Source organism: Cygnus olor, chromosome 1 (assembly GCF_009769625.2).
Source record: "Cygnus olor isolate bCygOlo1 chromosome 1, bCygOlo1.pri.v2, whole genome shotgun sequence".
In the NCBI taxonomy this organism is placed as follows: domain Eukaryota; kingdom Metazoa; phylum Chordata; class Aves; order Anseriformes; family Anatidae; genus Cygnus; species Cygnus olor.
Window position 1 is genome coordinate 182,038,584 of NC_049169.1, and position 233,621 is coordinate 182,272,204.

The window sequence follows — 233,621 nt, forward strand, 5'->3', positions numbered from 1 at the left end:
GTTTTATGCACAGTGCCACTCAGTGCCTCTACCCCTTCTTCTTCCTTTCTCTAGGTCAACCTCTATAGAAAATGTTTTTCTTCAGATGTCGGGATTTCTCGGGCAGTTGACTGAAAGTGAAGATAATGTGACAAATGCAGCTCATGCTCTGGTATACCTATGACTTGTAAGCTGGGCTGTAAATCTCTACCAACGAAAGCCAGCCTTTTCTGGCTTGAGTCATATCAGAAATATTGCAAAGGTAGGCTGTCTCCCAGTACCGGAACAGTGGCTGAAAAAGCAGGGAAGGAAATGAAGACAAAGCAAGGACTTGAAAAAGTAAGAAAAAAGTAACTTAAAGCTTAAACAAATGAAAACCTGTTCTATTTAATGCAAATTTGGAGTTGACTTACGTTATCAAAAAGGTTCTGTAACTATTAAACAATTCAGGGAAATTTCCCTAAATCTGTACTGATTATTGGGTACATTCACTTTGTCCATTTCTGGAAAACATCAAGTCTTCCTGCTGCTATGTGCTGAGCACCCTACAGCTCCTATTGTTGCTATTGAGTCACAGGTAATACTGACCCTCGATAGGTACAGAGGCACCCCCTGGCCCTGCATGTCTCTGCAGCTCCTCCTGGGCTTTCTGCCCTCTCATCAGGCTTTGGGAGGGTGAGGGAGTTGGACAAGCACATGGGCTTGTGTGAGAAGAGACAAATTCCCACCATGACGGAGGGCAGAGTGGAAGTAAGACCTGACATTGATGGTACTGCATCTTCACCACGAGGAGGAGGGTGGTACAAGACTATGGGGCAGGGTTGCAAGGCACCCATGCTTTGAGGATCTGAGCTGCACCCCAAGTCAGCATTTCAGTGCACTAGACAAGTTTCCTAGGCTAAGTTCTGCTTGTGCAAGGTTCACATGAGGCCAAAGAGGACTCTTTAAAAAAAAAAAACAAAACAGTTGTCTGATAGCAATTTGAGTCCAAATAGACCTGGTAGGTGCATCATTTGAGCTGACATAGGCATACTCTCACTGATGTGCTCTGCAGCGATGAGCGTTAGCCCACAGAGAGCAATTTCAGTGAGGTCTGACGTGACAGCATAAGAGGGTTTTGCAGGATGATACAAGTTTAGTGGTGAATCAGGGCATCTGATCTTTAGGGGTGAAGAGTCTGTTGCTGCGCAGTCATGAGAGTGGGCAGGAAGGCAGTGTCTAACCCCAAAACACACCACCTTATCATCATCATCATCACCCATAGGTAGGGTGTGTGGGTGCCCTTGCCCTGTCACCCCAGCAGCTCTGCCACCCTCAAGCACACTGAGCCACGATCACAAACAGACTGGGATGGGGGAGTGAGGGGAGAAGGGAGCAAGCCCAGGCTGCATCACTGATACCACAATGTGGTCCATGTCCATGCATCTCCACGTGGTCATGGCAGGAGCTTGTGTCCATTGGGCTGCCTGTACGGTGTGCTGGAATACGATCATTGCTGCTCTTCTGCAAAATGTGTTTTACTCTTCCTTTCAGTAATGTATTTGCTCCTGGCACACTTGTCTTTGAACCAGAACCACTCCACAAGCAGATCACATAACATGTTTTTCCAGCCCAGAAGCTGATTCCCCTGTGCTAAATGAACTGCTGTAACCTCAGTGTTACCCTGGAGAGAATTCCTCTGTATTTTGCCTTGCAAATAATTCACATGGGCTGACACAAAGTTCTAGTCTGCGAGTAGAGTATGCAGCGTTTGGTACAGTATGTGTACAGTATGCGGCTCTCTGCAAAGCGCCACTGCATGTACATGCCTGGGATCAATTATTTTCATTGAAACATGAGAAGCCACATGATGAGTAAACCATTAACTATGACATTTTATTCCCACACTTGATGAATATATGCAACAAAATATACTGCAAAAGGACTCTTTAAAAACAGACTTTAATGCCAAGCATACTGAAGTCATATTTCATCTCAGGAAAAGGAACTGGGGCAGATATTAATGCCATTGCCTCAAATCATAATGTCAAACTTAAGAGGCAAAAAAAATAAAAAAAAAATAAAAAGGTTTTCTTGCAGAACAAATGCCATTCCCAAAGTCATTTTGTTGCTGTCATTTCTTAAAGCCTTTCAAACAGCCCACTGCTGCAGAGGCTTTTATTTACATCACCATGAACCCCCCATCCAGCAAGGGACGTGTCCCATGCTCCCCCCACCTGGCCAGGCTGGACACCAGCCACGAGTGCCACCAAAAGTCTCAGCCGTTCCTCACCCCAGTTTGTCAGGCTGACTTGTCCAGGGTGTATTTTTGAAGTGTTAAAGCTTTAAGAGGCTTAAAGTGATAAAGTATTCGGATGGGGTTTAAGCACATCTAAGCCTTTGGATAGGATCAAGCTGCGTGCAAAGTACCAGCAGTGCGTGCCAGGCACATGATCTTATCTCTGCCACCCTCTGTATTATAACTCTCTTCATGCTCATTGCGTAATAATAACTGTAATGTGAATAAACAGAAAGAAATATCACTGCACCAGGGAACAAGTCTTCTGCTTTATTGTATTCCTGGCATCTACTAATACCTGTAAATAGACACACACTGGAACACATCCTTGATGAAGGAAATGTAGTGCTCCTCACTATGGATTTATTTATTTATTTATTTATTTATTTTGTGAACAGTCCCCAAAGCTAGGAACTCTCCTACTTTTACAGCTGGGAGGATATGACCTGCCATCCCACTCCCATGAACAAATTTAAGATGCAAAACCCAGCTTAGCATCCTGCTCTGTTGCAAGCTTGTCTGCTGCAAGCTGAAAGTGCATCTCCAGCTGCAGTACTCCCACCACCTTAATCACCTTCCCATACAGAAGGTTGTTGGGCTCTCCTCAGTTGAAGTTGTCCCATTTTTCAGATGCTTAGGAGGTTGGAGGACAGGTGAGGTTGGCTCCATGCACATGGCTAAGGTATGGCTCAAGGAAAGGTACACCTAGATTTCAGTCCTCACCCTGGTGGGTGTTCAAGTACCATACAAAATGTCCTTAAGCAAGACAACTTTAAGGCACATCTCACTCACACAATATCCCTTTAGAGGATGAAAAAGGCCCTTGCTCTGCATGCCAGTTCTTACAAGCTCAACTCTCCCTTTTGACCAAACAGAGAGGTCCTAAACACCAAAGAGTAGTCATAGAATCACAGAATGCTTTGGGATGGAAGGGACCTTAAAGATCACTCAGTTCCAACCCCCCTGCCATGGGTAGGGACACCTCCCACCGGACCAGATTGCCCAAAGCCCCATCCAGCCTGGTCTTGAACACCTCCAGGGATGGGGCTTCCACAGGGTGGACCTGGGCCAAATCCAAATGCAAGTCACAGTGAGGATTTGACCTGCCTCTCTCATCCCCTGAATGAACGCCTAAACCATGGGAGTTCAGAACTGGGCGACCTGTGCAGGTGCCTCACCACCCTCTGGGGGAAGAATTTCTTCCAAATATCTAATCTACATCTCCACTCTTTTAGTTTAAAACCATTCTCCCTCGTCCTATCACTCCACTCCCTGACAAAGAGTCCCTCCCCACCTTTCCTGTAGGCCCTCTTTAGGCACTGGCAGTCCGCTATAAGATCCCCCTGGAGCCTTCTCTTCTCCAGGCTGAACAACCCCAAATTCCTCAGTCTGTCTTCACAGGAGAGGTGCTCCAGCCCTCTGATCATCCTCATGGCTCTTGTCTGGACTTGTTCAAATACTTCTACGTCCTTCTTGTGCTGGGGACCCCAGAGCTGAACACAGAGAAGAGCAGAGGGGGAGAATCCCCTCCCTCACCGTGCTGGCCACACTGCTTTTGGTGCAGCCCAGGATACCTTCGGATTTCTGGGCTGCAAGTGCACATTCCTGGCTTACTATTGCTCTGTGCAATAGTAAGTCAGGACCCTAGTACGTGGAAAGAAGCTGAAGTCCTATGGTGGGCATGGTGGACACCTCCTGTAGAGCTGTCACTGCAGTTTCTGAGAGAAGGGAAACTGGGTAATCTGGAGATGACGTAAAGATGCATGAACACCTGCATGGGTGCACCTCCAACTACCTAACAGGAGAACAAGTGACTGAGCCTGCCAGAGCTTTGCTGAAGTTGTTGTTTGGACCAGCACAACTTGTCCCTTGCAGACATAAACCACTGCTGTATGCAGCATTGCATGAAGTGTGTGCAGAGGCACACAAGCGTTATGACTTCACTGTCCTGACTTTTGGAAAAACAGACCCCATCCAGATTCCCAACCAGCTCTGAAAAAAGAATGAGGGCTGAACTGTGGTATTTTAGTATCACAGGCCAGCTCCCTTTATGGGGAGAGCTGCATTCAAGTGTATTGTTTCTGCACCTGTTTCAGCATCCTTAAGTCTGATGTTTTGAGAGGAGCCCAGCTCCCACTGGATTTTGTCTTTTTTCTTACAAAACAAAAACAAACAAAAAAACAGCTCATTTTGCAATCTCAGTAAAACAAAAGTGCTACTGTGTAAATAAATGTACCTGGAGGATAAATGTACCTGGCACGTACCACAGGGACACTGCACTGAAGTGGACAGCTATATGGCAATAAAGGCATGATGACACTGAGGTATGAGAGTTGTCTTTGGTGCCATTTCAAAGAGGGAACATACATCCTAGGGGGAAAAAAGTGTCATTAAACTAGTCATGAGTATACAGAAATTTTGATTCTCATGTCTACTTTTAGGATCAAACACGTTGGTGGGGTTAGAGAGAACTGGACCTCATGCAATAAAATCCAGAGAGCAAACACACTCTGAATTTTCCAGGTACTGAAAGACAAATAATAGACGTATTCATTTGACTGTCTGAAATAAAACCTGGGTGAAAAAAATAAAAGAAAGCTTCTCAAAACAATATATATACACACACACACACACACACACATATATATATATATATAAATGGCTGACCAAAAAGAAATTGTTTCAATTCCATGTACTTACACATCTGTGTACTTTCACATGTGTGATTTCAAAACCTGGGGAGAGATTTCTCTTGCCCAGGGTGGCTGCTGATCACTTCCCGGCTGCCATGAACCCTGCCATTGCTGCGGAGGTTATCTGATGTCCACAGCATCTGCAATAATGCACAGCATTCTGCTGTCCTCTAGAGGTTTGGATTTAACCACGACTAGTCCTGACACTGCCTTTGAGTGGTCCCAGACATGCCACCTAAGAGATAAATAAACAAATACCCACCGAGGGATTGGCTGCCTGTAGTAAGGTGCAGTAATACTGTTCTTCAGTTCTGAACTCCCATGGTTTAGGCGTTCATTCAGGGGATGAGAGAGGCAGGTCAAATCCTCACTGTGACTTGCATTTGGATTTGAGCCAAGTTACCTCTATCTTATAAATGCACCTCAACCATCTATCTTGCAAGTGACCTCAGAAACCATACCTCTCCCACTTAAATATTTCTTAATAAAGAATAGCTATTTGATACTTAAATATTAACTGAGAGATGTAGGAACAGTAAGCTGGCAGCTGGGGACCATGATCTGCTCCAGTGATTACTGAAATACTATACACCATATAGTATTACTGCACTATTACTCTACATTTATAATTACTCCAGGAAGAGACACCATGACTCAGCCATGGAAAGTCCTCCTCATCTGGTGGCTGGCACATTGCTCGAGGAATGCAGGTTCAAGTTCTTCTGTGCAGACGGAACAATTCACCTAGAGAACCCCAAGGCATCCTGAGGATTCATATGCTCATCATATGAGCAGAAAAGGAAAAACCTGTCACAGCTGTCCCAAACACAGCATGCCCAAAACACTCCCATGAGCTGTTGCCTTAGTTTGCTTTACGGGGTCAGACCTCACTGGGCCTACATTTGTGAAAAGCACCAGCATTTTCAGAGTGTATCGGTTCACAGAAATACCTGTTCCTGCTCTAACTGCATCACACGCACATTTAAAGGGAGCCAAGAAGTGCCTTTGTGGCCCTGGGTATGTGGGCTGGTGTGCGATGAGCTCTGTGAACGAGTGCTTCAGCCACAGCCAGCAAGACCACACCGCGGCTGCACTTCCCACATGTGCAAGGCTTGCTCCAACAACTCTTAGAATTAATGGAAAAGATTGCACCCTTATTTACTTGGCATGGAAGGGAATTTTGAGGCAGAGCAGTGAAATTATTTTACATCAAGGTGAGCTGGGGTGAAGATTGCAGGAAAGTAGCCAATTACTTGCTATCCTGTTGATATGAGGGATGATTATACATTACCTTCAGTTCACTAGCTGCACTGAGGCTTCATTTAAGGTAATTAGCTTCTTATTATGAAGTAGGATTCAGATATTACAGATAAAATCCTCCTCACTGAGTCTGCAGCAAGGGAATGAATCCCTGTGCCTCATACCTGGCCGCAGCCCTTGGCTGAGCCCTCATGAAGTAGAGCTGGGGGCCATCAGCAGCACCTCTCAGCTTCAAGAGGTGATGGTCACCAGGCCACTCATGAACACACAGATATTCTCCAGCAGAGTGACCCTGCATCCAGCCCGCACCCAGTGTAGGAAGGAGCTTGGATGAGAAGAGCAGGTTTTTTTTTTTTCTGTCATTCATTCACTCATAGCACAGATGCCATCATGCTCTTATATGGTGTGGCTGGATGGGAGCTCAATATACACTTGGCTGTGCCATGGACACGCAGGGAGCTTTTGGCTTTGATTTCAGTGACATCATGAAGCTGCACTGTGTGTCTGCTCCTCTGAGAGGTGAGCAGGTGAATGATTTGTCTTTTGTATGGGTGAAGATAGGTACAGGGATGCCTCCTAGCTAACACCACACATGCTGTTAGGATTGTCAGTACCACTTCTGATTTTACACATTGGCAGAACTTGGAACAACTGCTGTACTACCTCCTGCTCTGGCAGATAAATTGGTCACATTTCCTAAGATTGACACATAATCTTATCAAGTTAGTGGGCATGCACATGTCTATCCTGTCTTTATGATGCGTGAACCCAGTAGCCTAACTTTTCAGTTTTGAGGTGTATATGATTATAAAAGTATCCTGAAGTCAGCCCCTCCTCATGCACTAGGTCAGGCAATGGCTGACAAGCTTCTCATTGTCCAGACATCAGAGAATCCACACAGGAAAGTGAAGAGGTTTCATACACCTTGGCTTAATGGCATCAGAACTCAGTGGGCCCACATTTGTGGAAAGCATCAGAATTTTCAGTGTCATTTCCCAAAAATATGTGTTCCTGCTCTAATTCCACCCTGCTCAGGAAGCTCCATTTTTGCTTCTGCTGGCCCTAGGTAGTGCTTCAGATGCATGAGATGGTCCAGGCTATTTTATCCCTCTCTCTTGTATATATAAGAAGAAAATTTAGTAGTCATGGGCCTCAAAGTGATCATGAGTCCTAGCTGGTGGTTTTTTTTTTTTTGTTTGTTTGTTTTGTGTGTGTGCTTGTCCTTGTAGGAGGTGTCTCTGTAACCCCTTATTACTGATGGAAATGGATTCCTGAAGAATTAGCAATTTAAGCATCCCATTCAGCAATAGCTATGCACGTAAGCAAGCGGGGCCAGCTCTCACACAGCTTAGTCTTCTCCCTTCGGTTGTGAAACAAGAGCCTCGTTCTCTTCCAAAGGCTGGCAAACAGCCCCTGTCCAAAAAGCACAGCATCACACATTTACCTACGTCACCCAGAGCAGGGGGCAGCAAGAGGGGCCCACAGGTCAGCATCCTGTGGGACCCATGAGAGAGATATGCTGGGATGTTTGCTTTCCTTGGCTTCTTTATAAAAGGGAAAGCTTCTGCTGGGCACAGCTTTGGAGGTTCCTAGTTCAGGTCAATTCAGCTTGGTACCCTCTGAGCCCTATTTTGCAGGCTTTGTGGCTGAGAAATTGCAAACCAGGTCTCCTTCAGAAACTCTGTAGGATGAGTTATATGCATTAAGTCCTGGTGCTGGCTTGGAAATGAAGTGCAAGACGGAGCTTTGGACCAAGCTTATAAGTGGAATGAGAGCCACTTCAACCCCTTGCTTAACTTTTGCTGCTTTGCTAAAAAGCACACTCTTCAAATAACAGCTCTAAAAAACAGAGGAGGGCATCCCAGGGACTGGTAAACTGGCAGGGCTGCAGTGACTTCAGAGTGTCATCTGCTTACATCAGCTTAGGGTGGACTGGCCATGAAAATATTGCTTATCCCAGAAACACAGAAAATGCAAACTCTACCCATCTGTCTTCTGCGGTACGAAGGCCAAGAAGCATTTTTTTTTCCTTTTTTTTTTTTTTCTTTGTTTGCTCTCTGAATCAATGCATTTGCTCCATTTTATTTTTCTGTTCCCTTAAATGATCAGAATAGGCATTCTTCAAACCATAAAAAGCAAGTACCCGTTTTGCCGTGCTGTTGTTCTCTCTAGCATTTGTTGCCATCTATTTATTAAGGTAGATCCTTTTAATAAAAACATTCAAGAAACCACCCTTTGTTTGCTGATTATGCATTCAGGTATTCCAGATTTATAGCGCTCATTTAGCATAATTGAAGCTTACGATGAGTACAAATTTTCTGCTAAAAGAAAAAGAGAAAATAGCAAAACGGTACAGGGCAGCATTCATGTAGAGATATAGCAATGATTGTGTCATTTGTTTTGGAGGGTAGATTTGCTATTAAGCTGAAGTCTAAAGTAAGGTACATTGATTTACAGGAAATTGCTCACTTACACACGTTAGACATTTACAAACCCTACTTCAGAAGCCCCTGAATACTGATAAGCCTTTGTGATTTCAGCCAAGTATGTCATCAGTAACATCAGTGTCTGTTTATAAACATTATTTTTTCCTGATTCAGGTAGTCAAAGTTCAGGAAAATATTTGTCTTAGGTCTCTGCAAATGAATGGCTTGAAATTCAGTGACATTGCCCTCTTCAAAGGGAACCGAAGGAACCCCATCCTATTTCCTAGAAAAGCTTCCGAGAAGCAAGAGAGTCAATGTGGCTTTCCTGAGAAGTGGCACCCTTCTTTATGTTTTTACCACTTAGTGGAAAAAAAATAAATAAATATTTCCTCTAATTGTCCCCTTGGATCTTGGGAATTTTGAAAGATGTTTTCTTGGTCTCCTGGATTACTTGTGGAAAAGACATATACATGACTTGAAAGAATACATTAATAAATTAAATACCTTCCTATAATTAAGACAGAAAATTTGGACTTGGCCATCCCCCATCTGATAGCTGGCACTGGGACCTTTTTTCCTGAAAGGCTTTGGTTGATTCTGAAGGGCCTGATTTAGCAAATCATTTTAACACACGCTGCTGCTAAGCAGATGTGCTTAAGATTTTCTGAAATGCATCCTAGACCTCGTTCATTCTCTTGTGTGTAAAACCACAGAAAACAACCTGGGTTTTGTCTGTCCTGTGCGCTGAGGGAAAAAGCTCCCTGTGGAGCAGGTGCTGTCCCCAGTTGCATTTCAATACAAAGAATACACAGTAGTAGAACCTGGCACAAAGGCACAAATATGTGGCACAACTGTTACTCTGAAGCAAGCACTAGGAAGTGAATAATATAAATAATTACATACCAGAGGGCAGAGGACAGACCACCATGATGCAAGCTTCCCCTGCTCAGAGCCAGCCACCAGTGCTGCAGAGTTTCCTTCAGAGCTGGCCGCTGTCCTCCTTCCCTCAGATGGGCTTGGCCTTGAAACACCCCATGCTGTAAAAGCAGCATGGAGACAATTTTCATATGGGGGGCAGGGTGGTAATTTATTTGCTCTGTTGAGTTTCCATACCTCATCCTCACCTTGCAGTAGTGTGGTCCTCTCCCAGTCTCCAGCAGGGCAAAGCTCCAGATTTGGCTGAATCCAGTACAAAAAACAGAAGAGATGGCAGTAAGCAGCAACACATCTTGTTTTGCCTGGGGACAGGTTTTGCACCAGCTAATGCTCCAAGGATGTGGCTGTTCCTTAGCACTGCATTTATGCAGGGGTGTCCCATGGCACCGTCAGCTTCTTCTGTTAAGGGTGAGGTCCAATGCATTGGTTTTAGGAGCACCTGAACCACAAGGAGAAAATAAAAAATAGAAAAAAAAAATGTTGATTTTGCCAAGCACTGTTGTATGGGGTTACTCTGGAGAAGGCATTCTGTTGTGTTTTCCTACTGGAGACCCTGAGATAGATGAGGACCCCTCCATCTGCCCCATAGGGCAGAAACGCTTGCATGAAACCAAAAATAATGCAAGATACTTTCTCCAGATGCGCCCATGTGCCTTCCTTGTGAAGGCTGGGAGGGGAGCAGAAAGGTCCCTGGGACTCCATCAGTGGTGCACAGGCATGACCAGTGGTGGGCCACCTCCCTGCAGCTGTGGGGACAACTCCACAGCCCACTGAGGGCATCTTTTCTGAGCACCTATTAGTTATGAGTTGGGTTTGCCCTGAAGCCTGAGCTCTGATATCACTAAGCTTCTTATCTTATCTCATATAATTGTGCATAGTCTCATTAAGCACATTGATGCCTTATCCTCATTAAGGGACTCCAGCTTTTTTTCTTTCCTCCTGCACCCAAAAGCTGTTGGGGGGAACAGAATGTAGGGGAGGATTCACTGGTTTGTGGTTTATCCCCTTGTCAATCAATCAGCAACAATCCCGTTCAGATAATAACAGAAGAATGTGTCTGTGCAGATCAGTAACTGTTCATCAGCCCCTGTGAGAACCTGCTGGGACCGAGCTTGAAATCAGTGTATTGAAATACAGTATGCTGGCTGAGCTAATGAGCTGTACGAGCAATGGGGAAGGGAATAAGGAGAGGAAGTAAGTTTTTCCCTATAGCCTTTCCCCGTAGCCTTTCTAGACCTCTTCAGATCATCATTTTGGTTCTCAGCATCTCGCCATAGCTCCGTGCCTGAAGCAGATGTGAATATGTATACATATAGCTACCTGAATGGATGTATGTATATATGCATATGTATACCCCAGGGGTGAATTTGAGTGGACAGCATTATCGTACAGGTTTTGATACACAGTTTTGCACTCAGTCACACCTCTGCCATCAGCAGATAATTTGGGGGCTGTTGTAAGCTTCCAGACTGTGCACATGAGGTGCCATCACCGACTGCCCCCTTTGAACCAACCACAGCTCCTCAGGAGACACAGAGGCATCACCTGGGGGAACACCCTACTGCCTGTAGCTGTCCTTTAAACAAGGGGAACCCAGTTTTGGAGGTCATCTTCAGCATTTTGTGGGTAGCACGAGAGGAATAGTGAGTTTGTTGCTTTCTCAGCTTCACAACAAAGCTATCCAGTTCTAAAATTATCAAAGTGAAATGGAGGCTTATGAAACGTGTGTGGGTGTTAATGGAGACAGAATCATTCTTATAACTGCCTTAAAAGCTATTTCATAAAATAGTTTCATTGTCAGGGACTTTAAACATACACGATTAATATCTTAACTGACTGTGCCTCATTTTGCATTATCTCAAAGGACACATTTATGAGATGATACACACTATTTAGTCTTTATAATGCTTGCATCTGTAGCTGGCATGCTTTGGGAGAACTTTACTATCATTGCTAGTTACAGGAAATATTAACTTGCCATAAAAGACAGGAAATAAATTAATCAGATTCACAAATGTGTTAAGGAACTAGCTGCTATATATAAACCACCAAAACAACCTGAAATCTATATGAAGTGAGGTAAATATTGCTTAGAGATATTAAACAACACATGTATAAATTACCTTAGTTTAAAGCATCCTTGAGACTACCAATTCTGTTTTGACTTGTAACATAAGGTCGTATATTTTATCAAAATACTTCTACTGAAAATATTTAGATTTTAAAAATATGTTACAAATATTTTACAGATTTCCCATTTCATGAAATTTCATTTTAAATTTTTGAATAGTATTATTAGGGCATCCATCCATTTTATGAGGTAGTCTCAGTGTGTTCAGAAGGAAAAATAATAATAATAGTAAAAAGCTGATTATAGGATGCCTTAAAGCACAATGTTTCATGCCCGGTTATAGTCTATGCACTTCAGTGTACACATAGGAGTCCCTCTACTTGCTCATGTATAACTCATTGTCATAATTGTGGGATGGTCAGGGTAATGAAGACCTTTTCTGCAAATGGACAATGAAAGCCGTTGGCTTCCTTAGTCTTGAAAATCAAAGACAGAAAGATATATTTGGTACCTCTAAATACATTAAGGTAAAACACCTAAAAGATCTTTCATCTAGTGGGAAATATTGGCATAGTAATAAATACACACACGTTAAGAAGACAGGAATTGTACCCAAGGTCTATGCAGCCTAGAGATCCCGCTTCTGATGTAGTGATGCTTAGGGAAAATATAAAACCTGTTCCTTTTGAGCTATCCCCAACACCTGTCAAATATTAAAGGAGTCAAGAATGATATTACAAAGCTCTGAGATTAAAGAGGGAATGCGATGCCCCGATTTTCTCAGAAAGAAAAGGTAAGCCACCTTTGTCTTCAAAGATCAGCACCAGACATCTCTCCACTGACCTGTCAGCAGGTCTCCAGGGCCCTGGGGGGAAGACCAGTCTTTAGTCTGGTCTGAAAGAGCAGCTGGGCTGTCATACAGAAAAGGCATTGAGATTCCTGACATCAGGAGGAGAATAAGAAGCAAGGAATGTGCTCCACAACAGGACCAACTCACACCGTGTTTCCATTAGCTAGATGTCTCCAGCACCCTGAACAATGTCTGGGGACATTCAATTAGCCTCTGAAGCCTCCCCCTGAGCCATAACACTGCTTTTAGACACTGACTCCATCCCACTAAGGCAAGGTACTAACTTTTAGACTGTTCTAGTGTATATGCTGGGCACCTGAAATAAACTTTCTGCCCAACACAGGATCTAGCAAACTCAACCGGTTCCTCACTTTCCACTGCACATCCTCCAAAATGCAAGTAGTGTGAACACTTGGTTAATCTGCATGAAATTCTTCACTCTGTAGATACAATGCTATTATGCCACAGGGCTTCAGAAGGTACACAGACTGTGTGACCTTGAATCACAAAGCTAGCCCGAGCCTTATCTAGCAAGGAATTAGCTATCCTTATTACCATTTTTGGAGGTGGGAATATTTTGTATTTCTGGAGATCAAATTCTTAAAGACTTATTAAATTAATTCTTCATAAGTCTTAAAGACTGATGATACCTGCCTTCATGTTCATGTATCTTATATAGTAACAGTAAAATGTTGGAAGCCCATTTAAGACATCTTCTTGTACTTAAGAGAGAGCTTTAAAGCATGTTAAGCAAATCATGTGTTTTGCAGTGACTCTTCCGCAATAATAAATTTTAATCATTATGGAAAATAAATAATCTCAGTATGGCAGGCTGGAGAAATGAGGTGACAGGAACATCGTGCAGTTCAACAAAAGAAAATGCTGAGACCTGTACCTGGAGAGGAGAAATCTCATGTACTAGTAGATGCTGGAAAACAGATGGCTGGAATTGATGTTTGCAGAAAAGGTATTGGAGATCATGGTAGGCACCGTCCCTGGAGGTGTTCAAGGAAAGGTTGGACATGGTGCTTAGGGACATGGTTTAGTGGGTGACATTGGTGGTAGGGGGATGGCCGGACCAGATGATCTTGGAGGTCTTTTCCAACCTGAATGTTTCTATGATTCTGTGATTCTATGCCCCTTTGAGCTTGTTTTCAGTATCTCAGTAAACCCAGGCACAAGGCATACACCTATCAATTGTTTCTAAAAGTACCATTTTCTCTTGTCTTTGGGGTTATGGGTGAAACCAAACAGCCTGTTGTGGCAGATGACATTCCTGTCACCAGCATCCTCTGGAGGACACTTGGATACACTGGTGAGAAAGACCTTATAAGATCTTAGAAAGAATACTAGCGAGATCTACTGGAAAACATGGCATCTACAGAAGGCATGCTCTTGCTGCTCATGCACCAACCCATTTCCACTTCTTAGTATCCTTTACTGCTTTGATTTATACTTCTGCAGAAATGCATCTCCTGCTCTACCACTGCTGCCTTCTACCCTGTTCCAGAACAGCCTCCCAAAACATTTGTCCTACTTAAATTTAGACACCGAACAAGGTAACTAAATCACCAGTGTAGGTGCATAGTCAGTTTAAGTGAGACACCCCTCCAGAATGAGGTTGGGATGGGGTCTGGAGTTTCTTTCTTTTCCTTGACTGCAAGGTATATCTTAGGGCAATTACACCTCTAATTTAGATGCTGCTTCTGGGGTACTAATTGTCTCTAGGATGACTCATGCACTGTAAGAGAAAAGGTGTTATCAGCTGTCAATTATCTGTCAGTGTGGTGACATCTTTTTTTAGCAGAAATGGCTTCAGGATTTACGTTTAAGGCTGCTCTGCAGCCCTGCTGGCTAAGGGCCTACTTAAAGCTCCTGTTGCCACTCTTCCACCTCCCATCTCTTCACTTTTGGGACACAGGGGCTTGGCCTTACTGAGCATGTTGTTTTGCTTGCTAGACATCTTCCAGACCCTCCTCCCACCCCTGTAAACGGATGCCCTTGCATTGGCTAGAAGCTATTTCCAAGTGCAGAAATGTCACCGTGAAGTTGTCTCAGATCTGAGATATTTTATTTATTCATACCCCAACAGTTTGTTGCATCGAAGTGCTTTGCAAAGTTGCTTTTAGGTGAGGTACCCCAATTCTTTATGCCTGCAGCTCTCCACCGTTTGAAGACAATGACAGATTTCTGGATTTAAATACAGAAAGTGTATTTTGAGAATAGCTAAAACATCTTGTGAAGTCCACATTGTCCAGCTGAATCATACAAAAAGGGCAAAGAAAAAAAGGGAATTGTTCACCTTGTCAGAGCTATGCCTTCAAAATGATCTTCAAATCTATCTTTCATCTTTGGGATTGTGTGTATTGGCATTGCCTAAACCTTGCCTTGAACTCACAGCTTCTCTTTGCCTCTACAGATTGCACTATTTTTCCACTCTGCTTGTCGGGGTAAGTCTCCTGCTCATACACACAGGCTCAGAAATCCTAGTTGTTATTCAAGGCCAAAGCAAGAGACTTAAAAGGTAAGCAATCAACTGGATATTTGAGGTTAGACACTCTGATAGTAGCAATAGCCACCCTGCTCTAAAAATATCTTGTAAGACTACATTAAGTGCCCAAGGAGCCTGTGTGAGAGCTATTTGCACAGGAAAACAATGTCTGCGACTTTCAAGGCAAGCATATTTGTTGTTTTGCAAAAACCTTCATCTGCAGAAATTCTCTATCTTCTCCTGTTGCCTCCTGCTCACAACCCCCATCATATTTTTGTTCTTTGCACTGTTTAATGTTTATCTTCCTTTGCAAAAATAAAAGTCAGATGGGAAACTGTCTTTTCTGGGCATTCCCACAGAGCATATTTGCATATTTGAACGGTATCTGAATAGCAGAGTGTTCCTCAGATAATCTGAGATCACGGGGGCTATGCAGGTAGCAATCACAGCACTATGCACAACATAGTAAGTTACCATGCCAAGCAAGAATCAACAGCCCAGAAACAAAACACACCTGCTGAAAGTGCAAAGGTTAGCCTGAACAAATCTGTGTGGTCCTGCCTCCTATGAACTGCAGGTTAAGGGGCAATGGCATCCCGGGATGGTGATTTCTTTCTCTGTTGTCCAACTACAACTAATTTCAGGTATATTTTACAATCCTGTGTGGACCAGCAGCAGAGTGATACCAGTTTCTGAGGAAGCCTTTAATCTGAAGATACTTCAAAAGTTTCAGAAAACCTTGATCTAATCTGACAAATTGCAGTACCTCCAGAGGATTCATTCACCTTGAAACATTCTTTTTTCCTTTCCTTTTTTTTTTTTTTTTTTTTTTTTAATCCTCAGTCATGATGCGAGGAGGTGATAAAAGTGGCCCCCCACTGCTGACATGGAAGGTATCCAGTTTCTCCAGTGCTGATGTTCTGACAGCTCAAATAGTAAGCAACAAGGATTTATTTTACTGTTGTTGCCTTTTTTCTTTTTTTTTTTTTCCCTGCCTGCATGAGGGCTGGATCTGCATTCAAAAATACACCACCAGCTTTAGACCACAGAAGAATTACAGATGGGGTCAGTGGTGAAATGACCAGCTGCTGGGAACAGTCTGGTTCTTGGTGGGCCTTAAGTAACACAGGTGGGTGGAAGGTTTCTGTAGGAGAGGAAGATGCTAACACAAGCTTGTGTATTAAAGTAGGAGCCAGGTGTTATATTTTCACAACCTCTGGCTTGCATCCAGTTTTTAACCTCTCCATTCCCCCCTGATTCAGCAGTGCTTGGCTCTTGCTGAGCCTTGGCTGGCTTTTTGGACAACTTCATTCAGCCGTGTTGATGCCAAGCAAAGGTCCCTGCTTCAAGGTTTTCAACTGGAACCATGCTTTCCTGGTGTATCTTTCTTGATAAACTAAAGCTAAGCAAACAGCCACTGAAACAGGTTTAAAGGAGCACCAGTATAAACAGGAACATTTTGCTGCTGTTTTTACTTGGCAGGATCAAATGCAGCTGCCTGCTGGACTGGGTAAATAGGCAACAGGGCAGTATTGCACTTCAACCCTTTATCAGGGTTCAAGGCAAACCTTTCCCTCCTTTTTTTTTTTTTTTTTTTTTTTTTTTTTTTTTTTCCTTTTCTGTGCATATTTTGGATCTGTTTTTAGAAGTTAATCTCTTTTTAAGTTCCAGTCTGGGTTTCTGGAAAATGAACTGGCTGAAACTGATTGTGAAATTATTCCCTGGCAAAAGGTAACCAGGATTAATGCAAAAATGATGACAATAGAAAGAGGTTTACACACACACACACATGAAAAAAAAACCTTTTGTTTGTAAAAAGACTATTTTTTGGGGGGGGGGGGGGGGGGGCTGCCAATTTTATGCTTGCATGTTTAACTTTCTATGTGTATCAAATATTGCAGAAATTACAAATCTGCCTTCCTGGGCCAGACCTAAAGCTGAGCTGATTCCTTCCCTACGTACAGTGGTGTGGGAGAAGGAGCAAGCAGCAGGCGTCAGAAGTTCTCAAAGGGAAGCGGGGAGGAATCCACCTTCACACAAGGTCCCCAGGATGGAGTTCATCTAAGCACAAAGAGTTATAAGTCTTGCACAATGTTTATTCACAATGTCACATTCTGATACTCTTGTTCACCTTACACATGCCTAATGGTGCTTTAAAACCCACAGATACTGGCTTATGACACCTCTGTGCTGGCATTCAGGAGGTTCCTGTCAATCCGTTTCTCCAGCCTGTCGAGGTCCCTCAGGATGGCAGTGTGGCCTACTGGTGAATCAGCCACAGCCCCCAGTTCTGTAATGTTTGCACTCAGTGGACAGAAATTTGACAACAAAAGAGGTGAGCAGCCCCCCTAGATCCCAGAGGAAGGCCGGGTAAAACCAGGAAATGGCTTTAATCACCAATTATTCTTTTATGTGCAATTCATCTCCTGTAGCATAGTGCAAAATACCTACAACAATAGTGTAGGCTTAAAAGAACTTTACAGGTCTCAGTGTAAATCAGGATAGTGAGTACACTTTTAATTGAAATTTATCTAGATTTGTTTAGTATCTCTTCCTTGTAAATATCTTCTACAAATGCTCAAGTACTATTCTGCTGTTTTGCTTGTTTTGTTTATTTTCCTCCCAATTACTCTTTAAAAGGAAGAAGCACAAAGAGTTCAGGAGTTGGACTCGATGGTCTTTGCATGTCCCTTCCAACTCAGGTTATTCTGTGACTCCATGATTCCAAGTTTTTCCCTTAACCTCAACACACATCAGCTTGATTCATTAACAGCTTGAGTAGGAATATCATTTCTATTTCCTTTCTGGATTGTTTGCATTATCATTGCAACCTACAGCATGTTGTAACAGGGGAAAACCATAAATCATTTTTTCCTGTCTTGAAATTTTCACAGAATCACAAAAAATGGTTTCGGTTGGGAAGGACCTTAAGGATCACCTAATTCCATCCCCCTGCCATGGGCAGGGACACCTCCCACTAGACCAGGTTACTCTTTGTTTTAACGAAGCATCTTATTGTGGGCAGAGTTGTGTTTGCACCTGGTGGAGTGAGGCTCCCAGTCTCTGATGCTCTCCCCTCTCCTCTGTTTTCTGTCACCAGTGTTGCTGTGTCTCCATCTCACCTGAGCCCTCTGAAGTCCTTGCAGATCTGCCGACCTCTGAACAGTCATCACCCCAAAGGGTCATGCATCTGGACCTGCAGAGCATGGGGCTTGAGAAAGCCATTTGTCCTCCCCAAATAGCATGAGTCCTGTTTCTTGATGATCCTTGGCAATAAATGGGAAAGACAGGAACATGCAGGAAATGCCTTCCTGGCTGTCCTGGCTGTCTGGGCTGGGCGATGTTGGAGGGGAAAGCACACAAATCCTGCTGCTAACCAAGGTCCATTGTGTTGGGTGCCCCACACAGCAGCTGTAATATTAGGGATGACAGAGGGATGCCATATCCTTCCTTAGCCTTCTCCTCTCTGAATTGAAGCAATCCAGCCTTTTCAGTCCCTCTTCACAAGCAGCTTGCTCCAGTCTCTTCACCATCTCATTGCCATTCTCTATAGCATTTTTATTCCACTATAACCATGATCAGGTGCAGGGACCACAGCTGCACACAGTACTCAAGACCCGTGGATGCAGCAAGGTTTCATAGCGTGGCCATTTCTGCCAGTACGACAGGTAGTCTATATCAAAAAACAAAACCAGGCCCAAAATGGAGCCCCAACCAGTTCAGACAGGCTAAGAGGAGCAGCAAAATGTCTTTATATAAAAGCAATGGTGAAAAAGAAGTGGGAGAGGCACTGAAAGGGGAAGTTACAACCCAGTGAGCAGAGGAAGAACATGGTGGTTGGAGTATGCCTTAGAGAAGGGAAAGACATACCAAGTAAAGATGTAATGCAGTGTGGTAAATAAATCATAGTTCCTCTGAACAAAAAGACAGGAGATGGAAAACAGCAGAAAGGGCTTGAGCAACTGCTGGGTGCAGAAAGAGAGGGAAAATAACTCCAAACCTTCTCTCCTAGGATATGTGGGTTTTAAAGCAAAACAAAGGATGAGGTTAAGCAAAAAGAATATCCTCTAGTACAGAGAATACAACTTAATGATCCACAAAGTAAAGAAATTGTAGAAAAATCCACCCTGAACCCCAGTTTTTTTTTTTGCAGTAGAAAGAAGATGATTGAAAGTAGTAACAACAAACAGTAGAGCTACTTAAATTCAGATTATCACAGGCTAAAATCCCAGTGTAAATGTCTGTGATTTTATGAAAGCAGTCTAATTAATCGCAAGTGACTAGGGATAGGGATTAAAATCAGGCACTATGGGAGAAGGTTAAAACATCCTGGCTCCAGTTTGTGACAGAAGACGACTCCAGGAAGAGAGCAGAGAGGCAATGAGGCTTTACACGGGAAGTGGGGTTTACGGGGGAAACTCCTGCAGAGACAAAAGAAGGGAGTCAAAATTGCAAGACAAATGGTGCCAGGTAATTCCGAGAGAGAAAAGATAAGTCCGGAAGAAGATAAGAAAAGAGTTAATATAGAACATACCTTCACTCTTAAGGCAAAAGACCTTGAGGATTTATGAGGACAATGAAGTAAGTATCAAAGTGTCCCACTAGTACTCCCCAGCACCAGCTTAGCAATGGTGTGGCAAAGTGGACCTGAAGAATGTGGGGCTGGAGAAAGCCAACTCTTCTCTGATGTAGAAAAAACAATTCTTTGGATATTAGACATAGCTCTGAGTAAAAGCTTTTATCTGGCTAGGTGGAAAATGAAGAAATAATCCCTCTCTATGAACATAACCAAAACCCAGAAAATAAGCAGGGCATTACACCTGCAATTGCCTTAGGTAGGACCAAAGCTTTGTCCCTGTGGGAGTTGTTACCACTGGAGTTATGGTCCACTGAGGGCAAACATTCAGGTTTTTGTCCTGGGCTACCTTCTGTATCGTTTGATGTTAAGCATTTCTTTTTTTTTCCTCTGGCGTTAAGACCTGATCTGGCAGTTAAGTATACAGCTATCCTTACTGCCTTGCTACCTCCTAGTCCTTGCTAAGTGGCTTTTCAGATGAGGGCAGTGACCTGGCATCCATCCGAGACACCGTTGGAGAGGCAGAATAAGAAGGGCATGTAACCAGATTTAATCTTGTGCTGCCAGCGGGTGCTACGGGATGCGCGGTGCGGGCTGAGCGAAGCCTCCTCGCCAGCCTCCTGCTGGCTGCGGCCAGATAAGGGTGCAAACGGAGCGGAAAGATTCAGATTAGACTGACAACATCAGGGTAATAAAAGATCTGCTTATTCAGTGCTGCGGTTTTGGATGGGAGAGCAAAGCACAGGGCCCCTTTCCTCGCATACGCCTGGGTTCAGCCCCCTCCATCCCGCCGGGGCCCACGGCTATTCTTGGCTCTGGCCGAGCTGTTCACGACACCCAGAGCGGGGGAACTGAAGCACGGAGATTAAAAGTGAACTTCCCCACTGGTTGTGACCACCAGGAACGTAACCCGGATTTCCTGCTGTGCAGTTTGGGGCTTTAACCACAAAGCTTTCCTGCAAAACTGTCCTTTGCTTATCCCTCCTCTCTCCAAGCAAGGTCATCAGCAAGCAAAGCCTGCTCCCAGAATGGCATTTAGCCTGCCCTCGCCTCCCTTTCTCTTCCCACGTTGCTCAATACCTGAAGCCATCTCCCACAGAGGCTCTCCGGAGCTGCCCACCTCCTGCACAGGGTCGGCACAGACCCCACATGGCCCCATGGCTTTGCAGGATGCAAAGTGCAAGGATGCATCAGTGCAAGCTGCGTGGCTATCAGATTTATGCAAAGGGGAGCGCAACTCTGACGTTTTATAAATAAATGCTTGACTTTTGGGTTGTTTTTCGTTTGCTTGTGTCTGGCTTGTAAACACCTGTAATATGGTGTCTTAACATTTCTGCCTTCTGATATAGATGGGCCTGTCTGAGGTGTCATTACCTGAAGCCTGAAAAGCGTTTATTCTTGCACACCAGACTCTGTTTTTAACGCATGCCACGATCCTTTACTCGGGAAGGATCACCAGCTCCCATTTCATTCCTTCTCTTCTCCCAGTTCTTAGAGCAGCTTTTGGAGCAGCCCCTGCTTTTGTCACTGCCCCGCAAGCGGTGGCAGGAGCATCCTGGTGCTCTCTGTGCTATCTGCATCAGACCCGTCCCGCCTGCCAGCACTGCTCCATCCCTGTCCCTGTCCCTGTCCCTGTCCCCACCGCCTGGGCTGCAACCACCTCCTTTATCTGCCCCGAGCAGCCCTTCCTCCATCCTCACGCCCTGCCAGCGGGGTGTAGAGCAGCTTCCTGTCGTATTTTCTCTGCCGCTTGTATCTTAATTCCTGCCTCGAGTAATCTCTGTCTCCGGTGAGCATCTGCCACGCCGTGTCTTTCTGCAGACCATATATCTTGCTCTGCCTTGTCCCTCTCACTTCCTCCTGTCCCGCTGAATCTCTTCTCTACCGGCTTGGGATTTTAGTGTTTCCTGCCCTCGGGAATCGGGATATCCGGTCAGTACAATACAGACTGCCAGAGCAATTTGCTTTTGATCTGATTAAGGTATTTCAGCTAACTCCGTTGCACTCGCAGCGTACCTTGCACGTGCTGGTTCCCCTGCTCCAGCACTGCCCCTCGCTACGCCACTGGTGCCCAAACCTGCCTCTAATCATGGCTGCAGCTAGGGCTGTTCACAAGGAATCGGTTACATCAGCAACACATTTAGCAGCTGGAATATTAAATAACAGTGTGTATATAGGGGAGTCAAAGAAGTTGCAAATGTTTTATGCTTTATTTCTTGAAACTCAAAAGAAGAGGCTTCATAAGAAAATACACATCTAAATTCACAGCGCTCTATGTATTTCCATAGGCTTAGGAGAAATCAGGACATCTAGTGAAGATTATGCTTAAATATACAGACCATTAAGAAATATGTTTTGTGAAGTAGATATATGGAAAAGGACCACAACTGAGGACTTCCATGTTCCATGCTCTGTTATTTAACATGACATAGCATCAAGGTCCAAGTTAGCACAGTTTATCATGAAATCCACCTCTTTTTCCTTTCAGGAGGGGATACAAAAATAATGCAGTGACTAGATTAGTTTTAGCTGAGGTTAATGAGAGATTCTTTGAAAGCAGAAATAGCAGCAGATAAACATGTTTAAACTTTGCTTGTAGTTCTAACACACTTAAATGCAGCAAGAATCAATTTCTATTGGCTTGTTAGAAACCAGCCTGTCAATGATCTTTTCCATGGAGAGAGCTGGACTGGGAGTTTTCCTCTAAGCACATTTGTTAGACTTGCTAATCCTCAGCCAGAAGAACATTATTTCTCCGACTTCACTTGCACTCAGAAGTAACTCAGATGTGCTGGGACACTCTCAGAGGTTACTCCTAGACCATGGCTCTGCTGAGAGCCCAAACCTCAAATGAGCTCCAGCATCACTCATCCCTGGGTGGCAGTGTTCATGCAGATATGCAGATGCCCCCTTCTTTTGAAACCCCCTGTTTAATTTGAAACATACACACACAGTATAATTACTCATGTACTAAAACGTATGCCTAAGTTTCTACAGCATCAGGAACTTACTGAAGAAATAAACTATAAACTAAATCAGGTGCTCCCAGCCTTCACGCTCTGCCATCCCTCCCAGGTCAGAGGCACCTGTAACAGAGCCCTGGGCTGACTTTGGTGCCCACTTAGGCAACGCTTTTAACAACTTTTCTAGACCAGCCTCTTTTAGACCCATCATGTCTCCAGAAAATACATTGAGGGTAAGTATACTTAGGAAGCTAATAACCTTTTGTTTCTAATCTTAGGACACAAACAACACATTTCTGCACCCAGAGAATCAGGAAAATCAAATTCAGAAATGCTAGTGCACTCTCATTTCCCAGCAACATGCACTTACCTGATGAGAAAATGCGACTTTAGGAGATAGGAGAAATGATACCTGCCAAATCCATGTCGAGCAATCCCTACCCAGCTTTATACACTGGTGTCAGGTAGAGGTGAGGGTGGTAATTAAGGACTCTCACCCTCATTTATTGCTGTACATACTCTGTGGCTGAGACTTGCAATGCTCAGGTCAAGTGGCATCCTGGGTGTGCTGGGAAAAACAGTGCTCCAAAGGATCCTAGAGAGGTCACAATGTTCGCTTTCTGTCCAGAAAAATGCAGGCAGGAGTGTATGTATATAGCTGGCTGGCTAAGTGCCCAGTGAATTACTTTATTTCTGCTGTGACTGTGGCATTTAAGGTCAATTTAGGCCATGAGCTGGGGCTCAGGGCTCAATCCCACCCAGGGCAGGTGGCTCGCTCTGAACTTTTCTTCTCTGCATTGTCTGAGGGAGTAAATTAGCATTTTTGCAGGACTGTTAGTCTCTTCTGAAGTAGTTTTTGCCATCTGATCAGAAAAGAATCACTCTGAGCCCCAGTGCTGTGCTGCTGAGCTCTCTGGGAGCTATGTGTCAAACAGGAGCTGTCTTTGGCTCTCAGCACCTATTGGACTAAAAGTTAAAAAATCATAGCACAGTACAAATTTGAAGTTACTTGTATATATTAAGTGCATTTTTAATGACACTAGCCCTGCAAAGTTGATGCCAGAGTTCAGTTGTAGCAGGAGGAAAGGTGGTAACTGCAACAGAGAGTCAGAAAAAGAGGAGTTTCTCTCCACACAGCAGCCTTGTTGTATTCTTTATCCCCTATTTAGCTTACAAATCTGCCTGGTTTGGTGAAGTTTTGGTTTTCAGCTCTTTCCCTTGTGATCTCCCTAGCTGTTTTCCCTCCCTAAAGTTAGCCTGAGTAGATGTTTGACTTTGTCCCCTAAGCCCCCGCATACCGTTGTGTAACCTAATAAACCCTTTTATTTCATTAGCACCAGTTTACCCAATGTTCCCGACTAATTGAGAGTGGATTTCCAAGAAGAAAAAGGAAGAACATGTTCACAACCACAGACACCTCTTCACCTGTTTACGAAAGACAACGTGGTTTCTGCCACACAGAAAAAAATATTGGCAAAAAAAAATCGCATCTCACCTTACTGCAATTTTGTCAGTCCTTATCAGTTTCCTGAACTAAAAGTCGCATCACTCGGTGTTCAAATGAAAGGTAAAAATGCAGGTGGCTGTTTTCCTCTGTGCAGTGGGGATTAGTGGAGCAAATTCTGCACGTAGAGTTGCGGAGGGCACCCCCCCCCCTCCAGGCTCTGCTTTATGCGTGGAGGGGGCGGCTGCACAGAAGCACAGGGGAAACGAAGGCTGCTGCTCTCTTGCTTTTAGCCACCTGCTTCAGCAGTCTGTCATCTTTGTAGGGAATGAGGAATCAGAGGGAAAAAGCAAAATAGTGTTAGCAAGGATGGGCCTGCATCCCAAGTCAGTATCCTGCTGAAATCTCCTTGACCTCCAGCACTACAAGATCTGCTATGGCCAGATAACCCCTCCAAAAGTCTCTAATTTGTCCCAAATGTAATTTGAACAGGCAGCAGGAGCTTGTATATTTTTCTCATCATGGGCCCACAGTGGCTCTGACATGATACTGGCACCTGAAAAGCTGATTTGTTGTCTCAAGGCACCCTTCAGAGGTCTTCAGAGGCCACCTGGCTCTCTGTTACTTCAAAAAGATGCTCGAATCCACTCTGTAAGTGTTCTGAATCACCTTTTGTACTACAGCTTTATGTTCAGGCATTGCTGTACGGGGGCTGCACCTGAAGGAGGGGGATTGAAAATAGCCTCAGATCTCATCAAAAAAACAAAAAACAAGCAAAACCAAATCAAACAAAACAAAACAAAAAAAATCACCACCAACGAGAAAAAAACAACAACAAGGACTAATGGCTAGTTCTCCTCACTCTGCTGTCTAATTCATATGCTGTCTGTGAAACAGTTTTTGGTCCTTCTGTCATTCTGGATGACATAAAAAATAAATATCAAAGGCCTCCCTAAAGTGATCCCATGTAAGGGGAAAGTCGACATGCTTTTATCATTGCTGTGATACCCTTGTGCACCATCAAGCTCGCTTGCTCTTTCTGGCATGGCCTGACTCAATGCAGGGCCCTGCCATGTACTTCTGGCTAGCTGAAACCCCCTCTGGGCAGCCGGCCAGGTGGGGCAGCCTCAGAGGCACCCTGTCCTCAAACAGGGGACTGCATCTCTGGGGTCAGAGCCTTTTGGAGCACTGCTCCCAAGTGCCCTGGATGCTGCACTTGGGTCATTGTGCTGGAAGTCTCCGGGGCATGCTGGCTCCTCGAGCGTTGTCACCTCCCTTCTGCTGCTGGGGGATGGAGCACCAGATGCAGGTTTCTGGCTGGGACACTGGTGGGGATGGATCCTGAGAGGGATGTTTGTTGTTTCCACAGTATGTAGACACGGAGCAGTAGGGGGTGGGAGGACACAAATCTGCTCCGCGAGCTCGCCAGTGGGGCTGCGGGAGCTGGAAGCTAGGCCCTCTCCTCACCAGCGTGTCCAGGAGATCCAAGCACTTGTGAAACTTCTGGATGCAATGTTTCAGGATCAGAAACATTATATTTGGACAGTTTCTACAATGCAGGGTACAAAGAGAACCAAGGAACTGGGATGACCAGGCAGAACAGATCAGACAGTAGGGACAAGACCCTTCCTTAAGGATTTCTCCATAACCTGGCCCTTCTGAGGACATTTTCTGAACCATTTCTAAGGGAGAAGGATCTTTAAGAGCTTAGCTGGTCTTTTGAGAGCAGCGAGTCATCTTCTACAAATCATTCATAAATTCCTATTTGAAGTTCACGAGGCTGCTAGGCTACAAACAAGGACACCAAAAACACTAAGAAGAAGAAAGAAAAAAAAAAAGAGGAAGTTACTAAAATGTGTCCTCTTCTGACTCTTCCCCACTTCTGACTCTGTTCTTTCAAGGTCAGCTGCGGATCCAGGGGATGAGCTCACGTCCTGCCTGCAGCCTGGCACTGCCCCGGGACCCCTCGCAGAGCCAAGCCCCGGCCCAGCCTCAGCAAGAGCCAGGCCCCGCGAACCTGCCCTCGCTCCATGCGCACGGCCAGGGCCCGACACAGGGAGCACTGAGGCCGTTCTGTTTTCTTCCCTCTTCGCCTTCTGCACGGCTCCTGGAATGTGCTTGCATATGGTGGAAAAAATGCAAGGAGCAGAGAGAAGCGGCCGGGAACGCCGCCTTCCCCGGCGGCACTGGGTGCCAGAGCCAGGCCGGGGCCTGGGCTGCCACCAGCCCGGAGGTTGGGGGAGCCCCTGGTGCTTGCAGCAGTTGAGTGGCCCAGGGACGAGCTGAATTTTTGGGGTGTTTTGTTCCAGAATTTAAAAAGGCAGTTGTGTCTTCTGCACCGTCTCCATGAACACAGGGTCGCAGCGAAGCCTGTTTCGGTCCGAAGGGTGGCTGGCAAGGAACACAGTCTGGTGTACAAACTTTCAAGCCCCTCTTCTCCTCCCCGTTTCTTTAACGGGTATCTTTTATCCTGTCCTAAGCAACAGCAACAAGACTAATTAGTTTAACGAGTACAACAAATGGTTTTATTGACAAGAAAGAACCCTTTGAAATATACATTACATTCACAAAGGATTAAATTACGCCCTATTATCCATTTTCCATAAAATAAAGATTACTTTGATAAATCACGACTAATGTTATCTTTGGCTGATAAGAACCCTGTGCTTATTTGTGTGGCTTCTATAAATAGTGTGTGCTGAATTTTTTTCTCCCTAAATATAGTTGATGATACAGTCTGCCAGGCATTTTCCTGCAATTTGACAATACCACATCTGTGAACGAGGCAGCAAATGAAAGCTTCATTGTCTGAATATGAAACATGCAACAGGATTTTTTTTTTGTCAGCCCCTCTACAGTAATCTATCAAACATATTTCTGCCATATCTTGCTTGAGCAAGGTTTCCTTACTGCTAATGCAAGGTAGTCAAAATAAGCTTTTCTCTTAAAAAAAAAAAAAAAAAAAAAGCCAATTGCAGCGTGAGGGGGTTTGTATCCTGATTCAGGCCATAACGTAGGGCTAAATGCCCATTGCCAGGTGTCTTTTGCACTTTGTCTTTCCATCAGTTTGCACCAGGGGATTCTGGAGATTACCAAAGATTTACCCACGTTACCTTTGAGGGGTTGGACAGTTGGTCAAGGACTGAGGCAGAAGCAATGGCTTGGGTTTTAATCCATTTCTCCCCATACCACCTCTACATCAACAGCTCTTTACACAAAAATGCAAACAGCTGGGATATCAGTAGACCTTTGTGTGGCGAGAGGCATACCCACCTCTCCAGCAAAATTAAACTTTTTGAAAAAATTAGCTTAATTCTGACAAACTAAGCTGGCTCCCTACCACGCAATGGATGGCTGGATACCCGTAGATTTGTGTTTTTTTTTTCAGGTGCGCCACCAGCAGACAGCAGTGAGCCTGCTCCCAGCCCTGCAGCCTGCTCGGTGTGCTCCCAAAATCACGGGGTGCCCCGGGAATCCTGGCTACAGAGCTACAGCTATTCAGTAGCCTGGTCTGAGGGTTTCTGAGCCCTCCCAGGGCCCATAGACACACAGCATCAGGCCACATCCCTTTCACAGAAAATGTTGGTTTTCATTTGGAATCAAAATAAAAAACAGTGCCCAAAGCCCTTCCTCCATGAAGGATGCTTTATGAGTGGCATGGCCTCCCCTGCCCTCAGGACGAGCATCCAGGTTTAAGTTACACTCACTTCCCCTTTTTTGAAATTCTTTCAAGAAACAAATCGGCTCCAAGTTCAACTAGTGCTTTGTATGTCACTGGATGCCTCAAAGAACCTCATTTTACTTGGCTAGAACTGGTACCACAGTCGCAAGACTGTCCTGAGGTCTAGCTTGTGAAGTCTTTAAATGCAACAGGGGAAAGGATGCAGAGAGGCTCTGAAAACCTTTAGCAAGGAATCCCAATGCGTGAAGGAGTTAAGTTCTACGGCATACCTTTCACTCCTACCGCCGGTTTCTTTCCCCTGACTCGTCAAACGTAACATGGGCTTAGCATCGATTTATGGCAGCAAGCTCTTCATGGCTGTTTCGGATCAGTGCCCTCGTCACACACAAATGGCTCCTTTCGGCGTTTTTCCCTCAGAAGCAGGTGGCAGCAGACTTCAAACAAACCCACACCTATGTCTGCGCTGCTTCTAAAGGGTGTGTTTTACTCATGAAAATACGTCTAAGCCCTCCATTTCATTTTCAAAATTTGCTAAGCTCCCCACCTCCTGGGTTGACTGCAAAGTGACTCAGCAAGGCAAGTGAAGGGATTAAATAGCAGCTAGAGGTTTTTTGAAATGAATGGAAAAGTTTAGTGGTTCTGAAAGTATTTTCCTCTAACACACGTTTCAAAAACTTTAATAAAAATAATTACAGCAGAGTCTATAAACAGACAAAATTCAGGGCTAGAGTCATAAATCTCAGGGAATAAGGAGGAGCACTTAAACGCTACAAAACAAATGTATTATCACCTTTCCAAACCTCCTTAAATTTCTCTTTTCCTGTATTAGAAAAGAAAAAATCACTGTGCCCAGACTGCTGCAATTAAAACAAGGTTTATATTTTAGTTTCAGCATGGTGTACATATTTAGAGAAAGGTGATGAGAAAGCTTTACAGAGAAGATTGAAGACAGAGGCATTGCCACTAGTGCTGGTGTACAACATTGGGTCCAACTCAGTCTCAACTGTTTGCTTGATACATCTGTGCATGATAAAGTCCTGGGATACTGATTCTGTTTCTGGGACTCATGTAATTGGAGGTCAATGTAAGGCCCCTAAGTAACAACCGGCAGAAGATGTAAATCTTGGACTCCTCAGGAGAGCTCCCACATACATCTCACAGATCCAAACCCCTCCTTGCTTGTTGTATCTCATGCCTCCCATGCTTTGCACTTATTTCTGTGTAGCTGCTAAATTTAGGAGAGAAGCATCAGAGCTGTCCCATTTCAAGCTGCACAACAAGCGAAGGGTTTGGGTGCTCTCCAGGAATGAGAGGGATGTTGATTCCAAACTCCTTTGGCCCAGAACCCAGTTTTCCCACTTCCCACAAAAGCGCTTGAAGCCCTTTACTCACCTACTTTCAGAATTGGGTCGTCTGAATGTCAAATGCAGAGCACGCTGCCTGCTAGTGCCAGTATTCAAATACCTCTTTTTGCAGTTTTCCTAAGCATGCTGCAGCTCAGCACAGAATAACGGACTCACTCTATGAAGGCAAGCCCCTCTGTATAAAGTGTTTAAGGCCCAACAGCAGATGTGCTTGACTAAACCAGCCCAGGTGAGCATCTCTTGATGCACTGTGATACTCAAGTCAGATCTACAACAACTGGTGTGTATACGGGTCCAGTACTGCCACCCACCACGATCCCATTCACTGCAACACTTACGGGTCAGACATTAAACTGAGCAATTAGAGGACTGAAGCACCACGGGTCCTGGTGTGGAAATCCTGGGGTGGTATTTGTAAAATTAAAGTGCCATTTCTATCATGGCAGTTCTGATAAGTCAAAATCTCATCATCTTTTCCTTCCTCCTTGTAGGAAGGCAGGCAGAAGAAACACACAAGACAGAAGTCAGTAAATCAAATGCCTTTTATTGATGTATTTGCTCTCTTGTGACCCTCTGTCATTTACTTTAACTGCACAGACCAAAATTAGTGATTGATTTTAGTTTTTACAAGTTACAACTTCTATAGCTTTTGCATTGTTACTCAGTGAAGATAAAATCATGGATAAGTCTCTAGGTGGACTCAAAGACAGGAAGCAACTTTTTACTAATCCTCATGCAAACTACTGACTGATTACTTGAGACTGAGGCTGAGTATAATTTGAGGAAAAAGTTCATTCTTAAGAGTATGTTAATCTAATAATAAGCTAATTTATAACCCTTTCACAACTAATGTAATTCTCACATATTAGATAATAATTATAGGCATATTAAGCAATATTAACGTCATTAAACAACATTGAACAGCCTTCTGAATATATACTACGGTAACACAAATTCTGAATAATTTAAGTGCGTTACCTAGTAAAAGCATAATTTTCCATTACAATTTTCCTAAGCTTCTAGATTTTTTTTTTCATCTTACAGCTCTAGTGTATTCAAACAGAGTAAACCTAACATTCACATTTACAAAAGAATTTATGCCTGATCCACGATCTCCAGGGACACTTACAATTTCAAATCTTTTTATAATATACTAACAAATTATGCCCATAAAGAAGATATTATAGTGTGGTATTACCACCAAAGCTAATTTCTAACTCGTGCAATGAGTTTTCCAAGAGACTAAAAAGGCATTGTTGCTGCTATTCTCTATTTCTTGCTATTTCACGAGCATACACTAACGTGCAGACTTGACTGCCACTAAGCATATGTTTTATATGGGGAATATAATTATTGACAAAAGCATCCATCTTAAGTATATAACTGATTCAATATGAATGACTGCTCATCTCCCCCTTGATGCATACAAATAACTAATGGCCACACCACCGTGCAAACGATCTTCCTAACCTATACTGTTACTGGTCCCAGCCTTAAGAGATCTGCACGCTTCAACTGATAAAAGGATTGCTACAGAACAACTGCAGCAAAAAATCTTTCTAATAAAATAAAATTATAAAAATAACTTAAAGCATGAAGTTCCAGGTTATGTACATGCAAATTATTCAAGTATTCCTTCTTACAAAAAACCACCAGAGTAGCAACAAAAACAATGGATTAAAAAAAATAATATATATATATATATATATATATATATGAATTCTGCTTCGAAGATTTAATCAACAGGTTTGGAAAACTGCATCATATATTCTAAAATGATTTATGAGCTGTGAAAGACTTGAGACATTCAAAGTATATCAGCCATACTAAAATGAAACAGTATCAGTGTGTATTGATGATAGGCTAAGAAAAAGGGTGAAAGAACAGGGAAAAAGAGCAAACAAAAATATTGGTGAGGTCATAAGAGACACTGGTTCAACATCTGGTCAAAAGGATCATGCATGGCAAAGAAAAGGCTTCTCTCTCCTTTACTCTCCTTTTCAAATAAATTGCATATTGTCAAGGTCCATTTCCATTAGAGGAATACATTAAAATAATTTTTAATCTATATTCTATTTTCTGGCCTATAGAAGGCATTCAAAGACACAGGAAAGACTCGACTTTTGCCAAACAGATTAAACAAAACTGCATTCCTACATATTTTAAGCATATAGTTATACATCAAAATTCAAAACAGAAAAATAACTCAATTTAAATACTCAAAGACAGAATTATGGATTCAGATAAATCTGGGTGAAGCAAGACTATGAGAGAAGTGCCTGAACTTGATGAGGAGATCTGTGTAGTATGGTTTCTGGATCCTTATACTTATTTGAAGGATCCATTACAGCTGCATATATCTCACTGTAAGCTCTGCAGACCAGTTCTGTGGACTGTTTTATTATCTGCTCTCTAAAAAATAAAAATAAAACAAACATCCACATAATTTGCAAATTGTAGGGAATGTAACAGTACTACATGCAAGGAATTCACAGTACAGTCTACAAATACACATTAAAAATTCAGTGTCAGTTACATTACAGAGCCCTTTTACTTCAAACATGAAAACTATTTAAAGCTTTACAACAAAAGACTTTTTCATCTGTTTGTATTGTACATACATGAACTCAGATATATGATCTTGATAAACAAGAAATTAGCTTTTTTATTTCTGCAATCATGAAAAAAACCGTAGAAGGAAACAACTGTAGAAGGTTAATTTAGTTTTTAATTTGCATACATTAGTTGTTCACCTGCACTCTTCTGCAATTTTTAAGACTGATATTCTTAGTGATCTACTGTTTACTTTTTGTCATTTCTTGCTGACCTTTGTAAATATAAGGTTTTTTTTTTGTCCCCATCCCCAACTACCAGCAAATATATTCTATTTGCTTTATCTTGGCTGTACCTATTCCATAATCTCTCAGAGGAAGAGCTGAAGAGATAGTGGTGAGAGATTTAAAACCTACTACAGGCTTTTACCAACAATGCTATAAAGTCTGTATCCTCTTTTTTTTTTTATTTCTTTTTTTATCTAAACAAGTAACAATGCATGGAGATTGCATGCTAAAATTAACAGGAAAGTTTAATACTTTTTGAAGACAATCAAATACTTTTATTTTACATTATCAATTGCATGTTTGCTTTAATCACCATGGCAATGTGTTTACAGCTCCACATGCATTTTTATTTAACAAAACCAGTAACAATAACTATTTTACAGCCAAACCCATGCAAGTGGAACACCAAGAGAAGCTAAGGAAACTGAGGTAATCATGAATCGAGATTCAGCCCTGCTAAACTATGCAGCCAAGGAACAAAGTCACCAGAACTGCATCCACTGAAGTCAGGGCTAAATTTACCAGCTCTGGACCACAGTGAGTGCGGACTGACAAGTTAAAGGAGTCTCGAATACCAAGTGGGTAGAACCTTGTATTTTCAGGAAATATTAGCAAATGGAAGCTATGAGAAAGATGAGGAGACAAATACTGCACTTTATTCTGATGCAAAGTATCCACTTTTTCAATGAACATGATCAACTGCCCCTATTACTAGGTTATGAGAATACCTGAAAAACAGACTGTCCTTATAATAGCAAATCTAGAAAGGCTGTTATAATGTATTCAGCATTTTCAGGTAAACAACTGTCTCTGAACACAGTTTAGGATCACTAAGCTACTGTAACGTGACAACCCTTTAAGAAAGTATTGCACACAGAATTTGTATAAGACTAACTGTATTGCAAAAAATAATCCTAAATTAAAAGAAAAAAGTTTATTAAAATATTCCATAGGACTAAACAGCATCAAATGAGTCTCTCCATCAACTAATGTCAATGTCATTAATCAGTGCATGAGGATTTCAGTTGCCATAACAACACGATACATTTTATCACTAACACAAATGGCAGCACTCTCTAAAAATAGTAATTCCAGCATTCAGTTTCAGTGATCCAACGCAAACAAAAAGAGCTTTACAAGACCAACAACCACGTAAATAAACAGCTTAAAACTTTGTTTTAAATGAACAAAGGAATTTGAAAAGCAAATGTTGGAGGGAATGCTCTTCATGGTCATAAAGCTTAAATTATTTTGCCACTGAGTATATAACATTCCCTTAACAAAAGCATGTGGTCTGGTTTTGAGAATTGAACCGTCGGGCTCCAGCTCAACAACTGAAACAGGAGATTACAATTATGTGACTTCAAGGAAGAAGTCTTCAAAATGGACCACAAATATCTGCAAAACTAGCTTGAAAATTTGAACTACTAAAGTCATTAAAAATGATAGCATTGGTTGAATGTTTTACTTGAATTTTGAGAAACTTCAGAGTTTTGCAGGTTTATTTACTACAGAAAATACTGAATACTGAATCCTACAAGCATCCATCTATGTAAATATGTATCTTTGAAAGTTTTTTATTATTAATTCTGTGCAGAAGCTAACCTATAACGTTGTTACAGGAGGTTAATAAACTCCTTTGTAGGCTGAGCTGTAGCAGCTATAGCAATCATCCTCACATAAGCTCCTGGCTCACCTCTCAGCTGCCCACTGTTACAAGATAGCACAATTTAAACCAAATTCACATTAAGAGAGGTTTAAAAGGCTCATAAAGGGGATAAGTCTAAGAGTGTATACATGACCAGTTTATCTTGGTTCATCTGATAGAAAGAAATGATTAAGTCAAGGTAATTTCACCGTGTGCCTGAGTCTTTATGGTAGCATAAAATCTGCCTCTAAAAATAGGTTTTGTGTTAGCAATGCAGAATAGAGGCTTTCCAAATTCAATCTACTATGACTGTTAATGAGACCTACATTAAAAAAAGCATATCAAGAGCCAACATACAGGTTTAAGAGCTTGACACCAAGAAGTGGAAGTTCCAGTGCTTCTGTTACATTACTGCTCAAGCTGCCCTGTTTGACCTGTACCAGTGCAGGGCAACTCTTACACAAGAGGGTCAGCTCTGCTGGCTGAGCTGTTGGAACTGTGACCCCAGCAGAGAGACCCAACAAACTGATGAAAAAAATGTCCCCCAGGCCAAGCCATGCACCAGGCATGTGGCATGAAACTGGAAGTCTCTGCATGAGGAGAACCTGAGCAGCAAGTTCTCAGCAGTAAGTATTTTTTCCCTTAACATATGTCACTTTTTTTAATCACAAGCTGCCATAATACAAACCCATTTGGAGAACAGGTAGCAGTAATGAGAATCCAAATGTTAAGAACATCACATCAAAATGTGACGTGCTAGTCACAATTTCTCGTATGTTCTGTAACCTCCATTCTTGACAAAAACACAAAAAATAACGTCAAGAAAGCTTTTGGATTAGTGCAGCATATAATTCTCTGAATTTAAGTACTACAAATTGTCTTCATATGGTTCACATTTAATTGGAAATAAGTTCTTGGCATTTTCCCTAACCTTACGGTTCAGTTGGCCCTTACTCGTCTTATTATACAACATATTCACGAAACAAGAGAAGAGATACATAATAAAGTTCTCACTTCTATACTTCAAAGGAAAAAATCACTAAAAAACATGTAAAAGTAATTTCAGCACAATATTCAATGGCGCAATGTCAATACTTTATAGTAAAGACAACAAATTTGATAATTTTAGACTTGATGGAGCAGTGGGGATAAAAGAAATTAAATATTTCATCTATCTTTAGAACGCTTACAAAATAGTTCTAAAACAATTTACAACTAAATTGACAAAGAATGCTGACACAGCATAACACGTTCAAAATAGGTAATTCATTTTGATAGTCTGTTAAATCAAGAGTAACTACTTCAGAAAGTTACAAAATTACATATTCCTGTTTGTTCAAATAGAGGACAGTCAAAACAAAATTGAATTGTGAACTGAAGTACAATGCAAATGTGATTACAGCTGATAACTTGAATTCTCATCATGATCCGCTGAAACCTAATCAAATTCATCTTTCTGATTATTATACAGGCATAATAGAAATTCGAAGTTAAGATACTTACTTCACAGTGGCACTCAGAAGGAAATTCAGCTGGGACATTAACAGACTATCTGGAGCAGACAGATAGCGATCAAACTGAGCCTAGGGGTGGGAAAAAGAATATGAGATCAACATACGAAGAACTTGCTGTTACATGTGGATAGATAAAAATACAGATCTCTGAAAAAGGGCTACTTTAAAATGGCATCTTCTCACTTGATACAATTTTATATTTTTATGTATTTAAAACCAAAGCTAACATAATATACAAATATTTAAGGTGGAGCTTAATATATTATCGAAACCAAACGTCTAATTTCAGCACCTCTGTCACCAACATTTCAAGTTTCTGACTCTGAGGAGTACAGATGGCGGGGCAAAAAATGAGAAAGTGGCTTCCATAACTACCCAAGTTTTCTATGTAGCTGGCGCATACTGAAGATCACCATTGAAGATCAGAACTACTCTGTTCAGTGCAGAGATAATCACAGAATCACTTTGGTTGGAAAAGACTTTTAAAATCTAGCCTGTCCAAGTTAGACATGTTTATTTCCTATTTTTTACATGAAGCCACTGCTAAATAATCTAATGAGCAGTTATGCTGGGAGAAACAAGACCAAGGGACCTACTTCAGGCTCCATGAACTGCTTCCAGGCTTATTTCTCCTGCCCCACATAACAGTGAAAAATACCACAGCGCTCTGATTTTCTGTTAAGCTGGGAGGCAGTGAACCTACCTGTAAGTATTCCCTCCCTCCTATGGTTAAAATCCTAAGCAGACTACATTGACAGATGGGATTTATGCGGGTTTAATTTCAGCATACTGGCTTCCATTCTGGTTCAAGTGTGTTCACATAAGCATACATTAAACAAAGTTATGAAGAAAATAAGAGTTGTATTCTTTTCTAACTTTTCAAGTAGAATTATTATGTATGACTATAAATCGGTAATATATATGCAATTTAAAAAGATGGTCTCCAAGCTGCAGTCTTTAAATTTCTTGTAGGTCAACAAGGCTGTGATAAGTTGAAGATATTTTAAATGCAAAATGTATAAATATTGGTAAGAATGCATGCTGATCTGAGTAAACCACCGAGTGCTCTGTGCCAGAGCTCTGTTCTTCCAAGGAGCTTAGGATTCGCAGGTTCAGAGCTTTAATGGAGGAAAAACAGGCTATACTGACACAGTGAGAAGGGATTCAACATACAATTTTTTTAAGAGACCCATTTCTTAATCAAAAAAAAAAAAAACAGCCTTTCCCCTCCCTGAAATTCAAGCCACTGTATTATGTCTAGATTTATCCTAGAACATTTTCCATGGTGTATGTGTGCACTGCTGGCTGAGCGGCCCTTATTTACAGTTAAATTTTCAGAATAAAGCTAAACTTGGCTAAGCAAGAAGAGTGACAGATCATATGCTACTGTCTACTGAACTATGATATTGCAATCTCTATGCAAAATACCCTTCACACACATTAAGAAAAAACATCAGCTAATAATCTGTTTTAAAATATATTGCAGCTTTCAGCTTAAAGAAATATATATTTAACTGCAGCATATGCCCAGCACCTAACTTCTGAGTTTAGCTGAAATACTTGCATAAAATCAAAGCCTTAGGACCAAAATTATAAATGATAGCAGAACCTATATTTCAAAGCATTCAGGCAAAAAATAAATTTTGATGATTAAAACTAATTAGAGCTAAGTATTTGCTTTTAGCAATTTAAGATGACTCATGGGATAACGTTCTTACAAATAAAGTCCTGCTTCTCAAGACTTAGAAATTAACATTCTATTACTACCAGCTCATAAATAATTTATGAATTTATTACTTCAAGTGGTCCAATTACTACAAATGAAGAAAGTATTCCCAGACTTGTAACTTAGCTATTCTTAAAGAGTACAGCTTGTTAGATGAATGTCTACTACATAACACCATTAAAAGAATTCTTTCCCATGTCACAGCTACACTGCTACATTATGAAATTGTAAAACGCTTACCATCGCTACCTTCAGGGACATGGAATCCAAACTTGGCAAATTTGAAAGAGGACCCTAAGAATAAGTAATCAAAGGGGGAAAAAAGAAGTCAATCTAGCATAAGGAAAAAGACAAAAAACTATAAATTCTGCAGTCGGTTCAGTACTAAGTCATTACTTGGTCCTGCTACAAGATATTACATTTTTGGAAACTGAATCACCACACCAATACCGGAAGTGCTGTAACAGTTCATTTGTATTCCGCCACTCCCTTGAATCAAAGACTTGGAATGCTGACTTTTTCATGTGTGCTTTCAAGTTCTTTTCTTCCTTTTTCACCATTAAATGACAAAAATGCAGGAAAATGCTTTCTACAAGGTCTGTGATAAAAACGAAACTGGCGACTGTCCAAATCCCCTTGGTGTTCCAGAATTACAGAGGACAACTTCCATCTCTTCATCTGTTCCTGGACCGTGCAAAATTCAACTCTGCTCCCTAGTAACTCTTCTGTGTTTACAAGGCATTGCATGCTGCCTAACCTCCCAGCAAATCTTCTAAGAACCTCACTCCTGCAGCCAGGCAGAAGGACAGATATGAAAGAAAACTGCTACTGGAAAGTCTACCCACATTCTGTTAAACAATCTGCCCTGGTCTGTTTGAAATTGGTTTTAGAAGAGGAGATAGGCTCATGAATAGGAAACCAAGCCGAGTTACTAATCAGATTATTTCTGCACTTCAAATGGTTCTCTAAAAGTCTGTTGAGCTTGGGCACTTCATGTAGAAATACTGGCCGCAGAAAAACCATGAAGCTCTGTAACACAGTACTGCTTTCTCCAGAAAACACCATTATTCACCTTCTTTGCAAAAGATCTTAGGCACAGGGAAGAGGGGATGTATTAACACCTATCATGTATGAACAGTGGTTCGAAAGAAAAAAGAGCATGAGCACTAAATTCCAGGCTCTGAATTTCAACTTGTCCTAAGAAATCTGATGTTTTCACCCTGAGAATCACACTGTCTTGGTCCTCAGATAGGTAGAGCAGTGAATAAAGACAAAAAGCTACATGATTTCAAATTACTATTAAGCTCTTCCAACATTTTTTCACAGAACAAAAAATGCAGTAAATGTCGAATGCATGCAAGGCATCCACTCTTGTGTATGGTACAATAGCATGCACTTGAAAAAAAAAAAAAACAAATGCTACATACCCAATAGGTCTGATACATTCTAGATGGAAGTGGTACACATACTCACTACTTGTGTTTTAGACCCAGCTTCATTCTAATACATTCTGAGGGATATTACACTACCTATACAGTTATTCTGAGAATGCACAGGATGCCTCTGGTGTGCAGAGGCTGTTGATGGTACGCAGATAAGCTGCACAGAAGGACTGATGCATCCCAAACCTGCTAGAACATAGAGCATGGAGAAAACCTGTACTTGCAAGATACCTTTGTCTAACAGCCCTGGTCCCATATGAAAAATCAACAGGTATCACTGAGTTTTTGCTTTCAAAGGAAAATTAATTTGTAAAAATAATAGTGCCAGAATTCTTCTACTAGGCAGGTATGCCCTACCATCTGAATACATCCAAGATATAATCTTACCTGTTCTGGTTTGTGTTGCTGCACAGAGTTATATATGTAACTTAGACCAGCTCTAGTTAAGACGTAGGAAGCTTGTTCATTTATGAGCGTATCTAAATGAGCTTCAATCTGAAATTTAAATGTCAGATATTTATAAATCTGCATGAGAATATTAAATATAACTAAGTCTGGAGTTAAAAGGTCTAGAAACACAAATAACATGAGAATTATCAACAAACAAGGAAAAAGCACAAGTACAAACAGCATAATTACTCTATCCATTTACATCTTTCATATTATGAGAAGCCAATAATAAAAACAGAGCTGATTCTTTCTGTGTAACAGAAGAGACTATTTTTTTTTGTATTTGTAAATTCAGCAGCACTAAAAATTAAGAAAAACCCAAACCCTTATACATTGTTGTATCTTTTTTTTTACTATAATTCTTTGAAAATATCGACAACAGCATGGAAGCTTTATAATAAACAACAGGAAAAAAATGCCAGTCTTTCACAAGGAAAATTAAATTGAAACCAAACATGATCAGTAAGGCTTCTACATTCAATACTGATAGCCGTGTGTTTGAAAAAAGTTGATTGAAAAAACAACAATGAAGTTACAGCTAATAGTTTTGCTTTAATTACCTTAATACAAAACTGTATCTCTATATATTTTACATTCTGAATATAATCTTCACTTTGCCGAGAAACCTAATAAATAAATGCAGTCATAGCAGAAGCAATCACCTTTGAGTAGTCTCAGGAAGATTGGGGAATATATACATTATTGCTTCCTTTTTACAGACAACTACCCCATGTTTGTTTATTTCTCTTCTCTTAAAGAAAAGCTGAAATTCATAATATATCAAACTCTAGTAAAATGCAAGTCGTCTGTGTGATATTTTAAGAGTTCACATTTTTACCTTCTAAAATTGCTTAGAATAATGTACTTTTCTTTATACATTAGGAGGGAAGTCATAATCTTTCAGTTTGGAGATTTTAACTGTCTTCAGGAGTTCTTTTCTTCTATGAAATTTTTTTCTCTTACTTAATATGCCATTCTACCTCCACTTCATTAATCTACTTAGGTATAATCTTAAAGAATTTTTTCAATCTATTCCTGTATTTGTAAAACGTGTGAAGAAAGCAAATGATATTAAATGCATAACCTTCAGTTCTACTGCTTATTTTAAGAATAAATCAATTGCAACATTTACTGTGAAAAAGGAGCTCTGATAATGGAGATTCAAAATGCCCCAGAGAGTTTGGTGGGGTTGTCTGTTTGTTTGTTTCCATGCTAAAAGGAGCTAGAAATTCAAATTAGGAGCAGATAGGGAAAAATGTCTCACAGCCAATCTTCACTAATGCCTTCAAATACGAAGTTGTGACTTTTTTCCAAAGCCCTCAAGCTCCAAACCTCTCCTGAGACGTATTGCAGAGATGTTCATGTAGCAAAACTATAAATGGGCAGTGCCTAGGTTTTTCCAAGTGAATGGTTTATAAACTACATTTCCATTTCAAAATGGTACCAAATATGAACAATTACGCTGGCACATTAGGTGAAACCAAACAAATGGGAAAGGAAAGGTAGAAAGAAGCACTAAATTAGTAATGCTCAGCTATACCATATTAAAACCCCATATGAACACAGCCAGACATTTGACTGAGCTTTCAACTACTATTTGCTTCAAGTTGCAGGTAAGTATTAGAACGATTCGGATAATGACAATTTTTCACCAATAGGGATTTATCTGCAACTAAAACAAAACAAAACTTAACTTTTCTAATAATTTTGTGTATAAAGATGCTGAGTACTATCATCAGCTCTGATATCTGGTATTTACTTATGACCTCTGACAAGAACCCCTCCCTCTTATGCCATTTCCTTGATTTAACATTGACCCAAAACCAACATAATCAAAGATAACTATGTTCACATCATGACTTATAGTCTGGAAAAAAAAAAGAAGAAAAAAAAAACAGTAATAAGTTTATTTTCTATTTGGGTTGGTTACGCTCACCTGAAACTGTAACATTTCTAGACGTTTGTCAGTGAATTCAAAGAGAGCCAAAGTAGTCTTCATCATATAAAGCGAATTTACCATGAAGGTTGCCATATCAGCTGTGCCCAAATTACTGGCAGACATAGTACACATCTGTAACAATGGATCTAGCACACAAGATAGAACCTAAAATAGAAAACACATAGAAAAGAGAGAAGGAGGAGGAAATCACGTCACACAGGGCTTCTAAGATCATTCTGTCTCTATCATGTATTTATTCCCCAAAGCAGAATAAAGAGAAATGAGAGTTTCCAACTGTGAAAACAGTTTCATGCTGGATTTTTCAGCAGGTGATCAGCTACCATAGTGATGGGGAAAGTATAAAAACCTGAGAAGAACAGATTCTAACCTAGCAGGAGGAAGAGTAACCCACATTAGATAATTGGCAATTGTGCGATCTTGATGGAGTATTTACTTAATGGAGTAGTAATTGGATAACAGAATTTAGACACTGTGTTAAGAGTAGCACTCCATACTGTACTGCAATTATCCACTTAGTTAGTCACCATCTTATTCACATTAAAAACTGAGGTTTGGTAGAAGGCTCCAAAATAAAAATAGGACCAGACAAAAAAGATTAATGGACCAAGACTAACTTAAATGTACTTTTTTTTTTTTCCCCTTCTCTCAAAGCAGTCAAACGTCCTTATACCTGCACAAAGTCAGCCTGACGAGCATCCAGTGGAACAACTGATGAGTCGTGAGATGCCAGAACCTCTCGTAGCAAATTAAGTGTCTGATTTAGTGCAGAGCTTGGGCCAAGATCAGGAGGTGGGAGTTCAACCTAAAGAATGAAATCATCCATTTTTGTTTGTTTTAAATTCCATTTACAGCAAACACCATCACATCTGATAACACAGATACAAACACCTAATTGAAAAGTTACATGTAGCCATGCAGAGAAGAATTTTAATTTGACACTGGACAAATCTTGCAAGTTTCAGATTATAACTGCCTGCAACTTTCAGAATAACCACTCCATTCAGTGACAAACAAGCAAAACTAAATTTCTTCTTTCACTCAAATCATGCCTACTTTATAATCTAGATACACACAAACACTATAGGTTTTGGTAGCAAAAAAAAAAATACATTTGCTAGATTAGGTACCAGAGAACAGCCACATTGCTGGCACCACTGAGTTCACTTTGCGCAAGGCTTCTTTTAAATGCTCCATAATCTAGTGCAAACAGAATGAATGAAGCCATCTTCTTGACAAGACTGCATAGCCCCTGTCATGCTGAGTGGCTGGACATGAGAACTGTGCCAGGCAGCAGTAGTCATAGATGCAACAGTCTTAATCCCTAGCAAATTTGTACCACAAATTACCGGTATACAAATGAACTAGCACAAGCTAACTCAAGTACACTCACGAAACTGCAGTGATACTGCAAGCACCAGAATGCAGGCTGACTTCAAAGATGAGATATGGGAATCCAGATATTTAAAAACCATGAAGAACACACTTTGAGGCAGGTGAGTTGGAGCACCTGACATGGACTACAATTACATGACGTTTTTAACACAGGCTCACATACTTTAACACGCAAATACCCATTATATCACTCACAAAATGTTTATATAATAAAAAACATAGCACATCTCATTTTCTTTTTCACTAGAAACGTAGCTGTATCTTCCTGTCTCCAGTGATGCCTCAAACTGGCTTCCTGCTGCTTCCAGACCCTTATGACAACCCAAACTGCCGGTTCCATTTCCTTCTGCCAACCCTTCTCCCTCTTCCTTGTCTCCTGCCTATTCAAGGGTAAACACGAGTCTGGCTGGATCACGTGGGAGTAAGGAGACCCCCAAGAATACAGACCAATTGGACACATCAAAGCACAATCTCTTTCCGAAAGGATGTGGGGAGAACGAAGTTTGGCTTGGTCTGGAACTAGCCTGTGCCGCTCAAGGTGTGTGGGAGCAGCAGAAGTAGGCAGTACGCACCTCTGCAAAGCCTTTAAGACTCCTGTTCAGCAAGAAAAGAAGGTAGCTCTGGATGGACCCTCAAGCCACAGGTAACAGGTTCCATAGCTGTCGCTAACAAGAACTCTTTTGCATCCTTCTGAATACAAAATGTTCCTCTGTGCTCACTTTCCAAGAGATAGTACAGTGAATTCGAGGAACTAATGGAAAACTGGAACTAATAAGTTCAGAGAACAGTTGTTGTTCGGCATAAATAGTCTTGAAAATTTAAAATAAATACTCTCCCAGCAATGAAGAAACTAATTTGGAAAAAGGCACTTATTCAGCGGTGATTAGTAGTAAAGTCTACTGAAATTTACAGCAGTGACTTCCTTCTTGTTTATTCCTGTTATTATTAGGGGTATTGATTGTGCCCTGAACAGCCTGTTCTCAGACCTGAACTGGACCGTGTTCAGGGATATTTTGGCATTAATTTGAGAGCAGAGACTGATAGGGCTTTCACTTCCAATACACACACAGATCATGGCAATGATAATCTCAGGCTTCTTTGTGCAGAGAATTTTTGTCCCTTGAAGTAGATGATGGTCAGAAGTTTCTAAATCAGCTTCATCTTTCATTTAGCCTGTTCCTTTGAAGTCCACTGTTTTCTAGATGGGAACAAGGAACAACATCGCTGGAGAATAAAACACCACAAGGAAAAGAGGCTTAGATCATTAGATTCTATTGGGGTTTGCTCGAAATTCTCAACTATTTCAACAGAGGCAGAATTATCAGTAAGTGTAAGGAAAATTAAAGCAATGCTATATTCACATTGAGAATTCCGACCTTTTGCACCCTATATTTATAGGGTGATTTTTTCAGAATTAAAAAAAGAAAGTTTTAAATCAGGTGTATCTTAATTTATAGATGAAGCTACTGACATCAATTCGTGAGAACTAAATTGCTGCTCTAATTAAAAAAAACAGTCATGTCCTGAATGTTTTTACATGAACTGAAAAATGATTATAAATGATGCTATTTCCAGAGAAATAGATTTGAAATGCACCCTTTGAAGTACCTGGTTCACACACAAGCCAGACAAGAACTAGCTAAAAAATTCTCAGAAGAGTTCGGTAGCAGCCAGTTCAATAGCATTAAAACATACTCTAACAGTATTAAGGGTCTAATCAGCTGTAACTAGCAGTTCAGACACGCCAAAAGTAGTCAAACCAGCTGTTCACCCATTCAAAGAAGACAAGAAAAAAATCCCAATTTTAAAAATCTAATATACAAAACAGAAACTAGTTATCCTAAAATAACAATGGATGCTACAAGTTGTACGTGAGGTTTAGTATAAAAGGTTGCATCTTCATTTAAACTTCTCAGCTTTCAAATTCGAAGTTCCACATATCAGTCAGTGGGGAATAATTACTAAGCAAGTAATCTCGCACAATTTTTGTTTCTATTGACTACGTGCAATTCTAGTAAGTACTGGAGGAGACACCAATGAGAGCAGTGTTCTTAGAAGCTCACATATGCACCAGAAAACACTCTACAGGCACACAATCAGAACTATTTACATGCTACCCTACCTGAACATTAGAAAGTTAAGAGTGCAGAAAGACATGGACTTACTGGAGCAAGTCCAGTGAAGGACCACATAGATCGTGAAGGCACTGGAACGTCTCTCATACAAGGAGAGACTGAGAGATCTGGGACTGGTCAGCCCCAAGAACAGGAGGCTCAGGGGGAATGTCATCAATGTGTATAAATGCCTCACAGGAGGAGTAAAGAAGTGGGAGCCAAAGCTCTTCTTGGTGGTGAGCAGTGACAGGTCAAGAGGCAATGTGCACAGACTGAAACACAAGAAATTCCACTGGATTACAGAAAACAACTTTTCAGTGTGAAATTAGTCAAATACTGGAGACAGTTGCACCACAAGGTTCTGCAGTCTCCATGCCTGGAGTCGCTCGATGGGACAGAGTTCTCAGCAACCTGCTCCAGATGACACTGTTTGAGCAGGATGGTTGGACTACATGATCTCTAGAGGTGACCTTCTAGACCACTAGAGGTGACCTCTCTAGAGGTGACCTGCTGACCTTGTCTATTCTGCAGTTCAGTGATAGTAGTGTTAAACAAAAGACAACAGTAATTTTAAGTATACAACTCCTCAAAGAATGCACTGCTAAGAGAGAGAATGAAAATGTTAGTGGCTTTTTGAAGGGCCTAATCAGCTTTTAAGTTAGACTTTTAAAATCCTCACTGGCATGGAGGCAGAGACAAAGCACTAAAGATGTGCAACCTTGTAAAAAGGTATCAGCGTATTTCACCCTTTCAGTTACAACAGGCTCATATCAACAGATGCTTCATTCTAGAAAATGAGACAACTTTCACCATAGTTAAACAGCAGCAGCATAAGAAATTTGTGTGCATGTCTACCAGAGGAGCTTCAGAGCAGCTGTCTAAGCTCTCCTCAGCCCTGTTAGAATTCTATCACAGACTCCAAAGTAGAATGCCTAATGGCATGCTTTTCTTTCTAGCTTTAAGTTGGACTTGGAAGAACAGACAGTAGAAAAAAACCTTGTTAGCTTTCCTTTGTTCACATGGATCCACTCAGACCACAACATCACTCAGACCACATCAACCTACCTCGTTTCATCTGTCCCACAGCTGTTTTCCCAGAAACCTAAGAGGCTTCATTCTGATGGGAACCAAATTATGAGGGAGAAGTTTACAGTTATTCCCATGCAATACTTTAATGCCTCTCCCACTTACAAACTTAACAGATAATGCAATCTTAACATTTAATTTGCATACATCTAGTCTAAAAAGACCAGCATTAAGTAACAAATCCCAAAGCCTGGCCTTGTGTACTCTACTAATAATCATCCTTTTCAGACAGCAGCTGGCAGGTTAGTTTGGCGTAATCTCTCTTCAGTACCCTTATGATACCTTTCATTCTATTCACTTCAGTGTTTGAAATTATTCACGGAATCATAAAGGTTGGAAAAGACCTCCAAGATCATCTAGTCCAACTGTCCCCCTATCACCAATATTACCCAATAAATTCTTTCCTTCAATAATTGTTCTGGAGCATTACTGAAACCAGAGTAAGGACAGGTGTGCTTGAAAATTCCCTTACCGTAAGCTGGTCTAATAAAACATGCTGTCATAATGAGCCATGTGTAACAGGCTCATTAAAGTGCCTCACCAGTGGACTCGTGATTTTAAATGCCAATTTTCTCAACATGAGAGAACTGAGTATCCATCCACCTCAGTGCTCTAGGTGTTATTAACTTTGCTTCCAGTTTCATTGAACCCGTTTGTTTTCTGATAATTATTTGCATTTAGTATTTTCTCCTGGATTTATCATCATGTGTAAAATGGTAACCTGTACCAGGTTGGTTTTATTTAGATCCAGACAGCGATTAACACAAACAGAATCCCAAATTCCTAAATATTTCATTCATCAGTGCATGGACAAAGGAAACACAAAGGATATTTAAAGACTGAACCTATTGTTCTAAATTACTTCCCTAGCATGTTCTTTGGGGGTTCAAGAAAACTATAAAGAAACAAATACCAACAAGATTTTCAGACTGGGGACACTAATGTGGGCCAAACCCCATCCGGGTTCAGCAAGGAAGGTGTTCTAGGTCAGAACCTAAACACATTGTTACCAGAGCTAGAAAGCAGTTTTATCCTCTGAAGGATAAAAGCCCACAGAATAAAAGTTGATGCACTGAACTTTCAATGAGACAGAAGGCTGATGATGCACAGCTTCCATACGATGCCAGTGTTGAGTCCTATGACAATCTGAGAATTTCAGAGCTGTGGATTGCATTTCAAACCCTGAAAACAAAGTGGCTTTGGAATGTCTGTCACCAAGCTTCACAGCAGCTTTCAAGGAGTACAGGAGACAAAGACTCCCTTGCATACTTACTGCCTTTCTTTTGATAAAAATGAATTTACATTCAGACAGTAAGCTTAAGGTATCTATTGTATAGATTTCAGATCCTAAGGAGCCACCTGAGAAGTGTGAATGTGAACAAGTTAAAAAGATTCGCAGACTGAAGAATCTGAAGTTGTGAGAACTGCTGACTATGTTATTTTCAGATTACAACCAGAATGCTTGAGGTTTTCTGATGTAATGAAAAAAACATTCATAGGAAAGTGCATCTGAGCAAGCCAATAAGTACTATGAAATAACTAGGGATTTCCCTGTACCATCTACAATGATGATTTGACAACCAAAGAAGGAGAATCCTGATCTAAGACTGCCTTCAAGTTTCCATACAGCACTGTGCCTGTGAAACTCGTTATGCAATGTGGGACTCTTCCTCAAAAACAGATGTGAACAGGAAGCTGTTTTCTTGTCCTAGAAAGAACATCTTGAAGTCTCAGTTTCCCATTGTGCTTCAGAAACAAAGGCCAGCCAGCTTTGAAGGCAATGCTCTACCCAGCATAATCAACAACCCAGGGAATTAAGTTTTCTGTGGTAATGAGGACAGAGACAAGCCTCTGTCCTGTCATTCCTCTACATTCAAAGGAGATGGTCTAGAGGAGTTAGCATATTTAGTGAAACCTTCTTTGTCTAAGAAGTTCACAACTAGCTCTACTTAAGAGCAAGTTTTGCTTAAATACTGCTCATCTATCAACTATTAAATTGTAGATACTGGAAAAAAATATCATATCAAGACACAATAACACATTGATTTAATCTAGACAGTTCTCCCCATGTTACAGCACAAGAGAATTTGCACATGGCTGAAGAAACCCCTGTCAAGTTACATATGGAATGATGACTAAATCTTCTGGAACTGAGTAGCTATGAACAGTAATTACAAAAACACTTACATTCTCTTTAAATGAAATAAAAATTGTAGAACCGATTTCCATTTCAAATTATTTGCTCATGATTTCTAGATTATTATCAACAGCTGATGATACTGAGAGAATACTATCATCAAAATGGTGATTTAATCAAGGTAACGGACAGTCGATATTCTTTGAAAGAGGCTTATCAACTGCTTAAGATGCAAAATATAAGCAGAAATATGAAAAAAACATGGTTTCCAGACTGTAGAAGTGAAAAGTAATTTAATAATTTTACAAGCGAGTATCCTCTTTGTGCATAACGGATCAGCAGCAAAGCCTTTGCAATCATATATGTAAGCACAAACGTCTGTTTTCCAGTACTTTGAAAATAAAAAAGAAAATCTGGAAACAGATGCAGTGGGATACATAGCAAAAAGCTGGTCGGGACGTCAAGAGACTCGTACTCACACACATGCATTGTTTTGGTCTGAACACACATTAACAAAAAAAAACCCGGGTGATGAAAAGCAACCTTGAGATTCCTCAAAAAGTAAAATCACCATGACTTTCAGTGCTATATTAATGGAGACGTATGAAAAGGCATAAAATTTGGTTATCTGCATATTAACACACAATAAAGTAACAGAAGAATTAAATTTATGACAAAATAAAGGTCTATATCAACTGAAAAGTAATGTTTCTCTGAGTATAATTCGGCTACTAATTTTGCATTTTTTTGTGAAGTAAAACTAATTTTAGTCATGAGGAAATAGAACATTATTCTATCAATTTAGTAGCCCATTTATATAGGGAAATAATATAAGGTGATTCCCAGGACTGGCTAAAACTCTGTTACAAGTACTACACATCAGTACAGTCAGACTCCTTCTCACCCTTATGGTTACCCGAGCTGTTAACTCTTAAAGTGCAGATTAATAAATAATTGCAGATGCCTTTGTTACTCATACATTTAATCAGCTTCTGAGTCTCTTTAATCCATTGACCTCAATTATATCCTCAGGAAAGATCTTCAGAGGGCATATATGCAAAGTAAAACTGTCAATTTCAGATTTAATACACAGAATGTGTTTACGAGAAAGAACAATACTACGATCTTATGTTATACACAGTAGGCTGGGTATGCCGCTTCATCCTAAATGACTTGCACTGAAATGCTATTGAAGGTTGCAAGTACAACCACCAACTTCATTTAAAGTCAGTAAACCCAAATTCAACTCTTTTATGAAACAAGGCAGTGTCTAGAGGCAGCTACATCTTGGCCAGAGACTGGGGGAAGGTAACTAAGAGGTCAAAGAGGATTATACAACCTTCCCATAGTGACCACAAAAAGAACAGACACCATTAACTGGGGGATGACAATTTCTTTATCACTCCTTCTTAATTCTACTCATCTCCAAATTGAAAACAGCCTATCATCCAAACCAAAAGTACAAAGATTGTAAGTTATGTAAGCAGAAAAATTACACTGGATCCTGTTTGAGTAAGATGCAAGACCCAGAAGGTTAAATACAACAGAGCTAAATATAACAGATATGAATACGGCCTGAAGCCAAGAAGTTTTCTTCTGTTAAACACTATTTTGCACATTCTTTCTAAATATTCATAGATCTTTGCTAAGGTCCATTACTGATTTCTCTTCATAAAAAGACCAAATACACAAATATTTCATTTCAGATTAGGCATTAGGAAAGAAAATATTCTGAGGAATTAACATGCAGCTAGCATATGCCATAAGCTTTATTTGTTCATACTTTGGTAAAATCACACAGTCTCTGTTCATTGTACTTTTCATGAACTCAACATCAGTAGCAGAGGAACTACTATTCTGATGACACTACACTCACATGGAAACACCCCATGACAACAAACAATGTGCTAAGTGGACTTGGCAGTAGGGACTGGGGTACCAGCAGCAACCAATGAGTCATCTGATGAAGGGTATAAAAATCACTGAAAGGAGTCACTAGAATATAAGGAAGGAAAGAAGAAGAGGTACAACTACTCCTTGAGAAAGACATTCCTCAACCCTTGCAGAAACACAAAGAAGCAGGACCAGCGGCAAACAGCAGAATGAGAAAACTACCTTGGAACTACAGAACAACATTGACCAAACTCAGAAAATCCCAGTGAATGGTCAAGGAACTACAAGGTTTTGCACAAAGATCAGCTTCTGCAAATCTACATTTATTCTGTGTTTTTCCATTGGGTTAAATGCAACTAATTCAGAAACATATTTACAAAACTTTAGTGTTCGTTTTCCACTTTCAAACGGCATTTCTAAACTGAAAAAACAGAAACGTGGGGACTTCTTTGCCAAACTCTGGGGTTGTGCAATGCCTTGGAAAAGTCACCTCTTCCTGATTCTCAGACCTAGGCAACCTACCACATCCCAGATAGGGATGTTGGATAAAGATCAGATCCCTAGGAAATGGGAAGGGATATGCAGCCTAACAATTTGCTTTTACTTTGCTTAAATCTCAGGAAGGTGAGATTTATTTGGTGGATCCACCATCAGCAACCAGATACAAAAACAGCAGGGAGAGCTTAACAAGAACTGTATTAGGTACTGAAGAATGGAAAGTTCACTGAAATGCAAACAACAGGAGAAGAAAAGATACCAGGGAAGTGATGCTGGCTTAGGGACAGCTGTTTTTTTTTTTTTTTTTTTGGTTTAACGGAAGTATATCCTCCTTTTAACACCAGCAATGTTCATGGTATAGAATTGTTTTTATAGAAGACAGAAAAGTTTAAGTTTTGCTTTTACTCAGCTTAGCTTCCTGGATTATATTCATAACTTCAAGAAAGGAATTACACACATGACTAATTAACTACTGATCTGATGATGCATTAATATAAATGATCCAGCTCCATCAGCTGACCTTGCTTTACTGCACTTTGGGAAATTTCACAATTAATATTTTTGTTTGTCATAGATTTTAAAACTATGTAAACTTCTCTGCTGCTCTGTTATCAAATGCTGCTAATAACATTATTTTTAAACATATTTACCAACAGTAATTAAAGAATTAAAAAACTTAAGTTTTAACAATATCCCTTTTCTAGAATATAAAAACAACAAAACTGATTTTAGGAAAAGCTGAAGTCTAAAACAGCTATTCATCTAATAATCTTACTAGACAAAACAGAAATGAAAGTTTTTGTTTTGAAATATGAAAGCCGCATGATGTTGAAACAAACCTTGTCCATGAGTTTACTTGCATGAAGACTCAGACTATTAAAGAATATCTTCTTACTCAACAAATGCATTTCTTCAATTGTTGTCAACAGTGTGGCTGCACTGTTTCCCACGATACCACTGAAAACAAAATTAAGATTAACTACATAATCTGAAGGGAGGGAGGAATATGACAGGGTCAGAAGCTTTAGACAGCATTTCAAACACAAATTTTTCAGAGTTCAAAACATACAGCAAATCATTGTAGGAAACAGCTCTCCATAGTGGCTTTCTGAGAGATTCACTCATAAGAAGACTGCAACAACAAGCATTATCAACCATGTCATCAAGCAGATATTACTTTTAAGTACAGCCTATATAAAGTTGAGCACAAACATTTTAGTATAATTCTAAAATTTACTGGATTTTTGTTTTGTTATTCTGCAAATCTACTTGTTATACAAACAGATTACATAAACAAAAAGGGTTGATAACTTTATTCTATCATATTGTCCTCTAGGGATAGCATCCTAGCTCTCTTCAGTGTGACGAGAGGCATCTCCAGTGATACAAGAATTCATGCCTTGCTATTCTGAGTGTCAAGCTATTACATTTAACACAACTACTGCATAAACCTTAAACTACCTTACCTGACTATGAACATCTCACTAATTTACCTTTTGTCTGTAGTAAAAACACTTCGAAGCTACAAAAATTGCAAGTAAAAAATTAATTGCATCATAATAGGGCTAATTCTTGCAGCTTGGTTTTCAGAATATAATCTTGTTGCATTTAATGGGTCGTTTCTCAAAGTGGGTTTTCCCTTCATTATTTGGGTGAACTTCCTGTATACGGAGGAAATTACTCAGCTGACAGAAGGTACTTCAGTGGTCTTTAAGCAACGTATCATAGCAGGAGAGAAAGCAACAGATAAGACTGCCTAAGACCCTCCTCCATTTTAACATCACATATTCAATTGCTTTACTACCACTGGGAAACTGACACTGGAGACAAAAAAAAAGGCAAAAATATTTCAGCTGTTTTTGACAACAAAATTAGGAATGTTTTGCTCAATATTATAAAAGAAAAAATAGGTCCGATATGTGTTCTACCATAGACCTGTAGTGCCATCACACTTGAGGACTTGAGGAGATGCCCACAAATCATTTATTATTAACCAATATCTAAATACCACAAAATAAGCTCAAGTCGTTATATTAGAGACTCAAATTCTCAGCAGTTCAGTCCAGGGCTGTGGATGAAGATTTTCCTGCTACTGTTATTTCCAACCAGTATGAATTACTGCAAATGCCACAATCTATAAAAAATAACGGTTCTGGCTTTTCTCTTGGTTCACTGATCTTGGTGGCACCTGATAGGTTGGAAGATTATTGGTGCGCCTTGAACAGCCAGCTACAGAATAAGGCAAGCATCTTCTCAACAGGAAAATGCAAGTGCACAATCAGAAAAAATTGTATCCAAATGTAACCGTTTAAGGAAGAAAAATCAATTTTCTAGAGAGAATTTAATTCTATCTCTTTCTCAAAGGGATACTTTGTGATCTTAGTGTGTGTGTATATATATATATATATATACACACACATAAAAATACATAAAACACTACAGAAAACATCTATCAACACAACAAAGAAAGTTTATTTATCAAATTTTAACAATCGATGCCATATTCCAAAGCAGACTCCATATGGATTGATGAGAGTCAACAGATAAATGGCATCTGCTAAGGCCAATAATACCTTTTTTAATATACTAATCTTCATACTTACAATAAATAATAACAATAAATATATCCTTAATGTACTTTGTAGTTTGTATACCTGATTGTATGGTGGTAGAACTTGAGAAGATTGGAAATCTTGTACAGTAAAACTGCTCCAGGCTCAGCAACAATCACCTGCTCAATTCTAACCTGCATTAAAAACAAACATTCTTCAGGTCAAACATCCTAAAAGCTAACATCTATGATTTTATATACAATACAATGCTGACTTCTGAGAAATAAATTTGAACAGAAATAAATTTAACAAGAGACAATGCCCAGTTAACTCTAACTTTCTGCTTGAACCGAAGTATTTCTTGGGTGCAAAGTCCCTGCGCAGAAAACAAGCAGGTGTATTCTTAAAAACTAAACTAAACTAATCCCACCGCTGCAAATGTTTCTCTATAGGTTTTTGTTGCAACTTGTTATTGAAAATTTCGAAATAATGAGATCATTTTATGGATTAACACCAGTACATACTGGAATTCTCCCCAGCACTGAACAGAGCAAGAACAGCTGCAAAATCCCTAAACTACGACCATTGATCATTAGCATCATGCAGCAATTCTGAACACCCGAAGTGTTAGGTATTTTACCCAAAAGACAAAACTTCACCTGGATTAATCTCTCCTTTATTAAAGGAAATATCACATACCTGCTACCGGTATGTAATTATTTATAACTAACAAACAGCTATGTAGCCTGTTTATCTCAACCAGGAGATATTGGTTATGCAGACCAAAACAGTGCTGACTTTCTTTACACTTGGACAGTCGATGTCTTGTCTCCATGGTACACACAGTCTCAATTCACTCATAAAAGGCTGCTCCAAGGTCAAGCTCTGGGCACTCATGAAGCAGTGATAGTCAGTGACTTATCGCTGCACTATTCTCCCACGTGCCTGTGTGTGAAAGGGCTACACACAAATCACCCGCCGCCACCCGCCCTCCCAAGTTATTTGTCTGCTGTTCAAAGGAGCACAATGTGCAGCAGTGCCTTCTTGTCACCGCCAGCTGCACAGAGAAGGAACTAAGATTATGCTCCCTTGGCATCTAGGTCAGAGACCAAAAATGCAGAATATTTTTTGACTCTTATTTGCAAAGCTCAATGCACAAAGTTCATTTCAACATTCAGGTGTACTTCGTTCTTCAAAGCATGCACGTGTACAGACGTGTATATACAAATACCCATTTCCACCGTGTGAAAGGACATTTGGGCAGGTGCATAGTACTGAGTATAGTCTCTTGGCCTGAGTATAGCCTAAAGATTTTAAAGAATACCACAGAAGTAAAAAAGGTCCAGAGAAGGGTAACAAGATGATCAAAGATTTTGAGAACTGCTTCTGTACTGCTCCAGTGACTAAACTAAGGCAAAGCTGTGGAGGGATATGCCAGAAATACAGCAGATCAAGTGGGCACAAAGCTGAGCTATGGCTCAGTAAGTCCTTAGTAAGTCCACAAACAGGCGAAGAAACCATTCCATAGAAGATTTTGACATACTTGCACAAACTGTACGCTCTTCCCCTAAGCATATAAAATAGACGCTACAAAAAACAGGGTACTAAGCTAAAATGATTTTTCATTTGACCCACTACAGCCATTCTTATACCCTTATCCTAAAGCTAAATTTTTGCACCTAAGCACCATTAAACTTTAAGAAAAGTAAAACAAAATCAAGATACAGATTTACTATCTTAGTATCTCTCACTATACAACTATTTATTACCATACCATGAACTACATATCCATGAACTACTGAACCTTTAATTTTGAAGGTCTTTATGATTCAAAGCTGAAAATCTAACTCAACCGACAAAAATGAAAATACATTATATAGATGGGACATGGGATCTGGAAAAACACTACAGAATGATTTTATTTTTTTTAAATTTCTTTTTAGAGTGTTAAAGAAAGCAATATACCTCACCTTTAGAGGCCTGCAGACACCTTCTGTGATGTGCCCAACTACTTCTTGAATATTTTCTTCCACACCTATAGTTAAAGCAAGCACATGCTAAGATTACGCAAATTTAATTCTCTTTTCTTCAAGACTATAAAACAAATAAACAAATGTAAGAGCTGTTCATCCATAAAAAAGCATTATGAACTGCATGTCCTTTTCTCCACAGGACTAGTTTACACCTCCACTGAACTTCACATCTAGCCATTAAGAAAAGGTTGCGTGACAAACCAGAGTCCTGAAGAGTCACTACCTTATGCGATGCGATTGCTTCCTAGCACAACGCAGTGCCTGGGGATTTGAGCCAGAAGGAAAAAAGGGAAGAGTAAATGGTCTAGCCAGAAACTGTCACAATAAGGCTCAGTATCAGCAGTTCCTAAAACTAAACAGGAAAAAAAAAGGCACTGGGATGTTCAAGGAGCAACAGTACGTATCATTTTGAACGGCCGGAACTGTAAGTACATGCATCTGTCAGTGTTGGGTAGTGATGTGCTCCTTGTAGTGTTACAAATTAAATCACACATGTACCTGCACACTGCAGTGTACTACAGCACTTGCAAATGCTTCCTCTCAAGCAGCAGTTGAAACTGATCTTTCAGCGAACAAACTCTATACAAAAGAGAATATTGCCCTATCTTATTGTGAAACACAAATGAATTGTTGCACGGCAACCAGCACTGTCATAAATCAATCAAACTGAAAGCAACAGATCTTCAAGCTCTCACTTCAGTAACAACTCAGAATAGATTTATGGAGACAGCAATACTTTAATTCTAATTTAAAACTTGTCAACAGGAGTTCATCTTCAGATGGGACCCATGCAATGAACAGTAAACAAACTGACTGTGACATGTGATAAAAATCAGGTGACCTGAAGCTATATTTTGCAAATCTCATTTCACACTAGAAGAGAATACCTCTAAGAGAAAAAAAAATATATATAGAAGATTAGAGATGTGTGACAAAGCCTCTTTAGACCAAAATACATGAAAAGCCACATAAGCACAAACAACTAAATTCAGCGTGGTAGTTGTCTTGAAGCATACTACGTTGGTAAGTAATAAAAATAGGTTTGTATATTAAAGTACCAATACTAAGGAAGATAGCAAGATTACAAACCACAAGATTTGTGGCCTGTTATGTAATGGCTAACTCCCGGACACACCCTAATAACTTAGGCAATTTTTGGTAGGAACAGCCACTTTTATTCATCAATATAATGAGCACACATTTGCAGCCGTGTATCTAGACCAGATTGACTTGACTTAATAACGAATTCTTGGATATTAAAGTTTTAGCTGCAAAAATATACGAGTTTAAATACCAAGGGAGATGGAATTACAATTTTTATATATCACATGCTTGTGCTGTCAAATACACTTTCATGTCCAATTAGAATATTTTAGACTCAGCAAACAGGAAAAATAAATCTTCCAGCACAATTGACTATATAACTGTTGCAAGTATTAGCACATCACTGTGACATGGAAGAATTATGGATTAAACAATTCTTATGGAATGAAAATCACTTTTGGGAAACAGTTCATTACTGAACATATGCTTTTGGCTTCCTGCTACACCATATATAATTTTTCTCTGCATACCCTTCTGTAAGAGACATCTTTCTTGTACCTTCATGTGGCTTCTGCTCTCCAGTTAGCTTCTTGCAACTCCATGAAAAATAGGTTTCTACTGCTTCTCTTAAACAGAATGCCTTCAATTCCCCCTTCTTTTCAAGTACAAGTTACCCACAGGACTGGAAAGCTCCCTACTAGCAGCATACCTGAGCTCCACAGAAGAGAACCAGATGCTTTATGTCTGTCCAGTACAACACAAAATCATTAATCTTTTCTGAATGTGTTTTAAATGCTTAAAATTTTGAAAGCATTTTGGTCAGATTAATGTTCAAGGGTTAACATTTGCAAGCTTATAAAACTTTTTAGAAGTTATTCTTGAATATTTAATTGTGGGCTATTTAGATCATTCTCTCTACACTCAAAACTGTGAACATCTCTCCAAAATAGCATTCACACAGTTTTGCTTCCACTGGGATCAAATCTACATCTGCCTCCATCTGTAGATAGCTAGATATGTGTTTTTTCTTTTCCCTCCCCCCCCCGAACGGGGGAATATTTTTGTTTAGATGCAATTTACCACCTTCTCCACAGTCCTGAAATTATATAGACTTTATAGGAGAATTTCAAAAATAATCTGATCTCAGAGAATCCTGATTTCAAATTACAAAAATGTTTCTACTTCCAAAAAGCTCTTCAAGCTGAAATTAAAGTTAAAACATTTGACTGACCTACTACAGAGAAAGCTTATCTCACCTAAATTTTGCCTTCAAATTTAATTGCCTAATCTATGCTAGCTTCTTGGGCTCCCTCTATAGGAAACAGGGAAAAACAGAACAGAACAAACAGTTTTGATGAAGCCTCTAGAAATGCCTATATCAGACCTACATTTTGTTAGGAAGATTTGCTTTCTGGAGACGCAAATCACTCTCATTATCTATCATCAAAATCAACAAGATGTCCATTTTTTAAATGGGCAAGTTAAACTAACTTAACTTCTGCTGTAACCTGTACAACAATACAGACAATTCAACATGAATCTCTCAGTACAACACACACTGTGCTCACTGGATTAGTCAGCACCAACTCAGGATTTATAGCTATATGAGGCATATCATCTTGATCTACTTAATCTGAATCATAATGCTGCACATTCCACTTCATGCTTCTTGTTAAACTCAGTGGTATCCCATTAAATACTGTTTCATCTTCAAGACCTTATCCTACAACCATCATCATCAACATTTTTCCCAAAGCTGCAGAGGAATAGTTAACGGATGCATCCTCCAGTCTCTGTTGCTCCCAGTGTGAAGATAAGAATCCCTCCTTATGCTTCCTGAAAACTGGGCAACAGTGATGGCAAAGCCATTCCTGATGAGCTCACAAAAACATTTTTGCTTCAGACAAATAATGAAACTCTTGTTTAGTCCCTTGGGAAAAAAGCTTTGTCCTGGTGATATTTTTGGAAAATTTTTCCCCAAAACATTTCTATCCCCTGTATTCTCAAGTAGTTTACTCTGGCCTATGGCTGAAATTCTCAAAATATATCTATATTAGAAGGACATAGTATTTGAGCCTGACTTCCTGCCAGAAGACCAGAGTATCTAATAGTTAAACAAAGCACTGCACAAGGGAGGAGAACTTCAGAACAGAATGGAAGACTGGGCAATAGCACAGTCAACTGCAGAACCAGATGCAGTAACATCCTCTGTATGGCCAGCTTTTCCCGAACAATTCCCCATTTACAGCAAAAGCATCAGATCTTCATGTACAGAATTACCATGTCTTTTTCTCCACCATACAGGCATCACGAGGTCTATGTTCTTGTCTCTCTGAGATATTATCACTATATAAAATTAAAATCACTTCTACAGTATGCTGTAACTGTAGTTAAAAAAAACAACAACATTCCTTTGGTTTGATTTACAACAGTTCCTACTTTAAACAACCTCCTTGCTCATATACCTTTAATTACAAAAGCTATTTAATACTTCCAGCAGCAAGGAAAATGAGAATGCATATTAACTCTAAATCCCAGAGCAGGACTCAATTAAGACATACAATCTGAAAAACTCACCAAATTACAGATTAAACATCAGCTCTTACGCTGAGGTTTGTTACAACTGAATATACATGTTTTATTTGTTTAGTAAGTCTTTGGCTTAAGCCATACAGGCTAATCACATTACAGCTACTACATGACAAGGTTCTTAAAAGCGTGGTTCAATCTACTTAAAAGACAGCAAAGGGGCTGAAGAATCTGTGTTAGAATCTGTAAATGCATTAATAAAGGAGAGCCTTGATATTAAAAAGCTTCACGCATCTATGAGTGGCCTGCTTTGACCTTCAGAAACCTATGCTGATGCGTTACAAGACAGAAGAAAATTCCATTTTACTTGTAGGAAGGAAAGAACAGAATTATTGAAATAAATTACTAAGCAAATGATCAAGGGATAATAATCCTCAACATATCAACAAGTAATCCTATCACAATGTTTTCAGAGAGACAATTTTGAACACTTTGTCCCTCTGGAAATTTAGTGTAAACCTATTGTGAGTAAAATGAAAAGAGTAAAATTTGAAGTACTCTTCTTTGCTAAGGGCTTTCTTTGGCAAAACGCAACCTACGCTATTCTGAAGTTAATTCCAGGAAAATGAAAGCTCAACTCTCATAACTTAAGCCCGGACTAAGAAATTACTCACACTTCTTAACTTATTTTCTTATCACTTCCCAATATATGTTTCAAAATCTAGTACTACCTTGAATGGTTACAAGCTTTAGCATCGCTTCTAGGTGCTCTTTTTCAGAAGCTGTCGCTTGATGCAGCCAGGCCAGCATGTCTCCCACATACCTAAGAAAGACAGAAATTTCTGTGTAAATCAGGGGTTTACGGTGTGAGGGATCTGAAGTGTGAACAGGCAAAAGGATTATTTCTTCTACATTCTTATTAGCACAGTACCTCAGAGGATCGTGGGAGTGCATTTCAATAGGGCGGGGAGTACCTCCTAGACCTCCTCTAGTAAGAGCATCTATAAAGCCACGGACTACAGCACTCCTTCGAGCTGTTCCAAACTCATCCAGAGTGTACCTGTTATCAAAACATGAAAATGAGTAAAACAAAATAGTTCACCTCATCACACTTGATTAGTTCAGCTTTACAGCTAATACAGGTAACCATTTCTACAGTTCTAGACAACTTGCACCAATGCTTCCACTATAAAGCATACAGAACTTCCTGATTTTCTTGACTCCTCATTAACAGATACTAAGGATGGCTTTTCCTTGACCCTTCCACTTGCTTATCACACACAAATAAATGAAAAATCACCTTTTTCAGTTTTGCACACATAAGCATGTACTGAGAGGCCTAGAGCTCCTGTTCACATGTGGTTCACAGCTAAATGACAGAAGCAGCAACTTATTGCACCACAACACAAGGCTTTCTCCATCTCCTTCTTCTAGGCCACCAGATGAATAATAGTGACAGTTATTTATTTGATGGTTGCTCTATGTCAATCAACCGAGTCTTAAGATATTTAATGCACGGACACTACAGCCCAGACTGCATAATACCAAATGGCATGCTGGTAATAGAGGAGGCACCCAGAAGATACACACAGCTCATTTTTGGAGCAGGCTACTTTCCTGTTGGGGCTGAAGCACAACAACAAGTGATGGGAAATGAACAGTGCTAATATCCCTGCTTATCTGCTTAGAAACAGGACATCTGCAAGCAATGGAACACTTATTTTCTTCAACAACAGAATTTAAGTATTTTGAACAAAGCACACAAATTACAATGGCAAAAAACAAAAAAACACAACTGCTTATTTTTCCCATATAACTGAAGAAATGCCACAGAGTAGGCTTGGTGTCACTTACCCATGACACCCAGCAGCAGAACAGATATAAAAATAAAATAATAATAATAGAAAGCATGTTACTCACTGACTGAAGTTAAATGAACACTACACTCGCAATTAAACAGATGCGGAGGACAAAATACAAAAGGAAATAATAACTTGAAACATTTTTGACACAGTGTAAGTTCAATTAGATTTCTCTTATGTTATAAATAATCTAATGGATCCTTCATTATTTTTTTTGCTCTATGTTATTACTGAAGGGAGGATAAGGAGAGAACACAGTGAAGAATCAGGAAATTTCTTTTTACATCTTTTTTCTCCTCCCACACTGTACTTGCTCACTTGGAGAATAAAGATCGATCGATCTATCTATCTATCTATCTACCTACCTATCTATCTATCTTCTAAAGGCTGGTAAGCCTATAATAAATCACTACTCACAAAAATTATGCAATTAGGAGTGGAAGAGTTCTAGGACCTGCTGACTACCCATAGTCCAGGAATAGCAACACCGCAGTGAAAAACCTCAAGTGTTTGGAGAAACCAGTTAAGCTCCCCACCACACTCCAATAAACAGCCATATCATTAAAAATACAGCAGCATTTTCCCCTCCAATAAACAGCTATATCATTAAAAATACAAGCACGATAAGATCTGTTTGTTTTGAAAACAGCAGTAAGTAATGATAATTTTGTTTAAAAAGAAAAAAAGACTCATTTTCCTTTTGCTCTCAGTAGAAAAGGGTATTACGATGACAAAATCCTGCATGCATAAAAAATCATTAGTAACTATTATTTACACTAGAAACACAGTATTTAATACTATGTTATTACATGTGTTCATGATAGGGTAAGAAAACAACATTTGTATTCTTTTCAGCTCTGCTCCAATTTTTCCAGAACCCAGTGAAGTAATAATCATTAGTGGGGAGAGGAAGAAGGTAGTGGAAAAAGCTTTGAAAATCAGAGTGGAGGATGGAAGAAGAACACTGCTTCCAGCTATGACTCCATGTACTATCTGTGAAACAGTTTTCAATTTTTCTGTTAGAAACAGGAAGTAAAAGCCAACATTTATTTTAGATCCCTACTGGCTGCAGTTCCCAAAAGTCCATCCATGGTACAATCTTTCTTCCACCTTAAAGTTAAGGAAACATAACACAAAATAACTAAACAAGAATTTGTAGTCTTGTTTCTAAACTCCTGTCCTTCTCCATCTTACTTTCATCCAACAAATCACAACCTTTATCAGATGCAAGGACTGTGATTTGGAAGAAAAAGTAAGTTTAGCAGCAGTGCTAAAATGTATAAGAACAACAACAAATTAAAATTTTCTTCTATGGGATAATTGTTATACTTCGAACTCAGAAGTTGGTATGTACGAAGGCGGATAAGTAATCTTCAGATTTAAGCTATAAAGCACGAGTACTGCTATTTTGACAATACTGCTGTAGAAAGTAATTAAGCATGGTTATCTATGCTGAGAGACATGGCTCCATCTTCTACGGTAATGTTTGCTTTTGCCTTTGAGAGAAAAAAAAAGTGCTATCACTGTCCTATTTCTGGTTATGTTAGTATTGCTGTTTGTAAGAAAGATGTCAGAAGAAAAATTAAGTCTCTTTAGCAGATTCATTTTAAACTGTCCAGATGTGGGTTTATACAGAAGATAGTTTATTTTTTTTTTAAATGTTAAGAAAGCAAAACTATAGTTTCGTGAAGTCTGAAAGTAACATCATAAAACAAAATATTTGTTGCAGAAAATACGTATTTATAGAGAACCCTATAAAATGTTGTGAACAATCCTATGCAGCTGTGAAAAAGGGCCTGGAGGACAGACTGCAAAAAGGGCTCTGCAACCCCCAGCTCTGGCCTAACGTAGGAGCTGGCTGTAGTGCATGTACGGAGCATTAGCACCACAAGCAATAGCTGGGGAGGCCAAGTGGCACCAACTCTTCCTGTAATTAACTAGCAGATCTGACAGAGCCTGTAGAGATGTGCACGGATTCTCGTACTGACAGGATGTTTAACGTCCATTCACACTACACATTTTACCCATGAAAATGTACAGTATGACACAGCTAACGACAAAGATAGCCTTTGAAAGACAGCCGAGTATTCTGCTGTCCTGCATGCCTGTGGCTAAGAGTAATTTGCAATAGTTGCAGAACATGGCAAATGCATTTAAAAAAAAAAAAATCAAACCCAAAACTCAAAACCAAAGAAACTAAATGTACTAGGATTAAAGGTAAAACAGTACCTCCTCAGGTGTACGGTCACCCCAATATAAAACGTTCTTAGAGTGCCACCTCGTGGTTAAGTTGTCTCTAAGAACCACCATTTAATTCCTGTTAAACAGTCCCTTCAGCAAATTCTGGACAAGAACTAAAGACTAGTATATAATGTATGTAACTAAGTATGTAACTAAGTACATATTAAGTTTTGAATTTAGAGAACTATGATTTTATTTTTTAAATCCGATGCAAACTAAATTGTCCCTATCCTTTGCGCTGTAACTCACAGAGACAGAACTTAAATTAAGTTTCAAAGGCTGAAAATACTCATTTCTGTTAGAGATGATGATGAACATTTACTTACTTATACAGGACTGGTCTATCTTGTAAGGCTTCCATGGCTTGAGCAAGAACTGGAGAAATGTCACACGACTCTTGTGTCAAAGTCCTGCACTCATCTATAAAATAACAGAGGTAAAAGTGCTTTCTTTACACTGCAATACCTTTTTATACCAGGTTGATAAACAAGAAAATGGATTGAAAACTCAAAGGCTTTTGATTTTGAATTGTAGAATACGCTACCTGGCCTTGTTTGTACTGAAGTAATTAAACTCTCTCCTTAAGCAGTACTTTGACTAAAATGGATGCCCATTGCTAATCTCAAGAAGAATAAAAATTAAATGAAGCTTATTATGTGGTTGCACCCATGTATAAGTGTTAACTCATTCAACCATCAACACTCTGTTAGGCTCCTTTATAAGAGACTGACACTTTACAGGTAAATTACTAAGAAAAAAGGAAGCAAGTATGTAACCAAGCTGTGAGGGCTTTTTGTTTGTTTTGCTTTAATGGCGTAACTATATAATCTTGTACATTCCATATAAGAATGTGGAAATCACGTAAGCTAAATCACACAACAGCATAACAATGCTTAATTTTCATTAAGGTGAAACTGCAACTATTATCTGAGACTTCAGTATCCACAGAAGAATAGCCAATTAATTTAATCTCCTATTGCACCAGCTTTTTTCACACCTCTTCCTGTCAACAGAGAAGAGAGATGTTATTCAAAAGCATCTACATTTTACGCTATCAACATGTTGTATCAAACACTGAAAGTTGGATCCAGAAAACATATGAAAAAATAATCACCTACAAGCCTTCAAAAAATCATTCAAGCCAATATGTTTTTGTTTGTTTTTAAATAATAAGCCACTCCTCACACTAAACTAAATGTTACTAGCAAATCGTCAAAAACAAGAACTTCCCTATGACCTGCAAGAAAATGAAATGCAATACACTTCACAATTGGCTTAGAATACCAAATTGTAAGTATTGTTGTCTGTGGAGAAACATCTGAAAACAGAAATAAATAACACAAACAGGACAAAAAGGGGAGAATCTCCAGTTAATCACTTAGTTCACAAAAGCAAACCCAAAGCCTCATTAATGAATCTTGGAAAGGGTTTTTACTGAGTTCAATCCACATCAAGAAATTAAAGGAATCATCATCATCATAATATACATAAACGTAAAAACAATTGTAGTCCTACTTTGAGTCCATCTGTAAAGTCGTTCATAAGACGTCTCTTGCAGTAGAGCCATCTGTTCCATAATTTCCAACCTACATGATAAAAAGATTTTATTTGCAAATACTATTTTAGGTAGTACTACCATACGCATGTGAAAACAAATAAAAGTAGCACTATAAAAATAAGAAAATTTAAAAACGTTACTACTCTTCATCTTGACGTGAAATACTGTATACAGACATACAAAGTAAAAATGATACCTTGCTGTAACTTCTGCTTGTAACTAGCAAATGATTGTCTTGCACTCTTTTAAGTAACACTCACCCTGCCCTTTGCTGATTTGTCCGGAGGAGAATCTTGACATCATCATGAATTTGCTTTACTCGTCCTAAAGCCTTGAAAAAATCCTAAACCAATAAATAAAATGAGGGTCAAAAAGTAGTAACATTTCATTCACACCTCTAGCACTCTGTACTCCCCATTTTACATACGTACTAAACTGAGGATTTCAAGGATGTTTCCACCCCAAATAACTTATCACTACCAGTGAAGAAAAAACCTCTAGAAGAACTCTAGATGGACATTTGTACAAAAAGGTTATTTTGTTACTGTTTGATAGCCTTAATAGAAATATACTAACATTATCAAACAGGCTTATTATGATGTCAGCTTTCAAACATCAGGAAGGAGCCCAGACAATTCAGATGTAACTGCTTCTTTCTTTTGTGACTTGAACACAGTTTGCCTCAGAAAAATAGAGTTCCGTTCTGGTTCAAGTCACGTAAAAATACATATTTTCTCTAAGTGAAGTACTCAACTGATTCAACATACTTACTGCCTTGCATCGCCTGTGTTGAAGACCCTATGTTTATAAAAACCCAAATCACTCCTCCTTCAGAAAAAAAAAATCTCCCCAAAACAGGGGTCTGACTTAAATGATGTTCTAAACACACTGGTTGATTCTATCTTAGGTGAAAAGCACCTACATGACTTTACTGAAGTCTGCAACTTCAGTAGCACAGCTACAATCATATCTCAGTTGCTTCTGAATATTTTTTAGGTAGCTCAAAGTATCACAAGGACTAATACTTGTTCTGCTGCAAACCAACCACTGAATATATAGCATGGTGTTGCTGTCGTTGTTGCCTGCAACGTGTGCTTTTTAGAAACTTGAGTATTCTTTCATGGTAGTAATTGGTACAAAAGCATACAGCAATTACTCAAGTGCATAATCATTTAACACATTCCATTTATGCTTTCATTAGCATTGTTTATGGTTATCTGTTCCATGTCTTTAATAATGCTTTAACTGCAAACAGGATGCCTGTGGAAAAGAGATACTGCATCTCAGCAGATAGTCTCAATTAAAGCGAAGGTTTCCATGCAACTACAATAATAAAATCTATTAAAGATACTCAATTCTCTCATTATTCAGTTTGCTTGTTCTGCAGAACAATAAGCCTTCTTATCAAAAAAAACCTGAACAGATTCAAAACTTGTTTTGGAAGGTGCTAAAAGTGAATGGGTACCTAATAGCTTCATCAACAAAATAATGAGAAAAAATTCTAAATTTTATTATTTCAAGTCCCTGAATACCTATCTATACATATACATGCACATGTACAAGGGCAGTACTACATATTACTGAAGCCCACCAAATTTCTCATTTGCTTTAGTTGAGCGTGTAGTAATTTTAAAACATCTTAGCTAAAAATTGAGGTTCGATAAAGGTCTTTTTGAAGTGTAGAAACATGATAGCTCTTATTGCCCCTTAAACTCATTATACAAACTAGAATTTAATGCCGATTTTCTTTCTTGTTACTAGAATCTTTCATCACACATTTCAAACTCATCAGAAACTTAACACTGTGTTAAAAGGTACATTTCTCCATGAAAAATGAAGCTACAAAACTGATAATAAGATCTCATGTACAATTCCGCTAGGATGTTTTTATATTTAAGTTCAGGGCAAAGCTTTTAATGTTTGCTGAGTTACCTCAGTAATTGGCTCATCTTTTGTGCCTCGAAGGAGGTTCATTTCATCTGGTGTCAGCTGGAATTTTGCTATGAATGCATCTGCGACTTGTGCCTTCATTTCTAGTCGCTGACTGTAATAAAACAAAGTGAAAAGGACATTAGCTTTTAATCCTTATCTCCGACTCATTTTGCATATTCATACTTCTGGAAACTTAATAAGCATTAGAAACCAATGCTATTAAATTCTAATAGTACATTTGCCATCAAACACTTGAGTTACATCTTCACGTACAATTTTCCATTACTTTGAACATATTAACTGAGCAAAACAACGTAAAGTTAACACATCTAAAAACTAGGAAGTTCTTTACAAATATTCCCTTAGCATTTATAACACAAGATATCTAATCCTAATACTTTGTACTTATACAATTTAATGCTTGCAATTATCTCCTTTCAAATTCATCCAGGAAAGAATGGGCTTTCAGCTCATGTTCTCAGAAAGACACAAAAAGCTGCAGCATCCAAAATGAGAAAATGATCATTAGATTAATCTACTATTCTGTAGAAGAGATGCATTTCTGTTTAACAATATACTGAGGGGATACAAATGTAATAATCTTATGAGCAATCAAAATGTAATGGCTAATTGCCTTCTTGGTTACCCTTCCTGAAATAAACACAACAGGGATTTAATATCCAAACACCATCTTGCGGGCAGCATGCGTTTTGTCACACACCTTACAACCACTGAAGGACCCAAATGAATCTCACTTTATTCCACAGGAAGGGACTGGAATTCCAGTAGCAGCAGAAATTTGAACTGTGGTTTGAGTACAGAGCATTCCATGAAATAAATATTTTTTTTTCTAGGCGTTGAGAAGACACGGAATTAATTATTTGTAGAAGAACAAGGATCATTTACTTTAAGACCATTTCAGCTTCTAGTGTACTTATTGCAACATAAATACACTGCTATTATAGAGTGGTAAGACAGACAGGTCCACTTCTAATACTGGCTGCCATAATTAAATTTTCTTACAAGACCAAAGCTTGAAAATAAAGCTTTTACTTATTTACCAGTTCTCTACTATCCAACTATTCTCTGGACTGCATTCAGCTGAAGCAGCACAGAAAACAAACTTCCCTTCTGTAGATGTGGATGACCTTCCCACCCTGCAGTTCTGCAAACTTTTTAAGAGGTCAAATGCAATTTTTTTTTGCAATTTTTTTTGCAACTGTCATAGCATATGGAAAAGCGAGAAGGAAAGGAATCCAAAACTGTTAACAGAAAAAATAATAATAATTTTAAAAAGCCGAGTATTTAAGTTACATAGAAAAAATGTAGACAAAAGAGAAAACCAAAACTTCTCATGATTTAATACCACATCTTTAAATGACATGTCAGGTTTCACAAGGGTCCTATGCAGATGTTGCTGTTATGCTTTTACATTGACAGCTTCACAATGCATATAAACATGAACTAAATGTGTATGCCTTAACTAGTCAAACTGAAAATCAGGCACGGACACTTCAGATTTCATGAAATGACGATGCTTTCAGCAACGCATTGCTGTTCCACACCACTGTGACGAGGAATTCTAATCCATCAATGTCACCAGCACTTGATTTGGTTGAAACAACAGCCAATGTTACTTAGTGAATTACCTTTATTTAGTTGCTCTCTTCTCTCATGAGGGAGATCCCAATTTTATATTTAACTACAAATCTGAGTAGCTTTACGCTGGACTATCCTTCCCTTTAGGGAAGAGAAAGAAGAAAGAAAAAAGGCTGAAAAAAGCAAATGCAAAATTATCTTTGGTTTCAGCTGAAGAAATGAGATCTCCCGTAAACACGGGAACAACTGGGATGTAGAGGCACTTGGTCTGAGCATAAAGATTTTTAACAGCTCTTACAAAATATTTCCATTTACAATTACATCTCATTTGTCAGATTTTTAAAATATATTTTTCAGGAGCTTTCAGCAGTAGCCTATATAGTTTCTCCACACTGGGGCAGGGTGAAGCCTGATTTTAAGTAGTGCAGTATACTAGACACACCTTTTTTTTTGTTTGTTTGTTTTGCGTATTTGTTGGAATTAGTGTTGTAGACTTCCAAAGTACAAGGCCCAGAGTCAGGAACTATACAAAATAGCACACCTGTTAGTCAGCTCTGGGATTCTGTGCCCCATTTACTCCTGCAAATGAAATCCTGCAAATGAACAATCACAGAGAAATTCACTACCAAATCTCTCTCCTTCTGAGTGTCCTCACTCTACACAGCCCTATTTTTTTTTTAATTATTATTATTTTTTTTTGCTGCTACAAAGAACAAGGCTCCATCAAAAATCGTGCTTTAAAGCCATTCCCATCTCTGTCTGTGTCTTGGCTAACCCCTGCCATAACAGCTCATTGGCCCACTCTGCACATTCTCAGTAATTTACTTACAAAATAAGAGTGTCAATACGTTGCTCTCTAACATACTGGTAAGTTAAAAGTTTCACAATGTAAGCCGAAAATAACCGCCTCAAGGTGGCAGCAATGTTTCATCTATTTTTCTCAAGACAGTGATTTGGAAGTGATGAAAAGCATCTATCCTAAATCCAGAAGCGCACATCTTTGACTTTTGATAAAGCTACTTCGTTTGGGCTCTGCACAAAAGACATGGGATTTCAACAAACTACTTGAATCCAGTTTCAAAAACTAGGTTAGCCATCCCTGCTTACACTTACTGTGTAAGTTGTCTCGATTATCAACCTGCATGAGAAAGAGACCCTGTTTCCTACGCGATCATGGATCAGTAGCAAAACACACGTGTGTTTTGTAGCTTTGCCTTCTACATGGCAGCATCCAGTATTAATGAGACCAATACATTCACACGGGTATTAGATGACACAGAGATTTCCTCAGAGATAAACGAACAGATTTTTAACTAGAATTTAATCAATCTTATTAAAGCAGGGGAATAGATTAAAGTACCACTCAAGCTTGCTACAGTTATTTCACTGTGTTACGTGCTGTGCAAAGCCCAGAGCACGCAGGCCACAAGAAAAGCTGGAGTAAGGCCACTTTGCCTACATCCCACAGGAACCGGAACCTGTGGAGACACTCGGGCGCTTCGAGACCCCACAGCCCTTTCTGTCATCTCAACTCACGCTCCAGGCATGCGCAGTACAGAAGAAGAAAAGCCAGACCGTGCTGTTATCCCAGAGGATTGTTGGTTCTTTTCCTACAAAGTTACCCCTGCATAAAGGCTCACAGGGCGCGGGAGCACAGCGCTGATGCAAAGCAGCAAAGTGCCAAGCACTGGTGGACTTTTGAGCTTGGATGGGGGACAGGACTCCAACAAAGAGCAATTTCCCCCGTTTTAATCGTTACCACGGAGACAGGATTCTTTTGCAAGAGAACTCAAAAGGCTGGGAAAACTATGCACTTCATGCACTTTTCTCTCAAACTAAACACAAATGCACACTGTTTGTTAGGATTATCACCTAGACAGCTCGAAAAATGAGGTGGAGGAGAAACAGACTTCTCCAAAATGTAATCCTATCTCACCACTAAATATACCATAAAAATTTGCTACTGTCCTTTACTTAGGAAGCCAGAGCATAATTTTCTGGAAGTCCTTTCATTTTGCACTACTGAGGACTCAACATTCATATTTTTAAAGACTCAAAGATATTTTTAGTATTTTATAACTCAAAAAAATAACAACCGTATTCAACAGATATTTATAAATGCTCTTTAGCAGAAGCTGGAAAAATTTCTATGATGTTTTTGTGGAAGGCAAATATATGCAATTATATAACAAAAAACCTATACACAAGTATCCATTCTTAAAAATAAGTACCAGCTGCATAAATAAAAATGCATTTGTAGAACAAATGTTTATGGTACATTTTGGCTGTCAAACAGACATCTTTTAATAAAAAAGAACACAGGCATTACGTGAAGGTATTTGGTGACCAATTCCACCTTAGAATATAATTATTAAATTTTCTGCTAGAGTAAAAACCAGGAAGGCACACAGTGAACTGTCTAACATGCTTCCAGGATAAAGGAAAATAACATTATTATTACAGAAAGCTTTAGTGAGACCTCATCTGGAAAACATCACAATCCCGATCATCTATGTTCAAGAACAGTGGACTCCCATCAGAACAGAGCTAGCAGGATGACAGTGGGAATGGAGAACCTGTTTTATGAGAGACTTCAAGATGGTCTGCCTAAGAATCTTCTCCAGCTGAAAGCTGAGAGGACAGATGACTGTTGTCTGAAGACACAAGGAAAAAAAAAAAAACAAAGACCCACATCCTTTAAGATAAAGGACCGCATGGGCAAATGGATGATTTGTATCTAAGAATTAGGTGGGAAATGAGGAAAAGGCTTGAAAGAACAACAAGCTTTTAAAGTAAGTGTTTCAAGAACAGCAGCAGGTACAAAATGCAAAAATAATTAAGTAATTCTACGTTGATGAGTTTCTGAAAGACATTATGCAAACGAGAGCTGACAGCAGGAAAGTGGACTTGAACTTAGGTATCTTCAATCTGAAGTCCCAATCTAAAGACAGTAAACATGCAATGCAGTACCTGTGCTATCTATAATATATTCCACACTAAAAACAAATGGATAATAAAAAAAAAAATCAAAAATGTTAAATGAAAAGTTTAACAACAGAAGATATTAACTGCACCAAAATGATTCAAACCTTGTCAGATTACTAAACACTCAAATTAAAAAGCTTATATGCTGTAAATGAAGTCACAGAGTTTTTTGGTTTTGTTTTTCCCTTACATAACCATCAGGCTTTCTATGGACATCATCTCTATTTACAGAGTAGTCTGGCTAAGATTTTCACATGCAGAACTTCACAGCAGTCATTTGATGTATATACTTACTAGATAAATCAGTGTTTAGCAATGGTTAAGATACAATACATGGTTTCTAACCTGTGAAGAGAGATTAAAAAGAAGTATGTTTCCATAGATAGATTCTTTTGTGTCTTGAGGTGAGATACTGTCACATCAAACAGACTGATACCTTCAGCACATTTTTTATACAATCTGATAGAAAGGCATTTGAAATGGGACTGCTTGGTCTAGTCTTCAAATTTGTCATCAAATTGTAAAATGTCACCAAAGGCATGGAAACAGCACGCTGTTCTCTGTATCAACTTGGAGTAGTATCGGAGCTTAACCAGCAGCAAAAGGAAAACTAAATCAGATATTAGGAAAAGAACAAAGAACCCAAATCAATTTCCAGGGAACACCATGGGCTCTCTGTTCGGGGACTTTTCTCCTAAGAGCAAATTACACAAACATCAGTCAGGAATGCTATCATATATTTGATTGTGCACTTCTGAGGAATGTTTCTCAATCTGTAAATCCATGCCTCATTTCATATTGATCAAGAATATGCCTCATGCGAATTGAGCATGCAGGAAATCAGGCTTTTTTTTTTTTTCTTTTTGCTGCTCATGGCCAGAATATGACGAATTAGTGTTTTGTGTTTTTTTTTTCTTCTTCAGATTCATTATAGCTGCCTTGATCCCTGCATTATGCCCTATCGCCTATGCTTTACTGCAGTACAAATCAGGAAAGAAAATCAGGCGCACAATTTCAAACATTCACACGCATATACCCTGAATTATAATTCAGTTTAGGCAATTACTGCTTTTTCTCATGACGAATTTTCACAGGAATAAATGTAACTACAAGTTTCAAAAGGTCAAGACATGAAATATATCTCATCAATGCAAACCACCAGATCACCACTTTTCTCAGCATACCCCTCTAACCTCCTACAACTACTGCTGAACTTCCTGAATCATTTCCAAATTGACTATGACAAAAAAGTTGTTTCTGAAAACAGAAAAGAAAATGGAAAAGTACCCACTAAGAGACAAGCATGAGAGACCTGTAGTACATTGAAGCAGCGCTACTGAAGCAGCGGATATTCACTGAGAAGCATTTTTCCTAAGACTTTTGAGCTTGTGCTGAGCACTGAGGTGACACTCAAACCATTCACTGAACTCCAAGAACCGTGGCTGTTGAATTTAAATAAAGAGCAAGTTTCAACATCATTCAATTAGAACAAATTGAAGTACATGCTACATTTCAAGATAGGCTCAGAAATCACATTTAACTGTGTTTTTAAAAGCGAAACAATACTAGTACTACAAAAACTTATTTTCCAGAATCAACATAACTAATAAGGACTCTGAAACTGAAACAAATTTTGCTCCATTTAAGATTACAAATAATAGAAATTAGCAATGTAAGATAATGTGTAAAGGTGTTCAAGAGCATAATTTTAATGAAAGCCCTGCGATCTTTTAGCCTGTCTCAAAAATAACTGTCCAATCCATTTCCATTCTCATTCTTTCATACAGTTTTCAGACTACGGTCTTCTTTCTTGCCAGAAAACTGACTCTCATCTATTTTCTACTCCTGCAGGCTTACTTGCTGTGATCTCCCTGTGCACTTGCATCCACTCACATAATCACTTTTATTTACTTTTATAAGAATTAATATTGTAACTTATCTTCTGGTGTCACTCTTCAATTGTTAGGTCCACAATGGTCATTTGTGACCTCAAAAACAGTCCTGCAAAATACCTTACATTAAACGTCTGTTAGCACTACTATGAAGCCAGGCTTCTGCCATTCTGCACACAAAATTTTGGAACTGCACTGTTATTTTGTTGGTTCTGGAACTGTATTGAGCTCTAGGAAACTTGCTCCCAGTCTAAGGTGAAGAAGTTAGTACTGCAAGTAGGCTTTTGGCTTCATACAAAGAAGAAAAAAGAATTAAACTCGCATACAGCAAGAGAACTGACAAGTCACAGGAAGCTTTTATCAAAAAAAAAAAAATCACACTTTAAGGAACAAGATCATTTTTCTGTCAGCCTATTAGCAAAGGGAATAAACAAACCCACATATTTTAAGAAACAGCAGATGCTGTTTGAAAACAAATTACTCTTTACTATACATACAAAGCCTAATGCAACCTGAAAGCAATATTAGCCTGCTAAAGTAAATGTACAGCAATCTACTGAAGATACTGAAGAGGATTTTCAGCAATTCACAGAAATTGCCTAAATCAACTGCTGCAGTTTTTCTTTATTATCAAAGGTTATTATGAAATACATTAAAACATTCTATTAAACGCTCTACATCACCGAACATCAATAAATTAATCTTATGTTGTAGAGAGATGGGCTAAATGGTTTAGACTACACATTATTTCTTTCACATTACGTGGTTCTATCAAGTTGTGATCTCAATTTCTAAGGACACCAGAGAAAAAGAAAAAAAAAAACCTAGTTCCTACATTAAGCAGATTACATAACTTAAATAATGTGAAGGAAAACTGCTCTGCTTCTAATGTACAATACAAAGCAAACCATTTGAGAATGCAAAAGTTTTAACTGAAATCTGAGATGAGCATCTTATTTTCTTCCCCAACTATTTAACCGAGTGTCTTAATCGCATATGTGACCAACATAGGAAGTCCCAAATAGCTCATTACCTACATGATGCTGCAGAGGGACCACTATGCCTTCAAATCACAAATTTGAGAGGCTAGAAAAAGAAGCTTAGGAACATGAAAATGGAACTTAGGAACTGAAATACAGTTAATAGTAGTGACAAAACTATGCAAAAAATAACAGGTGAGCATAATAAACCAAGTCCCTGCGTGGAACCACTAACAGCCACTCCTCTGCAAGTACTGCAGGAGGGAAAGAACACCTGGCAAAGCCAAAAGCATGAATAAGCATCCTCACTTAAAGTGTTCATATTTCACTGTTATCATACTGTTCTTGGAGAAAAAAAAGAAGAAAAAAAATCACACTATGCAGATTCAAATGCCACATACGGAAGAAATTCTGAAGAGATACTTACATTTGCAAGGTCAAAAACCGCTGCAATCTAAGAAAACAGATCAAAGTATTCCAATGCTTCAAGTATTTGCTTTGTGTATCTCAGGGAATAAAGTTACAACTCCAGTTAAAAAGACTTTCCCTGATTTTGCAGTGAACATTGTTCTTTCTTCTAATTTCAGTTTGATTTAAACTTGATACTAATAGTAACACTTTTTGACAAAATTTACTTCCCCCAAGAACAAGTCAGGCACAAAGAGGGCTTACCCAAATCAAAGGCTCCACCTGTCATTTACTGAAAACGGTCTTAAGACTACAGAAAGATGAGACATCTTTGATCAAAACCAGAGCTAACAGAGTTAACACCCGCAAAACTATGTTCTTAGAAAATGAAGGGAAGTAAATAAAAAGCTGTGAACTACTATCTCAATTATTTGCCTAACACAGGTAACTTCCTAACTTCATCAGATTGTCTGAGTGAAGATATCAGCTCATTTTCCCTAAAATTTGTCAGATACAAAAATAACATGTTTTTAAAAAGGTAAATCCCTAATTGTCTTAAATATATGAAATTCATCTGAAAGTTTACTGCCTTCCTTCAGTTTTAGAACATTGAATCAAATCAAAATATTTTCCTCCTAGGAGGAAACAGTCAGCTGAAATAAACCAGATAAATGCTAATCATGATAGAAGGAATTATTTTTTTCATCTATAGCTAGTACAGCAAACCCAGTACAGTATAATTTCTGAAGTTATTAAAAAAATAGCTAAAAGGGTAAAAAGAGATGAGGACTTAATGTAGAACTTTGTGAGAAGGGCAGAGCCAAAATAACTTTCCTCAAGGACAGTGTAAGCAACTGGTGCAGCAAAATGAAAGACCGTGTTATCTCTGCTATTACAAAATGTTCGGCAACTACTAGTGGGAAAAAGAAGCACATAACTAATATAAAAAAGAAGAACATCATTAATTTTATTTTTCAGGGCAATGTTTAAAAACATTTAATTCAAAAGCACTGATTTAAGAACTTAAAGAATTCACAAAAACCAATTTGAAGTATGCAAAATGGAATTTGGCTTTGAAAAAATATTTAGATGTTAAAAATTACACAGAAAAATCTACTATATTAGTCCTATTTGAGTACAAATACACATTATACTGAACTTTCATAAACTTCCAACTAATTATTTTATTATAGGCTTTTCAGAAGAAAATGAAACAGTAGGGCTACAGAGGATAGAAATAGAAATTTGGGACTGAAGAAATCTGCAGATGAGTTCTGTAACTTCCACAGTAAGGTAAGAAAAGATACATCTTCATTTTTATAGGAAGAGTTCTAAAGAATGATTATCCTCAGCAACTACTGCCACCTTCTAGACTGACTGTTCTTGCTTTAGACTCACTGTTTCAGTTGCCCTGGTTTTGAATGGGCCCAGCTTTCATTTTCTCTGCATTTCAATCAGCATTTTAGGACAACTCCCAGAACAGAAGGCATGGCCTCCCAGTTTCACCTTTTATTCTTTTGTCGGCTAAGAAATGTCACCTTATAAGGTGAAGGGACGAGCAGTTCAAGACCAGTATTTTTTCTGACTGTAGGCAAGATTTCAGCTTTTCAAGAAACCCCTAACATTTGATAGCAGAGGTCTCTTCCTGTGCCTGATCTAAATCAGGGAGATGCACCAGAAGAAACGAGTCAAAAGAAGAGATGACTCAGATATCCCACATGGAACAAAACAGCCTTCTCTTTGTAGCTTGAAAAAATAAAATTAATAACAACAACAACAACAACTCTTTTCTTTAAAATTGACATAAATTTAGCCAGGAAAAATAAAAAAAAGTTAACCTCGTTAATATATGGCACTATGAGTCTTCCATAACCATTACATTGTAAAATGACAAATACAATTTGGCTTCTGCTAGTGTGAGTATTTTCATGGTATGCTTACAGAATAGCCTTTCAAAAGATAACTTTTTCCTAGGTGTGCATTCTGAGGTCAACGAATGCCTTAGAAGGACAGGCTACTTCCTTGATATTTATTTCTCCTCATGCTAGAGGGATGTTCTGTACCTTACATGTTATTGCAGGAAGCCTTTTAAGTAAGTTATTGTGTAAGGAATATATTGTGGAAGTACTGATGTAGAATCTACATAATCTCCTTTAATGGACTTTAAGACCATTAGACATAATGCACATGGGATGGGTCTTGGTACCTTCCACTCTGCTTCAGAGCAAGGAGTCAAAGCAGCATTCCTCTTCCTGAGACTACACAAAAATATAGGACCACTTCTCTATCTTACCGCCTCACACCCTCATCTTCAAAATAACAAATTTTCTGAGCCCTGGCTTCTGCTCACTTACTTAAGCTGTGACTTTGCCAAATCCTTCATCTTATACCAACCAGTATTGTACTTTATGCAGTTATTGTACATTCAGCTTTAAAATACGTACAGATTACACATTCGGACTCTCACAAGAGGTAATCCACTTCCTACTGAAGTCCACAACATGAGCCCATTAATTTTGAAAGTGCACCCAGAGCTATCCAATGTCGTAACTTCTACTAGAAACTTATCACTGGAAATAATTATTTCTAATCTCTAGTGAGCTATATATAATTTTCAGAAGAAAGTTCATAAAGGAAGGAGATTCATCCTTCTAAACTGGCAAAGGCTAAAGCTGTAAAACAAGATGCCTTAGCCATAAAAACGATAAAGATTACATGAACCTGTCACAGGGTATTATTATCCTCTTCCTATGAATAAAAATACTGAAAATAGCAAAATACAAATCTTTTTCACAAGAGGCTGGAGAACCAAGGAAAAAAGAGGTCTACATTAGGCTCATTAAGGTACCTATATATTTCACAATTAGCTTTAAAGATGGAAAAGTAGGTCATAATCCAACTCTCTCTTCTTACGTCCAGTCCCTGCACAAGAGTGATTTCTGATGGATACGAAGCATTAACTCCACCGCAAAGCCCACAAAACTAATGCAAGACTTAGCGCTGAACTACTTTTGGTAAGGTCTCATCTGCACAGGAATTAGCCCAAGGTCACAAACTTTTTAAAAGAACAAACCCCAGTTCCCTCCCTCCCTCCCACCTTTCCTTTGAAGTCTAAACCTAGGCTGTCCTTCCTTTAAAGACAAATATTAGGTCACAAAAATAAAATAAACAAAAACAATGGCCAACAATTTCTCTATATTTACGTATTTGTAGCATGAAGGAGTTCACTTGAAAGATATGAACACACCTTGTTTTGTTCAGTGATTGTCCTTTATGTAACAAATGTTTCTTTGTAACATGAAAAAGCTCACAGCAAATAAAAGATACTTTTGTCCATTTGCACAAAATTTGTGCATGTCTCTGAATTATACAGGAAATACCAATCAGACAGTCATTGGCATTACACTACAGGAACACTAAATTGGAGGAAAAAAAACTAACTTCAGACAATTAAAATAAAAGCCAACATACCTTAACTGTTACCAAATAAGATATTCTAAGTTTAAAAGTTTCTAAAACTCTACTCTAGAAATTTAAGTCCAAAATGGAAAATAACATACTGATGTTTAAAGAACTGTGATCTCATGTAGGTCTGTATCTATTATAAAATTATTTAACTTACATTATCAGCTGATATTAGGTAAAGCAAATCCGTACTCAGTACACTGTACCACTATAACTGATTCTCTTTCCTAAAAGGTCAATTTTTATGACAATAAGCATTAACACATTCTCAGCTTTTTCTATCCTTTAGTAATAACCTTAAGAGTTCTGCATTTTTATTCTAATTGAGCTACGAACACAGAAGAGTGTTAAAAACAAAGTACAAACGCAAAAACAAAAAACAAAGTCCTTACACAAAAATAATAGTGGCAGTACCAGACCCAAAATAAAATTACATCAGTATTTTCATGTCTTCAAGAAATAAATAAGGTGGCATACATACTTTTCCGCTTGGAGCTTTGTTGTTTTTACTATCAAGTCCTGGGTTTGTTCCTTTGCTGCCTAGAATACAATTAGAATCATTAAGAATGTGAAAAGCACAAACACATCAAATGCATTACACCATTTCTAAAATACATAATACTTTTGAACCTTTCTAACTAAGTTGTTTAAGGAGCGTACTCTTCAAAATAAAATGCCTTCTTTTAGTAAGTATTTCTTAACTCTCCCAATTTTCAGGCATTTAAAAAGAATCAATAATCTTACCTATACATATTTTTATCATCATATATATTCATATTTGCACGCCGGCCTGCTGTTTGGACTGTATGATACCACAACCTTACAAAATAAAAAAGGTAAAGAGCTTTTTGACTAATGAATACACGGTCCCTTTCATATCTTATATTTGTTCTGCAATCTTAACAGACTACTCTTTTAGCACTCTTATGCCTTATATGCTATGGATACTCCTATTCATATGTTGTTTTCTCTCTAAGTACATTGATGTCATCTTATTCAGCTTGAACACACGCTTGCAAGTCTTGATGTCCTATTACAGATAAAACAGCAAAACGTTTGACAACCAAGTGCTAATTCCTGGCCTTGTTAATTTACTTTCTATTCATACAGCTAAAGAAAACTTGTGTTGAATTAAGACAAGTTATGAGTGCTAAAGGGCTCTAGCAGAAACCTCCTGTGGGGCACAGCACAAAACTACCCACTGATTTTAACAGAAAAAGAAATCACCGTGGGATGGCTCTACTGTAAAACGAAAAAAAAAAATCACAGATGACAGCTACACTTCATGATCTAAAGACAGAAAAGAACAAAAAGCTGCATGGACACTCGACTCATTTCCACATCTGACAGTTCAGTCAAACTGGCCCTGAACTGCATTAGGGAATACATCCAGATTAACAGCATTCAAAGAGATGTGAGACCTCAGAGCTACATTACTCATCGCTTTCCAAAACTGAAAATTAAGTACTGCAGCGGGCTAACTGTATTCTCACACTTTTTGGCACAAGTTCATCAAACTACAAGCATTCTCAGGAGGATTACATATAATTTCCATGAAACCTCTTCACTTAATTACCTTTTGAGTACACATCGGGGGAAAAAGGAAAGGTTATCACAGGAGACTTTAGTGAAGAATTCTCATTCACACGCTACAATTTATGTGCTATACTCAGAACAGATTTGGTTTGGCAAACATCTACACTTCAGTATCCATAATCCTTTTAAACTCATGACTGTTCTGAATATTGAACTTGCACATTGAAACCAGGTAAGATTTAGCAATGTGTTATAAAACACCTACATTGTGGCTTCAGGATTAATATGGAACAAATTGTTTTTGTTGCACAAAGGCATCCTTAGACATGTTATGAAACAAAACCAACAGAATCAAGATCATATACTAGATTTTTCTCGCTCAATGGATAACAAGATAATTACTTACAAATATATTTGAGGTATTTATATGAATATGTAATTCAACAGCTTTAGTCAACGTAAAAGATTCAAATTTTAAATCAAAAACCACAAAAATAGTTAACTCTTTAATCCATCACACATGTAATCTAATGAAATATTTTCTCTCCACTCAAACACAAATACTACCTTGATATTCTCAGAAAAGTATATCGCTACATTCAAAATTGGAACTTGGAAGAAAGCAAAATAATTTCCTCAACGCATTTTTTAAGTAAAAAGAAACATTAATATCTTAAAATACATAATACACGTAGTAGTGAAACATCTGTGTCACTGTTAATCCTCCAAAATAATTATTTATTCTTCTAAAATAAAATAGTTACATCCTAAAGGAAAAATATGCAGAGCACATCTATTCATATATTACCTTCAAACGACTGGACATATCTTCACAGCAGCTGCTCATTGCCTGAACATCTTCATTTATACTCTCAAGCTCCTAAATAGGTTAAAATAACAGTAACTGTGTTTTAAATCAGAAATGCTACGCCTAGGCCCAGTCTCATCCCACCAAAACAAGATGGCTCTGTTACAAGAAACATACAGACCATACATAGAGTACTGCGTCTAGTTCTGGTCCCCAGCATTAAAAATAGATGTAGACAGACCAGAGAGAGTCCAAAGGAGGGCCACAAAGACTACCGAAGGGCTGGAGAACCTGCCCTCTGCAGAGAAATTGTAGTTATATTCCTTCTTCACAAGGAGCCACATGAAGATGATAAAGGACAACAGGTACAAGTTGTACTGGGAGAGGTTTCCTCTTGATAGAAGAAAAAATTTTCTTTCCATGAGAATAATCAACCACTGGGACAATCTCCCCAAGGATATGGCAGAACCCCCTTTACTGGAGGTTTACAAGATGCAATTGGACTGGGTGCCAGATAATCTCATCTAGGCCCCCCGTTTCCCATAAAAGGTTGGACCTGATGATCTTTTGAGGTCTCTTTCAACCCGTGTTGGTCTTACCACTCTATAGTGGCTCTAGGGACCCTATATAATCAATGGAGAGAAAGCATCCCTAAAGATCAATGTTCACCTGAATCTTTTTTTTTAATTGTTTGAAATATCACCGCTGTATGTACAATGTTTCCATCAAATGGTATAAATGATGAAACATTTTTATTGTAAATGCATATTTGTCTGAGAAAAATCACAATTTCTCATAACTCCTTTTCTTTTTTAAAATTATGCAGCAGTACTCCAACAAGATAGCTAGCCAAACTGTAAAACTGCTACCTCTTTAACTTGCTTGAATATGTGGACAAATTCTTCATTTATGGCTAAGCTTCGTCGTTCAATGTCTCCACGCAAGTTTCTTCGGGTGCGCAAACTATTTTCGACAAAAAAGGTTGAGAGAGCCTTGAGTGCTTCCAGCATTTCCTAAGAAGTAAAAGAGAAAATGAAATTAACATTTCACTAGGTTATAAAGAAGCATATTGCATAGTCTGCAGCCACCCCAAGTTCACTGCTTTAGAGAAAAAAGTAGCATACAGAATTATAGAATCATTAAGGTTGGGAAAGACCTTCAAGGTCATCTGGTCCAACCATCCCCTTACCACCAACGTCACCCACCAACCCATGTCCCTGAGCACCACGTCCAACCTTTCCTTGAACACCCCCAGGGACGGTGACTCCACCACCTCCCTGGGCAACCCGTCCCAGTGCCTGACTGCTCTTCCTGAGAAGAAATGTCTCCTCATTTCCAACCTGAACCTCCTCTGGCACAACTTAACGCCATTCCCTCTAGTCCTATCACTAGTTACCTGTGAGAAGAGGCCGACCCCCAGCTCCCCACACCTTCCTTTCAGGTAGCTGCAAAGAGCAATGAGGTCTCCCCTGAGCCCCCTCTTCTCCAGACCAAACACCCCCAGTGCCCTCAGCCGCTCCTCACAGGACTTGTGTCCCAGGCCCTTCACCAGCTTCGTAGCCCTTCTCTGGACACGCTCCAGGGCCTCGATGACCTTCTTGTAGTGAGGGGCCCAAAGCTGAACACAGCACTCGAGGTGCAGTCTCACCAGAGCAGAGCACAGGGGGACGATCACATCCCTGCTCCTGCTGGCTGCACTATTTGATACAAGCCAGGATGCTGTTGGCCTTCCTGGACACCTGGGCACACTGCCGGCTCCCATTCAGGCGAACATCGTTTTAGAGAAAATAATACCAAAACATGCTATAGATCAGTTGGTAAATAACTAAAACAACTAATGAGTCTCTCTTCTTTTTATATGTTATAACATAAGACTCTGTCTACTTTTTTTTTTTTTTATAACAGCTTTAACCAGAAGGCTAATAGTTGGTTAAAGCATAACTACAAAACACAAAATCAGGAAAAGCCTCAGCGGTGCCACCCAAACTACGCAGCGCCAACGTCCCCAGGACGGGCAGAGATGCGTGGCATACCCCTGGAGGCCCAAACCCGGCTTTTATTCCTAATTCCCGCTGCAGACCCCTGCCTGCCCCCCTGGGACGGAGCCGAGGGGACGCCAGGGCTCGCTTCTCCCTTCGGAGAGCCCGCGGGGGCCCTGCGGCCCCCGGCCCGGCCCTGCCGCCCCCTCTGCCCCCTCAGCGGCGGGGCCGGAGCCTTCCTCCCCACCTTGTCGTTGTCCAGCCGGGTCTCCAGGATCTTGTTGAGCTTGCGGGCCAGCGGGTTGATGCCGGGGCCCGCCGTGGCTGCGACCTGCGGCGGGGCAGCGGTGTCGGCCATGGCTGCGTGCGGCGGCGGAGCGGCTCCCGAGGAAACGCGCTCCCCGGCCTTTGGTTCCTCCTGCGGCTGCCCGGCCCGAGGGGGCAAGGCTGGCGCCGTGTGACAGACAGACACACGGACAGACACGCAGAAATTCACCCCGTGCCTGTTCCAGGGGCGTGGTGCCGGCTACGGTCCCGGGATCCTGCAGTTTGCAGTGCGGGAGCCGAGTTTAGTCCGTCTGGGCGGTGTGGAGGGGACACAGACTCACAGAGGCCACCGAGGAGCTTTAAAAGATTAACCTTTTAAAGTTAGAATTGTAAAAGATTTCCCTGTTTTACTTACATACTGCATTCCTGGAATACCTATCCGTAATCCTTCAAACATACTTTGTTAGTATCTGAAATGGGGTTCGGTACCACTCGGGTTGGTTATGAGACCAAAATACGCGACCCCTGGTACAAGCGATTCTCAGGGGAACAAGGAAAAGTTTGGGATTTGTGATAAGAAAAAAGATTCTTCCTGAGGTCACATGGCTGTATTCATTTCATGCTTGTTGTGTAAATGAGCATAACTTAAAAAAATAAAAAATAAAAAAGTAAAAGAAATGGGCTATTATTATACTAATACAAATGAAAGTAAAAGCATGTCAAAATGGGGAAATCTTATGTTCATCATGTTCTTATGCTCATCATTTACTGAAACAGATTTTAACTAAGAGGTTTGTTTTTTTCCTGTCATGTCATTTTCTTCTTGTATCTAGTCAGCAAACAGATCTTCATGTATTTTTAGACACCTAGTTTCCCTCCTTAGCTTCTGTTCCTCCGCCCTGTTTTGTTGGTTTTACCTCTTCCTAGACGTCCCTTACTTCTGACCAAGCTTCCAGGAGCCAGGATCTCCCTTCTCCATGTCAGGAATCTGCTTTAGACTTAAAATGGAGAGCTAAAACAGCGTGCAGTCACAGGTGCATGCTGTCACAGATGTGAGCAATTATATCTAAGCATGTAAAGAAAACTACATTATTAGAAAGATCGCATCCCAACTATACATTGGATATTGCTACCAGACTGAACAAAGATTCAAATGCCGTTAACCTGTTGGATGAGTTGGCACAGCCAAGGCACACCTTGAACTCAGAAGGACTTGAACATCTGAATCACAAATGTCAAGATAAGATCATTGCCAAGCCTCATCCAGCAAGTTATACCACAGACATATAAGGAACCGCAAACATTTTCCTCTGACAGTTGGTGCATGTACTGTCTTTTAAAGCATCCAGTTTTGCTTTCAGATGCTCCTTGATGGAAGTGTATTTTTTCATGAATTTTTTTCATGAGCCAGATTACTTCTAGATAAGGCAGTAACCTATAGGATTTTGAAACAATATGTTTTTATCTGTGCATGTGTTCCCCAAGAAAAATAAAAAGAAATAATCAAGGGAACACGTTTTAATCTCCTATAACTGAGAGAAGCATTTGTATAAGGGCACCAGGGCTTATATACATATATATATATATATTTTGTGTGTGTGTGTGTGTTTAGGAATATTAGATGCATCTACAAAGACAATAACAAACAAATAAATCCTTTCTTTTATTATGTGGATAATGTTTGCAGGCTAGATTTTTCCTCATAAAAGATTTTTTTAAAAACAAAAATTCAAATGTGATCACGCAATGAGATCACTGCCTAAAACTCAGCTGCTGTCTCACGGCTTGTAAATGTCGTAGTGTCATGAAGGAACTTTTGACGTGCATTCTTTCTGACTTGCTTGTCCACCAGCAAATAGTTTCCTGTTAAGTCAACTAGATGAACATTATGGGATAAAATGACTGGGCGTTTGTGATCTGTAACTGCCAGAGGGTGCTTTGATTTCAGATACCAGTCTCTGTGTACCAGTAGAAGACACTTTGTGTGTTGTGCATAATTTACGCAAGCATAATTTTCCTTACTAAAGCTAGATATGGCAGCAAAACTACAGGTGTCAGCAAAGAAACGTCTGGTACGCAGTGTATTCCATTGATTCGCTTATCTCAGTTCCTTATTATGGTGAAAGTGTTCACAGAACACACATTTGGTGCAGTACAGATAGGAGCACACTTTATCCTGTGGAACAACTCCTGTGGAATGCCACCTGTTGTTTAAGTAGCCCAAGCTAACATTGCAATTGTATCTTCAAACACTTGGAGTTCTGTGTGCATTTTGTAGGGAAAGACAAAAGCATTTGCAGTAGTCACCTGAATCTGTTCCTCAAAAGGCTAAATAAGAAGAAAAATCCACTGGATAGATAGATTGGCTGAGATCAGACAAAGATGTGGCCGGAGCTGGTATTTTACTGCCCCTAGTATTTCCCTAGCATTTCCCCACCCTGTAGCAAAAGATTTGTGACAGAGCACGACATAAAGGGAATGTTTCCTTAAATATAGAGAGGGGAGAATAGCTCTTGCTGTAAGTGTCATCATAAGCAAATGACAGTGAGAAAGGAGAATTTTTGTGATTAAGAGAATGTAAAAATACATTAAAAATAAAAAATATATAAAATAATAAAATAATAAATAAAAATAAATAATAATAAATAATAAAATAATAAAATAATAAAAAATACATTAAAAGAAGAGTAATAGAAGAGACTGAGGAATCTTTGGGGGAGGGAGAGAAGGAGGAGCTAAGTGATGAGAAAAATTAAGGAAGGAAGGGAGGAAGGGAGGAAGGAAGGGAGGAAGGGAGGAAGGAAGGGAAGAAGGGAGGAAGGGAGGAAGGAAGGGAGGAAGGGAGGAAGGAAGGGAAGAAGGGAGGAAGGGAGGAAGGGAGGGAGGGAGGGAGGGAAGGGAGGAAGGGAGGAAGGAAGGGAGGAAGGAAGGGAGGAAGGAAGGAAGGAAGGAAGGACAGGCAGACTAATATAGTTTGCCTCAGTATGATACATAATTAGTAGTATTTTCTCACAGTGTAATAGATAAAAAGACTATTGACAATGCTACTGTTACATACAGTTTGTAGGCCTTGATCTTTTCAGATGTATCAAGGAAGAGTATCTGCAGGAAGCTGGCCATTGTAACTTACTGCTCAGCTACACCATTCCTGGTGAAGTGACAGCACCCTTCTGTGTCACGGTCCCCGGAGAAGATTCACAGAATCATTGAATGGTTCAGGTTGGAAGGGACTCTGAAGATCCTCTAGTTCCATTCCCCCTGCCATGTGCCTGGATACTTTTCATTAGATCAGGTTGCTCACAAGAAGATCGGATGAGTCAAACTCGGCTCTGCCAGGCTCCCCAAGTGCAGGGTCCTGCATTGGGCCAGGACAATCCCAAGCACAAACACAGGCTGGGCAGATAATGTACTGAAAGAAGCCCTGGTGAGAAGGACCTGGGGGTATTGGTTGATGAGAAGCTTGACGTGAGCCAGCAATGTGCACTTGCAGCCCGGAAACCAACCATATCCTGGGCTGCATCAAAAGCAGGGTGGCCAGCAGGGCGAGGGAGGGGATTCTCCCTCTGCTCTGCTCTTGTGAGACCCCACCTGGAGTGCTGCCTTCAGCTCTGGGGTCCCCAGCACAAGAAGGACATAGATATATTAGAATGAGTCCAAAGGAGGGCCATGAAGATGATCAGAGGGCCAGAGTACCTCTCCTATGAAGACAGGCTGAGGGAGTTGGGGTTGTTCAGCCTGGAGAAGGGAAGGCTCTGGGGAGACCTTACAGCAGCCTTTCAGTACTTAAAGGGGGCCTACAGGAAAGCTGGGGAAGGAGTCTTTGTCAAGAAAGAGGTTACTATTGTAGATACTTTTCACCAGACCAAACCAGCCCATTCCTTAAGCTAACTACTTTTCAAAAGCTCAGACAGCATTGACCCCATTCTGTAAATTAAGGTATGACTCTATGAGTGATTTGGCCGGAGGTCACCCTGACAGTAACCTGTAGTCATGTAGCAAAACATGTCTGTGTCCCTCGAAGCTCCAGAAAAATGTAAAGTTCTGAAGTTTTTGGTTAGCTCATGCTATCTCACTTGAGGATTTATTGTCATGCCTCACGGTCAGCAGTATTGGCTATAATATATGTGATGCTGAATCAGCCACCTGGTTGAGGAGCTGTAAAACTCCTGTTTGTTATAACTCACTGAAAAAGATAACGCCAGCAGTACAGTATGCACTTTAATGCATACCAAACCTATGAAATCTTGCTGTTCATCTCCTGCAAAAAAAAAACAACCATTGATTTCAGGGGAAATACTGTGTCAGCAAAGCTAACAGGATTTGGTTGAAATATATTCAGCTCTAGACCTCTACTGGACTTCTCTAAGGAAGCTCTTGTCTAGACTATGTGGCTGAATCCCCTGCAAAGTCAATAGCATTGGTCATGGCACTGCCACTAACTTCAGTGAAAACCAAACTTGCACCTAGAAAAAAGAAGAAAAATTCTTTCTACTTCTGAAATTCTTGATGAAAGCCATCTTGTGAAACTGCACCTCAGAGATGTTGCTAGTGCAGGTCACAAAAACTATTCACAAACATGGCCATTTTTGTTGCAGCATTATGACATAAACCTAATTGTGCATGTACGGGTGCAAAAAACAGGCTTCCCTAGTACTCATTACAATTCTGTTTGGGAGAATTAATGGAACTTCTTTGTTATAGCAACAAAAGTAAGTTTCCAAAATGTCAGGAGAAGTCACACTCTGTGCCATCTCTCAGGAAGGAAGCAAAAACCACCTCTCAGCAACTCCACTGTGGAACTACCTGGTATATTTAGACTTGATTCCCTCTGTAAAGTTGTCTCAGAAGTGTCCTCCAGGCTTGCCTCAGCCATTCATCTTTGTGTGTCAGCTCAAGCAGCCTTTCCAAAGCCTTGGCGAGATGCCATCACCCTCAGAGATGCTGGAGAGCTGCAGTGGATAAAAATAACTTATTACTTAATGGCTGACAGTGGTCTCAGTCACTGCAGATGAGCTGCAAACAATTTCTCTGCAAAGATCTGCCCACCTCCAGAAGAAGTGTGTTTAAGCCTGCGGTTTCTTGCTAAAATGATCTGCCATCCCTTTCTGGTGGTCATTTCTGCCTTCATGGCATTATTGCAGGGCTGGCATCCCTATGACTGACACACTGGAAGCCAATAACTATATCCCTGGAGGATGGCAAAGGTTGTAGGAAGCAACTTTTTTCTAAACTTCAGCGTCTTTGGTGCATCTGTGTACATTTGTGATCTGCAAAAGTGAGGCTGGACTCGGCCTGGGCAGCTCTGCCAGGAATAGACAGGAATAGCTCGATCCTGGCCTCGCCGTGTGGCCGTGGGATGGCAGGTGGAAGCCTGGTGACGCTGATAGGCTGCCTGCCTTGAAATGCAGAGGGAGGACAGCTCAGCCTTGCCATCCTGGCTGCTGTCAGATGGCTGGATGGTATTGATGTCACTCTGTGATTACATCTGAAGGAACAAGCATTGCACATTTCGCTGCTCACACGAGCATTTTGCCAACGCAGGGGTTCTGTGTAAGCATCTACAGCAGCCGAGTAGGTTGCTTCTGCTGGTGTACAGTACAGCCTCAACAGCTTTGTGAAACACTCACATTCCCTGGCAGGAACTCAACGAGCATTTCCAGCACCTCCAATTATGGTATTAATTACAAGAGATTATCAAGTTCCCCAGGATAGACCCCAAGCTTCCTTTTGCATGCCAACCAGCAAGGACTATCCTGTCCATGCAGGTAGAGCTGTCTGCAGAACATCGTCAGTCTGTCTATACCTCATGCATCAGGTAACTTCACGTCAGCATTAAGACCTTAAACCACTGTTGTGCATGCAGAGCACATGCCTTTCTGAAAGCAAAGTTCATGCTGGGTGAACTGCCAGTCTGGAGGTTTTGAATATTTTAATGTTAATTTTGATGGTTAGTGGCTTCTTTCTACTTCTGTCCCATACATGGCCCTTTGTATGATAAAATCCAGAGCCCTGGTAATATAGGCAGAGTAACACCATAAAATGAAATATCAGGTGCCTTAAGCAGCAGCAGGCAGCAGCACTAACTGGCAGAAATTAGCAGGCTGTCTTCAAGCAATATTTGTGCCTCACTGCGGAAATGTGAAGGCAAGAAATGATGATGCTGACATGGAGTTAGGCTTTCCTCCCACTTGTCAAAAAGCAGACTATTTGGGGGCTTTAGCAGTGGTGTGATTGCTGATCCACTGCTGATATAGGGAGCTCTGAATAGGACCTGAGTTTCTTCTCGCTCTCTTGAGCTTGGATGCCTGAAGACATAATTAAATACCTATGGCGGGATGCATCTCACCAATCTTCTGCCATCTAAAAGTCCAGGGTGGAGGCCATAGCTAATTGTCCAGGCCTCCTGTCTGTCAGAGGAGTGAAAGAAACAGATGTTTAGAAGACATTTCATCCTGAGGTTCTTGCCTAGTCCTCTCAACTAGGAGCCTAGTACACTTGTATGGTAGATCATTAACCTCATTTACCCCTAAAAGGTCTGACTGTGGCTTTTGGCTTCTCTGCAAATAATACAGAGTATGCCCCAGCATCAGGGCAGTGGAAATGACATACTGTATGTGAATGCTCTTCTTATACTCATGGGGAAGGGAGTGAAAAAAAAATAAAAATAAAACAAACAATGTTTTATTTTGCAATAAAGTAAATTGAAAGTCTTATTTTCACAGTAAAATGATCCACTTGGTGCCTGTGGGCATGTAACATATCAGGCAGACGCATATCATCTTGGGTGACATATCATTGACTTGCCAGTTGCAAAGGTGGAACTGCCCAAAGGCTAGTTTATTTTTTGCACCTGAGTCACAAAAACTTCTAGAGATTCATTCATAAACCAATGGTATAATCTAGTTCATACCTGCTTCTTCTCTTTCCTCTTCTTCTGTATCTCATTTTTTCACTCGCTTTGTCACCTCCTCTCCATCTTCCTATCCAAATCCATCTCTCAGAGGCATGTGTTTCACTCTATCATAGATAAGCCTACTTGGGATGCATGACTCCCTTTCTCAGATACCAATATTAATCCATTTTTCTTTTAGCGTGGTGAGATTTGGGCACAATTTTTTATTACCTGTAACAGAGATAATGTGCCAGCACAGCTCCATGGGGATATCAGCTTATGTTTGATTCATTGAAATGAATAGCTGTTTTACTAGAAGCTTGAGAGAGAGCAGGAATATGTGTGTTGAGCTTCATTCTCCAAAGTGTCGGGCACTGGCTTGAAGATGTGCATAAGTGCTTGGTGACTCATGGCCAGCGTTTCTGTGCTTTACAAGATTGAGCCAAAGTTCCTTTATTTTTTCAGTCGCCGAAGTTAACAGAAGAACTCATGTATGCATATTGCAGTGTAAATCAACTTCAGCTGAAGAAACAAGATGGTTGTGAACAGGGAAGACAACTCTCACTGCATCAATCAAAGAGAAAGGATGCATTGCCTTCCTGAATTTGGAGGCAGAGAGTAAGGATTAATTCCCTGCTCATCGTTGTCTCGGCCCCATTCTGCCTCATTTTGCTCCAGATCATTAAACGTCCATGGGACGGGCAGTTATCTAATATTCAGAGCTACCACAGAGTCCTCTCATCTCAGACAAACATGTGAAAGTGGCTTACAAAATATCAAGCTTTTCTAAGGACAGCCTGTGGTGTATAGTTAAGGAAAGGATTTTTTTTTTTTTTAAAGAGTCTTCAGTTTAATGGGTAATTTCCTTTGAAAATGGTAAACTGCAAATTAAATGGCAAAAAGCAATTAATTATTGAAATGATAATATCCTTGTAAAGGTTAAGAGGTAATATAAATGAAGTTCCTGTGAGCACATTAATGGTATTACTATCTTCCCCTTTACAAGTGGCAACTGTAACGACCTAGCTAATTAGCTTTTTCATCACAAAAAGGAATATTGAAATATGTAGTTATATTGCAGAAGCACAGTCTATGACTATGCTATTTTGCTACAACAAAATATAGAGAAAACCCTTTTACATGCTGGTAAGAGCTCTTTCCGGAGCACACAGCTTTTGATGCAAGGAGGAAAAAGTGTTTTTTAATGGCATAGGATGAACAACTTGTAACGTGGAAGGAAAACACGGGCCAAAGCCAAAGATTAACAGAGATACATCCCTCTTTGGCTTGCTGCAGGTGCTCTGTGCACACAAGACTTGGCTAGAATATGTAGCTGAATAGGGGCCTGACCCTCCCCATCCACAGCAGAGTTCAGGTAGCCTGGGGTCTACAGTTGCACAGAGTGAATTTGGGTCTCACTGACTCCCTGTGCAGTATTTTTATTATATATATGTGTAGGTTATATATGCATAACACATCACTGTATATATGTATGTATGTATATGTGGATGCTATATATTGATTTTAGACAGCTTTCTAAAAGCTGAACTTGTTTCTTCCCCTGCTGTGTTTTGGAAGGGGATAAACCAGAAAGGGGGCACTGCTTGGGTTTCAATTCATAGTGCTAGCGTGACATTTTTTCCACGAATGAAGCCAAGAGAGAGTCCAGAGGTTCCAGCTTCTCAGAGGGCCTGAGAGCCGTATGAACCCCCGTGTGTGATCTGGGGCAAATGAGCTTTCACTTGTACGATGAATTGCCCTTTGTCCCCAACAAGAGGATTTTCAGCTTTCCTTTCAAACCCACCAGAAAACATTAGCCTCATCCTTGGGAATGTGATCTAATATGGTGACTTAGACGCAGGCAATTGCTGCAGCTCGGCGGGAGAGGCAGCTCAGCTCAGTCCTTCAGCAAAAGGCTGGGGGGAGGAACACGGCAACGCCTTGCATCCCGTTCACAAAGACACACAGTTTATGCAAAATATGCCAGGGAAGGCAGCCTCGCATGTTCTGCAAACGCAGCTTGTGAACCTTAGGACTGGAACAGGGTAGTTATGAATCAGATAAATTTTGTGGTGAACACAAACAAGCTCAGAACCCTGCCCCCACCTTTCCCACACCCACCCTTCCCCACCAGCAGCCTGCAAAACCGGTGACAGGAGCACCAAAACCTTTTGGGGGCAGCCATGGAGTCACCTCCCACCCAAGCAGGGACACGAGGGCACCCAGTCTCCCCGTGCTGGGAGGCTCCCCTCCCTCTACCTTTGAGGACTCAGGCACTGGCACTTTCCACCCCTGAATTCTAAATGTGATGAAAGCCAATCTCTAACTGAGGCTTTAAATTCAAAGGGAAAAAATTTGTCCCATCAGGTTGAACAAGTGGTTAAACAACCATTTCCCCAAAGATGTGCTCCCTAAAGGGCAACAAGGCACCAAGGCAGGACCTGCACTTTGTACAGTGTTGAAACAACGTCTGGGGAAGATAGACAAATTCCCTTGCTAAATAAGATGCCACGATTAAATTGCTCGCATCGGTCTATATGCACAGAGAACGGGCTGCCAGTAAATGAGTGTCTGAGAAATCGCTTGTTCACAATCCAGCCATTCCTTATTTTTCCAAGCCCACTTGGGAAGACTGGAAATTTAGGATTAAAATCACCCGTGCAGTTTTCCTGCGTCTATGCAGGACTAGGCCAATTCCCTGTTGAAGGAGGACGGGTCTGGGACCTGTCACCCCCGAGCTCCATCACCTTGGCAGAGTTTGTGAGGGCAGAGCAGGCATTTCCCCTCCTTGGCCGTGGGGCTGGTGCAGAATGAACCTCCCCAGCTTCTCCCACAGCCACCAGGCTCATTAGCAACAGGACACGAAAGAGATAATCAGGAGCTTGATTTGCTGTAGCTGCTATTTGGGAGCACCTGGTGACTTTTATGTAATACATAATAAGTAATAACGGTATAAAGATGAAACAGCATAAGGAGGGCTTATTGCACATAACGAAGGATGCTTCCCTTTCTTTCTTATTCATTGGCATGTTACTTGTAGGTGCGTCCAGAGATCATGACCGATGTTAGCAACAGGAGCAGTGTATCCAGTGAGGCAGCTGTGCTTCAGAAATGCGTCCTGTTCATGAATTTTCGGTAATGTGATCTGTAAAATTTACCACCATAACCACCATAAAAATAAATCCTAATCGTAATACAGTATTGGAAAGGAACTGGCGAGAGGATGTTTTGCCTAGAGCTAAGTTTTTAGGCCAGGATTTAGGTTCAAATGTGACAGCCCCAAATCTCTGGAGTCCACTTCCACCCACACTAGAAAACATACAATGTGTTTGATTTGGAAGAGATACCGTACAGATGTATGATGATTTAGTGACTTGAATTTATTTTCTTACGTTCCTCTGGCTGAGAAATTTGCAGGTGTTAGACTTGAGATTCTACATATTTTTCCCCCCTCATTAGTTGTTGTTTCTTTCCTACTGCTGTGCAGAATTTAAAGTAAATGTGTTAATTATCAGATGGCTCCCTGTAATACTTGTCTGCTTGGTCTGTAGTGACTATATTTGAATAATTGAGTTGACTTTCTGTTGCTCCCAGTACATAGCCTCAAGTCTGTTGTTGTGCCTACACCTTTCTTTTTCATTTAAAATCGAGTACAGACATGACCTGAAGATCCAGTTTTGTAAGATGCTCGGAACCATGTAGACGCTATCACTCTCCTATGGACCACACAAGAGAAAACCAGATGGTGGCCTGCAAAAGAAAAGCTTCTTTTTTTCCTTTTTCTTGTTAAAGACTGAAGAACAAGATGGAGTTTCACTATCTGTTTCATTTTCAGGAACATACGTACTCCCCTATGGCATTTTATATGGCGGTGGATTGTTTTACAGGATATGCTATAATGAGAGATTCTTTGGCCGAGGCTGGGATGTGTGTTAGCTGGATTGATTTAGGTGAGCTGACAGGATTTTTTCTCTCTTTATTCTGCTGCGCTGATTAGCTCCATCAGGTCTGTAGGACCCCAGATGTAACAGCAGCTTAGTCAATGGATCAGGGAGAAGAGAGATGGTAAAATCTATAAGCATATTTTCCCATCTCCCTGCTAAGGCAGTTTTCTGACAGTGTGTTCGTGGGCGTTTGATCCAGTCTGACTTCTGGTGGTTCCAGCAGTGGGAATTCCACATCTCGTGTTCCTGCCACCAACTCTGAGGCTCTCTCAAAAGAGGATTCTCTTAAATATCAAAACACCAGAACCAAATCTAAAACCAGTTGCTATTTCAGTATAGACAAGACCCTGGGGACCAGGACTTTTGTTATCGCTCAGCTCTGAGGAGGTGTCTGCTTTTGTGGCTACAAGAAAGACCGTGGGTCCAGAAGCGCCATGTAATAACCTCCTTTTTCTTTCAGACAGGTTAGATGTGTGTTGAAATATTTTGGCTTCCACAGTGAAAATACATCTAAGCACCAGGTTCCCTGAAAAGGGCAGCAAATGTTGATATAGCTGAAGCATGTTGAATTGCAAACATTAGGGAAAAAAAAAAGGAATAAGAATTTGGATGTTAACTTATACATGCAATGTGTTTAATTTGTTCCTAATCAAAACAAAACTACTTGTCTCTCTGACAGAAAATGGATGGTGAAATAAAGCTTATTTCCCCACAAGTGAGTATGCCACGCGGCCAGCTTGCGGGGGCACTCGGAGACAGTTGGCAAGATAAGATGCTCCAGGAGAGATGCAGAACGCAGTGTGCAGCCTCCATGAGGGAATGTGGAATGGCAGCAGCTCAGGGAGTGAATATAAAAGCCATATAAGGGAAGCAAATGGACTGCTGTAGAGATGCCATTAGCAAAGCAAACACTGACTTGGGGACCTTGGCATATACCATGGAAGAGATAAATTGCATGAATAAATGCAGACTTGTTTGCCTCTCCCTAGGTTTACAAAGTTAGTTTTAGCTGAGAAGCTTTACGTGTGTGAAATAGAGTTTTTGCACACTCACTGTAATGCCAAGCAGTTTCTACCCATATCTAATCCCAACACGCACCTAATTTAGATACATTTATCACTGTTTCATTCTAACCAAGGCCTTTGGCTAAAGACAGAATGTAAGACCAGGTCTTTAGACAATTGCAAACATAATAATAGTACACTATGCTCCTCTTTCTTTATACCAAGAGCACGGTTCAAATATCACAACATTAGCTTCGTACCCCTGTCATTTCCCGTGTTGGGAAAATGACCAGCAGGAGATGAAACTCCCAAGCCAAGTGCTGGCTGAAGGCACGAGAGCAGTCACTGAAGAGCACCTGCGTTCATCGGGAAGCGCACAGCTCTGTGCAAAAGTGGAGCCGAGCGCTGGTGCACTTTCGGGGCGGAGGCTTGGCACCACACAGAAAGCTGATGTGAGGGGAGGGTGCCAGCAAGGTATGCTGCAGAGCAGGCTCTGGCTCTCACCCCTGGGAAAGTCATCCTGGCGCCCTTTCACTAAGTCATCCGATGGGCACATCCCCATTCGTGTTTTGGCGTGGATCAAGGGCACACTTTCGGGGCGAGTCTCCAGATCATCCTCCCTTAACCATGTTTTGGTTTACCCTGCAGTGATGTGTACACAAAGAGGATGCTGTTCAGATGAGACTAAACAAGAAGAAAGGCTTTAGAAGGGCACCTAATGAGTCTTGAGCGCTAGAGACCCAGGTTAGAGTGAATCAGAAGAAAAACACATGAATATCCATCAGGTCTTGAGCACCAACCAGTTTGCTGCATAGATTGGGTCAGGCTGATCCGCAACACTTGCTAATACAGATGTAGGCTCTGTGGACGTAGCTGGGGGGGTAGGCATGGCTATTTTTTGGGGGTATGCCTTTATTGTCTTCCTTGTGAAGCACATCACTGCATAGCTTCCAGCACTGAACCTATATGTAACCTACTTCTTTTGTTTGAAGCACTTTTCCTTAAAGAATATGCTTGAAATGCTAGAGTGGAAAACTAGATCTTGCTATGTACTTCCCCATCCATTTTTTATCCCTTGAGAAAACACACATTTTCAGTAATGTTCTGATTTTAAGACTGCACATTACAGGGAAAAAATGGAGAATCTTTTTTTTTTTTTTTTAAAAAAAAACCAATAAAGTGGCTTTATAATTTAATTCCAAACATGACTGTTGTTACTATTAAATGGTGTAAATACAGACTGAGCACAATAAACCTCACTTCCATTTAGCATTAATAATATTAATGATCAGTACTTAAATCACACGCCATGTTCCCGGACTGTAAAAGAAACATTACCAAAGAGATTTTGCGCGTCTGGTGCCGACATAAATTAAACGTGGCATAAAATTGTCTTCTGTCTGCGGGAATTTATTCCAGCTGCAGGGAGGAGAGGAAGAAGCAGGAGGAGGAAATCTCCGTCTCCCAGCGGCTCTGCCTGCACCACCCCTCCCCAAAAGTTTCCCACTTCAGGCGGTGGGAAGGGAGTGGGGCTCCCCTCTCCGCCTGGCCCTGGCGCAGCCGGGCTGAGCTGCTTGGTACTCCGCTCACATTTGCTCTCGCTGGAGCCCAGCTCCCAAAACTGTTGCGATCAAAACGCTGGATCAGCAGCAGCTCGCACGCACGCCATCGGGAGATTTCCCCATTTTTTTCCCCCATCTGAGGGCTGCGGCCTCCCCTTTTTAACACCCTCCCACCCCTCCGGCTTTTTCCCCCTCGCCCCCCGGCTCCAGCGCCCCGCACACCCCGCGGGCAGCCGGGGGAGGGCTGGGGGAGCTGGGACCCTCCCGGGCCGGCCCCGCGGAGCCGGGACCCCCCAGCTCCGCCCGGGGAGGGCTCGGGGAGGCTCCCCCCGACCCCTCGCCCCCGGCCCCGACCGCGGCGGGTCCCGCCCGGGGAGGCGGCGGCGGGGGAAGTGGGAGGAGAGGCGGCGGAGCGCCTTGCCTCCCGAGGCATCAGACGTGGGGAAAGGGAGGGGAGAGAGGCAGAGAAAGAGAGAAACGCGCCGAGGAAGGCAGGGAAGGACTGGGGAGGCCGGGCTGGGGAGGGTCCCGGTCCCTCCCGTGTCCGGAGGACCAAGGGAACAGTCGCTTGGGGCGGCCACCCCCGCGCCACCACCCCCGGCTGGGCGCCCATGTGCTGCCGGCACCGGCCTGCGAGTAAGTACCCGGCTGCCCCCGGAGCCCCGGGACCCCCTTCCCTCCCTCTCCCCCGCCTTCCTTTCCCTTCCCTTCCCCGCAGCGACACCCGGCTGCATCCCCTCCCCGTCCCAGCGGACCCCCCGGGCCCCCTTCCCCTCCTGCCCTCCCAACCCCACACCTTCCCGCATCCCTTCCCCTCCTCTCCCCCCCTCTTTCCCGGATCTCCCAGCCGCTCCGGACCTCTCTCCCCTCCCCGCTCCCCTCTCCGTCCTCCTGCTCCCCCCGGACCCCCCCGCAGCCCTGCCAGCCCCTCGGCCCCCGCCCGCCCCGCAGCCTGCCTTCCCCTCGCATCACCCCGGCGAGTTTCGCTTCCCGGCCCCCGCCTTCCCTCGGGGCCCCCCCCAGCTCTCCGCCGCCCCCTCCTGCTCTAGGGCCGGGGTTTTGGGGCCAAATTGGCGAGTCCCGCTCCCCAGAGAGAGTCCCGGGTGTTGGCTGGCAGCCCGCGGGCGGTGGGGGGTCCTGCTGGATTTGTAGGGTCCTGCTGGATTTGTAGGGTCCTGCCCCTGGAAGCCTCCATGTTGTCCCCTATTTCCAGCCGTGCCTCTTCTGCCGGTTGGGGGAACGCTTTCCCTGAGTGCCGTGACCCACTTTGCCGTAGCCGCTTGGTGCCACGCCAAGGCACGGGCGGATCCTTCCCCGAGAAGATGCCTCTGGAGGGATGGGGGCAGCCCATGTCCTCCGCCAAGTTTCTGTCCCTCGGGGTTTGGGGCTTTTGCAGGTTGGGAGGCATTTCTGCAGATGGGCTACGTCTGCGAGGAGGTAGGCGTGTGCTTCTTGCGAAGCGGCACAGGCCTTTTCCAACGTTAGGGTAAAGATTTCTTTTTTGCAGTGTTGTAAAAGTAAACAAAACTTCTGTGCGGTGCACATGCTTAATTTCACTTCCAGACTCTTTCCCTACATTCCCTCCTTGTGCAGAAGTAGTTTTAATTTTATTGCCGGCACATTAATTGCGTTCACTGGTTGGCGTCTAATCATGCTTAGAAAAAAAGCCCCTGTAAATAGCTATCAGGATTAGTTTGGCAGCAACGGTGAGAGATGATCATAAATTTACAAATGCGGTAGGAGCAATGATCCAGCATGGATTGAACAAGAAATGTGCCCCCAGCCTCTGGGAAGCAGCGTTTCTGCGACAGCCAAAAGCGCTCGGTCATGCTGGTACAGAGCTCGGAGGCTGGGAATTTTCTGAGGAGGAAGCAGAGGAGTTAAAGGTCCTGGCTTTGGGCTGGGAAGAGGCAAAGAAGAGGAGGCTTTGTGTTAGTGAGGTTTTCTGCTGCCACAGGGGTCCGGGCTTGAAAAGCCGCGGACGGTTTCGCACTGAAGCTGCAGGGCCCCATCTAAAGTACATTCCCCAGGTGTCGCAGGAGGAAGGATAACAACCAAGACCTCACCCGGGAAAGATGAAGATGTACGGGGGCGAGAAGTGAACAGGGAAGTAGGTAGGGAAGCCCTGGCAGTGGCTGCACAGCCTGCACGGCCGCGCCGCCTCCTGTCACTGTCCCCACAGCCGCCGGCAGCGGTGCTAGTGGCCGCTCGCAAGGATGGGACAGAGGTGTGCGATGTCTTCATGAAAAGTGCTGCAGGAAGAAATGCTCTGGCAGATAAACGTTGATTTTCCCTAATCTCAATGTTTCTGAACTTGCCTTTTTCTCCTTTTTTTGTTATTTCATCAGGGACCTTTGTCTTCATGATGGGAGGAAACATCCCCCTCGCTGTTAGGATCCGGGCTTCTCCCAGCGCAAGGATTTGTCAAGGCTGAGAGACTCTGGATTATCCCCCAACCTCCTCTAAAACACACAGGGGCTTTCCTGTCCCCCCATCGTGAGGGGCCTCTGCGCGCACGCAAAGATGGCCTCCAGCCTCACCTGCACCGGCGTGGTCTGGGCCTTCCTCTCCTTCCTTTGTGCTGCGGCCTCCTGCGTGGGCTTCTTCATGCCCTACTGGCTCTTGGGGTCCCAGCTGGAGAAGTCTGTTTCCTTCGGCACTTTCCGGAGGTGTTCCTACCCCGTGCGGGACGAGAGCCGCCAGACGACCGTGATGGTGGAGCAGTGCGGCCGCTACGCCTCCTTCCAGGCCATCCCGAGTGCCGAGTGGAGGATCTGCACGGTGGTGACGGGCCTGGGCTGCGGGCTGCTCCTCTTGGTGGCCCTGACGGCCCTCATGGGCTGCTGCGTGTCCGAGCTCATCTCCAGGACCGTGGGCAGGGTGGCAGGAGGCATCCAGTTCCTGGGGGGTAAGTGCTGCCTGCTCGTGTGGGGCCGGGGGCGTCTTCAGGCTGCAGGTGTCCACGTGCGGTGCGCTGGGGAGAGGAGGGAGTGATGCAAACTTTCCGCTAGTGAGGGAGACCACTTGGCTCCCTTGACCATTGAGCTGGTTGCCTGGATGGCTTGAATGTGGCCTAAAGGCTTGGTCACCTGTGGTCGCTCTCTTGCGCTTAAATCCCTGCTCGGTTGTTGTATGACCTTTGAGACTTGCACGACAGGTTCAGCGTGCTGAGTGCAGCTCTTTGTGCCAAAGACCGACTAACATGGGCCAGTGTCTTCGAGGAGGTTTGGCATGCTCGCAGCAGAGCTCAGCTCAGGTGGTGGCACCTGGAGGAGCATGGGGGCTGCAGAGCCCTGCAAAGCATTGCAGAGTAGAGGCTGTGTGACTGTGAGGACAGCCCTGGCTCTCCTCCTTCTCCTTCCCACTCCTGTCACCAACAGCTCCCTCCGCCATCTGGCAACAAGTCTGTGGCCCCCTTTGGAAGCGCGGGACCTTTATCCCTCGTAGATGTGGCCCACGAGCTCCCAGGAGGAGCCCTGCCAGGTCCACGCTGCCTGGTGGGGCATGGGGTTTGTGTAGCCTGTGGTCTAGACAGTGCGTGGGAGAATTACCTCCCCTCCTTTTTTTAGCCTGCGAACTCCACGGCCTTAGCTGTGGAGTGTTTGAAGGGTACGAGACAATAAGCAGGATCCTCCAGTGTGTTTTTTATAGGGCTGTTTTCCGAGTAAATCATCACTCTCCTGTCATCACTGACACGCGTCTCGGTGGCACTCACTGTCACCTTGTGCTGCTCGGCGTGTGCTCGCCCCCGTAAGGGGATGAGTTTCTCTGCCCAGGCGCCAGCATTTGGGATGTCCCGCTGGGTCTGCTCCCAGCTCAGGGGGTTTCTGCCCCTCTGCCCCACAAACTGGGATGCACCCATACAGGGCAGTACATGCACATCGCCAGCATGCAGCCGGGAGGAGGCACAAGATGAAAACGGTGTGGCTCGGGGGACACAGCCGAGGCTCTGGAAGGGACCCGTGCCAAGCCCTCAGCCAGGCCATGTTGGCACGGCTCTCTCCTGGCTGCCAGGAGCCCTGGCTCTGACTTTTTGAGCATTTTCCGCGCTTTACAGCAAACTGCCCCTGTCACTTCACCCTTCCCTCGGTGCTGCATTCCTGTGTTTAATCTGGCTGACAATTGGAAAACGCAGCAGCTGCTTGAGAGTTAACTCTGCTGGAAGCTGCTGCTTCGTGAAGGCTGCTCCATTATAAAACTCCGGTCGGGCAGCCGGGGGGTGGAGAGGATTTTCGATTCAGTGACGCTCTGCAAGTCCACTCGGTCTGGCTGTTTTCACCGAGAGCCATCACAGGCTCTGCTTGTGCTTTAACCGCCCCCCTCCTTCCAATTGCTGCCTCTGCTCATCTGGTTTTAATCTGCGTTTGGTGGTGCTGCGTGCCTGGGTCTGGTTACAGCCACCTTGGTGAAAGATGACAGCCCAGGGGGTGGCCGGACAAACGGGCAGGGGACGCGGGAGGTGTGGGGAAACCTGTGCCCATGGTGTGGACTGAAGGTGTGCACCCTTCTGCCAGGCAGGATGCTCAAAGAGGACTCTTCAGACCATGCCATGACTGCTCCTGGAGCTTGCCCCAGGAGCATCAGCACAGCACAGCATCCTTTCCGTCCAGGAAGGGTGTGAGCATGTAGCGCTTATCCTCAGTTGGTGACAATTCAAAGGTCCGTGAGCCTGTGATAGGAAATGAAAATTGCCAACAACTTTATTCACAGATCAGAAATTATTTACACAGCATGTCCAATTTTCCCCTCTGCTGGGTTTTATGGTTGTCTCTCATTTCGCCCAGCGCTGCTGGAAATGTGTAAGAAATGAACAAAGTGAGAACCCGTCATTTCTTAACCTGCTTAAAAACTGACTGTGGGGTCATCAGGGAGAGAGGCCAGGTGGTGCAAGCAATAATTTGGCTGAATTGAAGGCACAGATTAGGGTAAAGTTCAGATCCTTACATCCTTCATCAGATCTTTAGCTGCCATCAGTCAGCATAGCTTCATTGCTTAAATGACATGACAACATTTATCCAGATGTTGAAATGAGGCTCTGTAATTATTAGGTTGTTTTAAATCAAGATAGTCGTGAGCTGTTCAGATTATTTGCTATCTAGGAATGCCAGGTCTTTGTTCCCTGTGTAACCATTATAGATTTAGTTATATACCATGGGGTGTGCTTTGACTGTGGCTCAGTGGCACTTTTGTGATTGTCACTTTAATTGGCCTCCAGCTGGAGATCTAACCAAATAAAACCCTCACAAATATTTTTCTTGGGGGTAAAAGAACCCCCTGCCATCTTTATTGTGAAGAAAAAGCCTGCGGAAAAATAAGCAGTGTACTGAGAGATGCTATTAATTCATCCTCTGTGCCTTTCTCTGCATTGGGCAAGGAGATGGGGAGGCAGTTTCACTTTCTGTTTCTTCTCATCTGAGTCACCTGCACCAACAGGATTGCTGCTTTCAGTGGCAGAGGATGGGTGTCTGAATAAACTGTTTTGTTCTTGAACTTAGAAACCAGCATAGTCGTGCTCAGTGTAGCTGGTTTAAAGTTTTAATGATGTTCTGTTAGTCTGGGATCTAAATAATTTTCTCAGCATGATTTAAGAACATGGACTTGATGAAGAACTTAGCCAATTGACAGTGGCATATTACAGGAGGCCCGTGGGTGGGTGAGATGGAGACTGCCCTGCAGCTGTGGTGGGCCAGAGCACCAGGGCTGCTAAAACTAACTTAATCCAATACTGGAGACATGTTTACTGCTGTGAAGAGGTGGCAGGGAGGTGTAATTGCCAGAGGTGGTAAGCAAACAGCCTGATCCTCTTCTTCCAGCAGGGCAAAGGAGGTGTAACTCCAAGTAGGTCAGTGGAATAGCACCTGTACAGAAGTAGTGCGAGCTAAGCGGTGCCAAGGTTTTACAGCTGGGATTTCCCCCAGTTGTATGTGGCAACTCATGCGAGTGAATTATTCATGAGTGCTTATACCATAAATCTGCTGTTATAAAAAATTGAGTGGCAGAGCCTGCAGGAAACTGCAGATCTGTGCAGTCAGAAGAGCTCTTTAGATACTGGTTGTTTTTACGTACTTAGCCTGTGTGTGCTATTTCAGATAATCCCGGCTACAGAGCATAAGTATATTTTAAGACGACTCTGGGATGCGCTGAGTCTATGTTTCTAATAGAAAGGTTGCATCACGGACTTTTCCTCCCATTTGCAATTATAGAAACCACTTCCTTTCCCATGGATGATCACGTGGCAGCTCTGTAGCCATTGCAGCAATTGCTTACATGAAAAACAGTGCTATTTTGAGCCTCTTCCAAGGCAAAAACGTGGTAGTGGGCGATGAGAAGCAGCCAACACACCCCAACGCTGGCCATTTCTTCAGTGGCTGTCAGTGGCCTGCAGTTTATGGTCTGCAAACTGCTGCTGCAGTATCTCAGCAGCATGCTTCGTGAACATTGCTGCTGAAGTGCTTCGAAGAGCTGACAACGGAGGTGAAAGTTATGCTGTCTGTAACCTCTTGAGGGCACAGTTATGTAGATGGATACAGTCTTCACTGATAGCAGTAAGTGCAGTGTTTCCAGCTGGTTTCCTTTGAGTGTTTGGAAGATAGAGAGATATGTAATCTAGCTATAACAGATTGCAGGGATGCATCTTTGACCATAACTATTGAGGGCATGACAGCAGGAAGTGAAGTTTAACAAATCTATGGCAAATTGGAGTCTGTAATTATTGATCTTCTTTTCATTGTGTGTTGGCAAGTCAATTCCACTTAAGTGAGGAGACTAGAAATTTGCGGGCAGGTAACTCTGATATGACATACTAATTTGGTGAATAGCTTCACTCTGTGAATGCAGAGCAATGATTTTAAGAACATAATGAACTGAAAGGTTAGCCAGTTTTATGTGAGGCAGTGGATCAAAAGACGCAAGCGTTGCAAGGATGGTCAATTTAAAGAGCGTTACGCTGGCAAGGTGAAGTTTTTCATTAAAACGGTCAGCGCGCAGGAATTATGGCTGAAATCCGCACTTGCTCAGGGTTCCCTTTAGCTCTGTAGGACAGCTAAGCCAAGCTCAGGGGGGTAGGAATCCAAGGGGACAGAGCATGAAATAACCTCCTGACTTGGAGACCTCTCTGAATCTGACACTTTGATTCTGAGTGACATGTGAGAAGCGAGCACTCTCTGTAATTGTGGGCAGCCATGTGGCTCGCACTGTCATCTTTAGTGCTCATCACTCACTGTTTGTACCCAAGAAATGCACAAGTTTTGCTGCTCCTTTTAGTAAAGAGGAAAGTTTTCAGCACCACTTTCTCTTCCTCTCCTTATTTCTCTGTCTTGTTTCCCTCGTGTCTCATGGGAGTGCTAAAACTCCTGAAACAATGGTCCTTTAATTGCCGGTTAGAAAATACGGAGAGCTCTTAAGTGGGCAGTGGTAAAAGGAGCATTTAGTTGGAGAAGAGGATGCAGAGCTTAGCAACTTCTGATTTTGTCTCAGAAAACATGTGGCCTTCTGGGAAAAGTTCCCAGCGCCATACAAAATTGCTCCAGAATCCTTCTCCAAGTGTCCCATGCCAATAGTGGCCATAGCTGTTTCCATCACCCGTAGCCTGCTCAGGAATAGTTTTTGCCGGTTATGGAGTTATGAATAATAACTAGTGCTCCATCAAGAGAGAATATTGAGTGTGTGAACTGCAAACTCATTTGCAGTTCTTCCAAGCCTATCTCATCCATTTCCTCCATCTATACATGTTCCCCCAAACTCCTCCTGAAATTTGCACCTGAAAAAAATAAAAACAGCCATAACAACACACAAAAAGAGCTTTTTAGTTCTTATATCCTCTTTAGCTTACAATATTTTTCAAGGGGTAACTTCCGGGGAGAGGCTAGGGAGTGGTATCTGTTTCTATCCAACACCAAGCACTCTTCTTCCCCTGCAAGTTAGCCGCTCACGGCTGTTTTGCCACATCTCCTCTCTTTCCTCTTGTCAGATGTAAAGCTTCAGTGACTTTGCTCATGTAGACGTGACAGGGCAATCCTCATCCTAGACAAAGACAAACTGCCTGCTAAGTATTAATCCAATGTATTCATGCACCTATACAGGCACTGCAAGAGGGGCATATTAAAGGAACAGATGCCTCACCAGGAGGTAACAGAAGAAGAGCATACAAGGAACAGGGCACCATTAAATGTGGCTTGTGAGTGATTATATGTCATGTCATAGCCTTGTAGATTCAGCAGTAATAAGGTCAGCAGAGAGCACTGTGACTATTTAGACTGAGGTCTGCTGTAGCACAGGTCATAGGACAGCCTTCATATAATTCCTGTTTAAACAAGAGTATATCTCTGAGAGGAAAAAAAACCCACAGACACACACACAAAAATAGCCAAAAAACTTCTCCTTCTAGTCTGAATTTAATTACTTACAGAAAAGCAGGATCTTCATAAGTTGTTCCAGTGGAGAATTACCCTGACTGCTTTTCCTCCAGATCATTAATGCAAATATTAAGAAGTGTAGCACCAAGAATAGATCACTGCAAAATCACATTCACTTAAGGATCATTACAATTATTATTTTTTTCAAGATCCATCAGTTAGTTTGCTTTTAATCCCTTTAAACTGTGCTATGCTGTGCTTTCTTTACCAAAACCGGTATAAAAGCAGCTTCATAGCTGATGTGTTTCACACCAGCTATCACTCCATTTTTCTACAGGTATCCCCCAAGAGATTAAGTGCAGTGTATAGTTTTGCATCTTCATCCCTTTTTAGCTTGACTGTGCTTCACTTTGACTTGCTGAACTGCATTCTGTGACTGCTAATGCTGATGCTCAGTATTTGCTTCCCAGCATTACAAGGTGCCTTCATATACTGTGATACAGCGCAGAGTCAAATTCTTGGATTTGGGTTTGGAGTCCAGCTGAGTAAGGCACGGAAGTGTTTGGGAAGACGTTCAGAACAAGGGAATTTAGAAGGTGATGTTATCTTTAGCAGATTTTGTAGCATATGTTCTATTGAAGATTAGCCAGCTCTCTCTCTGCTGTAGTCAGACAGAAAAGAGGAGTTAAAATACGAGACAAATTCAGGACCAAAGCTGAACTGATGCAATATATGTCCTCTGTTGCTCTTGGCTTATAAATGACATTACTTAAGAGTTTTACTCACTTAATCGGCTGTAGCCTGTATTGCTTGAATCTTTCATCTGTGCATGGGCCACCAAATCTGACTAGAGGAGAATCAAAGTTAGCAGGTACTTGTATACAGTGCGTTTACAAAAACACGCGGACTGACATTCAGTATATTCTCAAGAGACAATCCCCTTTCCCGTAACTGCCTTCACCTTGGTTCAGTCCTCTGTGGAGCCCTGCTAAAGGCTGCTTCCCTGCCAGATCTACCAGCACAGCTCTTTGTGCAATTGTTCCCCAAGGAGTTCGACTGAAGGAGACCTGAGTTAGCGAAGATTTCCTATTGAAGCTAACACCAACCATTTTAATGGAGCAGGTTAGCAAGCAAGAATCAGTAATAAACATTACTGGGCACAAAGTGCAGAATCAGAGGACATCCCTGCCAGCAAGGTCACGAGCAGCACAGAGCAAGTAGTGAGTTGTAATGCTTTTGGAATATCGGAGATGCAACTTGAAGAAGAAAAAAGATGCTGAGAGTAGCCTTCATACTTAGGTCTTTGTTCTTTTCTGTCACCAGCCAGTTGAGATATCTTGACTCTTCTGTTTTTTTTCAAAATCTTGCTAAAAAAGTGGCAAGACCCTTATCAGCTGCAAATTTTCATATGTCCTTTGAAGTCAATGACACTTAGTACAAATCATGTCAATATTTCTGTCTTAGAGGTAAGATTATTTGTTTGCTACATTACTTTAAAATGGGTGAGGTTCCAAGGCTGAGTTTCTTCTCAAAAAACTACCCAAGTGAATTAGCTTGTTTATAGTGAATTATGCACCCCAAACAGGCCTTCTTTTTATTTTTTTTTTCCCAATTATTTCAATTAATTCACTCCTAATACAATTTTCAGCTAAATACAGGGGAAAGAAACATGCCAAGTTTCAGCCTGGAGCAAGTTAGATTTTAGATGCCTTGAAAGCACATTTAAAATGGAAATGCTGATGTATTAGGAAAAAATAAAAGATGCTGCTAAAATATTGGAAAGAGTCACTTTACTTCTCTTGGCTTTCCTATTGATGTTGAATAAAAAAGTGATGTTTTGAATATTGTTGCAGCTGTGTTGGGTTAAAGTAGATTTTTGCATTAAGGACAGAATTTTTGATCTAAAGAAGTCCTGGAGTGCTTTTTTATTTATCTTCAGAATAAAGTTCAGGCTTCTTGATTTTTTTTTTTCTTTTTGTCCTCTTTCATTAGAAAGGAACAATGATGCTCAGCACTTCTGTGATGCTCTTCATTTCAAAGGGCTTTGCTTGCGTAACCTAGTGAAACTTCAGGAAATGTGAGGCAGGGGAGCAAATAATCTATTTTGCTGGTGCAGTCAAAGTAAACTCAGACTTATTTCACTTCAGATCCTCTGCATTTGTGTTGATTAGAGCAAAATCGGGGGGGGGGGGGGGGGAGGGGAGAATATATATGTACCGCCTAAACTTCACCCACAGCCACGAGCCTTGTGGTGGCCATCATTTTGCCTGTCTCCCTGTTCAAGGATTTCCTTTGTCTCTCTGAGATATCTTTGTTGACTTTAGAGATGTGAAGCTTTCTCTGTTGCTCAAGTCTAAGGCCCGAAGTGGCATTCAGACCATATGGAGGTAGCCTTAACTTTCAGAGGACCAAGAAGGGCAACCTCTCCTCAGTTTTGGGATGACTCTGCCACCACAAGACATTGCCGGTTGGAGAGGCAATATTGCTTTTGACAAATCTCTTCTAGCAGCTGCCCTGTGTCTTCTCAGGCATGAGAAATTGGGCATGGTCAATGCACGCTGACAATGCTGGTGGTATGGCTGACTCACTAGGCTTGATTAGATCTCATTTACATTGTTTGTTCTACTGTCAGTCCCCTGATGTCACAGGTATCTCTGAGAACAGCCACAGACTTTTTCCCCCTCTGGATTGGCCTTCCTCTCTAAGGAAAACCTTAGAGCCTGGTCTGTTGAAATCAGCAACAATATTCCTCCATGGGAACCAGGGCAGGGCAGGACCAGGAGCTCAGTGCTGATGCTACTCATTGCGCTAGTGGGATTTGGAGGAGGTTGGTGTTGTGTAGCAATGCAGAGAACTTCTTGGGATGCCAGATCCTACCTAATTCTCTGGATACTAAATAGTAATTGCATCAAGAATAATGCATAAAAAACAAACAAAAAACCCTCCGTCTTTTTAGAGGGTTGCTGCACCATGAACTGAGTCCATCTGTTTCTGCATAAGCCTGATAAACCCCAATCTTTCATGAAGACTGACTGCTCTGAATTCATTTGTAGGTGAAATTTGTAGGCTAACAGACTTTTAAGTGAGTTTGGCAGTAGTTGGAAGGAAAATAAAGAAAATGTTAATGAAAGAAAACCTAAACAATTAGAACCTATTACAAATTGTTGTTATTTTTATCTTTTAACTTGATCCAAAAAGCTCCAGAGAGAATGAAGCAGAAAATGCAGTGTTCTGACGAACACCGTATCATTTCTGTAGTAATGTAAAGATTTCATCCTTCCCTTTGCAATCTGACAGTTCAGTTGTCTCGCATTGTCTCCCAATAAAGATGCCTTTGTAATATAAAGTGAAATTGTTGATTTGAGAAGAATGGTTTTCTAATAAACGCGCAGGGTTATGAAGCTTGTCCCTTGCATTGAGGAGAAAGGATTTGAGATCCGTGAATGATCAATCTGAAATAACAAAAGCTGCTTCTGAAATACAGCGCCCTGTGAACGGATATGGAACCCACGAGCACAGTGGAGTGTAAGAAATAGCCCTAAGGCCTCTTAAGAGTGCTTCATGACTTCTTCACAAGTTGGAGCTTTCGTCTGAGTCTGCAGCTAACTGAAGGCCTATTTATGAATGCATTACAAAAATCAGAATAAACTTGATATTCAGAGCATCACGAGCAATTCAGGTCAGGCACAATACAACTGAATGCCAATTATTGGAATGGATTACCAGGACATGTTAAAAAGCACTTAGCTTCACAAATATATAGAAACTGGGGTAGTGTGATGTTAGGGGATCTTTCTGAGTGCACGTGTAAGAGTCTTTGGATTTTGTTTTGAGCTTTGCCTTGGCTTGGCCCAGATGCTGCTGTATGACTACAACTTCATCTGTCCTTTGGAGATTTGTACGTCTGCCTGACAAGTTTGTACAAACACCTTCAGTCATACGGTGTTGCTGCTGTCGTTCTGGTGGTGGTTGTCGTAATGTAGGCGGTTCTAGAAACTCGTCGTGCAGAGCACTAGGGGAGGAGAGACAGCTGCTACTGCAAAGAAATCGGAAACAAAGTCAGGCCGGGAAACTGGGGGCACTTTGAGTTCACGACATTTTTAAATACCTTCAGACATACGTATCGTGTGCTTCTGCTGAGATGCAGAGGGGTTTTCAGGTGCTGTATGGGTTGCATGCAGGAAAATACAAAACTTCAGACCTGGCCTGTGCTGTCCAGCATCTACTGCCTGCTCCCTCCTCTCCTTGTGCTTTAGCTTTCAAGGAATTCCATTCATTTTCAAGTATTTTTCTGCCACAGCAGTAAAAACATGAAGAACGGCACTAAACACTGGCTTAAAGCTCTTTACAGCCAAGACAAACCCCCAAACTGTTGCAGGCACATTCTGCAAAATCAAGAAGTTGTTATTGAAGTTATTTTTTACAAGAATTCCTTTTATAGTAATCCCAATGGCTGGTTTTGGAGAGCTATGTTCAGTCCCCAGACTCTCTCTTAGCAGAAGGTTTCTCTCTGTGCAGTATTTTAGGGTGAGCAGGGTCTAGCTGCTCAGGCCAGGTCACTGCTGATGAAACCCATCAGCGAGGCAAAGCTGCAGACCCAGAGCATCGCTGTGTGGCCGGAGTCCAAGGCAAATACCAACGTGCTCTTCCCATCCATCCTCCAAGATACTCATAACTCTGCAAAGCACTGAAATAAGGAATGTAGGGAAAGCCATGTCCAACAGATAAGATGGGCTGCACAGCTTTATAGTTCCTTGTGCTGCCATGGTGTGAGGCACTATTCCCATAAATGAATGTAAGTGCAGTTCTGTTTGACAGATCAGGCTTTTTCTTAAGAGTTTCAATATAATGCTGTGTAATTAAGGAGTAAATTGATTTCTTAACTTCCTACAGGGGGGTGATGTTTTGGAAACCATTCTCCTCGTGAGCACCGAGCCATCTGTTGAAAGTTGTCCATTGCTTCCTTCTTCTCTTGTGTTTGCATTATATTATATTATATTCTCTTTCATTGGCTTCAAATCGCTTCCCAGACGGTGGAAAGGGACACCACGGCTGAAGACAGTTTATGCTGAGCCATTAAGGACTCTGTTTAGCTTGCTCCTCTTTTCCGTAACCATTTGCAATAAAAACTGTGTCGGGAAAGAGCCCTTTTGTGTAACGCTCAGTGACCTGCAAGGGCTGCGACAAGCCTTGCGCTGGAGATGGCAAATTCCCTTTGAGGCCACTAAGCCGGAGATCCGGTGCTAAGAACACAGGAAGCTGGGAGGATAAATACTGTAACTTTTCATCTCATGCATAAGAATTGCCGTCTGTTTTGATCTCGTGATAGAGAAAAGTCATTCTGCTTATCTCATCTAACATAGTGGCTAGTCCGATTACAAGCTTCCCTGCCTGGCACCTTTTTAAATTCAATTTGGCTGCCAGTGCCTTTGGCACACAGTAGGTTTCATTAAATTTCACAGCAGTTAGTTTTCATTCCCTCTGTGACACCTTTTTATCAACATTTGACTCTAGTGTAATTTCAAGAAATTGTACTTTTTTTTTCTTTTTTTTTTTCCAAAGTGCTTGTATCATAATAATTCAGCAGAGCAGGTGGGGGAAGATGATGCAGATACTGTTGCAAATCCATGTAGAAAACTAATATATGGGATGGCAGGTCAGCTTGCAAGTGTTTTTTGCATGCGATGATAACAAAAGGGAGCTGCTTCCCTTCCTTCTCAGTCGTTATCATCCAAGACTGTCAAAAGTGCAGTTTAAGAACTTGCTCTAAAAGGCAAATTTCATTTCTTTCAGGTTAATCACAGCTTTATTTTAAAAGCAGAGCTAGCGGAGTGCTGCTGAATTGACAGCCTAAGGTTGTGAGACAAGCCTTGTGAAACCTCGGCTAGGTAACGATGGGAGTTTTCTTTTCAAAACCAGATGAGGAAACTGGTTTGCGAGGAAGGTGTGTGTGCAAGTATGTGTGCAGGAACACAGAGAGCAGACGTGGTGGTTTTCCATCTAGTATGTGATGCCTGGTCCCTGGTAAGTGGAGTGAGGGAAGGTGGGCACCCCAGCAGGGACCTGGCACCTCTCGGTCACATCACCCCTACCTCCTCCCCAACACAGAGCGATGTTTTCTCAAGTCTGTGCCCAAGGCAGGTGTTGGGCAGGTTTGTGTCGGTAGAGGTGGTTTTGAGGTGCTCTCTAAAAGGTCTTCATTTGCAGAGCGTCAGCCTGTCTGAAATGCCAGCCTTTTGTAGTCTGCTGGGGTAATTAGAACATGCAAAAATAATGTGTCATGGCTTCTCAGTAAAATTTTAAAAAGCTAATTAAAATGAAGCTTAAAAGTGCCTAAAAGCGAGCTCTGCATGCAGGCATAACTCAGAGACTGACGGAGCTGTGTCTCACTGCAAGCCAAGGGCAGCCAGGCGTGGGAGGCCATAAATCATTTTCAGAATGAGACTTCTGATTGATGAAACTTTTCCTTCTGTCCTTTCAAAGGAATTAGTTCAAGTCCTTTTGGTTTAACAGACGGAGCAGCTTACTTCCCTCTACTCAAGGGTCTCCATAATTCTCTTTGCTGATAAAATATTTCCAAATGCACACAGTCTTCAGCAGGACCTTAAACACCTTGGGAAAGCTGCAGGCTATGGGCAGCTCCCCACCTCCCTTGCAGGGAAAGGTTTCCCCTGGTTTTCCCATGGGTTTCCCACTGGTCAGCCTTATCCATACGTGTATAACACGTATATTTTTGGTGGGTTGGCAGGCTGTAGTTTCCATCTCAGATAGTGGCTTGAGTTGTTGGGGAGTGCCAGGAAAGCAAGGGTGCTTTGCTAGCAGTGTCTCCAAATGTCCCCTGGTGTCTCCAGAGAGCAGCGGCTGCCAGAGAGCTGCGAGAGCCATGTGCCCATTGCAACCAGGGAGCCAGATAAACGGCGTGTCTAAGTTGGCACAGTGCTGCTGAAGTCAGCCCTGGCTCGCAGCTGGCTGGAAGAGGTGGCCTCATCCTTTCTTCTGGAGGTGGAAAATGTCTTTCCAGAGCCCAGCTTGAGTGCACGGACCTCTGGCTACGGACTGAAATCTTGCTTGTTTTTTCCAGGTTGGCCGAGTCGCTGGGTTATGGGTGAAGGCACAAGTAAAAAGTTCCTGTGAGCTTTTTTTTCCTACTAAGCTGAACATAAGAATACGGATTATTACTTGGTCTTAGTACAAAGGCATGAAGTTCAGGATCTGTACTCTGCTGTTTCCAGCACAGGCTGATCCAGTGTAATTAGCAGACTGCTCAACAACAAGATAGCTCTGGGGGATATTTCTTCCCATTTCAGATAATTAATCATTAGTTTATGTCCTGAAGTCTGGAGATTCCTTTAAATTGTATATCTGGTGTAATGGCGGAGGTTTAAATCACAGCAATCACATTATGATTAACATGTAATTATGCAGGTATTCAATAGACAGGATTAGCTGAGACATCCATAATTTCTAAAAATGTTTTTCCAATGTGGCCAGTGGCAGATCTGAAAGAGTAAAGAATAATCAAAAGATTATTTGAGAATTCAGGAAGGTATAAATCCTAGAAGAGTTTTTATCTTCATATTTTATGTCTTATTGAGACTTTAAAACACGACTGTATCCTATTGTTTCGAGATGACATATTCCAGTATCAGTGCCAATGAACACATGACTTGGTGGCCCTTCAGCTGGAGTGAGGCAAGACTGCTAATGATATACGGCTTCTGACAGGTTCCACTGAGTATTTATGGGCCTCAATATGTATGCAATCTATGGATATTTCAAAACTGATTAACATTTCTGAACCTGAGTTAAAGTTTATAGTTGGCATTTCAATGGTGTCAAAGCAAAATTAATCAGAGCTCAAAAGATATGCAGTCTTCCTGACATGCTGGTGACAGCGAAAATATAAACCACTGAGAAATAGCTTGCTGAAAGACAGAACGTAGCCTGGATTTTGGAAAGAGATCCGCAAAAATGGCTTACTGCCACAGACAGACTGTGAGGGTGTGTGCGATGGTGGAGCTGGTATTTACTATGGCACTAGCTTAAAAAACTCAAGACTCTGTGCCAAGTTACTTGTCCTGTAATAAGTTACTTGGAAATCTTGAAACTTTAGCATATTTAGTATGCAAACTAATCTCTTGAAACAGTTCAGATAAGCAGCGTTCTTAAATGTACTCTGTCAAGACATTTTTCAGTCAATGAAGCTTAGCAAGCAAATGCTTTCATTACAGTGGCCCTCGTGAGAATAGTCAAAATTTATACTTTGTTGTGATGTTAGGCTGCATGGCTGTCTGTCTGTAATAAAAATAAGAAAATGGAACAAATTGTCAAGTATTTTTTTCTGTGTTTATCTCTGTTTTAAATAGGTCATTGATGGCCTTTCTGCATTTCAAAAGATTGCTAACTCGGCCTCAGTGAAAGCTTTTAGGATCCAGTTTGAAAAGCATCAGGACAAATAACCATGCCTTTTAAGAAACCATACTTTTATTTGCTCTGTAAAAAGAAAACTATAAATCATAGAATCACAGAATGGTTTGGGTTGGAAGGGACCTTAAAGACCACCCAGTTCCACCCCCCTGCCATGGGCAGGGACACCTCCCACCAGACCAGGTTGCCCAGAGCCCCATCCAGCCTGGCCTTGAACACCTCCAGGGATGGGGCATCCACAGCTTCTCTGGGCAACCTGTTCCACTGCCTCACCACCCTCATAAAAACTGTTCCAGTGCCTCACCACCCTCATAAATGAGGTATAAGCTGTAGTTTAATAATGCCAGGTACCTGTGAAAAGATAAGATGGTCTGCGTGTTGAGATGAGTCTTCCCAAGAGAAATGCAATTTAGCCTTTCTGGGTGTGGTGGAGCTTGATGGCATTTTTAGGTGGAGAGGGAACATAAACTAATTGTTGAATTAGTTTTGAAACTGCAAATCTGTTGCTATATTTTCAGTCTGAAAGAGACCACCTAGTGAGCAGTTGAAAGTAAATCAAGATCTGTGCAGAACCAGCTGGTACTCCAAAGTAAGATCAAGGTAGTCAGAGGAGACCTTGGTGAGCAGGAGGTTTCAGTGGAAGTGATGTTGGGCTATATTAGTTTCTTACCCCTTTCTAACTTAATGTTTATATTTTAATGCTTACTTGTTGCCAAATTGTCTTAATTTCGACTTTGGCAAGAGTACAACAACCCCCACTACTTCCATTTATCTCTGGATTTAGTCTCCTAAATCCTAGTCACACGTTGTGTGAGCTATGTACTGATGCATTGACTCAGAGATTTGGATTTGATCTTCATCTGGAAGTCATTAATGTCTCTCTCATAAAATCTCTTTGATTCCTTTGCACATTTTCCCCCTTTCCTCCCAGGACACTTTTTGAAGTACTTCGCTCCACATCCAGCAAGCATGCCTTAATCATCATGGTAGTGGTTGTTCCCACTTGAATCCAGACTACTCAGGTTCTCTTTAAGATATCAGAGGGTTTTTTTTTCTTAACCTGTAAAGATACAAGGACAATGGAGAATCCTCTATCTTGCAAACAGATGGTCAGAGGTGTTGCTTCCAGATCATGAATAAAAGTTCACTTTGAAAATAGAGTTGGGTTGCTGCAAACCAAAGGGAGAGGGGGCATGGTTTTCAGTGAGCTTGAACAGTACATAAACCAGAATGGAAAGCAATTGTTGGCAGACGCCTACAGTCTCAACAGGTTTAAATACAAATGCGCAAGTTACAACCAGATTTTTTGTTGCAGCCTCTCTCCAAATATTTAGAAGTAAAACTGAGGAGGCAGGTGTATCTTGAACAAAGACAGTCTTTGAGATGGGTAATGAAGGCAAAACAGAACAGCAGAAAAAGTAAGATTTGAGGGAACTTAAAACTGATTGTAGCTTTTTTCTTTTTTCTTTTTTCTTTTTTTTTTCATTATTCAGGCACAAAATTTGATGTCATCTCTGGCAAACCTGAATGACAGAATACAATATTCAAAGCTATAAAAGTACCTTTGCATAAAATCCTTATCTTCATAGTGTTTCTTGGCACAGATGCAAGGAATATTTCCATTTTGCAGATAGGAGGCTAGAAACTTACTGAAGGTAGCTTATAAAACTTACGGGTAAGTAAGTATTGATTAGAGACCTTCCAAGTCTTATGCTCATGAGCAGCCACTGAAACAGCTGCTATATGGAAACATGGCTTCGATATACAGGTGTAATAACGTGCCTCTTCCTTACACTGAGTTATGACTACAGGATTATCTGCTTAGCATTTCTGAGGCAGAGAGAAGCTTACACTGCAAGCACTGTTGGTCACAAGCTAACACACACAGTTGAACTACTCTTGAGATATCCCTGTATTAGGGCAGCAGGGGAACACAGGTACAAAACATTGCAGAAAATCTCCCTCCACTCTCTTTCTGCATTTTAGCCCCTAATCTGCAGGAGTCTGAGTTCTTCTTTCATATCTTCTGATTTCAGAAAGGGGATGTTCACCTGGGTACCTCAGCAGAGTATGAACCATCTCATTGAAATATATCCCTATATCATCCCTCTCCCAGTGCAAAGAGAAGACTTGGTATCTACATCTGATACCTGAAGAAGAACCAAGGTGTTGAGATACCCCAGGGCAAAAATTTCAGGGAATCCTGTATAACTCAGCCCACCAGGCCAGTGACCCTCTGGCACATCACAGTGATGGGACCCTACAGAGGTGGGCCCATGAAGTAGTAGGGCAGCTCTTTTATGTGCTGCCATGTAAGAAAAAGTGCCAAACAGAAAGTCTTGTGATAATGTGATCACAAGATTAATTTGCACAAGCAGCTAGCAGAGGACACGTAGAAATGGAATATATGCATTTTCATGTGAAATGATTGAGTCAGAATGACTTTGTACTTGTTGCCTATTATGCATGTCACATATATTTGATATTTGAATACTTCTTGTTATTGTTTTCATGATTATTTTTAATTTTCTGAATTACCTCAGTGTGAAAACATATCACAAAAGATGCTGATACTTTTTATTTATGTAAGATGCTTAAATTATACTTTTGAAGTTACTTACCCAGCATTTTATTTATCTTGCAATCATAATTATTCAGTGCCTCCTCCATCTGCTTTGATTTAATTATGGCTGTATAGACAGCAGTCACAGAGATAAGTCTCTTCAGGTTGATCGGTTGCATATAGCACCTTCCACACTCTTTATAGAGTTAGCTTGACACCTGGCAATTAAATGAAGGAGACTTTTTGTCTCATCTGTTCACAAGGGTTGGAGTGATATCAGGCATGCAGTGATGTAGCTTGGTTCTCAGACACGTGGCAGACTCCCTGGCAGTATGAAAAGGACAGGTGAAATAAATTATACAATTGCCAGCTGCTTTAAACATTCCTGTTCAGCGTCGTAACCCAATCTTGTCAAGTTTCTGGGGTTTGAGGCATTTTTGTGTGAATATCTTCTTCAGTCTTTTCAACAGTTGCCAGAGAGAACCTCCTACTGAAGTTATTACTGCCTAAAACTGCTTTCAACTTCCTCTCTAAGGCAGGGTTTTCTACTGAATAAAGGTATTTCTTATCATGCTGCTGTATTTAATGTGTCCTTTTTGATGCCATAAGCAGTGGTGAAGTGACTGGAGTCTATACTCCTGTCAGCTGAAATTATACTTTCTTATTCACTTGTTTACTGCCAGGACAGTGCTGTTGGCTCCCATGGGATTTCTCCAGGTTCACTCCTAGTGTATCTGAAATCCAGATAAATACCTGCCTGCTTTCTGTGGTGCACAGGAACCATCCCAATTCCCTTTACAAGGAAAGGAATGAAGGAACGTGTGACCCATGGTTGTTTTTTTTTTTTTTTTTTTTCCTCTTGGACTTGCATATAACCTAACTCTTCATGGACATAACTTGGATCTACAGTTATTCAGCTCAGCGGAAATAAGATATTAACTTAAGAGATTATTGGCACTTTTATCACTGTGAATACTTCTATTGCATGTCCTCAAACGTAACTTTGCCTTTCTTTTGCTTATGTTTATACCTTTCTCTGGGAGCTGTGTACTTGAAATCGGTGCTATGACTTTGAGCTACAAGCCCTTTCCATAAGAGTGCTTAGTTTGTCATTTAAAGAAGCAAAGATTTTCATTAATTTAACAGTAGGCTAAAATCTGTTCATTTTGATCAAAACATCGGAAAAACTCTTTGAACTTACCTTAAAACAATGATGAACCAGACATGTTTCCCAGTGGTTTCTAACATGACTTGAATCTGCTCTGTCTTAATCTGCATCATGCCACTCAGTTACCCACTGGGAAATAAAATGCACTGTCATTAAAAGGCAACTCCCAGAGAGACAGCAAAATTTGCCTAATGGAGGCTGATACAGGAACAATGAAAGAAATTCTAAATTATTTTTTTGGAACGTTAATGTTCCTTTCTACTTGGCTACATTCATCCAGTGCTTTTATTAACAAACCACTGCTGCCTCACCCCAGTAATAGCAGTGTTTCAGCCCAGGTTCCCAGACAGCAATACCCACCACCCAGGGAGGTTGTGCAAGCTGCCTGGTGAATGGATGCACTTCTTCAGGAGGTTTTTTGCAGGTTGGCAGGTTTCTGCTGGGTTGCTCTGGTGGGACCTCTGTGCAGTTTCCTTGGCCTGCGTGGAAAGCCTAGGTACCCTGATGACTGCTTGCAGAGGAGCCGTGTTGGCCAGCCAGCTCCTTGGTTCTGCCTGGAGGAGACAACGGGGTGTTCGATGTCGATCGCTTCACTGCATGTTTTGGGAGAGGAGAAAAGAACTTGGTTTCACGCTGGTTAATTTTATATTCCAGGCTTGCTCAGAGGCTTACTTACTCATCTCCCAAAGTTAAAAGCTTAATTTTGGTCTTGAGGAGTAATAGTTCCAGGAGGAGTAGCCCAAACAATTTGGTGAAACTGAGGAAGAATACAAGCAGTGAAGGGGTTCCCAGGATGACATTTTGATACTCCATTCTCTGTGAGGCCAAACATTGTTCTGTGGATGATCCCTGTCTTTTTGCAGCATTGATCTACACCTGCACTTAGATTTTTTTCTTGCTCCTTTGGTTTGGAGTACTGCTGCTGTTTTCTTCAAGTTTCTATGCTATAGACAACTTTTTCATCCAGACTCCTGTCTCTCCTCTTCTTGAGCCAGTGGACACCTCACAGCACTGTAACATCCTCCTACTAAAGACAAAAACTACAGAACATGTTGATAGATTTTTGGCTATCTTTGAACATTACTTAGCAACTGGTGGCAAGGAGCCCCAAGGCTGATGGAGTGTGCTCTGGTACCAAAGTGCCTATAGTATCCCTGGCACACTGCAAACCTGGTATTATCCAAAGGGCTCAGATCTTTCCCTTTCTTTACCAGCCAAGGCTGACTCCAAAGTCCTTCCTTTAATACTCACCTGTCTCTACAGTCTTCTGTTTCTGTGTTGTTTGCCACTGGGAGAGGATGAAACACCACTTGGAAGCTGAGCCCAGTTCCTTGTTGGACACATTTAGTCTGGAAGTGCTGACACCACATCTACTCACCAAACTGTCCTCCCACCATTGCTCCAACATTTCCCAATACCTACAATGCTGCTTACTGATGTCTCACTAGTTTTTCACCTTCTTTCCTCTCCCTTTCATCCACTGGCTGCTCTACTTCTGCCGTTTCTCTTCAGTCTTTCCCAAGGTATTTAAGGACAGCTTCTATTTGATATCATTTCTATCCCTGTCTCTACATTGATCAGCAATGTCACTTGTTTGTTTGTTTTTGTTTGTTTTTTTTTGTATGTGTGCTCCAGGTTATAGCATATGTTTCATTATTTCCCATCTTCTTTAAGAGATAAGGACCTCAGGCCTGGCCTGAGTTCGTTAGTAAAGTTTTAGAAAACGATTATGGGCATCTAGCAGTTCTCCTCATGTTCTGCATTTCTTGTTTAAGCCATTTATTTCTTGAAGGACAAGTGCAATAAATAGCAAGCATAAGGATTTAGCAAATCTGGCATGGAATGGCTGTGTGGGGATGCCTGTTGTGTTCCTGGTGTGGGCGAGAAACCACAGGTATTGCCAGACCATGGTGTGGCGTTGTGCTACATGGCCAGGCCCATGCCCCAGGAAGGCTACAGGAGGGTCTCATCTCTCCATGGTAACTTGCTGCTGAGCCCTCCTACTCCCTCACTAAGACCTGATATTGGCTGTGGCTCTGTCCTGTGAAGGCATTTGAGAAGCCTGCATTAGGCCCGAGGGCTTCTGCCAGTTTTGGTGTTTGTCTGTGTTCTGCAAGTGTGGTAAATAATTGTGTTTGGCAGGGTCACAGCACAGAATAACCCCTGGCAAGCAGGCTGGAGAACCGTGCTAGTGTCCTCACAACAGTGACACACTTCTGAAAACTCACACCTGATGTCCCAATCAGTTTAAGCAAGCATAGCCGGGCACTGGGGTAGCAGGTAGGTGTTCTGCTCAAGCAGTCCCACCTCCTGATCCTGCAGCACACCAGCTTTCCACCACCCCACCGCAAGTGAACCATCAGGAACCACTCTGCCTGAAAACTGACTTAGGAAAAAAAAAGTTATTTTTAGCTGGATCAATTCCCCTATCCGATTCTCGGCACGACTCCACAAATGCTTGTGCTGGCACAGCTGAAAGGTTGCTGTGGGAGTGGGAATGAGTAGTCACAAGGAGGAAACCAGGAACTGTGTGCATCACCCCAAAAATGTCCATGCGCTTGTAGCATTACATGATGAATGTGGTAAGTGAACCTTTTCATGTAAGCGAGGCAGCCAGAACGGCCTGAGAAGCAATGTCGGGAGTTACAGAGCAAGAAGTTTTAACAGAGCTTTGCTGACCCTGAGAGGGCTTTTTTTTTTCTGTGAACATAACAGCATCATCACAAAAGCAGCATGTTCTCTCCCACAGTCAGATTTTTCTGAGTACACACTGCAAGTGAGAAATGTATGGGATAAACGCAGTTGCATGCTTAATTGTTCAGAAAAGAGTTAACTTCTATTATAATGCTACTATTATAACGTTTGCAGTGGCAACCTCCAGGTTCCCTACCTTTTAGCATTGATGACCAAATCCTTAGTCACAGCTCGAGGCTGCAGAACATTGTCATTATTCAGTGGGTAATGCAGAGATTTCAGTAATCCCCAAAGAAAAAAAAATAGAAAGAAAGAAACCTTCCACCAATGAGCTTTCCAAAGCCAGAGTTTATGCACTGTATATTTAATGAGCCCAAGTGAAGCAGTTTTATTGTTTGTTTCCAGGATGGTTTCAAGCTTGTACTGCTTGTCAGTGGGATTCCTGTACCTAACATTTAAACAATACTTTCTAGGGGGAAGAAAATAGATTTGAAATTCAAAGTCATGGATATTTCTAATACAGTTTTTAGGGTTTAATTTTGCATGTAATCATGACACAGGCTGGCTTTCTCTGTGAAACCTAATGTCGTAATGCATCACAGCACTTTTATCTGGGAGCTGATTGTTACTTAATGCCTGCAACCAGGTTGTGAAAATTTGAGGCTTTTTCTCTGCAAAGTGAGCACTCATAAATAAGGTATTTTTCAGAGCCCTGTCAGCTAAAGTGTTTTTGTTATTATGCTTGGGTGCTTTATGATGCTGTTAGCATCCTCCTTACATAGCACGCCAAACTGATCCATCATGTTGCGTTAGTAGCTTCGCTACTTAATCTGCCTTGCATTCATGTAGCATTTTAAACTTAAGTCACGATCCTCCAAATGCAACTTTCTTCTATTTGTGGTTGTAAACTCACAAAGAGCAAGTTTACTGAGGATAGCATTATTCAATATTTTTTGTTTACAAAAAGGAGAGATGCAGAAGTGTCTGTGTTCCCAGGGACTTTGATCTACTGGAAGCTTTCTGTTTCCAAATAACGGAGCAGAAGCTGTCAGAGGCTCCAGAAATCTTACCAAGCTCCAAAGAATTGCACTGGTATCGCAGGCTGAACTGAATTCACTCCGTGCTTTTTATTCTAAGTACCACCAGTTCAGACCACTGCTCTCTCAGTGTCTGTGAACAGGAGAGCCCCTTTAAGAGACCCAGTGGATTTCAAATCTCTCACTTAAAGTGCAAAATAATGTAATCTGTTTTTATTTCTCCCTTTGCTCTGCTGTGTATTTGCTTGCTACAGGTCCAGTCTGAGGTCTGATGGTGCTGGCACACTATGTAATTTTAAGATGAACATAAATATGAAAACCACAATACCAAAATTATAGCCCAAGTTCATTGTGCTCTATTTTAGCTCTCTCCTCACATCTCTAATTTGCAGTGGGCTGCTGGAGTTAGCTCCTACCGCATGGCTGCCCGTTGTGCAGCTGGTGCCCACGATCTCTTGGTTTTTCTATGGAACCGGCCGGGCACGAGGGGAAACTCGTGATCCCGGTGGCGGTGATAACAATGCAGAGCTGGATCCTGACACGCAGGGAAGCTGGGGTTGGAACTTGGCAGCCAAACAAAAAGAGGCTGGTTTTAAACCACCGTGCTAAATTATCCTAACACTTCGGATTAAACGTGGAGTTGTTTTTGACACGCGCACAGTCTCTCACGTTGGAGTGGGTCATTTCTTGGCTCAGAATTAGTTATCTGATATTTCTGCATCCCGTACTTCAACCAGGGTTACACAAGCAGTTTTAAATGCTTTGTGATAACGTCTTTGAGCATGCCATAAAGATAGCAGAGTAGCTTCTCTACAAGCAGTGACTTTCCAGAAATAGTAGGTATCACTGCTCTGAAAGGCTGTTCCAGACCCTCAGTCCTTTGATGGTCAGAAGTCTTTTTGTCTCCAGGCAGGACAATGTATTGTTAGTACGTACTTATTTGCTCTTGGGCCAGTGTTGACCCTTAGCTTAAATAGCTCCGATGTATTTATATAGACAGCAATCATATCTTAACTCAGACTTTACTTGTATTGCAATTTAAAACAAAAATCTTGAGTTATTTTGCCTTCTCTTATAAACCAGAGTTCACAGTCATCTGCCTCACTCTGTTAGTCCTTGTCACAAATGTGCACGTAATTTCTCGCTCCTGGTTTTCATTTTGGCAACCCTCAGATCTTAAAGCATATGGTTTCAGCCAGCTCTCATGGTTTTCTACCTTCAGTGAAGGGAGATCAGCACCTCCAGCAGGAGCCTGGCCCCACCTGTATTAGATCCTACCTATATTAATAGAGAATATTTCTTCTGCTGAAGGTGCCTTTGGCCTGTATGGAGAGATCTTTACAATTAGCTCATATTCAGTTAGCTCTGATCCATATAAGATGCTCATATAAGGTGGCTAAAGTTTGGTAAGGTGAGTCCTGCCCTCTGTAAACAGCCATGTGTGGTAGCAGCCAGTGTCTTGTAAGACTAGGAGATGATCTATGAGTACAGATAATGACACCCATGCCACATATTGATGTGGTTCTCCTCCTTCAAGCTGGCTTTGTAGGGCATGAAAACACCTCACAATCTTTTTCAGAATCAGTTCAAGGATACCATGGCATAATCCTTTATCATCTGTTACGCTCTGCTGCACTGAGCACATCCCATAGGACAGCTTTGGAAGGAAGTGGTAGCCTGCTGTCCACGTGGAAAGCCTCTTTCCCTGATTGATTTTCCATCTGCATTTCACACTCCAAATCAGACAAGTCTTTCTGAAGAATGCTAACACTGGCAATACAAATACTGCCTTACTCAGCATCAGGGGCAGCATTAATAATTTTTGTATTTGGGCTTCGAGATCTGCTCTGGGTGATCCCATGTCTGTGTATCTACGTGATGGGAGACCCTGTGCATTTGCCCATGCGGATAACGGCAGCATCCTCTGTACTCTTATTAAGCTTAGCAATTAAATGTGAAATTCGTGTCTGCACAGCAGACTACTCAGAAAGCCATGAAGCGTGTAAACCCCTTTTCTGGATTAGGTAGACCTTTCTCATGACGCACTCCATAGGGACGAAATTGTCCCATGAATGAAAAGATGTGCTTGAAAAGTAAGGCTCAAGTGTGACACACACCAATGCAGTTTGTTAATGTCTTCAATAATTGTCGTTGGTTTTCAATTATTTATGGTAATATCTTCTAGCCTGGCAGCAAACATACTGTAATAGGTTTTTTAAAAGTAATGAAGTCCTAGAAATATGAGATCTTGCTACTAGCATAAATTAAAGTTCATCTGAGAAGTGGGATGAGTCCCCATAGGGGTAAAAGGGTCTGGGGAGTTCTTTAAATATGTGTGGATTAGCAGTAAGAATTAATGAGCTGTTATTATTTATAGAAGCAACATCTGATCAGTCTTTCCTCATAATTTACATTTCCGCAAACGTGGATTTACTTTGCTTTTCCTCAGCTAGAGGCTTTAAACTCAGTTATAGTTTTTCTACGTAACCAAGATTCATCGGTATTTTAAATGGGATCTCCGTTTTGTCCTAGAATAATTATTCCTGATTTATGTTCTGTCTGTCTTGCATACAGTGGGCCAAGTTCTTAGTTAAAATTCATGTAGCCCCACTCATGTCAAAGAGGCTTGTACCTGTTCAGAGACAGAAGAAGGCAGCTGTAGAGATGCCTGAAACCACAATTCAGGCCAGAAATTTCATTTACGATCCTAACCAAGTCCCTCAGGGTGGGATTTATCCACCTGCAGGCAAGATTCCTGCCTTAAGCTGCTCTCCTGGGCTCTACAGTTAAAGGAGAGAGCAGTTTGTTGGCTGGGTCATTGATTCCACTCCAAAATTGTTGTCCCAAAGGGCAGAGGTTTGGTCATTTGTATTCCTGCTGTGCGGTGCTCCTGTATGAACGTCTGGACTTGCCTGGAAGCCACCCTAGGTGACTCAGTGAGTGATTCCCCACTGACAATTACCTCTCAAGTCTTCTAGACAATCTTAAATGCATTATTTATGTAAGTCAATGATATTAATGTTGTGATAACTCCTACCACAGCTGCAGTTGCATCTTATCTGTATTTTAAAAGGAACAACGAGGAATAAATGCCAGTGATTTTGGCATGAGGGAGACGGTACAACATGACATGGGATTTCACGTATGATGCCTGTCTGCCTGAAGTGTCAGTGCTATCCTAATACTCTGTCTGCGCTAGCGAAGTATCTGAACCACTAGGATCCACCACTTGAGAGTCCCCCTTTAATACAGATTTGTAAACTGTAGCCTCTGTGATTATTTCAGGTCTATAATTTCATTACCTAAACACTCCTGTATCGAACAGTGTGATTCACTTACTGTCCTGTAAATTGATTTATTCCAGTCTCCTCTGAACGTGTTTGCTTTCGTCTTCTTGTGGCTGGAAATACCTCTGTGCCTTCTGCCTGATGCTGCAGGCATCCCTTCTCCTTCCGTCCCTTCCCCAGTCCTCCTGGTGCTCTTGCAGGTGGCTGATGTTTCCATAGGTGAAAACACTCCTGATTTCTCCGAGTTCCTTACTGGCTTATTCCAAGTCCTGCTTTTGCTCTCCTTTTTATTTTCTCTTTAGTCTTGAGTATATTTTCTTGCTGTCTCTTCAAAATTCTATTTAGTAGCTTCCTTGATGGTTTCATTTTCTATAGGTATGACATATTACAATAACCTTAACTCAGATATGTAGGTGTCTTTTCCTATTATTACCATTATTATGCCTGCCACATTCATTACCAACTGGCAGCCACAGGCTTTACATATTAAATATTTTCCCCTTGAGTACCCTCTATTTCTCCTCTCTCAAGTTTATTTTCCTCTCGGAGTATGGGGAAAAATTATATGCATAACTACCATTAATGGTAATGGGAACTGTGTCTGTAAATCTCCCTTGCATCAAAAGGAGAATGGGCCTCCGTGTTTCTTGTCATCTAATATGTCACCCCAGTGGGCTTTCTCGGTGCTTCCCCTATGAGATTTACAGAATTTCCCCCCTTGCCATCACACCCTGGCACAAGAGTACACAACTTGCAGGGAAAGCAGGGCACAAGTAACAGCACATTGAACAGATATCAAAATCCATGTTGAAAAATAGGTGAGCTATGGTGGGGAGGTGTAGAATAGAGCCAGTCACTAAGGAGGATGAATGTGAGCTGTGCCATGAATAATTAGATGAAACATAAATAAAACAGTGACATGATTTGTTTCCCCAGTTGCTTCGCGAATTGGAGACACCAGCCCTGTCTGTTCCGTACCAGAGGGGAAGCACCAGGTTCAGTGGTGTTCATCCTGATCTGCACTGATGAAAGCGAAGAAAAATTGGCTTTATTTTGAGAGATGATATTGAGGGAGTCATTGGAGAATAATGAAGCTATTGGGCTGGCTGTTTAAAGTCTCCTGTTACAGCCTTGTGTATGTCAGGGCAGAACTCATACCTCCCCAGTGTGATAAATTAGTATTTACCCTGGAGCAGATATATATGTTATGGTATCAATGTGTCTCATGAGCGAGATGGGAGACTGAACCATGACAGAAAGGAAAATGCAAGGGAATTAAGCCATTTGGCATGGTAAAGGAGGCCGTATTGTGAAGGATAACAGGGTTTAATACAAGAAATAGCAGTGCCATGTGATGAGTTCAGTAGGGTGCTTTAGCATATTGAACAAAGCTACTTAACTGAAACAAAAAGCTGGCCCACATTAATGAATATTTTGAAGGGGTTTTCTATGTGTTTTTCTTCAGAGGTCACAAACAGACCACATACTGAATATTGCTTTTTGCTCACAATGGAAGGCTCTGAGCTGTGAACAGAAGTCCCATTGGTTTCAGTAGAACAGGATCCATTCATGAGGGCTGCCTTCTCATGCTGGCACCATTGTTATTATTCTTTATTAATTTGTATAGCATCCAAACAGACACTTTGCAGACAGACGCAGTAAGGTTTTTGCCATGAGGAGCATGAGAGTATAATTAACCCATAGCAGTGATTTTAACAGGACAATTCCAGCACTTAAAATTAAATACATGTTGTTTCTAGAATCAGATCTGGGGGAAGGCAGGGGCCACTCCTGCAAAGCTGGGACATCTCCCCCAGAAAGCCCAAATTCTTTCCTTCCCCTGCCAATGTCTCTTGTACTTTATGATTTTTGACCTTTGCATTTGGGCTTTGATGTCTAGGAAGGAAGAAGTCCCAAAGCTGTACAGCTGCAGGTGTACACTCAAAAAATGCCCCACTAGGAAATGTACAGGACTTTACAAGCTCGTGGTAGAGCTGCTCCCTCTTGCTGCTTGTCTAGACTGAGATACAGCTGTTGTGTAGGTGATGTCCTCACAAGTGGTCTTTGTCCTCAGCAAAGAATAGGGGAAAACTGTCTCATGCTACAGCTGGAAATTAGAACATCACAATTTCATAGATATTTTGAATGTATTCCTATAAGACATATAGTCAACTATTATTTCTTTGCATGAGTTATTTTTAATAATTCCATGGTTTTGATTTCTATTTATTCAGGCCCAGTTCAGTCCTGTAATAAACAAGAGCAGCTCCAAAGCAAACCTAAGGATCAAATGTAAAATGAGGCTCCAAAGTCACACGTCCGATCTCACTTGGCAGTGGGATGGGTGCTGGTATGTGACAGGAGGGCATGACTTGGCTTTTGCACTTATTTTTGGCTTTGTTGTAGTTCTCTTGGTGTCTGTACTCGTAGTTATATGTCCATGAAGGTTTTACATCCTTGTGAGTGGCTGGAGACTTGAGCCTGGGAAGTACCTTTTACAAGACAAGAGTTGTTCACAGCTGATGCACCATTTATATTTTGCTTGTATGAAACTATTCTGAATACAGAGAAACAAAGACTTTGCTGAACCTGAAAGCTAGTTTAACTGACTTCTCTTTTTTTGAGTCCTTAAATTCTTCTAAGTGAAAAAGTAGCATTGTAATCTGCATTAAAATTACAAGTAATAATCATAATAATGACATCCAGATTTTATGTACCATTTGTATTTCTTATTAGGGGTAGTTTCCAGCTATGATGATAATGTGTGAAATAATTTCCATGGGCTCATGTTCTTGCTATGAAAATATGAGTTCAACCCATAGTCTTCAGTGAACACTTTGTTAGAAAGAGTCTTTATTAAAAAAAAAAAAGGTCACTTGGGAAGCAATTACTAATAATTACAGAATCCTTCATCACTGCTTTTGATCTTTCACATGCATGGATCTAAACCCCTAATATTCACGTTGCTGACAGTACAGCACAGTTCAACAATAGCTTTGATGCCAGTAAGAACAAAAGGGCTTTTAAAAAATATTCAATTCAGCAATTACTGTCACAGCCCTACTCCTTGAATGCAACTGTGTGTGTTCTTTGCAGTTAATGAATTCATACTACCTTTTAAAATTTACAATACTTCTTCCAGCCCTTAGAGTTTTTAGATGCGAATTGTATCAATAGTGATATCCATCATCTCTAGGTGCTTGCTCTGTGAGCGTGTGTTTCTCTCTGTGCAATGTGTACAATTACTTTTGAACCACAGACAAGATAATAGTTGGGCCATTTCATGCCTTAGGCAGGGGACATCTGCCAAGCATATATTGTACTCTACCAATAGGTCTTCAATCTTTCACATCCCCATGAAATTAATTTTTCCTGGGGCTCTAGATAATTTGTCTTGTCTAATGAAAGTACAGTCATTTCACAAACGACAGACAGAATGATTCTGGAAACTTGTATTATAGAAAATACCTTCTTTTTTAATATGAAAAGCCTATTTGTTCTATGAGAATAGTTTTCTATTTAATTTTCTTAAGAAATATGAAAAGAAAGCATAGAATGAGAGAAACAGATTATTATGCTAAGGCAGAGGTATTTAGAATAGGTCTGTAATGTGAAATGTAGGAGACATCTCTATAGCTCCTGTCATACATACATAAATTGTGTAAGGTGAAATAGAGCCAACACTGTTCACTCAATTGTAAGCTACAACACTGTTTGCCTATTTAGACTAAGAAGTTTTTGGGACGAGGGACCATCCCACTGTTCTGCATCTCAAAAGCTTCTGGAGCCCTCAGAGTGCTCCTAGCATATTGCTGCTGCCTTGTGCCTGGTCGCTGAAAGGTCTTCAGCCACACGATGGAGAAGGGCCTCCCTGGGTCACACTGCAGGGGTGCAGCCTTCTCCTCCTCCGTCCTGAGGCAGGAGATGCACAGAGCTCTGTTCTCCAACCAGGGACCACCAAGAGCTGGGTTGTGGCTGGCGTGTGTGCCATCTAGCAGAGCCTCTCTGAGCATGGGGCTGAGTTCGATCATTTTTCCCCCACAGTAGCCCAGGGCTGAGGTCTCTTTCCATCTTTATGCTCTCCTGTACCATATGTTCCTATCTGGCAGATGCTGGGGGCAAAATAACTGGCTCTGCCTTGCTGTGGGGTCAGGGAATAGGAGAGTAACTGGCTACAAGACCAGGATTCATCACCCTGAATTAGTCAACGTAGGTGGGAAATGCTAGAGAACTACAAATCCTGAATATGGAGAGGATAGGTAAGGGCTTAACATTCACAGTCTCATCCTGAGAAAGGATAAATATCCATCAGATGGAGTTATTTGTGAGCCAGGTTAAGAAGAAGGCAGTTCTCAGTGTAACAGGCAATGGGCCCATGGGACTCCCTGCCGAAGGATGTTATGAATGAAGAAAATAAAGGAAAAACTGGGCAAGTGCTTGGAAGAGAGATTTTACAAAGGATTATTAACCAAGCAAAGCACATCAGGCTTAGAAAATCCCCTCAGCTGAAAATAGTCAGAAGCTGAGATAGTCTGTGGGGGAAATACTGTAAACGTTTGCCCATTTCTTATTTTTCACTGGGTGTGTACTTATTGATGCTGCTGGAGACAGAAACTGGGCTAGATGGACCCTTCATTTGAACCAAAATGACCGCTCATATGTCCTCATGTAAACCATGGTGCTGTGGTGAAAGGCAGTCACGGTTGTCACCTGCACGAAGGCAGCAGTCACTTAACAATGGTCCTGATGTTCCTCGGACACGACTGGAAGTCAGCTGAAGCTGTGCATGCCTGGGGCCTGCAGGAATATACCGTAGGATCTGTCTGGCTTGGCTGTCCTTTCTTATCCTTTCAGAGCCTTGAAGTCATTTATTTGCAGAGGATTTTGAACGCTTGCTATTGCAGGCTGGAAGCTTGCCACTGTTGTTCTGCATCCGTATCTCTGGGGATTTGCTGAATGTTTTGGTTGAGTCAATTCCACTTTAAATACACTTCCAATTTTAAATGGTGGTCCCAGCAGCAGATTCAATCAGCAACAACCTAAAATAACTCTCCTTCCTCTCTGCCTGGACTCTTGTGCCACAACTCCTGATATGCTCCTGGATCTGAGGTGGCTGTGGAGTTTCATTGACTTGGCTTATCTCCTTCTGTCAACTTAAACGAGAAAAAACTCCTTAATAAATCATGTAATTACAAGTTACACTGAGATAGGAGCCTGAAACCTGCTGGGTTAGGGAGCTCTACCTATCATTTGCTTCCCTAGAAGCAAAAAATTACCCCTGATACCCCCCCACCCTCCCGCCATGTCTTTTGTTATTTCCATCCCTTGAAGACTTTGCAGTGGATTTGTAGGCCTCCTTCCACATTAATCAGCACAGGGTTTCACTCTCAAATGAATCAATATTTTGTCATGTGCTGTTTCCACTGCTGGGCTAAACACTTTGCTTCTCTGGAAACGACTTGAAGAAGAACTGGGTACTCAAAAGCTTGCCTGCTTCCCTAGCTACATCAGTTGGTTTAACAACAACAACAACAAATAGTTTCTTCCTGCATACTTTGCCTTTTTGATACCCTTATGTGGTCTCTATGATACCAGAACTAGTGCAGCAGGAAGGCTATTGATAGCTTATTAAAAAGCTCCCATAAATTATTTCGATCTCTAAATGAGTTCATATTTTTATGAACTTTGCTCCATTTGAAAAATAATTTTCAGTTCAGTTTCCTTTACAGTAAAGGATAGATTTCTACATTTTCCTTCTATACAGAATGCTGACAGATTGTCTTTTCTAAGAAAATTATTTGAGGTTATAATGTACCCCATGCTTTTTGAGCAAACGTGTCTAGGAGCAAAGATGGTTACAGACAAGATGATACCTACATACTTCTTGTTTTTATGCAGTATACTTATTTTAGACCCGGCCCTCCGTGCTTTGCAGAAGGGAGCTTTAACTTTGCAAGAAGGAAGGGTCGCATCCTGAGCTGATGATGGAGTAAGCATGGGATCGGGTGCTGCCACAGCAGCTGCAAGGAGACGCAAAGTCAGCACAGTCCCGAGTGAGACCTCCAGTACAGGACAGCCTGGTGAGAGGCTTCCTGGGCTGTGAAGGCACAAGATCTCCATTGTCCTCTTCAATCCAAATATGCTAATATGTAATATCCGACTGCTTTTGTTGTGCTCATCACCACACCGAGTGCCTGCAGGAATTATGCTTGTCTTTTTTTTTTTTTTTTTCCCACAAACTCAGCAAAGAGTAGATTAATGGCACTTTCTGTTCCTCCTACTTTTCCTCCTACTCATTCATTTGCTTCGGGCAGCAATAAACTCAGCAATTATAGCAGCAGCAGCAGCCGCCGCCAGCTTCCAAACAACGCATTCGGCCAAGAAGAAAGGCTTCTTCAGGCCTGTGCCGTGCTGCCCAGCCCACGGTCAGAACAAAGTCTGCGCCTCCCAACAGCGAGGAAGGCAAACGCGCTAGAACAGAGGCTTGCAAACACCCTTCCCTTCCTCCCTTGTCAAAAGTAAACACTGGACTGGTTTGCAAACCTGCCTGAGGATGAGGAACTGCCCTGGTTTCCGCGTATTTAAAACAAGAACTTCCCCTTTCCTTGCCCAGGACAGCAGCTCCAAATGGATGGAGCTCCAAAATGCTCCGTTTTGAAGCAAAAGTCTTGGAGAACAAGCAATGAGGACATGGTGGCACAAAGTGACGTGTGGAGATCTTTGCCTGTCAATACCAGTGGCCCTACATGGAGGGGCTTTTCATCCCTAGCCTTGGTCTTTAGAGCATTGCTCTTGGCAACGTTCTGTTAACTACAATGGGGTGAGCTTTGCAAGAAGGAACGCTTAGTACATTAAGTCAGAGCTTTGTTGTTTTCCTGAGTAAATTAGGGTTTTCATTAGATTACCTTTTATTACAGTGAACATACTCTTTGAATGTTTATCACAGTTCCCAGGTGAATCAATGTCAGAAGAGAAAATTTTTATCTTCAGTAAACGTAGGCAATGATGACCACGGAACGCAGTCTCCTGGATCTTACCATTAGGATCAAGAGGATCTACAATGGCCACCAGTCTTTGTTTCTTTTTCAAATCTAAAGAGAAAATGGAGTTTTCTGTTTGCAATAAATTACATGTCAGTTTAGGACCTACCAAGATTTATAAGGTCAAACCCTGGCCTCTGCTGGCTTCAGGGGCAGCATTTCACTTGTGTCTAAGGACAAAGCATACTCCACCTTTCAGTGTATCTTCTTCCCTCTCCATTGACAGGCAGCGTTTTGAATTTAAAGTGAAGTTGCAAAGCCAGCGTGTTGTCTCTAATGAACATTTCTTCTTGCTTGCATTTACCTTAATCAGAGCCAAACCCAATAAATATCACCTATACTGAACGTTTATATACTTTTGCCTCTGGGGTGGGTGCTTGTGAGCCACTTTGCTCAGATAGTCACTCCTGCCTGTAAGTCAGTTTGAGTTCCTGGACCAGCAGGTCTGTTCATTTACTATTTTTTTTTCCTTCTTCTGAAGAACAAACCAGTTTGGGGAATCCCTGTTTGCACTCATTAACAGAGGTTGCCCTGTGGACTGCAGTTCCTTTGTGTCTACAAACATGCCTCAGGAAAGATGAGAGGTGTGCCTTCTGCAGTTGAAAATAATTAAATGAAATAGCATTGCCGATTGAGAAAGCCAGGGAGGCCTTTGACCTTTAGAATAAGCACTGCCAGAAATAAAATAATGTGTTAGGGTGTTGTACGAATTAAGTGTATTATTGAGTCTAGTGGGAAGAAAGCCAGCATCTTAAATGGAGGGCACCGGAGTCTCATGTTGATTGCAAATGACACTGCAATGCAAATCGCAAGCCAATGTTTCAGGCTGTGCTGTTCGCCTCTTGCCACTCTGGGGACGTGTCTGTGCTCACTTCATCAAGAGAAAGAAGTGGTTCTCCCAGAGGTACACAGGGGCCCGGGCAGCCAAACCAACCCACAGACTCCTGAGTAGCTGAAATCTCCCACTGAACCACAGGAACAGAGAAGATCCCAAGGAATCTAATACTCGTATGGCATGGCTATCTTCTTTAAGCTGGGGGGGAAAGCAGAATAATAATTGGAGAAGGAGTGTATTTGTGTTTTTATTTCTGTCTTAGCACTTCCCTGCTTCTGCCTCTCAGAAGACTGCGGAGGTGGTGCTGTGTCTGCTCCTTTCCTTGTATAGCCAGGATGAAGAATTTGTTATTTCAAGACTGTGGGCAAATTTCAGCCCCTGTCTAACTCCACATCACACACAGTGAGGATCATCTATCATCCTCTGTCTTTACACCGGGCTGTGAACTGCAGCATTAGCTGATGTATGTATGCTCCCTGGCCATCCTAACACTGGTGTTCCAAGAGTACACAAGGAACAAAATAAGATATAAATCCCCTCTTCTTCATAAACAGATGTGTAAAGTACTGTAACTCTTCAGCAGGAAAGGCTTTCTCATTTCACCCATGCGTGACAGAAGATCTGTTAAATAGCTGCCGTACTTAAGGATTTAAAAAGGAGTGTAGCATGATCCCTGAGGACAATTATGTTACACTTTAAACAAATGAATTACCAGCAGAATAGGAAAGGGAATATACCTGAGGCCAAATGTCTCCATAACCCACTGGAATAACAAGGAGACTGATGCTCTTTTAGGCTCTCTGCAGCTGCCCATGCTGCATTGCAATGCCCATTATAAGCAGAGGAGTGACCCCAAAATTTGCTTCTAAACCTCCACCAACTGTTCTGTTATAATACCAAGCCATTTTATACTTTCTAAGCCTTTCCGCACAGATATGAGAACAATGCTAGGAAGAATTTAAAGAGCAGTTGTCATGACTCTTCTTTAAGAGGGGTGAGTATTTACAACCCGTTTGTCCCAAGGGCTGAATCCCAGCAGGAACTGAGGGGCTCAGTGGTTGTCTGGGCTGCTGTGATTTGCCCAAGGCCATACAGCAAGGGCAGAGGCAGGGTCTGAGATCAGGAGTTCTCCAGGCAGATCCCATTCCATTCCGACCTTGAAAACGTAGAATTCCCAATCCCTCCTTATGGGCATTAGTTAAAATAGAAGCACCTTTTCTTAAATACTCAAGCAGCCAGACACCTTGCATTTTTTCTCTCTGTTCTACTGTCTCTGGGAGCCTCACTCAAAAGCGAAGCCTATTTAAGTTTCCTATAATGATGCATATTGTTAAAGTTTATTACAACAGAATTTAATGGTCGGGAAGCGAAAGTCTGCAGGCTGAAGCATTATATCAAAGGTAACCTTTTAATAGAAAATTTTGCAGACATGGTAAATTTAATCCAACTCAACTATTTTACTCTTCATGGTGTCTTTCTCATATCTCTGCGAGGCGGGGAGAAAACAGGCCTGATTCCCCCCCTGCCTTGCATAATTATTTATACTTCTACGAAGCAGATATAAAGCGCTTCCAAATCCCAGTGGCAGCATTTTCCACGCAACTGGCAGGGAAGCTGAGAAGTGCTTAGGGGATCAAGCAACAGAGAACTGGGGACTACGGCTCAGCTTCATCCCTCCCCGCTTCAGGCACGTATGGAAACAGACTTCTGCATATGGCTGCCGTAGGTGTCCTCTGATGTCAGCAATGAGAAATAGGCCACCTGCAATGGGAAATTCAGGTCTAAAATGTGCTGAATCGGTATCTGCAGTTAACTCTGTCTGTCACCAACCTAAAAAGTTCCATTCAGTTGCCTTAACACAGGTGTTTAGCATCATTTGGGATGCCCAAAGAAATCGTAACTGACCTCCAGCTGCCTCACCAGAATTGCGTGGGTTTCTCATAGATCTTATGTCATATGTGCCAGGCCTGTGCAGACATCTTAGATACCCTAGGGAAACTCAGATGGCACCAGATGCTTTTGTTTAAGCAACCGACTGAAAGTGGAATTAATTACACAGCCTCCTAGATTCTGGGTGGGTAAACTGGGATGAGGGAAATGTGAAGTTTGTTATAGGCAGCCTTTAGTTCTTGAACAGAGGAAGAACAACTGATTTCCATCACCATAGGCTAACCCCTTTAGCTAACAAGATCTTGACCTCAGAGAGGGGCAAGAACAAAGGCTCAAGTGAGATCTTCAAAAACCTACCGTGGACTTGCCTTACTTTGCCTACCTCTATATTGCCAGGTGCTTGGGATACAAGCCCAAGCACTGGAGAACAGATTGCGTGGAAATCACAATTGCTTGCTTTTCTGATCAGTTTCTGGATGTTCCTGATCAGATCTTTTCACAGATCTGTACCTCAGCTTCCTTTTCCATAACTGGTTTGCATGATGCTGAGATCCCTTGTAAGGAGCTTTGACGGGCTATGGGAAAGTCTGTGTGATGATTTGATTTTGGGGAGGACTTGGTATCTGTTGTACCCTGAGGAGGCAGTGTGTTAACTGTATTGGAGTATTTTATGGAAGAAGTAGAGTCTGTATGTTCTTTCCCAGCTTCAGGTTAGTGCTGTGGATACATGATCCTCCCTAGCAAGAAAATATTGCATTCTGATATTTTGAGAAATGAATCACAGTATCTGTCTGTAAGTAAAACCAGAAGAGAAACACTGAAATTCTCTGAAATATGATTGTTACTGCTCTCCATCACACTTGTCATAAAGCTTGATCTAGCATATATAATAATGTGACACTGATCTAGCGAAGTTCTTGCCCATTTTGAATAAGAATTTCATTTTCTCTTTTGCCTTTAGCGTGGTTCAATCCTTTACTCCTTCTGTCTCCCCCTGATTACCTAGGAAACCTATTGTGTTCCTTCCATTACTCTCAGAAATTCTTCCACTGAGAGCTGTCATGATCTACAGTGCACATCCTAAGCGCCAGGTGACAAATCACCTAGAGAGATTTCCCATGGCCAACTGAATACAAATTATGCAGTCCTAGAGCAATCAGTTTGTCTCTTAAAAAGGCCGTTGTCCCCCACCGCTGTCATGTATACTCACTATATTAATGTAGAGCCAAGCTCAGTTTCCACACAGCATTTGACCTTGCCTCCTTATGGAGGCATCTATAACTTCCCATAGGGAAGTTAGCACTCTTCCAGGCTGTCTGATAGGATTCTATATAAAATTATTCTAAAATGGGCAGGCTATTTTAAGGAATGCAAATACCCTTCCTAAAGATAATTTGAACCATTTTGCATCATGCCACGAGACAGACATCAATATCAGTTCAATGCAGGGAGATTATTCAAACATCCCCAGGAAGATGTTGTTATTTTCTTTTACATTTTCTAGAGTTTTCTATAACACATTTAGGGGGTGAGTTGGAGCAACACTGGGGTTTAGTAGTCCAGCTCCGGAGAGGATTTTTTTTTTTAAGTGGAAATCCCCTTTTTAGTCCTTTAAAACCTTCCCAAGTGTAATCTTCTCCAGGCCCTTAGTTCCCCTTGGTGTTTTTGGCGGTAGATACCCTTCACAACTAATTCTCCTTTAAGTGAAAGAAGTCCATTTCTAGTCTAAAGGCAGCACCTGTATGTATGTTTAATTTGGTTTAATGACTTCAATTTAAACGATCATTGTCAGATACTTGCATTAATATTCTTAACTGCTTCCCGTCAGTAGGAATCTTGCCATCATATGGCATTGCCTACCTTTGATTCCAGCAAAAGGCTGCACAAAGCCTTGTTCAGACTAGCAGCATGCATCTCCCTAGCATGAAGGTGAAAGAAGGACCGGATCAGGTTCAATAGCTGGAGAGAAAGGACATAGCAGGAGGCGTACACCAGTAAAGTACGCAGCAACATGAGTGTAGTGTGCATGCATGCATGTTCTGGGTTTGCACAGCACCTTATCTCAATTTCCTAGGTGCTACTAGCATAAATAATAGGTCTCACTATTGTGATAGGAGGCTGTGAAGGACATCTAATGAAGCTTCCCCTAGGGGAAAACTCATTTGTCAAAAAAGATATAAAAAGTATCACTTTGTTATAGGGAACTCATTACACAGGATGATAGGCAATGGATTGATAGCCACCTCCTACGGTGCAGTAATCTTTTGTCTTTATGATATATTGGCATGCCATTATCATAGGCTCTTGTAATAGGGGTGATATTCGACAAGGGAATGGGCCTCAAACGAGATAGCGAAAGCTTCATTTGATGTGCAAATGGAAGGTCCAGTTCAACAGGGAACACATGTCCCAAATGTGTGTACATGAAACTCCACTTAATTTCTGCCAGAGCCTGCAAAGAACACAGTGTATCAGATAAGGACCGGACCCCTTGAGGGACTGCTTATCTTAATGTCACTGGCAGGGGTAAATTGAGCTTTCAGCTTGGAAAAGCTTTTCATTCAAAGTGAATGGCTTGAGATGTGTCGTGGCCCTGATTAGAGAGTGAACTCATGAACCGAAGGTTGAAAATTAGCATACGTAACAAGAATGAGCAGGAAGAAACCTTCAGGCATATCCTAAATGCCTATATCCCTGAGAACAAAGCTTTTAGGGAAAAATCCTAACAGATTCCTTCATCATCTTTTCTTCCTGAGAGTGCTTTGAAAATCTCCCGGCTTTGTGGAGGAAGGAGAAAGAAAGAGATCACATTTCCCCAAAAGAAAGACAAACATCCTATATAAGTGTCTATTTCTTGCCAAAGTGTGAAACTCAGAGAAGCTGCCACTATTTTCAGTGAGGCTTCACACCTGCCAAAGGTCCACTCAGAACATCCTAAAACTAAGTCAGGGTGACAGTTCTTGTTTCCAGTAAACAGCATAACACTTCAGATGATGCATCTTGAACTTCAGTGTAGTGCAAACAGGTCTAAGGTGAGTGGTTGAATACAATGGGAAGAATCAGATCGTACCCTTAGAAGGAACTGCTGTATGTGAAACCAAAATAATTCAGATTATGCAGTGTGCTTCTGGTTAAGCCAGAATGAATACAAACAGCCTTTGTTTGATTTTAACAGAGCTACTTGCAAAATAAAGAACTACTCAGTCTGAACAGATGTGAAGAAATCTGGCCCTACGACATGAAACTAAATAAAACCAATCTTTCTCCCCTGAATGCAGTAGCTAAAAGGAACTGTTCTTGAAAACATCTATTTTCCCTCACTCAGAGGCTATGTTAAATAATTACCTAGTGGCAGGCAGATCAAATTCCAGCTATGTTAAAGGGTACTTGAAACAGTAGAAACATTTAACGTGAAACATTTAAAGCTGGATCTGGGAGTGTCAGGACTAATTTGTGAATCATCAAACGGCTCAACGGCAGCCTGCGTATAAATGTTCAGTTTTGTGCTTTGGTTTGTCATCATCATAAAAATTGATTCTTCTGGGCTGCATGACTAATATTTATAGGCAAGACTCCTTGGTGGAACAGAGGTTATAATAAAAGCCTTTGTCTGCCCAGGTAAGATAAGGATCAGGTGCGAATCTACAGTGCTCTTGATATTCCGTACTGCCTCCCCACAGGGTCCCTTTGCTGGTTGGATGTATCACAGATATAAAATTATATATCTTCTTAAGGTGACTGATGTAGAACCCCTTGGCTACCAACAAGGAGAAATGGGTATCTCCACGCTAGAAGAGAGGAGATGTGATGCTGCATACCTTCCTCCCTATATAGGGGTATCTGCAAAGGGCTTTTTGCTGGATAGTGGTAGGAGAAATGATTTTCACCTTTTGGACAATGTGGCAAGTTCCGCACTGCATCTAAGAAAATTATTTCACACCAAAGCATTTTCAGGCATGACTACTCTAGGGGCCACATTTTGCTCCTTGATGGATTATTTTGTATTTGCACGAGTCACTGCAAAGTTTTTTTTGCCCTGTAATGGCCAAAGTTACTTATTAGAAAGATAAAATTTTGGCTCCCAAAGATAAATTTTGGCAGGGAGAAATAGAAGATGCAGTTCGAAAATTAGAGAGTTAGATTTATATAAAAACCTCCAGTAAAATGGAAGGTAAAATACAGGTTAACTTACTAGGGTAGCAACAGAGAAAAATGTATATGTAATAGGAGAGAATAAAAGTGTGACATGCAGGAAAGCTGGCAAATGATGGCTTTTATTTTATGGATGCAGTCACCTAAGAGGAATAAATCTGGCTTCCTAGGCAGGGGTCAGTCTTCCTTCATCCTGCCATCACAGAGGTGACGAAATGATTTCCCTAGGGAAAACATTGTGAATGACAGCAGAAAACCAGGAAAAAAGAATCATTATAAAATGTGCTACTGCTGCATTATCTTATACTATTATTTAACCCATTGCTGGACCCCTGACTACAAGGCATGCTGCTTTGAAGTGTTCTTGCTCTTTGTTTTCTTTCTAAGGATGCAGACCATGCCAAAAGCTAGTAGGAGCAGTGGGCCAAATTGGTTTTTCTCTTGGCCACATCACGTGTTTTTGTGGTAAGATGTGAGAATTACACCGAATCCTGACTCTGCATGGCTGGCTGCCATTTATCTCCTTAATTTCTTGTTCTTTTTTTTTTTTTCTTTTTTTTTTCTTTCTTTTCTTTTCTGCTCCCACTCTGCCACTGCTGTGAGCACTACTGGACAGAAGGCCAATAGCAGAGCCATGCAGAAAGGCCATGTTGCACTTGTTTTTCTGCAGACATCTGCTAGTTCTCCAGTGAGTACTGGAGCTTGCTGTTTTAAAATCAGACTTCTCTGTGGCATAATGAGTGCTCTTGTCCATTACCCAGGACGTGCCTCGAATCAGCTGGAATGTAAAATATGCTTTTCAGTAGTTGCAAGAAGACTGTGTCAACACTGCAGGGTTTATGTTTTAGCTCACCAGTTAATGTTCTTTGGTCAAGATTCTTTAGTTCTCCTCAGTGGTGATCACTGGGAAAAATATTTTCCGTGTTGATCACTAGTGCTCCACGCTAAGCTAATGGCACACGTCCCAAGGGACGGATTCAGAGCCTCTTGGAGGTGCCTCTCCGTTACTGGGCCACCTGGGCCTCTACCAGGTGAATGTGCTGTGGCTTCATGTTCAGGTTTCAAGAGATTTACCTTCTCTTTTTATTACTCCTGACTATTTATTGCATGTCCCTATAATTATATTTGACACTTGGTATAGATGGAGGCCAGATGTTGTAGACTGCCTCATGTCTTGCTGGGCTGCTTACAGTCTCACTCACATTTTAAGTCTTCCAGTACTCGTAATACACAGCAAAAAATGACCACAGAGCAGACAGCTTGGTGGGAATCTGGTCCCAGAATGAGACTTGTGGGTACTCCGTGCCTCTCGGGAGGTGAAGTTGTCCCCTCTGGTAGCTGTGCCCACAGGAAAAGTCTCTTGGGTAAGCATTTCCTTGCCCTCTGAAGCCATCCTCACCTGTCCCCTCCATTTGGGGACACATCCTCTTATGTAGCAGTGTGGGGCTCAGCTGTTTGCCAAAGAAACCTGCGAGCAAAATCACAGAGAGGGGTGAGGAAGAACCTCGTTGAGAAGGTGGAGCAGCAGTTTTTGGGGGCCTAGTCAGGAGGCCAGTCTGCTGAGCCACCGCCTTGTTGGGGGGAGACTCCATGGGGGTTTGATGATAACCAGATAGCTGAAAGCTCACTTTTGAAGGCTTCAGCCTGAAAAGTACTGCCATTAAACTGACACCACCTTGCAGTGAGGCTATGCCCATGCTTTCATGAGCGTGATGGCACCTGCACACCTGCGTCCAAAGGTGCTGGCTGCACGCAGGTTCCCAGCTTGTTCTCTAAAGTCACGGGACACATTTTCTCACGTTTCCAGCCTGTGTTTGCACCTGACAGGAGATCTGAATCATGATACGGTATTTGGGAAAATGCTATTTGCCGAGCGGGAGTTATTTACCCAGCAGTTGAATATTGGGCTTCACTGAGGCAGGCTTTGATCTTTTGTTCTGGGGCTTTAAGAGTCATGCAGTCAGTCTCTGGCAGATTGGTAGCCAGAGCTTTTTGTCAGTAATCTCCTTTAAAAGCCAAGTCACTTTGGCTACCTTGAGGTCTGAAGATTCCTCGTTTATAAATTAGATGATTTTCTGGGAAGTGGATTCATGCTTTAATCTGCATTTGAGCATCCACCTTGCAAATCCATTTAAGCTGCTTGAATTATTTGGCATTGTAACAGAACCCCAAAGTGTGAGCTTACTTTCCCAGGCAAGACTTTCACTCATGCAAATTTGGGTTTTGAAAGCCGCCAGTGAAAAAGCAGAACAAAGGAGAAACTCTGCCACCCGAACAGGGATTCCTCTCTACACCTGGTTGGCTTTGTTTGTCAGGTTGTGAATGAACAGCTGAATGAATGCACAGAAACACTTCCCTACTTGTAGCTACCCATTGTACAGAGAATGTACTCTAATTAATTTAGAAAATAGAAAATACTGGAGGGCCTGAGGCAGCAAATTAAACATTCTTTTTTTTCCTAAGTTCAAGTAATGCCTCAAGAAGATCCATTTTTATAGCTGCTGACAAATTATGTCTACGCTTTTTTCTTCCTGAATATAATTCTTGGGCAGTGAAGCACAGAGTAACTTTCCATTGCTTTGCTCTGATGTTTTACTGTTTTGTGAGTTAAAATACTGTAACTGATAGATAAATGGACCAACGAGACAGCCAGACAGATATGTGTAGTATTCTCGTGTAGTCGGATGCCTCTTGAATCGCTGCCCCTCTAACAATTTTTAATTAACTTAATATATTTCCCACCAGCACTGAGAAAGAAACAACTACTTCAGGGAGAGTTACCTTCTTTGTAAACCCCTCACAAACAGCAATATGTGTACAGGAGAAGAGCTTAGAGGAGCTGCTTAGGAAGTATTTTGTCGCTGGTGCTGCCTCTTTGGCAGATCCTCCTCTACCTTCAGCTTCTGCGCATGCAGCTTTCTTAATTTACCTCGACAATTGACACTTGTTATGTTTCCAGCAACAAAATCTGTAGTGACACAGTGACTTAGCATTTCTGTGTTTCCTGGGAGAGCAAAGGGAATTATGTTGTGCATTGCTGTCTGACCCTCATTATGTGTTGCATCTGTTCTGGCTGGGTGCTGAAAGAAGTGCTAATTCCTATCTTGCCATCTGCCTGAAATTGTCAAAGTCCTTCAAAGCCACAGACACATTTTTGTATCTTGCCACATAATTTATGCATTTAATTAGGCAACTTCTAGGGCTTGGGTAGCTGGTCCCGTGTTTTATTTATTTGTTAATAAGAAAAGAACAGCCTTAAGTGCAGATGAGGGTGCTGAGCCCGCAGCGGAGGGCTGGGTCCATGCACCAGCCTCACTGGGATTTGGGAGGTGATGGAAAGAGCTGCAGCTCTTCAGAGGCTGTTGGTGAGCTCCCTCCCCAGCCACTCACTTCAGTGGACGGCGTGTTACTGGTGGCACTCAGCAGGATGAATGTACAGGAGGTGCTTGCTGGTGGTGGCAGCGGATGGCTCTGGTGGCTTCTGGCACCCTTTTGGGCATTGTGTCTTGACTGTAAGGCAGCAAAGTAATGTACCTGGGATAGTCTTGCAAGTATAGCTGGGTGGCAAGTCCTTTTTGGTTCTTTTTGGGTGGGAGAGAGGCTTGGGGTCTGTGCTGCACACGTGGGAGACACAGTCCTGCTGGTGGAGGAGCATGCCCAGCACATGCTGGAGTCCTAAAGCCAGCCTGGGAGACCCTTGGGGATCAGGCAATGGTGCAGGCTGCTCTGGGCTTCAAATGAGGGTCATGCACAATGCCTCTGAGATGAAATCTGCACTCATCTCCCTCCTTGCAAATGAGAAGCCCTGGCCAAAGCAGCTCCAGCATCCATAATAGCAGCGAGGTGCAGGAGGGGAGCTTGCAGCCCCTTTCTTCTCACCTCTGCTTTTGGAAACCTCACCTTTTGCCTTTGGAAACCTGTTGCTTTCAGGCCGGTGCTTTGGAGAAGCAGCATATGGGAAACAGAGAGTATTTTTATTTTAGATGACTCCGGGAGAATCTCCCCTGGCACTGGATATCACTGCATGGGGCCAAGCTGTCAGCAGCTTGGTGGGTTGCAGACACAGCACAGGAGCCCTTATCTGCCTTCATTTCTCCTGGGAGAAATCCCATTTATTTTCCCATAGTGGTGTAGCATGGCGCTCCTTCATGGACATCCCAATCTTATCTGGCACCTGCTCCTTCAGGGGTGCTCAGAGGCTGCTTGGGGTGAGGGACGGTAGAAAGGAGATGCTGCAAAATGTAATAATAAGTCTTCACATTGATGAATGATCTCTCACAGGCTTTTTTGGGTATCTGATCCTGTGCTAGTGCATACTGACAGCGGTCCACACACTGTGCCGCCTGTGTCTGCCTTAAAAGACCCACAAATCCTTACTCACATGCATTATTCTTCTGCGAGTCATCCCACTGGGGTATATTATGTGAAGAAAACATCTGAAGGGCTCAGTCCTGTGGAAACCACTTGCATCAGTGGAGCTGGAAAGCTGTTATCGCTTCCTCAGGAAATCTCTGAGCTGCAAACTCATGCTGCAGGATAAGGAGTCATTTTCTGCCAAAACATTTCATCTTTACCTTATGCCACACGTCTCATCTGAGGTAGTCCTGGGCTAGGTGAACCTCTACTGTCTGTCCTGGTTTGGTGAGAAGTAACAGTCACCTGGCATTTCTGAATCCCTTCTCAGCAAAGCCAATAATAGCTAATGAGCTTGCTGCTGACATTAAATATTTCAAAAGGTATTTCTTTTTAAATTAAGTAAAAATATTTTTATATAATTAAAAAGAAGAAATGTATTTCTTTCCAAAGGAAACAAAAGTGTAAAAGCAACTGCATGTACTTTACACAAGAAACTCCGAGAGAATAAATTTGTAGGCTGCAAATTTGTAGAGAGGTTTTTATTGCTTTTATCAGTTAGGGTACAGATGAGAGCTTTGACACGGGCAAACACAGGCATGCATGCATGAAATTAATGAGAAGATTCTCAAAAGTCCAATAATTAGCAAATGTGCTAGGTCTCACTTTTATAGCTGGACTTCTACAGCGTGTGGTGCGATTTACATTTGGCACATAGCGTTACTGAAATAGGAAAGGAACAGCAGAAGCATGAAGTTGTCCAGCTTGTTCCTGGTGGGGAACGGGTGCCTCTCCAGGATATAGGCATGAGAGGTTCCCCATCCATCATGAGCGGCTCCCTGGCCCCAGTCCTGCCTGGTCTGCTGTCCCAGAGACCACTGGGCATGGACAGATGCCCACGGAGCCGTCAGCAGGACGTGCCAGCATCGCTCCCCACCAGCTGCCTAAATGAACACCAAGAAGCTCTTCCCCCTTCCCTCCAGCAATAATTAAGATTTTTCTTAAAGCAGGCCTGGACAGGGGGTGGTATTGCCACAGGTCATTTGGAAGCATTTGCTAATGACCTTCTTGGTCCGGCCGCTAAATGCTAATTTACATTATGCATTTCACTCCACGGCAGTGGGCTCGCTGTCAGAAATGCTGACTCAAGATGCCATGAGGTGAAGATGCTGGGGCTAGCAGAGAGATTTAGTAAATCTGCCCAGGCTGCACTAATCAGGAAAGAAAGGGATAAAAATTCTGATTAGAAGTGACATCATTTAGCTTAATGCAATTTTTTTAATGCTTTTAAGGACATCATCTTGCTGAAGGTTCACATGCTATCTGCATCTTAAACCAAAGATGTTAAAAAAGCCTTGCATATAATATCCAGATCTAATCTTACTCTTCCAGCCAGCAAGTTTCCAGGAAAAGCAGTGAGGATCTTTAATATAATAGCATTTAGTATAATGTGCGATTGATGCCAAGAGAAGAAAATGTAGAATTAGCTGTACTAACTTTGAAGGGCTTGAAACAAAGGGGGAATATTCATGAATAGCTGGAGATTCCTCAGATAATAGTAATGCCATAAATTTAGAATATTGTAACATACTTTGTAAAGCGAAGTAATTTTATATTCTAAGTAGAGAGCACATATAAAGAGCTTTCCTAGAGCGTGCTGCAGATTAATGAATTTCAAACAGACACATCAAAGCAAATCTAACAATAATACTGCCACAAATAAAAATACAACAGGAAGAAGTTAAAACACAAAGACAAAGGGCCAGTTTTTGCTCTCATTATCCATATGTAGATCCAGCGTAACTTTGTTGATCTCTTCTGTGTCTCCAGGTCTGGGTGGGGATGACAAAGAACAGAATTTGACTCGCGCATGCATTAAAAGAGAGGAAAGCACAGAGCCATGAGCAAAAAAAAAGCCCCGGGGTTTTTGTGAGATGAGAGAGCTGGAAAGAACTGAGAGGAAAGCCCTGGAGAGGATGATGATGAGGTATCTGAGAGGCAGAGCTGCCTTTTGTGCTGGCACAGCGTTATCGGGGCTGTGGCATCCCTGTTTGGGTGAAAGCTGATCCATGATCAGCAGATCCAAAGGGAGCTGAAGGGAAGGATAGCTTGTTCCTAGGAAAACGTGGGGTTTTGGAAAGGCTTGGAGGCGAGGGGGGGAAATTTAAAGCACACTTGGGAGCATGGAGAAGGAACGGGTCAGGAAGAAGAGGACTGGTCCCCTGCTTCACCCTGATGTGTGTGCTGCTCCCCTGTGGTGGACCCACGCTGTGGGTGAAGGAGTCACAGCAGGGTGGTGGGAAAACATGGTGACCTCCAGGCCACGACTGGCACAGGGTGGGGAGCAGGCCACCGAGGTTACCAGGCCCATCGCAGTCATGGCACCTGCATGTGTCTCCTTCTTACAGCATCGTCCACTTTGAACCAGCCGTGGCTTTGCCTCGAATCTTTGCCCACCATAGGGCTGATCTGGGGAGGCTTGCATGGTTGTGTGTCACCAGCTCTGGTTCTCCTAATTCTCCCCGGGCAGTGGAAGGGGGATGAGGGAGGGCTTGTCAGGTGGCTTTTGAATCCTCAGGGCCGTCAGTGATGCTTGAGACTCTTGAATGCTTCAGGTGGAGTGAATAAATATGCAGATGTATCTTCTCACTGGGTGACTTCAGCAAATGTGTGGAGACGGCAAGGCACCAGAGCCTACACACAATGAACGTAGCTAAATATTTTCCCTGGAAGCTGTTCAGTTGTTACAGTCAGGGAAGGTACAGTTAAGGTTGACACGTCCTCTCCCTTCTATTAGCTTTATTCTGCCTTTTATTGCCTTTGTCGTAACAAGCACATATACACATACATAAAGTAGGAGGCTGGGTAATGATGAGACTTGGCATAACATTGTGTTTGGGCTCCGCAGACACCCAGTGAAGTGCCACTTGCCAGTTCCCATTCAACCTGAAGGGCTCAGGCTGTCCACACATCATATAGCAAAGGATTGCTTAAAAACAGAGAGTACTTGTGTCAAACTTGGAGGAAGTTTTGATTGAAGCCTGAAGAGGAGTTTGTGCTTCCTTCAGTGTTTCTAATCTGTCTAAATGACCCGCACAAAGAGCCCAGCTGCAGGCTTCTTATGTTTGCTCTTACCTGTAAGTGCGGAGCAGGCAGCAAAAAGAAATCAAAGGGTTGTCAGATGTACTGAGAAACTGGGTCAGTGCACAGCAAATGGAATTTAATGTCAAAATATAAAGAAAATGGTGGGTAAAAACATGAAATAAATGAAGCTAATAAGAACAGCTCACAAAGAAAGCCTTTGGAATAGCAGTTGCCTCGTTTACTGAAAGGACTGAACGTTTGAGAGATTAGTTTCCAGACAATAAGTCAAAACCTGAGAACCTGCTAAAATACCTGACCACAGCAGTCGGCTCTTTAGCTTGGGAGAACCGCTTTCATTACATGTGTTATGGTTGGGGAGCTGACCCTGAGCAGGATGTGGAGCCTGCTCTGATTTCTGCAGATTTCCTCATTTTCAGCCATTGCAGCTGCATTTCTTCTCAAGTTGTGGGGAAAATTGAACTTAGTCCTTCTTCTGGGGAGAGCCACAGAATGTTTTGTCCATCTGAGCAAGGGGAAGGGACTCTGGAAGGCCTTGGAAGAAACCCAATTACAAAATCCATGGGGGATTTTAAGACATCTGTTTTTAAAGTTGTGGTAATACCCAGTGTAGTGCTTGATCAGCTAAAGATCTCCTTGTTGAAAGCTGCTAAAAGGGACCAGGAAGAGGAAACAGGGCAGGTCTTAAGCAGGCAGATTTCCCTGGTACTCTGCTGGAGGCCTAGGGATGCTGCATGTACACCCTAATGGGAATAGGCAGTCGCAGCTCAGGAAGCCACATGGAATCTGACAGAGAAAAGTAGGAAGGAAAACTGGGAAATTAAATGGAAAACTGTGAAAACTTACATTTATTTCCTCTTTCCATATTGTGGCATTTAAGTTCAGGTGTAACCTCAGGACACTTCTCCACAGTGGGTGGGATGCTGCATGCCAGCTTTCGGTAGTGATGTGGGGGCTGAGCAAGGAATGCACCTGTGCATTCTTCTTGTTCAGTCCCGTGCCAAATGGTTTCTGGGTTGGGGTGTAAACCAGTGGCGATGCCAGTGGTGTTAGGCCAGAAAGTGGCAAGGATGGTAAAAGTAAGGATCTGAATTACCTAAATTGGTGGTAGCACCCAACAGGGACAGGTAGAGAATGGAAGGACAGGTGATACGTACTGGATGCCTTCATCACAAACTTTTATTTTTGAGGTAGAAAGACACTGGTGTTATTCAGTAAATCATAAGCTGCCTTTTCAGAGGAAATAGAGCGTTAAATAGAAAACCTAAGTGAACTTTGATGAACCAAATGGTTCTATCATTTTTGCTTAATTGCACCAGGTGGCTCGCTCTGGGTCTTTCAGTGTATACCTGAATACTCTGCTGTATCTGTGAATTGTTACCCGGATTCTGATAGCAGGAAGCCTAAGGTGATGGTGACAAACTATCTTCCCCAGATGTTCCTGCTAGAGAAATTTAGATCAAGAAGAAGGACCGCATGAATACAGAATATGCAGAAGCCCCCAGAGTTGGGGCTCGAGGGGATCGTGCAAGGCAGAGTTTGCTGCCCCCAGGAACTGAGGCAGTTAGGGTGTAAACCAGCCCCTCCAAAAAACTACAGTGCCAGAAATTACTCTTTTCTGCCATTTTTTTTTTCTGTATTGCTTCCTTCTGAGGGCAAGATGGCTTTCACACAGACTCCTAACTGGGCATGGGGGTAAGGGGTGGGGGCATATAGCACATTCCTTCTACAGCCAAGCCCAAGCACAGCACTGCCCTTCCTTGAGAAGAATCCTTTTTTGGCAGCTCTTGTAGATGAATGAGTTTTTCTTTAGGCCTCCAGTTTCTTTGTTCTTGTCGCTTCAGATGCCACTGAGCCTGTATATTGATGACAGTGTGTCCCTTAGATAAAGGATGTCAGTTGCCAATGAGGGGTATTGATTTCTGCTGATTGCTAATGAGTAGGTTGAACTGTAACTTTGCATGGAGAAATTGAGCCGATTCAGGCCATTGGAAGTGTCACTCAGGCTGGTGGAAATTTCCCAGCCAGTTATTATCTGTGCGCTTCTTTGGCAAAGGCAGTTTCCTGGGGAAAAATTCTCACCCTCTCTTTCCCTTGGTCTCCAAAGCATGTTTTCATGAAACTGGTGCCTCGCCCTAGCTTAGGGTGGGGAATTCAAGGGAGCAGAGATCAGCCCTCACATCAGGAAATGAAACAAGGCAACGTATTCATATTCTTAAAGCAACTGCTTCTGGACTGTTGAAGTTCATTTACCTTCAGAGTAATATCACGCCATACATACCGTGTATGTATAATGCAATGATGTGATAATGTAGAGTACCTCCAAGAGTAGGCAGCCAGCTACCTCCCATCCCTACTGGATACGCAACTCCCTAACCTTATTTTCATGGATATTTTATCTGTACCAGCTGGTAGCTTCAAGTCACAGACCTTGGTCTCTGTGGAATCATTTCTGATGGGTCTTGAAAAAACTGTTCACTTTGTAGGAATGGAACTACAGTACACCAAAAAAAAAAAAAGACTGCTTCATACAAACAGGTTGAAAAATCCTTCTAGATGAGTTTTAAACGATGGATCCTCTGTCATCCCTTGAGATTTATTCAGCTGAATTTTGATATTTTGATGTATCTCCTTTGCACTTTGATATATTTTTCTCCCTGTCAGCAAGTCACATCTGAAGCAGTAGCAGAATCTTTGCAATTAACTAGCATTTTGAAGAGTCACAGCTCCCTTTTCCCCTTCCCTCTCCCCCTCCAGTCTTCATCTAGTGTTATTCTTGCAAAGTCAGTGGCAGCTGGAGAACTAATCCCTTTAACCTCACTGTAGGATTTCTGAAATTAACTTTCTAGGAAGGAAACTTACTTTTTTTCTGCACATTGAGGCTTCAGAATTACTCACTCCCCTTGAGCTATGCTGCTTTGATATCCCCATGATGGATGCTGTAGAAAACTTAAGACAGGTATTCATGTTAACAACATTAGTCAAAAGTTGTATTAGGATGTAGGTATGGTCATATGGGATGAGACTAATGCTCCAGCGAGTCAAGACCCACCTTCAGCTGCTAAGAAGGAACTTTTCAATTGATTATCTGTGTAATTTTTCTCCTCTTCAGCTTGATAACAAAATTAAGGGTTCTCTAACAGCATATTGATCTTTAAGGTCTCTTCTGAGAGGTGGACAGCTCAGAAGAGGTGTCCTACAGCTCAGAGGAGGTGTCCTTTGTTTAGTTGTAGGTGTTTTTCCTCCCAACTATGTTATTTTATCCCTTATGTGGAAATTATTAAGTTACCCAAGAAAGCTGGTTTGGATTAATTTAGAAATAGCGTATATTTTTTGTGAGGGCCCTTCTTTCAGCTCATTTCATGGCTTGGTTTACCAAGCTTTAAGGAGGTCGGATGGCTTTTCTGAGGTCACACAAAGCTGTCTTAATGTGTCTGCTTTGAAGAGATCTCTGATCCCAATAGGTGTAGGGGCATTATGGATGCTTCAGCCTGTGAATGGTAGCAGAGGAATGTGAGGTGGCTTGTAAATAAATTACATCATTTGGACGGTATGAAAGCTGGCTGGAAATGTTTTGTATTCCTTTCCTGGAGGCTCCTGGATGTGCAGAATAGCTCTTAAGGGTCTTTGTTGTTGTTGTTGTTGTTGTTGCTGCAGGGCCCTAAGTTTGCTGATAACATATGTTAAGTGTGACTTACAAGAAGATGCACCAAAGGGACTCGGCAGCGTGAAACTGTAATTAAGCCTCCACAGAATTTGGGCTTTTGGGGCATGCAAGTTAACACAGGGAAAACTTGGTGTGACTTTAATTGAAAAATACCTACGGTGAACAAAGCAGAGCTTGTAATTAGCTTCCCAGAAACCTCTGCATTGTGGAACTTGTTACACTTATTTATATATTTTTAAAATCAAGGGTTTAACCAAGCAAGATTGGCCTCTCAGCCAGTGACAGTATTCATCATTCCTGGAGGAGAAGGCCTTGCCCTTGAACCTCTGCCATACCTAAATGCCATCCCTCTCTTATATGAGAACAAAAGGGGACCTGGGCTACCAAATCCAGCCCTCTGATATCACAAGCACCCACACTATGTGATAACATCAGTGCCAAATGAACTTCTGGTAACATCCTTGTATTAATTCCTCAGTATGGCATGGGAGGGGAAAGCACCTGGGGTGCAGAGGGCCTGCTGGGGCAGGACAGGTGCCCACCATGTCCCAGATGCATCCCTGCTCCCCCCTCCAGCCTACCTACCCCACCAGGTAGTGAGGAAGGCACCTGGAGCAGAGCCCTGGAGCATGGTATGGTAACTTCTCAGCCAAAGTTCAAGGAGGAGAAAGGTTTGAGCTGCTGAGTCACTCCAACTGCTGCAATTTGTGAGCAAGAGAGGTGTGGGGAAAGAGCTTGGTCTTGTCATTAGATATGCGATCAATCTCTTATTGAATTTTGCCCTTAATAATCTATGAGCAACTCATTTTTTTTCTCCACCTCAGTATGTGACATAGCAATGGGGAACCATCGGAGACTTGATGTTAATACACAGATAATCAGCACCCTAGTTAATCTCAGTGTTCAGATTGCTCTGAGCCTGCCTTGCTGTCTGGCAGAGATAAATTAGGGAATGAGAGCGATATAAAACAATATTTTGAAACTATTAAAAACCAAGGCTGCATTTCAGAAGTTATTCTACCAATTACAGTGCTGATAGGATGTGGAAGTCTGTTCTCAGTTCTTTGTATAGAATATGCATATGTATGTGTATAAGTAATTGACAGTGATGGAGGTTTTTCTATTATTAAAGTTACTGTTTATCAATGAAAGCGATGAATGTCTGCTTTGTCCCCAGACTGTGTGAGGTCATTAAGTACAGAGCCTATAGCGCCTTCCTCTGTATCTCTGGAGAACCAGAAATCTCCAGGTCTCTTTGAAAATTGATGCAGCAGTTCAGGAGGACGCCATTTCCAGGGGTGCCATGCACCTGGATCTGCAGGAGAGGTTGCAGTGGATCTTACATCTTTGCAGGTCTGCCGCTGGTATCTGTATAGACTTTCCTGGAAAGTTTTCTGGGAAAAGCCTCTGCCTTTGTGGACCCCAGATCTTGTGGATACGGTGGCAGAACGAAATGCTGAGGCTTGTAGAGAAGCTTGAGGGAGGCTGAGTTGCACTGTTCAAGGAAGACCAGATCTGCGTGACCAGTTCAATCTGCTTCCAAGTCGCTGCACAAGACTTTGTGAAATGATTGAAGATAAGGTTTTGTGACCTTTATAATCACCTGATTATATATGGATGATGTATGTATCAGTGAAGAAGATGTTGGTATTTAGACATTCAGAAAAGTTCCTCACTGGCAGCAATTTGGCATTCAAACCAGCACAAAACCTATGTATCCTCTAAGTCCCATGCACACACTTAGCATTTAATTCCAGACACATTTAGGCTTCAAACTGGCTTTTGCGTGACATGAGTTGCATGAGAAGCATATGGGTATCCAAAGGATGTAACTTCTTATCAATATTAAATCATTTTCTTATCAGGGTGGTGCTTGTACAACAGCTGCCGTATCTCAGCACACTGAATTCTTTGCCTTCCTGGTTTTCAAAGCATTTTCTGTGGAAAGGTTTTGTTCCAGTGGAGATGGTGAAAGATTTTGTTGTCTAATCCCACTGGACGAGTGGACTTGTGTCTTCCTTACCTAAAAAGCAAGGAGTACCTACTCATGAAAGATCTCTGACGAGCTTTTGGATGATGCTGGGATGAATTAGCTTTTGCCTCTTGTAGCATGCATCTCGTTCTGCAGTTGTGAACAGAATTGCACATCTGAAAGCTGCTGGCTTTGAAAGATCAAGCTCTTCTGATCAGGAGCTGGGAACACTGGCAGAGTCACTTCTGGAGCAGTACCATCTTGCCTTCTCCTCCCCATGGCTGTTTGGACAGAAAGAAAAGCTGGTCCCAGTCCCAAGCTTGTGGTGGCAGGCTTGTGTTTAATTCTGCCCTGCCACAGCAGTACCTGGTTGTGACACTGAGGTATGTTGTTTTGTTCCCGAGGACCCAGATACTTTGATGAACCTCAGGACATTGCAATGGAATGAAGAGCCTATGCAGAGCCAGTTACAATGGGAGAGGTGGCTTGGGACCTACAGGAAGCTGTTCTTTAATCCATACCCCAGGTAACCATTATAAATCCAAGCTTACGTTCTCAGTTTTGCAACCATCAAGCATTTTTTTTTTTTCACAGCAGCACTGAATAACAAAGCATTTAAAAATACCTAAGCATAAACTCATGACCTCTGAGAGTTTTTCAAAGCAGTGCTTTGCTATGTTGCAGTTTTGGGAGACAGCCCAAAAATCTCCCTGAGGAGAGACCAGAATAGCATCCTTAGAAATGTGTGTGAGTTGGAAAGGATTATAAGGATTAAAGAATGCTCATAGCACTCCTTAGGTAGAGGCTGACTTGCAAACCTGAACCAAAACCCAGTTTTTAAAAAAAGTAATTTTGAAAGCTTAATGTTGCATCCCTCCAGTGCTGTTGTTAATTAACTGATAATCTTCTGTAAGGCTTTATGCTTGGGGAAACCTGTCCGGGAGAGCCCAAATCACCATCCTTACCAGTTACAATAATAATCCTTCCGTTGATGTCCCTTGGCTTTGGGTCAGACCCTAAATGCATATAATATCAAATTATATGGCAACTTTGCATTTTCCATTGAACTCAGCGACAACAAAGCAGTCTCCCACTGTGCATTATCGGAAAAGTGGACTCCACAGAAAAGCCTCCCAACAGCATTTGTTCAATTGTTGGCTGCTGCTACTTTCATTAGAGGAAATATTTGCTCATAATTGTTATGCTCTCTGGTCACTTGCTGGCAATGTTCATAAGCCAGTGACAAAGCTGTGTCAGAAGATGCCAGCTCTGATTTATCCACCCTTGGGGGCAGATACAAGCCAGGGAGGAGCTTTGAAACCTGTTAGGGCAAACCGTGGCTGCAGCGACAGGCAGCTCAGGTAGGGAAGCCCACATTTCCTTGTCTGAAAGTGGTGTTAATAGCATTCATGAAGGCTGGTCAGTTATTTTTGAGTTTGTCTAAAGTGTAAGGCCACCTGCCTGTTTAGTGTAAACGCTCTGCTCGGGAAGCCCTTCATGGTGCGTAAGGGAGATGACTGCATGATTGAGAGGCATTACTGATTGCTGTCTCCGGATCCTGACAGACCCTGTGACTCCCTGGCTCACAGGCTAAAACGTAGCAGATTTATCACCAAACATCACCCCAAGAAATGGCAGGGACTGCTGATTTCTCCACCTCAACATGAATGGAAGCTGCCTGGGTCAGATTGCAGCAACGAATACTGAGACCTCTGTACAGCCACAGTCGACCATGCTGGACTATGATGCTTTTGACAAACAGGCAGCAATGCAGTTATTTTCCGAAAAGGGCAACCCATACTTGTCTGAATAATGAGATTTTTCCATGCAGTCCCCATAAGAGTTTTGTTTGTTCAGGAAACAAAGAAGCATAACAGGACTTTTAAGTCTATAAATGAGACCATATCACTCCTCTTCATATTTACAACATGGATAGCTCTGTCGTCTTTGGTATCAACACCAGAAGGACTGTTTGCTCAGAAAACAAGCCCTCATGGTTCAGGAAATTACCATTTAAATTTATTTTATTTTATTAAACTTCTACTGTTTGGCTACCCACAGTGCAGGAGCACTGGAATGTATACAAACCAGCAAGCCTGATGAAGTCTAAATCAGACTTTAATAAGGGAATGTCATGTTTCATTTAAAAGCTTCTCCTTACCTTCCTTTTTCGTGCCGTCAAGTGAAAATAAAACTAGGGTTATAATTACATAGCTGCCTCCGCTCCACATTATCTGCGAGATCTCTCACATTTCTTTCCACACCTTTTCCTCTCCTCCCTAGCTTTGCCGCTTGCTTAACAGGCTGTCAGGATCCCGGCGCTCCCTTGAATAAGCAGATGACTAGCTGTGGTCCTTGTTCATTACAAGGTGACAAGCTAAAGGAGTAAATGCCTACAACATGGAAAGTTTCATGCCGCAGGGTGTCAGCCCGACGTGGTTGGGTGGAAAATGAGGTGGCCTGAGCTTCCCCACTCTCTCTGGAGCGTGAAATTGGACAGAGACCGACTGAGAGATGCTCACCTTCCTTGGGATCTTACTGCTGCTTTTCAGATCCACCCTGCCACATTTCTGCATTACGCTCATGCATAATGCTGTCACGCCTTGCTTCTCCTTTGAGTGCTTGATAAATGTTTTGGCCCAAATCCTTCTTTTTATTCTCCTTTAGCCTTTCCTTTTCTTTCATTCCTGTATCTTATACCCTTTCTTCCTGCTTTTTCATGTTCTACTTCTTCACACTTTTCCCTCTTCCTTTCTCTCCCGTTCTTCTCTTTTTCCTTCAAATGTGAACAAGCCTGTTGATCCCCAAAGATCAACAGCCGTGTGTCTCTTGGCCTGCCCTGAGGTCCTGCCTCCCAGTTCTGGTCCATTCCCTGCCTCGTAGTACCCCCACAGGGCTCCCAGGACTCCAGAGAGGCTCCATGCACCCACTGGGATGGATCTCAGGTAATTGGGACCCCAGCCTGTAGTTTTTCCAGGCAGGGATTTTCTGCCTCTGTGTTGACTAAGTGGCAGAGGGGCTGGAAGACATCCCTGACCTTAGGCTAAACAGTGTTGAATGACTGCATCTCTGATACTTAAGACATCTGGAGTAGGTTTATTTTGGAGAACTCTACTTGGATCTGGCAAAAACAGAGCTGGGAGGTGCGTTTACCTTAGGAGTAGGGGAAACCAATGGCCCAGAGCTTCAGTTCAGTCCCTACCCTTCTTTTATTTAGTAGGTTGTGTTTGGTATTTGTGTGACTGTACAATCATTAATAGAAGAAAGTGCTGATCCTGAAGTCAGTCATGGTATATATAGGTAATAATAAGATTGTGAAATTACAAATAAACTCCAGTGGTGTTGAGTTTAGTTTAGTACTGCAGGTGATCATGTCGTACAACAGCCTTATTCAAAAAGTAGATACTTTCTTTTGAGATGGATGATTGTTTCCTTAAATTATGAAAGTATGTTGCTGAATGCTATATTCATTATGGGATTTTGCCCTTTGAACATTAATCTGTGGTTATACAGACTCTCTCATCCCAGAGACATCAGTGCTGCCTCCAAGAGTGGCTGGCCCACCTTCCCTACCTGAGGTGGCTTGTTCTTGCCAACTCCCTTGAGCAGCATCAGCATACACTTGCACTGCCATACAGGTTAGGTAAGTGATGCAGCTGAAAGATAAGATTGTGGAAAAAAAATAAAAATATTAACCTGACTTGATGAGATGAGCCCCACCATGCAGCTATATGAACACTGGAGCTAGAATTGTGGCACTGTAGGGAAGAAGAGCCAGGGGTGTGCAGGATGACCTATTCTGAGCAGCCTGGATTTGTAACAAGACTGAAGTGACTCTGTTACTGCAACCTTAAAATTGCCACTTTTGCTAGCCCTCACAAGAGATGAGAATGAACTAACTGCACTTTCACTGTGCTTTATCTGATGAAGCCTCTTTCAAGGTCTTCATAAAAGTAGGTGGCATTGTTCTGAGCACAAGAGAAATGCTGTTTAATGGGAAAAATAGTGGCTGAACACTTGATAGTTAAAGTGCCCGCCATTGGCATGGATAGGCTCACACTGAATGCTAATTTAGCCCAGGCAGCAGGCAGGAGCACAGAGGTTATGTGACACAACTGGTTGCTCTCTCATTCTGGAGCTCTCTGATAATACGGGTGTCTTCATCTGGAATAGCTGCTTGAATATATCACTGTGACAAGAAGCCATATTCTGTTTAAATTGCTTTAAGCTAGTACACTTAGCAATTTACCATGCTCCGGCTTTTAATAAACACTTATCAGAAATAATTCATGGTAATTTTTGATCAGGTACATGCGAACATGCAGTAGCAGCACTCAGTGGAGATTTCAGGAGCTTTGCTGCTAAAGCCTCTCAGATGATCTGAATTCATTTGTAGGCTCACTGATCAAAAGGAAACCACTATTGGCATCTAAATATTAAAGATTCAGTTTGTAATTGATCATACTCCTTTGTAAAGCCCAATAGATGGGAATAATTTTAAAGGATTTAAACATTTTTTTTTTATTTCTTGTCTTGCTTATTCGTATTATCTGTGGCAAGATGCTGGAGCAAAGCACAGGATTAATCTGACCAATGTATCATTTACTGCCATGATGTTAATGTATTGTACACGGAAGTCTGTGGATGTGCCAAGCAACATATTATTTACTGAATATAAAACCCATTATTTGTTTCCTCGTGTATACAGACAATGGACTGATAGGAAACATGATCTGTCAAAGCCCACTGCTTTTGCTACAAGAAGTATTCTGCACTAATGCAACTCCATAATAGTAGTCCCTAATAACAATCCATGAAATGGAATGGTTCCAGTAAGGATTGACATCCATTACGATTCCTTTTATTTAAACAAAAAAGCACATTTTGGAAGTGCTGTACATAAAGAATGAATGGACTCAAAAGTTCAGCCCAGAATTTACTTGCCAAACCTGAGTTTCTTGGAATTAGCACAAAATACGAAATATGTTTGATCCTGCCTCAGAACAAGGGCTGGATTGTATCTTTTGTCTCTTCCAGCTCAACGTTTTATGATTCTATGGAGTCAGTGACAAAATATCATGGAGCAGATGAGACTTTCACCTTGCAGATCAAAAAAGGCAGACAGGTAAAGTGACACCAGGAAACCATAGCAGCAGAAAAACAACAAATATAGGCAAAAGCAGTTTCAGTTTTATTGTCCTTTATCTCCTGCTGGGAAATTTTCCTGCTCTATAATTCCAAGTTGTTCTCTGCTTCATGTATACCATATAGATTTGCTGATTTATAGTTGTGGCACTTTTATTACCTTTAATATTGCCTGTGAGTGTAGCTCACACAGGTGTCACTTTTCAAACACAATTGTGGAATTGGAATAATGCAGTGGATAAGTACTTGTTTCTTCTTTTTCTCTTCTTTAAAGAAATAAGGCCACTGCGTGTTGCTTCCACTGTTTGGAGTTAGCCTTTCTCTCATATTGGTTGTGTTCTACACAAAGCATCCTGATTTGTTTTCCAGGTCATTTCCAAGTTTTGTTCTTCTTAATTGCCAAGCACACTGTGTTAGTTGGTTTCTCATGGACAAACAAACGGGATGTCAAAACACATTTGCTTGGTGGTGCCAAGCACAAAAGTTATCATCTCTGAATTTAAATGTAATGTGCTTTGCAGAAACAAAATACTGTTACCAATACAGTTGAGACTTGCAAATAAAGAAAATCAGCTTGTAAACATGCAATTAAAATGACTTGACACATTTTTCTTTGTTTCCCTCCTTTTTTTTTCTGTTTTGTACTTAATGTCTTTGCCCATAACATGATCATCTCATATCATTTTCTCCTTCATCACACACTTAAATAATAAATAAAAGTTGTGTTAGCATAAACCCTACATGCAAGCTTTGTTTGTAAAACAGCACTTTCTAATTCAAAGTCAATATGTTGATAGACTTTGGAGTGTTAAAATACTGTCGTTTCTTTTCAAAGTGTATTTTTTTTCTGGGTGCTTTGTGTTAGTATTACAGCCTTGTGCCTGTGGCTGAAATAGGTGTTTTTGCACCTGCTGTGGAGTTGCGAGTGCTGGTGCTAACTTTGCTGTCTCCTGTTTCTGGTGAAATCGATGGTTTCGGGTCCTCTTTGATCTACGTTAATTACAGAGGGGCATGAAAGCAATTTTAATTGCTTAGCTTCTGACTCTTGTTCTTGTACTCAGAAATGCATGTCTCCTCCCATATTGACTCTGTGGATGCTAATGCATGGGTTTTATCCACCAACGGGCCATGCCTTTCCCAGTTTGCTGTGACCAGACTTTGCGCAGCAATTCGTTCTGTTCAGATGTGTGCTGACTGGTGCAAGACTAGGCTCCTTGCCTCGGAATTGCTTCCCGTTGGGTGTGAAACCTGAGCAAATAATTCTCTTTCCGAAGAGAAAGCTTATATTGTTTTCTGGATGTTTATCCCCCACTGTGTAGGTATTAATCTCTCTATTATAGGCAATATTAATAATTGACAGAGGGCAGGAAATACAAACAGCTTTAATCTGAGCTTCATGCATTTATTTAACAACAATGTATTCATTTTTAATGACATTATGGATTTTTAAGTAGGGAAAAAAGTGCATTCAGTCACTGGGGTGTGATTGAGGTCTTACATTCCTACATGGGAGAAAAAGTTCAGACCTGACCTTGAGGCATTTAAACATAATCTTAAATAGTCACGATAGTATTGAAACCTACTAATTCTTGTAGAAGTATCTTCAAAGGAAACCGTGATAGGGTGCGATCACTGGAATGTATTTATATAGGTCTGTGAATTGCTACCTAAACCCATAACACGCAAGATAGCACCTCAGATGACCCTTATTAAATAGCCCATTATTTGAGGGGCAGGTCATAGAATCTACCACTGTTTAATATATTTAATATCTTTTGGAGGACTGTACAAACAAAAGCCTCCAAGCTAACTCCCAAGGCCAGACATGATGCCAGATACTAGCCTATTGTAGTCTACCCTGCTATTCAGATATACCAGAGATAACCAATCTTGTATCTTTAAGTGCCCAAAATACCTTTGAAAATATAGTCCATAGAAATTTTTCTCTATCAGGCTATTGAGCATCCCCTTCCTTTGTGATGTGCTCTCTAACTAATCTACTTGCTGCCTACTCTAGGCAAGGAGGGATTAAGGATTAAGGTTGGTACTTCATGATATTTCAGGAAACATTACTGAGATCATTCTAAAGGAGAACAGGAAACATTTTTGAAATCCCAGGAATTTCTAAGGACAGGAGAGCATGTTTCCAGTTCAGCCTAATCCAGAACAGCCAAAAGGCTGGGGAGGGATAGGAATTTTAGGTGCCGTGAGGGATATAACTGATGATAAGTGGTAACATGCATACATTGATTTTTTTTTCCTTCTTTGATTACCTTTGGCCAAGAGAGAGATAACAAAAACATCTACTGCATACTTTGGCATGGAAATATTTCCATACATGTGGGCAGAAGCAGAAGTTGCCTGCAGCTGACAATGGGTGGTAGCTTGTGTTTATTTTGTGATGGTTGTCTTAGACAAAGTCCTTTGGGGATCAGGGGCTTTCCCAGCTGAAGGTAGACTGTCAAGGGAATTATTCCACACTGGTACGTGATAGAGATGCTGCCACCTTGGCTTCCCAAGGTCTGGTTCAGCCAAGCTTTACTCCTATGAGTAAGCCTTCCTCAGGCTAGTTTTCTCTCGTCAGATTTCAGTGGGTAGGAAGCACTTTGATGTAAAGGAGATCAGGCTGATGGGAGGTCTTGTGCCTTCACTTTGATTTCATCAAATGCAGGATAGCAGCATGCCTTCAGTGTCTGTAAAGCTGCCCTAGCGCCAGGTTGTGTTTGGGTTAAGCGTGTCTTCTTTCTCAGCATATTATCTGAAAGACCTGCAAGAAGATTTAGCTTTAGCACGTTACTTCAGTAATGTGGCTATAAAGGCTTCCAGACCAGAGCGGACAGTAGGCTGCTCAGCTCATAACACAAGTAGTGGAGGTCAGGGTATGCCTACCTGTCTGTTAGATGTGCACTGAACATCTCTCTCTGTAGCAAGATTGGACAAGATTGTGTCTAACATCATTACCTTGGAAGATGTGTGCCCCTGCAGTGACGAAATACTCTTACTCTCCTACTTGAGAGCTGCAGAGAATGTCCCACAGCCCAAAACCAGAAATCCTACGCCCCAAAACTCCACTCCTTTCGACAACTGCTACTACTTCAGCAAGATCATCAGTATAATTTACAAACCAGGATAAAGAACAACCTGAGGCACCTTCTGAATTAGTGGATAACTGGCTAACAATAGAGAACTATCTTTAAAGCCCTGTTATTGTTCCCAAGAAGAATCATTTTGTCCAGTGCCAGTTTTGCTTAAGGAGAGATGTCAAAGGAAGGATTAAAAGAAAGAAGAGCTATTATAGGCATGAACACCTTCATTTCCCTTCATCCAGAACACTGAAATCTGTAGGAGTCTTGTGCACGTATCTGACAGCAGAATTGGGTCTCATCGTTTGCAGCTTCTCTGCCTTTTTTTTTTTTTTTATGTTTTTATTTTTTTTTATTTTGTGCTCCTCCGGTCATTTCAAGATTTTGAATAGATGTGGTGACACAATGGCTTTCCCTGCCACTGCCATGCTCCCTCTGATAATTCTGTCTCCTGAACTCCATCTGCACCCCCAGCCCTAAGTTTAAATAGGGCATGGCTGGAGCCCTTTCAGCCACGTTTGGTGGGACTTTACTGCTTTGGAGTCGTGTTAAAGCTGATATATAGCTCAATCTACACTGCCCACAAAAGGTAATTGTTCAATTTTATTTTTATAGTACTTCAATTTACAGCAGGTAGTTAGATTTTGTATAGGCTTATGCATTTCAGATGGCAAAGCCCTATCATTTTAGCGCAAAGGTTTCATGTAGCCACCTGCAGACTGTATTTTGTAAAGCCTTGCAATTTCTTGTTCTGGGTTCTGGGACAACTTTGTTACACCTGTGGTTTAATATCATGTAGGATTAATCATACCCTATAGGCAACTCTGCAGCTTTTGTCTTTGCTTCTGGAAGAAATGCTGTAGAGGTGTCCAACCACATTAAGGGGGAAAACATTCTCTATGTTATTACTTTGCCATTTTTCCACGATAGACTGGCCATTGGATTGTTGTGATGGTCCTGCAGCTGCAGGCATTGCATGTGAGTTTGTCCTTGCATCAAGCTATTTCATCTGTAAAAAATGCATTCCTGGGGTCCCAGGCCTGTTATGAGCTTTGGAGACTAGCCCAGGCTATGAATGCTATTATTAATTTAATTATTTCCCCCAGATCAGAGAAACGTTATGGGACACTAAGAGAAAAAAGAAGAGGCTGGTAGTGAATGGCTTGGATAGCAACAACCTAGATTAGAAGGCAACCAAAATAAAGGCAAAGAAATTTGGCTTTCAAAGGAGACCTCATAATGGTGCCTCATTTAATGATACTTCATTAAATCAGATATACTAGTTGGAATTGAGTTTTGAGCCTGTGGAGTGTTCGTTGGTAGTTTCCCCATGCCAAAGTCTTACGTCTTTGTCTAATGTCTCACTTGGAGGTTACAGGGGAGCAGACAACTGTTTGTTCTGATGCTGTCCGTAAGGTGAATCTAATATCCTCTCACCAGTGATGGTCGATGTATCTGAAAAAGAAGTTCTGGATGCTCCAGAAAAGTTCAGGTTGCTAATGGGAAAATCTCTTTCAAAACTGTATCAACAGAGAGCACACATACGACAAAAATGTTTTTCCTTCTCAAATCTCGATTGCTGCTGAAAGGTTAAGCATGAATAATTCTGTCACTCCTAACTGTTGCTCTTCCCTCTGTATCATTAATAAATACATTAACCAACAGTTATAGTGTGGAATTTGTGGGCATCCTGCTGTTAATCTTTTGCCACAGTAAAACTAAGCTGACTATTTTCGTTCTTTGATCTCAGTCTCTTAGCCACTTTCCAATGCATGACAAAATGTTACCTCCCATCCTGTGACTACTCATTTTTCATAACAGTCTCTAGTGAGGGACTTGGTCAAAAGCTTTAGCAAGTTAAAATAAATGGTCTCTAGTGGTTGCTAAGGGACAGGGCATTTCGGCTCTCCATGTGAAATGTGTGAACTGCAAAAGTATTTGAAGGCCAAGCTTTCTTACCAGCAAGGTATGACCACGGGAGTTGGATTCATCTCAGCTGCCTGTAGCTGTCTACCTGCCAGTTGCCTAATCCAAGTTAGTTATCTAGGCTATGCCTTTAGTCACTGTAGAGGAAAAGAACCTCCAAAGGGCAGTTCATTCCATCCTAAAAAAGCGTGTTTAAATGTTTCATTTACTGTAATTCTTGTTTCAGTGGCAAAGCTGGTTTAAGTAGCTGCCACTCCCAAATTTGCAATTCATGTCTCTTTGCATACGCTGGTACAGCTGTTGCTGGGACCATGCTAGAAGAAGGAAAATGAATATATTCAGCTTTTTTTTAACCTCACAAGAGACTCTTCCGGAAATTAAGGATATGGTTTCACAGGCAGCTGAGTTGATTTAATGGCTAATTAGCACTGAGAGGTGAAGGTCTCAGTCATCTTCCCTCCTCCTCTCTGACAGGAGTGGTCTACTCCTCCCTTCCCTGCGCAGCCATGTGTTTCTGTCCTCTCTCTGTCAGCATGATGCTCCTGTACTTGCATGATGAACTTGTCAGGGAAGAGCAGAAAATGGACGATACCAATAATAACTTTTTTAGCCACATCATGTCCTTGCTTTTGTTGTTATACCTACCAGAATGGTAGCACTGGTGGTGAGGGAACAGACTGAGAAGGAGGTTGGGCCAAACCACTCGGTAGTAGTGCGTGTTTCCTCAGATGCAAAATGACTCATGAAACCCACTACATAGTCACTGGGCAAGAGGTAAAGTTTATACAATCACAGAATCATAGATCATAGATTCTGTGTTGTGCTTTATGTTGTGCTTTAGAGCAGGTTGTCCAGCACCATGCCCAGATATTCAAAACTTTGAATGGGCATGGTCCTGGGCAACCTGCTCTAGATGGTCCTGCTTGAACAGAGAGGTTGGACTAAGGGAAAAAAATAGCAAATTTTAGTTTGGAAAAAACATTTAGTTAGGAAAAATTTCTTCTCAGAAAGAGCAGTCAGGCATTAGAACAGGTTGCCCAGGGAAGTGGTGGAGTCACCGTCCCTGGGGGTGTTCAAGGAAAGGTTGGACGTGGTGCTTAGGGACATGGTTTAGTGGGTGACGTTGGTGGCAGGTGGATGGTTGGACCAGATGATCTTGGAAGTCTTTTCCATCCTTAATGATTCTGTGTTCTATGAAAGGTTCTCAAGATGTGCTTTCCAACTTCAGCAACTCTGTGGTTCCCTGATTAGGGACTGTCCCCCACAAAGGCTTTTATATGTCAGCCAGATCAGCGGTAGGATTTGCAGCCTGGTTGTAATAGCTTAACTGAGAAGGTGGCAGACCGGATCACAACAGCGTGAACACTTTACTGAAGGTGTTATGGAATGGAAATTTTCTAAACATTTCTTGCTGCTGCAGTCAGCATCTTTTTGAGCAACCTTTATATAGCTGGGAGTAATTTTGTTCACTCCAGGTACCTATTTCACATCATTGTTTGTAGGTGGGGTCGTGATGCTGCTCAGACTAAATGGCTAACTCAGATGGCTGAGGTTTGGCAAGATGAGCTTCACTGTAAGCTGCTAAATATCAGTGCTCCTTGAGGTCCAGAATGCAACCGTTGTGAAGGGTTGGATATTGCCGCCTCAGAAGGCTCAAGGAAAGTCTTTCATGATATGTTAAAATCAATTCAGTCCTGGGCCTGGTTTTTTGATGTTAATGTTGTGCTTGGAAACCTCAGCTGATCACTGCACTTTTCTGACTTCCTGTCTCTAACTGATTTAAGTGGCGACTCCATTAGGACATCACAAATGATGTGGTAATTTGGTATTCTCAGAGCCTCTTCACTTATTTAAAAAGAACGAAGGCTATGGGTGAGTCATCCATTATTTATCGATAGCACTTAAGGCACTGCAGTAGATGTTGTTGCAAACGGATATACCACGTGACTGAGAAATTAAAGTCTGTGGATGACACTTTCTAAAGATTCTTTCAAAAGGTCTTTCAAAAGGAAAAGTTTCCAAGCTTTGACAGTTTTGAAAGGGTTGCTCTGGAAGATCTTGCTAAGTTGAATGAATGGCTACTTTCAGATAACACCAAAGAGCCACATAAATTCCTCTGCGTCCTCAGCTGCTCAGATGTTGTACATACCAGGAGAGAACAGGACCCAGAACCTAGCCTTTCCACACCACCTTCAAGACTTGCTGATCTTCAGGGTGTTTCCCCAAAGCAGGACCTCCTTAGAGGGGCTGTGAATGCACCAAGTCACAGCAAAGGAGGGATCCAAGAGGAGGGACCCTTCTCTGTCTGTAGAGGTCATACCCACACTTTCTTTTGCTTTTTTTGCCAAATATTAGGCATACTAGATTTTGACCCATGTGTTGTTGTCTGATAATATAAACCTACTCAGAGGCTTCCTTTCTTGTGACCAGTATATCTAAAATCAGATATTAATAATATCTAATATCATGTATTTAATATACATGAGTTAAACTGATCAGGAGTCAAACTGATAACTGCTGGCCCTAGAAGCACTGTAAGTTAGAAAAATATAGGGCTAAAATATTAGACTGGGACCCATCACCTTATCTTGGAATGCTTACAGCATAATGTTGGTGTCTGAAATAATTATCTAGACACTCTTCATACTCAAAGGGAGGAAATGGGCACTTCTGGGCTGTGATTCATCTGGCCAATTTTAAATGTCTTGCTTTGTCTCAGAAACTTCTGTTTCTCTCAGCGGACTATGAAGGAAGACTAGGTGAGCAGATCAGATGAAGAAATCCAAATGGAAGTAAGATGAGGCTGCTCGTAGTGTGTACCAACCATAGCCACTTATTTGTGCGTATTCTCCCTTTCTGTGTGGGTGGGAATCAGCCTCTTCTGTAGAAATCAGACTGCTGCAACCCAACAAGTGTAATAAAAACTTGAATTCAGCTGGCTTTCAGGAAATGAGAAAATCAGTGTGTGGCTGGAGGAAGAACATAAAGGAGGAGGCTTTACTGATTTAAAAGCACCAAGACAAATATGAAACTGCTGGCCTGTTCTTTAGGCTCCTGGAAAATAGGTCCAGTCTGTTGTTCCTATGAGCATTTCACTGAAAAATGCAAACCCGTGCCAGGTAAGATATTTGCTTTTAAGTTTTTGCAGGATGTGGAGACATTCAAACTCATATTCTTCTCTGCTATTTGTACATGTTGCAACACTTTCCACTTTTTCTAAGTGTCTTACCAATGTGCAGAAAGGTTACAAGGTGCAGCCTTGAGCCAACCGAAGATTCTCCATCCGTACTTGAAAACTGCAAAACTGCCGTGTCTCTGTACATAATTAGTTTGAGCACTGTGCCAGACTAATAGTACTGCATAGCTTCCAGATTATATCTGGAGAGATGGAGACATCAGTAACTTAGGCATCTACCGTGCTGGGCTGGGAAATATGCTTGTGATACCAAATACTTATTTTTTTTTTTCTTCTGTCGAATGTTGTGTAAAAAAACAAAATCAAAAACATCATTAGTGTGATTAGGTATGCTTTCTCTGTAAATTGGTGGTAGCCCAGTGCTAAAGTCTTGTGCTTAATCTTTAGAGGAGATTTGAACTTTGCTACAGGATTCTTCTCTCAATATAGTTATTTTCTGAAGTGTCTTTGTTGCTGTGCTGCTGCATCTGAGTGGAACAGAAAACTTGCAGTAAACAGGAAGTCAGAGGAGATAAACACGGGGTCCCTTTTCAGGTTTTGTGGAACTCTGAAGGACGAGTCATTCTGTACCAGTGCTGAAAATGTTGCATACATGCTAACATCAAAAACTGCCAACCCCCAAAAGTATCTGGTTTCCACTGGCAGAAGGAAAAAAAAGATTAATACATATATATATATATATATAAAATATATATTTATATAGAAATACCTATATCCTTTACATATATATATATAGATTAATGCTAGTTTTCTTTGCTTTCACAAATCCTGGGTATTTCTAGAATAGACTTTCTGTGTTCAACCATGCCCAACAATCAAAATAATATGTTTAAGTCCTCTCCATGTATTTTTATTGTTGATGCTGGAAGCCTAGAGGATACTTATCTCCTGACCTTTCCCATGGCAGACTGCAGAGGAGCTGGTGACCAAAAAAAACCCCAAACAAACCAAAACAAAACCAATCTTGCACTACTGTGCAGGGCTCCTTGAACTTTTCCAAAACTTTACCTATATGAAAGATTTTAAAATGATGAATCAGCGAATTCTGGGGGAAGGAGCGGTTGAGTGGAATTTTCCTATCCCCTCTTTTCTGCCCAGGTCACTGGCAACACTCCCATTTATATAAATGGAATCAAGGTTTCATGTACATTCTTGACTGCTATAATGTGCCAATAGGTGTTTCGTCTGAAAACTTTCTATGGAAAATATTTTTGTGAAAAATCTGATTTTCTTCTCCCATCATTAGCCTGCACAGGGAAACAACCCTTAAGCACTGTGAGCTGTAGCACAGCAGGTTAATAAAATCATTTGCATTTTATCAAAGACTAATGAAACGTTCTCAAAAAAGTTCCAAGTCTGTCAGTATCTGCTGATGTAATTTCATTAGTTTACAGTAAAATGATAGGTCCTGGTCACCCTGCTTATACATATTTTCAGTGACCTCTTACAGAATAGGAGAAGAAGTGTATACTGTTAGGAAGGAAAGCAGGTAAACTCAAGGTGAAACGGTCAGCCTGCCTCAGCCTACTTGGAGTGAAGGGAATTGTGATTTCTGAGGAATAACTGGGGGGAAGCACAGGTTTTCATTGATAAATAGAAATATAGCCCAAGTGCCACAGTTTGGTGCTGAGGTGACAAATGACTTTGGAAATCCAAAAGTCCAGAGCAACCACCCAAACGGCTTGGAGAGCCTCTGCTCCCACTGCTGCCACAGGAATAAATGTGCATGCCTTTTTCTTCTGTGTAACAGTAAAGCCCTCCCTGTGAGTGGCAAAGCAGTGGTGGTAGAGTCCAAAGAGTCTACATGAGGGAAGCTCCCTGACAAGAGGGACAGCTTTGCCTCAGGTAGCTTCGGCTCCCTAAGGGTCAAATATCTACTGTAAAATGACATGTCCTTGAATTTATATTTTAAATAGATGAAATACATATAAAATAAATACTTTAAAGTAGCACTCTTGGCAGGACAAACTGTTTCTCTTTCTCTTTCTCTTTCTCTTTCTCTTTCTCTTTCTCTTTCTCTTTCTCTTTCTCTTTCTCTTTCTCTTTCTCTTTCTCTTTCTCTTTCTCTTTCTCTTTCTCTTTCTCTTTCTCTTTCTCTTTCTCTTTCTCTTTCTCTTTCTCTCTCTCCCCCTCCCTCAGATGCATGTTTTTTCAGCTGGACAAATTCTGTCATCTGTTTCATGGGATTCCCTCTCAAAATGTTTGCGCCAACACCTCTGAGGAGCAGTAGAGTATGGGGAGGAAAGAGGGGATGAAAAAATTGTGTGCTGCCAGTGCCAAAACTGGTGTTTAAGATATGTATCTCCCAGCATGGGATAATCACCTTCCAGAGGTGCCTGCCTCTATCCGTTGACCACGTAGGTGAAGAAACTTAGATGAATGAACCCATTTAGGTGCCAAAGCAGAGGTGCCTGCTGCCCATCGTGAGCCTTAGAGCACGCTGGGTCTCTAGACACTCCGGAGGGTAAGTCCTTCGTCGTACCTGCCAGGCCTGTGCAGATATCTTCTGTCTGCAAGGATGTCTAAAATGGCACTAGATGTGTTTGCCTGGGCACCTGAATTGCTCTTAAAGTTCAGTTTGAGACAGTTGTGGTTAACTTCAGTTAACAACATGTGTGATGGTCTCTTGCTTGTGTTACACAAAAAGGCCACACGTGGACATCCTCTCCCAGCCTTTATGACCAAGTCTGGAGCTGTCTACAGGAACGCTCATTGTGTGTCTCTCCTTGTGTGAGTGGTGGGGAGCAGAGTACAAAAAACAAGTATGAAACCAGTGCAGCCAGTGCTAACCAATAACCCACCCCTGTTTTTGTTTTAGTGGCTGGAAAAAAAAAAAAAAAAGGAAAATAGCTCAAATCATCCTTGAAAGAAGGTGCTTTTTAAGTAGTTATGCAATGAAATAAAGGAACAATTTCCAAAGGAGGCATAGACCCCAAAAGCTAGTGCTGAGGAGGACTCGTGGTCTTGCATCTCCCTTCTTTGTGTTACCCTTGTGCTGGATATCATCTGTGGCATGGTGAGCATGTGCCTGTGGCTTCCAGCAGCATCCCCCAGCAGGAGCAATTATTCTACTTGTGCACCTGGGAAGCAATTGCTGCTGCCATGAACTAGCAGTAAAGCATCTCGTGTTACTGGCCAGTAGGCTTGAGGGCTTCACCTGTTCCATCGTTGGCTGCCTACCAGCCCTGTGAAGGGAGTGGATATCTTTTATTCTGTGCCTACATTAGCCATAGGAAGGAAATAATGACTGGAGGAGTTTCTTATTCCCTTGCAAGAGTGTGTGGTCCAAGCTGCAGTCTCACTCTATGTACATGAGTTTTAATTCATTTTTAAAATGTTATTTTTTGAAAAGAGCTTACTGAGAAATCTCCCTCTTGCTTTCCAGTGTATCCATGGAAGGCCCATGTGCTTAAAATCCTTGGGCATGCCATGGAAGATACAACCTGTTTTAATTATAGTATGTTGTTTGCTGACCATTAAATAAAGATGGAATAAATTGTCCCATTTTCTGTCTCCAGGGCTGGTTGTTTGAGCATATTACTCATCTGGGGAGAGTGCATTGTATTGCCAAGGCTGAGAGCACACACATTTATCGTTAGTAACAGCACAGGGATGACTAGCTTTCCTGTAGCCTTGTCTTTTGTTCGTAGATTAACTTGTTTTCAACACTGCAAATTCAACGTTACGGAACAATTCCAAACTCAGTCATTTGAGAGCTAAATATGGTGTTCCCTTCTGTAGAAGTGCAGGGTTTTCCTTTCTTGAGTCTGCTTTTGAGATTTTACAGCTATTACTTAGAAGTGGAACAGTGTATCAGGCTTTAAATGCAGGGGAAGGCAAAGTGTGCAGGTGGACACATGCGGTCTTCATTGGATCCATTCTGCTTGCCAGTGAAAGTATTGCATCTGAAGAGTTTATGGACTCAAACATAATGGCACCTTTAATCCAAAATCCGTCATTTTCTCAAACCCAAATCAAAACTATTTCATATCCAGAGCTGGGGACTCTGCTTAGCCCCCTCTCTGATTCTTGACCCTACTGCAAAGTCAAGTTTCTTCATTTGGGTGTGAAATACGGATTTAAATGCATGATGCTGTTACCCTTCGTTTTCTAACAGTGATAGATTTGTTGACTTCAATGACAAGACGGAGAAGTAGGAAGAAGGACTGGTGTAAATGAAGGTAGTCATTTATTCCGCCCTGTCTAATATGATGCAACAGTCAAGACCTTGCTCTGTTTTGTGCTTAAAGAGATTCCGTGGAGACGTCTTAAAAGTGAGGCTTGCGCAGGTGCACGTGAAAAGGAGGGAGAAGAGCTTCACTGCTACCTTTCAGCACTCGTGTCAGAGCTTGCTGCTAACTTCCAGATGGAGTTCCCACCAGAAACCAAGCTCCAAAGCCATCAGCAGGTTTGATCTGTGGTCCCTTACCAGCCGTGGTGCTGTGAATCCACAGCAGCAGGGGGTCATTGCTAGGCTTAGATCTCCAAAGAGTCCCCTGGGGAGCATGCTGCCTTTCCCTCAGCCGCTGCAAAGAAAAGCAGCTTCCAGATGCCTGTGCCCATCCACCATCAGTTCCTCACTCCAGCTAATGAATTAATAACAGCACGGCAACTTATTAGTGCTCTCAGGGCACTTCCCAGTACCTCCTGGTGTCTCAGTGGAAGAGGGGAGAGCAGTCTCTTTGAGGCAGGGGAGATTTTATTCCCCGTCACATGGCGCACGGTGCAGACTGCCTGTCACACAGGTGAGGAGACCTGTCTTCAAAGCGAGGAGGGAAGGCAGCGGCTGGCTCATGTCTGGGCTGCCTCCCACCAGCCAGCCTGCTGGCAGGGGATGAATATTGCATTATTCCCCAGGAACAAAGGATCCGGATTCTTTGCGCTTATAGGGAAAAGGTTGGAGGCAGCTCCAGGGCACTGTGTGAAAGGAAATAAAAAAGCAATTGTAAATCATTACAGCCCAATGAGGGGAGGGAAAAAAAAAAGGAGCCTATTGTGTTTTATTACTGCACTAAATCAATGAGAAAGGAGGTGGGTGATTTATCAAGGTGGAATCCACATTGCTTACAATGCCCGAATTTGCGTTCATTAGAACATCAGTTTTCTGATCAAATGATTTTGCTTTCATTAGCCTTCTTGTACATTCAGCCCCACAAAAGAGCTTGATCCTGCTCTCAAGTAAAAAATCCCAACTGCAGAGAAGTGGAGTGGCAATGTAACTCTCCCTCTCAAGGTGAGCACAATTAGATATAAAAACCCTAGCAAACCCCAGGGCCCCCAAATCTCTTTACATAGTCACAGCAATAACTAATAATGCTGAATGCTCTAACTGGCCTTTATCCCTGTTATTGAAAGCCAGCACTATGGCATACGCTAGCATAAATATCACAAACAGCAAAAAGAAAATTGAACAACAGCAAAAAGAAAGTTGAACTAAGCTGTTCGACAAAAGCTTTGTTCAAAATTAGGTGATGGTCAATTCCAAGCATAGAAAGAACATTGTTATAAAATACTTTAACTTCACCTCCATTGTCAATATTCCCCTTTTATATGCTATCTGTGCTGTTTTATTGCACTTTCTCTTTTCATTAATCCCTGATCCTCCATAATGCGGTGGGACAGCTTCAGCAGACACTCACACATTCGTAAGGACAATCGCCTTGGTGACTCCACGTAAATGAATTGAAGGGGAGAGAGGACAATGTGTGTGCAGAATGGAAATCTCTTTACAGCTGAGTAGATCTTGGGGGCGGAGAGAGAGAAAAGATGCCACAGAAGCTATCACGTTGTTACTTGGTTCTGAAAACATCTGAAACATAAGATTGGCATAGGACAAATATAATATGTGATAAATGTGCCTGCATGGTAGATACGGATGGAGGGGATGTGAGCTTGGTGGTTGGTGTCTGGAGGAGAAACAGGTCAACTGCACCATAGAGGTAATGAGAGAACTGTAATAAAAATGGTAACATTTGCTAAAAGCTGCAGACTAGCTTTTACATAAGGAAAGGCTAACTAGGTAGGACTATTCAGCTTGGAAAAGAGGTTACTGAAAAGGTTATGGCATGGGCTTATGAGTTATAAGGAACAGTGAACAGCAGACTCTCCCATCCATTTTAAAAACTAAAGGGCATCAAAGAAGATTAGCAAGTAGCAAGCTGAAAACAAACAAAAGAAGTTATTTCTTCACACAGGTAGTAAGTAATGTTCATAGCAGTTGGTGGAAATGCTGAACTGCCTCTTATGAAACAGTAATTCATAGCAGAAAAATTCTACACGGGCTGTTGAGTTTAAGGAAATTGCCTTTGGCTGGCAAAGTCCTTGAGCTGCAAAGCCTGCAAGCCTGGAGGAGTATCTGGGGAAATGTCTGTACATGCTGGCTCTGTTCTTCTTCAGATGGCCAGATAGGGAACTAGGAGGATCTTTGATCTGACCCAGTAAAGCCCTGCTTGCAGTCTTAACATTCAGGAAGGGTTTCTGTCCCTCTGTGTCTGTTCCAAAGGCTTGTCTGTGGGAGGGTCAGCTTGAAACATTTTGAAAGGTTTTCTTGTTCTTCCACACGCACACTGCTGCTTGCTGGTTTAACCATATGGGTGCACACTCCTGTTGCTACAGCCTGGGAGACTGGCATGCTGAATGGAACAAAATCCCATGCTTGTTCTTTTAAAGTATGTTTGTAGTACTTTTTAAAACATTTTTTCTTATTTTTTTTTCCAATCACAAAATACACAGCCATACACTAACGAACTAAATGTACTGGGCTTAATTATCTGTTTCTGTACTAGGGAAAGACTTCGGAAGTGAAAGATAGCGTAAGTTACCATGGGAAATTTTGGGGTCCAGTGTTTTCCAAAGTGTATTGCAAGGTCTGCCAGCTCCTGATATGAAGATAGCTACTTCAGAGCTGCTCTAATTTATGCTTATCTTTCTACAGGCTTTGGGAAACAAGTAGCGGGAGAGTAGCACACTTCAATTAAGTCCTTGATGCACTCCTTATCCTGAGGACCATAAGCGTGACAGCCTTTATTGTCTGCTCCTTGTGTATGCTTCTAGAGGATACACAGCAAAAGGGACAAAGGGACAAAGGGAGGGGAGTCTTCTGTAGGTAGCAGGAGGGTCATTTCTTCTGGTTTTAAATACCTTTGGGATTCTTCTATTGCTGGTGATCTAAGCTCACTTTAGTTTGTCAGAGTAGGATGCAATTTCTAGCATAATAGAGAATCAGGCCTGCTAGACTGCTGCAGGCAAATTGAACATAGGTTTAGAGACTTCCTGAGCTCTGTTGTCTTTGTTGATCGGAATTCCTCCATCCTCATCATCAGCCCACCCTCTGCATACTGCATCCACTTACCTAATTCACGTCAGCGAAATGAACAAGAGAATGCATCCTTCCAAAATGAAAATATCAGCTGGGAACCGACTGCCTTGTCATTTCCCTCCTCCCCACCTTTTCTTGCTCTCTCAGAAATGTTTATGCTTTCATTCCTCCCCAGCCTGCCAGGAGCAGCCACGAGGCCATTTGACTTTAAATGATGAGTCTGTAGTTGGGGAGGGCACGAGGGTGGTCTCCTAAGCATGGCTGGGAGTTATTACTGCAGGTTAATTACTAGGGGAATTTATGTGGTGAGCATCAATCAAATCTTAGGCACATCAAATTCTGCTGTATAAGCTGGCCTGTGCTCAGACTGCATAAGATGACTTTTGTCTTAATATTATTACTTTATTTGTCAACTGAATATATAGCCCAAACATATTCTGAAAACGGGAGCTCAAAAACCCTCAGATGTTGCAGGACTATGAATGTCAGCCTGCATATCAAACATAGAGTTGGACTGCCTGGGGTGAGTGAGTGATTATAACAATTTGGCATTGGTGGGAAAGCGCTGGTAATGGATGACAACACATTGCCTTTGCTTAGGGTTACTGAATCATGTAAGAGAATTATGGAGTGAAGGGTAATATGCATGGGCCAGTTCTGCTGGTGGGAGTGAGGGAATGCACCAGACAAAAGCAGGCTTGTTGCACTGGTATTTCCTTCATCAGATGAGAGCCTCTTTTAAACACGTGCAAACAAATGCATATTGCTCCCTTCTGGAACTGAAAAGACAATGTTTGCCAAATAAAAATGATCAGTTGATCCACGGTAATAAATGCTATTTTTAACCTTTCCACACAGGATACAAAAGAACCAGAGGGGAAGAAAACTGCAAAAAATGAAATATGCTTTGAAAATACTCAGCTGCCCCATTAAAGTCAGAGCCCAGGCCAAATAGTCAACCTGCTCCCTACATTGTAACACTTCTCTTGTCCCCCAGTTCACCTTAAGAAGCGGCTCCCAGGTGTTCCTCAGTGCTTCCTCTTCTGCCCTGTGGGACACATCTTGTTGGTCCCAAGCTAAGGGTGCCATCCCATCTTGGCCTCATAGAGATGATTCAGAGAAAGGTGTGTGAGACATGAGCTGGACATTCCTTGCCCATGGGCCTTGCCCTTTCCCGTGCTGGAAACACTAGGGTAACACTGCTCACTGTGTTTCGACCAGCACAGAGCTTCAGGAATTTCATGAGCTGCTGGGATCTGGCAGCTCTGGGACATTGTGGAAGTACTCTGCACTGTTGAGCTGGTATTTCCAGAGGAAGGAGTAAGCTGAAGCTCGTTTCAGTTTTTCACTGCTCTAGATGTTCTCATCATCTGAAGTGCTTCAGGTGAAATCATGGTTTGGGAGGGCCAAATCATTTGGCCATTATTTGGAGGGCCACAAAGATGTGGTCACCAATTTCCTCAAGCACTTAATCAGGCGTGGGCATAGCGGTGGCTGTGAATGCCTGTCCCCTCTGGGGCCACCACAGAAGGCACATGGACTCAGCTGGGATTGCAAGCTGGATTTGGCCCTCAGGTGACTCCCTCATGGAACTGGGTGCAAAAGAAAGGCCTATCTGATATTAGGTCAAATGAATTAAGTGATGACCAATGAAGCTCAATAACCTACAGATTAACAGTTACAGTGGACAAATGTATTTTAAGGAAAAGACTGAACAAAATCACAAAGGCTATAAAAAGGTATGCAAGCTCACCCTTTACTTTGTAAAATCATTCTGTTTAAAGCCTTTATGGCACTTTCACAGCCACAAGATGCAGAGTGCACAAGAGCAGGGTTGTAAAAAAGGCTGGGAGCGTACATCAAGTACAAGTTAGCACAGGCACTGCTGCAGCGACTGCTGCTCGCTGTGGTGAATTGGTGTGAGGAGATAAACCGTGCCGCGCTCAGACAGCCCAGCGATTGATGAGCCCCCATCGACGGCCCGTGCTCTGTCAGCCTGGAGTGGAAAATCTGCTAAACGTCTGCCTGGTTCAATAAGGTTTTCCTATTAACATTCCTCCGTTGTAAACCTTGGGCATGTGCCATGTAACCACGGAGGGAAACCCAGGAGCGTTATTGCCAAGAGGGGAGCACATGGCCCCCGGGGTGGTGTAGTGGGATGTCATCTGGTGTTGGGAGGAGAATGAAGGCAAGAGAAAGAAAGAAGTATGGGTGGGGAAAAGCAGAGGAGTGTGAATGCTAAGGAGAGGCAGTTCATATAATCGTAGATCAGCCCAGGTTGGAAGGGACCTTGAAAGATCATCAGGTTTGACCTTTTGTGGGAAAAGGGAGCCTCGATGAGGTTATCTAGCACCCTGTGCAATTGCATCTTGAAAGCTTCCAGTGATGGGTCTTCTACTGTGTCCCTAGGGAGGTTGTTCCAGCGATGGGTTGTTCTCAGTGTTGTAAAAAATGTCATTCTTCTGTCAAGAGGAAACCTTTCTTGGTGCGGCCTGTACCCATTACCCCTTGTCTTCTCCATGGGGCTGTTTGTGAAGAGAGAGCCTCCACCCTCTCCTTTGCCACCCTTTAAGTACTACAATACTGTGATGAGGTCCACTGATGGCTTGTGGATATTTTCAATCATTATATCCCCCATATTGTTGACACAGTTACTCACAAGGATGACATACTGCACCATTGAATGTGGCTGTTAACCCTATCCTACTGATGTATCCTTCTGATGGGAAACAAGATTTAGAAATGTTGTAGAAAAGACCCAGAGGCTATTTTTGTTTTTCAGCTGGGGGTTATGAAGTGCCAAAGAGAGGAGGAACAGCAGCTGGGAACTTGGAAGAGGATGGGGAATGTAGGGACCAAGCTCTCCATGACTTTCCTGTTTGGCACTTTTCCTGGTGAAAATTTCAGCTTTCACAGTGAAGAAAGCACCTACTGTTCATCTTCAGAAACCCTCTTTTCCAGGAGGAAAAGAAGTGGATATCTGGGTGGATACCAGAGAAAACTTCATTTCTTCAGTGACCACCTTTCTCCTGTGAATAGAGGTGGAGATTTATAACATATCCATGCCATGCAGTAAGGTCCAAGGCTATGTTGAGAGCTATGCAGCTTATAGGCCAAACCCTCCCCAGCACCCTCCAGTTTTATAGCAGAAGGATGCGTCCCTCTGCTGTTGCTGGAGCAGTGCAGAGGGAGCTCTGTGCATCAAGACTGGCATTCCCAAGTGGGCCGTAATCTGCTCTCACATAAATAAACAGCATGTAGCTGTCACAAAAGCTTTCATGGATGCAGGGCAGAAAAAAAAAGAGAGGATAAAGATATGTGGCAATTAAAATATTTTTTATTTGAATGAGCCTGATATCCCATAGAGCTTTCCCAGAGTGGGCTCTTGTTAGGAAAAGTAAAGCCAGGCAACTGAATGCTTTTTTATTCAGCAAAGTAAGGGACTGCTGCAGCTGAGCTGATGCTCTCTGCTGACCTATTCCTGCCCTGATGAAGGTGAAGCAGACGCTGCCTGGAATGTCATTGTCACACAAAACTTCAAGTGTTTTCCTCAGATCCTCCAACTTATGACCCTCCTTAAGCCAACAAGCTGACTGATTCCTTTTCCTCCTGCTTTCCTTTGTGGTGTCTAAGCAAAACCAACATTTATGTGCGTTTCCTGAAGTCTGCAAAATGCCCTGGTGGGTAGGAAATGCACCTCCAATTTATTGACCAGGTCATAAAATATTTTAAACCCTATAAACAGACAAATAAGCCAAAATGGCTAATCTAAAGACATACGAAGTGCTCAAGAATCTATTCGCTCCAGGATTTTTGCCAATTTGCAGCTGCAGTGGTAATTTTGGTGGCTGTGGTTTCAAAGTAGAACAAGTGTGGATGCTACCCTGGTTAACGTACAATACAATGCTAATGTAATGCCAATTATAGATAAACATCTTAATTAAAAACTGAGGAAAGCATGCTTAGATATTTTCTAGAAAGTGAGATTGGAATGTAATCTGAAGCTTTATGAATGCAACGTGGGATAAAATAATCTTGATGTTCTGAGGCTTTTCACTTGGAAACGGCATTTATTTTGAAACAGTGTGGCCCTTCTGCACAGTAGTGATCTTGTTTTCAGAAAAGCTGCCTACCATGTTGACAAAAGAAATCAGGTTTTGTCCTCAAACACAAGACGTGAATATTTTTTATGTCTTGACATAAAAGAGCACGTTTTCAAAAAAAAAGGGCTAATTGACCAGCCTGTGCGATTATTGAAACACGAGGCATTGTTGGCAAATGCTTTACACAATAAGGCTGTTGTGGTCACGCAGTCAGCTTATTTTTGTTTGCTTCTCACAGATGCCTGTTAATAAAACACGACAGCTGAATTCAGACCTGATGCAGGCAGAGTCTCTAAGTTCCCTGCTGCTCTCAGGGTAAGAAACATAAGTGGAGAAGGATGCTAATGATATTTTGCTGAGGACAGCTGAGATTAAACAGCAGTTGGGTGTAACATTTGGTCGGGTAGTTCAGAAGCATCACTGGCCACATCCTCAGGTGGTGCAAGTCGGAGGTCCACTGCACTCCATGGGCTGTGTTCCTTTCTCCTGGGATGTTCAGGCTCAGCACTACTGCCACTTTCTAGCCTGGCTTTCTATGCATCAGAAGTCTCTGAATCAAATCTCTAAGGGGTACGTAGGATGAAAAGTACAATGAATTTAGGAGCAGCTACCCAGAAAGCTGACTTAGTGATAAGAACTTGCTAATGAAGTACTCGATTTAAAAAGGAACTGATATTTGAGAGTTACAGGCCAACAATGTAGCTCAAAGAAAATGTTTCAGGCTCTCAGATGTCCCAGTTGATTTTTGAGCTGAATAGATATCAGACAGTCAGAGCTATCTGCACACTGGAGACTAGTGCGAAACGTGCTGCGAAGTCTGCCTTCCAGCTGACAAAACAGTCAAGCCATTACGAAGCAATCTGGCTAGCATTATATCTTTTAATATATTTCCAGACTTTAGTTTCTGAGATCTCCAGAGGATCATGAGCCTCCAAGGTCATCAGGGTTTCGACCTTTCTTTTATTGCCATAGCAACCAAAGCTGTCTTTAGTGTTTAAATTAGTTAATCAATTGCAGCCCTTGATTTACGCTGGTTGGCAGCAGCCATCCTTGAAAGCTATTTCTTGACTAATATGTGCTTTTATCACAGAAGGATATTCCCACACCTCAGCTGAATAAGATCCTTTGATAGAAGAATTCACTTCATCATCTGAATCCAGTGCCTCATCAGGGGCCAACTAGCACGAATTACTATTATAGATTTATTTTTTTTTTCCCCAGAATCATCTTAATTCTCGTTTACAACCCCTTAGAAGAAGACAGGGGGTCACTTAATTGGGAAAAAGCACAGGCTCTAATTGCTTCCATAGAAGAGGAGAAGGTTCCACCTTTGAACTGTGTGTAAATGAAATTACAATGCACAAACAAATTAATCACTTCAAAGAACTCTTTTGAGTGAGGTCAAAATAGGAACCACTTTCTGTTTAACTGGCATATTCTGATAATCCCCGATTCTTCTGAGAAATGTCGTGGAATAACAAAGTGAGGGCAAGGTCACTGACTGAAACACCCTGGGACCTGAGGCCGTCCATTGATTTACTGTGTGGGTCTGGGTACATTAGCAATCCCTCTGTGACTCAGTTCCCTGAACTGTGAAGTGCAGCTAATGCCTACCTTGCTCAAGTGGCATCAGAAGGGTTAATTAGTGAGTGTTTTCTTGTTTCAAATGGCACCTTCTTCTCTAGGTCTCTTCTGCTGTACAACAGGGGTATCTGCAGAAGTGCAGGTGCTTGCAATCAGTTCTGCCTGTGCTCCAAGCTGTCTTAAGAGAGTCACAAGTTCATGTGGATGGGACGAGGCCTCTGGAGGTCTCTAGTTTAAGCTGCTGCTCAAAGCAAGTTGTTCAGGTTCTGTTGAGACAAGTTTTGAATATCTCCAAGAATGGAGATCAGGACAACCTGCAACTTGAGCTGACACTGCTTCACCTCTGCAGAGATGTATTTATGAGGACTGCGTTCTCCCAGCAATACTTTTTTGTGCACTAGTACTTTTTCATATTTTAATAGGTTTGCACTTAAACCGCTTTGCCTTCTTAGGCAATGAGTGAAGTTAGGCTGTGACTGTTTTGTGCCTCTGTAGGCACATCTTAACAAATCACAAACCCATGCTTTCCACAGCAACTTCTGAATGTTGGTCAGGCTCTGATGCGTCAGTTTTCTTTCTTTGGGTTTTCTTTCCCTTCCAGTCATTGGTGGCAGCTTTACAAATGACAAACATACAGAAAGTTGGGAAGTTCTTGCTGAACTACTAGGAAACAAGGATAATGTTTTCTCTGTTTTGGATTTTTTTTCTCATCTAGATTCTTGGATGTCCCAACCAACAACATTTAGTTGAAATAATGTACATGTATCTCGTGTACTGCCTATCAGTATCTATAATTCAGTGGGTTTTAGAGAGGGGTATGGACTCTGCAAAGCAAAAGCCACATACTGCTCAACTGTGAAAACGCACCTTATTTTTGACTGATGAGAAGTGATGAGTGCCGTTTGCAGAGTAAAAAATTATCCCTGCAGTCCAGCAATGGAAATAACCATGGTGGTTATTTCCTTTGCTGTATGGTGGTGGCCCCTTGGGACGTGTTCATCGGGGCTCACTTCTGACAACGTGACCTCATCATTATGCTAAACCTATGTTCTTCCTGTCTTTACACAAATAGTCTTGCAACCCAAATGAGCAAGCTCTTTGTTATTTTAAAGAGTGGCTGATACCAAAGCGAATCATTTTTCTTTTGATTAGCATTTTCAAAGGATAACCTTCGTGAAATTTCCGCAGAGGCTGCTTCTGCTGCACGGTGCATCTGGTTGAGTTTTAATCATTTAACAATTTTTGGCCTCAAAATGATGTTGTTCCTGGGACTTCTTGGAAGTTGTGACATGATGGCCAGCAGGGACAATGCCTTTTTCCTGATTTGCATTCACTGTGTGTTGGGATTCATGTTTTACACTCTGTTTTCTGCCAGGAAGGCTGTTGTTGAGGTGAAAGCAAAGAAGAGGCATCTTTATAATGTGTGATGGGAAGGTATCTGTGAAAGATGTTCGACTGAGTGCCAACTTGGAGAATTAATAAAATCAGAATAATTTTCATATTCTTGCTCAGATCCTTGGACATATTCCCCCTGTACTTCTAAGTGGGCTTTCATTTGGCTAAGTGTCGGTGCAACTTTGATCACAAAGTCGAGAGGCTTTGCCATATATATCAAGTGCTATCAAATGAGCTGACAAGCACCATATTTGCAATTCCTCTGGAACAGCACTACCCATTTGCAGAGGGATCAATTAGTTTTGGTGCCCGGAGAAAGGATTCCAGTAGCAACTTAAGGAATTTATTGCTTAAATAAAGGAAGTGGGGAAAGTGGTGGAGATTAGGATGTAGCTTGCCTGCATTTTGTCTCCTTTATTTTGTAGTATTTTAAGGTGATTGCAGGTAGCTGGAGTAGTTTGACTATCACTTTGGCACAGGTTGGCGTCAGCCCTGAACCTTTTAATTTGATCTTATTTTCGGACGTGACTCTGTGGCCGAGAGACACCCGAGTCCTTTGTGGAGTTCACCAAACAAGACGAATCATGCTGGTGCTGTGCCAGATGCCTCGGTGAGTCGTCCTCGCTATGCTCACACGGACGGCAGTTGTGGTGTGTTTTTGGTTGTAGTTGGGATTCCTCGGGGCCCAGTGGTTGCTGGACACTTTAAAAAGTATCTATAAAAACAAGAGGATGTGGTCAGGGGTGTCCTCTCCCTCAAGAGAATGCAAACCAACAAGATTTAAGAAGATAAGGTCATGACACCTCAGAGGAGGTTTGTCTTTGACTTTTGAATTCATTCTGGGCTTTTTGGTCCTACGTGGGCTGCATTCCTTTATGGGGCAACACCGTATCACTGCTGGTGTGTGAGGGATGATATATATTCAGGCCGTGGTTGTATAGGAAACATTTTAAATCCTTTTACAGCAGCACCTCTTGTGGGAGTGAAACTTGAGTGTGAAAACTGCCTAACAGGGGAAGCAGGATGTGAGGAACCTTACAAATTAAAAGCAAGACGTAGTGTTTTCTCATTTCAGATGTCGGGTACTAAAGCCATAGGATGTCGCCTGAAGAGTCAAACTGATGAACAGTCACTGAATGAAGAAACCCGTGCTAACAGACACATGCAAACTGCAAAAAGCAGAGTATGCCTTTGAAGTCCATGCTAGGGAACGTTTTAATTGTGTGCAGATCATTATGTCTTACATTAATTTCAAGTTGCATATGCTTTGCTCTCATTTTCTTTTTTTTTTTTTTTCCTCTGCACTTCTCCTTTTCTTATTTTTTTTTCCTCTGCCCTCCCTCACCCCCCAGGTTGTTCTTTATTTAAAAAGAAATGGCAGAAACTCTCTATTTCTGTCTTACCATCTGCTCTCACTCCACAGTGGCTTTCTTGTTAGATCGTTGCCACTAGAGCTGCATAGCAGGTACATGCCACTGCAGGCACATACATTTTCTAAAAGCAGCTGTTACTACAGTGGTGTTTGCTTGGAAAATGCAATTTCAAAGTCAATTAGGATTATATTGGTTTTAACCCAGGTTATTTAAAAGCAAGGCAAAATTAAACCAAGGTCTTTATGTAAAAGGAGGAGAGGAATCTAATCTTTACAGCTATTTTTCACTCTTCATTTTAAGTACCAGAATTTTATCATATCCTTTTCTCCTATCCTTTTTTATCTAGATATTTTCCATTTCCTTACAGGCCATCTTCCCTTCCCTTCCCTTCCCTTCCCTTCCCTTCCCTTCCCTTCCCTTCCCTTCCCTTCCCTTCCCTTCCCTTCCCTTCCCTTCCCTTCCCTTCCCTTCCCTTCCCTTCCCTTCCCTTCCCACACAGTGTTCATCACTGTATCACTGTAGTGTCCAAGTGTCTTCCCCCATGATACTCATCATTGTCCTGTACTGTTCTGTCCCTCTTCCTCAGAGCAGCAGGATGTTCAGTGGCATCATTCTGCAAGTAGTAGGAAGAGGTTATTTTTTTTTTTAAATCCTGTTTTTTGTTTATTTGTTTGTTGTTTTTTTTCCCCACCTTCCAATTAGTGCACGGGGGCTTTCATTTTTCTCTTTCTTTTCTTGTTTGCTCTAATAGCCTTCAACTTCTCCAATCATTCTCAGAGCATCTCCACCTCACAAATATATCTGGATCCGAGCTGATTAATCATGGTGTAGCAGTTTATTGTCTCGGAGGTGTACATAGCAGAGGAAGATTTAATGGGCTTCAAAGGACGAACTCTCAGAGGAACAGCAAGACTTTTAAATTCTCTTTTTGGAGAGCTAGAGAAATTGTCAGGAAAACAATAATAGTGATATAGATAGATATTACAGTGGGCACTGTGGGGAAAGGAGAGGATTTACTTGTAAAATGCACTAGCGGGGGACTCCTTTACTGCCTGACAATGCAAGTTACTCCTGAAAGCCGGCTTTTAAAACTTATTTTAGCCACTCTGATCTCTTCATCCAGGATCGTTTCTAACAAGTGAAAGATTATAAAAGACTGGCTTCTCCAAATTAGCCAAGGATGGTGTTTTCCCTTATTTGACGAAACTGAACTGCAACAAAACCAGGTGAAGCACTCCCAAAAGGGAAAACCTCCGGTTCCTGCAAGCCCTGAGCAGTGTTCCTCCCGTCCCTTCCCCTTCGCTGAGCAGTTGCCGTGTTGAAAAGTGTGGCTTTTAGTCATCCTGAAAGTATTTGGAAGCTTGCCTTGAGGTTGCTGAAGAGGTTTTCAGGACTAGGGTCACCAGCGGGGACCCCAGTGTGGGACTTGGGGAAGGGGAGGTGCAGGAGGGAACCACATCTGGCACTGAGGTGCTCTGGGTGGATTCATGAACTGGTGGGCAATAGGCAATGCCCTGGGACAAATGTGCCAGAAGCAACATTTTTTATAGCCTTTGCTATTGTTCAAGGTGCTGAATTTGTTTGGGATTTTTCTTTCATTAACAAATACAAAAAAATAAAAAATAAAAATCTGTCTTTATCTGATTAGTATTTCAATCCAATGCTGTTTTCATTTTCAGTACAGAGGCCAATTATGACATAATCCTGCTAGAAATAATATAGGGGATTACTCAATAGTTATTTCTCTCTGCATTTTCTTTACTGAACTCCTTCAGTTTCAGCTCTGGTGTTTTACTCACTTGACAGCAGCCTTCACTGTATAGCTTAATGCTGTTAAAAATGCTATCATCTGCTTTCTCATTTTATAACTGTGTTTAGCACTAATGATTCATGCAGATAATGTATACACTGTGTAACTGAAAATAAATACCACGTTTTGCTGGAAGTAAAGGTAATACAATATTTGAGAGCCTTGTTCCCCAGAGAAAAGGCACTGTAATTGTTTCCATAATGCTCCTGCCTGATTACTGTTGAGCTTTGCAGTCGGTGGGACTGTGCTTCTCCTCCTTGCACCTTCCCGTCCAACCCCAAGGACACCCAGGTTTCCAGCAAGGGAGGAGTGTCACAGCTCAGCCCCACAGCCCTGGTCCTTTGTCATCTCTCGGGGTCAGCACCCCTCGACCCACCTAACTGCCTGAACCTTGTGGCCAAACCACACGGTTTCATCTCAGATAGTTAAACTCCAAATGTTAGCGGTTGGGCTGCTGGATTCTGGTGGATGTGACTCAACACCACGCTGTAGTCACAGGAACACACTTTATCCATCACATAATGCCAGGGAGAATTGCTGAGTTTCTGAGGCATGCTGTTTTAATCTGCATGGCCTGCAGTGCTCTTGGTGGAGGAAGCTCACCACAAATCACAGCCACAGGTGTTTTTTCTTTTTTTTTTTCTTTTCTTTTCTTTCTGAAATCTGGAGGGTATAACACATGGTTTATAATTTCAAAAGTAACCAGTGATTATGTTGCCTCACCACTGATGGGGATCTCCTTGCAGAAGGCTGAATTTCAGATGCTGAATGCTTAATGCCAGGGACAGAGTCAGCTGAAGTGTGTTAAGCCCCTCTCGTTTCATTACTGATTATCTGAGGTGGTCGCTGTGAGTATCCAGCTCTCCTCCTCACTCAGTAGTCCTTGAGATAAAAATCAGGCCATCATTCCATGTTCGTTAGTTCTGGATCTTGGCACTGCAAAATCACCTGGCCGTAGAAGAGTGATCTGGGACAGGCATGAAACCATGGTCATATTCCTGTTGAATTAGCCAAGATGCATGTTAAGTTTTGTGATGGCTGTTGGGTGACAGAAGATGTGGCCCAGCCTGAGTTAGAGTGCTTTAGGTCTCTTGAAACAAAGTCATCAAGGAAAAAGTAATCCTTTCTATATATATATATATATATATATATATGAATCTCTATATATGAATCTCTCTCTCTCTCTATATATATATATGAATCAAACTTGAATAATTGTAGTGAGTTTTTACCTGTTCAGTACTTCATGTTGTGTGCCTATTGCAATTTTTGTTCTGAACCCTAAATCTGGATATAGAGTCTTGTGGACCTGCAACCACACTTAGTCCCACAAAATACTGCAACTTCTGAATATACAAATTGCACCCCATGACCACAGTTCATGCTCCTTGTAGAAAATTCCCTCCAGCTCCCATCTCTCCCAACTTTGTGTTTTTGTCATTTGCTGAACAGATTGTAGTTTCAGACAAATAACTTCCCAAAAATAACTAGAGGTGGTAGCAGCCATGTCAAGGATATTATAAAATCCTGCTGTCTGTTCTGTTTTGCTTAATCCTGAGAACACAGCCAAGAGAATCAAGCTCTGAACAGAAGGGATGTAAAATCTCCTTATTCAGTATAATGACAGATAGCATACTTTGCCCTTTTGCAGATCTTTATGAATGGTTAAAGTTATGGCTAGGCTTGGATTAAGCAGCATTTCTACCAAAATATTGCATTTGGGTCTTTCAGACATTGAGTCGCTTGAAAGATGGAGGAACATTTAATCTTACGCCCACACAGACATCTTCATTTCCAAAACAGGATCTCTCCTGACGTTTAATGACTCTCCAGCATGTGTTGAAACTGAATGCTGAAAGGAAAATACATCAGTCAGCAAGGGAGTGCTAAAGCTCTTTCTGTACTCATTCAAACATCATTGTCAGCATCTTTTGGGGGGTTTATACATGCTAAGTGTTCTGGACAATGCTCTTTATATCCTAGAAGATCTTTATCATGCGTATTTCATGTAGCAACTACTCTTTTTCATGAATGCCGTAGCAGTATTTCACTAGCCAGTTCATTCCTTCTCAGAGCAAAATACTGCAGTTCTCCAGGAGCTGGTTCTCTGACTTGCCTGGATTACTGATTTTGTCTGTGTCCGGTCCTTTCCACAAGTCATTTGTGCCTCTTGAGCTTGACTCAGACCAGCTGGAAAATAGAATGAAAAATAGAAAACTCTGGAAACTGCTTACTGCTTTTCATTTGAGCTCTCCTCCATAGATGCAATTAATTAAAAAAAAATATATATATATATATATATATGTTGTAGATGAAATATCAGGTGATTCTAATCTCTTTCCTGTTTTAATGGCAAAATTTTCTAAATTAGAATTTTTGTGAATGAGGGAGACTTTGAGCGAATGCTGTTGTGTCAGTCAGTCACTATTAGGGCCGAGAACCGTCAGCGAAATAAAGGCAAGGCTTTGTATGATCTCTAATTATAGTTGATTTTTAGTCTGGTTAATTTGCCACCTTTTTAATGGGCTTGGCAGCGTCTGAAGGTGTCAGGAGCTCTTGTGAGGATGAGAATAACCCTTAGTGGTGTTCAGTGCCTTGCTGGGACCGGACTCCCCTGCAACTGCACCCTGCATCTGCAGGACTGCTGACCCCAGGTATTTGTTCCTCTGCTGAACCCCTCCAGATGTCTTGCTGTCAGTGGGGAGCATAACACAACTGTTACTACCAAATGAAATAATGCAGTGACTCTCTGCTTCTCTCCCACAATTATTTGTGTCTCACCGAGTCTTGGCTGAATGAATTTTTAACTTTTACTGTGGAAAGAAATGTCAAAATGAAACGTAGCAGCAGGCATTTTTTTCCAGCAGCTTGATCTCTGCTGTTGTTTTTTTTTTTTTTCCTAAAAAAAAGGGACAAATTCTCTTTATTTCCTTTAGATTAGTTTTGATCAGTCATTTTTTTTTCTTCTGCTTGCAAAAAGATAAAAAAAATGGTAAATTTGATTTTCTCACTAGCTGCAACTTTGAAATATGAATTGTAACACCAGTAGCATCCATGGGTATAGAAGAGCACTGACTGTTTTTTTTCCATCTGCTTTTTGGCACTGGCCCACTATCTCTTCATTCAGAACCACTTTCTGTGAAGACAGAAGTCCTTCTGGGGAAAGTGGCCTCGGCTCGGTTGCACAGACATGGCCAGGAGGTTCTGGTTCAAGAGCACCTGGGTAAGAAAAGCACTCAGACTGTGCTTTGTAGAGCTCAGTGATTTGGTTTAGTGGAGGACTTGTTAGTGTTAGGTCAGAGGTTGGACTAGGTCATCTTGGAGGCCTCTTCCAACCTAGATGATTCTGTGATTTTGTGAATTACTGCTTTAGATGCCATTTGTTGGGGCTAACAAGGAAGGCAGTAGCACTAATCTTGGGTCCTGTGAGATGCTGGGAACCTTGAGTTGTGCAGTATTGGATGGTCTACATTCAGGGCATGCAACAGTTACTCCAGTTTGGTCATTCAAGCTCTTACAGGATTTTCCTACAAGAAAGCAGCTCTGTTCATCATTTGTGCTGTCAAACAAAGAGGATTTCTTCCTGAGAGCTTGTTGCTGCACCTTTAGATAAAGGCAGGGCCACGCATGTGGGGCAATCGCTGTCACCGAGCGGGAGCTGCCCGCAGGCTCCTGTTACCATCACCCCGTTATCCGATGGCTGAGGGAGACCTGCAGCATGCCACAGTCCTGAAATTAGTCTGCAATCAAATTCATGGCTTTGTCAAAAAGTTCTCGTGCAGAATAGGTGCCTTAATTTCATTTTAACAGGTGCAGTACTCTCTGCCTCTGTTAAGCTCAGACGTGGTTTCTTGTGGTTGATTAGTTTTATTCTGTTCCTTGGGAAAGGTATATTGTTATCAGTGTGCTTAGTCCTCCTATAAAGTTAAATCATTTAGTATCCGAAAGATAGTCATTATCATTTATGTCTTGAAACAAAATCGGTATGAAAAATACTGAGATAAAACAATCCAAAATTTTAGATTTTTTAATCCTATAAAATATAAATAGATCAAAACAGTGATTTTGAATAGATTCAAATTCTGCTGAATCGGTAACAAAAACTATTGAACTTTTATTGACATAGTTTTGGCTTGGTAGTTTCTTTTGTTCAGTTGCTCCGTTTGTATGATTCCTTAGGAAAAGGCATTTTTGAAAGAGACAGAAAAGAAATAAAAAGAGAAAGAAAGATTTTTAGCCATAAATCTATTGCTTTTCCTCTTGCTGGCATACGGTGCCTACTTTAATTTTCTTCAAATTAAAAAAATGGCAGAAGAATTGCTGTGCTGAAGCTGCAGACACATCTTTCTGACTTTAATCGTCTTCCACACATTATGTCTGTAACTGCTTGTCCCTGCTGCTCAGCAGTTGCATTATTCAAATCTGAACTTTTCATCTGACTTTCCTTCTAAAGTTTGTCAGAAACTATCAAATTCACAATTTCACATCTAAATTTGTTTTTACTAAAATGTCGATTAAAAAAAAAATGGTCCAGTTTTCAAGTTAAAATACAAAGAGATTTCAATTTTATTTTATTTTTCCTGAATAAAGGACTGGTAGAGAAAAATCCCTCAACAGGATTTACAGCAGTGCAAGGTCTCCTTTTTTCAACTGAGCCTGCTTGTTTCTTTCCACATCTCTTGCCACCTATACCGAATGTTTCCTTCACATCCTTCCCCCATGGAGGTTGTTCACTGGTCCATAGCTCTGCCTCCTCCACTGCCTCCTTAGCTGTTCCTTCTTTCACAGTGCTCCTGGAGAGGTAATGCAGCAATTCTGACTTAAACAACATTCAGGAGATATTCTTTCTATCAAAGCACAGGTAAGACACTTTATAACTATTTCCTTACATTTCCACTGACTTATTTATCAATGTCTGACTTTTGCTTTAGTAGTTCATGGCAGGATAAATGAAAGCCCATGGAGCATAGGCTTGTTTTAGTCAGAGAATGCACACTGTTAACGTTGGAGTGCAAACTCTGGTCTGCTTAAAGCGCAAAAAGTTAAATGTTCAAAAATCAAGGGTAAACTCTCCTTCATACATTTTTTATAAGCACATATAATCTCTCGACTTCTCTTCCTTTTTTGTTAAGATTAATTTTGATCTCTGAAAGAAGAAATAAGATGATCTGTAATGGGTATTTCTTGTGCCTGGAGCATCCATCATGACATATAAGCAAAAATAGTTTGTCTTTTCTGAGATCTACTGGCAACAGTAGAAGGGAGTGGGTCAGCTTTGTAACAGGAGCTCTGGCAGGCTCCATACAATCAGTGTCTGTTTTAGAAAGCATCTGACTTTAGAAAGCTAGATGGTCTAACAGTGGCTGAATTAATTCTTTCCTAAAGTTGCTCTTGTTCTTCCCGTCAGGTTCTGAAACACTGAAAGAAGGCAGGTGAGAGAGGCAGGGCATGTAAAGGCTTCTTCACTTTTAAAGGATTAAGGCATTTCACAGCTGCACTGCTCCTTGTGATGCCAGTAGAAATTTTACATACGGTGCAAAGGTAGAGCTGTGGCCTGAGGCCTGCAGAACATAGGGAAAATACAGGCTCCCCACTTGCTCATTAAGAGTATTCTTTTCTTATCTACAAATATATGCAGATAGGATGCTAATTATGTGTATCCATCTGTTGCATTTAAAGTGTCATAAATGTAGATCCTAAGTCTAAAGCTGTTCATAGAAATTTATTATATCTCAAGTCCTTGTTTTTAGAGCATGATTTTTTTTGAATATGATTTGCATCTGGAACAAAGTTTAAGAGGCTGGAAGGCCTGCAGGTTGTCTGCCAGATACTGGTGAACTATATCTTTCCTCTCGTTTGGGAACTTCCATGACAAAACATTTAACTCAGCCTGGCCACAGCTCTTGCCATTTCTCTGTCATCTGCTCCCTGCACAAGGACTACATCTACTAAATGCTAGGGGAGGAGGTGGGGGAGGATGCTTTCCTTCTTTCTTCAGCAAGTGACCGTAGTGACCAGGTAAACTGCTGGAGAATAAAATCACTCTGAGCATTTCTGTGGACTTATTTGCCATGTATGCAGGGTTTTTGTGACATTCTCTGGCACAAATAAAGCTTTGGAAAGGAGAAAGAGGAAACTGTTTTAAGGTACCTTACGGAAAGGTGGTAGGACTGCCAGAAATAAACTGGAATTTTTCTTTCAGAACTAAAAAAAACAACCAACCAACCAAACAAACAAAAAACACAAAAAACTTTTCAGAACTAAAATTCAAAAATAAATAAATAAATAAAATGAAAGAATCAGGGAAAGATCAAGGCAATGCATTGATACACCAGATGAAGAATTCCAGATGTCTAGCACCCTATTTTTCTCTTCCAGTTCAAAGCAAACCCACGTAACACATGGCTTGCTTAAGGAACAAAGCTTTTGAATTTGCCTCCTGAGCACGCTCTTAAAATTGAGGATTGTTTGCATGACAGCTCTGACAAGAAGCCTCCTGAGGTAGCAGAGAGGATTTTCCCCCCTCCTTGCCTGACCGCCTAGCACAGATCCTGATCCTGGCAGCCTTCCTGCCTTCACCCTCTTTCTCAGACGTGTCCTCAGACAGCTGGGTGACAAAAAGACCTGGATATTTATAGGTTTGTAGTTTCCTGCTGTGATACAGTAAGGAGTGCTGCTTTATGGAGATGCCAGCTCTGTTACAGCAGCTGATAAGAACCTGCATTAGATGACATCAGAAAACACTAGGTGCTTTTCAGAGAAGGCAAGCAGCCATTTTTCAAGCAAGATGAACCAACAGTAAATAAGGAGAGGGAAAATAATTCTGTCCTCCGGTGGCTTCGGTCCAACACTGAAGCATTGCAGGAAAGCAGACAGGTGCCATCCTGGTACGTCTTGGTGGGACCTACTATGAGATCAGGGGGCTACAAACCAGCAGTGAGCCTCAACATGTTGGGAGGCCACTGGGTGTGGATGCTGAAGGGGTCTCTACATAGCTCTGTCCTCATTTTTACTGCAGTTTGATATCTGTGCCTCGTAAGGACACAGACGGAGATCAGGGAGCATGTACAAGATTGCCTTCAGAGAGACATTATCTTAGCACTATGATGAGCTCATCCTTGTCTTGCTGAGGAAAGAGCATTAAGGGCAATATCCTTGTATCTCATACTGCATTCTTGCTTGCATGTATTAACATCAATTGGTGTTAGCCAGAAAGTTTGCTGAGGGCATCTTAGAAGTTTATGTGTATGACGTGGAAGAATCACTAGGATCTTTTTCCTGAAATGTTTGAATGTTAAAGTAATTTCCATCACACCACAGCTTCCACACTGCCACCAATGAGAAGGAGGCTAAACTAAAGCTCAGGTCAGATTCAGGATCTAAGGTCCTTGCGTTTGTGATGCACAAGCTTCAAAAAAATGCAAAACTCACCCAGCACTAAGTCATCTTATGTGACAGAGGTTTAGGGAGCATTCTGGGAATCTTTGCTTTTTCTCAGTTGTTGACATTGCATTGGGCACTACACAGCTGTTGGGTCACTGAGAAATATTTCTTGTTGGAAGTCAACATGCCATAAGGTGATGCGCGTCTTCCCAAAGGCTCATGGTTACTGGAAGTGAAGCTGTGTGAATAGCTTCTCAGGCAGGTTGAGGAAGATTTGACAAGAGATAGGTAATACCTATTGAAAGCAAGTCCTACTGCGTCCTCCAAGTTCTATCAGGAATGCTTAACCAAGTCTGAACAGCTTCAGGCTGGCAGGCAATAGCTATTAAAGCTGCAAAGAAATGTGATCGATTTATATTTTGCATATTGACTGCTACACTTTCCAAGGTACCCCCTCCTTTATTGATGCTGTCACAGTCCGTGTGCCATCAACAGCAACACAGTTGGTGTTTCTCTTCATGGATGGAGCAATGGAAGGGTAGCTAATGCAATCTATCACCCAGTCTGAGATGCTCCAGGATTTGCAGCAAAAGATGTCTCACATATTTTGAAAAGAGTTTCTACCCCTATGCCCTGAACGAGGAGTTATACAGAAGTCTTTTTAATATTAAAGTATTTCCTTTTTTCTATGAGGTCTTTAAAATAAAGCCTTTGGGGCTGTTAATATCTCTGATGTTATTGCTTTGAAGACTACATAATATGATTTTAACGGAGAAAGCTTTTAAAGGACTCATCCATTTCAAACATTGGCAATCAGTCTGACTTTGTAGCTCTAGATGCAAGTGGAAACTTTGATATGACAGAAGTTAAAGGCAAAAGATTTTACATGACAGTTCGAACAGATGCGTATTTCTAAGTGCTGAACTTTCATTTGCTAGGATTTCATTTATTGAAGGATGCTCTATAAAACTGCAGCTATCTCACTGCATCTGACTGTAAATTGTTAAATGTAAAAGATCTGGCTTTTATGTAGCTAATTCAATAAAGATAAAAATAAGCCTTTCTACTCAGTCGTGAAGAATCCATGAGAATTTTAGCAGATGAAGCCTTGTGTCAACTTGGAAGGAAAAGCTAGACAGAACAAGCAGTATCTTCTTTAAAAAGGCCAGAAAGGAATGTCTGATAAAAAATTGTAAAAGGTTTTAAAATTGACTTCAGTTCTATTGAGATTTATTCTTACAAGTTGCTATGAGGAAGAGCTTGTGGAAAAAAAAAGCTTCCTGTTTTGCAACATGGTTTCCTATTTTCCATTTCTGAGAATTCAAAATAATATCAAACTTTGAATGTTAAGATTTCTCAAGATTTTTCAAAACCAAACAAAACTTTATAGGTTAAGTGAAAGGTGAATAAGCTGTGAGCATTGAGTTGTGGTGTGAGACTTTTATGTTATACTTCAGGAGGATCAAACAATTCCAGAAAGAGAGGAATCCGTCTGGTAGGGGTACCTAACCTGTCTGATGGGGCATTTAGCCCTGAGAAACAAAATTGAAAGCTTTGTTATGAGATACATTTTAGATGTAGAGCTTAGTGACATGGTTTAGTGGAGGACTTGTAAGTGTTAGGTCAGAGGTTGGACTCGGTGATCGTGGAGGTCTCTTCCAACCTAGATGATTCTGTGATTCTGTGATCCCGGAGTTCACATGTCCTAGGCATTTCCCATTGGGCCTTGCCTTTCACCCTTATTTTAGGGCAGTGGTTCCATTTTCAGTCTAAGAAATATTTCAGAATGAAAGGGAAAAAAGGTTTCTTCTTTGAAAAATGAGACACCCCAGTAGTGCCCTTTTCCATTCTATTTTATTCCATCTTCTGTAATTGAGTTCCTCATCTTGGTTGATCCAAGGTTCTTCTAGCAGTAAGAGTCCCATAACTACAGAAATTATGATGATGGATTCCTTACTTCCAGATCAATATGGAACCTGTGATATTGTTGAACTAGACTCAGTCTGCTCTTCTAAGCATCTTTTCTGTCCTTCCCCAACACTTCTTCAACCTTTCCCTTATGTACTTTTCACCTATTGTGATAAAATTTAAATATTACATTTCCTTAGAAACATATTTTTGGGGTTGTTACTTTCATTATTCTGAAAAAATAAATATGACATAAGTTGACTGCATCTCTGCGAGTGGAAAAGACATCACAATATGAACTTTGTATCTATAAATCTTTATATCTACACAGCTGTACAGATCTCACTGGGGATCATGTTTCTCTTATGTCTCAAATTATTTTTACATTTCTAATACAACAGCTGTTTAGATTACTTATTTACTTCCATGTCTTTGAGTCATTTCTCCTGTTTACATTTTTCACTGCAATCTTTCATTTCTTTTTAGTTTACAAGAGATTTGTGTTTTTTACATGACTTTGCAACATCATGTACAAGGAAGGCTATATACCAGACAGATGAACTTTTCACAATATGGAAATTAATGGATTATAAATGCCCACACTGACTGAAGCTTTCTGGTTTCAAGCTAGAAGTACGTGGTATATGGTACTTACGTGATGTCTCAAAGTTTTAAGCTCATCTTTTCTGGGGGAATATAAATATAACATTTAACTATATTTTGAGTCATTATTCAAAATTTCAAGGAAGAAATATTAATCTGGTTGATACTGTAACCAGCCTCTTGGAGAGCCTTTCTCAAAATGGGATCTGTTGTAATTGTGTTACATCTGTTTATATTTGATCTATTTATATTTGATCTACTTGTAATAGTGTTTTGTAGGATTATTCCCATTTGGCTACTACAAAAAATCTGCTTTGTAATCACTGCCAAAGGAGCAGTATCCACCTAGCCAGATCAGGTGTAATGAGAACATCTGAAAGGCACATTTACCTCAGCTGAAGTTAACTTAAAATACCTGAGCCAGCCTCGCATTTGGTCTAACTTTGCAACTCAGAACAACATATATTTCAAAGTGTATGCTGCCTGTAAGACAAAGTGCTTGCCTTTGAAAAGACCTATGGATTGAGACCCTTCCCTCCCCCAAACACAAATGTGCATGAGTTTGTGAAAGTGGTTGGGTGACTCCAGGAAGACAACAAAGGACAGTGAAAAAAATAACCCCCCCCCCGCCCCGTGTCAGACTTCTTTTGGGTGAGCCTCTCAGACAAGCAGAGCAGCTGTGTTTCCAGTGCACTGTGGGGTCCTGGCCCCACAGTTACCCTCCCTGTTTGTGTCCATGGGTTAAGCTAAGAATATGCATACTTTTTCTTGTACCAACATACAGTCAGGATGCAGCAAAAGCCAAGTCATTGTCTTGGTTTGGCTGGTGATAGAGAGGGAGATGGGATTTTCCCGAGTTACTGTGCATGATTTTAGTGGCTCTCACAAGGGGGATGAAGCAGACCGAGGAAGCCAGCTGGGACAAGTTAGCAGGGCAGCATAACGAGACATTGAAACCATGTTTTTACAATGCTGTTAGACTCACGGATGCGTAGCTCTCGTGCAAAACGAGCCCTGCCCTTGCTTGCCCAGCACTGGCGAGGCCATGGAGGGGACATTTCTCTTCCTTTGCTTCAGGGACCAGTCGCTGTCTGGCAGCAACTCTCAGAGCAGGAATGTGATTCATGGTATCCAACATGCCAGTCAGGATTTACAGTACGTCGAGGGGACTGTAATCCTCTGCTTAAAGTGCCTGTGAAGAAAGGCTTCATGAAAGCCAGGCACTCTGTTGCATTAGTTAATGTTTATTGCTATTCTGGTAGAGTACCTTCAGGTGTCATAATTTTTTGCCCGATCTGAGCTCCGATCAGGGAGGCATAAATATCTGTGGGAATGCTGCTTATGCTGGACCTCCTCCGCACACTCTCTTCAGCAGGATGTGGCTGCACGTAAGTGGAGCATCGATGAGCATCCTCCTCCTGAGGACTTCTGGGGGGATGTTAGGGTTCAGAGAGAATTGCTAGCACAGCTCTTCATCTCTGCACACCGATCCGAGAGATGCAGAAATGATAAGGAGTAAAAAGGGGAAGGCCTGCCCAGTTTTAGAGGGAGCTGTGAGATGATGGAGGTGGGGATTTAACCTTGTGTTAAATGACCCAGATTCTGACTGTTCACCTAGAAAAAAAACAATTTGCAATGATTATTGAGAAAGCCATACTTCAGAGATTAAAAAAGGCCTTTTTCCCCACCTCTGTTTATACTGAAGTCATGTCAGACTGAGCAAAGAGCAGAAATAGAAAATGCAACATGTCCCTCAGCACTGAATAATTCGCATGATTTATTTAGCACCTTCTTTGCCAAGTGAGAAAATAACACATTATTACCCCTTTTCCTCTGATATACCAGTGCTTGCCCTGCTATCTCAAAGTAGCCGTTCAGGGTGTACCAAATATGACAAGAAATATGTTACCAGATGTTTTCAGTTTAACATGAAACAGAGCCTGGCTCTTTGTTTTCCTATTGGGCCGACATGCGCTCCCCTCTCCAAGGGGAACAAACTTGGAGCCAGGTTAGTCACTCACCCGTAGATGGAGCAAGGTTAATGTTTAGATGGAAACGAAAATAATTATGATTCGAGTAGATCAGATTTCTCAGAGTATGAAATAATACACTGGGCAAAAGCTATAATTCACATGGCACAGTCACTTGCTAATGACATTTCTGGGTTGTTTCGGAGTGATTTCAAGACACTGTGCCATAAAATCTTAATGCGTTTTATTAGAATAAGCATGTATTTTATATGTAATGATCAGCAAGCTCCAGGGCATGAATGGAACAGTGAGGGGCTTTCTTAGAGCATTTTTGTTGCATGATTTATTGTGTCTTAGAGTTATTTTTCAGAACTGACATTTGTGAGTGATAAGTATTTTTTTCTGCCTGTTAACGTGGCTGGAAACAAAACCATGCAGAAAAATACTATGCTTCAGTATTGTGCATATGCAGTTAATACTCTATTACAAGAAAAAGTGTTCTCAAAAAATTAGTTCGTCACAATACGAAACTGTTCAATACACCAACTGATCTTGCACAGAGGGAGTCCTGTGATGAAGGTCTTGATTGTTCTTGGATAAACAAAAAGCAGTCTCACAGATTTTATAACGATTCATAACAAAGTGATTCATAGCAACTGAACTGTTCAAGTCTTTGAAGAAGCTCGCGACCTGAATTTTATGTGCCTTAGAAATATTTCGTTCTATTTTGATGGAGTTAAGGAGCAGTGAGTTAGACATAAATGGCCTCTCTGATCACTTAAAAGTACTCCTGAACCAGCAGAATTGTGAAAAATTGTTGGACTGCCTTCTGGATCTGTGGTTTTCCACAGGAGCACACCGAATTGGTGCTAAGGGGAGTTAGATGTCCCTGGAGGAAAGGTTTAACTCTTCAAAGTGGTGCATGGTGTGGCCGCCCAGCACACAGTGCCCCAGTCTCCCAGCCTGGGGTTTATTGAGCAGTACAGTTGAACTCGGGAATGCTCCCATGGGACAAAAGCATTTAACTTATCCCTCTGTGCAGAAAGCATCCTTGACTTATTACTTTCTTGACTCTTCATTAATCTTCTGAACTGACACTTTGTTCATGCTTGTCTCCTGTTCCCATGTGTTCACTTCAAGTTCCGATACGACCTCTCCTCCCATCACCCCATGTCCCCTCCAGCTCCCTCCAGTTATCTCACGTCTCACTGCTATTTAGCTCACAAAAGTTGCATTTTCCTAGTTTACAAGCATTCCTGTTTCAGCTTTCCCTTGCCTTTTGTCCCCATCACTCCTTTCCAAGCTTTGTCTGTGTTTTTTTTTGTGACTTTGATACATTTCGTTTAGGCCATTCTGAAGTTCAGCTTTCTTAACATTTCCCAGCAAGCCAGTCTAGTTTACAGGCTGGCCTGACTGATCAGCCCCAGCAGCCTGCAGCCCTCAAGTGACTCAGAAAATAAAATTAATCTTATTGCCCATCAGTCACTGGGCACAACCCCAGCTGGACTTCATGGATAATAACAGCTTAGGCCCAGATCTGGTGTAGGCAGATCTGATTTTGGAGTGGATCATGCTCTTGGTGGTGTCCAGGTGCATTTGTCTCTGCGCTATCTGGCAACACTGGCTCTTTAGCTAGGTTATTTCTATTCAGTGTTTTTGAGTGCTAGAAATTTAAAACATGGGTGCTTGCCCACATAAACTGATCACACTGCATCCGAGCCATGTAATAATAATAATTATTATTACTCAGTGAACTTGATACTACATGTGAATATTGTCTCTCTACCAAAAGAAGCGTAATCCAGACCTTTAATAACGCTGAACCTTCACAATCCATCTGCTGGTCATTGTGGAGTGTGATAATACAATAAAACCGTGCTTTGCAACTTTCTGCTCTTTTGTGTTAATCTCTCAGCAAGCTCCAGATTAATTTGACTGTTTACATGCTATAAAACCCACAGTGGGTTTTGCATTTGTGGGACTTTGATGTTAATGCGAAAGAGCCAGCGAGTCCTGAAAAGTCAGGGCTGCCTAATTTTCTGAGATACCACAACCCTGTGAGGTTTTGGTGGCTAAACCAGTTATTTTATTTGGAAAACTTTGGAAAATTTGCAGCTGTGACATGGTGGCTCAAAGACTGCTGCTTTATTGAGAGACATGCATATGTCTATTATTCAAAGCACGAGATAATCATCAGTGTCTGAACAAATTCAAACTGATATCAACTTCTGCTCATTTTATTATGCAATTTCCACTTACTCCATCTGTCACTCATACTACAGAAAGAAGATGCATTGATAAAATAGAGGATTTACATGCTTCCTGGAAATAAAACCTCAATAACCAAACAGTAGCATCTGGTTTCCACAACCATTGATGGCTGTGATCTCTTTCTTAATGCAGGCATGAGCCAAAACACACCAAAATTTGGCAAAAGCTTCTCCACCCTTGTAGTCCAGCTCTTGTCCCCTGAAGCCCTGAAACTACCACAGCCTGAAAGCTGCCCCCACAAAATGTTCCACCTTCAGAAACTGTGTTTTGATCCTGCTGACTTGTATCTGAAAATGTGCTTGTAAATCAGACTTCACAGCTGTAGTCGTAGTGTAATTGAGTTGCAGAGCAGGTTGCATAGCAGGTACCCCTCACAGCATTTTTAACATCTAGAAACGGAAATTAGGAACTGATGTTATTTTTGTAATGTGCTTAAGAAAATCAGAGGGAGAAAATAAACACCATTATTAAGACACTTCAGTGTTGCTGAAACAAGGCCTCTTCTGCATCTTCCCACATTTTTGGTGCTGATGTGTCACCTAGGCTTGGCTGTGCTTGACAGAGTGATAGCCTAGAAATGAGGGAACATCCATTAATCCCATTCTCCCTCCTACTAATGCTTTAAATCCTCTGACAATACCATCTCAATGGCTGCAAATCCCCAGCCTGTTTTTATGCTGAAGAGCCCTGTCACACATCGAGGCACAGGCAGGGGCCAGCCCTGGGGCCTGATCCTGCTGGGGAGTTGGAGGAGGATGCTTCCACACATAGCATGGGGCTGCTGGAGGGGGGTTAGAGTTCACCAACGCCCTGAACGATGACAAAGGCAGAATTCCTTGCTGGAAGTTTGAGACGGGGAAGGGGGAGGGCAGGGAAGAAATGGGGGTACAGCTGTTGGAAGCAGTGCATTCAGTCACCAGCTGCCGCAGGACCTGGCAGGGCCTGGGTGTGCTGCTTCAGACCGAGTCTCCTCTCCCTCGACGAAGACCTTAGGCTTATCATTTAATGCAGTAATAAACCCTACACTCTCATTTGGTAAAGTATCGCATTAAAATAATTGGCAAAGTGACACCAATAGATAACGCATTTCTCCGGAGAGTTCGGGCAGAAATCGAACCCAACCCCCGCACACACCGCAGCCTCCCCTGAAATCGGGCACAGGGCTCCTGCTCCTCGTCCGCACCGTTTTTCTGAGCCACGTTGCCTGCCTTTGTTGCAGTTATTTGACCTAATTTAGCTCCATCCGTCAAGCCTGTGGTTGCAGGAGGCAGGGAGCGGGCTGGCTCAGCCGCCTGTCCCATCCCCGCCTTTTAGGAAAGGTGCTGCCGTTCTCCCACCTCCGTAACAGGATCAGGATAATCTCCTTGGCTGTGAAGCCAATGTCAGGCAGCAGCATTAACTATTTTTTTTTTTTTTTTTTTTTGCTGGTGAGGTGAGGACAGAGACCCACACATAATAAACTCTGTGGATCTTTTATTTTATTTTATTTCTGGCATAAGCATTTTGTTTGCTCCCTGGAGAAAGCAATATTCTTTCCAAGACCTGAAATAGGATTTGCTGTATATTAATGTCGTATTTTTTCTACTCTTTGTCCCCAGCTTCTTCCATCTGTACATAATCAGTCACACTAGCTCACCTGAAATGTGTCAGATAAGATCTGCCTCTACTGAAACTCAGGAAAAGCAGGTCTTATTAAAATAAAATCGCAGCTTAAGGCAGGAAACCTTGTGATTATTTTCTTTCTCTTCTACTATGGGCAAAATGGGAATCTTTCACAACTAAGCTAAGCTAAGTGAAACTCCTAAGCATTTCATTTCTTCTTCATTGCTCACAAATAGCAGCCACTGGTGCCCAATGCCCCCAGTGCAAGGACTGCTTCTGGACACCTCTGCCGTAAAATTTCACCTGGAAATGCTGTTGAAGGGATCATCCAGTTTCCCACCTCCCCACTGAGGAGCGTCAGTGAAAACTGAGCAGGTATTTCCACAGCTGGAACAAGGTTACACAGAAGTCACCCTTGTCTTCCACAGGATCTGCGTGTAGTCAGCCCCTCTCTAGCAACCCTGGGGACTGCAGGATGGACTCACTGGAAATATCCACGAAATGCAGGCATTGTGTCGACACTGAAATATGCAGGGCTTGACTAGTTGCCCCACATCAACTGAGCTGCGGCAACCCCGGGGCAAACGCTTCCCCTGCCACAAATGCAAAACAGTTTGACTTACCTTGACCTTCTTTCGTTGTCTCTCCTCTTGGTATGAGGCAGATTATTCTTGCAGACAGCTCAGCCCTAACTTTTGATTTGAACTGGTATTTAAGTGAAATATCACGCTGTCTTTCTCTCTTCCCACTCCCATTAAAAACTATCTGTGTTACGGCTCTGCTGGTAAAAGCATCCCCTGTCTGAGGAAAGACATCTGGCTGGGGGATTTGCTCTAGGTAGTCATAACAGAATAAGGGTTGTCCTTGATTTCAAGAGCTGGAGGAAAAAAGCATAGCATTCCCATAGCAGAAGGGCTTCTTAGCAAAGGCAGGATGCACACCAAGGGGATTCCAGCCTGGAGAACCCCTCAGAAGAGAATGTAAATCCCAGTTTCTCTGTTCTCACTTTTCATGGACCCTACTGATGGGAGAATTTTACTGAGACTCATCTACATCATTCATTTGCAACAGTCACTTTTTACATACAGGAAGTGTTTTAACTGACAGAGACGAGCAAAGAGACAGATTTAATCACTGGGGAAGGCTTAAATGTAATTGAACATGGAAGCCACTCTTCTCTTATACAGTTCTGCAAACAACATTGTCTTGACTAGTGCTTGTAGACCTGTCAGGAGCTATGTACAGCTGGGTACAATGCAACTCCATCCTGATTCGTGGCACAGCAGCCTCTGTACATGCAGTGAGCACTGATGTGTGATGCTTCGTGCACCCCTGCTTTCAGCACCCCATGAAAGTGGGCACCAGAAGGTGGGTGTCAAAGACACCTTTGACTATGTCTCTTCAGAGGGAAGGCAAGCTGCACCCCTGGGGTAGGGGGGACATTAATGTTACCAACTGTCCACCCAATTTCGTTGTATGGTGCAAAGAATCAGTAGAGAAAGCTGTTTGCATCTCTACACCATCTTCTGTTTGGGAAGTATCCCAAACCAGCTGAATTATTGTCACCTGAGTGACATGGTAATAATGGGGGAGCCCTCAGAAAGCCCGTCTCGTGATAGTTCACAAAGATTTAGAAAACATTGCCTTTGCATAGCTTTGCGGAGGACTTTTCGCAATGCGTGATACAATAAATCTATCTGACAATTGTCAGCAGCATATTTCCAGCACTGCCACTAGCTGGGAGGGGTTTCCACCCAGATGAGATTTGGAGGCATCTTCACCTCCTGTAGGAGTAATGAGTTCTGAGTGTTGATAATGCTCTTTGTGAGTACAGTGCCTGTGTTCAAAGGGAATATTGCAGGGAGACCACCCTTCTTGCCCTGGGAGTTAAGCTCCCTTCAGTGGTGTACATCGCTCACCATGGCAATGGGAATTGAATTTTCCGCTCTCTGAGCTCTCCTGGATACTTAAACCAGCCTCATGTAATACCATTGTGGCCGGTGTCATTGCACCACTGAAAACTAAATGAATGAATAAATTAGAGCTGTGGTGTTTTGGATTGCTGAATCGCATCCAAGCTTTTTATTGCAGTCATAAACTCCTTTTCTGATGACAGACGGAATGATACTTATTAGGCAGTTAGGCAGGTCATTATAACAAACGAATTTGGGTAGTACAGTAGCAAGGCTGTATATCAGAGAACTGAGAAGGGATTATCTCTTAAGAAACCTCTTTTCCAACACCAATTGCCTTTTGACTGGAGGGCCCCTTCATATTACACAACAGTTTATTCTCCCTTATTGATGCAAGTGATCTAAGTTTATGGCTCCTATCACAATCTTTTCCTCCTTGGCCTTTTAACTGCCTTTAATATAGAAGCTATTCCCATGTTCTTGAAAGTTGGTGCCCCTTCAGCTTTTAGCCTTCATCCTGCTCCTACTTCATATGCCTCTGACTATCCCTCAATGTCACATTTGCAGCTGTTAGTGCCCTCCTTGTCTCATTTCTGTGCAGTTGCCTCCAAAGCTATTTTGTCAGCCCAACTTACCCAGTTGCTCCACAGCCGCTCTCAGCCATGGGCAGCACTGTGGGTCCCCTCTGTGGGTCCCCTTGGCTCTGCCCACCCCTCTGAGATTCGGTGGGCTGCCAGATTGCTGATAGGATGCCCTTGTTCCCTTGATGTATGCAGGCTGCACTCCTGACCTGTTTGGGTCATTTTGGATGAACAGTGGGCTTAAAACAGCCTGACCTGGACTACGGTTTTAATTTTCCATAGGTGATTCACTGGGTACCCAGGAGGAGGTGGCCCTCTGACAAACTTTTTGCCCACCAGTAAGCCACATTTGAGAGTTAAAGCCAGCAGAATAACATATAAAAATCAGTCTTTTTTTTTTTTTTTCCCAATGTAGTTCTCTGAACTGACTCATATTAGCCTGAAATGGCCCAAAGGAAGAGGCAAGATGACATAGCTGTGAACATACAGAGGGACCAACTACTCCTTTCAGTGTTAGCATACCATTAGATCTGCTCAGCTTTGACATGAAATTCACCCCAGTCATATTTGTGTCCTGTAAACCACAGAAGAAGAGCTCTTAAGTGCAGGTGCTTAACTTCCAAAATATGTTTTTCTTGTGAGAGATAGATATAAGTCTCCATTTAACCAATCCTCAGAAGTCAGACCGAAGCGATCCACTTGGCCATGGAATAGTTGCACCAGGAAAGCCATAAACTTTATTGCTTGGGGACCTTTGAAACTGGACTGGCTGCACCATGGTCTTCAGCACAGACGACAGCAACATGCTTCAGGGAACAGAGCACCACAGACTACGGTGGGGTAGTCTCAAACCTCCTGAGGGGAGGGAATGGATGCAATTTGTTCTTTCCCATCTCTGATTTCTGCAACTCTTCTGGACCTGTTATGCTCAGAAACCTGGGACGCAGTTGCACAAATTCTTTTTTTTTTTTTTTTTTGACAGCTTAAACTTGTTTAAGTATTTATCACTTGCCAGCCTCTTATTCCTGACTCTGTGGCACCCCTTGCCCTCAGGAAATAAAAAATGCTTATATTCTACTGTGTCAGTTCCCAAGCAGCCTTGTAAATGCTTGTGGCATTATCCTGCTGGGGCAGATGAGGAAGAAGTGATGATGGGACAGTTGTAAACAGAAGGGTTTCAGGTAGGGAGAAGGAAGTCTTTCAAACCATACCTCAGTTGCAGCCAGGTGGGAAGATGGCCTTACCCAGGTTCCTGCTGCTGACCTTGTTGAAGTTACTCTGACACTGCCATTGTGGTTTTACGGGGGCAGATTAAGAACCAGTCTGTAGATACCAGAATCTTGTCTTGGTCAGTTTTCACATAAAAGTTGATTTCAAGGGACATTTTAACCAAAATTTACAGGTGTTTACACTGTTAAGTTTTGTTGTTGTTGCCTGCAAACTGCTAAAAGTATCTCATATTTAATTTATTCTTATTTAACTTCTTTAAAAGCAGACAAAAGGTGTGCTCATAAACCTTGAAGTAGATGATCAGTTCTTTAGCTGACACTTGTGCATCATTTCCCAGGAACATGTTGCTTCGAATGTAGTTAGGTAGCCACTGAGATTATCGTAAGTGGAGGAGGGTACAAAATGGAAAAGATACCATGGATTTTTTTCATTGCTGGAAATGTGGGATTTGCCAGCCCATTGGATTATACCTGCTTAGTGCATCCTCTGGCAGTAGCCAGCCCTTGTTGCTATTGCAAGAGGAACACTTACTGTATCTCAGCCTCTTCAGAGCACAGCTTGATCTGCTGGGTTAAATGGCTAATTGAAGGTGAGTGCTTCAGTGTACATTAGTCAAACCCTGTAGCTAATACGGCAGATAATTTCTTTGTAGATGTGCACAAAGTCAAATGTCTTTATTTCTTTTGTTCATTGCCATCCCCACAGCCAGCTATGAAGGTCTGCTGAGTTAATTGTATTAATTAGCAGGACCCCGTGGCAGGGCTTTAACTTAACCATACCTAAGGCATTTATGTTACACAGCCACTTTTCCTTCTGCTTTCTTCTTTCTATGCAATTGTTCTACATCTGCATTAAGCCACATGGAGATACTGAAAGATACTGTAGACCCAGATGTCTGCTAGAGTCAGACTGTGTAATTACCTGTGGCCACATTGACACTATTTGGAGATATGTGTCATTTGGGGAATAATGTTTCATTTTGGTGCCAACAGCTGTGTGTTCAGGCTCCAGGATGCCACATCCAGGCTGTGGAGGTAGCAGTGCCCAGTCCTCCTGGAGCAAGGGCTGTGGTGGGCTCTGTACTTGGAAAAGCTGGGCTTGTTTATTTGCTTGTTGGTTTGATTTTTCGTTTTAAGTTTTCTTTTTCCTAGTTAAAGAGAAGGATAGAAAGTTGAAATGAGCTTGAGTTCAGCCTAAGTCCTCTAATAAAATCGCAATTTACCCAATGAAATTTTGTCCCATACAGTTCAAACTCTGTATGAACACCTTCCCTCCTTCTTGCTGCTGTCCCCCAAAGTCTCCAAGCACCACATAACTATTATTTGAAGGCAAGAAATCCCTGTGCCTTTTGGAACTAGTATCCCCTCTTACTCATATAGGGAAAGACTTCAAGGGACATTGTGAGTACCAATGATTGCACATAATCCTGCGTGGGGACAGGGGCAGGCTGCAACCTTTGTGGCTCATCAGGTCTCTGTAGTGATCATGGCAACATTTTTCAACCATTATAGGTGCAACCTCTTTTGCTTCAAAAAGTAGCATCCTGTCAATTAAAGACAAAAACAAAATTTCTTTTATAAGCAGTCCACTGGGACATTGTACATGTATGTTCAACCTCATCTTTCCAATAGTACTCACTTTGCTCTTTGGATCCTACCAGCTGAGGGACAGTCAGAGCTGTTTTACTTTCCTCCCAGCCTTCACCCAAGCACTGGCAGAGTATGGAAGTTGCACCAGAAAGGCAGAGTGGGCAGGGTGAGAAGTGCTCTTTGGGCCTTGGCCTTTTCTGCTTCATTACCGTGAAAAGCCTACAATTGAATATCAATTCATTCGTATTCAACCTGGTCATTCTGCTTCCAGACCTCCTTTCTTTTCTGAAGCTGACAGGATGTCACAAGGAAGTGACAGGGCAGTGACAGTCTGTGTGTCATGGTCCACTTCTATTTAAACTTGATTTTTATCTAGTAATGAATCAAGCCACAGGAGTCCAGTCTGGGAAAAGAAGAAAAAGTGTCCCAAGGAAGCAAGCTGAAGCTAGAAAGTTTTTCAGTCCATTTGGAAATAAGAATGCATTACAATGTGCTTTTTCCCTCCATACCAGACCCCTGTTTTCTCACAAGGTAGACTGGGTATAAAAGGGGTTTTGCATTATTTATTAGTGTGCCTCTGTCACACATAATGAGGGCTATAAAGTATGTAAGAGTTTATAATTGGCTATCTGCAAGAAGTAATCCTAAGGGGGCTGTGTAAGGATCAAATAAATTATGCTTCATTAAAGTAGTTATGCCAAGGATATTGAAAATTGTTTTTAGTTGGAGGAAGAAAAAGGAGAAGCAGAAAAAGGAAAAAAAAATCAATTCATTACTTCCCAGACCCACTTCTGTCAAAGCTTTTACAGTTCGAGGCAACATTTCAGTCCTCCTCTTTAAAATTCCTGATGTGTTCAAGATGCTAAATAAGGAGTTGCCAAGATACTTGTTCAAATAATGCATAAATGGAGTTTATCTAAATTGTTTTATTAATAAACTTAACTCTCCCATGCAGTTAAGCAGGGTTCCCAATTCCCCACTATCCACTGTTGGCACATCAGCTTTCAGCAATGAAACTTTTATCTATCCTTCTCAGGGGAATATGAATGCCTGTCCCCCCGTTCCTGAATCTAATTATTGTTCTGATAATTCAGAACAAGGATTCAGTGGAAGTGAAATACAAAGAAAAAGGATGAACAGCTGGACCTAGAAGCTGTGATGGTATCATTTTAAAATGAACATTTACATTTCAGAAAAGCCACGATGAAAGTGATCTCCATGTTTCTGACTTAGTTACAGGGCTCTTCTGATCCTTCTGGAGATAATTTGTGTTACAGTGGAGTTGCCCCTGGAGTACATAAGTCAGACAAGGAAAAGTCTTGTCAGATCCAGGAGGGAGAGAATATCACTTCCCTTAAAGCAATTGCTGGGTGTTACTCTCATTTTAAGCAGAAAGCCAAGGAAGGACAGAGTTTCTCTCATGATGCAGTATACTTGGTTTTCAACAATTTCTGGCAGTCAAAAGTACCTGTAGAAGGTCACGTGCACATTTGCGTGCTAAATGGCAATACTTTGAGAAGTCTAAAATATACCCCATAGCCCTTACAGGGCCATAGCTGCTCCAGCACTTGTCCAAGCCATAAGACAAAGTCATGTTTTTGTAATTCATTGGTAAAACTTCTTCTTCTGTGAAGAGGGTTTAATTTGATCGTACCATTTTTGTATTGAGCATTACTGTAACTATCCAGCACTCTAGGACACAAGATCGAGTAGCATGTAAATATTTGGCACATGTTAAAGGGGTCAAGGAGGGCTCTAAGGTTGAGACCCTCATCAACATTTTCTAGCAGGATGCCATTTTGTGAAAATCATAGCAAGCATGAGCCACCTGCAGGAACCAAGAGCAACGTAGGGATTGCAGCTGAGCTTCTGTACCCAGCTTGGGGCAGCCTGCACACCAGAAACCTAGCCCCAGATCCAGTCTTGGGCTATTTGCTGGATGAACAACTCCGTTGAACAACGTTGGCTTGGAAACATTTGCAGGTGGTTTTATTTGTGCCACAGTAAACACTGTGCCATTAACAAGGTCACCTGTATCAGATCTGAAATATAAATTGAGGGAATTCAAGCAAGGATCAGTGGTACAAATGGCCAGTGAGGACCACAGAAGACAGCTGGTTTTGAATGAGGAATGAAGATAATGGTTTCTACACAAGGAGAAATCGGAAAAAAAAAAAAAAAGGACTGTTCCTCTTTCTCCTTAAAGGTTTTATCAATAGTCTAAGTGCCATCATTCATTGCTTCTGCAGCCATCTAACATTCATCTCATAGCTGGTTTATTTTCTTTGAAGATCTGTTTTGCTTACATTCTCCCTCAGTCCCTGTAGGAGGTCCAACAAATGCTACTGTTGCTGCTTAGCACTCCCTACTCCCAGGTCCCAATAAGAATGCATGCTTGTATCTAGCAATTGCATGCTCCAGTCACCAAGTATTAATCCATTAAGCCAATGATCTTGTAAATTGGAGCAGAAATATTAAGTGCTGGGGATGGCATCCAGGCACTGATAGGCTTTTATCAAGGACAGCCTTTATAGCAAAGTTGTTCTTGAAGAGTCTTTTGCTGATCATAAACACCGTTTCTGAAAAGTTTGTAGGAAGAGAGAATAGCAATGAGCTGTAAGAGCCACACAGTTCATTTTAGGGTTTTGCTAGTTACTGCTACCATCACCTTCAAGGTCTTCATTTAATTTGATTTCTCCCTCATTCACTTCTCTCAGTTGAATGCAATGAGTCTGATTCATTATTTGGTTGGTCTGATAGTATTCTAGCATTGTTTTTAAATTTTTGAAGGAAAAATCAGAAAGATGTAGTCAGCAGCCACAGGAATCTTTCTCCGGATAGAGAAGGCTATACGGAACAGCTAATTCTAGCAGGAAAAAAATGAAAAATTGAGACTTCCTGGTCTGGTGGAGAGGAGGCAAGTCCGGGGGTGGTCCCATGTACCAACAATCTTCATAAATATACAAAGGTGCTGCAAGGGGGAAGAAAATAAATTGTGCTCTCTGAGCCCTAGTAGGGGCTGTGGTGATTTTACTAAGCTGGGCAGCTGAACTCCACCACTACTGCCCTCTCACTCCTCCATCTCAAAGGGAAAGGGAGAGAGAATATGATGAAAAGGGCTCAAGGGTTGAGATAAGGGCAAGGAGATCACTCAACAGTTATTGTCACAGGCAAAACAGACTCAGCATAGAGAGATTAATGTAATTTATTACCTATTACTTAGAGACTAGAGCAGTGAAAAACTAAAAGCCAACTAAAAATACCTTCCCCCCATCCACCCTCTTCTACATCCTTCCCCCAGGCAGCGCAGGGGAACAGGGAATGGGGGCTGCAGTCAGTCCCTGACGCTTCGTCTCTGCCATTCCTTCACGGTCACTCTCTGCCCTTGCTCCATGTGGGGTCCCTCCCATGGGATTCTGGCACCCCCAAACCCCTGCTCCTGCGTGGGCTCCTCTCCATGGGCTGCAGCTCCGGCCCAGGGCCTGCTCCTGCGGGGGCTCTCCATGGGCCGCAGCCTCCTCCAGGCCACATCCACCTGCTCCACCGGGGGCTCCTCCACGGGCTGCAGTGTGGAGATCTGCTCCATGTGGGACCCATGGGCTGCAGGGGGACAGCCTGCTCCACCAGGGGCCTCTCCACAGGCTGCAGGGAACTTGTGCTGCGTGCCTGGGGCACCTCCTGCCCTCCTGCTGCACTGACCTGGGGGGCTGCAGGGCTGTGCTCACACCTCTCTCCCAGCGGCTGTTGCACAGCAGTTTTCTTCCTTTCCTAAATCTGCCCTCCCAGAGTCACAGGCAACATTGGCTTGGCTCTAGACAGCGGCGGGTCACTTTGGAGCTGGCAGAAACTGGCTCTTATCTAACATGGGGCACCTTTTGGACTCTGCTCACAGAGGCCAACCCTGCAGCTCCCCCTTTACCAAAACTTTGCCATGTAAACCCAATAGAGGGGCTTAGCAAAGTCTGTGGTTTAAGGAGTGAACTTAAATTATCAGAAGGAAGATTTAGGTTAGACAATATGAAAAGCTTCTGTTGCAGACACAGAAACAATAGAACATATTGTCTTAGAAAAGGGTGGGATCTCCATTGTAAGAGCCTTTTAAGAAGAGATAAGACAGATATTTGTCTTGGAAGATACAAGGGAGCTTATCCTGACTTGAGGCAGAAGGATGGGTTAGATGACTTCTTGATAGGACAATTCCAACCCAAGTTTCCAAGATATTTTTGTGTCTGTGTGTGTGTAAGTATGCTCTGTGTATAAAAGAGTTTCCTAAACGATACAGGAGAAAGACAGAAAGCAAAAGACTCTCAACATGAAGAGCTGGAGGGTGCTGAGACATTATTCTATTGCTCTGGGATAACCCACAGGTGGGTGAGGAGAAGATTTCAAAATGATATCAGAGGTGGACTCTTGAACCCATCATAGAAGAAGCATACCAGTTAGATTAGAAAGAGTTAAGTATGCTTGGGATTTTGATAAGTTTATCCATATGGATTGTCTCTGGAGAGGATAAGTGGCAGCACCATATGTTTCTGAACTACAGATGTGCAATATATTTGTAAGAAACTACAGCTCCTCTCCAAAATTATGATTTGTCACACTTTATGACGAACTGAAAAATGGGACCTATTTGAGGGAAATTGACTTGATAGAGCATTTTTTCCTCTGCAAATTGGTTCAGTTGCTGAGTTTGAACACCTTTGGAAAGAAAGCGTAGAAAATGTTGTGTTTTCAATTTGTTTTTAAAAAATAAAAAAATATCCCTTCCTTGGGTATGTCATATGGAGCAAACTTTAGAGCATGTAAAAATCGTGGGGAAAAAAAAAATTGACAGTATGCAAAGGGCATTTTGAGTGCTACACAGTTCCCATTGGAGGTGTGATGAACCTTGTCATTCCTCTTAGTGAAAACAAAGTAGTTGAGAATGGGGCTATAGTTGTTTTCAGTTTAACTGGGGAAGCCATAGGAATGACTCATTTCACATGAAGTCTGTTACTGCTTAGACTGGACTCTGTTTATTTTAATTTTACACGATAATTTCAGCACAAAGGCAAATTGCACTGAGTACACCTCTGTTCATGCATACATTAATTCATGTGCTTAACTGCATGCTCTGCATGTAGCCTCATGGATGTGGAAGGTATTTTAAAAAGCTGTTAAAAAGTGTTGCAGCTACAGTAGCAAATAATAAATTAAACTGCCCTCTCCTTCACCAATTTTCAGGTATTTCATAACACTTCAGATGTCTATGACATCCATCAGAGAGCTCTACACTGTAGAGATATGTGTTTGATGACCATGAGCCTGTGTATCAACTAAGCCGGTGTGTATGTTTTAGCAGAGTAGAGGGAGGCTAAAGCCTGTGAATCACCACTGAAAATAGTGGAAAGGGAAAAGTGAGTGTCAGCTGTGTTTGCCAGTGACTTTTACAGCATTATAGTAGTTTATCTTACTAATTATCTTTTATAGAAAAGTGTCCTCTAGACTGATGGGGAGCAGACCTGGTATGTAGCATTCCCCTACTGGATATATGCTTTGCATCGGTTCCAGTTCCCCTCTCATTCTGGTGATCTGCCACCAAAGTGAAGTAATTGTCTGGACAGCTTTGTTGCGTTATCCAGCATCTACAAACTATTCTTCTTCACAGATTACTAACCTAATAAACATGGAAAAGCAATTCTGTGGGATATAATCCATGTCTGATTATTTCCAAATGCTGGGATAAGCTAGAGGCGACATCACTGAAGGGGTGCTCATCCTGAGTTGGGCTGAATTTCTGCTGCAGACTTTTCCTTGTGCTTACAAACAATCTCAGTCTGCTTAGTTTGTTTTGAAAAGATGTGGCAATGCCTGCCCATTTATCTTTTTTGTCAACCTAGGCATATTCACTGACATGGAATATCTTTCCTTATTTCTCTCCTCATGGTCCTCCATGAGATCGGTTCACGTACTGGGAAATCCTTAGAGCCTGGCACTTCTGCAAAGCTTCTGGCTGGTTTTATCCAGCGACCAGGCGCTATCAAAATTCATATTAATGAAAAAGAATATCCCCTTCACTACTATGGCTACATGGAGAATTATGTAGTTTGAGAAGATAATTATTAAATTACTCTTTATTAATTACAGTAGGCATCCTTGTGTTTCTAATGGAGTGATTTCTATTGAAATACACTATGTCATATGCCATATGCTGCTTTAGACTCTTTGCACTGTCAAGCATTTGATTCTGAGCCACAAAATGATGGGGTGAGCATACAGATGGGTTGTCACATAAAGAAGTCTGATGGCATGTGATAACTCTCAGGCATTTTTTTTCTTCCATAAAGCTCATAATGTACAAGCAGTGATCATGGTTTGCCAAACAAAATGAGCTGACAGTCAAGGGAATTCTTCAGGCATTTCAGTTCCACTTTGCAGCTTCACTCTGCCTTTAGCAGGACCAGGTCACACCCTTTCCAGAACAAGAGGTGTCAATTTTTTTTTTTTGATATTTTTTTTTTTTTGTAGATGACTGTGGGGAACTATGCAGAGACTCGCCAAAGCCAGTCCTGAGTGGTCTAGCTTGGTGGTGGCAATTGAGACAGGTCAGGGTCATTTTGAAGCAGCAACTTGTTTCCATAGAAATAATTCTAAGATATAGCATACAGGTTTGCACTTGGGAACACGGCAGTTTTTCCTTTAATCGTCTGTTCTCCCCTAACATTCAGGTCATTTCCCGTAAAGGAAGGCAGGGTTCGTGACAGGAATTGAGGCATTTGCATCTTCAGGGCAGAATGAGGGCAGAAAGATAGAAGATAAGGCTCAAAATAAAGTGTAGGTAACTTTGGGCATGATTTAATTACAGATTCATACAGGTTTTTTTGAAGGTGTTTACAATACAGATATTTTCCCTTGAAGTAGGTTTCTAAGTTTACATTAAGATCAATAGATATCTAGGGTGAAACTCATTAGCCTAAATCTAGATGCTTTGTGCTCTTAGAGATACCCTAGGGTCTGCAAGACCTCTCTGCATGGGCTGGCAGGTATGTGAGAGGACTTTGGGGAGACTTGTGTTTCTCCAGGCAGGCAGCTGGAGGCCAAGTGAGATCCTGAACAGTGCTGGAACTGGTGAAAGGTGCTGTGTTTGGGCAGCCAAATCCCACTCTGAGTCAGTACTGCTGGTGGAGCACAATTCAGTGGCTGACCTAGGTGTCTACTCCCATTCGAGATGCCCTTGGCTATCCTACCTCCATCTGCCAGTCCAGGAGGGTCTGGCTTTCCCGACCGGCTCCGTGTCATGTTTTTCAGTCCCATGTGAATATCTTTGCTGGTTTAGAGTTAGGCAGACTTCGATGTGTCCTAAACATAGAGTTATCTGTATGTATTCTTTAGGATGAGAAATATAACTTTTCAGACTCCATTGCTTATACTAACAAGGGTCCAAATTAATTTTTCTGCTCAGAGGCATCTTCATAGATTTCCTGTGCCCTGTGACATATAAGGCATTTTGAAAGGAAAACCTCTTTTGGAGCAAGAGCTAGTTTTCCAGGTAGGATACCACACTCAAATGCCAGTAGTCCTATACAAACACTTGACTTGAGCCCCCACTGCCTCAAGCTGAGGTGCCTGAACGATGGAAAAACAGATTCCTAAAGTCTTACAGGTTGAAAGGCACATCAGGAGGTCTTATCACTGGAGGTCTTTAAAAGACGTTTGGATGTAGAGCTTAGTGACATGGTTTAGTGGAGGACTTGTAAGTGTTAGGTCAGAGGTTGGACTCGGTGATCTTGGAGGTCTCTTCCAACCTAGATGATTCTGTGATTCTGTGAAAGCAAATTATAATCCAACCTGCTGCTTAAAGCAGGACCAATCCTGAATCATGACCACAATAATCACTTTCACACCCCCAAGTGTTCACTTTGACAAAAGCAGCCAAGTCTGGGTTTATCCAAACTGCTTCATGCTGTGCCTCGTGGCTACACACTGTAGGGTTCAGTCTTAATACTCCTCCACTTACCTCATCCACGGGGACACAACCAGCACACATTGCATGAAGCCCAAAGGAGAAAACCTCGTGATGCCAAAATCTCTTATATCCAATGGCCCACACCCAGCACTCATTAGCCGGGAGAAATAGCCATGGACAATAGCCATGGACAATAGCCAAGGACATCCTAGTTGGTACCAAATACTTGTATCTTCATTGTCTGAGAGAATGGAAATATAAGAAGGACTGTGTGATCTGATGGTAAGGGACTCAGCCTGTAGTCCCTGCTTTGGTGAATATTCATTCTCTAATCGATTGGTGTGATCTCTAGATAGCCTCCACTGTGAGTCTGGGGTCTTCCTTAGCCTCCCTTAACCATAAACAATAAGATATAAATTGTACAAGCAGGTGCCTGTCTTCTTGGATCTCTCTAAATCCCTCTGCATGTGAATGGTGCTGTATAATAAATAGTAATAAAGGGGTTTTCAGTAAAACATCTAGCAGACATTGTAATTCAACTCGTTCTCAAAAATCATATTACTCCTCCTACTGCATACATACAATAAGATTAAACTCTTGCATATTCTATTATCTAGTGCCAACCCGTGTAGGCTTTGGGATATGAGTCCTGCTGCTTTATAAAATCCAGCTACAAGTTCTTCCAGGGGTGATTTTCAGTGGTTGGAAGTGGTGGGAGCTGCAGCCTCCTGGATTTCCCTGTGCCAGCACTGATTTTGAATGGCTTTGAAAGTGGAGCTGGATCTTTCCTTTCCATGGCAGCAGCTGTCACAGTGCTGCCACTTGCGCTTTTATCAAATGGCTCTTACTAATTCACTTCTGTTTATTAGCAGATCTGTGATTTCTCTACTCTTCCCACTTCTCCATTTCTTTTGGCTTATTCCTGTCCCCGACTCTCACTTTCTGAAATCTTCAGCATTGTTTTAAATAAATGAAGGGACAAATAAAGCAGACACGGCCATTACTCTGCTACCTGGTGGGTAGCAGCACAGCATCGCTGGGTGAGGCTTTCCCCCTCCAAGCCTGAAGCACCTCTAGTAACGAGCCCACCACCTTTGATCAGGTAGGTGGTGCCACTAGTTAGCACCACAGCTCCTTGCTGTGCCGTGTGATGGCAGCTGGCAGGCAGCTGCAACACCTGTTGTAGGACTCTGTTCTATGGGATTTCTGTTGTTCTTATGTTTCGTCGTGTTTTGCACACAGAGAAGTGACTCCCTTATTGTGGTTATTCTCATATTATGCAATTGTACCTCTCTCAACATACGCACTTTCCATTCAGCCTCAAGGAACCGGTTAAATGCCCTATGTTCAGTGACTACTGATTTGGCAGAGAACTGCTGCCCAAAGTTTAGATCTCAGGCTTAAACATGCTAAAAGCCCAGGTCAGGTGCATGCCTGAATTTCCTGGAGAACATATACTGAGCAGTAGTGGAAGGGACTGATATAATTACTTTTGTCTAATGGCACAACAGAAAAACAAAAGGACAGAGGGATGATGTCAAGAGATGCAGTAGGAGTGTGACCTTGAAGAGGGAAAATGAAGTATTTCACATCATGGTTTTTATCCAATCCCTTTCAAACCCCATTGTTTATTGGCTAAAGTACATCTCAAAGCAGCAGATAATCTTCATGTGCCAGCTCAATTTTACTTTTACACTGCAGGCTCACTTGTATAGCAGGTAAATGGTGAGAAGAGTTTTTAAATCATGAGAACCAGACAGTCAAAGTCTGTGCCTCATCTAAAAATTGGTTTTGTTTTGCTTGTAGATATTACTATACCTTCAAGTGACAGATGGGAGTGTGAAAACTTTCTATCATCCTTGAAGATTCAGACCAGCTTAATAGAGGAAAGATGTGAAAGGAAAAATCATCATTAAAATGGTCTTGAAAGGGTTGACTTCCAAATTATTGTCTGTCAGCTTCTCCAGATGGCTTGAATATCTGTCAGATATGAGCGGCATTCATTAGAGATGCCTAGGGGAAAAAAAAAAAAAATCCAAGGTTTCTTTTTGGTCAGAGAAAGGGGAGAAAGTAGAAGAGAAGAGGAAAGAAAGGAGGAACATATTTTAAAGATTTTTTTTTCCCACTAGAAAGGAACTGCACAACAGGCAGCATTCAGTTCTGTTATTTTCTCTCAGCAGTGCATGGATCAAGCTTGATCCATTCTTTTTTTTTTGTTGTTTGTTTCTAGGTGCAAATTCAGTGTGTTTTCCCAGTGGCCCTGGGCTCCTTCCAGGTGCAAAAGGCTTCCCAGGAGGCCACAGCCAGGCAGACCGTCCCTGCCTGCTGCCCACAGAGGTCCTTCCTGGTACCTAGGCAGTCCCTCTGGCTATGTTGGTAGGGTATAACTGTAGCTGGGATGTACAATGAGGAATACAGTTTCCAGTGTCCATCCGAAAAGCATTGCAGACACTTAAAAAGGCCAGAATAAAGGAAAACCATTATTGGTTCTGTTCCCATTTGAAAATGCATTTTCTAGCGGCAAGACTTTGAGGCTAAGTCCAATGCTAAGTGCCCCACTTACTGCCATCACGACCTCTCTTTATTGACCAAACTGATGGGTTTTCCCATCAGATTTGTCTGAATCATGCATTTAGGTTTATACTATGCAAGGGAGAAGGAAGGACACTGGGGAAGGTTTGGCTTTATTTTAACAGATTTTGGGGACACAATGATCAAATGGGCTGGCAACAAAACAGAAAAGAGCCATGAAACAATTGGGCACACTATGACTTCAAGAAGAGAGAGGAAGAGCTGAGCCTGTAAACCAAGACTTGCTAGCTATGGACTGTTATGAGAATTACAGACAATTATTTATGGTGTGATGCCTGCAAGGGTTATTGAAGCACATCGTTGGGTGGAGGCTCCTATTCAAGCCACAGAAGCAGGCTGAGGACTGCCCACCACAGGGAATTGCAACCTTCAGTTTTTGTGCATTGGCTTTTCCTGATCGCTGTTGGCCTTACTGAGCCCAGTGATGTAGAAAAATCTGGTTATGTCTCTTGTTATATTAATCCTTCTCTACCTATTGTTTGAGAATTGCTGTTCCTGGGGTTATTAATAGTGGTTGATATTTACCTCTTGGAGGAAGCGGATTGCTACAATCCACAAATCACGCCTTTATCACTTCAAAGATGAAACCTCCATCTGTGCCAAACCACTAATATAATTACTGCCCCTTCCCTACCACCCCCTGCTCAGCAGCATCAGCTGCGTGCAGAACCTGCTAGATGCAATTATTTTCAATCACACCTCCGGACAAACAAGATCATCTTTCAGATACTAAGTGTTGCTAAAGTACAACCGTGCGTTACACCTGCAGCAAGAGTGATGGGGAGGGCAGTGGGGTGGATGAGGATCACTCTGGGTAGTTTATTACTGAGGTATCCCCTCCCCTCGTTTGTGGTGTCACAACCTGTAGGACCTGGGGATGCCACAGCCGCAGGGAGTTGTGGTGTGCTGCTTGTATAAGGTCAGTGCAGTCAGCCAGGAGGGGTGGCAGGGCTTGTGCTGCTGCAGGTTCACAACAGCTGCCGTGGGGGTAACCACTGGCTCAGGGTTTTTGAAAGCAGGTCCAGTGTTTTGTGTTGAGAAGGTCTGGGCAGCTCTTCACCTAGCACATAGGCTGCTCTTAGCTTGCTTTTTGGAAGTATCCAACTCCCTGCATGGACTATAAAAAGAACCAAGTGGCTAGGTGGGACTCTTAAACATTGAAGCCAAGCTCTTAATTCCAGCTTTGCGTAGCCAAAGTTGGCTGTGTTTAAGTCATGACGCTTGCAACAACAGTGTTTCATGGCTCCTCAGGCTCAGCACAGGGCAAGAAGCCCTTTTCAATGCTGAATGCAGAACTGCTCCGGAAGAGGTGGTCTGGGACAGTGCCCACACCTCCCATGGCACATGGTGCAGCATCCCAAACAGCAGCCATGTGCCACCAGCACCTCTGCTGCCCACTGGCCCCATCCCAGCAATCAGCACCTCAAAGCTGCCACCCCTTTTTGAAGCAGCCATTTAGGAACCTGCACATTTCCTTCCCCTTTCTATTTCTTTTAATGACTGAAGTGGATAATGGAAGATGACAGATGATGGTAATTACAGCACTGTGGTTTTTTTTTCCCTTTCTCAAGGAATGTTATAGGCATCCTAAGCATTTTAAGCAGCTGTAAAGATGGGTGTGGTGCCCTTGGTAGAGTAGCTAGCTAAATACATTAACTGTAGGGCAGGCCGGGATGTGACTCTTGAGCTAAACCAGCCACCTCTCTCTACTGAAGCAGCAAAATGAGCTTAAGGTTTTCTGTTGGGTCTGTGGCCTTTGTATTTAACTTACTTAAATGAAGGCTTCAGCTGTTCCATGGAATCTACGTTCTCTGTGATTAAACAGACAGGATGAGAGCACATGTATGAATTATTAGAGATAATAGTGTGCAGTCTTTTTGCTTTTCCAGGGTCTGGATCCACACACTGAGTTGCTTACAAGCATGAGTAGATTGACTGGAGGGGGAGGAGGGGGCTGAGGGCTTTTGTCCAAGTCCTGTTAACATCATGGGCTTTGAGGCACACCTCACACTTACTGCACAAAATAAGGGAGCTGAAGTGCCAGTTCCCAACTTTGCTGCCCATGCAGACTGTGGTGGTACTAGCCCTGTTGCAGTCATGCAGAATCCTGCTGAAAGCAACGGGACAGATCCTGCACCATCACACACAATCATGCATATATACGTGCCACAGGGTAGAAGGCAAAACTTGTGAAATTTTAAAGTCTAATGACTACTGGGCTCTAAGTCTTAGTGGAAATGCACTGAAGGTAGGTCCATGAGCTTGGCCCTCACCCTTTCTGTGAGAAGAACCAGGAACACAACTGCTTTGTCAATAGACTTAAATCCATACCAGCCTATCTGTGCCACTGCAGGAAATGTTTGAAGGTGAATCAAAACCAACTGAAAAACAGATCAAAAGAGATGTCAAAATGACAGCTTTAGGAATTGTGACCACTGGGTATCTCTGGCCAGTAGGTGCAAGCCTTTTTGCCCGATGGCGATGTGGCACTGTGCTCCTGGCAGCCCCCTCTGGCAGTTTTTGTGGTTGCTAAATGGAGCGTGTGTTTGCCCATGGCTTTCTACCTTGACCTTAGCATGTAAGCATGCTGCCCCTTGCACCTGGGGACCACACCACAAGCTTGGCGCCCAGGCAATGCTAGTCCTACTTGGACCTTACAGTCTCTTGGGACGGTGTTAACTGCTCTGCTCCTGCTGTCCTTGGTCAGTCAGAAATGGGTTCTTGGTAGAGGGGTCCGTGGAGACACCAGCATTGCGCTCCATGAAAGAAACTTCAGCCCTGCCAAATTGCGTACTCAACTGGAAAAGCAGTTGTCCCCGTTACAGGGAGTTTTTCTGACATAGCACGCTATTTTGTCTGTATTGGGTTTATTCGTTTCTGGGAGGCACAGGTAGTGGTGAGGCAGTGGGTTATTAGACAGTAATTACTCTGGTTATTAAACAGTATGGGCTGGCTTTGAGGATAATTACCCACATGGGAATGAAGTTGCTTCTTTGGAGCAACTTAACATTATAGTATATTGGACTACTAATGTATTTTTAACTGTATCTCTGGGGTTTTAGTACAAAAAAGGTCCTGATTCTATTCTCCTAGTACATTCTCAACCATCCCCTAATTTAATTTCTCAAGATTTAAATGACTTGATCAGAGAACAGGGCTAGACATTATGTCTGTGCCTAAACAAAGCTTACATTCGAGGCTGTTACTCTGTAGAGTATATAAGAGTTTCCTGGTTATGTGAAAGAAACAAGGAAATCTAGGATTATTTCTAATAGTAATTATTTTTATCAATCAGTAATAATTGCATTTTAGACCAAAGTAGAGGCTAGATTTTAATTCAAGTCCAGACACTCTCATATGAGGTACTTTAAGAACCCATAGGTTTAAAAAGTGGCAAAGCCTGACCCCCAAAATTTGTTTTGACTGAAACAGGACTTTGAGTTTACAAAGATGTACATACAGAAAAGGGAGAGAGGTTATGAAACGGGGGTGAAGAGGCCTGGCTGAGGTCTGGTAGCCAAGGCCTGCAGCCTCTGTATCTAATGTAGCATTGGGGGCAGACGGAGTGAATCGGTACGAGGTGTTTGGAAGAGGATGTGCTCTGGAGGGTGGCAGAGGAAAGTGTTGTGAATGATATTCGTGGGAAAATAAATAAACAAGTAAAATAAAAAAAAACAACCAACAAGCAACAACCTATTGCTGCAACAAAACTCAAAGGGAGCTGAAAACAAACAGCCCTCTGTGAATGCAGGGCGCACCAGAGGCTCTTGCCACCTGAGGAGAGTAATTGGCAAGTGCTGAGCAAGAGCTTGTTCTGGGTTTGGAGGGGCAGCATTGTCATGCTAATAGTCCTTTCACTTGGCTGCAGTGCTGCTGTTGTGCTCTCCTGGAAGGGCGGTGCAGAAGGCTTTCCCAGGACCTATTTGTGCAGAAGGGCTGGCTGCTGCTCCAGCTGCTCTCCTTTGGCCTGCCCTCCTACCCCTGCACACACCTCCCTGCCCCTCTCAATGCAGCCCTTCAAGCATTTGTGAGGGCTGGGACCCAAGCTGATTGAAACCAGACAACAGGGCTGGCCAGGGCTCCATCACCCTGTGAGACTGTCTCTGGTGCCTGGGTGCTTATCCTCCCTTCCCCAGCCTTTCGTATCATCAATGGTGAAGTTTCTCCTTGCCCCACAGTGTCCTGCCCCACCCCATGCTCTGATTGTTTCACAGTGCCCTTCTTGCTTTAACAGTTCACGTGAGAATTTTTTTCAAGAATCTTAAGCAGTCGTTGACAAATATAGACTGAGTTTTGGCTGAAGTTCTCTTGTCTGAGAAACATCCTTTCAGAGAATTTAAGTGTAAGGCACTCTCGTTTACATGGATCCTACCAGCTGCTGTCAGCTCTGCAGCCCCGTGGAAAAAAAATCAGATGATACCGTGAATGCTGCTAGTGAGGACATTAAAAGCAACCATATCCAGGTCAGGTGAAGTTCTGAAAATGCCTAGCATTCATGTGCCCTTAATTGCTTTTCTGCCTTTACAGCTGTGGGTCACTGTAACATCTGTGAGGGGCCTGCCTCCAGAATTTCTTTTCTATTATGTCACGTAGATATGGAGAGAGGAGCAGGCAGAGTCTGCTGAGTGAGGAAAGGAAGGAGTAGACTTGAGTAGCAGGAAGAAATTTGAATTTACTGGGGGAAGTTCTAATATTGGGCCTAGCCAGGGACAGGTAGGCCTGGAGGAGCTGCTGAGTTCCTCTGCTAACAGCTAAGATGCTAAGAGCATCAAACATCAGGAGAAACATGGGATAGGGCTTCTTTATGTCTTTAAGTGAGTCAAGAAAATAATAACATGATTTCTATATCTTACTGGAGCATCAGCAAGATGAAAAGCATAGATATCGTGAGGATAGAGACTGTAGAAATGTACAGATACGTCCAGGCCCTGAGTCAGAATCACACGCAGGACTCCTGTGAGACTGGTGTGACATCCCCAGTGCCTCTGTCACCACATCCAGGGCTTTACTGCACTAGGAGCATACCACCAGAAGAGCTCTGCCAGGGAGCACATTGTCTTTATTCCGATTGTCAAGAGAGGAAAAGTGAGGTGGTGTGACAAAGGACTTGCACAAAGCCAGACAGCTGTGGTTGTAGGGCTTGAAACCCTGTCCCAGTCTACCTAACAGGTAAAAGGCACCACTGATAACCCATGCTGCAAACTTTCTGAGGAAATGTCTGCTTCTTCATCCTGCAAAGTATGAGGTGCACCCAGGCTGTTATCTACATAGTGACTCACTTCCAGTTGTATAAATAAGATCCGACACAAAGGAGGTAAAATTAAATGATTTAGCACACATTCAACTATTCTCTTTAGGCTGTCCTTGTTAAAAAAAAAAATAATAACAGAAAGATCTTTGCCAGCTACACCTGCTTTTTGGCTGCTGCTGCAGTGACAGCTGAGAATGCAATATCATAAAAATGCCACTTCTACAAAATAATCATGTCCCGTTGGGTGATTCCCAGCAAGATCTTGTGAAGGAAAAGACTTAGCTGAAGCACATCTGTTCTGGACAGCATGAGGACTGGCAAAAGCAAAGCATGCTGCGAATGTTAAGCTGAGCACAATAACAGGTAGAATGGCTCAAGAGCTCGGTTGTTTTGCTGAAATGATGTGAGAAAACTTTGTGCAGCATGTACCTGTGGTATGAATTGATCAGGTGACATGAAATGACTCTTCCTTGACTTTTGAAGGGGTGAAAAACAAAGGAAAACAACGAGGGATTAGCACAACTGTCAGTTCACTTTCTCCTGTTGGAACCACGATAAACTCTGGTTGATTGTTGTTTTAATTAATCAGAAGCAATCAGCTTTTAAATGCTGTGATTAACACAGCTTCTGTTTAACCCCGTGTCGAGTTTTCCAAGCAGTGTATGCAACAGTTCTGCAGAGATGAGGGGAGTTTAAAAGCTCTCAGACAGAAGCTGAGGTTGGCATCTGATGCTGCATCGCCAAGGCTGCCTCCAGCACACTGACCAGCTGTAAAACCATGTAGCAGGTTAAAGCAGTACAAGTCCAAATGATTTCCTACTGTTCTCGGGACAAAAAGAGTGTTTTTTGTTTGTTTGTTTGTTTGTTTGTTTTGTTTCAAATCTGGGATTCCGAAGGGGCAGCTTGTGTAAACTTCTATTTTCTGTTCTCTCGTAGGTTTGTTGATTGGCTCTGGTTGTGCTCTCTATCCTCTTGGCTGGGACAGTGAAGAAGTCAAACAAACCTGTGGTAACCTTTCCAACCAGTTTGAATTGGGTAAGTCATCATCAGAGCATCTCAGGGACATTATGCTCTTCTGTTTGTTGTCCATGAAAGCAAAAGAGACGAGCGCAGGCTTGGAGGAGCAGCCCAGTTGTGTGCTGTAGGGTATTCATACTGCATGTGTCTGACGTGGTGCTAAGGCAGGGGACTTCAGGCTTTCTGGAAATATTTTCCAGCAAAATATTGTAAAATAAATGAAGAAATTTATATATGTATATTTACATTTAAGACATCAGATTTAATAGTCTTGTGATCAGTGAGTTAACATCTGTAGAGATCTGGACAGGGACAGATCAAAGACATCATGTCACGGGTTGGGGCAATTCACATTAAGAGCAGTTAGCTGTCTCTGCAGTCTGGCATATGGCCTTCAATACAAAGCTTAGGAATATGGTTATGCATATGGCCTTCAATACAAAGCTTAGAAATATGGTTTTGCTTACTCACAACCTCGAGAATCTGGTAAATAACATTTGCTCCCTATGACAGCCTTTTCTGCAGCAAGCAACTGGTCTTACTGGTGATGTTTGCACTGAGCTAAATAAGAGCCAAGGATGCAGTGAAGCTGGGCTCACACCCACACAGCATGGGGTGAGGATCTTGTAGAGAGCTCATTGGGGTGATAGAAAACAGAGGCCAAGCGGGGAGCTAAGGAGCAAGCAATGTGAATGATCAGGATCTGATTGAATGAACATGCAAGTCCTTGGTTAGCGAGAAGGATGGATGCAGCTGCTGCTATCCTGCTCTGTAAGTACTCTCTGGTCCTGTGTCACTCGAGGAAGAGAGGGATCCGCAATCCTCCTGCAGGAGCAAGAGAAACTGATCATCCTAGCTCTTTACACACTGAGCTCCAGCTCCCAGGAAGGCATACACACATCTCTCCGTTTGAGACCCTGCAAGCTAAGCCTTGTGATTACTGTCAGAAACTCTTTCCATAGCTTTGTGTGGACAGCTCATGGAAGCCTGGCAGTAATCACAGTGCAAAGAACAATGGACAAAAATGGTCTCCTGGGGTTAAATGCAATCCTACTGCATTGTCTTTTTATTTTGTCCCGATATTTCTGTCAGGCTTCAGGAGCAAGGGTTTTTGTTTCTAACTCAGAGATGTTTCTTCTATTTGGTGGAACTAGATGACCTTCAAGGTCCCTTCCAACCCAAACAATTCTATGATTCTATGATTTTCAAATCAGTTGAGATCAAAAGGTAAAGGGTTGCACAAATAGCTTCAAATATATATAAATATATATATATACACTTGGAAGAGGTGCTCCAGGTCACCCTCCCTTACATTATTCCTGTGGTGTACTGAAGTGCATTTGCTCTGGCATGGGACCAGAAATTCTCATTACCAACAGCAACACCTATCTATACCACTGCCACTGATGATGTTACCAGCATCTCCTTAATGGTGTTGCTCAGGGGGTGTGTAATGTGCCCTAGTAGCTTTACCTTGTTATTCTGAACTTCAATATCCTTTTGAGCTATTAATATTTAATTTTGTTTTCAATGAAGTATGGAAAACTTGCTCCCATGACACCTGCCTATGCCTCCTGATAACTTGCCCCTTCCCCGGCTTCACTCACCACTCTCCCCAGAGTGCAGAAAAGGGTTACCTTTCCAGGTTATTTCTCTGAAAACCCGTGAGAAGGTGGGTCTCACGCCAGTGTGAACTCCTTGAGGGCGTTACTTAGGCAGCTACAAACTGTAACCCTAAACAGTTGTGTTCACAAAGCAGTCTCCGAGACCACCTTCAACACCTGCTTCTTGAGTAATTTGTTTGCCTAAATTGAGTCATTTTACCATTAAAGGCAGTGAAGAAACCCATGTGAAAGATTTCAGCTTTCCATCTAGGTACACATAAGGAACATGAGCAGGGAACATACTATATTAACTGTGAAGGTGTGTACTCCTGTTTTATTTCTGGACCTGTGTAGGGCATGTACTGTGCATGCCTAGACTTGGTGGCAATGCTGATCTGCAGGAATTGTATGTTAACATATTCATTAACAGATTATAATGAGAGCTGAAATCTGCTGCAGTGATTTTCACCAGGCAGCTCTGTCACTAAAACATTTATTTTCCACATACACCAGCAGTGAATTTAAATGTGTGGCTTTGATTTTTTTAAGGTAACGTCAGTGCTTGGTTGGTGCTGTGTTACCAAGGTCATTTGTGAAGAAGCGGTACTGTCCAAAGTCTGTTTAATAGCCATGCTGCTCATCTTGTTCGATAAATATCTTTTGGTTGATGATAACCCAAACCCTCTAGTTGTTTCTGCATCATTAGAGATTGGTTTACTCATTATAGCCTGCAGACCAAAAATGATGTTTCAAAGACTTAATCTCACCAACTCTCAAGACAAATTTTAGTAATTATTTCTTTCATTTGAATATTTAATCTGATTAAGCCACAATGATATGCTTTCTATTCCTGAGTCTGTGAAACAAGTTGCCTCAAGAACCACACATACACGCATTGCATTCAAAATCTTCCCTTAGGAAAACTGAGCTGCTGTAAACCCTGGGCTGATTTGCTGATGGGGTAAATGGTGGCGATGGGAGTGCTGGTCCTGCTCCTCCTGCTGCCAGGGGTGCTAGAAAGGACGGCAACAGAAGCCTGATTTGGTGCATGTGGTTACTCTCAAAGCAGAGGGATGCTGAACACGAGACAGCTTCAGCCTCCTCTTCAAGGATGGCAGAGCAGCTGGTGCAGCACGGACGAGGTGGGCCTTGGACAGCACGTGTGTTAGTAAAAATCAAAGCTTACCAGGGTTGACCACAGAGCCAGCAAAGGTAGGGCTTCAGCAGCTAGTAAGATTTTCTGGGGACCTTCAAAAGATAAGATGAAAAAAAAAGGTTGACATTGGATGTAGAAAAGAAAAACCAGGAGCTGCGTGTACATCACAGGAGAATGAGAAGGGCAAGAGGCAGGTGCAGAGGAGGGACTGCAAGGACTCAATTGAGAAGCAGCTGAATTGTGCTATCTGAAATATTGTGCTAACCAGAAATATTCCAAAATTAGCAATTAAATGAAAATGGCTTTAACAAAACAAGACAAAAAAAAAGTCTGTTATATGCTCATAACTAGATAGAAGAAATAAATAGCAATGCTAAGAACCCATAAAAAGCCTAATCCTTAGTGGGTGTGCTAGATAAGAAATGCTTCTCTGTGTCTTCAGGCACTCTGAAAAGGCATTAGACTAATAGGCTCTCCAAATAGTGCTGAAATAGCCCAGATTGTGAAGAGGGGACCCTTGTCCTCCGCCCCCATCAAACACACATTTCTGTGTAAATTCCAAAGCAATATTTAAAAAGGCTGCAGGAAAAATAACCATGCCTTTCATTTACATGTAAGTGGATTAGGTTATTGTCTTCTAGAAAACCTGAGCTGACATTGTGAAATGCCCAGAGGTTTGCTGCTCTCTTTAAAATTGGATATTTGTTTTTTTATTAAGTGAACTACGTCCAAATGGTTTACTTAAACATTTGTGTATTTAATTGGTCTGATTTTTTTTTTCAATCAAATGAAAGCATTTGTACAACTCGATCTCTACAAAGAGGACTCATTCTTCAGTTGAAGATACTGTGCCAAAGACAACCCCATTTGTTGATTAAATCACGTTCAATAGATGAGCTGTTTTGCTAATGAGGATGGGGAGTAACCTCTAAATAGACTGGTGCACCTGTAGAAGGACCTGCTGTCTGCTCATCTCAAGCAATCTGTTTTTGCCAACATGAAAAAACACAGTGATAAATTAGGACTTTGACAAACGACCTCTGTCAAATTTTGTTGCAGCAGGGTTGAGGTCGTGTTGTTCGCGGGTCTCTGTTGTGCACCTCTGCTTGTGACTCCCAGCTCCCCAGCATTTGGTGGGACCTGTGTGGAGGCAGTGCTCCATACTGTGGCATCCCAGTTTGGATCCTGGGTGGAGCTGAGTTCCCACCAAACCATCAGACTATGAGCCAGAGAAGTCCTCTGGTGACGTTTTTCGAGTGGTAACTCCTAGAAGGAGGGCAATATTAGTAAATAGGGGTGAGAAGAAAGATGTTACTGTTTAAAACCAACCTAATTGTTTGGTCAGTGACTGAGTGAAAGTCCTTTGTCTAATTATTGTTACCTTAGGTAGAGCCTGGAGTTATAAACTACCAGTGCACATGCTAAGTGACTACCTTTCTCTTCTACCAAACGTCTAAGGAAGGATTGCAATTGTAATCTCTTGTCACCGTGCAAACTGTTATTGTTATGCTGCATTATTTACACCCAAGAGTCACCTGTGAGCCCATGCAGGACATCACTGATGTGGCATGTCAGGCTCAGCAGTACAGAGCTGCTGACTGGGGGGTGTGCACAATCCTGTGGTCTGCAAAAGGAATTAGCAAGCAATTTCCCCAAAACAACCATCATTATAAGCATATCATATAGCACACATTCAATTTTGCCAAGCTCGAGGTACTAATACCTTGGCTTGTTTTCATTCCTAAGTGTACCACCCAAGAATAACAGCTGAAAAATTAGGTTTTTGTTTGTTTGGTTGTTTTTTTTTGAGCAGGAAATTCATTAAAGTGAGGGGACCTGCCTTAAAGTAAGACTGCACCAGATATTTGCAAAGGAACGCATATTTTGCAAAACTTAACTGTGTGAAGAAAACTTCTGAACTTGCACATTTTTTTAAAGGACAATGTGGGTGTATATGTGTGTTTACATTATAATTGGCTTTGAATGTCTAAACTCAATAAGACTTCATTTTAGGCCATCAATTTCCCTAGACGCATATGCAGAGGCTGCTCAGTTGTTGCATGCTTATCTCAGTTGTGATGGGTGTGGAGGCAGCTAAATCCCACAGAAAGTGTTGGAGAGGACAGGACATGTTCAGTTTAATTCACAAAATCAAGCCTTGGTTGGCATCTGGTAAAACAGCAACACAAGACCAACACCTAAATGCCTGAACAGCAAAATGCTTATCTAGAGTGAGATTCATTTGTCTAAACGTAGATGACTCATGCCATTTTAGGTGCCCTAGGAAATTTCATCTCACCTCCAGCTGCCACTCCCCTACCATCAGATGTATGAAATGATATTATGCACTTACCTTATTAACCTGAAAGAATGAAGACACTATATTTAAGATGAACTCCAATTTTAAAGTTTAACTACGTTGAAAAAGATTCTCTTCCTTTCAGGGGATACAGCATACTCGGGCAGCCAGGGCTCAGCCTGGGTGATTAGTGCTCCAGAATATTTTATGTCCTACTCCTTTTTGTGAGATATTACTTTTTTATGTTGTGTGTGTCCTGCCTCAGCCCTTTTTTTTTTTTTTTTTTTTTTTTTTTTTTCCCCGCTGGGTGATCATTTGTGCTAAGGAGCATCCCACAGAAACAGCTTGGTGTGCATACCTACCTTTGGGGTTCATCTTTGAGTTTTGTGATGCTTTTCTTTGCTAATAAAGGCAGTGAAAATTGCAGATCTGGCAGCAAGGGCTTGCACGACTCAGGTGTGGCTGTAGGCACGCCATGCCCTGCCTACCCACCTGGGTGCTGCTGCCACAGCCTGCCTGAAATGAATTCTGTGCTTGTTTGAGTTCATGCCATCCTTCCAAGGCTGGGAACATCCCCTTCCCTCTTTCTTCTGCAAGTCCTACTAGATCCTCTCCAGTTATTTCATGTTCTCCAGCTGTCATGCTCAGTTGCTGCCCATCACGCACAGGGACATCCTAGGCCTGGGGCACGGCTGCAGCAGCAACCAAAGCAACCCAGGCAGATGGCTCCAAACACGCACCTTTGCTTGCCCTCCGTGGTGGTCTGTCTTTGAACTGCTATGAAAAGGCTCTCCTGGCCTGAGTGGCTGTCTGGAGAGTAAGCTAAAAAAGTTAAAAGGCTGGCTCCCATCTTGAACTAAACAAGAAGCTGAATTGTCCTCAAAAGTTCTCAGAAGCTTCTCAGTGCAGGCAGGGCTATTTGTTTCCAGAAAATGTTATTATTAAGGTTCTCTTTTGCCACTTATAGAGGCTTTGAAATATCTTAAACAGAACTGTTAACTTGATAATTGTTTTTTGCTATAGAAATATTTGAGTAAATGATCTTTAAAAGCAAACAGTGCAGTTACTAAAACAACAACATAAAAAAAAACCAACAACTCAGAAAGCAGTGAAATAAAAAAAAAAAAAAAAGCTTTGTCAACTAGTTAATTGGCCTTAGGTGGCATCATTTCAGCATCTGGCTGAGTGTTGACATACAGTGCCAACACTATCAAGAAAAGTGTTTAGAGGGTATGACAATTTATTAGAATCTTATTAAAGGCAAGGGCTTCAAAGCTGTATTTTTATGAGCGGTCTGTCTGACAAAGCCAGGTTCTTTTGTTCACAGATTCTCTGCAAACAACTCCGAGATTTTACCAGTTAAGTTTTTTGACTGTGGCTGAGTGCAGTTTTTGTAAGCTTGCCTAAGCTACAACTGCTGAGTTCTCAGATAAATGAATGAGTCAGCCTACGTGCTAGTAAAGAAAGTGTTTCATCAAGGAACTTTTCCTCTCTGGTGCTACCCAGCTATCTTCTATTCTTAATTCTTTGTAAGCCTCTCGTGATTATGTCAAGGTCCACATGTATTCTGTCTAACCTAAGGGCCTGAGTCAGACCATGCAGGGACCCTCTGGAGTCAATGGAGACAAGCAGGAACTTACAGGTGGGGACTCAGACCACCTGGGAGCAAGTACCTGCTGCTTCTTATTGCTTGAAAAGGGCAACCGAAGTAGTTATTTGGGATCCCTTCATAGTTAAAGGAATTTAAATATAGGTGCTGCCAGGGCAGGGTCCACCATATGTACCTTAGATGACTACCTTAAGATGAAATACATCACACTTTATAACTCCACTTTGTCTCCTGAGGGAATCTGGAGAAGTGGTCCAGTGTGGATTTCTGCACTGTGGATGTCCAAAGAGAGTTGAAATTAATATAACTTCCTGCAGTAAGTGAGCTTACTGCTTACTCCTTCCAGTGAGCTAGGAGAGCTCCTCGTTACCAGGACATGAGCTATTTTTCTCTTGAGATTTTGAGCGTTGTAATTGTCACAAGATCATAGAATCATAGAATGGCTCGGGTTGGAAGGGACCTTAAAGATCACCTGGTTCCAGCTCCCCTGCCATGGGCAGGGACATCTCCCACCAGACCAGGTTGCCCAAAGCCCCATCCAGCCTGGCCTTGAACACCTCCAGGGATGGGGCATCCACAGCTTCCCTGTGCAACCTGTGCCAGTGCCTCACCCTCTGAGTGAAGATTTTCCTCCTAACCTCTAATCTAAATCTCCCCTTTTGTAGTTTAAAACCATTCCCCCTTGTCCTGTCATTGCCTGCCTGAGCAAAAAGTCGCTCTCCATCTTTTTGTAAGCCCCCTTTAAGTATTGAAAAGCTGCAATGAGGTCACCCCGGAACCTTTTCCAGGCTGAACAACCCCAGCTCTCTCAACCTTTCTTCATAGGAGAGGTGCTCCAGCCCTCTGAGCATCTTTTTGGCCCTCCTCTGGACCCATTCTAACAGCCCCACATCCTTCTTGTGCTGGGAGTCCCAGACCTGGACGCAGAGCTCCAAGTGGAGCCACACAAGGGCAGAGTAGAGGCTTTCCTGCCTCCATCCTGCACACCCGGACAGCATCCCTGTGCTCTTCCCAGGCCATGTGTCCCTGCTTTCACTGCCTGTGCATTTCCACGTTATACCTCAGTCAGACCAGCAGGTCCTTGCTCAGCCGTGCTGGTTCTCTGCCCTCCGTGCCTGCTTTTTTACCCAGAGGGATGGACAGTTCTTGTGCTCTAAGGAAAACATCCTTAAAGAGTTGCCAGCTCTGTTCAGCTTCTTTGTCCCTGAGGACAGTGTTGCAGGGGATCTCATACACTAGGTCTTTAAAATAGCTTGAAGTTCGCTCTTCAGCGAAGCATTGAAGAGGTATTGGAGGAGGTATCGGTTCCTCTTCCATTGTTCCACCTTACATTCATGCAGCAAATTTGAGTTTTGATTAAACAAAATCATGCAATCCTCCAAAGAAAGGGAGATTTAGCCATGGGAGTGTCTGCAAACAGCAGAGCTGGAGAATTTCAAAGTTGTCATTTCCTTTGCCATTTTTACACTTCTGGACTTTATGAGACACCGTGCATTTAATTACATACCAAAATGCCCATGCAACTGACTTGACCAATTATAATTAAGCAAAATAGCTTGATCTGTACATGTGAAGGAAAGAATATATTTTTTAAAAGACCTTGAGAAAGTCCTATCCATACAACAGACAGAGAGAAAAAACCTTCGCCAAATTCATTATTGCATATTAAACTATTTGTTCAGCTGCATTTTTACCTTACATAGTGCACTTTCTTTGTTTCATGAAACTACTTTAATCCTTTCTGGATGCATTCCAAGTTTTGACTTCTTTTCCTGCTTTTGTAGCTGATTTCACATGATGGTTTTTCATTGTGTAACTGTGTCAAGAAAAAAAAAAAAGATTCTTCAACTATTTAATTTATCTTGGCTTTGTTTCAAAATAATCATGCCTTCTTATTAATTAGCTGATTATCTTTTACATTCATTTGTGGCTTTCACATCTCCAAATCCCTGTATATTCCTTAACATCACATTCCTTGCTTTCTTCACTGATTACTTTTTCCAACACCCTCATTGATTACATGAATTCACATTCCCCTGTAGTACTGGACTCTCATATGAAGCTGTTAATTAGAGTTCCTGCACAGGCTTTTGCAAGAAAGAATTGTAGGTTTTATTTTTAAAGCTGTATCATTTGTATTCTTCAGCCTGGGTAGTTCTAAAAACCTTTTTTCTTCATCTTGGAAAAGAGGCTGTAGCTAGGGTTAAATGATTATAGAGTCTGCCAAATACTGGCAGTCTGCACGCTCAGGATAGTCTTAACATTAACAGCAAAGAAGGTGCAAATATTTAAGAAACTAAGTCTTGCAATTAACAAATTTGCATCCAAGACACTTTCATATTCTGGATAAGTGTCAATTAGTAGTTATTTTAGATGAACATCATATGTTATTTCCAGGACCTTGATAACTATGTGTTTTTTATAAGTTATCAGGAGTAGAAATCCCGGTAAAACTCTGTTTCGGCAACTAGATCCTGGCACAGCTCCACAAGAGATCAAATAGCCACAGAGTTTCTGTTGCCAAAGTTCACTCACTCCCAGATTTGTCTTAATCTTTATTTGTCTTATATTTTGGAGCGTGAGAGGGAACTAGGGGACACATATCACAGCCTTGAAGATTACCTTAGAAATCAGGACAAGGCATAGAAGTGTTTTCTAATAAGCTCATCCATCACTGCAAAACTAACCTTTCTTATTCTTTGACTTCTTTGAATGTAGCAAGTACTGTCATATTCTATGGGACTCCTTTCTGTTGAGTCTTTTTTTGGTACTGTCCTCATTCACCTTGCTTTTGTCCTTTAACCTGGGGGGCTGCAATTTCTTTCAGTCCTTTTATAAAGGAGAGGGACATAATGTTGCCACTCTTGCCTCCTTTTATTTGCTTGGAAAGTGGCCACCCAGCCCTATAGCTGTGAGACCTGTGATTCTCTGATTTCAGAGTTAATCCTGACACTCTTTTACTGCCAATCCCAGTAAAACCAAATGTGAGAACAGAGTTCTTACTGGCCAGCTACAAATTTACCTGAGCTGACTTGGACAGTCCTGCTTCGCTGAGTAACCAGAAGGCAAGTGCTCCAATTATTTATGCTCTCCTCCCTGCCTTCCTCTCTCCTCTCCGCCCACCTTTCCCCCCAAAAAAGATCCAGAACTAAAAAGAACTGAAGCCACAACTTCTCCTCCATACCTGTTAGGTAAAGACTGTTTCGTTAAAAGCAACACCACTTCTGTGCAGAGAAGGAAGCTGCCGTGGGCACATCATCTCTATCAGCTAGAAGAGTACTTGAGCTGGTGGGGAATTTACTTTGGCGTGAAACCAGATCCAGCAATCTTATGAGCAAGAACATGTACACATTCTTGCATGCCTCTCCACACCCCCCAGCAGACTGGCACACTTCGACACGTATATATGTATTCCTGTGCTCCCTTGAGGAAAACAACAGCTTTTGTGTTTGCGTGAAAATTGACAAGTTTTCACTTAATTGTTTTAATTCTATCAGGTAGTCTTGCTTTTCATTTTACAGATTTGACATAAATAAGGAAAATGGGAAACTGCAATGTAATGTTTCTAACATTTAATATGATGGGCTCTATGAAGGCAAAATGCCCTACTTGATGGTCAAATTTAAGCCCAGTTCTACAAGGCGCATAACCATCTGCTTGCTTCTGAATACATGACTAGTCCCACTGATGTCAGTGAAATAAAAGCTGAACATGAGAAAGGGTTCTTCTACAGCACCTGTTACCACCTGTTATTACAATATTTGTAAAAATATGAAGTTAGAAAGCAAAGTCTATCTTCTCTATGATAAAACATTTCTATAGGTGTATTTCTTCTCATTTTGTGCTACATTTAATTACTCATCAACCCTGCTTTTTATAAATCTTCATGTTTCTTATAAATTGAGAATTTAATATCACAGTGAAACAAAAGTAATTCTGCAATTTAAATTGCAGTTCAATTACCCAGTTATTGACAACCAACTTTCTTTAGGGTACCGTGGATTAATATAGCTCATACACATATTAAAATGAGAATACCAGATCAGAAAAATTAACTTCAAATTTATTTTTTTTTCCTTGTGCAATACAGAGTTATAAAAGGGGTACCATTATTTCAGTTTGACATGTGGCTAGCAGTGTAGACAATCATTCAACAGGTACCTTTGAAATGGATTCTCTCTGGTCTTATAGCTATACTTAGCTATGAACTTAGGACTTAGCTATACTTAAAATGAAAAGTATGGCTAAATCCTATACCCTCAGACACCTTCCCTGCTGCAGGTTCTTATTCAGCACAATAGCTTGAAATGCTGTTCTGCTCAGCGTCATCCAAGTACAGATCAAACTGTTTTGTCTGAGGCCTCCCATTGCTCCTGACACAGGCTGGAAATAATGGCCAGGTTTATTGCTATGTTATTATTGCTCTAAGGTCAGGCTCCCTACTCTTTCATCCATTGTTCTGCACTCTCCTGTTCTTGCATTTGTTCATCTTGACCCAGCTCACACTTGTGAACTACATTGCATTTGTTAGATCAAGGGGCTGCCTGCCATGCCTTAGAGCACTAAGTAGGACAGTGGTCCTTAGGGTAAATGGAGCATGGTATGGAGAAATAAATGTTATTCTCCTCATTCAAGACTGAAATGTGCATGTTGTATTTGTTGGCACACCTCTGACACTGACTTAACAGTTCTTTCTTTCTTCTTAATATGTATCAGGTGCTCTTTCCCCTTCTCCCATGGTTTCTGCACAGAAGTTGAAATAACACCATGCAAAAGGTGAAATTTACTTCATTCTGTTCCATATAGGTCACAGCTTTGGGCAATGCAAGCAGGCAAATCTTTAAACTATTTTTAAAGTAGCGTTTTAACATTTATTTTCTCTACTTGGAAGCATCATGATGAGAAAGATTTAATTTTTCAAGCTGCCACTACAAGTCTTTAGTAGTTTTAGAATACCTAGCCATTCAAAAAAACCTATCAGGTGGATTCCATAGTATCAAAAGAAATGCTTTAGCACCTCCCACTCTAGTATAAATACTATCATTTTCAAAGCAGCCCAATGGATTTAGACATACAGTATCTACTTAATTCTGGTTTTGAAATTCTCAACATAAGTCATAGATTTGTGTGTACAGGCAAATGAATTGTTCTAGACAGGTTTGTCTAGGAGCTGCTGTGCAGTCAGATAAGGATCAGTGTCAGAGACATTGTCAGGCACTTGGCGGCTCCCTGTGGTTTCTGATGGTCTTCTCTGTAGGAAGTCAGACTCTTTGTGTGGTCTTATGTAATGGAGCCAAAAATGGTGTCGATATACAGAGCATAACAAGATTACAAAAGCAAATAAATCTCTCTACTGCAGCAGAGAGACACTAATGAGCCCAAACCAAGGTCTCAGCTCCTGAAGTCCTCCGGTCATGTCAGGATTTTTGTTCATTCGACCTTTCATTTTAATAAAAAAATTGATACTTTTGAAGAAAAGATGCAGTATACTGCATGCTGTGGTGTCATCCTGAGGTCTTCAGAGCAGCCACGAATATAAGCGTTGCTTCCCACTGACATCTCTTTACAAGGCTGCCAGTATCCTGCAGACAGTCAATGGACGTGCTGTTTGCCTTCAGGCATGCTAATGCTTTTGACATGTTGGGGTGTACAGACATCTTGTGCATCTTGTGCCTAAGGCAGGATTAGCAGACTTGATAATTGCCTGACCCAAAGCCTGACCCTAGAGCACACCATTAGGACAGAGTATGGACGTGCCACCTGTTTCAGCTTTTTCTAGCTGGAAACTGTTGTCACCTCCTGTTCTCTGGAGGGGAGGAGAATGGATTTTTCTGCTTTTTCCAGAGGGTGGAAAAGAGGTGTTGTATTGCTGCTTGTACCTTACTGAGAGCACTCACTGTTCAAAGCAGGGAGATGTCACCCAAGATGGGGACACTTCAGTTGGAGAAGGAGAACTTCAGTTGTAATGAGTCCCAAGCAGTCAAAATCAAAATGACCAACATGGTGCAGCCAAAGTGAAAGTGACTTTTGAGATGGACTGAAATTCTGAGGAGTAACAGCAGTCACCTTTTTATTTTCTGAGAGCTCTGCAAGGAGGCTTAGTCTCTTCAGTAGCTGTTGTTTTTGTGATCATCTCATCTACTGCAGGCACAGTAGTGCCTGGAAGGGGAGCAATGACTTTATGGTTCACTGTGGGATTCCCCAACACTATTCACTGGTGATGACTTTGGCTCCGTACCTATACCGAGGCCTTTGAATGCATTCAAGGCTATATTGTTGTGACACTATTAAAACACATTGAATTAAAGATCTGTGAAGTTTTAAGTAATGGGTGGAAACATTGGGTAGGGATAAGGAAGTGTCTCTCTTTTTGCACTTTAATTAAACCTTGTGCTCACTGGCACTCTGACCTTAGTGGGAGTTAAGGATCAGTTCTTACGCCTCTTCTGCTTGTGGTGGCAACTTGTGAAAGTACTGGGATCCACTGGGATCTTAACTTCCACTGCACCAGCACACAACCATTTTGCTGTCATTATTAGTCCTATACTGTTATGATACCATTGGAGTGCTGATGTCTCCGTCACTGCTCTGCGTGCACACTGCCTGCTGACCCTACTGGCAGGGTACGTAAGAGGCAGGACTTGTAGATTCCACTGTCATAGAAGTCCCTGTGCTCCTTTGCCCTAGAGAGCCTCTATTTCACCTCTTGAAAATCCAGTGTCCTGCTCTGTCTCTTACGCCATCTCGTGCTCTGCCAGATGGAGACATCTGCCATATGGTCCTAATGCACGGGATTGTGGAGCATGGCATGGCAGGTATAGCTGTGCTGCTTCTGATGCCGCCCCAAATCAGTCTTCTTGGAAAGCAGTTTTCAAAGCCCCTTCTCACTGTGTGACTACACAGGCAGGAGCATCTCCATCACAGATGAACCCACACATCCCGAATATATGCTTAGAGGTCTGGTAGCTCATTTATTTGGTCAGTAAATGCATACCACTAGAGCAGAGATTTAGGGAGAGAAAATAGCTCCTAAATAATTCTCTGCCTTGCCTTCCTCGACGTTTTGGTTGCAGGGGCAAAGCAATAAAAGAAGGCATTTCAATGTGGCCTGGTCAGGATTTATGCCAACGGGAGTGGGACATGATTGTCCTTGTCACTTGATGGCTTGCAGTTGAGTTCAGTTTGAGTGATGGCAGAGGTGGATCCACCCAGTTCCTCCTGAAGGGAGCCGGGCCCCATCTTGTATGACATGCAGTGGCACTGGGTGTACTCCTGGAACAAACAAATAAACCCTCAAAAGCTGTCTGGAGAAGGAGAAAAAGAGAAAGCCCTCTTCTGACAGCAGCTGCTGTGGAAAATGGTGCCACAGGCTCTCTTTGGCCTTGGCAGGCCAAGGGGTGCCTTCTCCACTGCTGACATATTTTTGGAAACAACAACCTCTGCTTTCCCTATAATGTCGCTCTCTGTTTCCCTTGCAGGGACCTGCGAAATTGGCTGGGCCTACTACTGCACAGGCGGGGGCGCAGCCGCAGCCATGCTGGTGTGCACCTGGCTGGCCTGCTTCTCGGGCAAGAAGCAGAAGCAGTACCCCTACTGAGCGGCCCAGGGCACGGGCCGCCGCCAGGAGCATGAGGGGCTTGCAGGCGCCTTCTGGACGACAATGACAACAAAAAGGAAATTTTTAAGTGCTTTCACTCTGAAATGGTGCAGGGAGGGATGGTGGGTGGTGCTGGGAGCCCTGGGGAACGGGGTGGACTGTGGACCAAAGCCACCCCACCAGGCTGGATGGGGAAGGGCTTCTTCACCAGAGCGCACCTGTGGTCTACTCCACAAATACATGACTGTGTAAGCAAGGAAAGCTCCATTTTGGCAAATTGTGACATTCTGCGTGCAGCAATTAATTGAGGGATTGGTGAGAAGATGGTGCTGGAGGCCTGGGGTAGTACCTGGTGGTCCCTTCAGCATGGTGTTCCTGAAAGCACACACACACACACAGATGATGACCATGGCACAAAATGAGTAGAGAGGAAACCTTTTTGGTGCGATTCTTCTTTCTTTTCCTTTTATTTTTTATTTTTTAACTTCTTTTTGGTGGTTTAAAATTCAGTGTTACAACACTTTTTAATCTATACATTAAACTTAATAAAAGGACCAATAAGCCACTTTATCAGTATTTCAGTATTTTGTATATTCTCTACACATTTCTCTTCCCCAAACATTTAGCCACTGCTTATTCAGCCCTATAGATCTTTTATTAAGCCTCTGCGTTTTCAGCATTATTACAAAAAATGCAACATAATAACTTGGCATATGTAGCCTTTGCCTATAGTACTTTTATGAAGTGCAGTAAATGGACGTTTTTCTGTCCATTGAAAATTCCACTTACAGTACTGTAGAACTCTGTTGGTTATGTACGACTGACAGGAAACTTCTTCCAGACATAGATTTTTGTCGCTGTTATGTTTAGCTCATTGATGTTGTATTGTGCTGTACCATGTTTATTATTTCAATATTCATTTTTGTAAAAAAATATATATATAAATGTGCTATTTTATGTTTGTATTTGAAAAATCTCTGTAAATAAATTTTTCCTTGATCAATATTTGCAATTCATGGTTGTGTCACGGAAATAATCATGACTTTTAAACCATGCTGTATCCTTTTTCCCTGTAAAACACATACACTTAGGGTTCAGTTGCATTGCCTGAGGATAGATGTCTATTATAACTTGAGACATGCCAGCATATCCAGCATTTTTGCCTGATGCTATTAGGCGTGATGCAGGACTTCAGGAAGACCTTCTGCATTCTGGCTTGGCAGCTGTCGACTCAGCATCTCA

General features: G+C 41.9%; 2 protein-coding genes across 4 annotated transcripts; one reads left to right on the forward strand and one right to left on the reverse strand.

The window, feature by feature from the left end:
- Nucleotides 1-29,540: 29,540 nt before the first annotated feature.
- Nucleotides 29,541-81,668, reverse strand: COG6 (component of oligomeric golgi complex 6). Of its 3 annotated transcripts, XM_040543230.1 has the most exons (19): nucleotides 81,364-81,650; nucleotides 80,007-80,150; nucleotides 79,138-79,209; nucleotides 77,275-77,333; nucleotides 65,465-65,576; nucleotides 63,793-63,875; nucleotides 63,490-63,560; nucleotides 62,301-62,394; nucleotides 58,803-58,931; nucleotides 58,603-58,694; nucleotides 54,236-54,300; nucleotides 52,368-52,459; nucleotides 50,553-50,670; nucleotides 41,264-41,395; nucleotides 40,570-40,737; nucleotides 38,571-38,678; nucleotides 36,982-37,035; nucleotides 35,005-35,084; nucleotides 29,541-31,425 (listed from the first exon to the last, which is right to left on the reverse strand). In XM_040543230.1, exons 1-19 carry the CDS (start codon nucleotides 81,472-81,474, stop codon nucleotides 31,278-31,280), a joined length of 1,932 nt encoding a protein of 643 aa, XP_040399164.1. In that variant the 5' UTR covers nucleotides 81,475-81,650; the 3' UTR covers nucleotides 29,541-31,277. The 3 variants fall into 3 exon arrangements, with proteins under 3 accessions (XP_040399164.1, XP_040399152.1, XP_040399158.1); XM_040543218.1 differs by having other exon boundaries at nucleotides 58,603-58,931; nucleotides 81,364-81,664; XM_040543224.1 differs by lacking the exon at nucleotides 36,982-37,035 and having other exon boundaries at nucleotides 58,603-58,931; nucleotides 81,364-81,668.
- Nucleotides 81,669-95,150: 13,482 nt separating this feature from the next.
- On the forward strand, nucleotides 95,151-233,382 carry LHFPL6 (LHFPL tetraspan subfamily member 6). The gene is made up of 4 exons (XM_040543243.1): nucleotides 95,151-95,421; nucleotides 97,134-97,693; nucleotides 218,034-218,132; nucleotides 232,261-233,382. Exons 2-4 carry the CDS (start codon nucleotides 97,309-97,311, stop codon nucleotides 232,377-232,379), a joined length of 603 nt encoding a protein of 200 aa, XP_040399177.1. The 5' UTR covers nucleotides 95,151-95,421; nucleotides 97,134-97,308; the 3' UTR covers nucleotides 232,380-233,382.
- The last annotated feature ends 239 nt before the right edge of the window (nucleotides 233,383-233,621 follow it).

Bases quoted from the DNA above. Each gene is read 5' to 3' on its own strand.
- COG6 (XM_040543218.1), bottom strand. From the start codon at position 81,474: ATGGCCGACACCGCTGCCCCGCCGCAGGTCGCAGCCACGGCGGGCCCC. The intron at 54,301-58,602 runs GTAGTACTAGAT...CTTTAACTATAG, and splicing joins AAAGCTTGTAACCATTCAAG to GTGTGGAAGAAAATATTCAA. The intron at 50,671-52,367 runs GTATACAAACTA...TTTTGTTTTCAG, and splicing joins TTCTACCACCATACAATCAG to TGGTATCGTGGGAAACAGTG.
- LHFPL6 (XM_040543243.1), top strand. From the start codon at position 97,309: ATGGCCTCCAGCCTCACCTGCACCGGCGTGGTCTGGGCCTTCCTCTCC. The intron at 97,694-218,033 runs GTAAGTGCTGCC...GTTCTCTCGTAG, and splicing joins AGGCATCCAGTTCCTGGGGG to GTTTGTTGATTGGCTCTGGT. The intron at 218,133-232,260 runs GTAAGTCATCAT...TTTCCCTTGCAG, and splicing joins TTCCAACCAGTTTGAATTGG to GGACCTGCGAAATTGGCTGG.